Consider the following 288358-nt stretch of genomic DNA (forward strand, 5'->3'; position numbering starts at 1 on the left):
TAAAAATTATTTCCCTGACACATAAAGCGCTTAACAATGCCACCCCAAGCTACCTCACGAACAAAATGCAAAAAAAAACCTCTATTAGACCTACCAGAGCTACCAATACTAACTGTCTGGTAGTACCTAGATTTAAACTTACCACGGTCGGTGGGAATAGTTTCCCTGTGAAGGCTGCCAAAACCTGGAATCTATTACCCAACAATCTAAGAGCAGACCAGCCGTACTCACTATTCAGAAGGAATGCTATCCAATATCTTATCTCCAACGACCACTAGATTTAGGCTTATAATATTCCCAGACCTGACACTTGTCCCTCTCCTCCTTCCCACGATATGTTATGCGTACCATCCTCTATGTAACTCATCGACCTGTACGATGATGGTCCTGCACATTTGTATACATTTGTATACTATTACTGTAACTTGTATAATTTGTATAATTTGTATAATTTGCACAACTTGTATAATATCTATAATATCCATTACTGTATCTTGTATAATATGTATAACTTTTACTGTATCCTGTATAATCTGTAACAATGTAAGTTTCGCATTATCCTACCTGCTGCGCCCTTCTACCTACGGGTCTGGAGCGCATTAGAAATAAAACAAACAAACAAACAAACAAACAAACTATAGAATGCATATGAAATATGGGTGTTGTTTGGTCATATGATAGGTACCATATGACGAGAACCTAACTTTGGCACTTTACAAATGTGAATAGCAAGTGATTAAGTGAAAGTATAGTATTGTGTTTGTTCAAATGATTGGATAAGCAGATTATGGTATGTTTGGGTGCCAGTGTCAAATTGGTGTATTTCATGCATGGGATTGGGGTTGGAGCAGTTGCTTAGTGTGACAAGGTTAACTCTTTGGGTGGTGGGTTGGGTGGCCAGAAGGGCCAGATGCCGACAACAGCATGTTTAAATTGCCAGTGGCCCAGTTCTGTGACCCACCACAAACGTCAGCACAGGCAATATGAGTGGGTCACGAATATCCCATAAGAGAATCTTGAGTAACATCTATGGGCCTCGGTGAAGTAACAATACAGCTGCCAGGGTAGAGGGGGTTTACTTAGTGTGGGGCTCAGAGATGAACGTATCTGGAAACATGAGACGTGGGGAGACCCATGATTCAGTCTGCTTATTTTATGAGGGGCACAACAGTAGTAAGAACACTACATTCAAATACAGCTCACCCAATCACGTCACGTGCTGAAAATAAGGAACACCTGAGGACAGTTACACGAGGGTGGTCTCTTGAGACAGGGACGCCACACTGCCAAAAACTGCCTTGTCTCTCGGTCCTTCAAAAGTAGCATTAGGGATGGGTGACAGTGGGTGCAGATCATGGCACAGCTCAGTTTGTAGGCCGTATCTGAGCACATTATTCTGAAGCAACAGTTATGGCACACACCATCAAAGGGTTGGACAGTAGTACTCTCACAGAAATTACAAAGCATCTACACTCTGACTTCTAATGTTCTAATGGATTTTGTGTGCACATGTGTGCTGTGTTGTATTGGTGCTGCACTCTGCCAACTGGGTAACTGAAAGGGACATGTCTTCTCAGGGGATAGCCACTGTCACCTGTGGAGGATAGAGGCATCATGGCAAATCTTGTGTTATCTGTAAATGGGGATGTTTGGCAAAGTTAAACTGGCCTACGTTACCAGATAGCCATATAATGCCTTATGGTTCTGACTCCAATGGTTGCAGGGTGATCTAGCATTGATGGTACTTCAATTGAGGTGTTTTGCTCTGTTCACCTTTTTATATAATGGAGTAGCATTAGTCTTGTGAAGTGGGCTATTTTTAAGCACTTTTGCCTACCGTTGTCCTGGTATCCATAATGGGTTATTTTGTGCTTTCAGGTGTATTCGGGCTTAAAAGAGTTATGCATGCCCTGGCCCACTGTCACCCTGCACATTCTCCAGGTTTGGGGCTTTGCCCATTGGTCTGTGTTTGCAGTATGGGTAGTATTGCAGATGTGCACTGACCCCAGGCTTGTTTTCTTGTTATTTGTCTAATGACTCAGATAAAGAGGGGTGTAAGAGATGAATGTTTTCATTTCTAATAGTACAATATTGAGAATTTTGCAAGCGACTTGCTTGACTTGAATTAAGATTGTGCCACTGAGATAGACATTGCAGCTGACCTTGTGAATGTGTCTCATAGATAGGTCTTTCTCATCCTTGTATTGGGAGTAAAATATCTGTTTATTGAGATCCAAGCAAGAGGCTTCTGAGAGAAATTAAAATCTATTTGGTATTAGATGTGGTTACAGATACGAATCTGCTAGAGACATCTTTTGATAATATTGCAGGCTTGGCAGAAAATGATGCCTCCCGTGAGATAGCATGTTCATGGTAAATGAGCTTGTAGCAGTTATTGCAGTGCAGGGCTACTTGGTAGTTCATCTACAGAGGATAACCTATCCAAGGCAAGGTGTATGATATCATATTATAAGTCATTTATAACGCACATGTACACAAGTGTTTCTAGGTGGGTCGTTTACAGGATAACTTCTGAACCTATAGCGGTAGCGGTGTATCCAACAAGAGCATTAAACAAAATTGTAAGGTCAATGAAGGGTCATAATGCTTCATGGGTGAAGTCACAAACGTCCTAGTTTCTCCATTCAAACCATAGAATATTAGTAACCCAGTTTTTGATTGCTTCCCAGCCAATTAGGAGGCTCAGAATGGGGTGTATATCACACGATACCCACCCCGCTCCAAGACTTTTCGGAGTGGGAATCCACCCTCTTCTTAGCCAGGAATCAGGTGAGTGCCCACTGCCCTGCATTCCCTTCCCCTTCACCCACCCACTTTTCCGCATACCCAATTCCCCCACCCACGCCACACCTACATTGCACTTCCTTGTCCCTAGCTGGCACTAAGATAAGTACTGTTCCCGGTGTGAATCCGACTTGAGAACTGCAGCCATGTAAAGGGAGAAGAGACTAGGTGTAGTTCCCTTTTCCCCGATCAATGGCGGCCTTCTTTTTTTGTAGTTTTTTCTTCAGTTGAGAAACGGTTAACATGCCATTTTTAACTCAGGAAAAATACTCGTGCAATGTGCCGGGGTACTAATAGCAATATAACCCTTGCAGTGGGGCCTTACTGGTTTGGTAATGCCCTGGAGCTTGCATAAAATCCCTCACTTTGTTTGTGCTTGTAACTAACACACTGGGGTATTAGTAGAATGATAATGCCCCCCTACTCGGGTTATATTACTTAATTATGGCATGTCAGATTCTACAATAGAACAAGATGCCTGGTAGAAGGCATGGAAGGAGGGGCCAAATGATGGGAATGGGGCTGGGTGACAATGATTGAATTCAGGATCCCCATTTGGTATGGAAGACATGAAATTACACATTATCGGAGTATTCACAGATGGCCAGATGCTAATATTGTATGAATTGTTTTGCTGTACACACCATATGAGCATCAAAATAATGGCAGTAACTCATGTTTCTGTCCAATTCTACTGTTGCTAGAAGTTGTCTGAGAGCTGCATGTGTGCAGTCAGTGGCATCGATTATGGATGCCCATGAATAAGGCTAAAGGATAGAGTGAAACTGAGGTCCAGGCACTGACAACCCGCCCAAAAGGCTAGCACCAGAGTACATAGATGGCGGATTCCCCACACTAACCAGTCTATCCTAGTCTTCTGTATTTACTCAGCCCTATTTTGCCTGAAATTGCTTGTGAGCTGAGAAGGGGGCACGCAGTAGTAACCGGGAGAAGAGTATGAGGAATATCCAGGGCAGTTAGGCAGCTGCTGATAACTGCAACTGAAATATGTTTTTTTGCATCTTCAGTTTGCAACACAACCACAAGATACACTCACTCACCACCCACAGCTGAACATGCCCCAACACGTTTATGTCTTGGCCTCCTTTCTTTCTGTGGATTAAAAGGGAGGAAGCACAGGGGGAATTGTGGGAGTCAGGTGTACCAAACACTAAGTCTACGTTGAAATGTAGAAGTGTGGTGTGGAGGAAAGAAGGAAAGTGTACAAAGTGAGGGTGGAGAAATAAGATAGAAGAGTAGAGTAACGAGATATAAGGGCATGGGTAGAGGAGAGATACGATAGGAGGTGGGCAAAAGTGGGGAAAGAGCAGTGGTGGACTAGAGAAATGTACAGAGATGGACAGGAAAGTCTAAAGAGTGGTAATGGAGAAAGAAGTGGACAACCAAGAAAGGGGAGCATATTGTGTGCCAGGGCAGTGTGAAATAAAAGGAAACAGAAATGTGGAGTTATTGGAAGAGGAGGAAAGAGAGCGAGAGGATGCAGAGAGACCAGAACGAAGGAAGAAGGGAAGGTTAGAAAGGAGGAGAAGTGCAGGCTCAAGGAAAGGGCTAGTGGGAGCAATCAGGCTGAGAATGAAAAAAGAGGAGTGGTGGGCACTACACAGTTAGTCCTTGTTTAATCTATGCCAGCAATACATACGAACTAAAAACGTAACACTTTGTCCTCGAGCTGCCAGTTCAAACTGGTCCCATTGCACAGGGACCTATTGAATGTATGGAAAAAGAAAATAAGATGACTAAACCTTATTAGAACTTGCGCTTCACAGTTGGCCCCCAATCTGGGGTGCTGCAAATTTCAAACCAACATTTCACTATAAAGTGTTTCTGAGCCAGTAATTAGATTGGAAATAATTAGTTTTTTCAACTGAAATTGTTTATTCACCTTCCTGTTATTTTCTTTAAAGTAGCACTATTTCTCAATTTAATTGGTTGAGTAATCCTATCAGGCTGCCAATAATATACAATTGCCAATGCATTTCGGATTAACCATCTTCAGGGCTGTATATAGGCAATATATAGTTCAATAAGGCTTTCTCTGTTTGTATATTTTATCTCTCACTAGTGAAGCAAATTCAAACATATAAAATGCCCCTGCATGGATAAAAGACAGACTTTAGCGCGTGTCTATAATTCGGGCACAAGTCTATGAGAGTATCTCTTTGGATTGTTGTCTCTTATCGCATATGTTTTTTTACTCAATTTCATATCTTTTTAGTAGCGCAACTTAACCATAACGCCCCTTTAGCAACGTTTTTTTACTGAATATACATATACATACTGTGAATTTGATGTATGTTTACTAGGATTCCCTTACTTTATATACATGTAACATAGAACATGCTGAACCCCCAGCTAGTGATTTTGATATCCGCGGACTGTGTGAATGTCTGTGGACCGACGCTGAAATGGGTGATGAAAGCCATTAGCAACCTAGGTTCCCAAAGCGGAACCCGGGGTGCTAAAAAAGAGGATTTTGCTTCCAAGATGGCCACCATGGAAAAGGAATGCAAGGGTTCCATACAGGGCACTTTTGGTTTTCCTTGGCAGCCTGCAGAAGACAAAAAGAGAACCCTATGACCATATTACCATGAGCACATGTTTCTTCCCTTTCAGATCTATCCTAATTTCGAATAACTTTACCACAAAGCCAGTCCCAGGTGGACATGGCCACTTTAATCCTATGTTTTCTCCCTTGTGGTCATAGCCAGTAGCCAGATTGTCTGGATCATGACCTTATTCCATGAACCAGACAATCTGCCCACTGCCCATTGCCACAGGCTACCCCTCATTCACTAAAGGTATACCGTTATTTTTTCATAGCTACATTATGACACTTGGCAAATAATAAAATACTGGCACATTGGCAAAACCATGCCTGTAGGTCCTTGCCAATGCTCCTTACGCAAGTTTGCTACAAATCCACCCATGTTTTATTTTTTCAAGTGTCAGATGAATGCGCACACAATCGTCATATAACCTAGCCCCCACTTGACAAAATCCATTCAGACTGTACAAAAACATTTATATCTAGATCTATCATCTTTTTGCAAACCTTTGTGTAGATTTGTCAAATGGCACCACATCAATAAGCCTTTACATTATGTTGGCACCCCCCCTCTGATTTTGCCCCCTTTTGACAAAATCCAACCAAACTTTGCAACAACATTTATATCTAGATTGATTATCAGTTTGCCAAAATAAGTGTAGATTCATCAAATGTCACCTCATTTATAAGCTTTACATTATTTTGGGACCCCCCTCTAATTTTCCCTCCTCATGACAGAATCCCACCAAACTTTGTAAACTCATTCGCAATCAAGTCACAAATATACCATCCCATCCTCATGACCCCTCACCTCCTTAGAGATTGTTTGATAAGTTTGACAAGAGCAATGCTCAGAAAATATTATTGTTCCGAGGGTTCAGGTATGTATTTTTATACATACGTTGATCGATCGCACAAACATTTCCAATGCACCTTACCTTAGTGTTCCTCTTTTGTACACATGCAAAATCTGGCAACAGGGCACGGCCATCTTCTGCTAATCGTACCCATTGCTGCGTCGGCCTAAGGCAGCGATATTCAAACTGTGAGGTGCGACCCCCCAGGGGTCCGGGGGTGCATCACTGGGGGGCCCTGAGAGCTCAGCATGAAATCTAAAAAAAAAATCTTTTTTTTTTTTTTTAGTTTTGAAGAAATGGGCAGAGTGGCTCACATGGTCGGGCTGAAGCATGAAACTGTCTCAGGCAACAATGAAAAAGTGGACCGCAGTTGTAAATGGATATTCATTCCTTTAGTCACAGACTGGGCCTCATTACAACTATGGCGGTACGGTAACAATGGTGCTGGTAAGGTACCGGCACTGTTGCTACCGTACCGCCATAGTAAAAGTTGTGCTCGTGGGTGCCTGACAGCCTGCCAGGTCTGGGACGCACGGCACCCGCGGCACCCGCGAGCACAGCTCGTCAGATGCACTGGCACCGTTATTAACAGTGCCGATGGATCCAAGCTCCCCTTTCCCATTGACCCCTTTGGGGCTCAATGGGAATGGGGATCTACCAGTACCGGCACCCGCGAAAGGGCAATTATCATGTCCGCCTAACTCGGCATGACCTGGTAATTGCCCATTCGCGGGTGCCAGACCCGGATTCAACTCCGGCGGCAGCCATGCCGGTTTTAATGCACAGCTACCGCCAGGGTTGTAATGAGGCCCACTGTTTCAATAGTACCCAAGGGGGTGCTTTGTGTTAAAATGTAAGTAAATTGTGAAATATTCAGCAACAATGGTCAAAATTAATGACTGCATAGTTAAGTAACTTCTCAAGCTGGTCCACATTGGCGAAAATAGTGGCCCATTTTTACTGGCCCACACTAGCATTTTACATTTTTGGTACAGGCCCTATAACCCAGTCCGAGCCTGACGGCTCATTCATTATGGAGGAGCTAAGGAGCCAGCCCAGTGAAACAGTGAGCACTCCCTCAGCTGCTTTTTCCAGCTGATGCAGTGCTCCTGGGCTGGCTGAACTGTCAAAGGGAAAACTGTTTCCCTTTGACAACTCAGTTCAGTTCCCCAGCCGCACATGCTCACTGAGCCATACAAGTGCTGGGGCGTTTTGCTTCACCAGCATTGCATAGCTCATTGAAAATGCTGGCTGGGGCACTGCATATCTGTATTTCCGAGGAGGAGCTCCTGCGCCTCCTTGCACATACGGACAGAGCAGCCTGGAGCAGGGCGTTTCAGCACCCACACGTAGGTCAATGCAGAAGGTATGTTTATGTTCGTTGTTTTTATTTAAACATGTGTATGGATGCGTGTATGCTTATGTTATGAGTGAATGTATGGTGATGGATGCTCGTGTCAATGATAGAGTGATTGCTGTATAAATGTGCAGCGCCTTGCATATACATGTAATCATGTTGATTGTGTTAGGCCCAGTGTGGCCCAGGGGACAGGGATGGTATCTTTTTACTGGACATCTATTATAGATGTCCAGTAAAGAATGTCATGGCTGCCCCCTGGACCCCCAGCACCAATTGCAAACTGTTTGGCTATTTACCCATTTATTTGTTAAAAGTATGCTCTACAATGCAACATTTTAACCCATTATTTAAATAAACATTCACAGGGGGATCCCCCTCCCAAACCCCCTTTATTGGTTCTGGCTCCCTCACTGTGCTCGGTCGCTATGGCATTTTTGGGGGAAATAGTTATGCCCCTCCACTTAAAAAAATCACCAGCCGCCACTGGCCCTCAGACTGTGTTGGAAACGGGATGGGGGATCCCATGTACTATGGTGGGAGCACAATGGCCGGGAACCATGGGATAGTGGTGGGAGCAGAGTGGGGAGAGCCCAGGGTGTGTGAAGGGGTGTGGAGAGACCAGGGACTGGGTAGGAGCGGGATGAGGAAGCCCAGCGACTGTGATGGGGGCAGGTGACGTAGTGCAATGTATACTGTCCATTTGGCATTTCTGGGGGGTCCCGACCTCCCCAGATTTTGCTCAGGGGGGCTTCAGGCAAAACAATTTGAAGACCACTGGCCTAAGATGAACTGCCCTGATGGCACTAAATCATATGCCCTGCCCCTGAGCCTCACATCACCAAACCTAGTGATATTGTCCGCCTTTCTCTGTGACATTCCTGAGCCGCGTACCCAAACGCGCCCAGTCATCACGTACGTGACGTGACGCAGAACCCGAAAATGAACACACAACTTCTCACAACACAGCACAGCACAATTCGGAATACTAAACCATACTTAAAAAAGAAACAACAAGACTGTACAATTTGTAAAGTACTTTTATTTCACAATAAATGCTCCGACAACATCTGACTATTGGCATATTCAAACAAATGTGAAATTTATTTCTTCGCTCGCGATCCAAAATGTTTATCGTGAGTCATGCTTTGTTCTTTTTGCCTACAAAAGGGGCCTCATCACGAGTTTGGCTCTAACCCTTAAATCCGGCGGTAGCGCTATTACCGCCGGATTTAAGGGGCTGCCAAATCAAGGCTTCGGCAGATTTCTCCCCAGCTCTGAGCTGGGGGGAAATCTGCTGAAAATTTGCACTATTACCGCCAGCGGGAAATCCACCGGCAGTAAGAGCACGAAAATTCCCCATTGAGCCCAATGGGGAATGGGGAATTCCCGAATGGGCTCAGTGGGGAATGGGCAATACCTGTTCCGCCAAACCGGTGATCCCACGCTATTAGAGCCGGGGGTTTGGCGGTAGAGCTATTAACCCTGGCACTAATAGCGCTGACGTTACCGCCCAACTCGTGATGAGGCCCAAGGTGTTTGTTTTGGATAAAAGAAGCACTGGATCGCACAGTGAAGCCAGGGCTTGTGCATCAACTTGAGGCTAGACCACCATAAAGGATGTTATGTTGCTCCTAATCGCTAGTACAGCGTAAGGGCATATCTGCCCTTGCCGATCATCCCAAAAAACTGTTAAACACATCCAGTTGTTCACAAGTAGCTGGAGCTGCCGATTAAAAAATCTGTCAGTTGGCATTTGGAATCTATGACAATCACAAAATGGCAAAATGTACCTGTTTCGGAAACATAATAGAAATATGTCTCACTAGCCGATCTTTTTTACAATTTGCTTCCGAGAACATTGCTATGTAGTCTGATCAACTCTAAAACGGGATACGAAAGCTGACGATACAATTCTATGTGCTCAAACATGGCATTTTAATGAAATATTAGCATTGAGCCTGGGAGAACTGAGTAGTGGTCTACATGCATATCAATGCTGGCCTGCCCATCTGGACGGTAAAAAGAACATTACACACAAAGGTTATACTTGTGTTTCATTGTAATATGCCACACAGAACAAATGACTACAATGTAACCCACAAATAATGCTCAGATAATGATAAGTTGATGCTCGTTCGAGTATAAAATCATCCAAAATTAAACTTACACTACATTCACCATTTCCATTCTCTTGGCGTAACTCAGACCGTAAGGCAGACTCCGTTTACACCAACAATTGTTCATAAACTGAATTTACATGTTCCTTAGTCCACTTTTTGAATACATAAGCTCATCATATCTTACATTATAACAACCCTCCTTCATTCAATTCCTTTTTTTAATGGTTCCTTTGTCTCAAGGTCAAAAAACAATTGAACCTTATACTGTGTGTCCGATGCGTGGGCTTCCTGAGGTTGCAAACAAAACTTCAAAGCTGGTGACCTTCACTCAGAATCAAAACACATTCTTACTTTGCAACAACTTGCCACACCGCATCCATGAGAACTGTAATTCTCATGCACGTGCAGGGCGGTCTTTGCATCAGGCAGTGCAGGTGACCAAAAAGTAGGTCACACAAATGTAGTGATATCTATGTCCGCTCTGTGGACACACTTTCCTGTTCACTCTGCGGACAGGACACTGATTAGTTAATCGGCTTGCGTCATGTCTGTGGACATGCAACATGTTTGCTGATTGGATGGTGAAGAGCGTAAAGTGCGTCAGATTTTTGGAAATGCCTGCCATCTTGGATTCGCGGACATCGGCCGGTGTCCGCGGACATCACGGTAAAAACACATTAAAAAACACAACATTGCACTTGTCAAACTTATCAAATAATCTCTAGGGAGGTGAGGGGTGATTAGGATGGGATGGGATATGGCTGCAAGAAGCAAAAGAATGGGTGCTTTTTGCTGCAAAAGTCAGCGAACAGTTTGGATGTTCGCGTACAGTCCTGTGAAAGTTCATGCCCACCTCAGCATTACAGGGTTGGTGAAATGCAATTCTTGGATGGCTAACAACTTTGGCGCCACTTAATGGAAATTTTGCATGTATATTTCTTACCTGATTCTAAGTGAGTATACAACGTTTGGTGAGATTCTGTCATAAGGGGGCAAAAGTAGAGGGGCAGTCCCAAAATATTGTAAAGGCTTATAAATGAGGTGCCATTTGACAAATCTAAATTTAACTTGGGAAACTGAAAATATATTTAGATATGAACGGTTTTGCGAAGTTTGGTGGGATTTGGTGAAGAGGGGGCAAAATTAGAGGGAGGTCCGAATATAATATAAAGGCTTATAAACAAGGTGCCATTTGACAAATCTACACTTCATCTGGCAAACTGATAATAGATCTAGATATACATATTTTTGCAAAGTTTGGTGGGATTCTGTCAAGAGGGAGCAAAGTTAGAGGGGGGGGTCCCAAAATGTTGTAAAGGCTTATAAATGTGGTGCAATTTCACAAATCTACACATTTGTGATGTCATCTTTGATGTCCTGGGTGTTAGTCTTAGCAGTGCATGGTGGTGACGCGAGTTATGGTTGTTTATCTTACCATAACTGGTGAATTTCTGGGGTTTTTGGATTTGACTTGAAACCATAACGTTCCTTTAACAAACATTTTTCTTTGAATTTCATAGGTTTTTATTAGTCCAACATAACCAAAACGTCCTTTTAACAAAGTTTTTTCAGTGAATTTCAAAGGTTTGTATAAGTGCAAAATTAACCATAACGTCCCCTTAACAAAGTATTTTCATTGAATTTCATAGGTTTTTATTAGTGCAACTTAACCATAACGTTCCTTTCACACAGTTTTTTCATTGAATATATATGTACTTGGTTACAAGTAAAACTGAAAACCCCCAGAAATACGCCAGTATGGTAAGCTAAGTAACCATAACTCGTGCTACCAGTAATGAAATAGAGCCCCGGTGGACGCAACAGGTAGAGAGTGAGGTGTGTAAGGGAGAAAGGGTCTTTTTGCCCCCCCCTGGTACATTCTGCATGGAATGGATCTATTGCTCATCCCATCGCAGGGAGACATCCCCTTGTCTGTCCTCTGATGACAGAGGGCATAAGCCATTGAATGACACATACAGAATCCCCAGGACTCCATCTTTTTACGAGGCCACAGAAGGATTTCTAAAAAGTCATCTCTCCCATTGCCCAGCACCGTGCACAGCCAGCCCAGACACCCCCTCCACTTTGTCCCCTGTCTGCACCGCACAAGCTTCTTTCTCACAGAAGTACATCCATGTATTCGTGCAACTTGCCTGTATCTTTCTCTTCCTCTGAGCTCATTGCCCCGTGGGTGACCAGGGTGAATCATGATTTGTGTACTCATCCATCTCCACAAACCTGCATGTGTCCTCTCAACCCCCACATTCACACCCACCACTCACAAAACCCAGACCCCCCCTGTCCCTTTGATGCTGAACCACCGATCTAACCCCCTGAAGTGACCAGAGCACGCACCCACCGCAGTCCTAAATCCCCCTGTACCATATATTCAATGATGAAACAACAGCTATCAATCTTTATCATGAGGCACCAGGTAGATCAAACCCTTTTGTGCTGGGCGCTGGGATTAAGGCACTATAGTTTTGCTGTTCCTCGAGGGCAAAGTATAATTTGGATATGTAGTTTTTAGCTGAACTTTATAGCACCTTCACTAAATGTCAGAGTTTAATGAGATTCATTGTTTCTAGCCTTTTCTCTATGTTGTCAGAATAAAGAGATTAGTTAGATGATCTGTGCCCGACGCCTCTGACCTTCACCCCTCCTAGATGAGCCCAGCTGACCCACATGCTGCAAGACGCAACAGCTTCACATCAACCACTCAAGCTGCACCATCTGAGTATGGCCCATACTGTAACATTTTAGTGAACCATTGACCCTGGAATATTCATCACCTATATTGACTGTCACTGATGACGAAAGTTGTACATAAAATGTGTTGTTTCTGTATTGTTTGCAAAGCGCTCTCAGAGCAGCAGAGTCCTCGCCATGCATCTTTTACCTGACATAAATGTTGTTCAACTTGCAATCTATCTCCTGGTCTCATTCCCTACTGGTTTGTGTCCATTTATTCTGAGTTTGGGATTTGCGTTCTGGAATGACCATCTTCATTTGGTGACCCCTTAGACGTGATTGATCCGGGCAGACCCCCGTACTCTGTGGAGAGATCTGGGGCACCCCCATCAAGACCACCGACACCTACGGCCAACTGGTATTTAAAACGTGTACACTCCTGAGCAGGTTCTGCGGGTCCCGGCTTTGCGAATACCCATCTGCTCACTGGAGCGGGCCACGGCTTGGTTGGGGAGGGACCTCGATTGTGAATAGACCACGCACGGAGGCTCTCAGACCACCACGGACACATGAGTATCGATTGCAAGAAGAATTAAAGGAGGGAATATTGGTAGAAGGGTCAGATTAAAATAGTAGGGGAAAGTATTATGGGTTGGATTGGGTGTGAATGAGATTGAGTGATTGTTGATTAAAGTTACTTTTCTTTACTATATGACCATTAGGTTTTTCTATGAGGTGATAAAATAAGAGGAGATACGGAACCTAGCTCTGAAAGGGGGTGGAAAGCAACGCCGCATAGTACTGTCTCGACCAGTGTAGGAATATAAGTGAGGAAAAAGTATGAGTCTTGTATATTGAGTAGACTTAGAAAACAGTAGCAATTGTTTCTTTTGGTAGGGATAAATATTTGGTAGAGGTCGGCCCAGAAGGGGCCAGGGTGTGGTGAATGTAAATGGGAAGAGATAGCATTCTTTTAAGAGGGCAGAGGGTATAAAGGGTTATCATAAATGCATGTTTCATGTTTTTCGTTGTCAGTTAAGGGGCGTCAGTTTTTCAGGTCAACTTGTCAATTGGTTAATGTTCTACCTATGAAGTAATCAAAGCAATATAAGGCACGAGCAAAATGTTTTGAAATGCAATTTGAAAGGTTGATGCTAGAGACATCAAATAATTGAAGTATTGACAGTGGTGACTGACTCACACACACACACACACACACACACGCGCACACACAGAAGAAATCATGGGGGCAGATACACCACTCCTGCACATCTGCCAACACCTCCCCTTGTATAGCGAGAAAATAAAAAAGTATCATGCTCAGTGGCTAACTGAGATTAAGGGGGAAGGGTCGTCTCAAATATGGCTGGAAGAAGGGTCTTTTGATAAGATGGTGTTGGAACTTGTGGCAACATACTTAATGGCCAAATATAAAGGGAAGCAGCTCCAAAATAGAAGGGAAGTGTTGGATCTCTGGAGGATGTTCGAAGCGACACCTCTGGCAAATAATAAGGAAAAGGAGTCACAACCTGTAGTGGCCACAAATCCGGAAGGAGGAGGGGGGAAAGAAGGAAGGAGAGGAACTAAAAAACTGTACCCATTACTGACAAAACCTGCTGATGGATATTGTGATCTGTTAATTCTACCCTGACCAAGTTCACCCACTATGCTGGAAGTAGCCCCTCCTCCCTCTTATGACCCTAAAGGTTCATACTGTCCAAAAAGCACACACCCGACCCACATGGGACACATCACTCAAAATTTAGAATACCAAATGGCCAATACCCAAGCACAGTTGTCTCAACTAAGAACACTGTGTGAAAATACACTACTGCAGTCAGAAGGAGGACCGACAATGTAGCCACAACCATTGAGAAACCCCTCCATTATAGCAGTGGAAGAATGGGAGTCCAGGGACTTCCTCTTCCGCATCGATAGTGCCCCAGTCAAGATGGTGCCAATCGAGCAGGAAAGTGACCTGATAAGTGTAGGGCACGGTAGTGTGACATCTGACAGAGAAGAAGAAGAATGTTGGAGCGATGTTGATGAGTATGAGGAGGGAGCAACAGGAGGGGGTCAGAAAATGCAGCAGCAAACCCCACAGGTGGAAGGGGAAGAAGAAGGGTGGCAAGGAAGGCTCAGCAACAGGATAGCGAAAATGGCGCTGGCGAAGAAAAAAGGAATGAAGGTAAGTAAAGGCAGGGGAGAACAAATCTACAGATGCCCCTCATCCATGAGGGGGCAGGAAGGTCTCACTACATGCCTTGGGCATTGAATCATACAACAAATTTGTTGAAAGCACTACCCCCACTTTCTGGGGGTGCAGGGAAATGGATATATGCCTTTGAGAAAAACACAACAGGGGTTCCATTGGCCATAGGGGATATCAAGAGCCTGTTAGTATCTGCAATGGGTGATCAGGCAAAAGGGGTGTGGGTGAAGCAAAAATATATAAGGGGTACCTGTTTTAACGTCCCTAGTTCTTCAGGTAGATCAATCAGAAAATATAAACACACTCGAACTAGTGGACAAATCAGGATGACGGACTGCCTAGATAATTTTTATATTTAACTTGGTTTCAATTTCCAAGTCTTTATTAGTTTATTTGTACACAATCTAAAAGTAAAATTAAACAGTTCCTATGATGTTGTGACCCATTCACTTTTCATTCATTCACATACATACTCATCTCATCAATCTCTTATTCAACAATTCATTTTTTTGAAAAATGGTCTACATATAAAAAACAACAGTTCAACACCTATTATATCTCCATCTCATTACAGTTCATTAGGAAAAAACTCCCCACACTCTTGGGGCATAACGAAGATCTGTGTTCCCTTGTTCCCACAGATTCACGTCGACACGTGTTTCAGTTGCTCTCTGCAAGCATCCCCATTGGTGCTCTCTCTGTACGGCAACCTTCTTCAGGACAGAACATCCCATTTTTCAAACACATCTATTGGCATGAGCCACAGCATCTATAAAAATATATATACAAAACTAGGTAAGTCTTAGGCATTCCCATCCATCTTTTTCAATTATTTGATTGCATATTAATATGCTATGCTTTAACCAAAGGTTTATGTAAAGCATCTTCTGACTCACCTACTATCCAGTAGAATCAGGAGGGGCAGAATGTGATATTGGCTTTCAGAGCGTCTCAATTGCAGTCTTAAGGAGAATTGTCCTCTGATCTGTGGGTATAAGACGTGTATCTATTACTGTCTTGTCCTACCCAATTCATCATACACAACCACCACCCTTAGTGTGCTGTCACATGTCACGAATCATAGATTTCATATCATATCACTTACTCAAAAGTGGGAACAGCCACGTACTGTGATGTTTGTTCATTTTTGAACGATTGATTGGCCGGGAGAAATAACTTCTAAGTCCACAGCTTTCCTTCTTTCCACACTGTGTGTAAGGTTCATCTAGTGGTTCGATTCCCTCACGTACATGCGTCTCTGGGAATATAAAGAAAAAATATGTACAAAGAGCTTAATCAGTTCTAAAGGCTCAGTCTGATAGGTGTATCAAATGTGCTTAGTATTTGTGCATTACTTCTTCTATTAATTCGAGTGACATCACTGTTCCACGGTGGAAAAACACGCCTCTCGTGTTTTGTTAAAACTATTCATCACATCCTTATTATGTTTAGGGTGAATTAATCTTAGATATATGAATGGAGACCGTCCGCGTTGTATCTCAAACCGCTTAGTTCTTTAATTGTAAACAATAGAGACCATGATCACTGCTCGGATAGACGCTGTCTCTTATTTTTAGTTGGACCGGCACATTCTCGTCTCCAAGGCGCATGGTTTACATATTCTACACTGTTCGCAAAAATGAAGGGACGAACGAACACAAACTGCAAAACCACAAGTGGCTCGCTTATCTCATTCAGGGCGTCTGTATTATTTTCTACTTTTCGCGTTCGTTGCAGTGTTCGCGGTACAGCCGACAAGATCGCAAGTCCCTTTGATACACCTCCTTAAGTTCATACACATAGAAAGAGGACTAGAGCAATCCTTTGTGCACGCGAGGGAAGTGTTCCTCATCGTGGTTTATTGTTCCTCGTTTTTTCTGTTTTCTTTCTTCTATTGTTTAGTTTAAACACCATATCACTACGGTGTCACAGATATTATTATAATTACAGGCATTATCCCCTCCATTCTACAGTCAGGATTATAATGTCTTTGATTCATGGAGAAAGAAATGGGACTATTTAGCTAGATGTTCCCAGATATTTTCAATCAACTATTGCATGGGGTCCTCTCACCACGGACACATGCCATCCCCCAGTGGATAGTCTCTTGTTTTCAGCCGCAAGTATATGAGGTGTATAATACACTACGGTGTTTTCTTAGCATCTTTTATACAAGTCCAATTGGTGCAAGTGCAGAAGATATTTATTGCATATTTGCAATCAGATGATTCCATTCCACACATAGATTCAGGCCTTGTTTCACTGTTTCCAATGTATGAATCCAGCGTTGTTCCTTCTGGTGTAAGAGAGTACCCATGTCGCCAACTCTCTTTCATGGCTTTATTGCTTGTAACACAAACCATGTTAGGTCTGTATCCTTGTGCCCATATCTCCCAAAGTGTTCCACCAGTGGCTTGTCCGCCACTTTATTCCTTATGCATGATCTATGCTCCGAGATGCGCCGTCGGACTTCCCTGGTGGTCTTGCCTATATATAATAGGTCACATGGACATCTGATTACATAAATGACATTCTTGGTTTTACAGTTAGTATGTGTCCTCAATTGCCACTTCACTTGTCTGTATTCAAAATTAGTTCTTACTTCTGCCATGGGGCAGGCTACACATCCTCCACATTTATGGTGACCAGTCACCGGCGGCAGCCCCCATTGATTTAATATCATCTGGTTGTTTTTTGGTTCGACATATGTATGCACTAGTTTTTGCCCAAGGTTTTGATTCCTTTTAAAAGCAAACATCGGTCTCCGATGTAAAGATCCATCTTGTTTCACAAGATCCCAATTGTGGTTGACTATCTTTTTGATCTGATTGCTTATTGGATTGTAAGTTGTCACACACACCAACCGCTCTCCTTTGTCCTTTCGGTGATGTGTTAAGCATACATCTCTGTTCGTATTTTTGGCCCTCTTCAAGTTGTTTTTGACCAGTCTTGTTGGGTATCTCCTCTCCGCCAGTCTCTCTTGTAGCTTTTTTGAATGTGCCATAAATTCTTGTTTGGTGCTACAATTGCGGCAGATTCTTAAAAACTGTCCATAGGGTAGGTTATGTCGCAACCCAGCCGGATGAAAGCTAGTGTAATGCAACAAAGTGTTGCGGTCTGTTGGCTTTCTATTCAGTGTTGTCTCCAATTTGGCTCCTGTTTTTCTGATAATTAAATCTAGAAAACTCACCTTGGTCATACTGAATTCCATGGTGAACTTAATGTGGGTATCTTGTCTATACAACCACTGATGGAAATTTTTTAAGGATTCCACATCACCTGTCCATGTTAAAAAAATGTCGTCAATGTACCTATGCTAACCCATCAGGTGTTGGCATAGGTCTGGGATAGCTTGGAGTGCATTCAAATGACCTAGTACAAACTTATCTTCAAAATCTGCCATATATAAGTTTGCCACATCCGGGGCAAATGTTGCCCCCATACTGACTCCTCTGCACTGTTTGTACATCTGTTGTTTATGCAGAAAAATGTTTTCTGTCATCGCCAACCTAGCGCATTCAAGTATAAATGGAGGTGGAGAGGGGATACCCAACAAGACTGGTCAAAAACAACTTGAAGAGGGCCAAAAATACGAACAGAGATGTATGCTTAACACATCACCGAAAGGACAAAGGAGAGTGGTTGGTGTGTGTGACTACTTACAATCCAATAAGCAATCAGATCAAAAAGATAGTCAACCACAACTGGGATCTTGTGAAACAAGATGGATCTTTACATCGGAGACCGATGTTTGCTTTTAAAGGAATCAAAACCTTGGGAAAAAACGAGTGCATACATATGTCAAACCAAAAAACAACCAGACGATACTAAATCAATGGGGGCTTCCGCCGGTGACTGGTCACCATAAATGTGGAGGATGTGTAGCCTGCCCCATGCCAGAAGTAAGAACTACGTTTGAATACAGACAAGTGAAGTGGCAATTGAGGATGCATACTAACTGTAAAACCAAGAATGTCATTTATGTAATCAGATGTCCATGTGACCTATTATATATAGGCAAGACCACCAGGGAAGTCCGACAGCGCATCTCGGAGCATAGATCATGCATAAGGAATAAAGTGGGGACAAGCCACTGGTGGAACACTTGGGGAGATATGGGCACAACGATACAGACCTAACATGGTTTGTGTTACAAGCAATAAAGCTATCAAAGAGAGGTGGTGACATGGGTACTCTCTTGCACCAGAAGGAACAACGCTGGATTCATACTTTGGATACAGTGAAACAAGGCCTGAATCTATGTGTGGAATGGAATCATCTGATTGCAAATATGCAATAAATATCTTCTGCACTTGCACCGCATGGACTTGTATAAAAGATGCTGAGAAAACACTGTAGTGTATTATACACCTCATATACTTGCGGCTGAAAACAAGAGACTATCCACTGGGGGATGGCATGTGTCCGCGGTGAGAGGACGCCATCCAATAGTTGATTGAAAATATCCGGGAACATCTAGCTAAATAGTCCCATTTCTGTCTCCATGAATCAAATACATTATAATCCTGACTGCAGAATGGAGGGGATAATGCCTGTAATTATAATAATATCTGTGACACCGTAGTGATATGGTGTTTAAACTAAACAATAGAAGAAAGAAAACAGAAAAAACGAGGAACAATAAACCGCGATGCGGAACACTTCCCTCGCGTGCACGAAGGATTGGTCTAGTCCTCTTTCTATGTGTATGAACTCAAGGAGGTGTATCAAAGGGACTTGCGATCTTGTCGGCTGTATGGCGAACGCTGCAATGAACGCGAAAAGTAGAAAATAATACAGACGCCCTGAATGAGGTAAGCGAGCCACTTGTGGTTTTGCAGTTTGTGTTCGTTCGTCCGTTCGTTTTTGCGAACAGTGTAGAATATGTAAACCATGCGCCTTGGAGACGAGAATGTGCCGGTCCAACTAAAAATAAGAGACATCGTCTATCCGAGCAGTGATCATGGTCCCTATTGTTTACAATTAAAGAACTAAGCGGTTTGAGATACAACGCGGACGGTCTCCATTCATATATCTAAGATTAATTCACCCTAAACATAATAAGGATGTGATGTATAGTTTTAACAAAACACGAGAGGTGTGTTTTTCCACAGCAAGACTTCGGAACAGTGATGTCACTCGAATTAATAGAAGAAGTAATGCACAAATACTAAGCAAATTCGATACACTAATCAGACTGAGCCTTTAGAACTGATTAAGCTCTTTGTACATATTTTTTTTTATATTCCCAGAGACGCATGTACGTGAGGGAATCGAACCACTAGATGAACCTTACACACAGTGTGGAAAGAAGGAAAGCCGTGGACTTAGAAGTTATTTCTCCAGGCCAATCAATCGTTCAAAAATGAACAAACATCACAGTACGTGGCTGTTCCCACTTTTGAGTAAGTGATATGATATGAAATCTATGATTCGTGACATGTGACAGCGCACTAAGGGTGGTGGTTGTGTATGATGAATTGGGTAGGACAAGACAGTAATAGATACACGTCTTAAACCCACATATCAGAGGACAATTCTCCTTAAGACTGCAATTGAGACGCTCTGAAAGCCAATAGCACATTCTGCCCCTCCTGATTCCACTGGATAGGAGTTGAGTCAGAAGATGCTTTACATAAACCTTTGGTTAAAGCATAGCATATTAATATGCAATCAAATAATTGAAACAGATGGATGGGAAAGCCTAAGGCTTACCTAGTTTTGTATATATATTTTTATAGATGCTGTGGCTCATGCCAATAGATGTGTTTGAAAAATGGGATGTTCTGTCCTGAAGAAGGTTGCCGTACAGAGAGAGCACTAATGGGGATGCTCGCAGAGAGCAACTGAAACACGTGTCGACGTGAATCTGTGGGAACAAGAGAACACAGATCTTTGTTATACCCCAAGAGTGTGGGGAGTTTTTTCCTAATGAACTGTAATGAGATGGAGATATAACAGATGTTGAACTGTTGTTTTTTATATGTAGACCATTTTTCGAAAAAATGAATTGTTGAATAAGAGATTGATGAGATGAGTATGTATGTGAATGAATGAAAAGTGAATGGGTCACAACGTCATAGGAACTGTTTAATTTTACTTTTAAATTGTGTACAAATAAACTAATAAAGACTTGGAAATTGAAACCAAGTTAAATATAAAAATTATCTAGGCAGTCCGTCATCCTGATTTGTCCACTAGTTTGAGTGTGTTTATATTTTAGGGGTGTGGGTGAAGGCGGGTTTCCCTGGAGTAACAATGGGCTGTGACCAACTTGATGGGATGTCGTTTTACAATGTGAGAGCACAGGTATGAGATGCACAGCAGAGAACCTTCCCTGACCCCCCCCCCCGATTTACACTCAGTGATGCAATGCACAATGGGGGACGAGGAAGATACTGCGAAGTTCATTCTTTGGGTGCAGGATATGTGGAGGGCAGAGACAGGCATTACCTGGGACCAGTCAACCTCCCTCTTTACTTTATTATCAAGAGAAGCCTCCCGAAGGAGGTACAGAAGGCCCTGGATAAAAATGCTGGGATAGAAGCCAAAGGTTGGGCAGAAATACTCAGCATTATCGTACATCATTGGAGGAGTATCAAAGAAACAGAGAAAGAAATCGCACTGAAGAGATTCGCAGACAAAGCCAAACTTGTACAAAATAAGCTGATGGAGGTTGCGGCAGTAACAGCCGCACTACCCCCAGAAAGACCGGGAAGCGAGGAGGAGGGGCTGACAGTGCTGCAGGCTAGGATGGCAGCCACATGGGCAGTAAACGTTCAAGAACAATGGGCTGGAGAAGCAGTATGGAGGGCCCCAGTGGCAAGGAGGACCTGGAAGAGGAAAGAGGAAGAGGTGGGTACTGGTGACAAAGAGGGGGGTACGGAGGACAAAGTCCCAGTGGTGGGGGACAGGGAGCATGTTGGTCATGTGGGAGGTGGGGCCATTCTGCAAGGGGATGTTGTGTTCGTCCCATGGCATATTATCCAAATGCACAAAGTTTCAATAAAGAACAGCAATATGGTCATCCCCACCCAGGGAGTCATTAGGGGCTGCCCATGGGGGGTTATGGACAAGAGGAACAGACCGACGCCCAGTTCACACAAGGGCCCAGAGCACCACCACAAGGGATACATCAACGATTAACACGCCAAAGTCAAATGGGGAACACGCATAATAATCCCTTCACCAAAACTGCAAACCGTGCAACAGCACCATTTCAGGGAACAGCTATTGTTGGGGAAAATCTATTTTCTTTTCTGGGGACCAATACACACCCAGATTAGGACAGCCCACAGAGAGCACTTGCGTGTACAGTACTATTGACTACCCTACATCCAGACGAGGAACGACTGGTAGAGGCGGCGATAGGAGTCAGACAGTTCATCTTCATGGTGGACTCAAGAGCGGAAAAATTGTGCCTAATGGAAATTGGGTTTCACAGGGATTCTTTGGAGCTGTGTTCACGGTTCCGTACACTAAAGGTTTGGTTGTAAAGATAGGGGGGAAACAGTGTGAGCACCCCTAAAGTACCACAAAGACTCACCGGTAAATCTGCTGGGGAGAGATCTTCTTAGTAAGATTAATATGACAATTTCCTTTTCTGAAAGGGGTATATTATGCTCCACCCCAGGAATATGGCCCTTCCGGGCAATGCTGTTGATTAATGCAATAGCAAATGATGTAGCTGTTCGAGGGGTGCCCACTAATGCAGACATGTTTTTGAATGGGATACAGGTCCTGACCAGAATGGTGCCTAAAATAACATGAAAGGAATGGAGAGTACCCACTGACTTTGATTTCCACCCAGTAGCTACCCCTGACATATTACCAGGCACTCTCCTCTCATTAGATCTGCAGGAAGAACAATTATCAGATCGACGTATTGTGGCAATAGGTCTAGACATGCACGGATTCAAGTGGCGAACAGGACTGTGGATAGACCCAAACATAGCGTTGCGCAATCTAACAGACGAAGAGCTGTTCACTGACAATGACAATGACGGGGAGATAATAATGGAAATATTCATCCCATGTGATATAATGATCCAAAACAGGCGAGTAACGAACCCCCTCATGTCCGTTGTCAGTGCACCACCATCATTTTTTGATGAGGATATGCAGCAGGTACCCACAAATTTATGGACCACCAATCCCCACAATGTAGGGCTCTTGCAAGAGTTAAAACCACAAAAAAATAAACTTAAACCCGGTGCAGTGCTACCCCGAGTTAGACAATATCCCCTGTCAAGAGAAGCAGAGGAGGGAATAAAAGAAACAATACATGCACTGTTACAGCAGAATATCATTGTGCCATCAAATTCCCCTTGCAATACTGCGATTTATCCGATTAAGAAAGCAAAGGGAAGGGCTTGGAGGATGGTGCAGGATTTACGCCCACTTAATGATGTCATACAGAAGGAGTTTCCCTTTGTCCCAAATCCTGCATCCATTTTGTGCGGCATCCCAAAGAAAGCTAATAATTTCACAGTGGTAGACTTAAAAAATATTTTTTTTCTCGGTACCACTCGATCCAAGTTCACAATACTGGACTTCATTTACCCTGGGAGGGAAAACAATATGGACATTGCAGATTACCACAGGGATACTTTGAAAGCCCAAGCATTTTTAACAGAATATTGCATGAAGACCTTGGCAATATTGATGTTAAAAGCACAGTGATACAATACGTAGATGACCTTTTGATTTGCGGTGAGAATGAGGAACAGTGCAGAGCAGACTCGATAACATTAATGAATTTGCTGGCACGCAAAGGGTACAAGGTGGACAGAGGGAAGCTGCAGTACTGCCTAGCAGAGGTATTGTATCCGGGACAACTAATATCCAAAGATGGCAAAAGAATAATCCCAGACAGGGCATCAGCAGTATGTGCAGAAGCTAAACCACACACAGTGAAGGACATGCAAATGTTTCTCGCCATATGTAACTATTGCTGAGCGTGGATGCTCGATTATGCATTATACACGAGGCCCCTACTAACAGCACTGAAGTAATCACAAAGAGATAGCAGTGCTATCACATGGACACCAGACATGCACACAGCATTTACAACACTAAAATAACTTATTTCTACAGATCCCATCCTATTGACCTCAGATTATGACTTGGAATTCTTCCTGTTCTCACACTGCAACGGAACACTCATGACAGCTGTCTTAACACAAAAGACATCGTTAGAGCACAAGCAAATGGCATATTACAGTGGCACTCTTGTCTCCATTATGCAAGGGCACTTTGCGTGCGAACAGGCTCTCTCAACCATGGCCTTTGCAATTGAAAAGTGTGCCACCATAGTAATGGGGTGCTCGGTCACACTGTTTGTTGAACACTCCTTGTTTGCAATTCTAGAATGGTCTAAATCTAACCTTACGACACAAAGAACAACTTCTTATGAAATAATACTTTCTATCTCTAACATTCACATAGTACGCTGCAAAATAGTGAATCCAGCCACATTCATCACTGAGCCATGCAAAGTAGAAGAAATGCAAAATCAAGATTGTGCCACATACGAGGGGCAGGGAGACGACATTCCCAAAGCAAGTGAAACAGCATCCATTTGCCCAGAAATAGGTGTAAAGCATATAGGTGCAGAAGTAGTAAAACTGGAGGAAGGGGAGTATGAGGTCTTTGTACAAAAAGGCCTACCAACACATTACTCAGCACAAGCAGCAGAGCTCGTAGCACTAATTGAAGGATTGCATGCAGCGAATGGATGTGCAGTAACAATTTATTCAGTTTCGGTAACCACAATGGTACATGTCGGATTGTCCAGGTGGAGGAGAAGAGGTTTCAGAAGGACAGACGGATCTGCAGTATAGCATGCAGAACTTTTAAATGAACTGATAGGAGCTCTAGCAGAACCATCAGTAGTGGCTTTGGTAAAATGCCAAGCCCATACCAATAACAGTGTCATAATATCACTGGGAAATGTGGCAGCAGATGCAGCTGAAAAGCAGGCAGCATACTTCCAAAAGCCCCACACAACAGAGTATCTGCTAAAGGGTAGCGCGTAAGAGGAAAAAAAGTAGGATATAATTCACTGCCCATCACACAATTAATTGAATTACAAAAAAGGACCCCAATGGAAGAACAAGAGTTATGGTTAAAGAGGGGTTGTATACAGTCGCCCACTGATCTCCTTTGGTGGCAAGACACAACAGGAAAGGTAGTAATGCCTGTGGAATTATTACAGCTTCCATTCCAACAACTACATTTTCCAGCACACACAACCAAACAACACATAGCTGCTGACATCCAGGAAGACTGGTTTGTACGAAACCAAGAACACCTCACCAAAATGACAATTGAATGTGTAACTTGTCAGACATACAACTCTGGAATAACCCTCAGGATGCTGCAAGGGACACTGCCCAGCCCCACCGGACTGTGGGATGTATTAACCCACTCATCCGAGCCCTGCAACATCACTAGGCATTGCTGGCAGCAGAAACATCAGAATGACCACTGGAAAGCATGCTGCTCGCTCAAAACCATCCAAAAATGTGCAGTGAAAACCTGGAAAATAGGCTGCCATCCACTTTTGCATATCTTAGTGAGCACAGGAGATCACTGCCTAAAACCACCATTGGGCTACACACACAGTAGCCTGAAACCACTTGGAAATAGCATGGCTGATTGCAAAAGAAACAGAGCTAGCTTCCAAACATCTTTTCTTGATTGTCAAAAATGTGCTAAAATCATGGCTCACAAATCACCAAAAAGATCCAACGTTCTTGTTGGGTGTTCCACATTATTCTACTGCAAGAATCCACATCAATACAATGTCAGAAAGAATCATATACTATCAAGCTAAATCCCCTTTTAAAGATAGACTCTGTCAAAAATGGGTGTAGTACCGTTGCTCACCACTACCAGAAGCCAGCGTTTTAAACCAATTCTTTGCAAAAATGAAAAACTGAACCCAAACTAGGCCAAAGAAATACTGGCTATCAGAAGCCTAAGGGGTAGACACAATGTAAAACTGTATTCTGAAATGACTTGAAGGAAGCAATTGTTTAATGTATGTATTAAAAATGTGGGTTATATTGTTAGAAAAAGACAAATTGTAGACATTGGTTGCAGAGTTAAAAAGGTATCCCACACTGGGATCAAACAGAGTCCACACCTCCTCCCTGGACAAAAGAAGCTTCCTTCTGTCCATGGGAACCCTTCACACCTGGCCTTCCTACCAACGGGAGAGGAGGAGATTTCCCCTGCTGGCAGGAAAAAGAGACAATGGATTCTTTCAGCTGAATAGAATATGCTGATTTGGGTGTGACTTGTCAACAACAACTGCTCTGGGAGAGACAGGCCATTTGACCATCTGACTCATCCAGCTCTGGGGGGGCAGACCAGACTGAGATGTGAATTCAATTGAGAGCAAATGTATGTTTTATAAAATTGTGTATAGCAGAGCGCACCAAGCTGACGGAAATGTCAAACTTTGAGATTCTTAAAATGACAAATTCACTCACAGTTCAAGACTAAGCTGGATGCTGTGGGATGTTCTGAGACCAAATTCCGGGATTTATTAATGTCGTAGATACAGTGTTTATGCTAGAAACATAAAAACATACGGTAATATGCTCAGAGAGGGTGTGTATGTCTGTGTAAAAGTTGGTGCAGAACCAATATTGGGAAATTCACCAAAAACGAAAATAAGTCGTCATTCCTGAACCCAAGCTCATAGGAACATGGGGCTTGAACAGAGACTTGCCTTAATTCATCTGTGAGGTGTATATGTATTCTCAACAACTTGTGCATCTGGGAAATATGTTTTTGGGAAAAATTGATTTTCTAAGTAAAAGCAAAGGGGAGTTTCTTCACTAGATTGTAAAACACAGCATCACTCTGACTCATCCTGGCATGCTAATCCTTTCTCCAGTCAAGTCACAGGGAATCTTCTAACCTATCAAATCCTTAGGGGGTTGGGCATGTAGAATCAGCCTTCCCATCCACTTTGAAAACACATAAAAAGAGACTGCTTAGGACAGGCAATCACACACTCATTTTTCCACTTCAAATAATTCCTGAGCAGCACCCTGCCGGAAGACTCCAGATCCAGATAATATCCAGACAGAGACTCCAGATAGATCCAGAGACCAGACTCTAGAACCAAGCTCTAGAACCTGAAAGAGAGGCCTAATCCACAAGCTGAATCCTTCTCAGCAGGCCTCAGAACATTTGCAACCTGATTCTAACCCCTAAACCTCCAAGGGGCATCTCAAAATCCAACAGCCTAGCTGAGCTGTTTTGCTATTCTAGCCAAGAACCCTGTGCTAGAACCCAGATACAGAGAGAGCAGTGCTGTAACCAGAACTGTCAGACCCAGACCAGATGCCGTGCTGTGAGCAGAACCAGTGCATGAGACCGTCCGGTGGCGAGTGAAGTCCAAACCTGACCAGATCCGTGACGTGGTGCATCCCATTCCAAAACTAGGAGTGAGTATCTAGTCTAGAACTGTCCTTAACCAATCTCTTAGTTTAAAGTTTCAACCTGTCCAGAACTGCATTTTAGAATCGTGTGTCCATCCGGTTGATTCCAAATCTGTAACGCACATCTGTCATTTCTGAAATCTTGACTTCATTTTGAAAATCTATCTTCACAAAAACGTCCGTATCTTTTGAACCACATGTCCTAGAAGCGAAATATAACTGTCATTTTAAAGCTAAGATCCTCCACTTTGTTCGCGATTTACGCACGCAGAGAAAGTGCTGCGAATTGCAATTTAGCTCAATTTCACCACATGTTAAAATAGCTGCTTCTTGCTTTCAACTGCTTAGATTCTTTTTCAACCTGGTAATCACTCATGAATCATTGCTGGTTTTGACCTGAACTAATCCAAAGTAACTCTCACTTATCCTGAATACCCCTTAGTGAATTAAAAGCATTTTAGTATATTTTCCCATCCTTTGCAATTACATTCAAAAGCATTGTGACCTGTGTTTTAAAATCATATCTGTTTTCTCTAAGCTTGCTGGGGGGAACTGGAATTGAACTACATTATTGATTGTATTCTTGAAACCTGTGTACCCTCCTTCCCATCTCTTCATGCTGCATAGTGGGGGGAGTGAGTAGTCACAGGGGAAAAAGTGACCATATTATCTTTTGATTGAAATCATATCAAGTCTATTTCTGTGTTGCATTCTTTCCCATTATTGCATTTCCTTGAATCACATAGGTATTCTCTGCTACAGTAACTTCCATATTCATGCTCCTAAGTGATTAAAGAGAGTGTCAATTTTGTAATATTACCCATTGTTGATTACCGTCCATATTCATAAGTGTGCTATTCAAATATTATTTTATTCATAAAAGTGTGATATATATGTTGTTTAATTCTTCAAATAAATCTTTTAATTTGCAAAATAAACCTCCTTCTTGGCTCAGTGAGGTCAGGGGGATTCAAAGAGAGGGGCGTTATATAAGGGTTCATCATCCAGATTTAAGAACTTTGACATAACAATATATAAATAAGGGCTTCCATTGGGCATCCCATCCTAAGCATTGACTTAGTTGGATTGCTGGATTGAAGTCACTTACAGGACCATTCCGTGAGCTGCACATTGACTATCCAGATATGGAAGAAATGTGCAATGGAGCTAGATACCTGATAGTGGTGGTCTGCCCCTTTTCACGCTGGGTGGAAGAAGGGCCAAGTGCCCACCCAGATGCAAAATGTGCTGCAACATTTTTGGTGAGAGAAGTGTTCCCACGTTGGGGCACTTGTGATGTCATACGCTCTGATAATGGAATGCACTTTGTTAACAACCACTTTAAAGAAGTAACATCCCTACTAGGAATAAAACGTAAACTATGTCCCATTTACCACCAGTAAGCAAACAGTGTGGTGGAGAAAATCAATGGCCTCCTTAAAAGCAGATTATCAAAGTTATGCCACACCCTCAAAAAGAATTGGGTGTATTGCCTGCACTTGGCATTCTTTCAATTACGAACGCCACCAAGCAAGGACCACCACTTGTTCCCACATGCAATAGTAGCAGGAAGCTGCATACAAACACTGCTATACCCAATGAGAAGACCATCAGATGCTCATCGAGCTGCCACAATCCTATGGGAGGAATTCAAGGAGTACCTGACACAGCTCACACGGGCGGTGAGGAGCATAGCTAAACAAGTAGCCCCACCCTTCACAAGGGAAAACGAGACTGACACAAGCACTGCAGCAACAGACAGCCACATGACACGGTTAATGCCCAGGGAGATAGTATATGTGCAGAGTTTTGTGAGGAGATGGAATTTTCCAAGATTTCACGGTCCTTACGAGGTGATATATTGCACACCTTCTGCAGTGAAGGTTAAGGGCCTGAAATACTGGATACATCTCTCTGACGTTAGAAAAGCCCATGGCAGTGTAACACCAAAAGGGGAACACCACAATGCTAAGGATGTGGAAATTCCCTAAAGAGAATAAACAGGTCAAGATAGATTATTTGAAAATTATAAGGAGTGTGATACCAGCATAAATAAAAGAATAAACAATTGATTAGCATGTACATAAAAGTTGAATAATGACTATGTCTCTCTCTCTCTCTCTCTCTCTCTCTCTCTCTCTCTCTCTCTCTCTCTCTCTCTCTCTCTCTCTCTCTTTCTCTTTCTCTCTCTGTCATGATGCCTACCCCCGGGGACCCAGACCAAGTCCAGCAAACCCGGAAGCAGGCATCAAGTTACCCCAAGCAAGCCCAACAACCCCTGCTAGGGGCTATTTGGGTGCAGTCCTGGCGCCTATGGCGCCAGGCTCATATGGAGAGTCAGTCCTGGCACCATAGGCACCAGGCTCATAGATTAAAACGTACCTGATGCAGACCATGCTGCAAACTTACCTGATGCAGACCATGCTGCAAGAGCTCCAAGCCAAAAGAGGCTTGGAAGGGACTATTTTACCTAGGGACTATTTTTTTACTCTGGGGGTGGGGAGGAATACTTACCTGGGACTACTTTGGATTCTATTTAAACCATGCCCGAAGAGCAGCACAGGCTTCGCGTTATTCTGCATCCAGCAGCATAACGCTCACTGCGCCTGCAAGTCTGCATCCAGTCTTCTGCCATGCCGGCCTCAAGTTTGGAGCTCCTAGAAAAAGGGAGAAAGAAGGTGAAAAGGTTAGACAAGAGCAATACCTTTGATCCTTACCTGAATTCTCGATCCATCGCGCCTTCGAGCTGGAAGAAAGAAGTTATTTTATGCGCGTCGCTTAGCCTGCTGCAGCACTGGGCTGAACTCACCGGCCTTCGCAGCATCTTCACATTCCACCGCATCCTCCTGCATGTTCCCGCCGCACTCCGGCACCTAAGGAGAAGACAAGAACAGCAAGGTGAGCCAAGGGAATACACAGAGGAATACCCCCCATAGACTTACCTGATTTTACCTCCGGGGATACTATTCCTCTTCACGGGTCGGCGCAGCTTCCACGGCATCCTAGCCGAACCCCGGCCCTTAAGGGGAAACAAAAGGACAGCAAGGTGAAACAAAGGGACTAACAAGGGGAACCCTCCTCACCACAAAAGACTTACCTGATCTTACCGTCGGGGGCATTATTCCCTGAGACTTCATACCTTCTTTCAGCGCCTGAATAAGGGAGAAAGCAACAGGTTTCATATGGACATTATTTTATTGAACTGTGTTGGATAATACAAATCCTTACCAGAATATTACCGGTTGCCACGAGGAACTCTTCAGTAGGGTCAAGCTGCAACCTGCAAGGAATCGGACAAGAGTGAAAGTCAGGCATTTGAACTCTTACGAACTACATACTTATGGCGTCTTGCCGTGAATATCGAAGTCAATATTGTCCTGGAACTCACCAATTCCCTCGAGCCAGTGAAGCAACTGGTTATCTACGCGCCCCTGCGCTCAATGCAGGATGGAGAGCTCATCTTTCCAAATCATCAGGTGAGACTATAAGAGGGGACATCCAAGGTGATCAGTGGGGAAAACAGCGGGGTGGGGGGATTTACGCTCAACTCCACGAGTGGTTAATTCCCTTTCTATATTTGCAGAAGAATATTCCTACGGGCCAAGCAAACGAAGCTAGGTGGGCCAGTCCAGTCCATCATCTCGGCCCTACGCGTCACATTGGTGGAGACCGCAGCAGTCCAGTCCAGATCGACGCCTCTGTGGGAGCCAGGTGAGCGTAACACTCTCTCTCTCTCTCTTTCTCTCTCTCTCCATCTCTCTCTCTCTGGAATAATAAGCTTTCCATAACTGAAGATGTACTTAACCCTTGTATTCCACTCTGTAGATACAAACATGGCAGAAATGAGGGCCCTCAATGACAATGTGGCAGAAATAGTTAGCAGTAGGGGCAATGTTAGCACTACTAGAGCTTATTCATACGACTGCGGCCTATATTTTACGGCCATTGCATTTTCCCTGCTATTATTATGTTTAGGCCTTTATTGGAGTGTGTCGTATTTTAGATGACATAAAAGAAGGAGGGGTGGGGGAAACTGGTGAAAGAGGGAACGCAGCTAATATGGGATGGGCTAAAATTGATATGGACCCACAATACCTCCACAAATCTCACATCACTGCACAAGAACCGTACAATGAAAACCCCTCAGTCTGAGTCCTCGACAATGAATAGTGATAAGAATGTATTGTACGTTTATAATGAGGTCCAACCAACTTCTTATGTATTACGCTGTTATAAGCTCACCCACAGACAACCTTTAAACCTATCTAAAATGATGACTACATGCACTTTAGGCCTCAAACACCCACCCCACATACCCATCCTCTCACACAGTTTCGGCAACATAATTTTGATCAGCATGAAAAGATGAACTTGGGCATCTCCCCTATCCGCTATCAAAGAATTATGAAGCTACACAGTGGCCTGGTGGGGGGGTAACTGAAGGAAAAGGGAAACGGAACGAAAAAGATATGATGCATACCATGGCCTAGGACTGGATGCGGTAGAAGACCCCCGTCACCCAGATCAGTCTAACAAATGGTACTCTGACATGAGTACCATGGGTAAACAAGCTTTGAAACATATTGGGCCTCATTACGAGTAGCGTGGTAAAAACAGGGTCATCACTGGCATGGCGGAACGAGTGGGTCCGTGCTTGTATGACGCCGCTAATAGCAGGTGATTACGAGTGCGGGAGCACGCGCAAACCCCCATGCCGATAATGGCCATACCGGCATGCCGCAAAAGGCCCTCCAACCCCCCGATAGCACCATCAGGGGACCCACCGATATCGCCACCACCTAGGAGGAACCCCTAAATACCGACCCGGTAATACCAACATGCTAATACCATGCTCGTAAAACCAGACCCGGAAATAATGTCATTGCGTCAGAGCGGGAAATGGGCCGGCGGCCATCTTTAAAAACACAATCCATTGTAATCCTCCCAAACCACCAGTTGATTCCTGGAGAGCTCTGTGGCAATACTTTGTGGATGCCAAAGGCTACCCGGAAGACCACCCCCCGGCTGCAGAAACAGCGTTTCTCTGACGCTGAATTGAATATGTTAGCGGACACACTTGCTGCACATGCAGACCTCATTACATCCCATGACATGAAGTGTGAGGTCTAGCAGAAGAAGAAGGACATCTGGCAGGAGGTAGCCCGCAAGGTGTCGGCTGTGGGGACCACCCCACATACTGTCAGGGACTTCCGAAAGAGGTGGGACAACCTCCGCTTGAAGGTCTGCAACATCAGGGCAAGCAACAGGAGGGCAGCCATGGCCACAGGCGGGTTGCCCACTCTCCTGCAAAAATGATGCCCTGGGAGCAGACAGCAAGCAGGTTCATAGATCCAGAGTCCATCGAGGGATTCGGGGAGATGGAGATGGGCGTGGCATTATCCCCAGAAGGAGTTGAGTGACCATGCAGATCCCTGTAGGGGAAACCATGACGTAGCACAAGTGACGTGAAAGAGAGTCTAGGCAAGGCAATGCATGTCCCAACACCCACATTAACATATCCAAGTCCAGATTGCGGGCCAAACCCTACCAGACAGAAATGCATGCTGAGTGCCAATCCCATAACCAACACATGGCCAACACACCTGGACCGTGCCCATGTAACACATCACACAAACCCCAAATCAATGACATGCCACCTGCCATGCAGTGAATGCCAAAATGCCCCCTCAGAACACACTGTGTGACACACCTGTAAGACATGAATGCATGATTGAATGAATATTGAACAGCACAATTGTATGCTTCTGGCATGACCATCACTGATGCCCTGCATCTCTTCTACCCCCCAGGCACCGATGAGGAAGATGCCAGGCAAGACAACACTGCGAGGGCATCCACGTCCCACACAAAGAAAAGGGATACCGCCACCACCACCTCCGTGGCAGCCAAGCAGGCCACACCCACAGCCAGTGTGCCTGACCGAGCCGACACACAGCCAACAACACCTGCTGCCAGTGTGCCTGACACACTTCAGACCCAGCAGCCCACACCCACACCAGTTGAAGGGGAGTCCCTACATGCACTGGCCACCACTGAGGATGACTTGGATGGCAATGTGGACCAGGAGGGAGTCACAGAAGTGACATGTCCACCCAGCCAAGCCCCGTGTCCACCCCTCCACCCCATATCGAGCCCTCACCCACCTGCAGCAGTGCTGATCTCTGCCTCCATCACTCGGACCTGAGCGCCATCGAGCAGGCCCCGTGAGTGCACCACCCACCACTCCAGCTCCCACCAACACCCTCAAGTCACATCTGTCGAGGGTGGAAACTCGACAGGAGGCCATGTTGGAGCTCCTGCGGCAGTACATTGCCGATGGAGAGGACACCAGGCGGGGAATCACCACTGCCATTGCGGGGACCACAGCGGCCATTGCAGCAAACACAGCCACTGTGAATGCGCCGGCTGTGCTGATGAGGGACTGACTGGGGGCAGTAACACAAGTACTTACTTCAATCCTGCTCCACATGCAACGGCCACGCCTTGGAGCAGGCGTGGAACCTGCCACCGACTCATCATCAGCCACCACATCTGCTTCCTCATTCCCCACCAGCCCTGTGCGCCAGACCCGAAGGAGTGCATGGCACTCCGAAATGCCGCCCCCAGACAGCAAAAAGTCCAGCAAGTAGTGTGGGCGGACAATGAGAGTGGGACACATGGTTGGGGGTGAAGGGGAGCACTTTGTCGAGTATATTGGGGGGGGTTTGGAGTTTGCTGGATGGGTTTGGGAGTTCACTGTTTTTTTGGGAGTTTGTTGGGTGGGTTTGGGAGTTCACTGGGGGTTGGGGGAGGAGTGGTCACATTTTTGCTGTTTGAACTAATACACCAGTTGTGTTAAAAAACATTCAATGGCTGGACATTGTTCATTTTGTGTGTATCCATTTAATGTGTGACGGTGTTCAGTGGCCAACTCCCAACAATCCCTGTGTGCATGTCCACATGGACCCAGTGTGTCAATGACACATTTCTATCATAGTCCCTGTGGTTCAGAAGTATTCGTGAATCAGTGCTTGGTGTACTGCATGGCCATCCGGTGCATCACGTACTGGCAGGGGTCTACTTCACCTCCGTCTCCATCCTCATCATCCTTACCCGGTGCATGCATGTCAATGTCAGGTGGCAGTGGTACATTTCTCTGGACGCACATGTTGTGCAGCATGACACAGGCCATGGTGATCTTTGCCACCTTCTCAGGCCTATAAAGGAGTGCCCCACCAGACCTGCTTAGGCAGCGGAAATGCGCCTTCAACAGGCCAAAGGTCTGTTCAATCACAACATGGGTACGGGTGTGAACACGATTGTACTCCTCTTCATGGCTGTTCTGCGGGTTCCACACAGGGGTAAGTAGCCACTGCCTCAAGGGATATACTCCATCACCTGCAAGCAAATACAAATAGGTGTGTGTCACTCTGAGCTGCCACCTTCAGGAGGCACAGTCATGGCCGCAGCTATTTGGTGTGGACATGCACATGTCCCTGTACGTATGCAAGAATGTTAACTAGATGCATACTATACTGCTATGAGGTGTGGTAGTCTGGATGGCATTCAATAGATGATGCAGGGTAAAATAATGCATGCTGAGGCGGATGTACTGTGGTTGTACAACAATGGTTAAACTCCCTTTTATGTGGTGTATTATACACTATGCATGGTCACACCAGCCACATTGCCACAGTTGCAATCCTGTTCAGTCATGCATTGCTTGACATACCCATAGTGGTGTGGTTGTGCCTCTTACTTGTTGTCATCGATATGCATAATTGGTAAAATGTTTGCCAGTGATATGTAATTTTGGGTTTGGGAGATTCAGGTCAGGAGTGTCTAGATCTGCATGCATTCTCCAGTCACCGTCAATTGCCACCCAGGTGGAGTATGCACCCCCCCTTACCCACTGAGGTGGAGTATGCATCCCCCACCCTTTCCCACCCAGGTGGAGTATGCATCCCTACACATTATTAGCCCATTGCACTGCCATGGCCCACTCAGGCAACTCACCAAGCAGCCAGGCACGTGGTCCAGCATGTCGCTCCATGTGACGGGGTAGCGTGGAGTTACACAGCACCATGGCATCATGTGTTGATCCGGGAAATCGGACGCAGCAATGTGTGATGATCTTCCCGGAGTCACATACCATTTGCACATTGATGCAATGTTATTGCTTGCGATTGCGGTACACCGCCTCTATGGCATGGGGGACTACCAATTCCACATGGGTGCAGTCCAGGGCACCTTCACAATTGGGCTTGCCTGCCAGTGCATGGCAAGCTACTTTGGTGTCGGCTATCTCCTGGGCAGTCCGTGGTAGGGATATGTGGGTGCTTGCGTGCTTCAGGAGGGCATCCAGCACTTGGTTCAGCATTCGTGAAAATAGTGGTTGTGAAATGCCATGCAGATGCCCCACTGTGTGTTGATAGGTGCCTGTGGCCAGGAAGTGGAGCACAGACACCACCTTTAGTAGCGGGGGGATGGCAGTGTGTATTTCTATGAGGCTGGCAATGTCGTTGTGTATCATGTCCACTATGGTGGTGATGGTGTACCGGTCCAACTGGTACAGGTTGTGGATCTGCTCAGGGGTTAGGTTGAATGGCCTGTGTCTGATGCGAGAGATTGGTGGCTGCCTACAAGGCATTGCTGGCTGCGCTGGTGGTAATTTCTGGCCCTGTCTCGCCCTCCTTCCCCTCCTGCGTCTCCTCTGTGCTGCCTGTTGTTGCTGCTGTAGTTGTTGTTGTAGTTGGTGTTGCTGCTATTGTTGTAGCAGTATAGGCATGTCCTCCAGTGCCACGATTGCAACAGCTAGTGGTAGCATTTTGGTGTAGGAAGGGGTGTGGTGTGTGGGTGTACTCATTTTTTACTGGCCCAGCCTCCATTGACTCCATCTGTGGTGATTGTGTGCACCTGTGGCAGTTGGCTTGATTGCTGATTGCTGTTTGTGGGTGGTCCACGATGTCCGTATGGCCGGCATCGTGCAGCCCCTGATTACTGCCTTCAGGATGCCGGTATTTGCATGTCTGCATGGGTTGTGATGTCCTCCTATTACCGGCATGCTGGTATTTGCTCCCTGAAGGAGCGCGTGTACGTGCCCATGCCGGTATGAGGGGGCACGGTACGGCGGTGCCGGTATCGGTGGGTTGTCGGGTCGGAATGCCCCAGACCCATTAACAATGCCGCTATTACCATTCCGCCTTTATTTTTCCATTACCTCCATTCTCATTATGAGGCCCATTGTGTATAGGCGCTACACAAATAAACAATCAATTCAATTCAATTCAAGCAACAAAGAAAAGTTGCTATGTGTGTTCCCTGATACCTCACGCATCAGGAACACCTATGATTCTAATACCCCAGGAAACCCCCACAGTGGATGCACAGTGTCTCGTTCTTCTTGCACTTTGTACATTTCAAAGTACCTTCCAGGCACACACATTAATGTTACAACTGCGTCAGAACGAGAAAACCTGTCACAGCAAGCCTCAAGGATTATGTTCGCAGAAAACAGATGGCAAGAGGAAAAAGTGATGTGTAAATCAGAAGCACTACAAGGATTATTAGAAGAAAAATGTCAATGGGTCGACAGAACATGCACTCAAACATGGTCCCAGCACATTACCAAACTGACATGGGTGACAGCTCTCGAAAAACCAATCAAGACCCAACGCGATGTACAATACGAACTTTGTTTTCATGGAGAAGGGAAGGTGCCCATGGGTTCAAACAAATATTGTAACAAAACGCTTATCATCCCTGAAATGAAAAAAGTAACAGCTGCCTTGATGGACAATTAATGGGTATGCAGCAAGCAGGCGTTCTTCCTCCCGCCGTCCTGGAGATGTACTTGTGCCCTGGCTACGCTGTATTCGGCCCTGATGGTGATTCTGGAGAGCCACGTCTAGGCAGAGCGGGTGCCCACCATAATGTCCCTGGCACACCAGTCAACAACTGAAGAACCCCCGGGATATGATGTGCTGTCGGAGGACAAGCTACAAGACAGGGTGTTAAGCAAAACAAGAGCATCAAACTACATCTCTAAATACTCTTCCAATCTTCTAGCACAGATACCGGACCAGTTTAAGTTGTTTAACTCAGCAGAAACATTTTTTGCATCACTCATACCAAGCATCCAGGCACGAGCAAACACCAAATAGCTGCAGATTGTGAGGTGGGAGCTGATTCAGCTAGCAAACAACACTGAATAAGAGTTCAACGTCATCAAGGTAGAACTCAGAGCTCTGCGGGTGATGACAATGCAAAACTGTTATGTTTTGGACCTCCTCACAACAATGCAAGGCAGTGTTTTTGCCAAAAAAATACGGAGTGCATGTTGCACATTCGTGCATCTGCAAATGCTGACAACTGAACATTATCACATGTAATAGCTGCAGTACATGATCTCTGAGCTAGGATGAAGAAGGAATGTGGCGTGCATCCAAGTGACTGGTTCGACACAGTTTTTGATTGTGTACCATCCTGGTTCGGGACTGCAATGAGGCTACTGGTCCCCATAATAGTATTTTTGTCTGATGATTTTTTGTGTGTGCCAGGGAGGGGTTTGATTCTGGGCAAATTCTATGCCTAGTAGTGCAATGATGATGGCGACAGTGGGTAATCCAAACAAACTGCCTCATGATACTAAGGAAGCACAAATGTAAACTGGTGAAAATAATGAGCCCAAATTCTACATGACAGCAGTATATAATACAGGGGATAGAGTGGACAATTTGTGGCACACAACTATCAAGGAGCCCCATGAATTAGAATGGTATAAGGAAGTGTGGGTTGACCTTGAGGGGGATGGTGGATGCATATACATGATGTGCACTCCTAACCAATATGCCAGAAGGTGGTCAAAGTTTACGATCTGTGTGTAAGGCTTGGATGCCAATAAAGGGAACACTAGCCTGGAATGAAGCAGTAATGGAGGCAGAAGAACGTAGGCGCTCTAATGGACAGGGATATTCGTTACTTTAGGAGTAACGAAAGGGGGGAATGTAAGGGAGAAAGGGTCTTTTTGCCCCCCCTTGCACATTCTGCATGGAAAGGATCAATTGCTTATCCCATCATGGGGAGAATTCCCCTTGTCTGTCCTCTGATGACAGAGGGCAGAAGCCATTGGATGACCCAGACTCCATTTTATGCCACCCCAGGACTCCATCTTTTTACTAGGCTGCACAAGGATTTCTAAAAAGTAATCTCTCCCATTGCCCAGCACTGCGCACAGCCAGCCCAGACACCCCCTACACGTCCTCCCCTGTCTGCACTTCAGAAGCTTATTTCTCACAGAATTACAGCCATGTATTGTTGCAACTTGCCTGTATCTTTCTCTTCTTCTGAGCACATTGCCCTGTGTGTGACCAGGGTGAATCTTGACTTGTGTACTCATCCATCTCCACAAATCCACATGTGCCCTCTCAACCCCACTTCACACCCACCACTCACTAAACCCAGACCCCTCTCACCCTTCGATGCTGAACCCCCTGATCTAATCCCCTGAAGTGACCAGAGCATGCACCCACCACAGTCCTAAGTCCCTCTACCCATATATTCAATAAAGAAACAACACATATCCATCTGTATCGTGAGGCACCAGGTAGATCAAACCCTTTCGTGGTAGGCGCTGGGATTAAGGAACTATGGTTTACTGTACCTCGAGGGCAAAGTATAAGTTGGATATATAGTTGTTAGCTGAACTTTATAGCACCTCCACTAAATGTCAGAGTTTAATGTGATTAGTTGTTTCTAGCCTTTTCTCCATGTTGTCAGAATAAAGAGATTAGTTAGGTGATCTGTGCCCAACGCCTCTGCCCTTCACCCCTCCCAGATGTGCCCAGCTGACCCACGTGCTGCGAGAAGCAACAACTCTGCACCAGCCAATCAAGCTGCACCATCCCAGTATGGCCCAAACTGTAACATTGTAGTTAACTGTTGTAATGTACTTGATGCATATCTGTGATCTGGCATGGAACACTATAAAAGCTTGTGGAATGTTTGGATATGTGTCAGTCAGTCAGTCAGTTCAATTATAATCAGTTGGGCCTGGGTGATGGGACCCACTGGTCTTTCTATGCTTAAGAGATTATGTAACTTGTAATAAAGAACTTACAAAAAACCTTCAAAAGTCTACAGAAGCAGCTATTTAACATTGGTGACGAGGATTACTAGGAACTCAAGCAAAGAAGAAGAAAGCTGTGAAGGGGGAGCAGCAGAAGAAGGAGTGAGACCACTGCCCCGAAGCACCCAGAAGTATGTCCCATTACCCAGGGGTGAAGAGCTCAGGGGGTTAAGAAGAGATGGGTGTTGAGAAGTGAGAAGCAGCTAAACCCCAAAAAGATAATTAAAAATCAGGAATTATGTGCTGGCCCCATAAAGTTGGAGTATGAAGCTGGAAGTAATTTAAGCAGAGCACATGGGGTTTGGAAGTAAATAAACCCTGTAGGGCCATAAGAAGAAGTGTGCAGTGGGACCCAGGGCGAGGTTGAGGCTGTGACGAAAGCCCTGACGCCTCTGGTGAGGAGCGACCCCGAGTTATGGAAGGGGAGAAGCTCTGTGCATGATCAGTAATGATGGATGGTGAAAGGGCAAGCCTCACAGCAGGAACAGTTAATTAAAACCTCAAGGAAAAAAAGGGACTGCCGGTTTGAACTACGGTGTTGCTGTGTGTTAATTAAGCAACGTTGCCAGGTTTATCGCCACACTTACAGTCACCGGGAAGCTGCAGGTGACATGTGCCGGTCGATGTGCTGCGTGTTGCCAGCCGAGTGACGGTTGGCTGGAGGAGGTTAGCATTGCCCTGATTCAGATGTCAGTCTGATGATGTCACACCAGAAGCAGTGGGTGTTGGCGAAGTTCGCCACGTCATAGAAGGTGACGGGGCAAATGTGAGTTAACCTTACTCCATTTTTGGTTAGAGCAGTTGTTCAGAGTAGAAAAAGTACCGGTATCTTCGTATGATAGTAAAGGCTGACGCTCAACGTGGGATGGGAGGAAAGGACCCTCTAGGACGTGAGCCTTCAAACTTCCAAAGCAGGAAATCTGTAACGGAATCTCCGATCCTAATGTAGCGGGTGCTGAAGGAGTGCCAATCTGCTCTGGAGTGCAGGGGCAGTATTAATGAAGGTAGCCTTGCTTCTCCAGTACCTTATTGATATGTCTCACTCATGTATGCTGTTTAATCATTAAATTACAACATACTCTTTCAAAGAATTTTTTATCAAAAATACCAATGTATTTGCGTTCAATAAAAACCAATAAAAATACTATTATCATTTTTTCTAAGACCAATTATTGCACATTTTCCAATAATTTAGGCACTATTATCCCAAGAACAACATACGCAACACTCTGTTACCAAGTACATTGGTTCACTGTTAATCAATTCATCAAAAGGACATGTTTTTCAGTTAACAGTTTGTTTTTACACAATTACCTATCCTGGCAGGGTAATCAATATTCCCCAAAAAAGTTCTATTCATTCATACTTCTGTCATCCATACATCCAGTCATTCAACAATCCACACTACCCAACATGTTTCTTTCCTTTATTGTTTATCACAAGTCTAGGAAATTCTTCAGGGATTTATTTTAGTACTATATCAGTTTGTTATGTATTGACCATTATGGTCTTCTTGTACTCTTTGGACTTCTTCGTAAAGGCCCTTATGTTCTGCTCCCATCCATCTTGTGTCTGGGCCAGACTTCCAAGATGATATCTCCTAGCTCAGGTACGCAGGTTGTTTATTGTCTTCAGTTTTTATATCAGATGTCTATCTCTGGAAACTCCTTTATTCATGGCACTTGTGTGCTATTTCTGTATGTGCCTTGGTTGTGTGATCTTATTCTCACGGTCCACCTCATTGGCGACACCCAGCTAGTCCTGGCTCCCCAAGGATCCTTGCTCGAGGTAAGTTTCTCCTTTTATTTTTGAGGAAGCAAACTCGACTGCCCAGGGTTCCAAAAGTATTCTTATTTAACTTCTGGGTTTTTAAACAAAGCAAACACTTTCAATACAGAAGACAGGGCTACTCCATCTTGCGTGTTGCTGCCGGCGCTCTATCGCCTCTGTAGACGTCCGTTGATTCCTTTTCCATCCGAAATACTTGCCTGCATCTCAGATGGTTCCTCCTTCCATGCCAGCCATCCTTAAAAGACCTGGATGGCACATGCGGGTCCGCACTACCGGAGTGTTCGCACATGCACACCTTTTTTTCACCTATGTAAACAGCTTCATGTTAACTTTATTCCACTCCCTTACCCTTTCCAAGCCCTCTTTCAGCCACCAAATAACCCCAATTGTGTTTTCCACACTTTTTCCTCAATGTGCTATCCGCGGACGCCAGCAGCTGTCCCTGGATCCAACATGGCGACCGTGTCAGAAAATATGACACACCACACATTTTTCACCATCCAATCAGCGGGCATGTATGACGTTTGCAGACAGAACACCAACCCCTGATTGGCACAGAGGTGTCTGCAGACCCAGAATCAGGAAGTGAGTCTGTGAACCAGACCCAGATATCACTCATTTTATTTGGCCAACATTTTGACAATTTTTTAAAAAACTACTGGACGTATTTGCACCAGATGTACAAAAGCACGCTTTCGGGGCTAAGCCACCAATCATTGCCTCAATTTGGTGACAATTCATCCAGCGGTTTGGGATGTAGGCACGAGCAACATTTTTTTTCCATTGCATCTATGAGGATTTCCACAAATATTTGGGACCCCTTATAACTTTGCCCCCCTGGAAATAACCGCACCAAACTTCACAACACCATTCTATCACATACCTATTTTGCACAGTTAGATGAGGAATCGTCTATGGAGAGCATAGCTATAAGCCACCCAAAAAGTGCTCTTTCTATGAGTTGAGCAACTTAACCATAACCACAAGGCTGTTACGGCTGGCCCTGTAATATTACAATACTAACTTAAAAGAGCAGAAAGATGAGCCCTCGAGATAGAAGGGGACATTGACGATGCACCTTCTTCATGTAAACACGATTGTTAGCAGTCACGTTCAACAACTACTGAGAAATCTGTCTAACATGTTTCTTTTTTGTGTTAGCATCCTGCTAGGACAGAAGGTCCCCATGAAGCAGCAACATTCAAAATGGATATACATGTAACGGTATGTACTTAGATTCTTGGAGACACAGTACTACTGGTTTGACAGTGTTATGCACATGAAAGCCAAGGAATCCAAAAATCACACTTGGTGCTCATTAGATCTGTTTGACCATGCATGGAATGTGGTCAATTCTGATTCATCCAAGTACATGGATCAAGAAAGAGAAACATTAGCACTCACCTTTGCTGAAGTGTTCTTCCACATTGAGGAGAAAGGTTAGAGGAAGAAACAAAATAATTTTGTAAGCAGGCTAATCTCTCCCACCTCTATGCACAACGGTCTACTCTACTTCTACTCTAGCCTCCAGGAGAGGCTCCTTGCTCAGTTTCCAGACAAGAGGGTACAGACTTAGCGTAGAGATCTCCCATTATCAATTGTAGAGGACATAAAGACAGCTCTGAGCAACGTCTGCAAGCTAGACCATGAAGTGGATACAGTTCATCTTGCACGTGTTGTGCACATTTTGGGTCATATTATCTTTGTGGAAGCCAAACCATTCAATGTCTTCCCTAAAGAATGCCAAGAACCTACCGTGCCTGCAGTGTTGTGTGCCCTGGAATTCATAATCCTAAAAGGCTGCCAGTATTAACGATCAAATTAGAGATACACCCCCTGCAGCATGTGTTATTGTCCAAATGCTAAATTTCAATAGTATTTAACACAAGTGGACATGTGAGACTACAACATCAAGCGTTGATCGTCACATCATTCCACAGGAGACACCAGTACCCCAATGCATAGGGTTGATGTGACACGCTCACACATGCAATAGGGAATTGGTAGGCACACTGTCACAGCTGTGCTTCAGCACCTCCTATAACTGCGGTCTTCGTTACTCAGCTCAGATTGTAAATACTGTCTGTCAGCAATTTCACAGGAAACATGTGGTTGACCCAAAGAAATTGAATGGTAATGTCTTCAGACGTGCAGCTGTAGATTAAAAAAAACACAATCTCAGCACAACAGCTAAGTAGTCCTTCCTTGTCACTTCTAGCTCTCTCTTTCAGAATCTGGTTTCCCCTAGTGAAGAAGTGGATCAAAGCACTGTTATTGTAGGGGGATCCTGGGATGCAAGCTCCAATACCATCAGCCATTTGCCATACCAATACACTCATTTGACGCCTGTTAATAGCGGCATCATGAAGTTGTGGCTTCTAGCTGCTAGGCTAGTGGCCCTGTCCATAGAGGGCTTCAAAGAACAGACTGAAGAAGAATACATGGTGTTACAGCATGCAAGATAAGACTTGAACCTTAGAATTGGGACTCAAGACAATATAGCAGGTGTAGCCTTTCATACTAGCCACAAACAACCAGAAGCTGAAATCACCTGCTCCACAGCCCTGTGTCCACTGTTCTGGATACAATGGCAATTCTCAGGTACTCATTTTATGTCTTAAGATATGCTATCCAGTATCTAAAAATAAGACACACACCTATGATAACCGTTGTTTTCATTGGCACAGAACATTTAATGAATGTGGCAAGACAGTTCTGGTGAAGACAATGTAGTAGGGATGTTTGGTGGAATACATTTTGAGATGGCAGCAATAACTAGGACATTGACTCAAAGCGTGTGCCTGGGTGTAAGCACTGGTTCAGGCTTTGCAACATCAGGACAGCTTATTACTTCTTTAGAGTTGACCACATGGCACACACAAGGCAGGCTTACCAGATGAATGCAGCAGCACTATAAATCCGGCTGCATAAGGCTGAGAATTGATGACAGTGGAGAAGTACCTGACCTTAACATGGTGTGCCAACAGACAGGATAAACAAATCCCCAGTTTCATTATTGTGCTACTAGGCTGCAACTTGAGCTGTTGGTACTGGTATATGTGTGTTCTCTGTGACAGTCATTATTGACAATAGATCTTGATGCCATAACTGGGAAATAACGAGGCACATGCCATAATGACCAGATACCAAACATCCAGGCCATCCAGACCCTCGCCAACGATGTCTCCTTTTTTATCACTGCCAAAGAAGAGCTAAGCAACACATTTGCAGTAGACATTAAGGGATGAATTGCTGTAGACACAACGCTGATTGCAGGTCCTTATGCAGTTGTCACTGTCCAAAATTCAAAGAGAGTAGGCCAAGAGCAGTTTGAGGATTTCACATTTGTATGCCTGATAAACAGAACCATACCCATAAATAACAACATTCATCAAAGTATGTTGAAGATCTTGTGTGCTTCTGCACAGATATATTTCAGTAAAGGGAAGCAGAAGCTGGTCTCCATCAAGAATGATGTGGCACACTTTTCTCACATCTGTATATTGGTAGCAAGGCAAGCTTCAGCAATCTTGAGGATTTTTTTTCCCATGAGAAGCAGGCATGTCCTTCTCCACTGTTAGATGGTGGAAATGTGTGATTGGGTATGAAGTCATTTCACCTTCTATGTTTGGAGGAAATATCTGATGACAAACTAGTAGCTCCAGCCACCACTTGTGTAGGCATTGATGGGACTGCCATCATCAAGATGTTGAAGCCTGCTGCAGTGAAGACCTACAGTGACTATGCTCAGGAGATCCTCATCCCATACATGTTTTTCAAAATACTAACTATGTCACACCTTGATGGAGGTACCTTGCTGATTCACAGAAAGGCAGATCAAGAGCAAAGCAATGTAAAGGAGTGCACAACTTTGTGGTGGCTGAAACCACAATTCCAAGTAACTGACCAAACTTACTTCAGGCGGGCATTAATAAGTCAGAGCTCTTCAAGGTTCTGTCTGATGTGGTCTTCAAGAGATGGCATTGATGATGCTGATTGTCACATGACCAGGCCCTTCAACTCAGTTGTTCTGCCCAACACCAGTTTTCATGCCTTACAGACCACTAGTTAAGGACTCCAGGCAAGCTCCAGGAAGACAGCCAACATTAAGAAGTCTGCTGGTCACGCAACTAGGCCCTACCACTCAGTTGATCTGCCCATCACCAGTTTATGGGCCTTCCTGACAGCAACATAAGGCATTGAGGAAGCTGCTGCACAAGTGACCAGCCCGGCCACTCAGTTGCTCCACCCACCACCAGTTATCGTGCCTTACAGTCTGCCTCATTTCCTTTGCAGTTGGTAAGCAGGTCAAGTGGATCTTGGCCATGTGGCTTAAATGCCACACATCTGGTTTGCCCTACCCCTTCCTTTCCTTTCTTAACTCATAGATCAACGGTATCTTTCACCCTGGAGTCTGAAGTGAAGGGAAGACGAAGAAAAGTGCAATTCCTGTTTGGTTCTGTTTGGACCAGGAGGACCCAGGACCAGAAAACATGTTCTTCTATCATTGGGTAAGCTCCCTCAATTATGTGTGTCACTCCTCTCTCTTAACAGCCCATCCCTGTCATCATCACTTATCAGCAACATCATGGACACTGCATCGCAGCAATCTCACTGGCACTGGCATCAACATAGACCCCATAGGCACTCCATCATTTACTACTACACAAACACTGATGCTTGCAAATGTCTTCTCAGCAACCAACCATGCAGCAGACATCACCAACCTCATCACCCCTCATGGATTTGACAAAATCTTCATCACTGAGACCTGGATGACATCCAACACCACACACATCCCCAAGGGTTACAGAATTCTACAACAAGATTGCACAAGCAAGATCAGCGGAGGCTTCGCCACCATTAACAAGGAATTAAGGCCATGCACCCAATTGGAGGTTGTCATCATTGGCTCTTTTGAAAACATTTCCTGCCACTTCCTTCTCTCCCTAATGGAGACAGTCACTTTTCACCTCATCACTGACCGTGCAAGCCCAGCACCTCCTTCATCAAAGACTTCACGGACTTCGTTTCCACCATGTCTCTCTTGTATGGCATAAACATCTTCCTCTGTGACTTCAACAGCCCTGGCAAACCAGCAATCAAGTCAAAGAAGGAAGATCTCCACTGCCTACTCGACACTCAATCTCACACAGCAAATGAAAGACCCAACTCACAGGAAATTTAATATCCTCAACATCATCATCACTGCCCTGCCCATCAACATTTACACCAATAACACAGTGAGTCACTAATATCTCATCAAACACACTATCAATTTATTCCAAAAATATCTCTGGACTTAAAATACAACAAAAGACATTTTTGTTGGGACACAATGGATCAAATTCTAAAACACAATATAAAACACTCACAACAATTTGTGACAAAAAAAAATCCTAGATAGGGTAGAATGATGTGTACTGAATGAACACAGTTGCTTGGTGACAACCTCAGGAGCAATTGCAAACTTTATGTTGTCAAACCTTATGAATGGGTTCCAATTTTTTCTATAGTAGAAAACGATAACTAGAAAATAGAACTCGACATGTTTCTGTTCTCTTAGATAATTCTTAGAACATTCATCAGGAGGTATCTCACATGAGTTTTGATTACAATAAAAACAAATAGTTATTGAACACTATCCACAATTTCGAGTCTTCTGTTCACTCTGTTTGGTGTAACTGTTGATAGGACACAAAAGAAAAGCAAGAGTGTGCTATAATTGATCAAATTCTTACAGATAATGAGATTGTATCAAAAACTAGACAAGGTATCATATTTACCTGTTATAGTATGTGGGGAACATCCTTAATAGATGGTGTCCTGATAGCAGCAGGGCATGTCATCTGTCTTCAAGAAAACCCAAATGATTGGTGCTTGACTTGTAATTTAAATTTAAAGAACTCAATTTCTACTGACCAACACGCCTCTCCCCTTGTATGCACTTAAAGACCCACTGTCCCTCTTTGCCACTTCTCTCCAAACCAATCAGAAAATCTGTCAATCTCCTTTGACATTAGTCAAACCACACTGTTCAAGCAGACCTATCGGAAACCCAGCAAACAAGCCTTTCAGATAATTGTCAATGTCAATATCAATGTACGTGTTTCTTATAGAGCGCTCTCCTACCTGAAGGTATCCTGGCCCTTATGAGGAAACTTTTTTGAAGAAGGAGAAACAGAATGATGGCTCAGTGAGGAAAGAGATACTTTATTAGAAGTTTCTGAAACTGAGTATGATCTTTGGGTCAGCTTCAGCGATAAAGGAAGCGTTTTCCAAAGCTAGGATGCCTAGACATAAAAAGCTCTTCCGCTGACAGATTTCTTTTAAAACCTAGGTATTACCAGTCATCCACAATTGGCAGAGCGAAGACTCCCAGAAAGGCAATAGGGAAACAACTTTTCCTGGAGGAACAAAGTGCCCTGTTTATGTAATACCTTAAATTTGACTTTGCTTTCAACAAGAAGCCAATGTAGCTGAGTTAAAACAGGTGAAATATGAGTATATTTCGGTCGTCCTACAACAGATCGTTGTCTGTCTTCCCCTTGTTCCCCCCTCCCTGCCTCGTCGCGCCTTGAAACACTTGTGTATAGGCGCGTTACAAATGCCATATCATATCATATCAAGCAGGCAGCGGTATCTTGAAGGACTTGTCATCTTTTAAGAAAATATTTTCATTGAGCAAGGAGGATGGCATTGCATTAATCAAGTGCACCCAATATTGTCCTGGCAACCATTTAGCTCCAGAAACATTAAGGCAAACAAAAAATAAGGACTTTTTTGAAGATTTGCCGTTTAAGAAAACCTGTTTTACAGACAGAACTGACCTGTAGTTCAGGGAGGCTGACATTTTTAATCCCAGGTTTTTCACAGAATCTACCAGTGCATAGACTGGGTGGCCAGAAATCAGGAGTCAGAGATCTGCCACAGGCGGGTTGATGACTAGGTTCTTCTCACCATTCAGTTTTAGCCAGTTGTCATTCATCCACTCTCCAATGGCTGTCAAAGAAGATTTCAGACACCCAGCTGTATCCCAAAAATGGTGGTCAACTCTAAGGATAAATTGGGTGTCATCAGCATATGACTAGAATTGGCACCTGAAGAAGTGTAACAATGCTGAGCCCTGTGGAACACCACAGGTAAAAAGAGATGACTTAGAACTAAAATGGGGAAGCAAAAGTGCCTGTGAACGATCGGATAAGAATTAATTTAACCACTGAAGGGCTGTACCCGAGATACCTATCTCACAATGACGTTGACGCAAGATCAAATGATCAATATTGTAAAATGCTAACAATATGTCTTTCAGGAGTATCAGGAGGCCAACTCCGCCCTGGCAAGTAATCTGGGTAATGTTATCAACAACCGAGACAATAACTGCCTCATCCCCATGAGGGGGCACAATTGAGAATGGAACGGGTCAAGAATTGAGGAGTCCTCAAGGAACTTTCTAAGCTGAGGCATAAAAATATCCTCAAGGATCTTCATTAAAAACCTGAGAAGTTAAATGGGCCGGTAGTTTTTTTGAGGGTGGGCTTCTTCAAGAGCGGGAATCCGAAAGCATGCTTAATGGCTGTTGGAACCAACCCTTGGGTCAAGGAGTTTTTGACCAATGGAACAAATACTGGAAGCAGGTCAATACTCATTTTTTTTCTTGTATTTATTTATTCATTGAACATTTGTAAGGTGCTTATACATCATTAAATTGTGTGTAAAAGCACCCACAGCTCAAAGGGAAGGGAACAAGTGAACAGCAAGACAATGGAATATGATAACAGTGATGAGCAAAATACAAAAACGGTCCTACTAGGCCTTGTGAACATTTGGAGCATGCAAGTAAAGAGAGAGAGGAAACAGTGGTAGGGGGTAAGGACTAGAGGTTCCAGAGGTAGGGAAGTAGCAGAGATCCAGTTGCAAAGGCCACAGGTCAGTGCTAGAGGGCCAGTTTCAGGGGTCATAAGTAAGTGCGAGGCAGTGACCAGTTGATGGAAGAGGGGTCACCATCCAATATAATATGTGCAGGAGTGTGAGACAACATAGGCCAGTGGTGCCTGTAGGCAAGTGCAGGGGGGGTACAGATGCTGCAGGTGATTGGAGCAGAAGGCCAGGATCCTGAAGGACACATAAGGGCCCAGGCCACCAATCACAGTGACTGTGGGGTTTAGCACAGGAGGGAGAAAGGGAAGAAGGAGAAGAAGAGGAAAGTCTTGAGGTTCTTGTGTAACTTGAGGAGATCCAGCTCAAGATGGAGAGAAAGGGGGAGGCTGTCTCAGAGGAGGGAAGGTAAGGGCTTCCCACTCTCTGCTTATAGAAGCACTTGACAAGCAGAGAGTTGGAGCCTGCAATCAGATGGATCTGGAAGGTGAGTATTTGCTGAGACCCAGTTGTAGATAGCATGGTCCCCAGCCCCAGACAGCTTTATGGATGATGCAGAGGGATTTAAATATGATCCTTGTAGCACCCGGGAGCCAGTGGAGAGAATTTAGGGCTGGAGAGATACAGTCCATGGGCTTAAAGCCAAGGATAAGTCTTGCAGCCCTGTTCTGGATGCGTTGGACGGGGTGGAGGGAAGAGGAAGTTTAATTAAGTAAATGGTGGTTACAGTAGTCCAGCATGGACAGTACCAGAGCTCTGGAGGTAGTAAGCATCTGGGGAAAAGTGAGGAAAGGCAGGATGCCCCTGAGGAGGTAGAGTTGGAAAGGGGCCTCCTTGGCAAGGTCCAAGGTGTGAGGAATGATAGATAGATACTTCAAGACATGCAAAGGGATCAGGTCAAGTGGGGAGAAGGACATAAGACATAAAATAACTTCTGAGAGATGAGCAGTATTAACTTAGACAACCTGGGAGAATAATTTAACATGAGCTGAAAGGCTGGAGGAGAGGGAATAGGAATCACAGTCACAGTTGCATCAATGACAGTACATGCCGGAATGCTAGCTCTGATAGTCAACATTCTTTGGATAAAGAAATCTGATAGAGAATCAAAGAGAGCCTGTGTAGGGCGAACTGGGGTAGAAATCATATTGGAAGAAGGTAGTTCTTTAATTATTGGAACAATTCTGTTGGTTTGTTCAGCACCATTTGGATCCTGTTGGTAAAAAAAAGATAGATGTTGCCTCTTTGATAGCAGAGTGATACTTAAGATTACATATTTTTTGCCAAATGTGTTCATGTTGTTTATAGAGCAACTTGAATGCTCTAGGTGATGGTGCATTCCATGGAGCCACAGGCTTATGTGATGTGAGGTGCATTTGTAAAGGCACTACTTTATCTGCCACATTAAGGAAAGCATGCAGAAGTGCTGTAAGAGGATCAGTAGAATAATTTAGAATAGATACCGAGTTGAAATACTTAAGAATACAAGAAGATATCTTATGGAGTCCCACTTTCATCCAGTCATGATGGGGACCAGACTCAGAGCCAGCCATTTGGTGAACGCCTGAACCAGTTATAGAAAACAGTATTAAAACATTGGCCCTCATTCCAACCCAGGTGGTAAATTCCCTACTTTACCACCATGGTGTAAACTCTGTTTACACAATGGTGAATGGCGGATTTACCGCCCCATTCCAAGGTGAGTGGGGCGGTAAATCCCCAATCCCCATTTACCCTTCCCCATTCCCATTTTTGCCCCATAGGGCATAATGGGAGTGGGGAAGGCGCTAATTACGGCACCGTAAATTAAGCTGGCTTAATTAGCGCCAAGGACGCTTAGCGCCTTGGTACTTAACGCCTGCTAAAAGCAGGCGTTAAGGTGGAAATCAGGCGTTAAGGGTTAACAGCGCCGACGGCGCCGTTAAACCCTTAACGCCTGGGTTGGAATGAGGGCCATTATCTGGCAAAGGTAGATCTGATTAGACATTAACTATATTAAGGTCAACAAAGATCAGGTCTAATGTGTGGCCTTTCATATGTGTAGCAAACTGAACGTGCAGAGCCAGGTGAAGATAAGCAAGTAAGGAAGAAATGTCTGTTGTGTTAGGATTAGTGGATATGTCTGACCATACCTTACAATCACCCATAATGATTAGAGAAGAGTGCTTCAGTTTGAGGTCGGCAATATAATCTGAAAAAGTTTCCGCAAAGGTGGAGTCATACCCAGGGGGTCTGTACACATTTAGGAAATAAAAGGGAGAGGTTGGGGATAAGGAGATACAGGCCAAAAGGTGTTCCATCTGGATATTGTTTGGAGAGGAAATCATGGAACATTGAAATTTACGTTTACAAATCCAAGCAACACCACCGTCAGGGTGCAGCCCTGAATGGTTCACAGGTAAGATTGCATGAGAGGATGGGAGAGCTTGGATTACATCTGTGACATAAGAGTCAGTAATTCAAATGTCCATTATAGCTATACAATCGGGTTCATAAGTAGTTAGCAAATCAAATACATCATATCTACGTCTCACCAGAGAGCGTGTATTACAAAGTAAGCCACAAAATGCTAAATCAGGATATCCATATGGGGGTGGGGGCAACATACGACGTAGTCCAAGAAGAAGAACCTCATGTAGTACAAGGTGATATGATATGATATGACATGGCATTCATAATGCGCCTATACACAAGTGTTCCAAGGTGCGACAAAGCAAGGAAGGGGGAACATAGGGAAGAAAGAGACAAAGATCTTACCAGGCCAGGTGACATTGAGATCACACAAGTGCAGGGGAGAAGGGAGGGGAAAAGTGTGATTGGAAAGGGTGAGGACCAGTGCAGTACATTGGATCAACAGTAAAAATAAATAAAAAACAATAAATTAAAAGTGCGGCCAGCTGGTGGCAATGGTAAGTGCAGACATTAAGTGTCAAGTGCTGGTAGGGGACTGTAGGGATACAGAAACAGCCTCTGCGAGCAATGATTGCCAGGGGGGCAGTGCAGGTGTGTAACTGGTGAGGAGGGGACCTGGGCCTGAGAACAGAGGGTAGCTAGGTGACCAGTGCAGTTTCAGTTTCAGCCAGGAGTTCAGCAGGAGAAAATGAACAGAGAAAGCAGAAGCAAAGAGGAAGGTCTTGAGGTGCTTCCAGAACCAGAGATGGTTCTACTCGAGTTTCAGAGAGGCAGGGAGGATGTTCCAGAGGGAGGCCCCAGCCGAAGAAAGAGATCAACCACCTACTTGTTGCTTCAGGACGTGATTTACCCTGATGGAGTTGGAGGTGGATGAGTGAAGAGCTGGAGAAGGAAGATACCTGCGAAGAGAAAGTTGAAAGTATTGAGGCCTCAGGCCCCAGATGGCCGTGTGGTGTTAAGATGGATTTCTGAACTCGGACCTGGATGGGCAGGCAGAGGTTCAGAAGGCCAGCCTAGTTTCTTGGAACAGGGTAAACTCTGGACAATCAGAAAATATAAACACACTCGAACTAGTGGACAAATGAGGATGACGGACTGCCTAGACAATTTTTATATTTAACTTGGTTTCAATTTCCAAGTCTTTATTAGTTTGTTTGTACACAATCTAAAAGTAAAATTAAACAGTTCCTATGACGTTGTGACCCATTCACTTTTCATTCATTCACATACATACTAATCTCATCACTCTCTTATTCAACAATTCATTTTTTCGAAAAATGGTCTACATATAAAAAACAACAGTTCAACATCTGTTATATCCCCATCTCATTACAGTTCATTAGGAAAAAACTCCCCACACTCTTGGGGTATAACAAAGATCTGTGTTCTCTTATTCCCACAGATTCACGTCGACACGTGTTTCAGTTGCTCTCTGCGAGCATCCCCATGAGGGCTCTCTCTGTACGGCAACCTTCTTCAGGACAGAACATCCCATTTTTCAAACACATCTATTGGCATGAGCCACAGCATCTATAACAATATATATACACAACTAGGTAAGTCTTAGGCATTCCCATCCATCTTTTTCAATTATTTGATTGCATATTAATATGCTATGCTTTAACCAAAGGTTTATGTAAAGCATCTTCTGACTCACCTCCTATCCAGTAGAATCAGGAGTGGCAGAATGTGATATTGGCTTTCAGAGCATCTCAATTGCAGTCTTAAGGAGAATTGTCCTCTGATCTGTGGGTTTAAGACGTGTATCTATTACTGTCTTGCCTTACCCAATTCATCATACACAACCACCACCCTTAGTGTGCTGTCACATGTCACGAATCATAGATTTCATATCATATCACTTACTCAAAAGTGGGAACAGCCACGTACTGTGATGTTTGTTAGTTTTTGAACGATTGATTGGCCGGGAGAAATAACTTCTATGTCCACGGCTTTCCTTCTTTCCACACTGTGTGTAAGGTTCATCTAGTGGTTCTATTCCTTCACGTACATGCGTCTCTGGGAATATAAAAAATATGTACAAAGAGCTTAATCAGTTCTAAAGGCTCAGTCTGATTAGTGTATCGAATTTGCTTAGTATTTATGCATTACTTCTTCTATTAATTCGAGTGACATTACTGGTCCGAAGTCTCGCGGTGGAAAAACACGCCTCTCGTGTTTTGTTAAAACTATACATCACATCCTTACTATGTTTAGGGTGAATTAATCTTAGATGTATGAATGGAGACCGTCCGCGTTGTATCTCGAACCGCTTAGTTCTTTAATTGTAAACAATAGGGACCATGATCACTGCTCGGATAGACGCTGTGTCTTATTTTTAGTTGGTCGGCACATTCTCGTCTCCAAGGCGCATGGTTTACATATTCTACACTGTTCGCAAAAAATTACGGACGAACGAACACAAACTGCAAAACCACAAGTGGCTCCCTTACCTCATTCAGGTCGTCTGTATTATTTTCTACTTTTCGCGTTTGTTGCAGCGTTCGCGGTACGGCCGACGTGATCGCAAGTCCCTTTGATACACCTCCTTGAGTTTATTAACATAGAAAGAGGACTAGAGCAATCCTTCGTGCACACGAGGGAAGTGTTGCTCATCGCGGTTTATTGTTCCTCGCTTTTTCTGTTTTATTTCTTCTATTGTTTAGTTTAAACACCATATCACTACGGTGTCACAGATATTATTATAATTACAGGCATCATCCCCGCCATTCTACAGTCAGGATTATAATGTCTTTGATTCATGGAGACAGAAATGGGACTATTTAGCTAGATGTTCCCGGATATTTTCAATCGACTATTGCATGGCGTCCTCTCACCACGGACACATGCCATCCCCCAGTGGATAGTCTCTTGTTTTCAGCCGCAAGTATATGAGGTGTATAATACCCTACAGTGTTTTTTCAGTGTCTTTTATACAAGTCCATCCGGTGCAAGTGCAGAAGATATTTATTGCATATTTGCAATCAGATGATTCCATTCCACACATAGATTCAGGCCTTGTTTTACTGTATTCAAAGTATGAATCCAGCGTTGTTCCTTCTGGTGTAAGAGAGTACCCATGTCGCCACCTCTCTTTGATGGCTTTATTGTTTGTAACACAAACCATGTTAGGTCTGTATCCTTGTGCCCATATCTCCCAAAGTGTTCCACCAGTGGATTGTCCACCACTTTATTCCTTATGCATGATCTATGCTCCGAGATGCGCTGTCGGACTTCCCTGGTGGTCTTGCCTATATATAACAGGTCACATGGACATCTGATTACATAAATGACATTCTTGGTTTTACAGTTAGTATGTGTCCTCGATTGCCACTTCACTTGTCTGTATTCAAAATTAGTTCTTACTTCTGCCATGGGGCAGGCTACACATCCTCCACATTTATGGTGACCAGTCACCAGCGGCAGCCCCCATTGATTTAATATTGTCTGGTTGTTTTTTGGTTCGACATATGTATGCACTAGTTTTTGCCCAAGGTTTTGATTCCTTTTAAAAGCAAATATCGGTCTCCGATGTAAAGATCCATCTTGTTTCACAAGATCCCAGTTGTGGTTGACTATCTTTTTGATTTATTTATTTATTTGCATTTATAAAGCGCACAGAACTGCCCTGGGGCATCGTGGCGCTGTTACAGCAGACTTAGTCATGAACACAAGCATAGGAATGTGTTTACAGATGTAAACCGAGTTACCGAGTACATTTCACATTGGTAATAAACATTGAGCTTAGAGGTTATGCTATGCTGTGGTTACAATGCAAGCATGAGAGTGCATGTGGAAGACTTTAGCGGAATAGGAGGGTTTTGAGGTTTTTACGGAAGGTATGGTATGATTTTTCGTTCCTTAGTGAGGTAGGTAAGGAGTTCCAGTTTTTAGGTGCGAGGTGTTGGAAGCTGGTTCCTCCCGCCCTGGATCTTTGAAACGTGGGGACATCAATCATGTTGGTGCGGTGAGCTCTGGTGGGTCTGATGGAGGCTTTCGGTGTGATTCTTTCTGCGAGATAGGGTGGGGCATCCAGGGATAGGCATCTATGTGTGATGGTCATGGCTTTGAAAAGTATGCGTTCCTTCACGGGTAGCCAGTGGGCATCTTTCCTTGCTTGCGAGATGTGTTCTCTTTTTGGAATGGACAGTGCTGCCCGGAGCGCATTGTTTTGCGTGATTTGGAGTTTTTTTAGGTTGTGGGCGGAGGTGCCTAGGAACAGGGCATTACAGTAGTCTAGTTTTGTACCTATAGTGGCTCTGGCGATGGACAGGCAATTTTTGGCGGAGAGAAAAGGCTTGACAGCATTTATCATCTTGGTGGTAAGTGCCGAGGAAGAGGCTATGGCGTTGACCTGGCGAGACATAGATAGTGAGGCATCTAGGTGAACGCCTAAGGTTTTAACAGTCTTGGAGACTGAGATGGTGGAGTTGTCGATGTTGAAGGATTTGTATTGGGGGGGGAGTTTGTTGAGAATTTCATTGGTCCCTACTATGAGGATTTCGGTTTTGTCCCCGTTTAGGCAGAGGCCGTTGGCCGCCATCCAGGTTTGGATGGCTGTGTAGATTTTGGTTAATGCTGTCGCATCTTCTTCGTAGGTCCCAGTTAGAGGGAGTAGTACCTGCGTATCGTCTGCGTAGTTGGTATACGCTATGTTACGACAGTCGAGGTCATTGAAGAGAGGAAGGGTGAATATATTGTAGAGAGTGGGGGCGGTGCAGGAGCCTTGTGGGACGCCGCAGTGGATGGTGGTAGGGGTTGCCGAGGCAGTGTCTGAGAAGACTTTCATGAGTCTGCCATTTAGGAATGAGGCCACCCATGCAATGGCTTCCGGGGAGAAGTGTGCTTCATTTTTTAGGTGCATGCCTAGGATATCGTGGTTGACAAGGTCAAAGGCGGCAGATAGATCCAGTAGGAGAAGGAGTGCCGGTTTGCCTTTATCCATAGTGTCAGCAAGCTGTATTTTCAGATCAAGTAGGGCTGACTCAGTTCCGTGACCTGGTCGGAAGCCTGACTGTCTTTTTCCTAGGATATGGTTGGTTTCGAGATAATCCTGGATTTGTGTGTAGGCCATTTTATCCAGTATCTTGAGCAGGAAAGGCACAGTGGTGATGGGCCTGTAGTTGGTAGCTACTTCAGGGTCGAGGGTGGTTTTTTTTAGAAGCGGGCGCACCCAGGCTTCTTTTAGACTGTCAGGGACAGTGTTGGTTTTGAAAGAGGCATTAATGAATGATTTAAGGAAAGGGGCGAGTGTTTCAGTGCAGTCTTTGATCAGGCTGGCGGGGCAGGGGTCTCCTTTACAATTGGATGGTTTGATCTTGTTCATTATCTCAATAACTTCGTGTTCTGTGACTTCCCTGAATTTGAACGGGGTAGTGGGGGCTTTGGTGGATGTGGTTCCCGAACTAGGGGTGGGCATGTGGCTCGTGGTGGTGGGAGATTTGAGGTGCAGTGATAGGTTTTTGTGGTGCTCCTTAATTTTTGTTTGTAGGAGTTCAATTTTATTTAACAAGGCAGATTGTATGGAGTTGCACCAGATTTGGTCTTTAACAATGTCTTGTGATTTGGTGGCCGGTGTGGTGAGTTCGTTGAAAATGGCGAAGAGTTCTTTGGATTCGGAGCTTGCATTAGCAATTCTATCATTATAAGAGACTGATTTAGCTGTGATTATGGCTTTTTTGTATTGGGCAGTGATTTTTTTGTAGGAGGATAGGGTGGCTGGGGAAGGCGATTTCTGCCAGGAGTTTAGAGCTTTTCTTTTCTGTGAGCGGAGTTCTTTGAGTTCAGTGGAGAACCAGGTATTTGAGTGTTTGATAGTTTTGGCTTTTTTGGTCTGCAAGGGGGCAATGGCGTCAATGGCGGTGCTTATGGTGCTCTTGTAGATATCTGCTAATTCTGACGGGTCAGATGACTTGAGGTCTGTGGAGAGGATGTGAAGGTGGGGTGTAATTTTATCTTTAGTGAGATTTTTTACACATCTTGCCAGTGCTGGGGGGATGGGGTTAGGTTTGTTTGTGTTAGATTGATCTGATTGCTTATTGGATTGTAAGTAGTCACACACACCAACCGCTCTCCTTTGTCCTTTCGGTGATGTGATGTGTTAAGCATACATCTCTGTTCGTATTTTTGGCCCTCTTCAAGTTGTTTTTGACCAGTCTTGTTGGGTATCCCCTCTCCACCAGTCTCTCTTGTAGCTTTTTTGAATGTGCCATAAATTCTTGTTTGGTGCTACAACTGCGGCGGATTCTTAAAAACTGTCCATAGGGTAGGTTATATCGCAACGAAGCCGGATGAAGAACTTCAGTGGGGTTGGCAACAAGTGTTCTCGGGACTGGAGCATCCCGATAATTGAAACTGCGGAAGAAGAAACTAAGAAGCAAGGAGACGAATTGGCTGCCTTGGAAAAAGCTTTCGCAGAAAGTAAAACAATTAAAGATGCAAAAAAACACTTGGAGGACCTAGAAGTGGAAATTGCCAAGTTCAGGAAAATTAACCTTGATCGTAAAATCTTTAAATTTCAAAAGGATGTGGCAAGTTATTCAGAAGAAAAAACGTATCCCTATTTGAGAGAAGGTTTTTTCACCACTCAAGTGGGAACAGCTAATTACAGAAGAAATAACAGGTTTGTGTCATTCTCGAATACCTCTGGTTCATCAAGTGGTTCAGACCAGTCATTAAACAACCAGGGAGTAATGAATATAGGAGGAAGAGGCCAACAACAGAAGGGTTTTTACCGAGGCAATCCGAGAGGGCGCCCCAGACAGAATCAAGGTCGATACAGCCAGGGCCCAGGAATGAGAACACGACAATGGTACCAGAACCACTAGAGAATGGAGATAAAATACCCATTATCAACTTATCCACAATGATTTTGACGCCAATTGAAATAAAAATTCTGTCAAAAGGCCTATCTTTTGTGCCTACTACGAAGGCAGATCTGTTTACGATAGAACTTGAACTCCACCGTTTCTTTCCTAATATACGATTGAAACATTATTTTGAGATTTTTTTACCAAATCTAGAAAAGACTCAACAAGGAACATCTCACGGTAACCAAAAAATAACAAATAGAACTGGTTTGAAAAACAAATCTACCTTTAATCCCCCTTAGCCCACCCGAGATCTTGGTGTTTGAAAATAAGGTTATCAAGGAAGTCAAAGAAGCCATTAGGAAGAAAAATTTCCAACCAGATAACCTAAGGCGAGCTGAGAGAGATAGTTTAAAAAAACTGTGTGAGACAGATGGCATCATCATTAAACCCGCAGATAAGGGGAGCGGGATAGTGATTATGCAAACTAGCAAGTATGAAAATGAATGCCTAAGACTCCTCGGAGATACAAACTCCTATAAAAGCCTCGGGGAAGACCCAACACAAAGATTGAAAGATGAAATAAGCAGCCTCACCGACCACGCTAGGAGAGAAGAATGGATCAGCGAGGGAGAAAGACGATTTCTCAACAAACCTTATCCAAAAACGGCAGCATTTTATATACTGCCGAAAATTCATAAAGACAAAACAAATCCGCCGGGAAGGCCCATTGTTTCTGCCATAGATTCGCTACTTGAGCCACTGTCGGTATATGTACAATTTTTCTTAAAACCGTTTGTAGAAAGGATGCCAAGTTATGTCAAAGATTCAACAAGCATGATCAAAATTACACAAGAAATTCAATGCCCCCCGGGGCTGATCCTGGCAACAATGGATGTTGAAATGCTATATACAGCAATACCACAGCTGAAATGCTTGGAAGTATTGGGCACTTTTCTGAACACTCGAAATACACCTCACCAACCACCAACTCCATTTATACTTGAATGCGCTAGGTTGGCGATGACAGAACACTTTTTTCTGCATAAACAACAGATGTACAAACAGTGTAGAGGAGTCAGTATGGGGGCAACATTTGCCCCGGATGTGGCAAACTTATATATGGCAGATTTTGAAGATAAGTTTGTACTAGGTCATTTGAATGCACTCCAAGCTATTCCAGACCTATGCCAAAACCAGATGGGTTGGCATAGGTACATTGACGACATTTTTTTAACATGGACAGGCGATGTGGAATCCTTGAAAAATTTCCATCAGTGGTTAAATAGACAAGATACCCACATTAAGTTCACCATGGAATTCAGTATGACAGAGGTGAGTTTTCTAGATTTAATTATCAGAAAAACAGGAGCCAAATTGGAGACAACACTGTAGAGAAAGCCAACAGACCGCAACACTTTGTTGCATTACACTAGCTTTCATCCGGCTGGGTTGCGACATAACCTACCCTAGAGAAGAGTGGTTACAGAAGTCAGCCAGAGCAGGAGCCAGGGTGTCAATGTGGCCCTTGATGGTTTTGGAGGAACAGGGGAGAACCTGTTTTGATGAGACTTTCATAGATCAGACTTGTCTAGAAACCTTGTTTGGGGAGAACAGGGGAAAGTCAGAGAAGGAGCGTGGAGAGGTGGTCAAAAAGGAGCCAGAGGAAGAGAGGGGAGTTGAGGGAAGAGTGGGAGAGGAAGAGAGAGAGGACAGGATGTCCTGACTTTTAGAGATGAAATGAGAAGCCAGGGCCGTGCAGAGGGCCTGGGAGAGGAAAGGAGAGGTAGAGACTGCAGCATGATTGGCCAGCTGCTTGCAGATTTTAAAGAGTTCAGCTGAGTTGTTGGATGCCACATAGATGTAGGCTTGGATGTGGACTCTCTTCTTGGTGCAGACAGAGATCTGGTATTGCTGTTGGAGCAGGCGGCAGGCCAGTTTATCAGAGGATGTACCGGAAGCATGCCATTTCCTTTCAGCCACCCTCCACTTGCGTTTAAGCGTGACGGGTTGTACCAGGAGTTGCACTTAGCTTTGGGCTTCAAGCGGATCTTCATGACAGGGGCAAGAACATCAAAAGTATCAGATATATTCGTTTGTAGAAAGGAAAGGGCTGTGTCAAGGTGTGAGTCAGCCAAAGGGGAAAGGGGGGTGAGAAAGTGGTGGTGAAAACCTCAATTGACACATGCTTCATGGGTTGGATAACCAAGGAGGTAGGTGACAGTGCTGGAGTTGGCTTGACCTGAGGGGTAGAGAGGGTGAGATGGGAGGAAAGGAGAAGTAATCACTCCAGGAGAGAGGAGTGGTGAAAGGGATTGAAAGGGGATGGTCTGAAGCGATCAGAACATCCAGAGTGTGCCCTGCAGAGTGAGACAGCCCAGAGGGGAGGATGGAGCATGAGAAAGATTTGCAGAGGTCACAAAAGAGTCCTGAAGAAGGACAGGAGGCATTCAGGTGGATGTTAAGTCTCCAAGAAGGAGTTGAGTGGTCGAGACCAGTAGGGAGGATGGGAGGTCCACCCACTCAGAGAGGAATGAGGAGATTGGTGCTAAGGTGCAGAGAACAGATTTGCTATAAGTAGTAAGTACAGGGATACCTGTATAAGGCAGGTTGTGTGAAGTTAAATCCTTAATTTTCCACAGTCTGGCCAAAGCCTGTACGGGCACAGACCGTCTTGACTTTGTTGAGACTTTGGCATAAGAATGCTGAATGTGACCGCTATGCCATCGTCTAGAACTCCTGATTATATACCACATTCTATTTTGCTAGTTCAATCCGTGGTCACTGGGAAGAAGAGAAATGAAGCAGACTGCAAAGGAGACGTGTGTTAACATATAAAAGTGAAACTACAATTATCAAAACTTGCCGGGCTCAAATGCCAGAGGCAGTGTGTTCATAAAATCAGACCTCCTCACCCATGAATTGCATGGAGAGTATAATTCAATTCAGAGAAGAGCAAACACAATGCTAAAGTAAACTATAAATATAGGTTTTAAAATGCACAAGTACTTCTAATGATTAAAACATATGAATGCAGCAGCAAAGCTAAAACTAGTACATTATTATAGATAAACACACGAGAAACCAGGACTGTGGCCTGCTTCGCCAAGATCTCAAAACCACCCTCACAACCAACATAAATCTCCATCCCCCCTTGCAGTGTGCACCTTTGACACTTGTGTTCGAGGCACACTTTAAAATGCACTGCCAACTTAACTGTTCCCCTCCCCTCCCCTGAACCATCCCCCTTATGTCAATGTCCACTTGTGTTCGTTCTAGCAAGTATTAATCTCTAGAATGGCTGTTGAGTTCTTCACTTGCCTCCACCTCTCTCCCTCCTTCCCTCCTACCCTCACTACTTGTCACGCACTAGCATCCTTTCAGTTTGTTACTCCCGTACCCCCAATCTCCACCCCTCCACCTTCTCCCACTATCTGTTAACACACTTGAATTAGCAGAAATGTTGTCAGGCCTAATATGCTTAATATTATTGTATATCATTCGGAATTCTCCAAGACCTTATGAATGATTGTATAATATTCCGCCTCCCCCGTCTTGGAGCAGTTTGAAGCACTCATTTTGTGACTAAGCACTTTATAAATAAACAATACAATACAATCTCCCAGCGAAAAAATGCAACCTCAAGTCTAAACCTTCTGCACCCTGATACACACAAGAACTCAACTTCGACAAATGAACAAGAACATTTCCTGTGCTACACAAAGACGCAGACAACTAATCTCCGCTGCCAAGGCCAACTGCTACTAAAACACTAAAGCCAAGGCCAACAATGAAAATAGAACCCTCTTAAAATCCTTAAAGCACTGCATCACCCCTGTGCCAGACCCACTCGTACCACACTTCATCAAAGAATTCACCACCATCAAATTGTTCTTAATCAACAATATTAGCATGATCCACCAACCGATAGATATCCGTTCTACAACTGGAGGCACACTGCACATAAATCTCAAAAACCACAACCACCTGGACAAATTTCATGACCCTCACTATGGGAGACTTCACTGACACCCTAGCATCCCTCAAGATCACATCATACAAGGTGGACATTCTCCCTGCCTCCGTACTCAAGACCCTTGCTACTGAAGCACTCCTCTCTTACCTGACAATCATCAAAAGTTCCCTACGTCAAGGCACCTTCCCCTCATCCCTCAAAACTGGACAAATCCTAAAGCTTCTAGAGAAACCAACACTGAACCCTGACGTCCTCGGAAACTAAAGCCCCATCACCCATCTTCCCTTCCTGGGTAAGATCCTTGAAAAGGCAATAGCCATGCAACTCCTCCCGCACATTGAAGCCAACAACCAACTTCAGCCCTTTCATACCAATATGGCTTCAGACACAGATGCAGCACAGAAATGGCTACTATCAAAATTATCACTGATGCCCTTAAAGTCCTTGCTGATGGCCATCCATGCCTACTGGTATTCCTTGCCTTCTCAGCAGCATTTGACATCGTAGACAACCAGACACTCATGGACATTCTACATCGCTGCATTATCCTCAGCTGGTTCAAATTATTTTTTGCTAATCACCACCAGTTTGTACAAATGGATTCCTCCAGATCACTAACTCCACCAATCACCTGTGGAGTCCCACAAGGATCCATCCTCTACCCTGTGATCTTCAATCTTTGCATGGAACCACTTGGAACCCTCCTCATGCCACACAACATCCACATCCACCAATACAAAGATGGCACACAGCTATCCTCACGATATGCTCCATAAAAGGCATCCACAGGAGCAAGGCCTGCCTCACTTTGATCCAGTCATTGATGTCCAGTGCTTACTTAAGCTCAACCCCTCCAAGACTAAATTCCTAATCCTGAACAACAACACAGAACACCCTGAAATCCTGATCTGGCTCTCCTCTATGCACCTCAAGGGCTTCACACCCAGCTGCCCGCCTACGCCAAGTCCCTTGGGTTCAACATCGACAGACACCTCTCCTTCAAACAGTACATAGCAAGGAAGACACAAAAGCTTGGCACCAACTTTCTATCCTGTGGAAAATCAAGCCCTTCATCTGTGTATGCCCCCAAGATTCTGGAATTCCTCCCTGTCAACATCAAACTTGCCCTCTCACTTGGACAGTACAGGCAGGCACTCAAGACCCTCCTATTCAAGGAATGGCTGCTCCCTAACACCTAAGTCCACATATCTTCCGCTCTCCATACTACACGATACTGGGTGATCTGATCCCAACTGTTTCCTCCTTTGTTTGCTTGAAGATTCATTGCTGGCAAATTTTGCACCTTGCCCCTCCCTTGTTGGTAACTCCACACTCCTTTGTTTCACTGCTCTGCTCACCTTGTTCTTCGCCCTATGATTGTAAAGTGATCTGTTAATTCTCAAAACTAGTTCCACATTCATTATTATTATTTTTTTTAATTGTATTTGGTTTAACTAAACCTTTACAAAAAATCTTAAGAGAAATATACACATATTAATAATTAATAAAACAAGCATCCATCATCATAGTATTCAATTGAACAGAACAAATTCAAACGAGAAACATAGGCCATATAAAAAACATAAAAAATAAGCAAGTCCGTAAAACATCCATGAAATCCAAACTTTAACTTATTAGATCAAAATAAAAATGAGACCTAGAAAAAAACATGTCTATACAACCTATGAAACGTATCTCCTTAAAATTAGTAAATAGAGAACAGCTTATTTTATATAGCAGCTATCCCTCAAAACCCCGTAGCTGTGGGATCTTGTCTCGGCTTTTCACAAAATTTTGCCTTTTTCATCAGGAATACAATGTTCAATTTATAGGCAAATTTCTTAAAGTGTGCACGTTTAACATGGGCATACATGTATAAAGTTTCATACTTCAAGCAGAAATACATTTTGTGTAAAATCACATTTTCTGCCATTTCTTTCCAGAACATGTCACACGATTTTGCCGCCTCTTGAAACGTGCAGCCAACATTTAGATTCACACATCTGTTATTTTTATATTTTGTACAATTTTCACTGCAAATTATAAGTCTTTTAAGAACATGTTTTTTGTGAAGGTTCAGCCACAGATGGTTGTTTTATCTCCACCCTTTGGTCTTTCCCTGGAATCCAGAAGCAGTCTCCTCCCTGTTTGCTCTTGGCAGAGGCCATTTACGAAAATCCTCACACCCCGCATTTCCTTAGCAGCAGCTTTTCATTGTTCCCTTTTGCCTCTGTAGACCAAGTTCTTTCCAAACCCTATAATTACTGTTTGGGTGTGATTTCCTGGTTGGGGGAAAGGCCATCCTTCTGTGGAGAAACCTGATATTCCAGTTTGGTAGCGTTTAGCCAGGCTTGATTTAATTGTTAATTCTGTTGCATTTTCCCTTAGCTTAAAACAAACTTGTGATTTCAAAATAGCAGCTGGAATTCTGATTCAAGATTTTAAACCATGGGATCAAAACAGTTACAAGATGGTTACTCGCAGTAACAGGCCTCTTAGATTGCAAACATTTGATTTCAGTTTATACATGTTTAAAGTTTAATCAGGCAGGCTCTTGACAGCTGTCATCTCAGCAGTCCACTGCTGCACAGAGATTTTGAAATCCACAGACAGGCAACTTTTGCTGTGGAAATCCCTTTATGTTTTCAGCTTTTCAGGACCTTGCAAGTTCACAATGATTTCTTAGACTAAGTGAATTGTAGTACCCACCAAGAATTTTGGATGTTTGAGGGTGTTTTGTACCAGCACTCTGCAGTTTCAGCAGCAAAGAAAAAAGGGATTTAAAGCAAAATTTTGGGTTTTCATTTAGCAACACTGCTTTTTCCTTCTGTATTCCATTTTCACATGTTGTGTGGAGCCCTGTGACATATTTCAGGAGTGAGATCTCTGTTCCACCACTGACAACATGCGTGGCAGATTGAGCAGCCATCTTTTTGTGCATTGCAAAGTGCGAATTTCAGGGGTTTTCTGGCGCACAAGAGTTTTGCGGCCATTTCACTATTTCTGGCACCCTCATAACACAGTGCTGCAGCATAGCAGAGCAGAAGTGGGTGAAAACATCCCACAAAGGAAGAAGGAACACTATGTGAAATCAGTCCCAACATATTATGCAGGGCATGGTCTCCTTACTCTCTGAATTTGAAGAGATGCTGCACCCCAGCAGATCCACAATAAGGACACCCTTTAATTTTTGGGCAGTGTTTGTGCGAGAGAACTGTGATATGAAAAGAAGATGTCTTATCTGGTATTTCACAGTAAGCTAAAACATTATTGCATATATACATGTGTGGGCCCATTCCATGAAACAGGTTATTGTCCTTGAGTCCTTGTCTTCCTGTCCTTAGTTGAGCATACTGTCATCCTTAGTGCTGGCTTGACAAAGATTCCCGTGCAGTCACCTGATACCTGGACTGCAACAATCACAACAGATCTGGCATTCCTCACTATCGGCCTATTCAGCTGATTTTGTATTTTTGGTCACTGCTGGTCACTACCAACCTAATTTCCTACTTTTGTACTCAGTTACTACCAACCTACTTGTCTAATTACGTATCTATGTTCTCTACTGACTTAATTGCCTAATTTATGATGTTGGCTGCTACTGACCTACTTGCCTAAAAGTTTACCTTTTTCACTTCTGGCCTGCTTGCCTTATTTTGTACTGTTGGTCATTACTGGTAAATTTGCCAAATGTTGTGTTTTTGGTTGCCAGTGGCTTGAATATGTACATTTGGTGACTACTGACCTATTTCTTAATGTTTTACTTTTGCTTACCAGAGACATAATTTCCAGATTGTGTACTGTTGGCCACTAGCCGTCTGATAGCCTAATGTACTTTGGTTTGCTACTTAGCTATTTCCCTAATTTTGTTCTGTTGGTCTCCACCACCTTGCTTGACTAATCAACTTTAGCTTTCAACCCCTCCCTGCTTTAAGCATCCTTCCTCACCTTTCCATACTCCTGCTCCTCATTCTCTCTCTTCTGCTATCTTAAAGTCTCCAGGCAATCGTCTTTGCATTGTTCCTCTCCCTTCATCTTCGCTACCTCCCCCACCATTACAACATATCCAAACCCCATCCTACACATCCCCCAGAGGAAATGGCTGAGTAGTCAAAGCCACTCCAACCTAACCTACCTCATACAACAACCATCTACCACTACTCGCTCCTCCACATAACCCACAATACTCTTACACTTGGAATGCACAAGCTGTTTTAAATATAACAAATTCATTTCTGACCACTTCTACTCCCACAAATCACCAATCCCACCTGTGGGTGTACCACTGTCTGATTCAGACCTTGCCTTCCTTCTTTGTGTGCACCAAGCAGTGAAGAGGTAACGGTATGCTCTGTCTGCAGTCACCCTGATATCTTAGTATGGGATATGAGGAGGCTACAGGCAAAGGTGTTCTCAGGGAAGACCCCCAAGGAAAATACACCCAGATAATATGAGTAAGCAAGTAGCTGAAGCAAGATGAGAAGAACAGCTGAGTGATGTTCAGGAGGCCTTTGAGCTGGAGATTTGGCAGACTACTAGGATGAGTAGGATTAGTAAGGAGTGATCCCGGATGATCCAAAACAGGAGCCGAGGAGGAGTACCAAGACAAGGGGGGTCAATGAGGAGCAGCACAGGATGGTCTGGAGGTCCCAGGAGAATGAGGTGAAGCTAGCTGAAGAGGACAGAGAAAGTCAGAACAAGGCACTGGCAAGGAGGGGGCAAAGGAGAGCGTCCACAGCACAAGAAGCGGCTATGTTACAACCACAGTCCGGAAGAAGCAGAGGACAGATAACTACTCATGATGTTGAGTACATGTCTGATAGGAAGACTAGACTGCTTGGGCACACTCTGTAATACTTGGTGGAACCGTAACATGTTTTCTGTCACCATCTTCTATAGAGCCACGGGAACCTGATAGTATCCCACCCTCCCGGGAACCAAGAACCACACTTCCAGTGAAGCAGATGATGAAAGTGGCATAGCAGAACTGGAGCATGCAGGTGAGAGACAGGTTCCCAGGTACGGTCACCTTCACCACAACGCTTCCAATGGACCAGGTATTGAAACCCCTCCTTCCAATAGTGTGAATCACAAATTTGTTCCACTTCATATTCTGGTCCTGAGTCCAACACGATCGGAGGCAGAGGAACAGGAACCCTGTCAGGAAAGAGACCAGGGTGAAATGGCTTCATAAATAAACATGAAAAAGATGGTGAATTCTATGCCAGAACGAGGAAGGAGTATCCTATAGGCAACTGGATTGATGTGTTGGATGATCTGAGGTGGCCCCATGAATCGAGGAGCCAACTTGAAAAGAACCAGGCATCATGGTAAGTATTTTGCCGACAACCACACCTTGTCGCTGATAAAAAGGTCAGAGGTTGCATGCCGTGTGGAGTCAGCATTTTCCTTGCCAGCCATCAGCATATCCGATAGATGGCATGCAGCTTCCGCTTGGCATTGGCAGGGTGACAGAAACCATCTCATCAGCTGTGGGATTCGATAAGGGGTTCAGAAAAAGGTGTTCTTCAGTGTCTGGTCTGACCTACTTTAGTGTTCCAATATCCCATTTTGAGGCATCCATCTCAACAATAAATGGAAGAGTGGTATTGGTGGCAAAGAAATGGGAAAAGAAACAAAGGCATCTTTCAGGAACAAGAAGGCTGTTTCCATGGCTTGAGTCCAATGCAACAGGGTGCCCTCCTTCAATAGATAGGTTAGGGCAGGACCAAATGAGAAAAATGGGCGATTAACCTTTTATAAAAATGAGCGATTCCAATGAACTGTTGCACTTCCTTGATGGATTTAGGGGATGGCCATTCTAGGATCGCCTTAATCTTGGGAGGGGCCAAGTCTACAGCGCTGTCCGACACTACACTGAGTGTGCGTCTAACACACATTTCTCTGGATTGACAAGCAGTCCATATTTCTGTAGTTGACTTAAACCTTCAAGTATCTGAGAATCATGTTTGGCTAGATCTTTGAGTACACAACGAGATGTCACCCAGATATGCCACCAAGGTATTAAACAGCAGATCATCAAAGATGTGGTTGATGCTTCTTTGGACTACAGATGGAGCCTTAGCAAGTCCAAATGGCATGACTTGATACTCAAAGTGTCTGAATGGGGTGCAATAGACGGTTTTCTACTTGTCGCCCTGTTTTATCCAAATCAACTGATTGGCACCATGCAGGTTCCCTTTCCCATAGATCGTGGCACCCTGAACAGCTTCCAGAATGTCCGAAATGAAAGGCAGCAGATACTTGCCTCTCATGGTCGCTTGATTAAGTCCACAGAAGTCCAGACTTGGTCATAATTCAGAGGTCTCTTTCTTTGGATCTGTTATGAGCCCATTGGTTAGATTTGTTCATAGGTATTCCCAGAGAGCTTCCTTATCTGGTACAGACAAGGGGTACATCTTTCCAAATGGAACAGTTGCACCAGGTACCCTCTCTTTTGATCATTCCTCAGGATGGTGAGGTGGTAAAAGACTTTCTCCATTGACAATAAAGAGGGGTAAGAATTCCTGGTATTTCAGAGGTGCAAGGCTGATATTTCCCAATGTAGAAACAGTGGAATTCTTCATGGAAGCCATATCAATGTGGCGTTGAGGAGGTTCAGTTTCCCTATCCAAGCAATGTTGTATGCAATAGTCAGGACCCAGAAACAAGGTCTTTGCTGCCCAGCTGATGTAAGGGTTATGTGTCGTCAACCAGGGAAATCCCAGGACACCTGGTACATGAGAGGCCTTGATTAAATCAAAAACGAGATGCTCCGATGGTGATGGACCTTCATACATAAAGGAGTTGACTGGTTGGTGACAGGGCCTGATGCTAAAGAGCATCCATCGATACCTTCAACTGGCTGAAAGACTTGCTTGGTTTCCTGAGGAATTCCCATGGATTCTGCCCATTCATCACCCATGAAAAGAACGACTGTGCCGCAATCCACCATAGCTGTTGTGAGTGTGAATGGTTTGATGGTTAGAAAGGCTTATTTGAATCTGAAGAATAAGCAAGGAAGTATCAAGCCGGTTTGTGTTAGTGACCTTTCTTTTTCTAGGGACTTTCATTGGCTCCCAGTCTGGGGTCCCACTTAAGACCCGCAGAAGGCATTTCCTGAATTCCATGGAGGTGAAATAGGGCATTAAAAAACCAAGTGGTCACTGGAACCACAGTACATACATAATCGTAGACTCCATCTTCTTGTTCACTCCTCTTCTGACAAGGGGCTATGAGCAGTACCCATTTGTATGGGGTTGTGTTCCGATGAGGAAGGTGCAGATGGGCTAACCGACATGCTCAGAGGTAGGCAAGAAACAGGTTGTGGAGTCTTTCATCTTTTGTTTCTTCTTTCTTGTAAGCGATATTCTAATTGTAAAACCATGGTCATCAGGGTAGACAATGAATTTCGTCGTGGCATCTTTGCCAATTCATCTTTTAGATTGTTGATTAATCTGCAATGATACAGGGCAAATTGTAAATTTTCAAGTTTGCTTGACTCTGCTGTGATTTGCTTGAACCTGGTTATGTAAGATAGAATTCCCATAGAACCTTGACGTAGATCTAGCAGAGATTTTTGGGCAATATGTGACAGCTCTGTAAGGTCGAACATTCCTTTCATGGCAACAAGGAAGTTAGGATAGTGGTACAACCAAGGTATGTTTAAAGTTACAAAAGGGGTTGCCCAAGCCAAGGCATTCTTCATGAAACATGAGCTCATAAAACCCACTTTGGAGCAGTCAGAGACGTACATCTAGGGGAGAAATATGAAGTACACAGTGCATGCATCCAGGAAAACATGGAACATATAAAGATTTGCATAAAATCATTCCAAGGGTGTGTTGGACAACGTGGGATCAAACGGCAAGGAATCTCTGGTGGACACTACATTTCGCAATGCCACGTTTTCAGCTTTTAATGTCTGCACTTCTATAGTCAATGCCAGGACGGATTGCACCAATTCCTGGAACTGGGCTGGATCCATACTGGTAATTGGACTTTGGTGTTGCTAACTATTTGATTCAGACCCTACCTTCCTTCTCTGTGTACGCTGAGCAGTGAAGATGAAGAGGTAAGGGCATTCTCTGTCCGCAGCCACCCTGATAACCTCGATGGAATGGAACATAAGGAGGCTACAGGAAAGGGTGCCCTCAGGGAAAACCCCCAAGGGAAAAGACCCACATGATATAAGGAAGCCAATAGCTGTACCAAGATGAGAAGTACAGCACAGTGATGCCAGGAGGCCTTTAAACTAGATATTTGAGTGAGCTCCAAGACGGGTAGGAGCAGTAAGGAGTCGTCCAGGACGATCCAAAAAAGGAGCCAGGAGGATTAAAAAGATGGGTTGGATAAATGGGGAGCATTATGATATGATATGATATGGCATTTATAACGTGACGTTTCAAGGTGCAACGAGGCAAGGGAGGGGGAACAAAGGGAGGACAGAGAAAAAATGATCTTACTAGGCCAAGTGGCAATGAGATCGCACAATTGCAGAGGATTGGGTAGGGGCAAATTGCCAGGGGAAAGGGGACGGGGGCAGTGCTGCACATGGGATCAAAACAATAACAAGAAGTGCGGACAGCAGGTGGGAGCTGCAAGGGTAAGTGCAGACAGCAAGTGCCCAAAAGTAGGGGTAGGGGACTGTAGGGTTGCAGATACAGACCCAAAGTACAAGGGTTGCCGGGAGGCAGTGCAGGTGTGCAACTGGGCGGGCAGGGACCTGGGCCCGTAATCAGAGGGTAGCTAGGTGACCAGTGCAGTATTAGACAGGAAATCAGCAGAGGAGAAGAAGAGAGACGGCATAAGCAAAGAGGAAGGTCTTGAGGTGTTTCCGCAACTGGAGATGTTTCTCCTCATTTGTCAGAGAGGCAGGGAGGCTGTTCCAGATGGAGGCCCCAGCCAAAGAATAAGATCTACCACCAACTTGTTGCTTGGAGAAGCGACTGACCCTGAAGGAGTTGGTGGTGGTGGAGCAAAGAGTTTGAGTAGGAAGGTATTTGCGAAGAGAGAGTTGAAGGTATTGAGGACCCACGCCCCAGAAGGCCTTGTGAACAATGCAGAGGGTCTTGTACTTGCAGCCACTGGTAGGGGAGCCAATACAGAGATTTCAGTGCTGGAGAGATACAATCCCTGGGCTTGAGGCCAAGGACAAGTCTTGAAGTCCTGTTCTGGATCAGTTGCAGATGGCAGAGAATAGAAGCAGGCAGATTTAGAAAACGGCTGTTGCAGTAGTCCATGTTGCAGTAGTCCAGCCTAGAGAGAACCAAATCTCTAGAGACAGTGAGCTTCTAGGTGAAGGAGAGGAAAGTAAGAATACCTCTGAGGGGGTGCAGTTGGTAGTTTGACTTCTTAGAGACATCAGAGTTGTGAGAAGAAAAGGGGAGTGTGGAGACGAAGATGACCCCGAGGATCTTAGCCTCACAGGAGGGAGCAGGAAGAGGACCAAGGGAGGCCGGCCAGAGTGACAGGAAAGGAGGGCGCACGTGAGGAGAATCGCCATCTTACTGGCATTGAGGCAGAGATTGTTGGTGGCACACCATTCCTGGATAGCAGACAGGCAGTCAGAGATGAGAGAAGTTGAAGAGGTGACAGAGGGAAGCCTGAAAATGAGCTGAGTGTCATCTGCATAGCAGTGAAAGTTGCAGTAGAGAGCGGCAATGCAGTCGGCGAGAGGTGCCAGGTATTGGTTGAACAGCCAGGGAGAGAGGTTAGACCCCTGCGGAACACCACAGGTAGAGAGTGAGTTAGAGGAAAGGAAGGACCCAAGTTAGACCTGGGAGGGTCGATCAGAGAGGAACGAGGTGAGCCAGGCCAGAGCGTGATCGGTGACACCCACGATTGAGCATGATGGCATGGTTGACAGAAGAGAGATCCAGTAAGAGGAGGACAAATGGGAGATTATAGTCAAGGTTAGAGAGCAGGTCTTCACAGATATTCAGGAGCGCAGTTTCCGTGCTTCTGGCTGCTCTGAAGCCAGACTGATGGTCATGGAGACAACCAACATATTCAGTGTGAAGATTAAGCTGGGAGATGGCCAGCTTTTCCATGAGTTTGCCCAGGAAAGGAGTGATGGATATCAAGCGATAGTAAGCCAGGCAGAAGGGGTCGACTGAGGGTTTCTTGAGAAGAGGGTGCACAAGAGAGTGCTTCAGGCGTGAAGGGAAGGCTCCAGTGGTGAAGGAGTGGTTGCAGAAGTCAGCCAGGGCAGGAGATGGTTTCGGAAGAACAGGGAAGGTGCAAAATACTCGATTAATCAGTCACCATAGGATTAACCATGATCATATTAAGAACAACGCTCCTTTCAATCCGATCATTGAGACTAAAATGTTGACCTATCATAAGGACCAAGCAGCAGTCAGGAGCAATCCTGTACTAAGCAAATATGAGAAACAAAATTGCATTCTAAATTTGGCCACACAGTATAAAAACTAACTGAAACAACCTACATATTCAACAAATAACTCAAATTGATTAAAGTTATTTGGATTGTTAAAAGCATATGATGCACATACATTTTGGTCCAGCTTTAATGAATTCAGAAAGTCATTATCACCTTTTGAACTTAACCCTATATTGCAGGATACATGGTTTAAATATATTAATGATGTATGTAATGAACCCAGAATCATTAATTCAATAGAGGAACTAGACAACTAAAAACAATACCCTACTAAGTTGGATATACAAGAAGATACACTGGTTAGCACTATTATAAAACTCAAGGGCTCCAGTACATGACGATCTGAAGGTCCCAGGAGAATATTAAGGAATAAGGACTAGAGGGGGCAGGGAGTCAATGAGGTGAATTTAGTTGAAGAGGACAGAGAATGTCAAAATAAGGCACCGGCAACGAGGGTCAGAGGAGAGCGTCTACAGCAGAAGTACTGGCTCCATTGCAATGTGCAGCCCTGAAGCAGTGAAGGACAGAGAAGGAGTCATGACATTGAGTACGTGCTTCTGAGGAAGAATAGACCGCTCAGGCACGTTCAGGCACGCTCATGGTTTCCATCGCCATCATCTCCAGAGCCACGGGAACCTGAAAAACACCCTTGTTGCTTTACACTCTGACACTTATACCATTGTCTACTACTCCTAACTGTCAAAGAGAGAAAGGGGAGCTGGCCTGTTTATCAACAGAGAAATCTACATACCTCTCAAACCATCTGACTTGTCTCTGCTTTAATTCGAATATACTTCTATTTTTCCCTTCTCCCATCCCTCTCACAATTCTCCTTATCTACCAGTGACCTAGCCTATTCAACTGCTTTTTCCTTGTATTTGAAGTACTGTTAGACTCTCCCGACACTGAAACCCCCATCGCTATCATGGATGGCTTCAACCTACATAAAACCTTCTCCCCCAGTTACCTAAAGTGGACTCTCTTTCCTGACCACTTTCTGACTTCCCTTCACTTTCTTCCCACCCGCACCCTGGGGATATCTTTGATCTCATCTTGCTCTTTTCCTTTCTCAACCCAACCATCTCAGCTTGCTAGCAACCCATCCCTTCCAGGCCTAGTAAAAGGGAAGATTCATCTATTCATTGCAGTTTGGAAGAAACCTATCATAGATGTGTGAGCATGCCTGGTAACTCAGAATGGATACATGAAGGAGTGTTACCTCCATCACTCCAGAGTTGTGCATTATGATGACCAGGCGACACAGCAAATAGGAGAAGCAAAAGGCCCTTCTGTGAAGCACACAATAATGCATACCAAAGAATACATTTACCAGGCTTCCACAGAAGGAAAGTGGGAAAGGTTTCAATGTCAAATTGTTTCTGTTGGCCAAGCACTCCTGGTGTTCCCATCTGGTTTTGAAATTTAAGGTTGTCAAAACATGACATCCAAATGTGCACTTCATTATAGAACCACTGCAGTGGATTATTTAATGGGTTTCCCAAAAAGAGCGGATTTAACCATTCAGTATTAGCAGAATTCTTACCATCACAACAGGAAGTGTTGAAAGATCATCAATACCAATTCATATTTTTACCATTGGGTCTGGAACACACCTTGTGTTGTTTATAAATACTGGATTATGGCACCAGTTGTGGGTCTGCGACATAAGGGATCAGACATGCATTTTCTACATGATATGATATGATATGGCATTTATAACGTGCCTATACACAAGTTTTTCAAGGTGCGACATGTCAAGGGAGGGGGAACAGAGGGAAGACAGAGACAGCGATCATACTGGGCCAAGTGTCATTCAGATCGCGCAAGTGCAGGGGAAGGTGAAAAGCGCGGAATGGGAGAGGGGTGGGGACAGTGCAGTAAAAGGAAAAATGTCAGGAGATAAATAAGTAAATAAATAATAAGAGAAGTAGGGTCAGCTGGTGGCAAGTGCAAGGGTAAGTGCGACATCAGGTGTCAGGTGCTGGTGGGGGAACAGTAGGGGTACAGAAAACAGTTGCCAGGTGCAGGGAAATGCCATGGAGGCAGGCAGGTGTGTAACTGGCGTGGTAGGGGACCTGGGCCCGAGATCAGAGGGTGGCCAGGTAACCAGTACAGTTTCAGCCAGTAATTCAACAGGGGAGAGGAGGAGAGAAAGCAGAAGCAAAGAGGAGGGTATTGAGGTGCTTCTGGAACCAGAGGTGGTTCTCCTCAAGTTCCAGGGAGGTAGGGAGGCTGTTCCCGAGGGATGCCCCAGCCAAAGAAAGAGATCTACCACCAACTTGTTGCTTGTAGTAGCAACTGACCCTGAGGGAGTTGGAGGCGATTGAGCGAAGAGCTCAACATATTTGGATAACTGGCTGATACTGTTGGCGTCAGTAGTATTGCCGCTGGAAGACGCATCAGATTGTGTGATTTTCTATGACTGATGAGCCTGATGTTACATCAACAGAAATCATGCCTGCAAATGGAAATGGATCAAGAATACATAGGGGAATGTATCCACATGGACATTTGGAAATTGCCCAGGCCCAAGCAATCATGCCCACATCGAGCCTGACCAAAGTGTTGCCCTCCATCAACATCAAGACACTGGGCCTCATCACGAGTTGGGCTGTATTCCCCGCTGTAATACCGCTGACTGTAATAGCCCTAGCACCGACCAGCCCAGTGATATTACCACTGGATCACGGGTTAGGCCTTAACGGTAAATCCCCATTCCTGATTGGGTTCATTAGGACCTATGGGGAATTTTCGGTGCTAATACTGCGGGCTAATACAGCTGGCTGTAATACCGCCGAAAACAGGGATTTTCACCTCCAGAAAAAAGCTGGAGGCAAAAGGGCCAATTTAGCGCCCAACTGGTGATAGGGCCACTGTCTGACTGTCACTTGGCAATACATATCCTGGTGATCCTTGTGAGCAGAAATCAAAGAACATACCCTTTAAATGAGTGTGCAATGAAATAGAAATAACATGCTAACATCATATGTCAATTACTGTAAAACAGCCTCAGAAAAAGAAAAGCTCATCGGCCTCATCACGAGTCGGGCAGTAATCTCGCGCAATTTCCGTCGAGCGGAAATACCGTTACCTACTGGGTTGTGCAGTGGTATCAGCCCTGTATCACAACCTGACATGAACATGCCCCTGCCTCTGGTGGTAACGCTATTAGTGCCCGGTGGAAAGTACACCAAAATAAGGGTACACACTGAGAAACTGGTGCTAATAGCGCTACCGCCGGCAAAACCGGTGCTAATAGTGTCAGCGGAATTTGGATCACTGCCAGAATGGGAAGCATTGCGGCTGCCATTTTGAAAAACACATTCATTAAATACTCCACTTCCTGTAGCCATCCTGACCTGCTTGCAGATGAGGTGGTTGCACACCATGATGAACTGTATTGGCCCAGGCAATGCAAACTATCAGCGCAGCGGAGGACAGCCATCTGGCATTCCATCAGCTAGACAGTGACATCGGTGGCCAGTGTACTGTGTGACGGGGAGGACTATTGTAAGCGCTGGAATGACCTGAGGCTCATGGTGTGCTGGCTTCTGTCCCAACACTAATGGGAGAGCATGGCAACCGGAGGAGAAACTGTGGAGCCACTGGACCTCACCGCATGGGAGGAGAAGTGCAGCACAGTGCTGGACATGGAGGGCATCGAGGGAGTTGGAGGTGCGGAGGCAGGTGCCAGCAGCATGTAGGCAGCAGGTGAGTCAAACCCTGCCCCCAGCACATGCGCATGCATTAATGCATCAATGAAAGGCTAGCACAAGATGCCCCAGTGGCCAGAACCAGGAGCCGGACATGACGATAGGGTGCAGTGAGTGAATGCCACATCAGCCACTTAACACAGCATCTATGTGCCAGTGCTCCAAGGCCACCCCTGTTAGTCCAGCAGTTGGGTGGGGAGCCAAGGGACCCATCCAAGGGCCATGCTGGCAGCACAACAGTGCCCCATAGGGACCTGCCAATTCCTCTAGCCTTGTAGCAAGCCCCTCCCCCCGATTTGAGTGGCACCTGTGGAGGGGATGTGGGTGCATGGGGACCAGAAGCATGTATGCCAGACAACAGTTGCCCCAGCATAGACACCTTGCCATCCACACACACAGGCCAAAGAGTAACTGGCCATGTGACACACACCATATCCGCATCCGTCCCCATCATTTTGAACCCACATGCAAACACCCCTGACCATCCATGCCCATCAGCCCAATTGTCTGGGGTCCTAGTCAGCACCATGTAATGAATGTCTTGCATGCCAACACACATGGGGGAATGAAACCTGACAACATCTCCTATGAGCCCCACAGGCCCTCAAGCAATGCCAGAGGCATCCGAGGATGACAAGGAGGCAGGCCCATCTGGGAGTGGGACGTCCCAGCCCTCAGGACCCACTAGTACCACGACCACCTCACAAAGGGCAGACAGGATACACCAAGGCAGATGTCCGCCATTACACACTGCATCACAGCAGGACAAGGACCACACCTCCCCCACAACCCACCAGGAGCACAGCAATACCGGCTGCACCCACACCCGCAGCTGTTGGCACTGCCACAGAGGCCACGCCACCTAGTGGAGTGACCGTGGAAACACAGGGAGACAGCAGCCCGGTCACAACACATTTGTGATGTCTCCATCGGTAGCCCTCACTACACAGGCAACAGTGTGTACAGACTCTAGATAGCCCACCCCACTGGCAACAGTGTGGACAGACCCCTGATAGCCCCCACAGCGGCCTGCGCATGCATACACCTGACCCGTACACGAACATCCCCTGTCAACAGCCCACACTGACAAAGCAGACCCTCTCCAACGGAGCTTTCACACATACTTAGCATGCTGCTGTAGAGGCTGGGAGACAATAAACAGAGATGGAGGCCATTGGGCACACCCACACAGGACACATGCAGGCCACACGTGACAGTATCCAAGGGGCCACATGCAGGATGGCATGGGACAACACAAGGACAAAGAGAGTGACAAATGCCAGCACAGTTACAGTGATGGCATTGGCCAGAGGATCAGGGAAATGAAAAAAGGCGTCTCTGCACTTTCAGAGGCCATCAGTCAAAGCAATGAGTTGGTACGCCAAAAGCTCCTGAAGCCTGGCTCCATTCCTTTAAGTTTCCCCACACCAACAGCGGACTCACAGCAGAGCTCGCCGAGACGTCAGTGGAGTTGGTGGTGGGAGGGGAGGGGTATAATGTGCTGGAGGGTTGGTGGTGGGAGGGGGAGAGGGGATGTTCCCCAGCTGCACGTAGCCAATGCGCCATGCAGGTCTGGGGATGTTTTGCTTCAGCAGCCTTGCATGGCCCATTGGAAATGCTGGCTGGGGAAATGCATATCAGTGTGTGCGAGGGAGCACTTCTGCACTGCACCTCACTGCACATGCAGACAGTGCAGGCCAGAGCTGGATGTTTCATCACCCACACTAAGGCACCTGCCTTAGTCAGGAAGCTCTTGCTTCCTGATTCCCATTTATGCTATGCAGGAGCTGGAGCGCTATGGGACCCAGGGGAGAGGGATGGTATTTTTTAATTGTACATCTATGATAGATGTCTAGTAAAAAATACCATGCCTGCCCCCTGGGCCCCACAGTGCTTCGCATACAAACATACCACGTTGATTGTGTGTATGTCTTGGGGGATGTAGGGCCCAGGGGACAGGGATGGTATATATATATTTACTGGACATCTATGATGGATGTGAACCGGGACAGCCAACCCAGCCCTCTAAGATGAGGTAGCAATACTTTGAGATGAATGGGGATGCAGAAGATACTCATACATCAATAATAAAAACAACTCAGAAAGTTGACAAAGTTGACTGTTTTAATGCCAATTATCTAAAACAGGGAGTACAATGGACATCAACAGACATCTCACAACATGATCTCAATGAAGTTCATAAAAAACATGACTTTTATAGCAAAAACTGGTCATTGCCAACGTCAACCTACATATTTGCTAATGTCATCCTACGTGATTAACTCCAAAACTCTAGTGGTAAATGTGATAGGCTTAGAGTGAACATCTTGGTATATGTTCCATACTAGTTTAAGAAAGTGACTCTAGCTCTAGCATCAGGTGGGGCAACTAAGCCCTCCCTTCAAACACGTCACTATGAATGTCACTAAATACACAATTTCCCATTGGTTATACAAGCTATAGGGTCCTTAACTACGTGTCCTCCTATAATTGTTTGGCACCCTTACATCCGTCAGTACTTTTCCACCTACGCTAGCAGCACGCAGGCTGGGCTCCAGGTGCTGGTGGGTTGGTCTTGTCCATAGCTTCCCACCAATTAGCATATCATCTATCATCACCTCAGTGGTCTGCATGTCAATTAAGCCTCTGAACTAGGCCTTGAAAATGTTCTTTGCTCTGGTGAAAATGAGGGAGTGGAGGCACGCTCTGTCTCCTTGCATAGGTGTGGTTCGTCATGATGGTTAATTTTCACCCCTCCACGTGACTGAAGACCACAAATTTGAGCTCTGGTGCATTTAAAATACTATTAGTTAAAGAACCTCTGACATCTTCCCTGTTTGCGTGCATGTCTTCTGAACAGGTTTGTTCTTTCATACGATTGTAACTAATGTCTGTTCATCCCAGCCTGACACAGCCTTGGCTTCTTGGGGCTGGTCCAGCCTCGCCCTTCTGAGATTCACTCCTGTAATTCAATTGCTTTCTCAACTGCAACACACTGGAAAAGACCTTCCTTTTCTTAGTCCAGCTCTGCTATAGTGCGTAGTGGAATTGTCCATAATTAACTCACTCCTATATACGTGGAGCTTGCCGCAATCTATTCACTACACAGCTAGCCAAAAGAATACTTTGTCTGCTTGCATTTCTTTGCATCTGTACACATGTTAAATAACTTGATATCTTCATTATTTCTGCAGCATAAGCCTCTACATCTCGGACCCGAGATGTTACTTTTTTTTGATACTTTCTTGATGCCTATAAAATGCCTATGTTCTCTTGTCTATGCATCTCTTCTGCGTGTGTCAGTCTTACTTTGTGTGATGTCACCAATTTGCTCTTTTGCTCATTTCTGACTCTTCTTCTGGGATTACATTGAAATGGCCATCATACTGGGCCTCATTACGACCCTGGCGCTAAGCGAAAAACGATGGCGGTAAATGCTTACCGCCATCGTTTTCCGCCAGGTCCGATCATGACCCGTGACCGTTAACTACGATGCCAATAGCGGCATCGTAGTTAACGCTGCCGCAAACTGCGCTAAGGGTGCGCGCACGCGACCGCCCACACCGTACTTAGCGCCATGGCGGAAAGGCACGCAAATGCCGACCCAAGCGGACATGCACCTAACGCCATCATTGAGGCCGCTAAGTACCTTACCGCCATGGTGCAAATAACGCCATCGCGAACCAACCGTAAAGGGCCAATTCAAGTGAATGCAGCTGCCACAGGTGCACAGAAACAGCACAGGTGAAGGCAATACAGACTCAGGGGAGTATAAAAAGAGCACACCCCACCCCTACCCACACCCAGTCACACTCCACAATGATGCCAATACGACTAGCAATGTTGGGGCTGGAGGACCTGATAGCAATGCATGTGCTACTACAACAGCAACAGCAACAACAACAACAACAGGCAGCACAGAGGAGACGCAGGAGGAGAAGGAGGGCAAGGCAGGCCCAGCAAGCCCCACCAGCACAGCCAGTGCCACCACGCAGGCAGCCCCCAATCCCACGCATCAGAGCCAATCCAAACAACCTCACTGCTGAGCAGATCCACACCCTGTACCGTTTGGACAGGGACACCATCACCGCCATCGTAGACATGACACACAACGACATCGTCAGCATGATAGAAAGTCCAACCGCCATCCCCCCCCTACTGAAGGTAGTGGCTGTACTCCACTTCCTGGCCACAGGCACCTACCAGCACACAGTGGGGCACCTGCATGGCATTTCACAACCATTATTCTCACGAACACTCATCCAAGTGCTCGATGCCCTCCTCAAGCACACAGACGACCACATCTCATTACCACGGACTGCCCAGGAGATTGCAAACACCAAAGTGGGTTTCCATGCACTAGCCAGCATACCCGGTTGCATTGGTGCCATCGACTGCACCCATGTGGAATTGGTGGTTCCACGTGCCATGGAGGTACCGTACCGCAACCGGAAACAGTTCCACTCTATCAACGTGCAAATGGTCTGTGACTCCAACAAGATCATCACACATTGTTGTGCCCGATTCCCCGGATCAACCCATGATTCCATGATCCTGAGGAACTCCACAATACCACGCTACATGGAGCGACATGCAGGCCCAAGATCCTGGCTACTCGGTGAGTGCTATGTCATGGAAGTGGGCATGGGAATGACGTACCAGTGCATACTCCACCTGGCAGAAAGGGGGGGGGGGGATGATGCATACTCCACCTGGCTGAAAGGGGGGGGGGGATGATGCATACTCCACCTGGCTGAAAGGGGGGGGGGGATGATGCATACTCCACCTGGCTGAAAGGGGGGGGGGATGATGCATACTCCACCTGGCTGTGAGTAACACAGAGAACGGATACAGAGGAAGGCCACTCACAATGCACTAAACCCCTCTGCATACATAGGGTGATGGCATGCTAAACAGGCCATGGCAGCAATGGGCATATACTGGTTGCATAGTGTGAATCAATTAGTGCATGTAGAAGTGAGCCAAGGTAACAGTTCCATGCCAGCCATGGTGGGACATCATGTTCCTGGACAGACAACATGACTGACACATACATTCTCGCCTACATACAGGTGATGCAGCCTACCCCCTGAAGAGGTGGCTCCTCACGCCAGTCCGGAACCCGCAGAACCAGCACGAGGAGGACTACAACCGTGCACATACACGTACTCGTGTGGTCATAGAGCAGACATTCGGCCTCCTGAAGGCACGGTTCCGAAGCCTCAGCAGGTCTGGTGGGGCACTCCTGTATGGCCATGAGAAGGTGGCAAAGATCGTCATGGCATGTGTCATGCTGCACAATATGTGCGTCAGACGGAATGTGCCCCTGCCCCCTGACGCAGAACTGCAACCACCTGACGATGAGGATGAGGATGAGGAGGGTGCAGAAGGGGCGCCACCACATGGAGGAGGCGATGCACAGGAGGGGCGTGCCATGCGCCAAAGTATCATCAACCACTGCTTCTAGCACACACGGCTGGTGTTCATCGCATGGAGACAGCACTTGGGGCACTGTGTGACTCTGGGGCATGCACACTGAGGACTGGACACCAATAAAGCACACATACGCAATGAAAATGTCCACACGTTTCCTTTTGTGAAACGAATAAATTGTATTTGAACTATGTACTGTCGTGTCACACCCCCTCCCACCTCCCACCTCCCCCCTGCACACCCCCCCCCCAACTCCCCCCTTAACTCCCCAACACACCACCCCGCCACCCCCCTGCACACCCCAACACACCCACTCCCCCCTCCACCCTCCCCCCCCCCTGGAATCCCAACAAAGGTGTGAGTTGGTCTGTGCAGCAGTGTCAGTAGTAGGATTCCTACACTGTCCGGCCACTATTGGCAGCCCCCTCCACTGGCCCCCGGGGCACCCCTGCCTGTGCTGCGGAGGTTCCTCCCCGATCGGCGGATGGGGCTGCTCGGTGTCGAGCTGGCAACCGAGGAGGATCCTGCCTGCTCATTTGGACGCATGGCCCGTATTGTCTGCACAAGGTCAGTGATGGCGTGCCGCACAGCAGCTAGTTCCGCGCAGATGTCCTTTGTGGACGACTCTATAGCTGCCTTCACAGTCTCAGCACATTTATCCATTGCTGCACTTGACCCCCCACATTCAGCAACATGTTCTTCGAGCAGCGAGGAAAGTTGCTGCTGCCGGGTGGCAATCGCCTCCAGAGAATGGTTGGGATTCTGGGCCATGGCTAATGGCAGTGGCATTCCCATTGGGCTGATCTGCCCCTGCAGCGGGGATGGAGTGGCTGGCCAATCGTCATCCTCTGGCTGACCCTGTGTGGCATCCACATGCGGGCTGCTTAGGGACAGGTAGGGGGAATGAGGGTGGCCTGTGGGGCTCCTGACATCACTCTCCTCAAAGGTCCCTGCTTCACTATCGGAGGAGGCAGCAATGGCAGCAGTCTCCCCAAGTGTGCTGCTTGCAGCAGAGGCTGTGGCTTCTGTGGGCATGATTGGTGTGATGTCTGCTGCTGCTGCTGCTGCTGCTGTACTGCCTGCTGGGGTGGCTGTCTGTGCCCTGTCCTGTTTCCCTTGCATGGATTTTGCCTGCTGTGGTGTTTTCCTCGGGACGACAGAGGTGGAGGGTTGTGGCGTTGGCACAGTTGGCCTGGCCCTCTTGGTGGGTGTGGAGGCTGTGGTGTCCTCTTCCTCAAGGTCGGAATTTGAGCCTGTGGTGGGACAGAGGAGGGAGAGTGTTATTGATGGGTCTGCGGACATTGGCCGGGCATTGTGGCGACTGGCATCTCATCAGTTAGTACATGTGGCACATTTCATGCAGGGGAAAAAAGTTGACTCCCTTTTGTGTGGAAGTAGCATGGAGGTATGTGGGTGCCTGCAGTTAGGGTGTGCATGCTGCATGTGTACAGGGTGCAGATCGGATGTATCTGTGGGCAGTCTCCTGCTGATGTGTTGCATTCACACTATGGGCCAACATTGTACTTCACATGAATGGACTTAGGTGAGATTTGCATGCCTTGATTTGAGCCACCTACCTGCATCGCCCGATGTCGGGGCTCCTCTCTCCATTCCTCCTACTCCTTCAATGCTCTGCATTCCGATTGTGGAGGCACAGATTTCCTCCCATGGCTGCAATTTTATAGGGGACTCCGATCCTCCCCCAGTTGCCATTGCCAGGTTCATGTTGGCTGATAGTATGCTCCTGACTCTGAGCCGGAGATCGTCCCACCGCTTGCGGCACTGTTTGACATTGCGGGGTGTCGTTCCCACGGCACTGACCCGCTGAGCTACCAGTGCCCATATGGCCTTCTTCTTGGTTATGGCCGGTCTTGTCAGTTGGTTGGAGAATACCACTGCAGCGTTCTCCTGTAGGGTCTCCGCTAGAATGGTGAGCTCCTCTCTGGAGAAGCGGTCTTGCCGCTGGCGGTCACAGGCTTTTTTCAAAACTTTAGGCATCTTCCTGCAGGTAGAAGGTTGAAGCCGGTATTGGCGGGGTCTCAGGCTCGGATGTCCAGTGGTTTCGGAGGATGGCAATGGATTGTGTTTTTAAAGATGGCCGCCGTGCTCTTTCCCGTTCCGCCGCGGTGACGCTACTTCCGGTTCCGCTTATCTACGGTCAACGCTAATTGCGGTGACCGCTAACTACGGTCACCGCTATGTACGGCGGTGGCGGTGGTGCACCTTGCGCCGCATACGATGCCGGTAGGTGCCGTTTTGGGGGCATTACCGCCATGGCGCTGTTTACATTACCGCCATGGCGTAATGCTCGTGCGCGATGGGTCGTAATGTGGCGCACTTTACACCATCGTCCCACGGCGTTAACGTTCATTACGCCATGGCGGTAATGACGGCGGATTACCGCCAGGGTCGTAATGAGGCCCACTGTCTTGTATGCAGGTATGGCTTTCTCAGTGGGAACCTTGCTTCCAGTATTCTCCTTGGTATTGGTATTTTCACTGGTACTGCACGTACTTCACACTATGCTTCCCAACATATAGGCAATATGGGCAAAATGCTTGAGGTGGGGGTACTTGGCTCCTTCTCTACAGATGTCTAGTAATAAATACCATGCCTGGCACCAGGCCTCCCCAGTGCCAAGCATACACATACTCACATTAATTGTGTGTGTGAGTGATAGGCGCTGTGGGGCCCAGGGGACAGGGATGATCTGTTTTTACTGGACATCTATGATAGATGTCTAGTACAAAATACCATGCATGCCCCCTGGGCCCCACAGCACCTCAAAAACATGCATTCTCATGTTGAGTGCATGCATTTGTTATGCACTGTGGGGCCCAAGGGACAGGGATGGTATTTTTTACTGGACATCTATGATAGATGTCTATTGAAAAATGCCATGTCTGCCTCCCTTGCCTCCCCAGCACCTCCCATAAACACATACTAACATTGATTGTGTGCTGGTGTTAGGCGCTGTGCGACCCAGGGGACGGGGGTGGTATTTATTTTATTTGACAGCTATGATAGACGTCTAGTACAAAATAACATGCCTGCCCCCTGAGCCCCACAGCGCCTCCCATACACACAGTCACAGTGATTGTGTGCACATGTTAGGCTATGTGGGGCCCAGGGGACAGGGATGTTATCTTTTAACTAGAGAAAGGGGTGGCAAGCATATGTCATATGTTTTGGCAATTTTTACTGTACATCTATGATAGATGTTTAGTTAAAAATACCATGCCTGCCCCCCTGGCCTCCCCAGTGAGAAGCATACACGCATAATGATGTTCATGGTGTGCGTGTGTTAGGCACTGTGGGGCCAAGGGGACAGGGATGGTATTTCTTTTCTGGACATCTATGTAGATGTCTAGTAAAAAATGCCATGCCTGCCCCTGCCACAACTCCCACCCGCAGTGCCCCACATACACACATACCCATGTTGGTTGTGTGCATGTGTTAGGTGCTCTGGGTTTAAGGGGACAGGGATTGTATTTTTTCACTGGACATCTATGATATATGTCTAATAAAAAATATCATGCCTGCCACCTGGGCCGGCAGTGCCTTACAAACACAAATAATCACATTGATTTTGTGCATATGTGAGGAGCTGGAGGTCCAGAGGGCAAGCATGCCATTTCTTTACGGGACAATTATGATAGATGTCCAGTAAAAAATGTTTGCCTGTGAGGCATTGGGGCACAAAGGGGCAGGCATGCCATTTTTACTGGGTATACGTGCTCAGTAAAAAATGCCATGGCTGTCCCTTTGGAGCCTAGTACCTCGCACACACACATAATCACATTCATAAAGAATGTGATTATGTTGAGTGAGAGGTGCTGACGCACCAGAGGACATGCATGGCATTCTATACTGGCCACTGTTATAAAGCAAGCATGATAAATGTTATTATGTGGCTGGATTGGCATTTTGGTGCAACCAGTCTAGCCATTACTTACTGTTGCATGACATTTTGTATTGAGCATCTTTATTTATTTACTTGTTTAGTCATTTTTAAAGTGCACCTAACCCTGAGGCATATGGGCACTGGTTTTTGTCAAGACGGTGCAGCCTACAGTATGTGGCAATTTAGGTAATGTATACTGTAACATTTCTGGTGAGAATACAAGGTAAGACCTTTGATTAGGCCACCCTTTTGTGCCCGGCTTCTGAAACTATGTACCCATATAGATTGCTGTAATGTGACTGATAACCATTGTAATTACTGTACTACACAAGTCACTGGAGGTGAAGGATTTGCTCACTAAAAGCACTTTATACCATCAAGTGTTTTGCTGCTTATACCTGTTACGCTCACCTGGGTTACACAGGGGCGCCGAGCGAAGCTGGACTCCAACGGTCTCCACCAATGCGACTCGTAATGTAGTGATGAGTGATTGCGCTTGCCCACTGAGTTTCGTCTGTCTGGCACGTAGGATGATTTCCCTAGAGTGGTAAAAATGGCAAATTAGTGGACCACTAGAAGGAGGTTTTGACTTCTGCTTCCGTAACCACCTGGTGTTCCCCTTATATGTCTCACCTTATTGTTAAGAAGGATGGGCTCTCCATCCTGCGTCGGAATGCAGGGGTGAGTTGAACTTGGAGATCCAGTTAACTTCAATGATCCCGTAATCTTATAGCAGAGTTCCGGACAACAATAACTCAAAGCAATGATCCCGTAATCTTATAGCAGAGTTCCGGACAACAATAACTCAAAGGTAAGTCTTATGCTAGTCCAAGGTACCATGTAATGCTTTAGGGTTCAAGTTGTCTTATAGTTCACTCTTGTGCCTTTTCTTTATGTTTCATCCCCTTGTAGATTGCCCAAGACAGGTGTCTCTTCTTCGAAAGAAACGAGGTAGCGCCAAGGTAAGATTCGGTATGTGCAATAAGCAAACAGTCTTAGTATGCAATGTTGTTCATTAATGTGATTAATCAATTGTCCTCTTTATCTGCAGGTGCAACGTTCCCTTGGAGCGAAGAACGTATGGTAGAACTCGCCGGACCTCGAGTGAGTATTACCTCGGTAAGTATGTGGTGATGCGAGGTCTAAATGTCTTTTAGCGAGGCGCAGCTCACCTGTTAACTTTTCTTATCTTTTGCAGATGCGGATGTTCCGGACGGCATTCCCGTCAGAGTGCCTCGCTGCATCGCATGGATGAATGGAGCATCAGTGAGTATCCCGCGGCACTGATGCTGGCTGTATAGCGCAGTAACTGGTATTCCTTTTCTTGCAGGTGCGGCCACTCCCGGATGCTTGCGATGACAAATGGAAGGCTCCTGTTCTAATCTGCTTTCTTTTTCCCCTTTGCAGGTTCGGATCGCGAAGAACAAGACGGGCGTGGCTGAGGACTGGATACTGGAGCTGCAGGCACGGTGAGCGTTATGCTGCAGGAGTGCAGAATAACGCGAAGCGTGTTCTCTTCTCCGGGCGTGGTTAAAATAGCCACTCAGAAGTCGTCCCCAGGTAAAGTAGTGCCAGTACCATACCCAAAGAAATAGTCACTTGAATAAAGTAATCCCTTCAAAAAGGCCTCAAGGTGGCCTGTACATATTTTCTCCACAAGATGACCTGGTTTGCCTGAATGAGGCAATATGGGCCTGGCGCCAAAGGCGCCAGGACTGTGTCCAAGAAGCCCTTAAACAATCCCTTGGGGCCAAACAGGTCCCCATGGGTGCTAATGCTCTTGGCAGACTGGTCCGCTCTTGATGTCCGGGGGCAGGCATTGTGCCAATACCATCTACAATAATTTGTTTCAAGTTTATAAACAGCTCAAGACCACTAATAAATACTGATCAGATTCATGAAAACATGTGTATTCAAATGCTTAATAAGGTTACAAATAATGTATATGCTACACCTGAACTGTTCTCTAGTGTACCTCTCATGACAAAGACATAAGTCTGTTCTACCAAATTGTTAGTAAAACAGTGAAATACCCAGGAAAGGACACCCTCATCTATCCATGTACTATATAAGCCCATACTCCTTCTCCTTTACATGGCTGTCCCTTCTGTTTCTAGAGAATACAAGGTAAAGCATACGGTTAACAGTGCTTGACATAGTAGATATTTTGGGTGGACAGTGAAAGAGATCTATATTAGATTCTCTTGTGTGAGTAGCCAGGTTTTCAGACTTTTACGGAAGGACCAATAGGAGGATTCAGATCAGGATTCAGGTAATGGAAGGGTGTTCCAGTGTTTGGCTGCTACCACTGAGAAACTCCAACACTCTGCTTTCTGTCGTTTGAATCTGGGTATGGTAAGTAGGTACTAGTGAGCTGAGTGAGTAGGTCTAATAGATTGTTTTTTGGTGAATTTGTTGGACAAGTACTTAGGGTTTTGAACAGGATTTGTTTTTGGACCGGCAACCAGTGGGCATTCTGTCACGCCGTGGTGATGTGTTCATTTTAAGGGATGTTAAGTGCTGCTCTTAGAGCATTATTTTGAATCACCTGAAGTTTTTTAATGTTGCGGTTGTTGGACCCTAAATAAAGGGCATTGCAGTAGTCTACCCTAGATAAAATGAGAGCTCTGGCAAGTGTGATGCATCTGTATGTTGAGGGGAAGGGTCTACAGGCATTGGTGAGTTTTGAGGTGCATGCAGCTGCTGACGCTGTGGCGTTCACTTGTCTGGTTGAGGTGAGTGCTGAATCAAGGTAAATACCCAGGGTTTTTACTTCCTTGGAGACATTGATAGTGATCCTTCGATAGCAAAGGATTTGAATGAGTCGCAAGAGAGATAGCAAGCACACTCTTTGAGGCAGCAAGCACGCTAAGTGTTATTACGTTGCTTGATTGGTATTTAGGAGCAGCTAGTCTAGCCGTTTCTTACTGTGGCATGACAGTTTGTGTTGGCATCTTCAATAAAGCAACCATGATAAGTGTTATTATGTAGCTGGGCTGGCATTTTGGTACAACCACTTTGGATATATTTTCACACTGCAGCATGCATTTTGGTAAACTCAACAGGAGTATGTTGTATTGGCATATATTGGCGGAATCAGCGTGGATATATGTTGTTAATCATTACTGGCATTATGCATTAAGCAATCATGAGTATGTTCTTATATGGGAATACTGACATATATTGGTGCAGCCAGTATGGAAATGTATGGGCACAACCGGTCTGATATTTTTTTTATACTTGCACAAATTGTGGGCAAAGGCATCATGAAAATATGCCCCTCTGTACATTGGTGACTTGCATCTATTGGATTTTTTTCATGAATTACCCTACAAAACCAATGCAGACTGTTTGTCTTTTTACCCAATTTTTCAAAAAAGTGTTCTTTAAAATGCACAATTTGAACACATTATTTAAAAAAATATTCATCAGCTGACACTGTTAGAATGCCATCCTCCTCTCGCCAACCAAAAATGACCTTGCTATAGAATAGATGTAGCTGATCCTGTTGCCAGTGCTGCCTGATGTGTGACAACGGACTTCTGAAATTCATACACGTGTGCATTTCTTTGGGCCGCCTATATTTTAATTAACATACATGTCTTTCTTTGCTCAAATACGTAAAGAATCATCGTCTGCAACGAGGCTTTATGTAAAGCTCCATGTTGCCAGCTATTGAGGTAAGTTTCCTTCAGAAATAGCAGAGAATGGCTGCAACACTACACAGATCACTTATAATCAAAGGCCTTTGAGGTACCAAGTTAACTTTTTGCAGTTTTCCTGCAGAGTGCCAGCCAGGTTTCAAAAGAAAGAAAGCCTGTTTTCATTTCATCAGACTTAATCCCTCCATAACATCCTTTCCCACTATTTACACGAATTCAGCGGCTATCAAACGAAGATATGATGTCTGTGTTTGGGTAAGTGCCTTTCAATTCTAGCGGCCATGATGTAATTACTATAATCACGGATTGCAAGCCTCTTAACTTCGGCCGCTTTTCTAGAGGTCAAGTGCACAGAAGACTTGTAATTATACTCGCTATAATGCTCTCGATTGTGTAATTACTAAAGAGAGTGCGATGGAAACGGTGTGGTCCTGTTTCTAACGCAGCCTTAGGCTTGTATATCCGTTCTCACTATTTTTAAAATGTGCCCCCTATGTCGTGGCATTTGTTGTGGGTATAAGTTTTCAATGTCCAGTTACATCAAACAATTGTTGAATGATTTTTAATGAGACTGAAAGAAAAAACGAGTGAGCAGGGCTGTATTTGGCATTTCTGTGGTCTGCCTTCTGTTAAAATGGTTGAAGAGGATTGATTGTAACAAAGAAAAGAAGTATGTTTTGTTGAGATCGCCTTTTAAAAAATAAATACACACAGAAATAAATAGAAGAAACATTAAACCAGAAGATATCAAACACCCAAGATAATTCAGAAAACCTATATCAAAGATGGAAATAATTAACATCAACAAAAAAAAGCTACCACACTATTTCCTTTAGAAGATGGTGTACATGCCCAAAAAACTGTCAATAAGAAATAAAAATGCCCTGAAAAGCTAAATCAATGTATGAATAGCACATCCGAAAGCAACATCATCTAATGGTTAATACATTTTAGATTTGGGAGTACATTTCTAATTTGTTGTTAAAAAATGACTGACTATGCGCTTCAGACTTATAAAGTCCAAAAGGCCAGCAAAAAAGTGATATCAAACTGATCACAAATTGATTTTCGTTTATCACTATTTCTACCCAAACAAATACATTGGGCTGCTAATTGCTCCAACGTATACAATGCAAAGGTGTGTCACATAGGCTCTTCTTTTGCACTTCACACCTTGCTCCTATTTCGAAAGCAGCATGAAACATTATGTTGTGAAATAAATAAATAAAACTACTAATGCAAATCCATTCTCTTTAACTCTTTCCCTCTCAGTCTATGGACATTCCTAGGAAATCCTGTGCCATTTCTTCTGTGAGGAATTGCCATCTGACTTTTTTGATGTGTATTAACTAATACATGATGAAGGTAATTCCATCTCAGAATGGGTGACACACTAACGAGGTCCCCCTTTGCAAAAGCTCCATGCCAAATCATAGTGTATGCCTGTGCCCAGCTGCATCAGTAGCAGGATCTGCAGCAGCTGCTTTCTAGAGACACAAAGCATGTTCACGGGCCACAAGGCTCCCCTTGGCATCTTCAGAGAAGGCCAAAGGCACTGCAGCAAGGGGCTGCATTTAAGGTATGCACCATTGTTCCAAAAACTACATAACTATAAGAATGCTATCCTGCTGCAACGTTAAACTTTAAATATAAGTCATAACTGAGTTTGGGGTATGGTGGTAATCATCTTTCATAATTATCCAAACCACGTCTATTTGATTTGATACCACACATGAGTCAGCCCTGTGAGCCCAGATCAGCTGTGGAAGGGCTAAGTGTATTTGCCCCAGCCAGGCTATTTTTGCAGCAACCAGCAGGACTGTAGCACTGGGGATTGCCTCTCTTTGCTCCTTTGCAAGAGGCAGCCACTCCACAGGAAGCTGTCCTGGCAATAGGAATCAAAGGGTGCACCCATTCACAAAATGAGTAGTCTCACACCAGGGTGCTGCATATCAGAGGGGCCTTTGGTTCTTTTTGAAAGGAAAGGGGTGGGGTTAGTGTAGACAGATGGAGGTTCCACCATCTTTTTCATCTGTCTCTATCTTTCCTTCCTACCCCCTACCCCCAGTTCCTGAATTGCTGCTTAACCAAGATTTACATATCTGCCAGCCACACTGCTGCCCAGGACCTCACTGTGCTGAAGGAACCCTGAAGGTGTGTGCAAGATTCCCCTGTGTTTGGGAGCCCAGATAAATGATTAATCCTGTCCTAGAGACCCTGCAGTGGGACTCACAGCCTCTGAGAGCCATGACAGCCAGGACTACAGCCATTTTTCCATTGAACTGCTTCAAGATTTGATTTGTGCGTGTTTGACCCAGTTTATTTTACTTTATTGATGTATTGGATATTTGTAAGGCACATATACAACATATGGGGCCTCATTACAGGTCGGGCGGTCCGGAATTAACAGTGGCGGTAAACCTGCCGCCACTGTTAATTCCGGACCGCCCGATCCCGAGTCCTGCAGGCGGGAGGTGACCTTCCCGCCAGGTCTGACCTGGCGGGTTGAACACCTCCCGCCTGCAGGCAGACATGGAAACACCAGCACCATCACGAGATGGTTCCAGTGTTTCCACTTCCCCATTCCCATTGAGTCCTATAGGACGCGATGGGAATGGGGATTTACCGAATTCCACCTCCGGAATTCCAAGGACAACAGGGCTGTAATGCCCTGGTAATTCTGGGAGTCACGGAGGCGGAATGGTAATACGAGTCCGGCGGTAACCAGGCAGTTTTACTGCCGCGGTTACTGCCGGACTCGTAATGAGGCCCACGGTCTATCAAGGCACCACAAGGCAAAAAAGGGGGAGAGACAAGGGAGAAGATAACAATAAAGGTCCTACTAGTACTTGTGACATTCGGATCATACAAGTGCAGTAACAAGAAGTACGAGGAAGAGGGGGTGCCGGTCTGCGTGAAATGCAAAGTGCTACGGTGGGAAGGTAAGTGCAGGGCAAAGAGGAGAGTAGTGATGTGAAAAGGGGTAAGTGGGGGAAGAGGGACACAGAGGCTAGGCGAGAGCTAAGTGGGGGCCAGGTGGACAAATACCAGGGATTGCATGGGGTACAGGGGGTAAGAGTCTACATGCTAAGTGTTAGAAAGGGGGTTGGAATGGTGGGGGGGCTGGTTCCATGTAGAATTCAGAGTGATCCACGTTGCCAGTCACTGAGGCATAGGGGGGTGTTAGCAGGGGAGAGGGAAGGAAGAAGAAAATAGGAGGGTCTTGAGGAGCTTCCAGAACATATGGAGATCTGGCTCAAGACTGAGAGAGGCAGGGGGACCATTCCAGAGAGAGTCTCCTGAAGAGGAGAGAGATCTACTCCACACTCTCTGCTTAGAGAAGAGTCTGATCTGCAGAGAGTTGGAGCTAGAAAACCGAAGGGCTCTAGCAAGGAGGTATTTAATGAGAGAGGGTTGGATATAGCGGGGTCACAAGCCCAAGAAAGCCTTGTGGATGATGCAGAGGCTCATGATGTTGATCCTAGCAGCAACAGGGAGACAGTGAAGTGATTTTAGGGCTGGAGAGATTTGGTCCCTGAGCTTGAGGCCAAGGATAAGTCTTGCAGTCTCATTCTGGATTATTTGAAGGGGGCAAAGGGATTATAAAGGAAGATTGTGGAAGGGGTTGTTTAGGTAGTACAGCCTATAGAGGACCAGAGCACTGCAGACCTTGAGTTTCTGGAGGAAGGCGAGGAAAGGGAGAATGCATCCGAGCAGGTGCAGCTGATAGTGGGTCTTCTTGGCAAGGTCCACGATGTGAGGAGAGAAGGAGAGAAAGGAGTCAAAGATGTGTCACAGGTTTCCCCCCTTCTCACCTGTCTATGTTGCCTGATGTCCTCTTTAGGTGGAGTCTTCTTTCGTATGGTTCGGGACTTAAATAAGCCCGCTCGGCTGTCCTCGGCTTCCAGATTACGTTCAGCTTCGATGTCCAGGATCACAGGAAACTCTGGGAATATTCAAGAAGGAGTAGGGGGGCAAGTGGAAGCGACACAGGGATTCCGGAAGTTAAGAAAGAGGGAAGAAGTCGGGAGAAGGGATTCCAGGGGCCAGGGGATAGTAAGTAGCACTAGAGAAGGTTTGGAGCACACGTCCGATCACAGCTAGTAGCAGCGTTGAGACGTGCGGGGCTGCAGGGGTGTAGCTTCTTTATAGAGGACGCTGCGTAGAACGTGAAGACTGGTGAGCAGCGTTCTGATCTTGCCGCCATGTTGGTAGTATTATGGAGTGTAAGGCCCGACATGTCAGGGACCAGGAGGCCCAGAAGGGGCGAGTTCAATGGTTCATGACAACATGCCTCCTCCGGAAACTCATTCCACCGGGTTTGCCCGGGTGTATGAGATGGAACCTTCTGAGTAACCTGAGGGTATTTAGATTTGAGATAGGTTCCCAAGTGCGTTCACTGGGGGGATATCCTTTCCATTCCACCAGCTACTGGAGTTTGCCACGTCTATATCTAGAATCGCAAATCCTGGAGACCTCATACTCCAGTTGGTCATTGATGAGTACTGGTTTGGGCCAAAGGTTAGTTCGAGAAGTCTGAACATATGGCTTCATTAAGGACGTGTGAAAGACTGGGTGGATTTTCTTCCAGGAGTCTGGAAGCTTGAGTCGGTAGGCCACTGGGTTGATGATTTCCTTTATAAGGAATGGCCCATAATATAGAGGAGCCAATTTATTTGGTCGCAAATGCCGTGGTAGCAGTTTTGAGGATAGCCAAACCTTATCCCTTATTGTGTAGGAGGGGCTTGGTCTTCGTTTGGAGTCTGTATACAGTTTGGTCTGGGTCCTGGCCTTTTCTAATTGTTCTTTGGCTTCTCTTTGAACATTAATGAGCATTTCAATCCAGGAATCGACTGTTGGAACTGGTGTAGGCTGAGGAAGGATAGAAGGTAGAACCAAAGGGTGGAATCCTTGGCTACAGAAAAAAGGACTGGTCTTAATAACAGAGTGGTCCGAATTATTATAGGCGAATTCAGTCACTGGCATTAAAATGGACCAATCGGCCTGGACCGTGGTAGCGAAGCAACGGAGGTATTGTTCCAAGGTTTGGTTTACGCGCTCTGTGGCTCCGTTGGTTTGGGGATGATATCCTGAGGAAAGAGCGCGTTAGATTCCTAGTATTTGGCAAAGATGTTTCCAGAACTGAGAAATGTATTGGGGCCCTCTGTCTGATATGATCTTGGAAGGAAGTCCATGCAGTCGGAATATATGTTCCAGGAAAATTCCAGCAAGTTCTGACGAGGATGGCAGTTTAAACAGAGGTGTAAAATGGGCCACATGGGTGAACAAATCAATGGTGACCATGATGGTTGTGTATCTCCTGCAAGGTGGTAATTCCACAATGCAGTCTGTTGCTATGAATTCCCAAGGCCTTGTTGGAAGTGGAGGTTGCTGCAATAGACCCGCTGGTCTCTTGTCATGTTTGTTTTGATTACAGACAGAGCATGCCTGGATATACCTTTGTACATCAGCTTTCACTCCAGGCCACCAAATTTGCCTTTGTATTAATCGGAGGGCATTGGTAATACCACGATGCCCGGAGTAAAGAGTATCGTGACAGAGATTTATTATCCTTTGCTGTAGTTTTTGTGTTGGGATGACCAAGGCATTGTCTTTGAACAAGTATCCATTTTTGGTTTTCAGTTTCCACTGGTTTGTGTCCGAGATATCTTTCCAGAGTTCAGAGGATTGAGTCTGAATGCGGACTTCATCAAGGAGGCTGGTCGCCTGGGCTACAATTATTGTGTGGGGAAACATCTTGGGATATGTTCGGTCATCAGGAGGTTCATAGTCAGGGCGCCGAGACAAGGCATCAGCAATTACGTTTTGTGATCCCGGAACATGGTGAATCTGGAACTGGTATTGGGCAAAGAAGAACGCCCTACGGGCCTGACGGCTGTTCCTGCATTCCAGGGCCTGTAACACTTGGAGATTTCGATGGTCCGTCCGGACCTGGACAGGATGTTTAGCTCCTAGAAGTAAATGACACCACTCGGTGAAGGCTTGACGGATGGCTAGAAGTTCCTTTTCTAAGACTGAGTAATGAGTTTCACTGGAGGTCAATGTCAGTGACAGATAGGTAATAGGATGTTCTAGCCCGTCATCGAGTTCCTGTTTCAGAACTGCTCCTATGGCATAGTTAGAGGCATCTGTTCCCACTAGAAATGGTCAATTTATAGCAGGTTGAACCAAGATGGGGGCTTGTGTAAATTCTGTTTTCAGGCGTTGGAAGGCCTTCTCCTGGGCTGGGGTCCAATGATAGGGAGTATCTTTCTTCAACAAGGAGATGATCGGTTGAACAATCTCGGAGAAGGATGGTATAAACTTCCGATAGAAATTGGCCAAGCCCAGGAAAGATTGGATCTGTTTTACGGAGGTCGGAGCTGGCCAGGATAGTATGGCCTTAACCTTGGATTGATCCATGCCTATGCCATCTGGGCTAAGGACAAATCCTAGATAGTGAACAGTGGAAACATGAAAAAGGCATTTCTCGGGTTTTGCTAGAAGCTTGTGTTCACGTAGCCGTTGTAACACTAATTTAACATGTTCTTCATGCTTGAGAGGATCCTTAGAGAATATCAAAATATTCTCCAAGTAGACAATGACGAAAAGAAACAGCATATCCGAAAACACCCGGTCCATAAAGCGTTGGAAGATTGCCAGAGCATTAGAGAGTCCAAAGGGCATGACCAAGTATTCGTAATGACCAAAGGATGTTCTGAAGGCTGTCTTCCATTCGTCACCTTCTCTAATATGAATCAAGTGATAAGCACCCCTGAGATCCAATTTGGTGAATATTACAGCTCCTCTTACGGCTTCCAGGATATCTGAAATCGAGGGTAATGGATAACGATCCTTAAGGGTGCACTGATTAAGACCTCGATAATCAAGACAAGGGGCCTCATTACACGGACGGCGGTAAGGGTTTACCGGTACCGGTAAGGGCACTGGTACCGGTAAACCCTTACCACCTTACTACGAGGTCACTTTGTGGGTAGGTACTTTAACGCCTGCTGTTTAGCAGGCGTTAAAAACCAACATGCAAAGGGAGCAGGGTGCTAATTATGGTACCGCAATTTGCGGCACCGTAATTAGCGCCTTCCCCATTCCCATAGAGCCCTATGGGGCAAAAATGGGAATGGGGTGGGGCAATGGGGGAAGGGGGAATTACCGCCCCACCAACCTTGGAATAGGGCGGTAATTCCCCTTTCCACCAAGGCGGTGCCAGTATTTTACCGGCATGGACCAAGGTGCTACAGCACCTTGGTCCTCTGCCTACCGTGTAATGAGGCCCACAGTCTGAGTTCCTTGGTGTCTTTTTTAGGAACAAAAAATAATGAGGCTCCAGGCGTAGACTTGGATGGGCATATGGTGCCGTTTTTTAGGTTAGTATCTAGGTATTCACGAAGGGCCTTTTTCTGTGGTTCATACAGGATAAACATGCTTCCAAAGGGAATCACGGCTGAAGGTTCGGTTTCAATAGCACAGTCCTCAGGCCTATGGGGTGGTAGGGCTTGGACAATTGCAGAAGAGAACACATCGGCGTATTCCTGGTAGGTTTTAGGAACCTGGATGATGTTGGAGACCATAAGAGGATCTTGCTGAGTTTTTGAACGTTCTTCTGATGTTGTCGATGAAGGATCAATGGGACATGCAAAATTCGGAACCTAGGAACAGGGAACAAGCTGTCCAATTGATGTATGGGTTGTGTTTTTGTAGCCAGGGCATTCCCAATACCATTGGGTAATGGGCAGATTTTATGATGTCAAACTTTATTCTTTCTCAGTGATGGTTTATAGCAAGCTCAATTTCCTTAGTCTGAAGGGATATGGGTCCAGAAGAAAGAGGTCCTCCATCAATTGCTTCTACAGGTTGCAGGACGTTCCGGGATTCGTAAGGAATATGATGTTTAAGGACCCATTCCTGATCTATGAATATTCCCATGGCCCCACAGTCCACTAGTGCCAGAATGGGGTAGGATTCCTTCTTGGATGACGATAGAAAAGCATGTAAGACTACCAGGGAGTTTTGTCCAGGAGAGTTCAAGGATGGTATAGATGTGGAGCCTGCATCTCTCTCCCGAAACTGAGCTCCATCTAGGATCGGGAGCTGGTGTTTCCCGAACGCCGTGGAGTGGCTAAGGGACATTCTATGACTAAATGCTTGTCCGAGGCACAGTACATGCATAAGCCAGTATGGATTCTTCTCAGCCTTTCTTGGGGAGATATGGGTCCACAGAATGCCCTTAGCTGCATGGGTTCCGGATCATTTGTAGGAACAGGAGAATCTTCGGATTTTGAAGGGCCTACAAGAGGATTTTTTTGGATGGTTGACTTGGTCTTCCTTTTCTCTGCCCTTCTTTCCTGGATGCGGAAGTCAATCTGTAGAGCAAGATCCATAAGTGCCTGGTAAGAACTAGGACGTGCTACTCTGGCTTATTCATCCTTAACATCTTCATTTAGCCCTCTTCGAAAGAGGGTGAAGCAAGCTTCAGAAGGCCAACCCGCTTCTTTAGCCAATTGCTTGAATCGAGTTACGTAGGTGAGCATGTCCTGAGAGCCTTGCTGGAAATCGAGTAAACGCTCTTGAGCAGTAAAGACCTGTTCTGGGCGGTCAAACATAGTCTTTAGTGCTTGAATGAATCCATCATAATCATCCAAAAGGGAATCTCTGGTGTTAACTAATGGTGTGGCCTAGGCTAAGGCATTCCCGGAGAGGTGAGAAATAATAAAGCCTACTTTAGCCCTGGGGGTGGAAAAATAATAAGGTTTAAAGGTAAAGTGGACCAAACAAGAATCCAGGAATCCTCGGAGGGTTTTTGCACAGCCGTCATATTTGTCAACAATGCCGCCCAATAGCACGCTGTCCTTTGAGGCAGAGTCACGTGAAAGTACCAATTGTTTCAGTGCGGCATTCTCCGCTTTCAAGTTCTGTACTTCGATCGATAGTTCTTGCATGCCACGCATAAGATCCTGGATGGCTGCCTCCATGTCTGTATCGACTTTGGTCAGGTGGAGTCTCAATCTGTCACAGGTTTCCCCCCTTCTCACCTGTCTATGTTGCCTGATGTCCTCTTTAGGTGGAGTCTTCTTTCGTATGGTTCGGGACTTAAATAAGCCCGCTCGGCCGTCCTCGGCTTCCAGATTACGTTCAGCTTCGATGTCCAGGATCACGGGAAACTCTGGGAATATTCAAGAAGGAGAAGGGGGGCAAGCGGAAGCGACGCAGGGATTCCAGGAAGTTAGGAAAGAGGGAAGAAGTCGGGAGCAGGGATTCCAGGGGCTAGGGGATAGCAAGTAGCAGTAGAGAAGGTTCGGAGCACACGTCCGATCACAGCTAGTAGCAGCATTGAGACGAGCGGGGCCGCGGGGGTGTGGCTTCTTTATAGAGGACGCTGCGTAGAACGTGAAGACTGGTGAGCAGTGTTCTGATCTTGCAGCCATGTTGGTAGTATTATGGAGTGTAAGGCCCGACGTCTCAGGGACCAGGAGGCCCAGAAGGGGCGAGTTTGATGGTTCATGACAAGATGACACCAAGGTTTTTAGCCTCACAAGAGGATGAGGGGAGTAGAACCATAGAGGGCAGCCAGAGTGTAGGAAGGAAGTAGCGATCTGGTGTCCCAATGAGAAGGATTTCAGTTTTACTGACATTAAGGCAGAGATCACTGGCATCACACCATGCTCGAATAGCTATCAGGGATTAGAGAGAAGGAAGCGGAGGCAGTGGAGGGAAAGTTGAAGAAGAGCTGCATGTTGTCTGCATAACACTGGAAGTGAGGAAAGAAGGAGGAGATCAAGTGGGCAGAGGAGCAAGGTAGATGTTGAAGAGACATGGCGAGAGGATAGAGCCTTGAGGGATGCCACAGGTGGAGAGTATGATAGGGGAGAGAAAAGGGTCCAGTTGAGCCTGGGAAGGTCAGTTGGAGTGGAATGAGGTCAACCAGTCTAGTGCCAGGCACATGATGTCAGCGGTGTCCTGGAGCCGATTTTTAAAGGTGGCATGGTTGACCTCAAAGGCAGAGGAAAGATCCAGAAGGATAAGAACTGAAGAAGAGTTTGAATCGAGATTTGAGAGCAAGTCTTCAAGGGTGCTCAGTAGAGCAGTTTTCATGCCTCTGGCTGCTCTGAAGCCAGGCTGGTGGTTATGGAGACAACCAACAGATTCGCTTTGTTGGATCAGTTTGAAGATGACCAGCTTGTCCAGGAGTTTGCCCAGGAAAGGGGTAATGGAGCTAGGGTGTTAGTTAGCCAGACATGAGGGGTTGGAAGAGAGCTTTTTGAGAAGAGGATGCACAAAGGAGCGCTGGAGGGGTAGCAGGAAGGAGCCATTGGCAAATTAGTGATTACAGAAGTCAGCCAAGGCTGGCACAAGGGAGGCAATGTTGCCCTTGATAGTTCTGGAGGAACAAGGGAGCACTTGTTTGGAGGAGACTCTCATAGAGAGGACTTGTAGAGAGACCACATCTGGTGCTATGGGTGAGAAAAAGGAGAGTAGGGGGGACGGGGAGAGGGGGCCAAAGGGATGCCTGAGAGCTGGAGAGGGAGGAGAGAGGTGTGTAGAGTAGAGTGAGGACAGGATATCCTGAGTTCTGGTTAAGAAGTGGGAAGCCAGTGAAGTACAGAGGTTCAGGGATGGTTGGGGAGCCGTGGAGACTGTAGTAGGATTGGTGAGTTCCTTGCAGATCTTAAACAGTTCACCTGTGTTGTTAGTGGCCCCAGAGATGCAGATTTTGATATGGGCCCTCTTCTTCGAGCAAATGGAGAGTCTATATTGCTTTTGGAGCAGGCTGCAGGCCAGTCTACCAGAGGATGTTCCAGATGCCCACCACTTCTGCTCAGTAACTCTGCAGTTTCATTTCAGAGAGGCTAGGTCGGAATCATACCAGGTGCTGCGCTTGACTTCATGCGGATTCTCTTGACAGGGGTGTTGGTGATAGAGAGGTGAAGAATAGCAAGAGTAAAGTCAGTGTGGGAGTCCTTGGCAGGAGTGGTAGGGGGAATGAAAGTGCCAGTGAAAGCAGCAACTGATACTCGCTTCAACAGTCACATGACAGAGAAGGAGACTGGCAGTGTAGGCAGAGGCTTGGCCGGGAGACCTAAGAGATCCAGGTCAGAGAACAAGAGAGCATGATCAGACCAGGAGAGAGGTGTAGTGAGAGGGTTGGCGATGGGGATGTCTCCTGAGACCTGTGCATACAAGGTATGTCTGGCTGAGTACGTCGGACCGGAGTGAAGAATGGTAATGGAAAGAAAATCACAGAGGCTCCGGAAGAGTCCAGTGGCCGAATCAGGAGAGTCAAGGAGACTACTGAAGTCTCTGACGAGTAGAAGCTTGGAGGTGGAGGCAAGAAGAGAAGAGGTGAGGTCAGACCACTCCAAGAGGAAGAGGGAGACCAGACCAGGGGTCCTGTAGATGGTGGCAAGAGTCAACGAGAGAGTTGGAGAGACACCAAATCTGCAGACAAGGCCTTCAAAGGAAAAGGAGGTCAGGGTGCAATTGACAGTAGCAGGGACCCATTAAGGGCAGAAAAAGGCCACTCCACCTCCAGACCTGTCAGGCCTGGGCTTAGAGAGGATCTTGTATCCCTCAGGGAGGAATGTGTCAAAAACAGTGACAGAGCTGGCGGTGAACCACATCTCAGTGAGAGAGAGAACCTCAAGGTCAATGTCTTCAAGAAGGAGACAGATATCAGAGGAGTGTTTAACAGCAGAGTGAGAGTTGAGGGTAGCAAGTTACAACTGGTTGCCACCTTTGAAGGTCTTCTGAGGAGGGGTACAGGGATGTGATATGCCTGTTGGTGGTGGAGAAGGGGCAAGAGGGATGACAGATAGGGGAGTGTCAGGAGAGGGAGGACGTTTATGAGAGATGGAAGACACTATCAAGAAAGGGGAGGTTGGGCTGAGAGGCCTGGGCCATGACAGTGCCATTCTGAAAGACATTAATGATGCACCTAGAGAAAGAGAAGCATGCCAAGAATACTTCCCATCTGGTGCCACCATTAATGGCCAATGAAGAGACAGGGGAGAGGACTGAGACGATGTGGGGAGTGCATAGGTCCGGAGAGGGAGCAACACAGAGGATCTCTGTGACAGTCTGTCTGGAAGAAGCATTGACATAGCTTTCTTCGATGGACAGGCTTGAATTGGAGACCAGGTGAACTTCTTTGAACTTTTTCTTTCCAGGCTTCGAGAGATAGGTAGGATAGGTGATATAGTAGCAATTACAGTAAAAAGAAGAGATAGCAAGCACCATGGAGAGAGAGAGCAGAGAGATGGAACTGGAAGAGAGAGAGAGAGAGCAGAGAGAGAGAGAGAGAGAGAGAGAGAAACAGAGACAGAGACAGAGACAGAGACAAAGACAGAGAGAAACTGCACAATGCACAACAAACTCGCCAGGTGACCTAGCAGCAAGACAGTTGGAGAGGTCAGGTGCACGAGACGTCCCAGGTTGCCAAAAACAGGACATTGCACTGCTCCAACAATAAGAGGGGGAATGTCCTAAAGGTCAAGCTCGAGAATGGAGTGATCTTCAGTGACTCCTGATGGTAAGGGAGACGTGAAGTGCCAGGAGTCAGATGAAGCAGGGCACTCATGCTGTTCCAGAGGGTTTACCCCTTAGGGAGAAGGCCTAACTTTTAATGGGGTGTTCCAATCAACAGGACCCTCTGTATTTGCCTTTGGCACTCTACAACATTTGCCTCACAGTTCCGCTCATATGAACCAGTTTGCTGCAGCACTGCACCAGATGAAGCACATTGTTGCTGCACTTGCATTGTTCAAACAGCTGTTCGAACAATTGTTCTCTTCTTCACCACTCTCATCAATTATTGAACCGCCCCTAGTTTTCTTCCCTGAACTGCATCCTTCAAGCCCGTCCATCCAAAACACTTGAATGGCTCACTGCTGTGGAACTGCCAAGACACTGCAAAAGGTAGTATTACCTGATAGCTTCCCCCTTGGTACATTTTGAGCCCTAGAGACCGGCTAGGTCACATTAATACCTTGTTGCAACTCAAGAATATATTGAAAATTATGTTTTCTATTGTCTTTTCACCGCTGTCCCATTAACAAGTGTTGCATCTTGCTATCTTGCATATTCAAACAGCCAAGTGCAAGGGTTCCCAGGTGGGAAGTGCAAGTGTGAGACACCGGTGGGGTAGGGATCTGGGCCTGAGATCCAGGTAGCCAGTGCAGTTCAGGTTACAGCTAGGAGATCAGCCAAGTAGAGGAGGAGAAAAAGCAGAAGCAAAGAGAAAGGTTTTGAGGTGTTTCCGGAACTGGAGATGGTTCTCCTCAAGTTTAAGGCAGGCAGGGAGGCTGTTCCAGAGGGAGTCACCAGCTGAAGAAAGAGATCTACCACCAACTCATTGCTTGGAAAAGCGACTGACCCTGAGGGAGTTGGAGGCGAATGAGTGAAGAGCTTGAGAAGGAAGATATTTAGGAAGAGAGAGTTGAAGGTATTGAGGCCCCAGGACCCAGTAGACCGCGGTACTTGATGCACAAGTCACTTTTTTGGGACACACTTGTCACTTGAGTAATTTTGTAATTAGATGTTTTTTTATATATATATATATAAAGAAGAAATCTATGCTTATTAATTAAAGATTTGTTTTTATTTTTTAAGATGATTGCATGTGACTGATTGATTCGATAGGTCTACTAATACCTGCTGTGTATTGAGGTGATTTTATCTTTAAAAATGTTTTGAGTAAGTTGCCTTATTAATAATGAATATACCAGAAGGGTCTATTTTGTAATAATGCAATATTATCTCACCATGGTCTGATGAGGGGCTATCTGGTTGGGGAACATCCTTTGCTGTGTAGATTACTGAAACGTGTTAGAGTAATGAATCTTCTGGTGCCTTGGTATTATTCCCAGATGTGGTATGTGAATCGGGTTCTATTCCTGCTCCAAACATGGCCTGAGAATGAGTTATTAACTCTAAAATGGTTCCCTGCCGAAGTGGTCACATTGTTGTTTCTGGAGGCTTTCTGAAGAGCCTCAGATGTGTGTGTTCTGAATTTAATTGGTAGAGTATTTACACCTTTTGGGTTTTCATTTCATGATGTAAAACTGGCTGAATGTGGTTGCCATATTTCGTAGCCTTTGTGGCTAATTTAAAGATTTGTTCGGTTTCCTGTATGAAACAGTATGAGGTGGTAATAGAAAGCTAAAGAACATCCAAGCTTGAGCTATTTATGTTCTTTTGAGGCCTTATGTCCTGTATAGTTTCTAACTTTCACTAAGCAGTTTAAATGAGTTATGAAAGACTCTGGGGTGTGCACCCATCTGTTTGGGGCTCAATCCTGTAGGAGATATAGCTTCTAAAGCATTTTGGACATGAGCTTGATTGGCAGATATTCTGATGGCTGCCCACTAGTAGAACTTCACTCACTTTTATATTTTAAATGTAAACCTATTGTCCCTGGTTGCGGCACCTTATTCATCTCAGTTAATCAATTCCTTACTAGTCAACTTGCTTAATTTCAATATTATCCAGCATTATTTTTCAGGCTTCCATTTTTGAACTCACATGTTATACCACTCTTCTCAATGTGTAACCATCTGGTTACTTCACTTCTCAATGTCATCCATTTGGGGACTTTAACATGCACTTTGTCAGGCTCTAAAATTGTAGTCCGCAACGTTCACCATTTCATCACATTTATTCTCAATTGGCCACTTCAATTCCGTGCTGATGATTGCGCACTTTGTTTACACTGTGACGTCACGCACATGATTTACGTGTGACGTCATCACCTTATTGTTTACCTGTAACGTCACGCATATGATTCGCACATGACGTCATCACGTTTTTGCGTCTTACTCCCGTGGATCTCCTCATATTCTATGCTCTGTCAACAACGTCTTCTCTGAGATGTCGTACTACTGGGATCGAACCCCTTTACTTTTTGATCTTCCCTACTTGATATTTGCCATCAGAGGAGCACTGCGCCCTATCCAATATTATCCGATCTGTTCAGTTTTCATTTACTGAAACAAATTTCACACGTTAGAATCATATGTTTACCACAGCAACACACTTTTTGAACTTTTTTGTGCTATGTTTTCCTTATACAGGCACTTTATTTTGTTACATATGCGCGCTGGCACCATCATTGACCTTTTTGGATATACTCATTTATACACTTATCTTTGTAAACGCCAACAAAGGTGAGCCCGATATTTTTCTAAACCCTTATTGTTTGTCTTCGCCTATGCTGTTGGAATATTCTAAATACAGTAGAGAATGTAACCTAGTGTTCTAGAGCTGGCTCCTGTTTGTGCCCTTCCTTTCTCACACATGCAGGAAAATAAAACAGACACTCCCCGGACAGGGAATAAGGCAAAAGAGAGCAGGCTGCGAGAGTTCAAGGAACAGTTTATCTAGATCTCTGAGAGTGCTCTGACAAAGTTAATATTACATCACATTATATAGGCACATTGTCACATCTAACATATGATGCTACATTGGACCCGGATTGGTCAGCCAGGGTGGTGTCTTAGGTGTGGGCATCATCTCTTCCTCCTGGTTGCTTGGTTGGCAGGAGGATGGACGTCAGATATCTGTGCTCCGAATGGGTGAAGGTCAGGTCGCCGTGAAGCAGGGTGGTCACTATCTAAGCTAATGAATACATTCTAAATAATGCATGCACTGAATAATGGTTGATCAAAAGACCCTCAGTAGTTTATTATGTCATTATATAAATCACACAGGTGTCTATATCATCTATAACATTTGGGTTATACAGGTCACAGGTTTTAGGGTCTTGGCCACTATAATACTCTCATTGAACTGTGGGGTTAGTCTCACAAGAATCTCAGGTATGTGGCATTTGTTAGTATTAGGCACGATATACTGCAGCAGGGGTCTAATGTTAGTTGGGGGTCTGTTGGGTGGGCCTCATGGCATGGTCAACGGTCTGACACATGAAAGGAATATCTTGCAGGGACACAGGGTCAGAATGGCAGTAAGTTTCCATTGGCGATGGTGCGGGGGCAAGGACACGTTTGTGGAGATGAACAAACTATGTGCTTAGTTCATGCTGGTTCACATGCAGGACAGTGATCTCAGAGGAAGACTAATGTGATACATTTATTAGTTGTTGTAATACCTCCGGCTTCAGCATGAGAATGGAGCTGCGGAGTTTTCCAGTCAGAGTGGGAACGAGGGTGGGGGCCGTGTGCTCTGAGCCTGGCTGCTGTGGGGAAAGGGAGAGAAGCATTTCATACTATCACAGTGAGGCCTGGTCACCAAGATGGAGTCGAAAGGGGGCACAAAAGATGGATGCCCTGTGTCCTGCTCAGTGGTCCCAGCTACACGAAAGTCAACGAAAGTTAAATTTGCATAAGGGCAAGGGGCAAACCCACCACTGGAGGCACTTGGTCCAAGCTTTGTACTGAGAAATGAAGGCAGAGATGGACCTGCTGGCCCCTCGCTCCCACACACTCCTCTCACAACAGCTCACTCAGGTCCATGCCCTTTGTTTTCTTTATACAGGCACAACCTCTAACTTGTACCTGCGATCTAACGCCAATACTGTACATGTAGGAACTGTACCACTATTCACTCAGCATTTGGACATTGTATTTCACCCCATCACCACTTGGTGAGTGATTTAATTTTATCAATGTACAACCACACCTTTCTTTGTGTTCCTTTCAAATCAGAGTAGCCTTGTGCTCATTCTTTCTTCAACCAAGCTCCTTGTAAAGATACACATCAGCCAGATTCAAACTGCTGATCGATGATTCAGAGACCGTATCTACATCTTTCACTTTGCTAACTTGACCTATACCAGTATTTCACTGAGACAAGACGTCACATATGTTTTTCATACTTTGATACTACGTATCCACTTAATTCCTGGCATCATCTACTTAGGCCCTCATGATGAGGTTGGAGGTAGCCATGGTGCTATTAGCACCATGGCTACCCCCTTACCGCATTCCGGGTCCGGGTTCCCTGAATGGGTAATTATCGGGCCATTCCAACCTTGGAGGACCCGGTATTTCCCCATTCAGGGAACCCATCCCTATTCCCATTCGAGCCCCCATAGGGCTCAATGGGAATGGGGAGCATGCTAATAACAGACCCGTTAATAACGGGCCTGATATTAGCATGCTTGTCCTTTAGCTGCTCCGCTAAGGGCACCTGGTAAAACGAGCCGCCCTTAGCGGGACCCGCTAAAGGACCTCGTAATGCAGAGGTTAGGGGTTAACGGCACCGGAACCTTTACCGGTGGCGTTAACCCCTTACCTCCAAACTCGTAATGAGGCCCTTAATCTTTCTGTCAACCTGGGTTTGCTCACTGCTCTCCTTACCCATTTTTTGGTCACTGTACTTCACTCAATTTTTCCCCCCCATCTTGTCATTCGATTCCTCTTGATATTTCAGGCCCGAGCCAGCATCTTTCCACTAGGTTGGTTTCAGTGTTTTTCCTTGGGCAAATCGGGTGTCTCACCATTTTTTGTAATGAGATTCATGTTTATGGGCCTCATTACGAGGCTTGCGCTCCCGTAATGAAGGGTGCCGGTACGGGACCGGCACCCTTCATTACGGGATGCCTGATTACGAGATCCCCAAGCAGGAGCCGGAACAGACGTCTGGTAAAACCCGCAAGGGGACCAAGGAGCTAATAACGGGCCCATTATTAACGGACCGGTTACTAGCTCCATCCCCATTCCCATTGAGCCCTATGGGGGCTCAAATGGGAATGGGGATTGGTTTCGTGCATGAGGCATTACCCGATCCTCCAAGGTTGGAATGACCAGGTAATTTCTCATTCACAGAACCCGGGCTACCTCCATAATCGTAATGAGGCCCTATGACTTTTGCAAATTTTCAATTTTTAGCATGTGTTCTGTGCCATTTCTCTTACATGTTACGCATCCGTCCAACCTCACTTCAACGCCTCAACTGTGATACCTTATATTATTCCTTTTTAAAACAATTTTCTCATGTAATTTTCGATTTGATTTAATGATGATCAATTTCTGTTGGTATTTTTATGCTCTTTTGTTTGATTTGTTACCATACATATTTACTCCTTATCCTCACTTAATGAATCACAACTGTTACATATAATAACTTTTCTGTTATGCACTCATTTTGCTTAATGTCAATGGGCCTCATTATGAGGTTGGAGGTAGTCATGGCGCTATTAGCGCCATAACTACCTCCAATACCGGTACCGAGTCCGCCCTCGTTCAATGGGGATTTACCGGTCTATTCCGACCTTTGCAGAACCGGTAAGTCCCCATTGAAAAAGCCATTCCCCATTCCCATTTCAGCACCTATGGGGCTTAATGGGAAGGGGGAAGGCGCTAATAACAGTACCGCAAATTGTGGTAACGTTATTAGCTCTGAAGTCCCTTAACAGGCCCCATCCATAACACCTGGTAAAACCAGGTGTTAAGGAAGGGACCCGCTAAGAGACCTTGGAATAGGGCGCAAAGGGATTACCGGCACCCGGTATCCCTTTGCAGCCACCTCGTAATGAAGCCCAATGTTTTTATTTTATTTTGTACCGTACAGCCCTGAGAGCGACCCACATGTTCAAAACACGTGCCGACTCTAAACAATACATTTTCTTCACATTACCTAATTAAACTGTATTTTTGATTATACTCTTGACCGACAAATAGTACCAGGCCATGCGCGTTGTTTGTGACTTCCAAGCACCAATTTGCTAAACGTATTGACGATACCTCAACAGTGGTTTTGCCGCAGCTTTAAGTGGGTTATATGTGATTTTTTTTCTTTTCAAAGTCAAATTTTATTAGCATTTTATTCAAAACAACAACAGTCTTCCGCAAGACGCTCCCCCTTTAACCACACTCGACCAGACCCTGAAACACCAAGGCCCTCCCCCGCAGTTTGGTTCAGTTGACCCCACAGAATTTGAACAGAGGTTGGTACTCTTTTTCCGACCAAGTGTCTTAGAGGTACGCTTGTCTGTGAATCGGGAAGGTCCCTCCCAGGAAGCTCTTTGCTCATCCATCGTCCAGGGTTTTTATATTGCCGTACCCACCACTCCTCTTGGTAAACCCCCTTCTTCACCTCCAAAACCTCCCCCCATGCTCCTTCAATGTCAGGCCTGGACTTGTCCAACAGGGGAGTGAGTTATTCCATATCATATATGACACGTGTCTTCAGTACCCATTCCTTTTACACCAGCATTCATGGGTTTTTCCACAACTGGGCCAGGCAGCATCTGGCCAAGACCAACATGACCTGAAACATGCACCCCCTTTCTGACCCCTGCTCATCCCCCTCATCCATCCCAAAAAGGGAGGCCATGGTGAGAATTCCCTCTGTATGCCATCTACCCCTTTTATCCATTACAAAACCTCCCTCCAATATGCCTTCACCCTAGCACAGCCCCACCACATGTGGATGTAATCTCCTTTTTCTCTGTGGCACTTCCAACAGGTGGGATCATATCACTCTCTCATTCTGGCTATTCTTGCTGGAGGGTAGTGCCATCTATGCAATAACTTCAGAGTCTGGTGTCTACAATGGAGCGAAAGCGTTGAGTGAAAAGCCCTCTGCACATCTGAGCCCACAGGGGGTCATCAATGCCCCTGCCAAAGTCCTACCCCCACTTGATTCTGGATGGAGGGGGATCACATGGGCTTGTGAACAGAACCCTCGTGAAAAACCTGGCTATAAGCCTCCTGGAGCCCCGCTGCGTGAGCAGGAAGTTCTCAAACCTCGTTAGCTCCCTCCTTAGTTTGGCCCCCCACCGATCCTCCAATAATGCTCCCTTGAGTTACAGGAATCAGAACGGTGACAAGTTGTGGAGCCCCAGGAGTTCTTCCAACCTTCCCAAAGAGATGAATGTGTCCCCGTCCCACATTTGGCCTGCCTTACTCAAACCTGCCTCGTGCCAGGACTGTAAGGCCAGCAGATTTGCAATCCCATCTCTCAGCGGAGGAGTCCAGATACAACTCAGAGGCGACGGCCATCTATTATCACCCCCCCCTCCCTCCATATTGACCACAGAACCTCTAGGTTCGGGTGGTGTAAGACTCTCCTCGGGAGTCAAGCCTTGGGAACCCACAACCATTCATCCAACGTAACTGGGGAAAGCACTGCGTTGTCCATACTCAACCATTGCTTCTCCAAGTGTGGGTAGAAGTTATCCACTAAAACCCCGAGCTGGGTCACTCTGTAGTACAGCATCTGGTCAGGATATCCGACCCTCCCTCCTCCTTTGACAGGATCAATGTCTCATACGCGATCCTATGTCTGCCCGCCCAGAGAAACTTCAACATGGCCCTCTTAAATTCAGCAAAACATGAAGCAGGTATGACTGTGGGCAGCATCTGGAATAAAAACAGAAATTTGGGAAGCATAACCATCTTTCAGCAATTCTGTTGATTCATCCATGAAAGCCACGAGCCCGACCAACGCTCCATATCATGTTTTATGACTGACCAGAGGGGGAGAATGTTCTTGGGGAAGAGATTCTCGAATCGCTGTGTCACCTGGATCCCGAGGTACCAGAAGGTGTCCTCCTGCCTACTCAATTGGATCCCTTCAAAATACTCCCTTTCCCCCTCCAACAGACATCCTACAACATATGCCACTGATTTCCCCAAGTTGATTTTGAATCCCGATAACCTCCCATAATGCTGCAAGCTTTCCAGGACCTTAGGAACAGATTGGGACGGTCTGCTAACATAAAGCAGGGCATCGTCCATGCAAAGACTCATCTTGCAAGTCTGTCTCCCTACTGTGACCCCCCTTATCCCTTCATTTCCCCGAACCGAGGCCGCCCATGGTTCCATCACCAATGCCTAGATCAACGGGGAGAGCGGGCACCCTTGACGTGTACCTCGTTGCAACGGGAAGGCCTGTGATTCGGTACCGTTAACCGTTAACCACCAGCTTGGCCAAAGGCTTTGAGTAGAGCCACCATCCATCCCTTCCACCTTGGGCTGACCCCTATGTGTGTAACTACATCCCCCATGAAGGGCCAACTGACCCGGTCAAATGCCTTCTCTGCGTCCAGGGACAGCAAAAGTATCCCCTCCTCCTTTGCTGTAGACGAGTCAAGAATGTGTATTGTCTTGTGCATGTTGTCCACTCCTTGCCTATGCAGCACAAAACCAGCCTGCTCGGGATCAATCAAACTAGGAAGGTTCAACTCCAGGCGCAATTCGAGGACTCTGGCAAAGATCTTCGCATCCACATTGAGGAGGGAGATGGGCCTATGCAAGGCACACTCGGTCTGGTCCTTTCCCGGCTTCGGGATGACAGCAATTAGGGCCTGAAGAAAAGATGGCAGTATCGTGTTAAACAATTGTGCCAGCGGTCCTGCAAGCTGGCTTTGGTACTGTTTATGAAAGTGGCCAGTGAAGCCATCCTCTCTGGGGGCCTTCCCTGTGTCCAACCTATTAATGGCTTTCAGAACCTCAACCCGAGATATTTCACCATCTAAAGTTTCACTCTCTGCCTTCGTGAGCTTGTAGACACTCATCTCAGCTAGGCACCGCCTCATTTCCCCTTCCGATTCCTCTGCTGACGTTGCATACAAGTCCCTGTAGAAACTTGCAAAACCGGCCGTAATGTCCCTGGCCCCCTGCACCACATGTCCCGCCTCAACCCGTATCCGCTCAACCCTCCTCTCCACTCTACATCCCCTCACACTATTAGCCAGGAGGGTCCCCACCATGTCACCATTTTTTATTTTGTATTTCTTTGACCGGTATATCTCATTTACTTTACGACCTCCCCTATTAAGACCGTGTGGAGATCCTGCCTCCTATCCCTCAGTTCCCCCAGGAACGTATCCCTGTCAGAGCCAGGGTGGGTCAGCTGGGACCTCAGTCTTCTTAGTTCTTCTCAGAGCCTTCTTTCAATTAGCCCCCTCTGCCTCTTTCTACGTGACTCCTCAACAATGAGTAATCCCCTAAAAGTGGCCTTAGCCGCCTCCCAGACCATTACCATACCCATCTCCACATTCTCATTGGCCTCAAAATAGGCCTGTATCGCCTTCGACAAAAAGTCTCTAAACACCTGGTCCCTGGACAGATTGTCCTTACTACTCCAACGGAAGGAGTGTGGGGGCTGTGGGAGCCGCCAGTTAGCCACCACAACTTCATGGTCAGACCACGTAATAAACTCAACCCTGGGTGCCCTCACCTCACCCTCCTGTTCCCTCAGGACCAGGAGGAGGTCAATCCTTGTGTATGTCTGGCGCAAGGGAGAGAACAACGTATACCCACCCAAAGCCGGCAAAACCCCCCTCCAGACGTCTGCCTAGAAATGGCCCCATAGGAGATTCTGGAAGGATACGTTTTCCTTGGCTGCCACCTTTGTGCTTGCCCCTTTTGCTGACCACCAATCTAATTTAGGGTCAAATACCAGATTGAAATCCCACCCCAGAATTGTTGCATCCTCCACCCACCCATCCATCATCTGAATAATCTGACGCAGGAATCCTGTCCCCTGTTAGGAGCATAGAAGTGGCTATGATCTGTATCCCCTCATGCATGCCTTTGATACCAAGAAACCTTCCCCCAGATCCCCTTTTAACCTGGAGTCCCGTCAAACATAAGGACTTCCATATCATCATGCCCACCCCCTCTTGCTTGGAGTCTTTGTGGGAGCCCCAGAAATTCCTTCGTATCTCCTTGCCCTTTATCTGTGACTCCGCCCCCTGACTATAGTGGGTCTCCTGCAAGAAGAGAACCCCAAGTTTATGCTTTTGGAACATATTGCTACCTAAAGATCTCTTATTCTGGTAAATCAGTCCCTTCATGTTCAAAGTACCCACTGCTACCTCAACCATACCCCGTCCTTATCCTTCATTGGTCGCTCCCCAATTTCCCTATGGTGTAGATAACCTCTGTTATATGAACTCTCAGCTGCGTAAGGTCCCCTCCCTCACCCCCCCTACCCTTGCACCCACTCTCCCCCATTGAAGCCCCCCTCTTTCTCTCAACAGAGGCGTCCAATCCTGTGCCCTCATTATGTTGAGTATGTCCATCGAACCGCCAGGGGCATCGCCCCTACCTTGGGCCGCATATCAGGCAGCCCTGTCATCCCTTACCTTCCAACAACAGCTTGAGCAGGAAGGGGCAAGACCACCTGACCCTCATCAAAACCTGTAACCAAATTCCCCAGCTCCCAGAACCCTCCCCCTTCCATTGCATAGTGTCACTGCCGCCGGCGACTGGCGTTTGTGGCGAAGGTGGAAACAAGGACGCCATTGAAGTGTTCTGTTACGTTCCTTCTCCGTCTATCAGACACGGTCTAGTTGTTTCCAAGATGGCTGCCGCCGTTTGTATATCTCACTTGGCTGCCGGCGGCTCGGCGCGTTGCAACTGTGTTCTTCCCTCCTTGTTGCTTGCGCTTGTTTTCCTTCTGACAGTTCTGCCTTGCTATTACGCCTCCCTAGCTCTTCCTGGGTTCTCCTCCTCCCGTTTCCGTTTGGGCCCCCCTTCTCTTGTTCCTGCTTGCCTTCTCCTCTGTTTTGTTCCCGTGCTGATTCTCTGCTGCAATTCTTCGCTCTAGGACTCTCTGACTCCCGGATTCTCCCGTTCTCACTTGTTTCCCCTCCGCGAGGGGCTCCTCCCTGTAACCCGCCCATTTCATTCACTCTTTCTGCTAAAACACGCCGACCTTACCATTCCCGGGTGTTCGGCGGAGGACCCATTCTACCTACCACAGTGCAGACGACTTCCACAGCCTTCATGACTACCTTGGATCCAGGGGTTTTTTGCCTTTCCAGTGGCTTTTTCCCCTCTGGCTGTCGCGGAGGGGAGTCACTGTCTGGGTTTTCTCTGTCTGGGAGTCACGGTGGCATCCTTCCGAGGTAGACCATATCTTCAAAAAAAGAAGAAGCCTTACATGGGACTTACCCGCCGGAAGAAGCTGGACTATTCAGGTGAGGAGGAAGTGATTGGGGAGTGTTATCAATTGAGTGAAGACGAAGACATAGCTGATCACCTAGCAAGTCCCGTAGCCCATAGCGCCAGTCTTGATAGCTTGCAACGCCGCGAAGAAGATATGGCTACGCCACAGCAACTGCAAGAGCTGGTGACAGCTGTCCAAACCCTCAACGCAGAAGTCCAAACACTAAAGGCTGACAACGTGGCACTCCAACTAAGAGTAGCTGCAAGAGAACAACAGACAACTCATTTACCCCCACTACCCCTGGTGTCGGGTAAATTCGACGGCTCGGAAAGAAAGGTTCAGGAATTTCTGGAAGCCTGTAATATTCATTTCACCTTCCGCAGAAATGCCTTTTCCACAGATCATTCCAAGGTGGGTTTCATGATCACGCACATGACGGGAAATGCCTTGGCATGGGCTACTCCCTTGGTATCCCTATCAGACCCAGTTTTGCAGGACTATGCGGCCTTTAAGGAACTACTGATACACACATTTATGCGAACCGAAAGCTCACACGTGGCTAGCGAAAACCTGCTGGATGTGCGTCAAGGGAGTACCGACTTACTATCCTATATCTCCACTTTTAAGAAGCTCGCTGCGGAGGCAGGTTGGCAAGAGCAGGCCCAGTACGCCATATTCCGCAGGGGCTTGCGAGAGGAGCTCAAGGATGAGCTTGCCCGGATCCTGCGCCCAGAAACCTTTTTAGATCTTCAGACTGCAGTTCTAAGAATCGATTTCCGCCTGACGGAACGAAGAAACGAAAGGAAGAAGGCTCGAGGTCCACATCCTTTCTTGGATACACCCACGTCAGCCTCCTCACCTGCATCGCGTCCCGCCAGAGATGAACCCATGCAGGTCGGAACCACCAGATCTACGTTGACAGCTGAAGAAAAGAAGAGGAGACGTGAAGGGAACCTTTGTTTATATTGTGGAGCTGCCAACCATCTGCTGAGAGACTGTCCTGATGTGCCCCCAAGGAGATCGGGAAACGACCGCCCTCGATAGTCAGTGGAACAGACTATCGAGGGGCTACACCTTGTTCCTACACTACACTTTCTGTGGCCTCATCTCAGATGAGCGAAGATTTGCGTCTTATGGTTATCGCCATCAAACTCCGCTTCCGGAAGAGAGAAGTAGAGACGCAGGCTCTACTGGATTGTGGGGCGGCTGGTAACTTCCTTGACACCTTTTGGGCTGATAAGGTGGGTCTACTAAGGATTGAGAAAAAGGAGGACCAGAAGGTTGAAGGAGTGGATGGTACACCCCTGTGTTCGGGACTCATTACTCACACCACCGAGGAGATTCAGGTATCCATTCACCAGCATTCTGAAATCATAAAGTTTGACATTATACGGGCGGCCCACTTCCCGGTCATCTTAGGAATAGGCTGGCTCAGGAAACACAACCCAACGGTGGATTGGTCTAAGAATCTACTAAGTTTTCATTCCGCTTTCTGCCTACGAGAATGCCTTCCGGAACCAACATTCGCAACTGTAAAGACTATGTCTGCTGTCGAAAGCAGTTCCATCCATTGCATACCGGAACGTCTTTCCGAATACACAGAAGTCTTTCAGGAGCAGACCCCCATCAAACTTCCTTCACATCGCCCAGAGGATTGTGGTATCGACCTAGTACCGCATGCATTGGTTCCCTTTGGGAGGATGTATCCCCTCTCGGTATCGGAAAAGGCTGTGCTCCGAAGTTACCTTGATGATAATTTAGCAAATGGACTCATAAGACCTTCCAAATCCCCCGCTGGGGCCTCTCTGTTTTTCATACCCAAACGGGATACACAGGAGTTGCGGCCCTGTATCGACTATCGGGGGTTAAACAGAGTGACCATAAAGGATCGGTACCCTATGCCCATTATATCAGAGATTCTAGAGGTTGTCCAAGGCTCTGTTGTGTTTACTAAACTTGATCTACGGAATGCGTATCATCTACTCCGCATAAGAACAGGAGATGAGTGGAAGACGGCATTTCGCACTCCCTATGGGTTGTTTGAATATCAAGTCATGCCGTTTGGCCTAGTCAATGCACCTTCCATTTTCCAAAGATTCATGGACCGATTGTTTTCCGACCTTCTGAACCTTAATACAGTGGTTTACCTGGATGACATTTTAGTCTTCTCACGGAGCCAGGAGGAGCATACCCTACATGTCAAGGAAGTTCTGCGCAGACTACAACATCACTGTCTTCTGGTAAAACCTGAGAAATGTGCATTTGCTCAATCCTCATTGTCATACTTGGGATTCATCCTATCCGACAAAGGGGTTACTATGGACCCAAGGAAGGTGGATGCCATCTTGTCATGGCCGTCGCCTTCTTCGGTTAAGGATATTCAACGTTTTTTGGGGCTGGCAAATTTCTATCGGAAGTTCATTCCGAGGTTTTCCTTACTCACGCTCCCCATCACATCGCTTCTCAAGAAATCCACAGGTCCTTTCATCTGGTCGAATGAGGCTGAAGAAAGCTTCCTCAGCTTAAAACACAAGTTCTGTTCAGCTCCTATCTTGAAACAACCAGATCAACTACTACCCTTTATTCTGGAGACTGACGCTTCTGCAGCAGCCGTAGGTGCTGTTCTTCTTCAGAGAGTCAAGGACCTCGAGCATCCGGTGGCATACTTCTCCAAGATTTTGAATCCTAGCCAACGCAACTACTCAGTCATAGAGAAGGAATTACTTGCTATGAAATTGGCTTGTGTGGAGTGGAGGCATTTGCTCCAAGGGAGCCTACACCCGTTGCAGATACGAACAGACCGTAAAAATCTGCAAATACTCAAGCAGCAAGAGTGTTATAACACCCGTCAGGCCAGATGGGCTCATTTTTTCGCCCAGTTTGATTTTGTCATCACATTCATCCCAGGCTCTCAAAATCTAGTTGCCGATGCTCTCTCCCGCAGAGACGATGTTATTTTCCCTTACAGCAAGGAGCTTATGTTTCCTCGTACCCGGATCATATCTACCGTGTCTAACTTCTTGGAAGAAGTACGAGGAGCCTACCTTCAAGAACCTACTCTCAATATGGGAAATCAACCAGTAACCACTAAGGACAGGTTGCACTTTATCCACGGAAGACTGTTTATTCCTTCCAGTAATCTCAGAAGACGAGTCACTCAGTGGTGCCACGATTCCAAGACAGTATGTCATCGAGGAGTACGAGGCACTCTGGAACTTCTCCAAAGAGCTTTCATCTGGCCCAACATGAAGGCCGACACTCAAGCCTATGTTCAATCCTGTATGGTGTGCTTACAAAGCAAATATACCACCTCGAAGCCTATGGGGCTGTTACAACAGGAACCAGTTCCACATGGTCCCTGGAAATGCATTTCTACGGATTTTATTGTGGAGTTACCGGTTTCCCGAGGCTGTACCTGCATAATGGTAACCGTTGACACCTTCTCGAAACTTGCACATTTTTCTCCTTTGACAAAGATCCCGTCCGCCTCGGTCATGGCTGATGTATTCCTCAAAGACATTTTTAGGCTACATGGGCTTCCTCAAAAGATAATTTCAGACAGGGGCAGCCAGTATACCTCCAGATTCTGGTCAGCATTGTGCAATTCATTGGGCGTTGAGAGAGCTCTTTCATCGGGGTTTCACCCCCAGACAAATGGACAAACCGAGAGGTTAAATGGTACCTTAGAGCAATACTTAAGGTGTTTCATCAATAAACAGCAAGACAATTGGGTGGACCTGCTTAGCACAGCAGAATATGCCTACAATAACGCTGTCCACACGGCCCCAGGAATTAGCCCATTCTTTTGTACCTACGGATACAACCCGCAGTCCATAGTTCCGAGTTTCTGGGAGGAAACTAACATTCCTTCTTTGGAGAACACCCTTGTGCAGATCAAGGAGGCCCACAACACGGCCCGTCAGAGCCTCTCTAAGGCCAGCAGACATTATAAGGAGCAAACCGACAAACACCGGAGTCAAGTTCCTGCCTGGGACAAGGGCTCCAAGGTCATGCTGTCCACCAAGTTCCTTCCTCGATGGGTTCGGCCTTCTAAGCTGTCACCCCGCTACATTGGACCCTTCGAGATAACTTCAAAAATAAATCCTGTGGCTTTCTGCCTCAAGTTGCCAAAGGGACTCAGGCGGATTCACCCCGTGTTTCACTCATCTCTCTTACGTCCCTTTGTGCCAGATACCCGGAAACAAGCATCCCCCAAGCTATGGACTTTGCCGGTTCCAGCCTTTGAGGAATATGAAGTTTCTCAGATACGGGACTGCCGTTATCATCGGGGACGTCTTGAGTATCTCGTACATTGGAAAGGGTATCCCTCCTCAGAAGACACTTGGGGACCGCATTTCCACATTCACTCTCCTCAACTGTTACACAAGTTCCACCGACTACATCCAGGAAGGCCGGGAGGGAGAAGCCTTCGGAGGGGGCATACTGTCACTGCCGCCGGCGACTGGCGTTTGTGGCGAAGGTGGAAACAAGGACGCCATTGAAGTGTTCCATTACGTTCCTTCTCCGTCTATCAGACACAGTCTAGTTGTTTCCAAGATGGCTGCCGCCGTTTGTATATCTCACTTGGCTGCCGGCGGCTCGGTGCGTTGCAACTGTGTTCTTCCCTCCTTGTTGCTTGCGCTTGTTTTCCTTCTGACAGTTCTGCCTTGCTATTACGCCTCCCTAGCTCTTCCTGGTTTCTCCTCCTCCCGTTTCCGTTTGGGCCCCCCTTCTCTTGTTCCTGCTTGCCTTCTCCTCTGTTTTGTTCCCGTGCTGATTCTCTGCTGCAATTCTTCGCTCTAGGACTCTCTGACTCCCGGATTCTCCCGTTCTCACTTGTTTCCCCTACGCGAGGGGCTCCTACCTGTAACCCGCCCATTTCATTCACTATTTCTGCTGAGACACGCCGACCTTACCATTCCCGGGTGTTCGGCGGAGGACCCATTCTACCTACCACAGTGCAGACGACTTCCACAGCCTTCACGACTACCTTGGATCCAGGGGTTTTTTGCCTTTCCAGTGGCTTTTTCCCCTCTGGCTGTCGCGGAGGGGAGTCACCGTGGGTTTTCTCTGTCTGGGAGTCACGGTGGCATCCTTCCGAGGTAGACCATATCTTCAAAAAAAGAAGAAGCCTTACATGGGACTTACCCGCCGGAAGAAGCTGGACTATTCAGGTGAGGAGGAAGTGATTGGGGAGTTTTATCAATTGAGTGAAGACGAAGACATAGCTGATCACCTAGCAAGTCCCGTAGCCCATAGCGCCAGTCTTGATACATAGTCATATCGTACAATTATTCCGTTTCCATCAGAACTCACTATCTAAATTTAACTCAGTAACATACCACATCATCAATATTCAGTAGGTGTGGCACCCTCGCAATCATGCAAGCATCAGAGAGGCCCCATCTCCCAGGGGGCCCCAGCAAAAGGGTGACACAGGTGAGCCAGCCTCCCATTCCTCAGGTGTTATCTTCTCATGACGGAGGTTTATTAATGTTTGCAATTTCCGGGCTCCTTTGGCTCAGCGTTTTCCTTGCATCGATTAGGGTCTGGTCCATGCCCTCTGAGCTCCGACGTGGAATCCTGCTGATGGCCCACCAGTTCCTCCGTCACGCATTGTATCTCCTCCTCAGCCACCAGATGGTACTGTTCTCCCTCCCATTCGAACACGAGAGCAAAGGGGTAGCCACAGCGGTACCTCACCCCCTTAAACTGGAGCCATCTAGTGAGAGCCCCACATTTCTTTCACCTTAGTAAGGTATGGGTTGACAGGTCCTGGAAGATACCCACCCTGGAGTCACCGTAAACTATGCCCTTCATGTGCTTCGCCTTTTCAAAAATCCTTGCTTTGTTGCTGTATTAGTTTATGCGTGCCAGGACCGAGCACAGTGTGCGTGTTCCCCCACAAGCTCGATGTACCCTGTCAATGGCTACTCTCTCTCCATCTCTGGATTCAAGGACCATACCTATATACCTTCTGTTCAAGGCCTGTTGGACTCTCTCCTTCTGTCTCCTGCAGCCCGAAGAACCGGAGGTTGTTGTGTCTCTCCAGGTTCTCGATATCGTCAACCTTGAGGTGCAACTCCTCCTCCCACCTCCCCATCTCCATTAAGTGTGCTTCCATTTGTGTCTCCAATAGGCCCGTAGATGTGTGCTTGGCCTCCCCCCATCCATTCTGTCCCCCATGTTAACCACCTTTGCCGAAAGGTCCTTCAATTTTTCCCCCATATCCGTCCTCATCCCTCTGATTTTCTCCAGGATGGTTTGTATCTCATTCTTGATAGAGCCGAGCTCTGCAGAGGGGGGCATAGACCCCAAACCCCCAGCAACTCTTCCCATTAGACCTGTGCCCTGTTACTGAAAGCGCGTCAAAGTGTCCTGCCTGCTCATAGATGGCATCAACTGTTGCCACTGGCGGTCCCCAAGGGATTGCCCGGTGGGCCACGGGTCTTCTCCCAGCTTACATTCACTCTGTACCCATGAGACTCATCCACTGTGTCCTCCGAAGACCACTGTAGTCCAGGCCCAAGTTCCTCCTATGTCCCCCGAGAGTCCGGGCACCTAGGCAAGGCCCCCAAGCTGCTTAGCTTCCTCCTCCATTCACTCGTGGTACTGACCTTTAAGGGGGGCCCTTCTCTGCCTTCTCAGCATGCCTGGGTTGAGCCATCTATTCTGAGTCGTACAAATGTTTCCTAGAGCGCAGTCTCTTGTGGGGGGAGTTCCATTCAGAGGGTGACCCACCTTACCACCTCTGCTCGGGTTCCCACACCTCCTGCTCACTTCCATAACCCGTGGGGTTCCCGGGGATCCACCCTCTGCGCCTAAGCTACTCGCCACCTGCCGTCACCACTGTTACTTCAGTGTGGGAGCTTTGTGTCGTTCAGCCCTGCAGTTACCGCTAGCCCTGTTGGGCCCCTTGTGCCCTTCTAGCCCCTGCCACATCACCTGGGCTTGGGACCTCACCAACAATCACCAGTTATTCAAAGGGTCCAGACTAAAGGGGCTCCCATGGGCGCAGCACCCCAGGCTACCTCCAGAGGGATAGACCCCCTAAAATCTTTGCCCCCGGGCCTAGGCGGGGTGTGTTCCTTTTTAACTAGGAAGCAATGCAGTCTCCAAACTTTTTAAGCTATGGAGGTCGTCAGCTCCTCCGGTTCACCGGTGCCACTTCTGGCCTCAGCACAAAGCAGACTCCACTGTCTGCACCAGTCCCTCTGCATGTGGGGGGGGGCGGGGTCGCACGGATCCAGCCAAGTGCCTCTTAACCCACGTGGGCTCCTACTGCGTTCCCAGGACAGTTCCTGCTGACGCGGCTTGAACTGCCGGAGTTGACTGGGAGCCTCCCAGGTCTCCCTCTGGTCTGCCCTCTTCATGGCTCCGGGCTCCAATATTGGCCCAGCTGTTCCGCTCCCAACACCCCGCTAGGCCTGACTTCCAGGAGAAGGAGGGGGTGGGTTGCGGGCACACTGCAGCATGGGTGCTCAGCCCGCTGTGTCTCCTCAATGGGGCAATGGCCTCTACTGCTACATCAATGGGGATCTCCAGCACCTAGCTCAGCTGCGCAGCCACTCCTGCTACTGCGCTAGAAGCGCAGTGTACACACGCTCCTGGTCCGCCTCTACCTCTGGCCTCCTTTGCCACAAACAGGCACCTACTTCCTTGAGGGGCCGCCACATAGATCCACAGGGTCAGCAGACTTGCCACTGCTCAGATCTTCCAATGGCCATGAGATCCGAGCCCATCGACTCCTCACGCCTGGGGGATCCAGCTGATTCCCACTGTAAGAGATTTTGTTTTATTGAGGTAAATTTGGGATTTGGCAGTATTTTCTTACCGTAAAAATATTGGCAGTAATTTAGCAGTAAATTAGTCTTACATTTAGACTGGGTTTGGTATCACACTATTTTAGTGACCATACCTTGTTAGCTTGTATTGGTGGTAATTTTAGTGGTATCTTGTTTTGCGGTATTTTATTCCTGTGGTATAGTGGTGAGCATGGTTTCTTTTTATACTATAACCCCATCATAAAACAAAACTTTCCTTTCTATTAGAATACCTTCTGGTTGTCTGTAGAGAGCCCCAGCTTATGCACTTGGCTTATGTACATCCAGTAATCTATGTATCAGATCAGACACCTTCCCATCAGCATGCAACGAAGGAAACATTCATCACACCGCACACAGACCTCTGCTTTATAGCTGCTTATTACTAGCTTTCTCTTGTTTGCTATTTTACTTGCAGTGGTAAATTGGCAAATGCACTACTGCACTGATATGAGTCTCCACTTTATACATCACTTATATAAATAATGACACAAAATCCCATTTGTTTTTATAAATACTTCTTGTATTGTATCTTATTTACAAGTCACCACATCTTACCCTGGGTTAATTACAGCATCATCTGCCATACAAGAGGACAAAACAGAACAAGCAGATATTTTTTTAAACATGGATTAATGTTCCCACATTCTGAAAATAATGAAAAATAAACATGCAATGATTTCCTAACTTCCCTACACTGCAATAACTCTAGGTTTCACATACAGCATTTTATCTGGTCCTCACTTAGCACTTATCTTACCAAGGTTGGCCTTTCTTTGAAGTCCCCGCACAACCTCGTTGTGTTCGCAGATGCAGACCCAGTGTCAGCAGGAAACTCTTCCTTAATCTTATGTGTGGAGCGCCAGCTGATCCCACAGCTAGCGCTCTACCCCCTGGAACCTCTGTCTGTCTCCTTAGCCCAGCATGAACTCCCTGCTCTCCTCATTTCTTGTTACTAAGAAAACTCTTATCCCTCCTCTTATTGATGTGGCTTGTCTGCCTACATTTTCTCCCAATCAGGTTAAAAAGAATGTGCTCTGTACCAGCCCTCATTTTCAGAACAATGAAAGCTTTATGCTCAGAGTTATTGTTTCACTTTGTTTCCTGCAGCTTGCATTTGTTCTGTTCTCCACAAGCTGAAGAAAATGCCAGTGTGCATTTAAAAATGAATCTCAGCAGTGCCACCAAAACATGGATTTCACCTCATTTTTGCATAGAAGATGCATTTTAATGTTACAAAAGTTAGAATTAGTATTTTAGTAATGTTAATAATTTTAGTCAGTTATATATTCTAATGTAGTCGCCATACATGAAGCATCCAAAATACATGGTGCACTTCATTATTTGCACCTGGCAGCACACTAAGTTTTTTTATGTGTGCTCTGAATATCTGCAATTTCAAATTGGGCCTGGCTGTGTTGTAAATCCTGTACTTTGCATGCCACCAACAACGCTACATATCACCCTGGTAAAAAACGCCATATTACATACTGGCAAAATGCCACTAGATGCTGGCAAAAAAAGTTATTATATTTTGGCAAAATGCTATACTTGTCCTTACACCACCAAGTAGTGCTGTCAGGGGAGCACTCATACTGGGTTATTAGTGCTACCTGTCACCATATCTCCTCTGCAATGCCAACGTAAGGGACAGAGCTCTCGACTCAGGCAGCCATTTTGCCTGCACCCCTTGGTGGCCTCTCGCGCATGTGATTTTACTGAGAAAAAAAAACAAAGATTGTATTTTTGACCAAACCAAAACATCAGGAAAAAATTATGCTTTACTTTCATTTTTTTGGGGGGGTTCCCAATTCCCATTCCTCACTACATTTGTACTCTTTTTTAAAAAGTTGATATTTTCGTTTTTGTTGTTTTAGGTTCTTTAAAAATTCATTATTTGTTTTCTTTTCAATAAGATCCTTGCATACCCTTTAATTGTGCTTACTAGGATCCTCTGTGGAGTGCCTTAGACTACAAATGAGTCCTAGTAGTTATTATAGACACTTATGATTTATAACTACTAGAACTCTGTATTGTTTGTGCAAAGAAGTAGGAATTGTAACCTATACTCCATCACTCAGGAGTATGAAAGAATGGAAGGCTGTTTGCTAATCAATATTTATTCATAGTAACCTTGTCCAATCCCCATCCCAACCAATCCCATGGACCAAACTGAATGGGCGGTAATAGGTGGACATGCAAAATCATGCATGACTTGCTGACATCCCAAAACAATCGCTGATTCTGCATTTGGGTTTCACTTTAGAAGGTTAATCAAAAATGAAATAATTTCTGATAAAATAAGAGCACAAATGTACAGGACAGTCACAAATGTGTGTTCCAGAGGAGTTTTCGTTTTCACTGTGTTTTAATGTTATTACCCAATTTTATAATTTCTAATTGATCGTATGGTATATCTGGCCGATTTCAGCCAGTAGTATTCGATCAATTTGAAAGAATCAAATTGGGTAATCATTACCAAACACGGGGAGCAAGGGTTGCAGAGGTCTCCCCTTCTCCATCCATGTTTGGTAGTGATGGCCTTTGGGGGTAGCAAGGGTGTCCCCCACTTCCGAAGGTTTAGAGGCGGGGGACAGGAAAAAAAAAGAGAAGAAAAGGGGTCCCTGCGGCATCAGATCTGAAACCGGACGTCAAAGGGTAAGTAGGGGGTGGATGGGGTATGTATTAGGGGCAGTGGGGGGTTAAAGTTTGGGCGGATTTGGCTGCAGCAAAATTGCAAAGCATTCTGCCACAGCAAAATCGTAAACATCCGTTTTGATACATATGTGCAACCTTTATATATTCTTATTCTTTCCCTCATTGAAGGTGAAACTCCAACATGTTTTACCTGTCTTTTGCACATTGTCCAAAGTATCTTAACCCAAAAGGTGAAGAGAAGCATAGAAAATCCTTTTTTCTTTTGTATTCCCCACACAATGTTGTTAGGTCTTTGTCCCATTATGCCGTGTCTGAATTGTTCCATTTGTTTCCCTTACCTTGCCTTTTAACCACAAAATAGAAATACAATGAAAACAAAAGTTTCCTCTCGTACTCCTCCTTATTTGTTTGAACACCTGAAATAACCTTCCCATATATGCATGAAAAAGACAGCAATTATTCAGTGTTTTATTGCCATTTTATTGTGTGTCCACATGCCCTTTCTAACTGTCTTTGTCTCATGTGAATGCATTTGCGCTCTCTAGTCAGTCTCTTGTCTTGCTGGTCGCATCCACTGAGTCCTTCTTTACAAAGGACTATTGAAATGAAGAAGTGGGATTCAACCTTTTATTTTGAAGGAGAGGTGAAGGAGGAAGAAAATGCCCACTTCTCAGGGGACAAGGATGTTAATTTCCAGGCAAACATATTGGAGGAGAATGGTGTACATGTTATGATGGTGGACCGTATAGATGTCAGACACAGAATTGGCAGAAAAAGTCACAAAACCACAGCGCTTGTATGAATAAATATTAAGAGTGCACATAGGCTGCAGGTACCTGAGAGGTGTGGGAGTACTGCCAAGTACAACCCACTGTTGTGGAAACTATTAGAGCAATAGCTCCCCCACTTCATGCAAAATACATCATGGCTGAGTGTGTCTGACATCTAGAGCACGGGCAATTCTCAGTCGCACTGCGCCCAAGAGTGCAATATAGGCATGTGTTGCAAGTAATTGAAGAGAGATGTGGTTATAAGTCCGATGGATTTATTTGCAAAGTAGCCTGACACGTGTTTCGAGTCTAAACCGACTCTTCATCTGAGGCTGTAAATGGGAGATGGGACCTAAGATAAATTGAAAGAAGGACAGTGCCATAAACAGCACAGCAGGAAAAGCCAAAGTGATGTGAAAGGGAGCAGCCCTGCTTCCTTTCACATCACTTTGGCTTTTCCTGCTGTGCTGAAATTACCGCAATTGTGAAGCCGTGAGAGAGTTTTCTGGCACTGTCCTTCATTCAATTTATCTTAGGTCCCATCTCCCATTTACAGCCTCAGATGAAGAGTTGCCCGTGCTCTAGATGTCAGCCACACTCAGCCACGATGTATTTTTTGCATGATGTGGGGGAGTTATTGTTGGGATGCAGTCAATGGCTGACAGAGGGGGGCTTCCAATGCCACAGGAGGAAGACCTAGAGGATGTTGAGGAGGAGTAGGTGGTAGTGCTGTCTGAAAGGGGTAATTCATGAATTTGTGTGAGAGGTGATTGAATAAGCTGGCAGGGTGTGTGGAGAATATTGGTAAGGTGAGCTGCCAGAATAGTGGAGGAAGGTATTGTACCAGTGGACATTCTGTACTACTTGCTGGATCATGCTTTAATCAAGTTTGAGATTATAGAGGAGTTGTTGTAACTCAGATAGAAGTTACATTTGAGGTGTGGAAGGAGTGTGGCACTCTGGTGAAGAATGAGGGGAGGGGTGTAGGAGGTGATTCTAGTGAAAATAGATGGGGCCCTCAGCAGATTGCTCAGAAGGAGGGGGCACTGAGACATGTGCGCATGCTTCTACCCATGCAGAGGGGCAAGGCAGACACAGACATCTGTTGTTAATTTGCAAGCAGAAAAGTGGATATCCAACACTGGACAGCGCCTACCTTGTTATTGGTATGGGAATTCTTTAGCTTTCTGGGTGGGGGTTAGTATGTAGCATCTGAAAGGGGGCATTAGAATTGGGCATACCAAGGAAGAGCTTCTCATTGGGAACCTGGGCAATGTAAAACCTCATGATCCAGAGGCATCATCTGTCTCTTCCTAGAGCATGCAATTCAGCTTCCAATGAGCTCTCATTCACAGCACTATCCAGCTGTGGCACACTGATTATGGGGTCTCTGTGGGTAATTCAAAGGAGATCACACTTGCCTTTAACCAAAAAGCCCAGTGCAATCAGCAATCAGTTCCTTCGTCCTTGGAGCTTGCCAAAATCCCTTTGCTCTCTCTCAATTCTATACAAGTGGGATAATCCAAATCAGAACAAAGAGGTGATGGCTGGAAGGTTTAGAATTAATCTCCATTTATCTTCACCTGCCAAGCCATTACAGAAAGGGGAAAGACCATATGCAAATCAAAGGGGCAGTCCAGCCAAACTACTAGTTCACACCCCTTCTGCATGAGACCACAAGCATCTGCAGACATGTCTCTGCCTCATGTCTCAGTCCCATTGGGCATCATCAGTGAGTTGTGCTTGGCCCAGCAAGCACAGGACCCACATCTGGGTATACATGTCCCACTCAGTGTGACAAAGCCAAACAATGAGGTGATGGCTTACCATATTTACTGACACATTGCAGTTGTGGAGGTTCCAAGGGCCAGACTGCCAATCTGTTTGAAGACTTAACCAGACATCCAGCATTATTGCTAGGGCACTAAGCACAAATCTGATTGGCCGCCAAACAATTTTCATCTGAGAAACATCTCTGGGAAATTCCAGTAATATAGGCATACTCCCTGGTATCCTGGTAATATCTGTCTGGCATAGGCCCAAACTCCTTTCGAAGAACCGATTAGCTTGAATGAAACACTATGAATACTGGCACCTTGACTTGAGACCTTACTGAGCAGTCACTGAGGCCACGGTCCAGGAGGAATCACAGAAACACATGTGAGTGTTCTGGGCCATACCTGACTTTCCAAATCAGCACAGTTCCTCGGCATTTGTTAGTTCCATACATCTTCCCACTCAGAGCAAGCCCAATACCATGCCACCTCTTTGCTTTCGGTGCATCTTCGAACTCAAATGTTTTTAATGATGGTTTGCACTGTAGAGACAATATGCCATTCACTGATTTTGGCATCAATGTTCATTAGTTGCACTGCAGTTATAAGACTAGTTTCCTTTTCTAAGCAGACCGATTATTCTCACTGATGCTTTGACCCTTATATGCATTACATGCTTCAAACACAGAATATGCTGCATCCCTCACAAATCCCTAATTCCTGCTTACTTCTTGAAATCTTTTGTGCTTGATGTCTGGCTGCACACTTTGAGCAATTCAGTAACTGGGAAAACACCTTCGTAATTGTGACCTAGTGCATTCAAACTAGCCAGCACGTCATTCCACAACTCCTATGATGTGATTGTTATCACTTCGACCTCACAGAGCATTTCCTCCACCCCTCGTGGAGTACCCTAGAGCCCCGAGAAGAAGCTGTGTAATGAATAGAGGTAGATGAAAGCATATACCTGTCACTGTGTATCAGAAGAGAGAGTAGGCAACAAACCCCTGCAGTGGGTGGCTACTCACTCATCTAGTCAGGACTGATTTACTAATATCACATATATTTTGTTGATAGTCCACTGCTCAAAGCTTCTATTAACCCTTTTCTTATCAGAACATGCTACATATACAGTTTGACAATATAAAGTACTTCCAATAGATGTCCCTCACTCCATATATGTGCTCTAATGTTTCTGACTTGATTCCCAATAATGAACACTCAAGGAATGCTTTTACATTTTCCTGTATACTGTAATTCATTTTATTCTAAGAAATAAATAATAAAGAACTATTACTACTATTTTTGTAACTATACATAACACACATATGCAACATGTTATACATAAATAGTCATCTATCATTGTCATTGCCCTGCTCAAGGCCAGTCAACCATTTCAGAAGCATAAAATTGACTTAAAAAGCAAATGACTACCTCATTAGTTCTCACTAGAACTCTCCTCTTTCCCAATGTGAGATTACATATGGGTAAAACAGGTCCTCATACTCACTGCTGCCCTCAAAGGGTAGGGGAATGAGAGCTGGAAGCTGGAGCCTGAAGAACTGTGGTCTGCACAATCCAAGAATAATTCAAATCCAGTTTGAAAAACCACCTATGAAATCACCATGGACACTTGCACAAAAAGCAGCCAAAATAGGTAGACATGCCTTAAAAAGATGTAGTATGAATTTGAATAGACCATGGTGCAAACAACAGCCAATTAGGAATACAACATGTCTATATGTGGTGAGCTGATTGCCATATGAATGCTTCTGTATGCCGCCCCTTTTGAAAGCAGTAGTTCCTCTCGAAAACCCAAAAATGCAATTTCCCTTGCTTCAAAAATCAGGCAGAAAAAAGGAGGGAAAATTCCCTCTCCCTTCCACATAAGCTTGCATGGAGAGAGTGGTTCCAGTTTGCTATCAGGGTCCTTTCAGCCTATGGTCTGCCTTGTCCAGTTCTGCGAACAGCTCTTCCCTTGTGAGTGTGCCCCCACCAGAAGTCACCTTTTTATATCATCGGAGTGTTGTTTACCTCAGCCTAGAAGCAACTCCTCCCCTTTGCAAGTCTCTTACGATTGCTAAAGGTAGTGTAGAGAAGGAGCCAAGTAACCCCTCCTCAAGCATTGTGCCCATGTTGACTATATGCTGGGAGCCAGAATGTGAAATATTGCAGTGCCAGAGAAGATACCGTTTACCGATACCCAAGCATGGTTCCCATTAAGAAAGCCATAGCTCCATACACAACACTATGAAGCCCATTTGAATTAAATACCAGAAGAAGTATGAAAAAGTGAGCAAAAGAGCAGATTGGTGACGTTACACGAAACAAGACTGAGGCACCCAGAAGATATGCAGAGACAAGAGGACATACATATTCTATAGGCATCAAGAAAGTATCAAAGACCAGTAACATTTCGGGATGGAAATAAAGAATGTTATGTTACAAAAAAACAATGAAGATATCAAGTCATTTTACATGTGTACAGATGCAACGAAATGCAAGTAGTCAAAGTATTCTTAAGGCTAGCTATGTAGTGAATAGATTGTGGCATGCACCAATATATATATATATATATATATATATATATATATATATATATATATATATATATATATATATATATATATATATATTCAATGAAAACACTTTGTTAAAGGGACGTTATGGTTAAGTTGCGCTACGAAAAACCTATGAAATTCAGTGAAAAAACTTTGTTAAAGGGACGTTATGGTTCCAAGTAAAACCGAAAAACCCTTAAAATTCGCCAGTTATGGTAAGCTAAGCAACCATAACTCGCGGCACCACCGTGCACTGCTAAGCCTAACACCCAGGACATCAAAGATGACATCACAAATGTCATTGATGACATCACTGATGACATCACATGTGCATTTACCTTTCATGAAACGTCTGTACAAGGGATTCTTAGTGTACTGTTAATAAAAAAAGTGTCAAAGATTATTGGAATAAATATCAAGTGCTAATCAGTGCATTAAGCTATGTATTGATATAAATAGCATTCTATTATTAACTTCAATCCAGTATACTAATGTATTCATGTAGAAACATAGGCATTATGTGCAGCATACATGATGGAGGTGCAATATTCATAAGCTTGCCATGTTGAATAGTGAAATGAGAACTGTTTTCATATTAGAGTTTTGCGCACAGTGAAACTTGTGATAAGTAGGTAATAAAACCCACTTACTACATAATTGCATTATTATAGACAAATCACAAGAGACAACACCACATACAAATATGAATATATACAAGGGAATTGAAGTAAGAAAAAAAACAGCAATAGTAGCAGAAAGTGTTCATAACCTAACTGATTACCTTTATTCAGAGAAATGATTGCTCTGTTTCAAAGCTGTTACTTACCCTATCTATATATATCACATGATGTGTCTGGACCCTAAGGAAAATAGTGTGAGTACAACATATAAAAATATAAGCATATACAGGGAAAGTACAGTAAAAAAAAAACCATCAAAACTATCAGAAAGTACAGATAACTCCACTGATAATTTTAATGCACAAAAAGGATTGCTGTCTTTCAAGGTTGTGTCTTCCCCTATGTATAAATGACTGGACCATAAGGGAATTATTGTAAGAACATACTTGAAGGATAAGTCTACAAATATAGTACATTTACAATTTTTAGTTCCTGACTGTTACTGAAGAAAATCATGTGGCCTAGATATGTCAGGAAAGGAAAAAAGGGGGCGTCAGACATGTGATGTCATCAGTGATGTCATCAATGACATTTGTGATGTCATCTTTGATGTCCTGGGTGTTAGGCTTAGCAGTGCACGGTGGTGGCGCGAGTTATGGTTGCTTAGCTTACCATAACTGGCGAATTTCAAGGGTTTTTCGGTTTCATTTGGAACCATAACATCCATTTAACAAAGTTTTTTCACTGAATTTCATTGGTTTTTAATAGTGCAACTACCATAACGTCCCTTTAACAAAGTTTTTTCAATGAATTTCACTGGTTTCTATAAGTGCAACTTTACCATAACGTTCCTTTAACACAGTTTTTTCATTGATTTTCATAGGTTTTTATTAGTGCAACTTAACCCTAACGTCCCTTTAACAACGTTTTTACATTGAATTTCATAGTTTTTTATTAGTGCAAATAGTGCTACTTAACCATAACGTCCCTTTAACTCATTTTTAATTGAAGTTCATAGTTTTTTATTAGTGCAACGTAACCATAACGTCCTTTTCAATGGATGAAGACCACTAGCATCCTATGTTCTCAAAGTGGGAACCCGGGGTGGTAAAAAATGATTTTTCTTCCCAAACCGGAACGCCTGCGGCGTCCCGTTGTAGGAAGGAAAATCTTTTACAAAGATGGACACCATGGAACTGGAAGGTGGGGTGTATAAAGAGAACACAACAGGGCATGGGTAGGGGGGACCAGGAGGGAGACACGGGGCATGAGAGGGGGGTGGGGATAACAGGAGAGAGACACGGGGCATGAGCGGGGGGTAACAGGAGAGAGACATGGGGCATGAGCAGGGGGTGGGGGGCAACAGCAGGGAGACACGGGGCATGAGCGGGGGTGGGGGGCAACAGCAGGGCGAAACGGGGCTTGATCAGGGGTGGAGGCAACAGGAGAGAGACACGGGTCATGAAAGGGGGTGGGGTAACAGGAGAGAGACACGGGGCATGAGCGGGGGGTGGGGGCAACATGAGAGAGACACAGGGCATGAGCGGGGGGTGGGGGGCAACAGCAGGGAGAAACGGGGCATGAGCGGGGGTGGGGGGAACACGAGGGAGACACGGGCATGAGAGGGGGGTGGGGGGTAACAGGAGAGAGACACGGGGCATGAGAGGGGGGTGGGGGTAACAGGAGAGAGACACGGGGCATGAGCGGGGGGTGGGGGGAACACGAGGGAGACACGGGGCATGAGAGGGGGGTGGGGGGCAACAGGAGAGAGACACGGGGCATGAGAGAGGGGTGGAGGGTAACAGGAGAGAGACACGGGGCATGAGCAGGGGGTGGGGGGTAACAGGAGACAGACACGGGGCATGAGCGGGGGGTGGGAGGAAAACGAGGGAGACACAGGGGATGAGAGGGGGTGGGGGTAACAGAAAAGAGACATGGGGCATGAGCAGGGGGTGGGAGGCAACAGGAGAAAGACACGGGGCATGAGCGGGGGTGGGGGGAAACAGCAGAGAGACAGAAGCATGACCAGGGGGTGGGGGGCAACAGCAGGGAGACACAGGGCATGACCGGGGGGTGGGGGCCAACAGGAGAGAGACACGGAGCATGACCGGGGGGCAACAGCAGGGAGACACAGGGCATGAGCAGGGGGTGGGGGGCAACAGCAGGGAAACACGGGACATGACCGGGGGGTGGGTGGTAACAGGAGAGAGACACGGGGCATGAGCGGGGGGTGGCGGGAATCAACAGGGAGATACGGGGCATGAGAGGGGGGTGGGGGTAACAGGAGAGAGACACAGGGCATGAGCGGGGGGTGGGGCAACATCAGGGAGACACGGGGCATGAGCGGGGGATGGGGGTAACAGGAGAGAGACACGGGGCATGAGCGGAGGGAGGGGGGCAACAGCAGGGAGACACGGGGCATGACCAGTGGGTGGGGGGTAACAGGAGAGAGACACGGAACATGAGTGGGGGTGGGGGGCAACAGCAGGGAGACACGGGGCATGCCCAGGGGTGGGGGGCAACAGGAGAGAGACACGGGGCATGAGAGGGGGTGGGGTAACAGGAGAGAGACACAGGGCATGAGAGTGGGGTGGGGGGCAACAGCAGAGAGACACGGGGCATGAGAGGGGGTGGGGGCAACAGCAGGGAGACACGGGGCATGACCGGAGGGTGGGGTACAACAGCAGGGAGCCACGGGGCATGAGCGGGGGGTGGGGGTAACAGGGGAGAGACACGGGGCATGAGCGGGGGGTGGGGGGCAACAGCAGGGAGACATGGGGCATGACCGGGAAGTGGGGGGCAACAGGAGAGAGACACAGGTCATGGAGGGGGTGGGGGGTAACAGAAGAGAGACACCGGGCATAAGAGGGGGTGGGGGGGTAACAGGAGAGAGACACGGAGCATGAGCGGGGGTGGGGGGCAACAGCAGGGAGAGATGGGGCATGAGCGGGGGGTGGGGGGAACAGGGGAGACACGAGGCATGAGCGGGGGGTGGGGGGGAATGGGAGAGAGACACGGGGCATGGCCGGCGGTGGGGGGGCAACAGGAGAACAGGAGAGAGACACGGGGCATGAGAGAGGGGTGGGGGATAACAGGAGAGAGACACGGGGCATGAGCAGGGGGTGGGGGGCAACAGCAGGGAGACACGGGGCATGAGCGGGGGTGGGGGGCAACAGCAGGGCCACACGGGGCATGATCGGGGGTGGGGGCAACAGGAGAGAGACACGGGGCATGAGAGGGGGTGGGGGTAACAGGAGAGAGACACGGGGCATGAGCGGGGGGTGGGGGGCAACAGCAGGGAGACACAGGGCATGAGCAGGGGGTGGGGGATCACGAGGGAGACACAGGGGGCGAGAGGGGGTGCGGGGTAACAGGAGAGAGACACAGGGCATGAGAGGGGGTGGGGGGTAACAGGAGAGAGACACGGGGCATGAGCAGGGGGTGGGGGTAACAGGAGACAGACACGGGGCATGAGCGGGGGGTGGGGGGCCACAGCAGGGAGACTCAGGTCATGACCTGGGGGTGGGGGGCAACAGGAGAGAGACACGGGGCATGAGAGGGGGGTGGAGGGTAACAGGAGAGAGACACGGGGCATGAGCAGGGGGTGGGGGTAACAGGAGACAGACACGGGGCATGAGCGGGGGGTGGGGGGCCACAGCAGGGAGACACGGGGCATGAGCGGGGGGTGGGGGAAACCAAGGGAGACACAGGGCATGAGAGGGGGTGGGGGTAACAGAAAAGAGACATGAGGCATGAGCAGGGGGTGGGAGGCAACAGGAGAAAGACACGGGGTATGAGCGGGGGTGGGGGGCAACAGCAGAGAGACACGAGCATGACCAGGGGGTGGGGGGCAACAGGAGAGAGACACGGAGCATGACCGGGGGCATCAGCAGGGAGACACAGGGCATGAGCAGGGGGTGGGGGGCAACAGCAGGGAAACACGGGACATGACCGGAGGGTGGGTGGTAACAGGGGAGAGACACGGGGCATGAGCGGAGGGTGGCGGGAAACAACAGGGAGATACGGGGCATTAGAGGGGGTGGGGGTAACAGGAGAGAGACACAGGGCATGAGAGGGGGGTGGAGGCAACATCAGGGAGACACGGGGCATGAGCGGGGGGTCGGGGGGAACAGGGGAGACACGAGGCATGGGCGGGGGATGGGGTAACAGGAGAGAGACACGGGGCATGAGCGGAGGGTGGGAGGCAACAGCAGGGAGACACGGGGCATGACCGGTGGGTGGGGGGTAGCAGGAGAGAGACACGGGACATGAGCGGGGGTGGGGGGCAACAGCAGGGAGACACAGGGCATGCCCAGGACTGGGGGGCAACAGGAGAGAGGCACGGGGCATGAGAGGGGGTGGGGGTAGCAGGAGAGAGACACGGGGCATGAGAGGGATGTGGGGGGCAACAGCAGGGAGACACGGGGCATGAGAGGGGGTGGGGGCAACAGCAGGGAGACATGGGGCATGAGCGGGGGGTGGGGGGTAACAGGGGAGAGATACGGGGCATGAGCGGGGGGTGAGGGGGAACAGGAGAGAGACACGGGGCATGGCCGAGGGTGGGGGGGCAACAGGAGAACAGGAGAGAGACACAGGGCATGAGAGAGGGGTGGGGGATAACAGGAGAGAGACACGGGGCATGAGCAGGGGGTGGGGGGCAACAGCAGGGAGACACGGGGCATGAGAGGGAGGTGGGGGGTAACAGGAGAGAGACATGGGGCATGAGCAGGGGGCGGGGGGCAACAGGAGAGAGACATGGGGCATGAGAGGGAGTGGGGGTAACAGGAGAGAGACACGGGGCAGGAGCAGGGGATGGGGGCCACAGCAGGGAGACACAGAGCATGAGCAGGGGGTGGGGGGTAACAGGAGAGAGACACAGGCATGAGCGGGGGTGGGGGGCAACAGCATGGAGACACGGGGCATGAGCGGGGATGGGGCAACAGCAGGGAGACACAGGGCATGAGCAGGGGGTGGGGGGTAACAGGAAAGAGACACGGCACGGAGCATGAGTGGGGGGTGGGGGGCAACAGCAGGGAGACACGGGGCATGACCAGGGGGTGGGGGGAACAGGAGAGAGACACGGGGCATGAGAGGGGGGTGGGGGGTAACAGAAGAAAGACACGGGGCATGAAAGGGGGGTGGGGGCAACAGCAGGGAGACACGGGGCATGAGCAGGGGTGGGGTGAACACGAGGGAGACATGGGGCAGGAGAGGGCGTGTGGGGTAACAGGAGAGAGACACGGGGCATGAGCGGGGGCAACAGCAGGGAGACACAGGTCATGAGCGGGGGTGGGGGGTAACAGGAGAGAGACACGGGGCATGAGCGGGGGGGCCAACAGCAGGGAGACACGGGGCATGAGCTGGGGGTGGGGGAACACGAGGGAGACACTGGGCATGAGAGGGGGTTGGGGGGTAACAGGAGAGAGACAGGGGCATGAGAGGGGGGTGGGGGGTAACAGGAGAGAGACACGGGGCATGAGCAGAGGAGGGGGGCAACAGCAGGGAGACACAGGGCATGACCTGGGGGTGGGGGGCAACAGGAGAGAGACACAGGGCATGAGAGGGGGGTGGAGGGTAACAGGAGAGAGACACGGGGCATGAGCAGGGGGTGGGGGGTAACAGGAGACAGACACGGGGCATGAGCGGGGGGCCACAGCAGGGAGACACGGGGCATGAGCGGGGGGTGGGGGGAAACCGAGGGAGACACAGGGCATGAGAGGGGGTCGGGGTAACAGAAAAGAGACAGGGGGCATGAGCAGGGGGTGGGAGGCAACAGGAGAAAGACACGGGGCATGAGCGGGGGTGGGGGGCAACAGCAGAGAGACACGAGCATGACCAGGGGGTGGGGGGCAACAGCAGGGGGACACAGGGCATGACCGGGGGTGGGGGGCAACAGGAGAGAGACACGGAGCATGACCGAGGCAACAGCAGGGAGACACAGGGCATGAGCAGGGGGTGGGGAGCAACAGCAGGGAAACACGGGACATAACCGGGGGGTGGGTGGTAACAGGAGAGAGACACAGGGCATGAGCGGGGGGTGGCGGGAAACAACAGGGAGATACGGGGCATGAGAGGGGGTGGGGGTAACAGGAGAGAGACACAGGGCATGAGAGGGGGGTGGAGGCAACATCAGGGAGACACGGGGCATGAGCGGGGGTTGGGGGGAACAGGGGAGACACGAGGCATGAGCGGGGGATGGGGTAACAGGAGAGAGACACGGGGCATGAACGGAGGGTGGGAGGCAACAGCAGGGATACACGGGGCATGACCGGTGGATGGGGGGTAACAGGAGAGAGACACGGGACATGAGCGGGGGTGGGGGGCAACAGCAGGGAGACACGGAGCATGCCCGGGGTAGGGGGCAACAGGATGGAGGCACGGGGCATGAGAGGGGGTGGGGGTAACAGGAGAGAGACACAGGGTATGAGAGGGGTGTGGGGGGCAACAACAGGGAGACACAGGGCATGAGAGGGGGTGGGGGCAACAGCAGGGAGACACGGGGCATGAGAGGGGGGGGTAACAGGGGAGAGACACGGGGCATGAGCGGGGGGTGGGGGGATCAGGAGAGAGACACGGGGCATGAGAGGGGGTGGGGGATAACAGGAGAGAGACACGGGGCATGAGCAGGTGGTGGGGGGCAACAGCAGGGGGACACAGGGCATGAGAGGGAGGTGGGGGGTAACAGGAGAGAGACATGGGGCATGAGCAGGGGGTGGGGGGCAGCAGGAGAGAGACACGGGGCAGGAGCAGGGGATGGGGGCAACAGCAGGGAGACACAGAGCATGAGCAGGGGGTGGGGAGGGGGAGGGGGGTAACAGGAGAGAGACACAGGCATGAGCAGGGGTGGGGGGCAACAGCAGTGAGACACGGGGCATGAGCGGGGGATGGGGCAACAGCAGGGAGACACGGGGCATGACTAGGGGGTGGGGGGAACAGGAGAGAGACACGGGGTATGAGAGGGGGGTGGGGGGTAACAGAAGAAAGACACAGGGCATGAAAGGGGGGTGGAGGGCAACAGCAGGGAGACACGGGGCATGAGCGGGGGTGGGGGGAACACGAGGGAGACATGGGGCAGGAGAGGGGGTGTGGGGTAACAGGAGAGAGACACGCGGCATGAGCGGGGGCAACAGCAGGGAGACACAGGGCATGAGCGGGGGGTGGGGGGAAACAGCAGGGAGACACGGGGCATGACCAGGGGGTGGGGGGCAACAGCAGGGAGACACAGGTCATGAGCGGGGGGTGGGGGGTAACAGGGGAGAGACACGGGGCATGAACGGAGGGTGGGGGGCAACAGCAGGTAGACACGGGGCATGACAGGGGGGTGGGGGGCAACAAGAGAGAGACACAGGGCATGAGAGGGGGGTGGGGGGTAACAGGAGAGGAACACTGGGCATGCGAGGGGGTGGGGGGTAACAGGAGAGAGATACGGGGCATGAGAGGGGGGCGGGGGTAACAGGAGAGAGACACGGGGCATGAGCGGGAGTGGGGGCAACAGCAGGGAGACACGGGGCATGAGTTGGGGGTGGGGGGAACACGAGGGAGACACGGGGCATGAGAGCAGGGTGGGGGGTAACAGGAGAGAGACATGGGGCATGAGTGGGGGTGGGGGGCAACAGCAGGGAGACACGGGGCATGAGAGGGGGGTGGGGGCAACAGCAGGGAGACACTGGGCATGACCGGGGGGTGGAGGGCAAAAGCAGGGAGACACAGGGCATGAGCGGGGGGTGGCCGGTAACAGGGAAGAGAAGGGGGCATGAGCAGGGGGTGGGGGGCAACAGCAGGGAGACACGGGGCATGACCGGGGAGTGGGGGGCAACAGGAGAGAGACAAGGGGCATAAGAGGGGGTGGGGGGTAACAGGAGAGAGACACGGGGCATGAGAGGGGAGTGGGGGGTAACAGGAGAGAGACACAGGGCATGAGCGGGGGTGGGTGGCAACAGCAGGGAGACACGGGCATGAGTGGGGGGTGGGGAGAACAGGGGGGACACGGGGCATGAGCGGGGGTGGGGGAACAGGAGAGAGACACGGGGCATGAGCGAGGGGTGGGGGGAACAGGAGAGAGACACGGGGCATGAGCGGGGGTGGGGGGAACACGAGGGAGACACGGGGAATGAGAGGTGGGTGGGGGTAACAGGAGAGAGACATGGGGCATGAGCGGGTGGTGGGGGGCAAAAGCAAGGAGACACAGGACATGAGCGGGGGGTGGGGGGCAACAGCAGGGAGACACGGGCATGACCGGGGGGTGGGGGGCAACAGCAGGGAGAAACAAGGCATGAGCGGGGGTTGGGGGAACACGAGGGAGACACAGGGCATAAGAGGAGGTGGGGGTAACAGGAGAGAGACACGGGGCATGAGTGGGGGGTGGGGGGCAACAGCAGGGATGCACAGGGCATGAGCGGGGGGTGGGGGACAACAGCAGGGAGACACGGGGCATGACCGGGGGGTGGGGGGCAACAGCAGGGAGACATGGGGCATGACCGGGGGTAGGGGGTAACAGGGGAGAGACACGGGGCATGAGCGGGGGGTGGGGGGCAACAGCAGGGAGACAAGGGGTATGACCGGGGCATGGAGGGCAACAGGAGAGAGACACAGGGATTGAGAGGGCGTGGGGGGTAACAGGAGAGAGACACGGGGCATGAGAGGGGGTGGGGGGTAACAGGAGAGAGACATGGGGCATGAGCGGGGGTGGGGGGAACAGCACAGAGACATGGGGCATAACCGGGGGTTGGGGGGAACAGGAGAGAGACACGGGGCATGAGAGGGGGGTGGGGGGTAACAGGAGAGAAACACGGGCCATGAGAGGGGGTGGGGGTAACAGGAGAGAGACATGGGGCATGAGCGGGGGTGGGTGGCAACAGCAGGGAGATACGGGGCATGAGCGGGGAGTGGGGGGCAACAGCAGGGAGACATGGGGCATGAGAGGGGGGTGGGGGCAATAGCAGGGAGACACAAGGCATGACGGGGGTGGGGGGGCAACAGCAGGGAGACACGGGGCATGAGCGGGGGGTGGGGGGTAACATGGCAGAGACATGGGGCATGAGCAGGGGGGGCAACAGCAGGGAGACACGGGGCACGACCGGGGTGTGGGGGGAACAGGAGAGAGACACGGGGCATGAGAGGGGGTGGGGGGTAACAGGAGAGAGACACGGGCATGAGAGGGGGTGTGGGGGGAACAGGGGAGACACGGGCATGAGCGCACGGTGGGGGGCAATAGCAGGGAGACACAGGTCATGACCGGGGCTGGGGGGTAACAGGAGAAAGACACAGGGCATGAGCGGGGAGTGGGGGGCAACAGGAGAGAGACAAGGGGCATGAGAGGGGGTGGGGGATAACAGGAGAGAGACACGGGGCATGAGATGGGGGTGGGGGTAACAGGAGAGAGACACAGGGCATGAGCGGGGGTGGGTGGCAACAGCAGGGAGACACGGGCATGAGCGGGGGGTGGGGAGAACAGGGGGGACACGGGGCATGAGCGGGGGTGGGGGAACAGGAGAGAGACACGGGGCATGAGCGGGGGTGGGGGGAACAGGAGAGAGACACGGGGCATGAGCGGGGGTGGGGGGAGCACGAGGGAGACACGGGGAATGAGAGGTGGGTGGGGGGTAACAGGAGAGAGACATAGGGCATGAGCAGGTGGTGGGGGGCAAAAGCAAGGAGACACAGGACATGAGCGGGGGGTGGGGGGCAACAGCAGGGAGACACGGGCATGACCGGGGGCGGGGGGCAACAGCAGGGAGAAACAGGGCATGAGCGGGGGTTGGGGGAACACGAGGGAGACACGGGGCATAAGAGGAGGTGGGGGGTAACAGGAGAGAGACACGGGGCATGAGTGGGGGGTGGGGGGCAACAGCAGGGAGACACAGGGCATGAGCGGGGATGGGGGACAACAGCAGGGAGACACGGGGCATGACCGAGGGGTGGGGGGCAACAGCAGGGAGACATGGGGCATGACTGGGGGTGGGGGGTAACAGGAGAGAGACACGGGGCATGAGAGGGGGTGGGGGGTAACAGGAGAGAGACATGGGGCATGAGCGGGGGTGGGGGAACAGCACGGAGACATGGGGTATGACCGGGGGTTGGGGGGAACAGGAGAGAGACATGGGGCATGAGAGGGGGGGTAACAGGAGAGAGACACGGGCCATGAGAGGGGATGGGGGGTAACAGGAGAGAGACATGGGGCATGAGCGGGGGGTGGGTGGCAACAGCAGGGAGACACGGGGCATGAGCGGGGAGTGGGGGGCAACAGCAGGGAGACATGGGGCATGAGAGGGGGTGGGGGCAATAGCAGGGAGACTTAAGGCATCATGGGGTGGGGGGCAACAGCAGGGAGACACTGGGCATGAGCGGGGGGTTGGGGGTAACATGGGAGAGACATGGGGCATGAGCAGGGAGGGCAACAGCAGGGAGACACGGGGCACGACCGGGGAGTGGGGGGAACAGGAGAGAGACACGGGGCATGAGAGGGGGAAGGGGGTAACAGGAGAGAGACACGGGCATGAGAGGGGGTGGGGGGTAACAGGAGAGAGACACGGGGCATGAGCGGGGGTGGGGGGCAACAGCAGGGAGTCACGGGCCATGAGCGGGGTGTGGGGGGAACAGGGGAGACACGGGCATGAGCGCAGGGTGGGGGGCAACAGCAGGGAGACACAGGGCATGACCGGGGTGTGGGGGGTAACAGGAGAGAGACACGTGGCATAAGCAGGGGGGTTGGGGCAACAGCAGGGAGACACGGGGCATGAGAGGGGGTGGGGGTAACAGGAGAGAGACATGGGGCATGAGCGGGGGGCAACAGCAGGGAGACACGAGGCATGAGCGGGGGGAACAAGAGAGAGACACGGGGCATGAGCAGGGGGTGGGGGGCAACAGCAGGGAGACACGGGGCATGACCAGGGTGTGGGGGGGTAACAGGAGAGAGACACAGGGCATGAGAGGGGCATGGGGGTAACAGAAGAGAGACAATGGGCATGAGCGGGGGGTGGGGGGAAACACGGGGCATGACTGGGGGGTGGGTGGTAACAGGAAAGAGACACGGGGGCATGAGCGGGGGATGGGGGGAACATGAGAGAGGCACGGGGCATGAGTGGGGGGGTGGGGGACAACAGCAGGGAGACACGGGGCATGACCGGGGGGTGGGAGGTAACAGGAGAGAGACACGGGGCATGACCGGGGCGTGGGGGTAACAGGAGAGAGACACGGGGCATGAGCGGGGGGTGGGGGACAACAGCAGGGAGACACGGGGCATGACCAGGGGTGGGGGGCAACAGGAGCGAGACACGGGGCATGACCGGGGGGGGGGCAACAGGAGAGAGACACGGAGCATGACCGGGGGCAATAGCAGGGAGACACCGGGCATGAGCAGGGGGTGGGGGGCAACAGCAGGGAAACACGGGACATGACCGGGGGGTGGGTGGTAACAGGAGAGAGACACGGGGCATGAGCGGGGGGTGGCGGGAAACAACAGGGAGATACGGGGCATGAGAGGGGGTGGGGGTAACAGGAGAGAGACACAGGGCATGAGAGGGGGTGAAGGCAACATCAGGGAGACACGGGGCATGAGCGGGGGGTGTGGGTGTAACAGGGGAGAGACACGGGGCATGAGCGGGGGGTGGGGGGAACAGGAGAGAGACACGGGGCATGGCCGGTGGTGGGGGGGCAACAGGAGAACAGGAGAGAGACACGGGCATGAGAGAGGGGTGGGGGATAACAGTAGAGAGACACGGGGGCATGAGCGGGGGGTGGGGGGAACATGAGAGAGACACGGGGCATGAGTGGGGGGTGGGGGACAACAGCAGGGAGACACGGGGCATGACCGGAGGTGGAGGGCAACAGGAGCGAGACACAGGGCATGAGAGGGGGGTGTGGGGTAACAGAAGAGAGACACAGGGCATGAGCGGGGGGTGGGGGGCAACATCAGGGAGACACGGGGCATGAGCGGGGGTGGGAGGTAACAGGAGAGAGACATGGGGCATGACCAGGGGGTGGGGGTAACAGGAGAGAGACACGGGGCATGAGCGGGTGGTGGGGGACAACAGCAGGGAGACACGGGGCATGACCAGGGGTGGGGGGCAACAGGAGCGAGACACGGGGCATGACCGGGGGGGGCAACAGGAGAGAGACACGGAGCATGACCGGGGGCAACAGCAGGGAGACACCGGGCATGAGCAGGGGGTGGGGGGCAACAGCAGGGAAACACGGGACATGACCGGGGGGTGGGTGGTAACAGGAGAGAGACACGGGGCATGAGCGGGGGGTGGCGGGAAACAACAGGGAGATACGGGGCATGAGAGGGGGTGGGGGTAACAGGAGAGAGACACAGGGCATGAGAGGGGGTGGAGGCAACATCAGGGAGACACGGGGCATGAGCGGGGGGTGTGGGTGTAACAGGAGAGAGACATGGGGCATGAGTGGGGGGTGGGGGGCAACAGCAGGGAGACACGGGGCATGAGAGGGGGGTGGGGGCAACAGCAGGGAGACACTGGGCATGACCGGGGGGTGGAGGGCAACAGCAGGGAGACACAGGGCATGAGCGGGGGGTGGCCGGTAACAGGGAAGAGAAGGGGGCATGAGCAGGGGGTGGGGGGCAACAGCAGGGAGACACGGGGCATGACCGGGGAGTGGGGGGCAACAGGAGAGAGACAAGGGGCATGAGAGGGGGTGGGGGGTAACAGGAGAGAGACACGGGGCATGCGAGGGGAGTGGGGGATAACAGGAGAGAGACACAGGGCATGAGCGGGGGTGGGTGGCAACAGCAGGGAGACACGGGCATGAGTGGGGGGTGGGGAGAACAGGGGGGACACGGGGCATGAGCGGGGGTGGGGGAACAGGAGAGAGACACGGGGCATGAGCGAGGGGTGGGGGGAACAGGAGAGAGACACGGGGCATGAGCGGGGGTGGGGGGAACACGAGGGAGACACGGGGAATGAGAGGTGGGTGGGGGTAACAGGAGAGAGACATGGGGCATGAGCGGGTGGTGGGGGGCAAAAGCAAGGAGACACAGGACATGAGCGGGGGGTGGGGGGCAACAGCAGGGAGACACGGGCATGACCGGGGGGTGTGGGGCAACAGCAGGGAGAAACAAGGCATGAGCGGGGGTTGGGGGAACACGAGGGAGACACGGGGCATAAGAGGAGGTGGGGTAACAGGAGAGAGACACGGGGCATGAGTGGGGGGTGGGGGGCAACAGCAGGGATGCACAGGGCATGAGCGGGGGGTGGGGGACAACAGCAGGGAGACACGGGGCATGACCGGGGGGTGGGGGGCAACAGCAGGGAGACATGGGGCATGACCGGGGGTAGGGGGTAACAGGGGAGAGACACGGGGCATGAGCGGGGGGTGGGGGGCAACAGCAGGGAGACACGGGGCATGACCGGGGCATGGAGGTCAACAGGAGAGAGACACAGGGATTGAGAGGGCGTGGGGGGTAACAGGAGAGAGACACGGGGCATGAGAGGGGGTGGGGGGTAACAGGAGAGAGACATGGGGCATGAGCGGGGGTGGGGGGAACAGCACGGAGACATGGGGCATGACCGGGGGTTGGGGGGAACAGGAGAGAGACACGGGGCATGAGAGGGGGGTGGGGGGTAACAGGAGAGAAACACGGGCCATGAGAGGGGGTGGGGGTAACAGGAGAGAGACATGGGGCATGAGCGGGGGTGGGTGGCAACAGCAGGGAGACACGGGGCATGAGCGGGGAGTGGGGGGCAACAGCAGGGAGACATGGGGCATGAGAGGGGGGTGGGGGCAATAGCAGGGAGACACGGGGCATGAGCGGGGGGTGGGGGGTAACATGGCAGAGACATGGGGCATGAGCAGGGGGGGCAACAGCAGGGAGACACGGGGCACGACCGGGGAGTGGGGGGAACAGGAGAGAGACACGGGGCATGAGAGGGGGTGGGGGGTAACAGGAGAGAGACACGGGGCATGAGCGGGGGGTGGGGGGTAACATGGCAGAGACATGGGGCATGAGCAGGTGGGGCAACAGCAGGGAGACACGGGGCACGACCGGGGAGTGGGGGGAACAGGAGAGAGACACGGGGCATGAGAGGGGGTGGGGGGTAACAGGAGAGAGACACGGGCATGAGAGGGGGTGGGGGTAACAGGAGAGAGACACGGGGCATGAGCGGGGGTGGGGGGCAACAGCAGGGAGTCACGGGCCATGAGCGGGGTGTGGGGGGAACAGGGGAGACACGGGCATGAGCGCAGGGTGGGGGGCAATAGCAGAGAGACACAGGTCATGACCGGGGCTGGGGGGTAACAGGAGAAAGACACAGGGCATGAGCGGGGAGTGGGGGGCAACAGGAGAGAGACAAGGGGCATGAGAGGGGGTGGGGGATAACAGGAGAGAGACACGGGGCATGAGATGGGGGTGGGGGTAACAGGAGAGAGACACAGGGCATGAGCGGGGGTGGGTGGCAACAGCAGGGAGACACGGGCATGAGCGGGGGGTGGGGAGAACAGGGGGGACACGGGGCATGAGCGGGGGTGGGGGAACAGGAGAGAGACACAGGGCATGAGCGGGGGTGGGGGGAACAGGAGAGAGACACGGGGCATGAGCGGGGGTGGGGGGAGCACGAGGGAGACACGGGGAATGAGAGGTGGGTGGGGGGTAACAGGAGAGAGACATAGGGCATGAGCAGGTGGTGGGGGGCAAAAGCAAGGAGACACAGGACATGAGCGGGGGGTGGGGGGCAACAGGAGGGAGAAACGGGCATGACCGGGGGGTGGGGGGCAACAGCAGGGAGAAACAGGGCATGAGCGGGGGTTGGGGGAACACGAGGGAGACACAGGGCATAAGAGGAGGTGGGGGGTAACAGGAGAGAGACACGGGGCATGAGTGGGGGGTGGGGGGCAACAGCAGGGAGACACAGGGCATGAGCGGGGGATGGGGGACAACAGCAGGGAGACACGGGGCATGACCGAGGGGTGGGGGGCAACAGCAGGGAGACATGGGGCATGACTGGGGGTGGGGGGTAACAGGGGAGAGACACGGGGCATGAGCGGGGGGTGGGGGCAACAGCAGGGAGACACGGGGCATGACCGGGGCATGGAGGGCAACAGGAGAGAGACACGGGGATTGAGAGGGTGTGGGGGGTAACAGGAGAGAGACACGGGGCATGAGAGGGGGTGGGGGGTAACAGGAGAGAGACATGGGGCATGAGCGGGGGCGGAGGGAACAGCACGGAGACATGGGGTATGACCGGGGGTTGGGGGGAACAGGAGAGAGACATGGGGCATGAGAGGGGGGGTAACAGGAGAGAGACACGGGCCATGAGAGGGGATGGGGGGTAACAGGAGAGAGACATGGGGCATGAGCGGGGGGTGGGTGGCAACAGCAGGGAGACACGGGGCATGAGCGGGGAGTGGGGGGCAACAGCAGGGAGACATGGGGCATGAGAGGGGGTGGGGGCAATAGCAGGGAGACTTAAGGCATGATGGGGTGGGGGGCAACAGCAGGGAGACACTGAGCATGAGCGGGGGGTTGGGGGTAACATGGGAGAGACATGGGGCATGAGCAGGGAGGGCAACAGCAGGGAGACACGGGGCACGACCGGGGAGTGGGGGGAACAGGAGAGAGACACGGGGCATGAGAGGGGGAAGGGGGTAACAGGAGAGAGACACGGGCATGAGAGGGGGTGGGGGGTAACAGGAGAGAGACACGGGGCATGAGCGGGGGTGGGGGGCAACAGCAGGGAGTCACGGGCCATGAGCGGGGTGTGGGGGGAACAGGGGAGACACGGGCATGAGCGCAGGGTGGGGGGCAACAGCAGGGAGACACAGGGCATGACCGGGGTGTGGGGGGTAACAGGAGAGAGACACGTGGCATAAGCGGGGGGTTGCGGCAACAGCAGGGAGACACGGGGCATGAGAGGGGGTGGGGGTAACAGGAGAGAGACACGGGGCATGAGCGGGGGGCAACAGCAGGGAGACACGGGGCATGAGCGGGGGGAACAAGAGAGAGACACGGGGCATGAGCAGGGGGTGGGGGGCAACAGCAGGGAGACACAGGGCATGACCAGGGTGTGGGGGGGTAACAGGAGAGAGACACAGGGCATGAGAGGGGCATGGGGGTAACAGAAGAGAGACAATGGGCATGAGCGGGGGGTGGGGGGCAACAGCAGGGAAACACGGGGCATGACTGGGGGGTGGGTGGTAACAGGAAAGAGACACGGGGGCATGAGCGGGGGATGGGGGAACATGAGAGAGACAAGGGGCATGAGTGGGGGGTGGGAGACAACAGCAGGGAGACACGGGGCATGACCGGGGGGTGGGAGGTAACAGGAGAGAGACACGGGGCATGACCGGGGCGTGGGGGTAACAGGAGAGAGACACGGGGCATGAGCGGGGGGTGGGGGACAACAGCAGGGAGACACGGGGCATGACCAGGGGTGGGGGGCAACAGGAGCGAGACACGGGGCATGACCGGGGGGGGCAACAGGAGAGAGACACGGAGCATGACCGGGGGCAATAGCAGGGAGACACCGGGCATGAGCAGGGGGTGGGGGGCAACAGCAGGGAAACACGGGACATGACCGGGGTGTGGGTGGTAACAGGAGAGAGACACGGGGCATGAGCGGGGGGTGGCGGGAAACAACAGGGAGATACGGGGCATGAGAGGGGGTGGGGGTAACAGGAGAGAGACACAGGGCATGAGAGGGGGTGAAGGCAACATCAGGGAGACACGGGGCATGAGCGGGGGGTGTGGGTGTAACAGGGGAGAGACACGGGGCATGAGCGGGGGGTGGGGGGAACAGGAGAGAGACACGGGGCATGGCCGGGGTGGGGGGGCAACAGGAGAACAGGAGAGAGACACGGGGCATGAGAGAGGGGTGGGGGATAACAGTAGAGAGACACGGGGGCATGAGCGGGGGGTGGGGGGAACATGAGAGAGACACGGGGCATGAGTGGGGGGTGGGGGACAACAGCAGGGAGACACGGGCCATGACCGGAGGTGGAGGGCAACAGGAGCGAGACACAGGGCATGAGAGGGGGGTGTGGGGTAACAGAAGAGAGACACAGGGCATGAGCGGGAGGTGGGGGGCAACATCAGGGAGACACGGGGCATGAGCGGGGGTGGGAGGTAACAGGAGAGAGACATGGGGCATGACCAGGGGGTGGGGGTAACAGGAGAGAGACACGGGGCATGAGCGGGTGGTGGGGGACAACAGCAGGGAGACACGGGGCATGACCAGGGGTGGGGGGCAACAGGAGCGAGACACGGGGCATGACCGGGGGGGGCAACAGGAGAGAGACACGGAGCATGACCGGGGGCAACAGCAGGGAGACACCGGGCATGAGCAGGGGGTGGGGGGCAACAGCAGGGAAACACGGGACATGACCGGGGGGTGGGTGGTAACAGGAGAGAGACACGGGGCATGAGCGGGGGGTGGCGGGAAACAACAGGGAGATACGGGGCATGAGAGGGGGTGGGGGTAACAGGAGAGAGACACAGGGCATGAGAGGGGGTGGAGGCAACATCAGGGAGACACGGGGCATGAGCGGGGGGTGTGGGTGTAACAGGGGAGAGACACGGGGCATGAGCGGGGGGTGGGGGGAACAGGAGAGAGACACGGGGCATGGCCGGGGGTGGGGGGGCAACAGGAGAACAGGAGAGAGACACGGGGCATGATCAGGGGGTGGGGGCAACAGCAGGGAGACACGGGGCATGAGAGGGAGGTGGGGGGTAACAGGAGAGAGACATGGGGCATGAGCAGGGGGTGGGGGGCAACAGCAGGGAGACACGGGGCATGACCGGGGGGCAGGGGGCAACAGGAGAGAGACACGGGGCATGAGAGGGGGTGGGGGTAACAGGAGAGAGACACGGGGCAGGAGCGGGGGATGGGGGCAACAGCAGGGAGACACAGAGCATGAGCAGGGGGTGGGAGGTAACAGGAGAGAGACACAGGCATGAGCGGGGGTGGGGGGCAACAGCAGGGAGACACGGGGCATGAGAGGGGGTGGGGGCAACAGCAGGGAGACACGGGGCATGAGCGGGGGGTGTGGGTGTAACAGGGGAGAGACACGGGGCATGAGCGGGGGGTGGGGGAACAGGAGAGAGACACGGGGCATGGCCGGGGATGGGGGGGCAACAGGAGAACAGGAGAGAGACACGGGGCATGATAGAGGGGTGGGGGATAACAGTAGAGAGACACGGGGCATGAGCAGGGGGTGGGGGGCAACAGCAGGGAGACACAGGGCATGAGAGGGAGGTAGGGGGTAACAGGAGAGAGACATGGGGCATGAGCAGGGGGTGGGGGGCAACAGCAGGGAGACACGGGGCATGACCGGGGGCAGGGGGCAACAGGAGAGAGACACGGGGCATGAGAGGGGGTGGGGTAACAGGAGAGAGACACGGGGCAGGAGCAGGGGATGGGGGCAACAGCAGGGAGACACAGAGCATGAGCAGGGGGTGGGAGGTAACAGGAGAGAGACACAGGCATGAGCGGGGGTGGGGGGCAACAGCAGGGAGACACGGGGCATGAGAGGGGGTGGGGGCAACAGCAGGGAGACACGGGGCATGAGCGGGGGGTGTGGGTGTAACAGGGGAGAGACACGGGGCATGAGCGGGGGGTGGGGGAACAGGAGAGAGACACGGGGCATGGCCGGGGATGGGGGGGCAACAGGAGAACAGGAGAGAGACACGGGGCATGATAGAGGGGTGGGGGATAACAGTAGAGAGACACGGGGCATGAGCAGGGGGTGGGGGGCAACAGCAGGGAGACACAGGGCATGAGAGGGAGGTAGGGGGTAACAGGAGAGAGACATGGGGCATGAGCAGGGGGTGGGGGGCAACAGCAGGGAGACACGGGGCATGACCGGGGGCAGGGGGCAACAGGAGAGAGACACGGGGCATGAGAGGGGGTGGGGTAACAGGAGAGAGACACGGGGCAGGAGCAGGGGATGGGGGCAACAGCAGGGAGACACAGAGCATGAGCAGGGGGTGGGAGGTAACAGGAGAGAGACACAGGCATGAGCGGGGGTGGGGGGCAACAGCAGGGAGACACGGGGCATGAGCGGGGGATGGGGCAACAGCAGGGAGACACAAGGCATGAGCAGGGGGTGGGGGGTAACAGGAAAGAGAAATGGGGCATGAGCGGGGGGTGGGGGGCAACAGCAGGGAGACACGGGGCATGAAAGGGGGGTGGGGGGCAACAGCAGGGAGACACGGGGCATGAGCGGGGGTGGGGGGAACACGAGGGAGACATGGTGCAGGAGAGGGGGAGTGGGGGGAACAGGAGAGAGACACGGGGCATGAGAGGGGGTGGGGGGTAACAGGAGAGAGACACGGGGCATGAGCGGGGGGTGGGGGGTAACATGGCAGAGACATGGGGCATGAGCAGGTGGGGCAACAGCAGGGAGACACGGGGCACGACCGGGGAGTGGGGGGAACAGGAGAGAGACACGGGGCATGAGAGGGGGTGGGGGGTAACAGGAGAGAGACACGGGCATGAGAGGGGGTGGGGGTAACAGGAGAGAGACACGGGGCATGAGCGGGGGTGGGGGGCAACAGCAGGGAGTCACGGGCCATGAGCGGGGTGTGGGGGGAACAGGGGAGACACGGGCATGAGCGCAGGGTGGGGGGCAATAGCAGAGAGACACAGGTCATGACCGGGGCTGGGGGGTAACAGGAGAAAGACACAGGGCATGAGCGGGGAGTGGGGGGCAACAGGAGAGAGACAAGGGGCATGAGAGGGGGTGGGGGATAACAGGAGAGAGACACGGGGCATGAGATGGGGGTGGGGGTAACAGGAGAGAGACACAGGGCATGAGCGGGGGTGGGTGGCAACAGCAGGGAGACACGGGCATGAGCGGGGGGTGGGGAGAACAGGGGGGACACGGGGCATGAGCGGGGGTGGGGGAACAGGAGAGAGACACAGGGCATGAGCGGGGGTGGGGGGAACAGGAGAGAGACACGGGGCATGAGCGGGGGTGGGGGGAGCACGAGGGAGACACGGGGAATGAGAGGTGGGTGGGGGGTAACAGGAGAGAGACATAGGGCATGAGCAGGTGGTGGGGGGCAAAAGCAAGGAGACACAGGACATGAGCGGGGGGTGGGGGGCAACAGGAGGGAGAAACGGGCATGACCGGGGGGTGGGGGGCAACAGCAGGGAGAAACAGGGCATGAGCGGGGGTTGGGGGAACACGAGGGAGACACAGGGCATAAGAGGAGGTGGGGGGTAACAGGAGAGAGACACGGGGCATGAGTGGGGGGTGGGGGGCAACAGCAGGGAGACACAGGGCATGAGCGGGGGATGGGGGGCAACAGCAGGGAGACACGGGGCATGACCGAGGGGTGGGGGGCAACAGCAGGGAGACATGGGGCATGACTGGGGGTGGGGGGTAACAGGGGAGAGACACGGGGCATGAGCGGGGGGTGGGGGCAACAGCAGGGAGACACGGGGCATGACCGGGGCATGGAGGGCAACAGGAGAGAGACACGGGGATTGAGAGGGTGTGGGGGGTAACAGGAGAGAGACACGGGGCATGAGAGGGGGTGGGGGGTAACAGGAGAGAGACATGGGGCATGAGCGGGGGCGGAGGGAACAGCACGGAGACATGGGGTATGACCGGGGGTTGGGGGGAACAGGAGAGAGACATGGGGCATGAGAGGGGGGGTAACAGGAGAGAGACACGGGCCATGAGAGGGGATGGGGGGTAACAGGAGAGAGACATGGGGCATGAGCGGGGGGTGGGTGGCAACAGCAGGGAGACACGGGGCATGAGCGGGGAGTGGGGGGCAACAGCAGGGAGACATGGGGCATGAGAGGGGGTGGGGGCAATAGCAGGGAGACTTAAGGCATGATGGGGTGGGGGGCAACAGCAGGGAGACACTGAGCATGAGCGGGGGGTTGGGGGTAACATGGGAGAGACATGGGGCATGAGCAGGGAGGGCAACAGCAGGGAGACACGGGGCACGACCGGGGAGTGGGGGGAACAGGAGAGAGACACGGGGCATGAGAGGGGGAAGGGGGTAACAGGAGAGAGACACGGGCATGAGAGGGGGTGGGGGGTAACAGGAGAGAGACACGGGGCATGAGCGGGGGTGGGGGGCAACAGCAGGGAGTCACGGGCCATGAGCGGGGTGTGGGGGGAACAGGGGAGACACGGGCATGAGCGCAGGGTGGGGGGCAACAGCAGGGAGACACAGGGCATGACCGGGGTGTGGGGGGTAACAGGAGAGAGACACGTGGCATAAGCGGGGGGTTGCGGCAACAGCAGGGAGACACGGGGCATGAGAGGGGGTGGGGGTAACAGGAGAGAGACACGGGGCATGAGCGGGGGGCAACAGCAGGGAGACACGGGGCATGAGCGGGGGGAACAAGAGAGAGACACGGGGCATGAGCAGGGGGTGGGGGGCAACAGCAGGGAGACACAGGGCATGACCAGGGTGTGGGGGGGTAACAGGAGAGAGACACAGGGCATGAGAGGGGCATGGGGGTAACAGAAGAGAGACAATGGGCATGAGCGGGGGGTGGGGGGCAACAGCAGGGAAACACGGGGCATGACTGGGGGGTGGGTGGTAACAGGAAAGAGACACGGGGGCATGAGCGGGGGATGGGGGAACATGAGAGAGACAAGGGGCATGAGTGGGGGGTGGGAGACAACAGCAGGGAGACACGGGGCATGACCGGGGGGTGGGAGGTAACAGGAGAGAGACACGGGGCATGACCGGGGCGTGGGGGTAACAGGAGAGAGACACGGGGCATGAGCGGGGGGTGGGGGACAACAGCAGGGAGACACGGGGCATGACCAGGGGTGGGGGGCAACAGGAGCGAGACACGGGGCATGACCGGGGGGGGCAACAGGAGAGAGACACGGAGCATGACCGGGGGCAATAGCAGGGAGACACCGGGCATGAGCAGGGGGTGGGGGGCAACAGCAGGGAAACACGGGACATGACCGGGGTGTGGGTGGTAACAGGAGAGAGACACGGGGCATGAGCGGGGGGTGGCGGGAAACAACAGGGAGATACGGGGCATGAGAGGGGGTGGGGGTAACAGGAGAGAGACACAGGGCATGAGAGGGGGTGAAGGCAACATCAGGGAGACACGGGGCATGAGCGGGGGGTGTGGGTGTAACAGGGGAGAGACACGGGGCATGAGCGGGGGGTGGGGGGAACAGGAGAGAGACACGGGGCATGGCCGGGGTGGGGGGGCAACAGGAGAACAGGAGAGAGACACGGGGCATGAGAGAGGGGTGGGGGATAACAGTAGAGAGACACGGGGGCATGAGCGGGGGGTGGGGGGAACATGAGAGAGACACGGGGCATGAGTGGGGGGTGGGGGACAACAGCAGGGAGACACGGGCCATGACCGGAGGTGGAGGGCAACAGGAGCGAGACACAGGGCATGAGAGGGGGGTGTGGGGTAACAGAAGAGAGACACAGGGCATGAGCGGGAGGTGGGGGGCAACATCAGGGAGACACGGGGCATGAGCGGGGGTGGGAGGTAACAGGAGAGAGACATGGGGCATGACCAGGGGGTGGGGGTAACAGGAGAGAGACACGGGGCATGAGCGGGTGGTGGGGGACAACAGCAGGGAGACACGGGGCATGACCAGGGGTGGGGGGCAACAGGAGCGAGACACGGGGCATGACCGGGGGGGGCAACAGGAGAGAGACACGGAGCATGACCGGGGGCAACAGCAGGGAGACACCGGGCATGAGCAGGGGGTGGGGGGCAACAGCAGGGAAACACGGGACATGACCGGGGGGTGGGTGGTAACAGGAGAGAGACACGGGGCATGAGCGGGGGGTGGCGGGAAACAACAGGGAGATACGGGGCATGAGAGGGGGTGGGGGTAACAGGAGAGAGACACAGGGCATGAGAGGGGGTGGAGGCAACATCAGGGAGACACGGGGCATGAGCGGGGGGTGTGGGTGTAACAGGGGAGAGACACGGGGCATGAGCGGGGGGTGGGGGGAACAGGAGAGAGACACGGGGCATGGCCGGGGGTGGGGGGGCAACAGGAGAACAGGAGAGAGACACGGGGCATGATCAGGGGGTGGGGGCAACAGCAGGGAGACACGGGGCATGACCGGGGGGCAGGGGGCAACAGGAGAGAGACACGGGGCATGAGAGGGGGTGGGGGTAACAGGAGAGAGACACGGGGCAGGAGCGGGGGATGGGGGCAACAGCAGGGAGACACAGAGCATGAGCAGGGGGTGGGAGGTAACAGGAGAGAGACACAGGCATGAGCGGGGGTGGGGGGCAACAGCAGGGAGACACGGGGCATGAGAGGGGGTGGGGGCAACAGCAGGGAGACACGGGGCATGAGCGGGGGGTGTGGGTGTAACAGGGGAGAGACACGGGGCATGAGCGGGGGGTGGGGGAACAGGAGAGAGACACGGGGCATGGCCGGGGATGGGGGGGCAACAGGAGAACAGGAGAGAGACACGGGGCATGATAGAGGGGTGGGGGATAACAGTAGAGAGACACGGGGCATGAGCAGGGGGTGGGGGGCAACAGCAGGGAGACACAGGGCATGAGAGGGAGGTAGGGGGTAACAGGAGAGAGACATGGGGCATGAGCAGGGGGTGGGGGGCAACAGCAGGGAGACACGGGGCATGACCGGGGGCAGGGGGCAACAGGAGAGAGACACGGGGCATGAGAGGGGGTGGGGTAACAGGAGAGAGACACGGGGCAGGAGCAGGGGATGGGGGCAACAGCAGGGAGACACAGAGCATGAGCAGGGGGTGGGAGGTAACAGGAGAGAGACACAGGCATGAGCGGGGGTGGGGGGCAACAGCAGGGAGACACGGGGCATGAGCGGGGGATGGGGCAACAGCAGGGAGACACAAGGCATGAGCAGGGGGTGGGGGGTAACAGGAAAGAGAAATGGGGCATGAGCGGGGGGTGGGGGGCAACAGCAGGGAGACACGGGGCATGAAAGGGGGGTGGGGGGCAACAGCAGGGAGACACGGGGCATGAGCGGGGGTGGGGGGAACACGAGGGAGACATGGTGCAGGAGAGGGGGTGTGGGGTAACAGGAGAGAGACACGCGGCATGAGCGGGGGCAACAGCAGGGAGACACAGGGCATGAGCGGGGGGTGGGGGGAAACAGCAGGGAGACACGGGACATGACCAGGGGGTGGGGCGCAACAGCAGGGAGACACAGGTCATGAGCGGGGGGTGGGGGGTAACAGGGGAGAGACACGGGGCATGAACGAAGGGTGGGGGCAACAGCAGGTAGACACGGGGCATGACAGGGGGTGGGGGGCAACAAGAGAGAGACACAGGGCATGAGAGGGGGTGGGGGGTAACAGGAGAGAGACACTGGGCATGCGAGGGGGTGGGGGGTAACAGGAGAGAGATACGGGGCATGAGAGGGGGCGGGGGTAACAGGAGAGAGACACGGGGCATGAGCAGGGGTGGGGGGAACACGAGGGAGACACGGGGCATGAGAGCAGGGTGGGGGTAACAGGAGAGAGACATGGGGCATGAGTGAGGGGTGGGGGCAACAGCAGGGAGACACGGGGCATGAGAGGGGGGTGGGGGCAACAGCAGGCAGACACTGGGCATGACCGGGGGGGTGGAGGGCAACAGCAGGGAGACACAGGGCATGAGCGGGGGGTGGCCGGTAACAGGGAAGAGAAGGGGGCATGAGCGGGGGGTGGGGGGCAACAGCAGGGAGACACGGGGCATGACCGGGGAGTGGGGGGCAACAGGAGAGAGACAAGGGGCATGAGAGGGAGTGGGGGGTAACAGGAGAGAGACACAGGGCATGAGAGGGGGGTGGGGGGTAACAGGAAAGAGACACAGGGCATGAGCGGGGGTGGGTGGTAACAGCAGGGAGACACGGGCATGAGTGGGGGGTGGGGAGAACAGGGGGGACACGAGGCATGAGCGGGGGTGGGGGGAACACGAGGGAGACAAGGGGAATGAGAGGTGGGTGGGGGGTAACAGGAGAGAGACATGGGGCATGAGCAGGTGGTGGGGGGCAAAAGCAAGGAGACACGGGACATGAGCGGGGGGTGGGGGGCAACAGCAGGGAGACACGGGCATGACCGGGGGTTGGGGGGCAACAGCAGGGAGAAACAGGGCATGAGCGGGGATTGGGGGAACACGAGGGAGACACGGGGCATAAGAGGAGGTGGGGGGTAACAGGAGAGAGACACGGGGCATGAGTGGGGGGTGGGGGGCAACAGTAGGGAGACACAGGGCATGAGAGGGGGTGGGGGTAACAGGAGAGAGACATGGGGCATGAGTGGGGGTGGGGGGAACAGCAGGGATACATGGGGCATGACTGGGGGTTGGGGGTAACAGGAGAGAGACACAGGGCATGAGAGGGGGGTGGGGAGTAACAGGAGAAAGACACGGGGCATCAGCTGGGAGTGGGGGCAACAGCAGGGAGACACGGGGCATGACCAGGGGGTGGGGAACAACAGGAGAGAGACACAGGCATGAGAGGGGTGTGGGGGGTAAGAGGAGAGAGACACGTGGCATAAGCGGGGGGGGCAACAGCACAGAGACACGGGGCATGAGAGGGGGTGGGGGTAACAGGAGAGAGACACGGGGCATGAGTGGGGGGTGGGGGGCAACAGTAGGGAGACACAGGGCATGACCGGGGGGTGGGGGGCACCAGCAGGGAGACATGGGGCATGACCGGGTGGTGGGGGGTAACAGGGGAGAGACACGGGGAATGAGCGGGGGGTGGGGGGCAACAGCAGGGATACACGGGGCATGACCGGGGCATGGAGGGCAACAGGAGACAGACACGGGGATTGAGAGGGCGTGGGGGGTAACAGGAGAGAGACACGGGGCATGAGAGGGGGTGGGGGTAACAGGAGAGAGACATGGGGCATGAGCGGGGGTGGGGGGAACAGCAGGGATACATGGGGCATGACCGGGGGTTGGGGGGAACAGGAGAGAGACACGGGGCATGAGAGGGGGGTGGGGAGTAACAGGAGAGAGACACGGGCCATGAGAGGGGGTGTGGGGTAACAGGAGAGAGACATGGGGCATGAGCGGCGGGTGGGTGGCAACAGCAGGGAGACACGGGGCATGAGCGGGGAGTGGGGGGCAACAGCAGGGAGACATGGGGCATGAGAGGGGGGTGGGGGCAATAGCAAGGAGACACAAGGCATGACGGGGGTGGGGGCAACAGCAGGGAGACACGGGGCATGAGCGGGGGGTGGGGGATAACATGGGAGAGACATGTGGCATGAGCAGGGGGGGCAACAGCAGGGAGACACGGGGCACGACCGGGGAGTGGGGGGAACAGGAGAGAGACACGGGGCATGAGAGGGGGTGGGGGGTAACAGGAGAGAGGCACGGGGCATGAGCGGGGGTGGGGGGCAACAGCAGGGAGTCACGGGCCATGAGCGCGGTGTGGGGGGATCAGGGGAGACAAGGGCATGAGCGCAGTGTGGGGGGCAACAGCAGGGAGACACAGGGCATGACCGGGGGGTGGGGGTAACAGGAGAAAGACACGGGGCATGAGCGGGGGGTGGGGGAAACAGCAGGGAGACACGGGGCATGACCAGGGGGTGGGGGACAACAGGAGAGAGACACGGGCATGAGAGGGGTGTGGGGGGTAAGAGGAGAGAGACACGTGGCATAAGCGGGGGGCAACAGCAGGGAGACACGGGGCATGAGAGGGGGTGGGGGTAACAGGAGAGAGACACGGGGCATGAGTGGGGGGCAACAGCAGGGAGACACGGGGCATGAGCGGGGGAACAAGAGAGAGACACGGGGCATGAGCAGGGGGTGGGGGGCAACAGCAGGGAGACACGGGACATGACCAGGGGGTCAGGGGGTAACAGGAGAGAGACACAGGGCATGAGAGGGGCATGGGGGTAACAGAAGAGAGACACGGGGCATGAGCGGGGGGTGGGGGGCAACAGCAGGGAAACACGGGGCATGACCGGGGGGTGGGTGGTAACAGGATAGAGACACGGGGCATGAGCGGGGGGTGGGGGGAACAGGAGAGGGACACGGGGCATGAGTGGGGGGTGGGGGACAACAGCAGGGAGACACGGGGCATGACCGGGGGTGGAGGGCAACAGGAGCGATACACAGGGCATGAGAGGGGGGTGGGGGTAACAGAAGAGAGACACAGGGCATGAGCGGGGGTGGGGGGCAACATCAGGGAGACACGGGGCATGAGCGGGGGGTGGGAGGTAACAGGAGAGAGACACGGGGCATGACCGGGGGGTGGGGGTAACAAGATAGAGACACGGGGCATGAGCAGGGGGTGGGGGACAACAGCAGGGAGACACGGGGCATGACCAGGGGTGGGGGGCAACAGGAGCGAGACACGGGGCATGAGAGGGGGTTGGGGGTAACAGGAGAGAGACACGGGGCATGAGCGGGGGGTGGGGGGCAACAGCAGGGAGACACAGGGCATGAGGGTGGTGTGGGGGGTAACAGGAGAGAGACACGGGGCATGAGTGGGTGGTGGGGGGCAACAGCAGGGAGACAAGTGGCATGACCGGGGGGTGTGGGGAACAGGAGAGAGACATGGGACATGAGAGGGAGGTGGGGGTAACAGGAGAGAGACACGGGGCATGAGAGGGGGGTGTGGGGCAACAGCAGGGTGACACGGGGCATGAGCGGGGGGTGGGGGGAACACGAGGGAGACACAGGGCATGAGAGGGGAGTGGGGGGTAACATGAGAGAGACTCGGGGCATGAGCGGAGGGTGGGTGGCAACAGCAGGGAGACACGGGGCATGACCGGGGGTGAGGGGTAACCGGAGAGAGACACGGGGCATGAGAGGGGGGTGGGGGAGTAACAAGAGAGAGACATGGGGCATGAACAGGGGGTGGGGGGCAACAGCAGGGAGACACAGGGCATGAGGGGGGGTGGGGGCAACAGGAGAGAGACACGGGGCATAAGCGGGGGGTGGGGGGCAACAGGAGAGAGACACAGGGCATGAGCAGGGGTGGGGGGTAACAGGAAAGAGAAACGGGGCATGAGCAGGGGGTGGGGGGCAACAGCAGGGAGACATGGGGCATATGCCGGGGGTGAGGGGCAACAGGAGAGAGACATGGGGCATGAGCAGGGGGTAGGGGCAACAGCAGGGAGACACGGGGCATGACCGGGGGTGGGGGGTAACAGAAGAGAGATACAGGGCATGAGCGGGGTGGGGGGCTACAGCAGGGAGACACGGGGCATGACCGGGGGTGGGGGGCAACAGGAGAGAGACACGGGGCATGAGATGGGGTGGGGGTAACAGGAGAGAGACACGGGCCATGAGAGAGGGTGGGGGGGTAACAGGAGAGAGACATGGGGCAAGAGCGGGGGGTGGGGGGCAACAGCAGGGAGACACAGGGCATGACGGGGGTTGGGGGAATCAGGAGGGAGACACGGGCATGAGCGGGGGTGGGGGTTAACAGGGGAGAGACATGGGGCATGAGCAGGTGGGGCAACAGCAGGGAGACACGGGGCACGACCGGGGAGTGGGGGGAACAGGAGAGAGACACGGGGCATGAGAGCGGGTGGGGGGTAACAGGAGAGAGACACGGGGCATGAGCGGGGGTGGGGGGCAACCGCAGGGAGACACGGGGTGTGGAGGGAACAGGGGAGACACGGGCATGAGCGCAGGGTGGGGGGCAACAGAAGGGAGACACAGGGCATGACCGGGGGCTGGGGGGTAACAGGAGAAAGACACGGGGCATGAGCAGGGGGTGGGGGCAACAGCAGGGAGACACGGGGCATGACCGGGGGGTGGGGGACAACAGAAGAGAGACACTGGCATGAGAGGGGGTGGGGGGTAACAGGAGAGAGACACGTGGCATAAGCAGGGGGTGGGGGGCAACAGCAGGGAGACACAAGGCATGAGAGGGGGTGGGGGTAACAGGAGAGAGACACGGGGCATGAGCGGGGGGCAACAGCAGGGAGACACGGGGCATGAGCGGGGGGTGGGGGGCAACAGGTGAGAGACACAAGGCATGAGCGGGGAGTGGGGGGAACAGGAGAGAGAGACGGAGCATGAGCGGGGGGTGGGGGAAACAGCAGGGAGACACGGGGCATGACCGGGGGATGGGAGGCAACAGGAGAGAGACACTGGCATGAGAGGATCGTGGGGGGTAACAGGAGAGAGACACGGGGCATGAGCGGGGGTGGGGAGGTAACAGGATAGAGACACGGGGGATGAGCGGGGGTGGGGGTAACAGGAGAGAGACACGGGGCATGAGCGGGGGGTGGGGCCAACAGCAGGGAAACACGGGGCATGACCAGGGGGTGGGGGTAACAGGAGAGAGACACGGGGCATGAGTGGGGGGTGGGGGACAACAGCAGGGAGACACGGGGCATGACCGGGGGTGGAGGGCAACAGGAGTGAGACACAGGGCATGAGAGGGGGGTGGGGGGTAACAGAAGAGAGACACGGGGCATGAGCGGGGGGTGGGGGGCAACATCAGGGAGACACGGGGCATGAGTGGGGGGTGGGAGGAAACAGGAGAGAGACACAGGGCATGAGTGGGTGATGGGTGGCAACAGCACGGAGACACGGGACATGAGCGGGGGCAACAGGTGAGAGACACAGGGCATGAGCGGAGGGTGGGGGGAACAGGAGAGAGACACAGGGCATGAGCGGGGGGTGGGGGGCAACAGCAGGGAGACACGGGGCATGACCGGGGGGTGGGCGTAACAGGAGAGAGACACGGGGAATGAGTGGGGGGTGGGGGACAACAGCAGGGCGACACGGGGCATGACCGGGGGTGGGGGGCAACAGGAGCGAGACACAGGGCATGAGAGGGGGGTGGGGGTAACAGGAGAGAGACATGGGGCATGAGCGGGGGGTGAGGAGCAACAGCAGGGAGACACAGGGCATGAGAGGGTTGTGGGGGGTAACAGGAGAGTGACACGGGGCATGAGTGGGTGGTGGGGGGCAACAGCAGGGAGACAAGTGGCATGACCGGGGGATGTGGGGAGCAGGAGAGAGACATGGGGCATGAGAGGGGGGTGGGGGTAACAGGAGAGAGACACGGGGCATGAGAGGGGGGTGGGGGGCAACAGCAGGGTGACATGGGGCATGAGCGGGGGGTGGGGGGAACACGAGGGAGACACAGGGCAAGAGAGGGGAGTGGGGGGGTAACAGGAGAGAGACACGGGGCATGAGCGGAGGGTGGGTTGCAACAGCAGGGAGACACGGGGCATGACCGGGAGGTGGGGGGTAACAGGAGAGAGACACGGGGCATGCGAGGGGGGTGGGGGAGTAACAAGAGAGAGACATGGGGCATGAACGGGGGGTTGGGGGCAACAGCAGGGAGACACAGGGCATGAGCGGGGGTCGGGCAACAGGAGAGAGACACCGGGCATGAGCGGGGGGGTGTGGGGCAACAGGAGAGAGACACGGGGCATGAGCAGGGGTGGGAGGTAACAGGAAAGAGACACGGGGCATGAGCAGGGGGTGGGGGCAACAGCAGGGAGACATGGGGGCATATGCCGGGGGTGAGGGGCAACAGGAGAGGAGACATGGGGCATGAGCGGGGGGTGGGGGCAACAGCAGGGAGACACGGGGCATGACCGGGGGTGGCGGTAACAGAAGAGAGACACAGGGCATGAGCGGGGTGGGGGGCAACAGCAGGGAGACACAGGACATGACCGGGGGTGGGGGTAACAGGAGTGAGACAAGGGGCATGAACGGGGGGTGGGGGGTGTTAGGCGGAAACCTGTGCAGTTCCCTCTGGGACCACTGCAAAAGATTTAGGACTACAGGTGTTTGGCAGTAAACCCACTTGGTAGCAGTCTGTACCACACAGATTCACTTGGTAGCAGTGGCTGAGCAGTCAGACTTCCCTCAAGAAGAGTTAGACAGTATGTGGAGTATATAATAGGGCAATCTACACAGTACATCAAGCAAACACGGAACAAGGCTTCGTGTAAAGATATAAAGGTATTTATTTATAACAACACATCTATACAAGACACTCTGGCACTAATACGGCAAACAACTTCAATCACAATTACTATATGAAGAAAAAGATCAATCCCCCTAACAATAGTTCGACAGGTCTAGCTTTACCGGCATCACTTATTTGCAGACAGAGGTGTATGCTTTAACCTAGATGGCACTCTAGTATTCGTTAGGACGGGAGAGAAAAATAAGGCTGGTTATGAAATGAACATGGTACCAATACTTTACGGACAAATGCAAGGCAAGTAAGGCAGGGTCTACTGCAGATCACAAAGTTCAGAGGCCAGGCCCACTCGGCAAGAGGCAAGGCGATATGTCCCAGAAAGTGTCTCAGTGGAAATGCGCTTCGAGTCTTTATCGCAAATTGTTATGGAAAGATTGGACCAGTTCAGAACAACACGTTAAAGAGAGCTTGGAGCCGACCCAAGGGAAAGGCGAGGATTAAGACACCTCACTCTATCCGGCAGAAAGGGAAGCCAGGCAGACACGGTACCTTGTTTGTGGAGAGACAGCTCCGGCGGGGGCAGTTGTTCCTGGTGGTGGATGCACGTTGGGTCTTTGCCAAGAGTAGAGATGATCTCATCGTCGAAGAAAAGTGAAATCCGGTGCACCACCAGGGAAGAGACCAGCCGCGGAGTGCTCCGTCACAAGGCACCACCTTTTGGTCGAGGTAAAGGGGTAGTGGCTATCCGGTTGCCGAGGTGCTCTGCATGGGCAATTCGACCACTGCTTCCTGAAGCGAAGAAAAAGCAAAGGGGACTGGTTGTTCCCACCAGTCAGGGGAAGAGACTCTCCGGCAGGGAGATCTCCTCTGTCGTCGGGAAGTGGTGAGTCGGTTCCGCAGGCTCCACCGGAGGTGTCGTCGTTGCAGGTCGGCTCAGCTTTACCCTCGTCGGATTCTTAGGTCCTGTGGCGTCTTCTGAAGATCCAGTCCCAAAAGCCCTGCTTTTATGCAGGAAAACCCCCATTCATTCAGCCTAGCTGTCAATTAAAACACGCTAAGTGGTGAGCGGGGTGGCTCACCACTTGGGCCAATCACACCAGAGTGGAACTGGAGTTGGCAAGGCAACTCAGTCCAGGGTGCCTAAACCCCCTCCCACACCTCTGTGGTAACCCAGACAGAATGGCACCACTTTGGAGGGTCCCTGTACAGAAGCCCGCCAAAAGTGAACAAAGAGCTCAACCTTTGGTTTAGGAGTCGCAGAGACGAACACAGACGCCATGATAAAAACCGAGTTCTGGCAGAAAATACCATCCGATAGACTTATTTAAGATAAGTAAACCGGTGGTATGTTAGAGATTAACGAGGAAAAGTATCAATCTCCAACAATGGGAAGAATCCCATAGGGTTATATTCGGGGTCGAATATAACAAATAGTTTCTACTGCCACCAGCCAAAACTCGACGAGGGGGGACGGGACAGTGCCCCCTCGAATAACAGGACCCAGGAGTAATCGAATTACCCCTACTAGTACGTCCACAATAGGATGGTTTGTACTAGTTCTGTTAGTAAATTTAGGTCTAGTAAAGCCAATGGTGACTTTACATGCCCGGGGAGACAGTCGTCAGTCCCTGGGTATGGAGTCTATGATGGAGGTCCGCTAGGATGCCCCAGTGCTACGGCACGGAGGGTGCGGTGTAACACACATAGAAAAACATATGAAACCCTATGGAGTAAAAGACCCCATAGCCCATAGAACACATTGACATTCAAAGGAATTACACACATTCATGTCCAAGATGGGGAGAAAAAGAGTCTCACTTTTGGCAGGATGGGAAAAAACAAACTCCAGAAATCCAGCAAAGCTGCTGGGGGACTCACTAGGTTAGGAAATTCAGCCGAAACAGAGAATTCTCCCTAACAGGGGGCCACAGCAGGGAGACATGGGGCATGACCGGGGGGTGTGGGGTAACAGGAGAGAGACACGGGGCATGAGCAGGGGGTGGGAGGCACAGCAGGGAGACACGGGGCATGACCGGGGGTAGGGGGCAACAGAAGAGAGACATGGGGCATGAGAGGGTGGTAACAGGAGAGAGACACGGGGCATGAGAGGGGGTTGGGGGCAACAGAAGGGAGACACGGGCCATGAGCGGGGGTTAGGAGGAACACGAGGAGACACGGGGCATGAGAAGGGGTGGGGGCCAACAGCAGGGAGACACGGGGCCTGACTGGAGGGTGGGGGGCAACAGCAGAGAGACATGGGGCACCTGAGGGGTATGGGGGGTAACAGGAGAGAGACACAGGGCATGAAAGGGGGTGGGGGGTAACTGGAGAGAGACACGGGGCATGAGAGGGGGGTGGGGGGTAACAGGAGAGAGGCACGGGGCATGAGCGGGGGGTGGGGGGCAATAGCAGCGAGGCACGGGGCATTAGCGGAGGGTGGGGGGCAACAGCAGGGAGACACGGGGCATGAGAGGGGGGTGGGGGTAACAGGAGAGAGACACAGGGCATGAGCGCGGGGTGGAGGCAACAGGAGAGAGACACGGGGCATGAGCGGGTGGTGGGGGGCAACATGAGAGAGACGCGGGGCATGAGCGGGGGTGGGGGGTAACAGGAGAGAGACACGGGGCATGAGCAGGGGGTCAGGGGCAACAGCAGGGAGACATGGGGCATGAACCGGAGGTGAGGGGCAACAGCAGGGAAACACGGGGCATGACCGGGGGGTGGGGGCAACAGGAGAGAGACACAGGGTATGAGCAGGGGGTGGGGGGCAACAGCAGGGAGACACGGGGCATGACCGGGGGGTGGGGGCAACAGGAGAGAGACACAGGGCATGAGCAGGGGGTGGGGGCAACAACAGGGAGACACGGGGAATGACCGAGGGGTGGGGGCAACATGAGAGAGACACGGGGAATGAGAGGGGGTGGGGGGTAACAGGAGAGAGACACGGGGCATGAGCAGGGGGTGGGGGACAACAGCAGGGAGACACGGGGCATGACCGGGGGTGGGGGGTAACAGGAGAGAGACACAGGGCATGAGCAGGGGTTGGGGGGCAACAGCAGGGAGACACGGGGCATGACCGGGGGTTGTGGGGCAACACGAGGGAGACAAGGGGGATGATAGGGGGTGGGGGCAACAGCAGGGAGACAGGGGCATGACCGGGGGCTGGGTGGCAACAGCAGAGAGACATGGGGCATCTGAGGGGTGTGGGGGGTAACAGGAGAGAGACACGGGGCATAAGAGGGGGGTAACAGGAGAGAGACACAGGCATGAGAGGGGGTGGCGTGGTAACAGGAGAGAGACACAGGGCATGAGCGGGGGGTGGCGGGCAAGAGCAGGGAGACACGGGGCATGGGCGAGGGTGGGGGCAAAAGGTGAGAGACACAGGGCATAAGCGGAGGGTGGGGGAACAGCAGGGAGACACAGGGCATGAGCGGGGGATGGGGCAACAGCAGGGAGACACGGGGCATGACCAGGGGGTGGGGGGCAACAGTAGGGAGACACAAGTCATGAGTTGGGGGTGGGGGGTAACAGGAGAGAGACACGGGGCATTAGCGTGGGGTGGGGGGCAACAGCAGGGAGACATGGGGCATGACCACGGGGTGGGGGGAACACGATGAAGACACAGGGCATGAGATGGGGGTGGGGGGTAACAGGAGATAGACAAGTGGCATGAGTGGGGGGTGGGGGGCAACAGCAGGGAGACACAGGGCATGAGAGTGGGGTGGGGGCAACAGCAGGGAGACACTGGGCATGACCGGTGGGTGGAGGGAAACAGCAGGGAGACACGGGGCATGAGTGGGGGGTGGGGGGTAACAGGGGAGAGAACGGGGCATGAGCAGGGGGTTGGGGGCAACAGTAGGGAGCCACGGGGCATGACCATGTGGTAGGGGCAACAGGAGAGAGACACAGGCATGAGAGGGGTGGGGGGTAACTGGAGAGAGACACATTGCATGAGAGGGGGGTGGGGGGTAACAGGAGAGAGGCACGGGGCATGCAAGGGGGTGGGGGGTTACAGGAGAGAGACACTGGGCATGAGAGGGGGATGGGGGGTCAGTAGAGAGACATGGGGCATGAGCGGGGGGTCGGGGTCAACAGCAGGGAGACACTGGGCATGACCGGGGGGTGGAGGGCAACAGCAGGGAGACACGGGGCATGAGCAGGGGGTGGGGGTTAACAGGGGAGACAATGGGGCATGAGCGGGGGTGGGGGCAACAGCAGGGAGACATGGGGCATGACCGGGGAGTGGGGGGCAACAGGAGAGAGACATGGGGCTTGAGAGGGGGTGGGGGAAAACAGGAGAGAGACACGGGGCATGAGAGGGGGGTGGGGGGGCAGCAGGAGAGAGACACAGGGCATGAGCGGAGGTGGGGGGCAACAGCAGGGAGACACGGGGCATGAGTGGGGGGTGGGGGAACAGGGGAGACACAAGGCATGAGCAGGGGGTGGGGGGAACAGCAGGGAGACATGGGGCATGACCGGGGGTTGGGGGGAACAGGAGAGAGACACGGGGCATGAGAGGGGGTGGAGGGTAACAGGAGAGAGACACGGGGCATGAGAGGGGTGTGGGGGGCAACAGCAGGGAGACACAGGGCATGACCGGGGTTTGGGGGGAACAGGATAGAGACACGGGGCATGAGAGGGGGGTGGGGGGTAACAGGAGAGAGACACAGGGCATGAGCAGGGGGTGGGGGCAACAGGAGAGAGGCACGGGGCATTAGCGGGGGGTGGGGGGCAACAGTAGGGAGACACGGGGCATGAGCAGGGGGTGGGGGCAACAGCAGGGAGACACGGGGCATGGTGGGGGTAACAGGGGAGAGACACGGGGCATGAGCGGGGGGTGCGGGGCAATAGCAGGGAGACACTAGGAATGAGACGGGGGTGAGGGGTAACAGGAGAGAGACACGGGGCATGAGAAGGGGGTGGGGGCAACAGGAGAGAGGCACGAGGCATGAGCGGGAGGTGAGGGGCAACAGGAGAGTGACACGGGACATGAGCGGGGGTGGGGGGTAACAGGAGAGAGACACAGGGCATGAGCGGGAGGTGGGGGGCAATATGAGAGTGACACAGGACATGAGCGGGGGTGGGGGGTAACAGGAGAGAGACACAGGGCATGAGCAAGGGGTGAGGGGCAACAGCAGGGAGACACAAGGCATGACCGGGGGGTGGGGGCAACAGGAGAGAGACACAGGGCATGAGCAGGGGGTGGGGGGTAACAGCAGGGAGACACGGGGCATGACTGGGGGGGTGGGGGCAAAAGGTGAGAGACACAGGGCATGAGCAGGGGGTGGGGGGCAACAGCAGGCAGACACAGGGCATGACCGAGGGGTGGGGGGCAACAGGAGAGAGACACGGGGCCTGAGAGGGGGTGGGGGGTAACAGGAGAGAGACACGGGGCATGAGCAGGGGGTGGGGGGCAACAGCAGGGAGACACGGGGCATGACCGGGGGGTGGGGGGTAACAGGAGAGAGACACAGGACATGAGCAGGGGTTGGAGGGCAACAGCAGGGAGACACAGGGCATGACCGGGGTTGTGGGGCAACACGAGGGAGACACGGGGGATGAGAGGGGGTGGGGGCAACAGCAGGGAGACACGGGGCACGACCGGGGAGGTGGGTGGAAACAGCAGAGAGACATGGGGCATCTGAGGGGTGTGGGGGGTAACAGGAGAGAGACAAGGGGCATGAGAGGGGGGTGGGGGGTAACAGGAGAGAGACATGGGGCATGATAGGGGGGTGGGGGGTAACAGGAGAGAGACAGGGGGCATGAGCGGGTGGTGGGGGCAACAGCAGGGAGACACGGGGCATGAGTGGGGGGCAACAGCAGTGAGACACGGGGCATGAGAGGGTTGTGGGGGTAACAGGAGAGAGACACGGGGCATGAGCGGGCGGTGGGGGCAATAGGAGAGAGACACGGGGCATGAGCAGCTGGTGGGGGGCAAAAGGAAAGAGACACGGGGCATGAGCGGGGGTGGGTGGTAACAGGAGAGAGACACGGGGCATGAGCAGGGTGTGGGGGGCAACAGCAGGGAGACATGGGGCATGAGGAGGGGGTGAGGGCAACAGCAGGGAGACACGGGACATGACCGGGGGGGTGGGGGCAACAGGTGAGAGACACAGGGCATGAGCAGGGGGTGGTGGGCAACAGCAGGCAGACACAGGGCATGACCGAATAGTGGGGGGCAACAGGAGAGAGACACGGGGCATGAGAGGGGGTGGGGGGTAACAGGAGAGAGACACGGGGCATGAGCAGGGGGTGGGGGGCAACAGCAGGGAGACACGGGGCATGACCGGGGTGTTTGGGTAACAGGAGAGAGACACGGGGCATGACCGGGGTTGGGGGGCAACACGAGGGAGACACGGGGGATGAGAGGGGGTGGGGGCAACAGCAGGGAGACACAGGGCATGAACGGGGGGGTGGGTGGCAACAGCAGAGAGACATGGGGCATCTGAGAGGTCTGGGGGGTAATAGGAGATAGACACGGGGCATGAGAGGGGGGTGGGGGTAACAGGAGAGGGACACGGGGCATGAATGGGGGGTGGGGGGGTAACAGGAGAGAGACAGGGGGCATGAGCGGGTGGTGGGGGGCAACAGCAGGGAGACACAGGGCTGAGTGGGGGGTGGGGGCAACAGCAGTGAGACACGGGGCATGAGAGGGTGGTGGGGGTAACAGAAGAGAGACACGGGGCATGAACGGGCGGTGGGGGCAACAGGAGAGAGACACGGGGCATGAGCGAGGAGTGGGGGCAAAAGGAGAGAGACACAGGGCATGAGCGGGGGTGGGTGGTAACAGGAGAGAGACACGGGGCATGAGCAGGGGGTGGGGGGCAACAGCACGGAGACATGGGGCATGAGCAGGGGGTGGGGGACAACAGCAGGGAGACATGGGGCATGACCAGGGGGGTGGGGGCAACAGGATAGACACACTGGGCATGAGCAGGGGGTGGGGGGCAACAGCAGGGAGACACGGGGAATGACCGGGGGGTTGGGGCAACAGGAGAGAGACACAGGGCATGAGCAGGGGGTTGGGGGCAACAGCAGGGAGACACGGGGCATGACCGAGGGGTGGGGGGCAACAGGAGAGAGACACAGGGCATGAGAGGGGGTGGGGGGTAACAGGAGAGAGAAACGGGCATGAGCAGGTAGTGGGGGTCAACAGCAGGGAGACACAGGGCATGACCGGGGGGGTGGGGGGTAACAGGACAGAGGCACGGGGCATGAGCAGGGGGTGGGGGCAACAGCAGTGAGACACGGGGCATGAGAGGGTGGTGGGGGTAACAGGAGAGAGACACGGGGCATGAACGGGCGGTGGGGGCAACAGGAGAGAGACACGGGGCATGAGCGAGGGGTGGGGGCAAAAGGAGAGAGACACAGGGCATGAGCGGGGGTGGGTGGTAACAGGAGAGAGACACGGGGCATGAGCAGGGGGTGGGGGGCAACAGCACGGAGACATGGGGCATGAGCAGGGGGTGGGGGACAACAGCAGGGAGACATGGGGCATGACCAGGGGGGTGGGGGCAACAGGATAGAGACACTGGGCATGAGCAGGGGGTGGGGGGCAACAGCAGGGAGACACGGGGAATGACCGGGGGGTTGGGGCAACAGGAGAGAGACACAGGGCATGAGCAGGGGGTTGGGGGCAACAGCAGGGAGACACGGGGCATGACCGAGGGGTGGGGGGCAACAGGAGAGAGACACAGGGCATGAGAGGGGGTGGGGGGTAACAGGAGAGAGACACGGGCATGAGCAGGTAGTGGGGGTCAACAGCAGGGAGACACAGGGCATGACCGGGGGGTGGGGAGTAACAGGACAGAGACACGGGGCATGAGCAGGGGTTGGGGGCCAACAGCAGGGAGACAAGGGGCATGACCGGGGGTTGTGGGGCAACAGGAGAGAGACACGGGGCATGAGAGGTGGTGGGGGTAACAGGAGAGAGACACGGGGCATGAGCAGGGGGTGGGGGGCAACAGCAGGGAGACACGGGCATGACCGGGGGTGGGGGGCAACAGGAGAGAAACACAGGGCATGAGAGGGAGGTGGGGGGCAACAGGAGAGAGACACGGGGCATGAGAGGCGGGTTGGGGTAACAGGAGAGAGACACGGGGCATGAGCGTGGGGTGGGGGCAACAGCAGGGAGACACGGGGCATGAGTGGGGGGTGGGGGGCAACAGCAGGGAGACACGGGGCATGAGCGGAAGCTGGGGGCAACAGCAGGGAGACATGGGGCATGAGCGGGGGCAGGGGGAACACGAGGGAGATACTGGGCATGAGCGGGGGGTGGGGTTAACAGGAGAGAGACACGGGGCATGAACGGGGGTGGGGCCTACATCAGGGAGACACGGGGCATGACCGGGGGGTGAGGGGCAACAGCAGGGAGACACGGGGCATGAGAGGGGCGTGGGGGGTAACAGGAGAGAGACACGGGGCATGAGCAGGGGGTGGGGGCAACAGCAGGGAGACACGGGGCATGAGCAGGGGGTGGGGGGAACACGAGGGAGACACGGGGCATGAGAGGGGCTGGGGGGAACACGAGGGAGACACAGGGCTTGAGGGGCAACAAGAGGGAGACACGGGGTATGAGCGGGGGTGGGGGTAACAGGAGAGAGACACGGGGCATGAGTGGGGGGTGGGGGCAACAGGAGGGAGACATGGGGCATGACCAGGGGGTGGGGGGCAACAGGAGGGAGACACGGGGCATGAGTGGGGGGTGGGGGGCAACAGCAGGGAGACACGGGGCATGAGCAGGGGGTGGGGGGAACACGAGGGAGCCACAGGGCATGAGCAGGGGGTGGGTGGAACACGAGGGAGACACGGGGCATGAGGGGCAACAAGAGAGAGACACGGGGCATGAGCGGGGGGTGGGGGTAACAGGAGAGAGACACGGGGCATGAGCGGGGGGTGGAGGGAATACGAGGGAGACACGGGGCATGGGCGGGGGGTGGGGGGCAACAGCACGGAGTAACGGGCCATGACCGGGGGTGGGGGCAACAGGAGAGAGACACGGGGCATGAGAGGGGGGTTGGGGGTAACAGGAGAGAGACACAGGGCATGAGCGGGGGGTGGGGGTAACAGGAGAAAGACATGGGGAATGAGCGGGGGGTGGGGGGAACACGAAGGAGAGAAGGGGCATGAGCAGGGGGTGGGGGTAACAGGAGAGAGACACGGGGCTTGAGCGGGGGGTGGGAGGCAACAGGAAGGAGACACAGGGCATACGCGGGGGGGTATGGGGGAACATGAGGGAGACACGGGGCATGAGCTGGGGTGAGGGCAACAGAAGGGAGACAAGGGGCATGAGTGGGATGTGTGGGAACACGAGGGAGACACGGGGCATGAGCGGGGGGTGGGGAGTAACAGGAGAGAGACACGGGGCATGAGCAGGGGTGGGGGGCAACTGCAGGGAGACACGGGGCATGTCTGAGGGGTGGAGGGCAACTGCAGGGAGACACGGGGAATGACCGGGGGTGGGGGGCAACAGGAGAGAGACACGGGGCATGAGTGGGGGGTGGGGGGCAACAGCAGGGAGACATGGGGCATGAGCGGGGGGTGGGGGGAACACGAGGGAGACACGGGGAATGAGCATGGGGGTGGGGGGCAACAGGAGGGAGACACGTGGCATAACCGGGGGGTGGGGGACAACACGAGGGAGACACGGGGAATTCACGGGGGTGGGGCCAACAGCAGGGAGACATGGGGCATGAGCGGGGTTTGGGGGTAACACAAGGGAGACACGGGGCATGAGCAGGGGGTGGGGGAAACACGAGGGAGACACGGGGCATGAGGGGCAACAAGAGGGAGACACGGGGCATGAGCGGGGGGTGGGGGAACATGAGGGAGACACGGGGCATGAGTGGGGGATGGGGGCAACAGGAGGGAGACATGGGGCATGACCGGGGGGTGGGGGGCAACAGGAGGGAGACACGGTGCATGAGCGGGGAGCGGGGGCAACAGCAGGGAGACACGGGGCATGAGCAGGGGGTGGGGGAGCACGAGGGAGACACAGGGCATGAGCAGGGGGTGGGTGGAACACGAGGGAGACACGGGGCATGAGGGGCAACAATAGAGAGACACAGGGCATGAGCGGGGGGTGGGGGTAACAGCAGAGAGACACAGGGCATGAGCGGGGGGTGGAGGGAATACGAGGGAGACACGGGGCATGGGTGGGGGGCAACAGCAGGGAGTCACGGGACATGACGGGGGTGGGGGGCAACAGGAGAGAGACACGGGGCATGAGAGGGTGGTTGGGGATAACAGGAGAGAGACACAGGGCATGAGCGGGGGGTGGGGGTAACAGGAGAAAGACATGGGGCATGAGCGGGGGGTGGGGAGCAACAGCAGGGAGACACGGTGTATGAGCGGGGGCTGGGGGAACAAGAGGGAGACACTTCACATTAGCGGGGGTGGGGGGAACACGAGGGAAACATGGGGCATGAGCAGGAGGTGGGGGGAACACGAAGGAGGCACGGGGCATGAGCAGGGGGTGGGGGTAACAGGAGAGAGACACGGGGCATGAGCGGGGGGGTTGGCGGGCAACAGGAAGGAGACACAGGGCATAAGCGGGGGGTGGGGGGAACAGGAGGGAGACACGGGGCATGAGCGGGGGTGAGGGCAACAGGAGGGAGAAAAGGGGCATGAGTGGGATGTGTGGGGAACACGAGGCAGACACGGGGCATGAGCGGGGGGTGGGGGGTAACAGGAGAGAGACACGTGGCATGAGCGGGGGGCAACAGGAGGGAGACACGGGGCATGAGCAGTGGGTGGGGGCAAAAGCAGGGAGACACGGGGCATGAGCGGGGGGTGAGGTTAACACGAGGGAGACACGGGGCGGGGGTGGAGGGGTGTGGGGGGGTAACAGGAGAGAGACACAGGGCATGACCGGGGGGTGGGGGGAACAGGAGAAAGACATGGGGCATGAGCGGGGGGTGGGGAGCAACAGCAGGGAGACACGGTGCATGAGCGGGAGGTGGGGGGAACAAGAGGGAGACACTTGACATTAGCGGGGGTGGGGGGAACACGAGGGAGACATGGGGCATGAGCAGGAGGTGGGGGGAACACGAAGGAGACACGGGGCATGAGCAGGGGGTGGGGGTAACAGGAGGGAGACACGGGGCATGAGCGGGGGGTGGGGGGCAACAGGAAGGAGACACAGGGCATAAGCGGGGGGGTGGGGGGAACAGGAGGGAGACACGGGGCATGAGCGGGGGGTGAGGGCAACAGGAGGGAGACAAGGGGCATGAGTGGGATGTGTGGGGAACACGAGGGAGACACGGGGCATGAGCGGGGGGTGGGGGGTAACAGGAGAGAGACACGTGGCATGAGCGGGGGGCAACAGGAGGGAGACACGGGGCATGAGCGGTGGGTGGGGGCAAAAGCAGGGAGACACGGGGCATGAGCGGGGGGTGGGGGGAATACGAGGGAGACACGGGGCATGAAAGGGGTGTGGGGGGGTAACAGGAGAGAGACACGGGGCATGAGCAGGGGTGGGGGGCAACTGCAGGGAGACACGGGGCATTACTGGGGGGTAGAGGGCAACCGCAGGGAGACACGGGAATGACCGGGAGTGGGGGGCAACAGGAGAGAGACACGGGGCATGAGCGGGGGTGGGGGGCAACAGCAGGGAGACACGGGGCATGAGCGGGGGGTGGGGGGAACACGAGGGAGACACGGGGAATGAGCAGGGGGGGTGGGGGGCAACAGGAGGGAGACACGTGGCATAACCGGGGGGTGGGGGAACAACAGGAGGGAGACACGGGGCATTCACGGGGGGTGGGGGCAACAGCAGGGAGACATGGGGCATGAGCGGGGGTTGGGGGGAACACGAGGGAGACACGGGGCATGAGCAGGGGGTGGGGGAAACACGAGGGAGACACGGGGCATGAGGGGCAACAAGAGGGAGACATGGGGTATGAGCGGGGGGTGGGGGTAACAGGAGAGAGACACAGGCATGAGCGGGGGTGGGGGAACATGAGGGAGACACGGGGCATGAGTGGGGGGTGGGGGCAACAAGAGGGAGACACAGGGCATGAGTGGGGGGTGGGGGGCAACAAGAGGGAGACACAGGGCATGAGCGGGGGGTGGGAGGGTAACAGGAGAGAGACCCGGGGCATGAGCGTGGGGTGGGGGGCAACAGGAGGGAGACATGGGCATGAGCAGGTGGTGGGGGGGAACAGGAGGGAGACACGGGGAATGAGCAGGGGGTGGGGGGGAACAGGGTAGACACGGTGCATGAGCGGGGGTGGGGGGAACACGAGGGACACATGGGGCATGAGTGGGGGGAACAGGAAGGAGAAACGGGGCATGAGCGGGGGTGGGGGGAACAGGAGGGAGACACAGGGAATGAGCGGGGTTGGGGGGAATGGGAGGGAGAAACGGGGCATGAGCACGGGGTGGGGGGAACAGGGGAGACACACGGCATGAGTGGGGGGTGGGGGGAACAGGAGGAAGACACGGGGCATGAGCAGAGGGCGGGGGGAACAGGGGAGACACGGGGCATGAGCTGGGGGGTGGGGGGAACACAAGGGAGACACGGGGCATGAGCAGAGGGTGGCGGTAACAGGCGAGAGACACGGGGCATGAGCGGGGGGCGGGGGGTAACAGGAGAGAGACCCGGGGCATGGGGTGGGAGGCAACATTAGGGAGACACAGGCATGAGCAGGGGGTGGGGGGAACAGGATGGAGACATGGGGCATGAGCAGGGGGTGGGGGGAACAGGGGAGAGACACGGGGCATGAGCGGGGGGTGGGGGGAACACGAGGGAGACACGGGGCATGAGCGGGGGGCGGGGGGTAACAGGAGAGAGACCCGGGGCATGGGGTGGGAGGCAACATTAGGGAGACACAGGCATGAGCAGGGGGTGGGGGGAACAGGATGGAGACATGGGGCATGAGCAGGGGGTGGGGGGAACAGGGGAGGCACGGGGCATGATCAGGGGTTGGGGGAACAGGAGGGAGACACAGGGCATGAGCAGGGGGTGGGGGGAACAGGGGAGACACGGGGCATGAGCGGGGGGTGGGGGGAAACAAGAGAGACACACGGGCATGAGTGGGGGTGGGGGGGTACAGGAGGGAGACACGGTAATAAGCGGGGGGTGGAGGGAAACAAGAGAGAGACACGGGTAATGAGCTGGGGGTGGGGGGAACACGAGGGAGACACGGGTATGAGCGGGGGTGGGGCGGTACAGGAGGGAGACACGGGTAATGCGCGGGGGGTGGGGGGGTACAGGAGGGAGACACGCGTAATGAGCGGGGGTGGGGGGAATGGGATATCCGCTCCTCGGTCCTCCTCAGGCCACCGTGTACGATGGCGTGTCTCCTGCAAGTCTGCAGCAGCTTGGGACGTTCAGGAAGTGTAATCCAGATGAGCCTCACACAGCCCCACTGGAGGCCCTGCTGTCCTCGGATCTTATCACATCGGAATTTTCTCTTGTTCTGTTGTGATAATCACTTGTGAAGTTTGAAGTCACCGCAGAGCTTGCCACAGATGCCAATATACGAACAATAAACTAAGATGGCGGGCATCTCTGAAAATAAGACGCACTGCACGCTTTACTACAGCCAATGGGAGAGCACGTCAGATGTCCGTGGACATCACGCAAGTCGCTTGCCCAATCCCCGTCCTGTCCGCGGAGCAAACAGGGAAGTGTGTCCGCGAAGCGGACACAGATATCACACATTTTTTTCACTTACATTTTTGTCTTTTTTAAAAACTACTGGACGGATTTACACCAAATACTGTGGCTATGTAATATATATATATATATATTACACATCCACGGTAGTGGCTGTGTAGTTATGGTTAATTTGCTGTTTCCATAGGAAGAGCACTTTTTGGGCGGCTTATAACTCCGCTCCCCCTGAACGAATCCACACCAAACCTTGCAAAAACAGTATATGGGCCACTGTGAAATTCTTTGCAAAGTTTGGTGATGTTTGGTCCTTGGGGGGAAAAGTTATAGGTGGGGTCCCAAAACGTCTTTTGTTCCCAAAGACTAAATGGGAGAAAAACTTTGCGCACGCCTACAGCCCAATCTGCTGGACAGATTTTCACCACATTTGTGGCAGGAGCGGGAGCTTGGTCCCGAAAGCGTGCTTTTGTAAATTTGGTGCCAATCCGTCCAGTAGTTTTCTTTAAAACGACCAGAAAGTGTGTCTCAAAAAATTAGTGATATCTATGTCCGCTCCGCAGACACACTTCCCTGTTCGCTCCGCGGACAAGATACCGATTGGCTAATCCGTAGCGTCATGTCCGCCGGCATGTGGCGCCGTCACTGATTGGATATTGAATGGCGTTAATTGCGTCAGATTCTTTCGCTGCACCTGCCTTCTTTCTTTCCTGTTTTGGTGTACTCGGACATCGCCGCTAACACATATAAAACAACACACCATTGCACTTGTTAACCATATGAAATATTGTTTCGGAAGGTGAGGGTTAATGAGGCTGGGATGGGATGTGGTAGCAGAAAGTAAAAAGTGGGGTTTATTGTCACCAAAGTCATACGGTAAATTGGAAGTTGTTGCTCAATATAGTGTCCACTAAGTACAGGCGAAGATTTACTGTGTCTGTGTTGCAATGTATTTAAAATAATAATGCACTCAGACTGACATCCTAGAGTATGAAATCTGAGGCAGCCACCTGCACTGTTTGATGGAAATAGCGGGTCTGGAAGTGTATGGGAGTACCAGTTCTCATGCATGCATTCAGATATGTTGTTGCAAAATCAGAATGTATTTTCATTCTGAGTGAAGGTCACTTGGTTTGCTTTTTTGGTTGCGAGCTCAGTAGGCCCACGCATCCGACTGAACCCATAAGGGTCAATTGTTTTTTGACCTTGAGCCGGAGAGAAAATTCAGTAAGAATGCAGGGAGTGAAAGTTTGGAAAAAATACCATTTGATAAGGTTATGTATTCAAAACGTTTGTCAGACTCTTTTAATATCAGTTCAAAAAGATTCTTTGGTGCAAGTACATTGCTATCTGGGTTTAACGAAGACAATGGAGATGGTAAATATCGTGTAAGTTTATTTTTGACGACTCTGCACCGGAACGAGTTTTAATTTTTTATTACCACAATAATAATTTGGCATTGTAACTGAGGTACTATCTTTCTGTATAGTTGTCATTTTTTTTTTTCTTACTTATGGAAAGTGCACATTCTCACCATTTGTAGACTATCACTAGGATCACCCATGTTCAACGCTATTATTTCTTTAAAATGTCATGTATGACCACATTGATTTGTGTATCAGTTTCCACGATATTTTTGTCTTTTTTGAAATTGTATGATGAAGGTTGGGTATTGATACGTATTTTCTGTTACGTTTTCAGAACAGCTACATTCTGCCGTACTGTGATTGCCATGGATTCCAAATGACAAGTGATGGTTTCTTTGCTTGCCAGATGCGCGTACTCGAGACCGGCTGCCTAACCGTTACGGTTTTGTGGGACGAACGGCCAGGACCCATTTGTTCATACACTTGAGTGGCCATTAGGAGTAAGATAGCATGTTTTATGGTGGTTTAGGCCAAAGTTCATGCCGACGTCTTGGAAATCACTGTGTGACCAAAGTGGTTGCTTTATCGAAAGCAAATACTTTGCGTATGCGAAAAGAACAACGTGTGCATCACGATTAACATTTTCGAAGACGACCCAAGAAACAAAGTTACTATTTGATTGAAAATGGGAATAGTCAGATGGTCTCGAACAGTTTATTGTGAAATAAAAGTACTTTACAAAATCTAAAATGTTAATGTTTTCTTTTACAAAACAGTTTATTATTTCGAAATGTAACATGCTACGTTGTGCGTCGCTGTGTGTTCATTTTCAGGTTCTGCGTCACGGCACATAGTTTTGCTTTTTGCAGGCTGCCATGGAAAGAGAAGAGGGGCCATTTATGGAACAACCGCCTTCCCTTTCTATGGTGGCCATCTTGGAAAAGGATTTTGTTTTGTAATCCAGGCTCCCATGGAAAGCGAAGAGGGGCCATGTATGGAACAACCGCCTTCCCTTTCTATGGTGGCCATCTTGGAAAAGGATTTTGTTTTTTAACCCGGGACGCCACAGGCGTACCGGGTTAGAACGACAAATCCTCTTTTTTAGTAGCACACGTTACTGCTTTGCAAATCTAGATTGTTAATGGCATTCCTCCCCCATTGTAGGGGTGGAAGGTGGGGTAATGCTCCAGAGATCGCGTTATGCACTCTCGCTTCTATTGGCCTGATAACTTGGCCTGCTGGTCCTTTATTCACCGTTCCAGTCCCTGGAACGCAGGACGAACACTACAATATTCCCATTAGCATAACACAAACTGCAAATGGAAATGCTGAAAAATCTTATTACGTCTATGTCCTTTACTGAGAAATATAAAGTAGATGGAGTGTATGCGATTTTTTAAAAAAATATTTTTAAACTGTGAAAGGTGGTTCTTAAAGGAACATTTACTTTGTTTACGAATGGCTTTTTTTAGGAATGTTGTGCGTGTGTTATTTGTAAGGTAGGGGCAGTGTTTCTCATGCTCCTTCATTACAGCAGTGGTGCTGTTTCTTGGGGAGGAGGGATGGCCATAGCTCATGCCGTTTTCAGATTAATAGTACTTTAGCTAAAAGTATGTACTGTCTACTATGTTGTTAATGGCTGACTACGAATAGGTGTTAGAGCTCTGCAAGGGAAATGATGAAGGTGGAAGTTCCTACATAGGTAAAAAATGTATTTCCACACTGTCCATGAGGCATAGATCTTATTGTTAAGTGTGTATGGATTCTCGGACACGTCACTGTGCTGTGCGCCAGCATATGGTTATGTGGCATTCACCGCGAGGTGTTCAATGAAGTCAGATGTAAGTTTACATTATGGTTACGTGCCACTGCTAGAAACCGATGCACTTTAGTAAAAACACTTTGTTAAAGGGATGTTATGGTTAAGTTGCCCTACTAAAAACCTGTGAAATTCAGTAAAAAAAACCTTGTTAAAGGGACGTTATGGTTCGAAGTAAAAACGAAAAACCCTTGAAATTCGCCAGTTATGGTAAGCTAAGAGCTAAGCAACCGTAACTTGCGCCACCACTGTGCACTGCTAATACCCAGGACATCAAAGATGACATCACTGATGACATCACATGTACATTTACTTTGAATGAAAACTCTGTAGAAGGTATTGTTATTATAATGTTGACCAAAAAGTGTCAGGGATCATTGGAATAAATATCAAGTGCTAATTAGTGCATTTAGCAATGCGTTTATATACGTAGCATTCTATTATGAAGTTCTATGCAGTATATTAAGGTACCCATGTAGAAACATAGGCATTGTGTGCAGCATACATGATGGATGTGCAATATTCATAAGCTTGCCATGTTGATCAGTGAAATGATAACTGTTTTCTTATTAGAGTTTTGGGTACTGTGAAACATGTGATAAGTAGGTAATAAAAACCCCTTACTACATAATTGCATTATTATAGACAAAACACAAAGCGACAACATCACATACAAATATGAGTATATAAACGGAAATTGAAGTAAGGAAAAAACAGTAGCTGTAGCAGAAAGTGTTCATAACCTAACTGATTACCTTTGTAAGCGACTTCAATTCAACACTACAGCTAAGTCAATGCCTAGTCTGGGATGCTGATGGAAGCCCTTATTGATGTATTTTTATGTCCAGTTAATTTACTCTGGATGACAACCCTTATATAACACCCCTCTCTCAGAATCTCCCCGACCCCGCTGAGCCAAGAAGTAGGTTTGTTTTGTAAATTTAAAAGGTTTATTTGAAAATTAAACAATATATATCTATCACACTTTTATAGTAAATTAATATTTGATAGCACACTTGTGAGGATGATAGTGATCAACAATGGATAATGTTACAGTGGTACACTCTTTTTGAGGGCTTAGAAGTGATATAGAGAGGATAAAGTAGCTGAGAATGCTTTTATGGCTTCAAGGACAATGCAATGATGAATGAAAAAGCAGTACAGAAATTAAACTTGATATGACTTCAACAAAAGACAATGTAATCCCTTTTCTTTGAGAATTCACCCCCCCCCTTTTATGCAAGGTAAAGAGATGGAAGAAAAGCACACAGTTCTCAGGAATGCAATCAAATATAATTCAGTTCCCCCCTAGCAAGCTTAGAGGAAAACAGGTAGGAGTTTTAAACACAGACAAGATACTTTGATGTGGTTGCAATTAACTGAAAAATATGCGAAAAAGGCTTTTAATTCCCTAGAGGGGTTTCAGGGTAGTTGATAGATACTTTGAATCAGTTCAGGATGACTTTAGCAATGCGCTATGAATGAAAGTCAGGTTGTACACGAATTTCAGCAAGGAAAGCAAGGACAAATATTTTTACATGTGGCTGAAATTAAGCAAAATGTCAAATCGTAGCAAATTTAGTCGTGTGCGTCGAGCGCAATTACGGAGGCACTATAAGAAGACGGTTCTAGGCTCCTTGGAAAGCTTAGAATCTTAGCTTTAAGATGACAGTTAAAACTCGCTCCTAGCACAAACGGTTCCGGAGATATGGCCGATTTAGTAAAGGTAGTTTTCGGATTTTAAATTTTAAAGCTCAGAATGACAGATGACAGTTTACAGTTTTAAAGATGACAGAATGACACAATTCTAGGAGGCAGTTCTAATAGGCTAAAATAGTTTGGATTAGATTATTTTAAACTAAGAGATTGGTTTTGGCACAGTGCTAGCTGGGTACTCACACTAGATTTTGGACAGGAATGCGACTTTGTCACCAATCGGGCCAGGATTGGCTGGACTTCTGCTAGCAGTTCTTCACAGCGATCTGGTCTCTGGTTCTCTCTGGTTCCGGACACAGCACTGCTTTCTGGATACTGCAACAGGTTCTTGCAAAAGTTCTTGGCAAACAATTCAAACAGCTCACCCGGCTGTTGAATAGTTTGGTTGGTTTTGAGGCCTGCTGAAGAGGATTCAGCTTGTGGATTCAGGCCTCTCTGCTACAAATTCTGGAGTTAATTTCTGGTCTCTGGAGATTGATGGATTTGAAGTCTGGATCTCTGGATGTGAAGTCTGAAGTCTCCCGGCAAAGCGTACCGCAAGAAAGTGGAAAGTGAATCTCTCTACCTGGGTTTCAATGTTCCTTTTATGTGTTTTGAAAATGGGTGTGTGCCTGGGCCTAGCTAAGCCTGCCCCTCTCACTTATCATTGGCCAAGCTTTCCTCTCTCCTTTGATTGGGGGAAAGAAATGGAGTGTCAGAGTGATGCTGTAGGTTTTATGGTCAGAGGAACCTCCCCTTGTCAATTTGCACACAAATCTATTTCTGACCCAAATACATATTTATCTATGCACCATTTTTCTAATATTATAGGTCCAGTTAACATATTTTCTGTAGCACCAAACCATCCGATCCCTGTCTTTGTACGATGTCGTGTCCACTTATGACAGAATTCTCCCCTTTTCATCCAGATAACAACCTCTAAACCTTTCCAGATTTTACACAAATGTGCACCAGGGATATGGGTTTCAGATGATAAAGTGTCAGATTTTAAACATGCATACATTTGGAGTAACAACCTTTTTTTCCGCTACTATCCCCCAGAACATACCACAGGGTCCTAACACCTCTTAAAATGTGCACAGAAAAATCACAAGAATGATAATGTTGTTTATATAATTTTGACAAGTCCGCACTATGAATTATCCATCTTTTTAAAATCATGCTCTGGCCCCAAAGGGGTGTGGTTTTCCAAAGCACATGGTGGAATTTCTGGTTTATCCACTTCCCCCAAGCTTGGCTTGCTCTCACAGGCACTGCCCCTCCCAGTTTCTCCCAAGAGAAAGCCATTTTACGACCCCCCCAATATAACATTTGCTGAGTCAGGACAGGGCTTTGTTCAACTTCCTGCAGTCTGCAGGTACCACTCCCCTAATTCAATCAGAGAGGTGTCACCTCCTTTTGGTGGGGGCAGCAGGATGCAGCCAGGCCTCGGAAGAGTTGTTGAGCCAGTTCAACTCCTGTCGGGGGTAGTTGTCAGGCAGAATTCAGCTAAATGTCACTTTAGTTCCCAGTTTTCTACATTCAAATCCAATTTACAATTTTTGCACATGCAGCTAGAATGCTGATTCTATGTTCAAAACGATGACATTTAAACAATTGCAACCTATGTGACACTCACAAGTAGGTCACTCATTTATTCTAAACATTTCGATTTTAGTGGCTTTGAACCCAAATTCACTTAAGCTGCTGACATCCCCAGTTATTTTTTATATATACATTAAATAATTACTTCCTTCAAATCATTTCAGAATATAGTTTTACATTGTATCCACCTCTTAGCATGTCTTTCCTTGGCCTGGTTTGGGTTCATTTGTTCAGTTTTACACAAAAGTCTGGTGGTTTTAAAACGCTGGCTTTCTGATAGTGGTGAGCACCAGTATTGCATCCATTTTTGACATTAAGAAAATGAATTCCCCACAGTTCTGGGTTGCTTTTGGCAATCAGCATTGCCATTCCCAATGGTTTCAGGCTACTGTGTGTGTAGCCCAATGGTGGTTTTAGGGAGTGCCCTCCTGTGCCCACAACATAGGCAAAAATGGGTGGCAGCCTATTCTTCATGTTTTCCCTGTGCACTCTCTGGGGAGTTCTGGCCATCATGATGTTTTTTTCAATGCCAGTAATGCACAGTTGTATGGTAGGTCCTGGATGCATGGGTAAAAACATCCCACAAGCCCCCCCTCTTGCGAAGGCCATTCTGATCTTTCACTGATGGAATTCGCAAGATCTGGGATGTTCGCCTCATCTTCTTCCAGTTCCGTAAATGGCACAGTTCAGCATCTTTTCCTCCATCCGGTTGGATCGATCGGTTCTTCTCGCCTGTCCTGATGGGAATATTGGATGGTACCCCGGGCCCCTTGGATCTTTGCTCCCGGTCTCTGGGTCGTTCTCCTTGGTCAGTCTCCGTGGTTTCATCTCTCCTAGGATGATAAAGCAAAAGCACAATACCTATTCGTAGACATTTCTCCACCACTATTAATGGTGGGGCGGCATATACATTTTATACATCAGGATACATTTTTCAGTCTTATTTTAAAACAAGATATAACATGAAACATTTTTTCTTCCAATCATAATGTTTTAGAGGCTATATGTGGGATATTTTATGATGGGAACTGAATTAATATGGAGCGGTCCCCTCTGGTATTGCAGAGGACTCCTCCAGTTGCTGCAGTGTGTGCCTGGGATGGCAACACTGTAGCTGATTTATATGTTCCCACTTGTCTTCCCCCTCTGCCGAACTGCCTTTGGGGATGCAGATCTTGTAAGCTACAGGGGAGATTTTGTCTATAATTTCAAACGGTCCCTTCCATGTAGGCAAAAATGTTCGCTGTTTGGCCTGGTTCCTTTGGAAATTGTATAGATAGACCCGGTCTCCCACAGTATATTCCTTCCTGGTGGTCTTCAGGTCGTAGTGGGTTTTCATGCTATCAGCTGATCTTTCTAGATTCCGCTGAGCATAGGCAAAAGCATGCTGAAGGTGTTTCCTTAAATTCTCCACATACTCATGAGTTGTGGAGGCATTTATCAGTGTCTGCTCTTGGGTCCTGTAGAGCAAATGCTGGGAAAGAACCATCTTGCGTCCGGTCATCAACTCAAATGGTGACATTTTAGTTGCAGATGAAGGGATAGATCTGATGGCCATTAGGACCAGAGGTAATCGGATATCCCAACTTGGCCCAGAATCTGCCACAAACTTTTTTTATATGCTCACAATGGTTCGGTTGTATCTCTCTACTGCTCCAGAAGAAGCTGGCCGGTAAGCAATATGTAGCTTCCTTTTGACCCCCAGTATCTCCCACATCTTTGTCATTACCTCGCTGGTGAAATGGCTACCTCTGTCTGACTCAATCCTTTGAGGTAGACCAAAACGAGAAAATATGTGGTTAATCATCAGGGCAGCTGCTGTTTCTGCCTTGCAGTTTGGGGCCGGTAGACATTCCACCCACTTGGTAAACAAGCATGTAACGGTCAACATGTACTTGTTTCCTCTAGACGAGTGAATCACAGGGCCTACAAAGTCGATTTGCAAATCTGACCATGGCAGTGTCATCCCCCTCTTTTGGAGAGGCGCCCGGTGTGTGAGGGATGTTGGCTGAAATTGTGCACACACAAGACACCCCTTCAAGTATTGGTCGAGGACCTGTCCCATGTGTGGCCAGTATGCAACCTCTCTTAAGATTTCCAGTGTTGTATGAAACCCCCTATGACCGGCGGTGGCCGCATCATGGGCGTGACTCAACATCAGCCTTCGGAATGAGGTAGGAACCACCCACTGATCATGGCCAGCTTGGGATTTCCTTACCAACAAACTGTCTTGGATTCAGAACATTTTTGGACATTTCATCAACACTCTTAGGTCCTCTTTCCCAATGTAATCGGTATCCATCAGGGGAAAGTTCTCAGGGTCCTCAATGTGTTGGTAAAACTTACCAATAATTGGATCCCCCTTTTGAGCCGTATTTAAATCAGCATCAGGGGTCTCCTTACTCCATTGTGCAGTTGAAAGATCATTGTGAGCATTTGTCTGGGACCCAGTGATAGCAGTGACCTGGACTTCCCCCAACAGGGATTCTATTTCTATTAGATCCCCTTGGATGGCCCCGGTTTTGGGCAGCTGATCAGCTAAGTCATTTCCAGTTTTGTCTGGTCCCTCTACTTTGGAATGACCCTTGATCTTCTTCCAGTAGATGGTCATCCCATTCGATGTGACCAGATCATCAATGTTTTGGATTAACTTCCCATGTTTCAAGGGTTTGTTATTAGCACATAACATGCCTCTGGTTTTCCAGTTAACCAGGTGTTCCACGAACCCGTTCTGTACATAATCCGAATCTGTGATTATGACCAGTTTGTGGAGTTGATGTTGGACAGCAGTGAGGATGGCCTGATGCACAACCATCAATTCTGCCACCTGACTACTTCGAGGACCAATTTTGTATCCGGCGGAGGGTTCTGGGGACTCATTCACCCATGGATTCCCTACGCCGGCCACCAGTTCTTTCTCCCTGTTGTTGTCAACATGGTAAGAGCATCCATCCACATAGACAGTGGGCATTCCCTCACACTTGTCTTCTTCAAAGACTTTGTGTGGGGAATTAAGGTATGCCTCCATGTTGTCCTTGACTTTTAGACTTTCGTCCTCGAGACCGTTTTCTCTGGCACAATCATGCAAGTCAGCCAGACCTTGCACGAGGGGACTCTTCTTGTTTTAGCCATATCTGACCTCCACAGGAAAGCCTTGCATTGACAGAATCCAGGAAGTAATTCGGGAATTACTCACATTTCCGGCCCGGATTCTGTCACTTTGGAGATATTGCAGAGGCTGGTGTGGAGTCTCCACTATGATGTGTTCCCCCTGGATGAACGGGCGGTAATTCTTCAATGCCCACACCGTTGCCAAGAGTGCCTTTTCACAATCGTTGAATTTTTCCTCCACAGAGGATAAAGTTTTGCTCGCATAGAAGATTACTTTATTGACCTTTTCATGCTTTTGGTATAATACTGCCGTCAAGCACATATTAGAGAACCCTGTCTCCAGGAAGAACTCCTTGTTTCTGACAGGGTAAGCTAGGCAAGGCGCTTGTGAGAGGCTTCTTTTGAGTTGTCTTACTGCCTCGGATTGTTCTGGACCCCATTCCCACTTGACCCCCCTTCAAAAGATGTATCAGGGGTCTGGTGATCTCTGCGTAGCCCTCAAAGAACTTTCTGCTGTAATTATTCAGTCCAAGGAGGCTCCTTAGTTCCCACAGAGTTGTGGGATCCTTCAGTTTCTGGAGTGCTTCCACTTTCTTTTCTTGGGGATAGAGACCCTGAGGAGTAATCTCATGCCCCAAGAAATTAACACGGGTTCTACACCACTGTGCTTTCTGAAAGGAAAGTTTTGCTCCGGCGGTCCTCAACTGTGTCAGAATATAACGGATCTCCACTATGTGTTCCTCCACAGATGAACTTTTGATGAGGACATCATCTACATAAGCCAGTTTACCCCTCGCACCCAGGTTGGGCATGGCCTTATGTAGGAAAATGTTGAAATCATTGCCGAGTTGAGGTATCCGAAGGGAGTCCGGGTCCATGTGTACTGCTGGCCCCCAAAGGTAAAAGCCAGTTTGTATTGGTCCTCCCTACTGACAGGCACGGTCCAGCATCCATTGGTCAGGTCTATTGCTGTGAATACCTGTGACCCCTGAATCTGGGCCAGCCCTTGGTCAATGTAGGGCAGAGGCCATCAGGAAGTATGGACCCGTTTGTTGGGCTCCCTAAGGTCGGCGCAGAGCCTCCACTGGCCGTTTGGCTTCAATATTCCCAGCACCGGATTATTGAAAGTGCTGTGGACTGGACGGATAATTCCCAGGGACTCAAGGTTCTTAATTATTTCAGTAAGGGACTCCATGGATGCGAGAGGCAAACGATATTGCTTCACAAACACTGGAGTCATGCCAGGGTCCGTGGGAATTTTTGTTGCGTGGATGTCGGTGCTACCACAGTCATATGAGTCTACGGCAAAGAGATCTTGGAAATCCACCATGAAAACTTGTTTCAACTTTTGCTTCTGTTCCAGAGTAACACAGGTATCAGCTAGGTTGACTCTCTCTTCCACCATCTGCCTGAAGCCTGGAAAGACTTCTGGTTTGGCTATCTCAGCGGCCTCCTCCAGCTGGGTGGAGAAATCCCTGGTCAGAGTGCTGATGTGGACTGGGGGCTTCAGGTGGGAAAGGCAGCCCTCATGGACCTGGAAAATCACCTCATCCCTCCTGAAGTCACAAGTCACATCTTCCTTACCATGAGGGCAAGAAGTGTACACCAGGAAGTTCCCCCCATGCCGGGTGAAAATCCTGTCTGGTGTTGTATTGTCCTCACTGTCACTGTCAAAACAGTCCTTGGGGATTGGTCCTAACAGTTCATTTCCTAAATCAATGGAGAAATGTCGGTCATCAACCGCCATTCCAAATAATGGTGCCTGTGGCTAGAGTAATACTCTTTAAGTCACTGTTATCCACCTCTATTGGAATGGTGTCATGTTCTATGTTGACTAATGGTGTTGGGTTTACCCCTAACCCTTGCTGTTGGAGAGAAGCATTTAGATGAATATAAGCATCAGTGTTTTTCAAGTTTTGTCCTCTTTTAACTTTCACTTCCAGGGAGAATTGTCGGGTCCTTTCTGGGATGGTGACTTCCTCTTTAAGCTGAATTTCAACTGCATAAGGTAGCAATTGAGCTGACCTAAATGCTTTTTCTTGATCATCAAAGCCCATGGGATTATCCGCTAATCGGGACCAAGCATTGAAGTTTATTAGGTCCAAACTAATGGCGAAGCGATTGAGAATGTCACTGCCTAAGTAAAAGGCGTCAGTGACGTCTCGCACGACCCAACAATTATGGACTATGCTCTTGTTGCCAATGGAGATTTTGAGCATACACCTGCTTGGCAGGAGATGTTTGGAATTGGGTGTTTCCATATCCATTTCCCTTTTGTCTATCAGTTTGAATGTGGGAATAGCTGGATCTTTTGCGAGTTGGCAGAACATGGCTTCGCTGATGAAGCTCTTACCGTTGTTCACACACACTCGAGCGAGAACAGAGTCCTTCCCATCATTTAACTGAACAGTGATGAACAACTGCTCTCCAATTTGCTGAATATCAGCCAGGCTCTGAGCTGATTTCACATCTTTCCGGACTATAGGAGTGGGAGTGTCTGATTGTGGATTGGTAAAGAATTTCAGAGTGTTTCCTTCCAGTGTGGAATACCACCTTAAACTGGAAGGAAGGTTGATTTTCAGAAATAGAGAGGACCCCCCATCACCAGTCTGTTGTCCTACTGCTATTAATGTCACATCTGGAATTTGGTTGTTCTGGAAGTGAAATTCTACTTGTTCAGATTTTTGTTCAACCATGTGGCAGGTGCCATTTAAACTAACATGGTTGACACTCTGTTTTAATTTTATTAGTCGGCTAGTCTGGGTCCAGAGGACCTTGTTTACGCAATCTATTAGGGGTGACAACCTTCTCAGGAGGTCGTTCCCTAGTAAACAAGGGGTGCCCTCTGGAGTCACTACTATGACCAGGTGTTTCACCTTGTGTCGCCCAATTTTAATGTCCAACTCTGCAGTCCCCTCGACGGGAATTTCCTTCCTGTCAAAGTTCTGCAGTTGTCCAGGAAGAGAGGTGAGAGGAATGTGGTAATTCTCCCCCCTTCCTTCATTTAGTTAATCAAAGGCCCTTTTGGACAGAAGGGTAGCTTGGGATCCAGTGTCCACCAGTGCCAAAATTGTACCCTGCCCCTGTACTTGTACCGGGGCATAGTATCTTCCCTCCTTCTCCTCAAGGGGGCACAGATAATGCACATTTTTGGACAACTGGTGGGCTAACTTTCTGGTTTTGGACATGGCGAGAGAAGAGATTTGGGCAGAATTCTGTGAAGAGCCTGGGGAATCTGAAAGAAAAAGTTGGCAACTGGAAATGGTTTCGGGTTCTGGGCCGCCCCCCCCCTTTTTGGAGGCAGTCATCATAATGGGTTTGACCCATGGGATTTTGGTATTGTTAGTTCTGGGATAGAATGATGGTCGGCGACAGCTCAATCCCCACATCTACCCAGTCTGTTGATTCGGTTTTAGGTTCCCCTGGTTCCGGTTCCGGGCCGCCCCTGCCTTTTTGGAGGCAGTCACCAGGATGGGTTTGAACCAGGGGTTTTTGGTATTGTTGGTTCTGGGATAGGATGATGGGCGGCAACAGCTCAATCCCCACATCTACCCAGTCTGGATTGGACTCTCTTGGGACCCATTTTTCCTTGGGAGGAGTTCCCCCATCTCTGAAGGATCCCTCTCCCTCAAATTGGAAGACCTGTACCTCCTCCACAAAGTGGGTCTGTTTGCGTAGTTTGTTTCTCTTATCCCTCCTCTGCTCCTTGGGAGGCAGGCTTTCAGGGGCAGTAGATTTTGTTTCCGGTTCCTGGTTTTCCAGGGGCTGTTTACAAGTTGGGAAGGAAGCTTCCTCCAAGGCTTTACACCCCCCTTCCCCTTGTGCCGCCTCCCTGGGAACCGGTGGGTTATCGGGGTGCTGCCCCCGTCATTGTTCTGGAGCACCAGGTCCAGGGTTTGGGGCATTCTGCGGTGGCATGCTCATCTGAGGGTTCTGTTGAGCCCTCAGTATGTGACCCAGATCCCGTGCCATATTTTGGACCTGGCGCTCAAGTTGGGAAACCCGCTCAGGTTGATACGGGGTTCTGTTTTCTCCCCTGGGCTGATCCCGGGAAGGGTAGCTAGCCCTTCTCTGGTAATACCCCGGGTTGGGAAGATTTGGGTGCCCCTCCACCCTTGGCCTCCCCTCTCCCGGATTAGGTTGTCTGGGCTCAGGGAATTGGAGAAAGAAGGATGGATGGTTTTGGGGCTGGAAACCTTGTGGATACCAGGGAAAAAAGTTCTGCCCAGCGTTTGGGGAATTTCTGCCCTCCTGTGGGAAGTTAGGAGGGAAGTTCCCTGGGTGAGGTGCTTGGCTGGATCCCCGCCCTTGGGCTGGAGGAGTCCACACATAACACAGGATTGGTCGGTTTCCCTTGTAGCGGGGACTTACATAGTCAGGGGAGCGGGGGACTCCATTTGTGGGAATACCTCCTCGACTCCCTGTCTGTGACTGGCCTGAGGGCCTTCTGAGCTGTGAATTCTTTGGTGAAGGCAGGTTTTTAGGCCCCCCCATCTCCAAATCTAAAACGGGGGAAACCTTTACCTCTGCCACCTTGGCAGCAGCAGGGGTGCTGTTGGTTTTGGGGTTTTTCTGCACATTACTTTTATTTTCTATGGGCTTCTGCACCTCATAGATCCGGGTGGCTTGCTCAATGACCCAGTCTAAAGATCTTTTCTCGTGAAAATCTCTCACGAGCTGGGTCATTATGTATTTCGGAAGAGCATGGAAAAATGTGTTGATCAATTCTCTGATGTCCGTGCGCACCCTTCTGGTGGTCTGCGCAAAGGCACGCTTCAATTCTTGCACGAATTCTTGTGGGGCCTGATCCTCCCCACATTGCAAATTGTAGGCTGCCTTGCGAGCCTCTTAGGGATTTCTATGTACAGAAAAATGTTTCAAGATGGCCGCCCTATATGTGGACCATCTTGAATGGTTTTGGTCCTCCAGCCCCGCAAAGAAACTGGAGTATTCAGGGGAGAATGTCCATTTGACGTACTGGATGCAGCTACTGCTGTCCTTCAAATGGAAAGTCTCCATCATTTGCTCATAGAGCTCCAAGTGTTCCCAAACAGAATACTTGGCGTTCTTATGATAAGGCGTGATAACACTCCTGATTGCCTTAATCTGTTTTAAGGGGTCCTTAAGCAAGGCCCTTTTCACCTTATTGGCCTTTTTGGTTTGGGTAACCCTGGTCCACTCATCCTCTGATTCAGAAGCACTGCTCCCAGAGGTGCCCGTCTGGTCTTCCAGGTTTTCCCGGATTCTGCGAGCCTGGGAATAGCTGGCAGAATGTGGGGACCTGGTTTCCTGTGTCCTGTGACACTCAGAGGAGTCTTCAGATCCCTCCTTGCTACCAGGATTTAATGGGTACCCCCCACTGACCTAGCTGGGCAGAGGTTTTCAGGATGCCCTTAGTGGGCCTACTCTCCTGGGGTTCCCCACTAAATTGCACTGTACTTAGGTGCCCATACCCGGATGCCAGCCCATCCTTTCCTGGGTGGTACTGGCCTATGAGCCCCATCCTTTTGGCTAGATAGTAATCTGCCATCCCTATGGCCCTGTGCTCATGTGCGCCAGAGGATATGGGGGTGGCAGAGTCCAGGGACTGGGAGAGATGAAGGCCTCTGGTACTAGGGCTCCTGAGGTTATGCTCAGGCATTTCCCTTTCCCAGCGAACCTCATCTCTATCAGCCCCTGCTCCCTGTTGCAATGCAAGAGCCATGCGCTTTCAGTTCCTCAGTTAAGGCCTTACTAGACTCTATCAGTCTCTCCTGCATGGCTACCTGTTGCTGGAGCCTATCATTGTGCTGGCAGAGAGCCTCATTCTCTCTCTGTGCCTCCTGATTGGTCCTGGAGTACTGGGCCAGTCTTTGCTGCAGGAGGGTTACCTCCTGAGTTCCATCCCTACTCTACTTGTCTGCTCCTTTCTTGCCAGAGCCTCTTCCACCCTCCTGGTGTGCTCTAACAGGTTCTGATGCTCTTTTTGGAGGTCACCCAGCCCCTTGAGGGCCAAGTGATTTTCTTCAGTTTTTCGTTTTAAATGGCAGACTTCCTGGCCTAAGGTGTCCCTTTCCTGAATAAGAGTCTGCATCTGTGCCGCCAGGTGGTCCCTTTGCCTTTGAAGGGCACCAGCTTTCTGGCGCTCCTGATCAAACTCTGCCTGGGTATCCAGGTCTTTCAGGATCAGTTTATTGCTCTCTGCCTTTTCCTTATCTAGGTGGCTTTGCAGGATGACTACCTGCTCAGCACATGCCCTATTGAAATCTTATTGTTGCTCCAGCTTTTTCTGGCTCTGCAGTAGGGAGTCCAAACCTTCTTGGTACTCCTTCTGCAAGGCCAGAAATTCGGTATCCTGGTCAGACTTTTCCTGTTGCAGGATACACATGTCCTCTTTGATTTTAATGAGATACTGTCTGCTCTCATTTTCTGACTCCTGGCTTCTGTGCATCCTCTGCTCAGAAGAGGCCAGGTCAGATTGGGCCTTCTCTAACGCAATCTGTTGCCTATTTGCCAGATCTTGGCCTTCAGCACATTTGTTCTGCATGGCTCCCATATATAGATACAAATATGCCGCTATCCTAACCATCTTGTCGTGTTCATCTTTAGCTTTAGGAGCCATGTATAGTTCACTCAGGGCCACATGTAAGGGACCCTGATCTCTCCAGATATCTAACCCAGTTGCAGTGACCTGTCGTGTGATTGCCTGCAACCAAGCATCCTGGCCCTGCTCAGTCCATTCACCTCTCACAAATAGCTTATGTAAGAAGTGCTCTCTGGTTATTTTGATGTCTACCAGTGTCGTCATTCTGGAATTTGAGTTCCTTCCTGACTTACAGAAGTTTGTATTTTATTTTGCAAAACAGACCGTTTCCTTAGAGCGTTCCTTTGAGGGCTGCTTTCACAGTTTAAAACAGCGTGGTGATCTAACCGGATATGTGTATCCGGTCAGTTGACACACTGTATTAAGCTGCACAAGTGGTAACTCTAATCCAGAATATCCCCGGCTACGAGCCCCCACTTTGTAAGCGACTTCAATTCAACACTACAGCTAAGTGAATGCCTAGTCTGGGATGCTGATGGAAGCCCTTATTGATGTATTTTTATGTCCAGTTCATTTACTCTGGATGACAACCCTTATATAACACCCCTCTCTCAGAATCTCCCCGACCCCGCTGAGCCAAGAAGTAGGTTTGTTTTGCAAATTTAAAAGGTTTATTTGAAAATTAAACAATATATATCACAGTTTTATAATAAATTAATATTTGATAGCACACTTGTGAGGAAGATAGTGATCAACAATGGATAATGTTACAGTGGTACACTCTTTTTGATGGCTTAGAAGTGATATAGAGAGGATAAAGTAGCTGAGAATGCTTTTATGGCTTCATGGACAATGCAATGATGAATGAAAATGCAGTACAGAAAATAAACTTGATATGACTTCAACAAAAGACAATGTAATCCCTTTTCTTTGACAATTCACCCCCCCCCTTTTATGCAAAGTAAAGAGATGGAAGGAAAGCACACAGTTCTCCTGAATGCAATCAAATATAATTCTGTTCCCCCCTAGCAAGCTTAGAGGAAAACAGGTAGGAGTTTTAAACACAGGCAAGATACTTTGATGTGGTTGCAATGAACTGAGAAATATGCAAAAAAGGCTTTTAATTCCCTAGAGGGGGATCAGGGTAGTTGATAGATACTTTGAATCAGTTCAGGATCACTTTAGCAATCCGCTTTGAATGATTGTCAGGTTGTACACAAATTTCAGCAAGGAAAGCAAGGACAAATATTTTTACACGTGGCTGAAATTAAGCAAAATGTCAAATCGCAGCAAATGTAGTCGCGTGCGTCGAGCGCAATTACGGAGGCACTATAAGTCGGTTCTAGGCTCATTGGAAAGCTTAGAATCTTAGCTTTAAGATGACAGTTAAAACTCGCTCCTAGCACAAACGGTTCCGGAGATACGGCCGATTTACTAAAGGTAGTTTTCGGATTTGAAATTTTAAAGCTCAGAATGACAGATGACAGTTTTCAGTTTTAAAGATGACAGAATGACACGATTCTAGGAGGCAGTTCTAATAGGCTTAAATAGTTTGGATTAGATTATTTTAAACTAAGAGATTGGTTTTGGCACAGTGCTAGCTGGGTACTCACACTAGATTTTGGACAGGAATGCGACTTCATCACTGATCGGGTCAGGATTGGCTGGACTTCTGCTAGCAGTTCTTCACAGCGATCTGGTCTCCGGTTCTCTTTGGTTCCGGACACAGCACTGCTTTCTGGATACTGCTACAGGTTTTTGCAAAGGTTCTTGCAAAGAATTCAAACAGCTCGCCCGGCTGTAAAATAGTTTGGTTGGTTTTGAGGCATGCTGAAGAGGATTCAGCCTGTGGATTCAGGCCTCTCTGCTACAAATTCTGGAGTTAATTTCTGGTCTCTGGAGATTGATGGATTTGAAGTCTGGATCTCTGGATGTGAAGTCTGAAGTCTCCCGCCAAAGCATCCCGCAAGAAAGTGGAAAGTGAATCTCTCTACCTGGGTTTCAATGTTCCTTTTATGTGTTTTGAAAATTGGTGTGTGCTTGGGCCTAGCTAAGCCTGCCCCTCTCACTTATCATTGGCAAGCATAGGTCCAGTTAACATATTTTCTGTAGCACCAAACCGTCCGATCCCTGTCTTTGTACGATGTCTTGTCCACTGATGACAGAATTCTCCCCTTTTCATCCAGATAACGACCTCTAAACCTTTCCAGATTTTACACAAATGTGCACCAGGGATATGGGTTTCAGATGATAAAGTGTCAGATTTTTAACATGCATACATTTGGAATAACAACCTTTCTTTCCGCTACTATCCCCCAGAACACACCACAGGGTCCTAACACCTCTTAAAATGTGCACAGAAAGATCACAAGAATGATAATGTTATTTATATAATTTTGACAAGTCCGCACTATGAATTATCCATCTTTTTAAAATCATGCTCTGGCCTCAAAGGGGTGTGGTTTTCCAAAGCACATAGTGGAATTTCTGGTGTATCCTCTTCCCCCAAGCTCGGCTTGCTCTCACAGGCACTGCCCCTCCCAGTTTCTCCCAAGAGGAAGACATTTTATGACCCCCCCAATATAACATTTGCATGAGTTTAGGACAGGGCTTTGTTCAACTTCCTGCAGTCTGCAGGTACCACTCCCCTAATTCAATCAGAGAGGTGTCACCTCCTTTTGGTGGGGGCAGCAGGATGCAGCCAGGCCTCGGAAGAGTTGTTGAGCCAGTTCAACTCCTGTCGGGGGTAGTTGTCAGGCAGAATACAGCTAAATGTCACTTTAGTTCCCAGTTTTCTACATTGAAATCCAACTTACAATTTTTGCACATGCAGCTAGAATGCTGATTCTAAGTTCAAAACTATGACATTTACACAATTGCAACCTATGTGACACTCAAAAGTAGGTCACTCATTTATTCTAAACATTTCGATTTTAGTGGCTTTAAACCCAAATTCACTTAAGCTGCTGACATCCCTAGCTATTTTGTATATATACATTAAATAATTACTTCCTTCAAATCATTTCAGAATATAGTTTTACATTGTATCCACCTCTTAGCAAGTCTTTCCTTGGCCTAGTTTGGGTTCATTTGTTCAGTTTTACACAAAAGTCTGGTAGTTTTAAAACGCGGCTTTCTGATAGTGGTGAGCACCAGTATTGCATCCATTTTTGACATTAAGAAAATGAATTCCCCACAGTTCTGGGTTGCTTTTGGCAATCAGCATTGCCATTCCCAATGGTTTCAGGCTACTGTGTGTGTAGCCCAATGGTGGTTTTAGGCAGTGCCCTCCTGTGCTCACAACATAGGCAAAAATGGGTGGCAGCCTATTCTTCATGTTTTCCCTGTGCACTCTCTGGGGAGTTCTGGCCATCATGATGTTTTCAATGCCAGTACTGCACAGTTTTATGGTAGGGCTTGGATGCATGGGTAAAAACATCCCACACCTTTATGCAGAGAAATGATTGCTTTATTTCAAAGGTGCTACTTACCCTGTGCATATGTATCACGTGATTTGACTGGACCCTGAGGGAATTACTGTAAGAACATACTTGAAGGATAAGTCTACAAATATAGTACCTTTTCTATTTTTAATTCCTGACTGTTACTGAAGAAAACCATGTGGCCTAGCTATGTCAGTAAAGGAAAAAAGGGGGAGCCAGACATGTGATGTCACCAGTGTTGTAATCAATGACATTTCTGATGTCATCTTTGATGACCTGGGTGTTAGTGTTAGCAGTGCACGGTGGTGGCGCGAGTTATGGTTGCTTAGCTTACCATAACTGGCAAATTTCAAGGGTTTTTCATTTTTACTTCGAACCATAACGTCCCGTTAACAAAGTTTTTTTTAGTGAATTTCATAGGTTTTTAGTAGCGCAACTTAACCATAACATCCCTTTAACAAAGTTTTTTTACTGAATATATATATATATATATATATATATATATATATATATATATATATATATAGGAGTGAGTGAACTATAGACAATTCCACTAGGCATTTTAGCAGAGCTGGACCAGAAATGGAAAGGCTTTTCTAGTGTGTCGCAGTTGAAAAGCAATCGAATTACAGAAGTGAATAAAAGAAGGGCGGGGCTGTACCAGCCCCAAGAAGCCAAGGCCATTCTGGGCCGGAATGCTCAGACGGTAGCTACAAACATGTGAAAGAACAAACTCCTGTTCAGAAGACATCAGAGGTTTGTTGTGACACAAACCAAGCAGGTAGGATTAAATGTTAGTTTATTACTTGTTGCTGAAGACACATAGTAGAGACCCCCAACCAGCCCTGCAGCACATCTAACATCAACTGTTGTTTGTCAAAGCATAACATTCCAAGAATGCTCACACTGGAACTGCATGACCTCACAGCTGGTACAAGTAAGATTCATATAGAAACATAGTAGCAGTGTTAACAAGGCATCATCATAACACCCCCCCTCCCTTATCTAAAACAAAAGAATAAATATATACATTGAAATTTCAACATGTTGCAAAATGGTTGCTACAGAACACAGATGGAGAATAAATAAACGTAATAACAAACAACAATACAAGGCAGGTTGCCAATAGATAATGAACATGAACATTACATTGCTCCTCATTTCCTTATTCTAGCAACTCTTGATAAGGTCCATATTTGACCACTTTCCTCCAGTTTCACAGCACCCTCAAAAACTTAGGCAACCCTAACAGGATCTGAATACCAAGGATCACCTTTTGTAGGAATAACAGCTCTTCTTATTCTAACAAACTCACCGACCTCATCAGCCGTTCTCTTCCTGGGAAACTTCTCATTGGTTTTCCTAACCCATTTTCCCTTTCGCTCTTCCATCCTTTTTTCACTTCATCCACTACTTTATCTGTCTCTCTTGCCCGACCAAGCCAAGCGGGAGATAGCAATACATTTCCCTTTCGACCTCTCATTAAGTCAAAAGGACTGACTCCCGTTTCAACATTGGGAGCCATCCGCAATGCACACATCCGTTCTTTGACCGCAACCTTCCTGTCAAAACCACATGCACTTGCCCCTCTAATTCTTTCCATTATAAATCGGTTGACTCTCTCAATCATACCATTACCTTGGGGATAATAAAGCGCAGTTTTCTTGTGTTTTATCCCACACTTGTACATATACTCTTGAAATAATTCCCCAGTGAACTGTGGACCATTATCCGTTAACACACTCTTGGGCAGCCCCTCCCTCACAAAAACTTCCTCCAGAAATGCCACGATACTCTGACACGTGACTTCCTCCATCACCTTAAACTCCGTCCATCGCGAGAACATGTCCACCAATGCAAACACAAATCTACCTCGGCCCTTGCCCATATCTACAGGCCCCAGGACATCCATTGCAAGATCCTGCCAGACTCCTTTTGGTCCTTTCATTTCCCTCACAGGCTGGACCACAGCTGATAAATTCTTCCCCGATTTGATACAGTCCACACATCCCACAACGGCACTTTCAACTTCGAGGTCGAGACATGGCCACCAATAGTCAGCCTTTATTATCTCCTTGATTTTGTAGGTTCCAATACGATCTTGATGGGCAATAATAATCAGTCTTTTCCTCAGACAACCGGGAACAACTAGCTTGTCCCACCGGTATATTAAACCATCCTTCACTGACAGCTCCAATCTCACTTCCCATAGAGATCTCTCTTCACCAGATAACAGTCTTTTCTCAGGCCACTCCTTTCTGATAAAGGCCAGAATGCGCTTCTACATTTCATCTGATTCCATTGCTTCAATCCATTCTTCTCTGCGTATCACACCTTTTATAGTGGCAAAGACCATATTCCCTACCTCCACATACTTTCCTCCATCATTTTCATCATCTATTCTTACCCTAGAAGCATGATTTGCTTGCACATTGTCTTTACCAGATACAACTTCGATAACAAATTTATGGCATTGTAACCTGGTTACCTAGCAGGCAACCCTCCTTGAAACTTTAATCAAACCTTTACATTCAAAAATAGCTTTCAACGGCTTATGGTCAGTTCTTAGAATAAATTCTTGACCCCACACAAAGTTTTTGAGTTTCTCTATGCCCCAACGACATGCCAAAGCTTCTTTTTCTAAAACTGGATAATTGAGTTTCGCACCCTTCAACATACGGGAGGCATGTATCACAACTGATTCTGTACCATCTCCTCCCAATTGAGACATCACCACTCCAATACCCATTTCACTGGCATCTACAGAGAGCACAGTCCTCTTCCTAGTATCAAACATAGCTAAAGGTTTGGCCATATCTATTTTCAATTTAATTTCATTAAATTCTCTTTCACATTCTCTGTCCCACTCAAATTCCACTCCCTTCCTCAACAATGCCCTCAATGCAGTAACACTATCGGCATAATTCTCTATGAACCAATGATAAAACTCTATCGTTCCCAAAAACGATCCTATCTCTGCCTTATTTTTCGGCGGCTGCATTCTCTTTATTCCATCTAGCAACTCTCTTTTTGGCCTCAACCCTTCTTCGGATATTTCATGCCCTAAATACTCCACAACACGAGTAGAAAAAACATGCTCTCCCCTCGCAGAGTTATACCACGTCCTTTGAAAATTTCCAACACCACCTCCACTCTTCTTCTTAATTCCTCTTCAGTTCTCCCGCAAATTAACACATCATCATGAAAACACCAAACATCACTCACTCCCCTGAGTAACTTGTCCATGACTTTTTGGAAAACAGAGGAAGCTGACATCAGTCCAAATGGCATGCGGCGGAACTGGTAAATTCCTTCATATGTGATAAAAGCGGTAAGCTTACGTGATTCAACATCTAAGTTAATCTGGTGATATGCACTTGCCATATCTAACTTTGCAAAGTATTTAGCATTTCCAATCCTACTCCATAACTCACCCATATTGGATAGAGGATGTCGGTCAGCTATCACACATCGGTTCAGTTCTCTCAAGTCAACACACACCCTCAAATCCCCACTGGTCATTTCTACAACTACTACTGGGGAAATCCATTCTACAGCTTTGGCTGGTTCAATGATGCTAGCCTTCTTTAACTTACCCAGCTCCTCACGCACAGCATTACGCATTAAAATTGGCAAAGGTCTGGGTTTTCCAGCCACAGGTGTGCTCCCATCTTTCAAAACAATTTTGTACACCATCCCTTTGAGACAGCCTACACCCTTGTTAAAAACATCAGGATATTTGTTTAGCAGGGTAGCAACATTTTCACCTAGCTTATTGGTATCTGAAGTATTTCCAACATTTAACACTTGTTCTTTGCTGTAAGGATCTAATCTGATACACAATCCCCTTTGTTCTCTCCATCATAGTAAAGTTTCACCTTTCTTGGTAATGTAAATTTTTCCACACATTACCCTATCTTTAAATTTGAATTGAGCAGTACAGTATCCTAACACTTCTATTCTGCCTCCATTATAACCCCCAGGTTCTTTGTCCGAGAGACTCAAATCATTCATTTTGCCACACACCACATTTTCATACACCGCCTTCGACATCAAAGTGATTTTTGAACAAGAGTCCGCCAACATTTTTACCTGATGACCATTTACCTCAACCCAAGCAGATGGGTGTTCACACTCATCGACTCCAGAACACTGTACCATATTTACCGTGACTATCTCATTTTCTGACCCTTCGCCCTCCTCTGAGGATATCATGTCACCCTCCTCAACAAACAGGGTTCCTTTTCCACCAGCAATGCGGTAATTCTTACAACAATTTTCAAAATGCCCCCATCTTTTGCAAATACTACAGTTAGCTCTTCTCCCGGGGCATATGGGAGAGGTCGATAGACGGCGCGCGCTTCCGCACCGGAAGCATAAGCGGTCATCCCTCCTTTTTCCTCCTTGCATACCATCTTTTTGGGTAACTTTATTTCCCATTTGGCTCCCCTCACCCTTGCCCTGGGTAATATCACCACGCTTGGGCGGTTTAGCCTTTTGTCTCTTTCTCTCTTTAATACCGTCTCTCTTTCTGTCGCCCACTCTCAGCACTTCAGTAGGCTGAGCAGCCTTGGATTCTTTGCTAGTCAATTTGGCGACACATTGCAAAGTATGTTGAATTCTCTTGGCAATGCCTATAACTTCATCCAAATTAGGATCATCCTTTAATCACACTTCCTCATGAATTTTGTCATTAGAGCAGTGCAACATAAACTGATCCCTTATATGTTCATCCAACCCCCCTCCAAACTTGCAATTAAGCGATAAATGTCTCAGCGCTGTAACGTATTCTTCCACCATCTCACCCTCATGCTGAAATCTCATGCCAAAGTGGTACTGTTCTATCACCGTGCTTATCTTCGATTCAAAGTGTTTGTCGAGTTTCGGCAGCGCCGCATCAAAATAGTTTATGCCTTCTTCCACATCCAATTCACCCACATTAGGAAGCGTTTCCTAGATTCGCTGCCCCTCATAGCCCAGAAAATGCATGAGCATGGAGACTTTCCTCTCCACAGACATTCCATTTCCGCATGTGGCCTTCACATAAGGCAGGAAACCTCTTTTCCAGGGGCCCCATTTGATTCTGGGTGGGCCAGGGGTTGGCATAAACATTCGTGGCCCTGGAACACCGGATAGAACCATATCTGTTGTTATGTGGGTTGGCTTGTAACAGTTACAGTGCAATGAGGATACTCCCTAGTCTGCTTATGGTCACTGTATTGGTAATATTCAGTACTTTCCCTCACTTGAGCTACAAGTTTGTCTGCTTCTCCCTCACCTCTATGTGTGTAGCTGCAGACAAATCCAATGAGACCCCACAATTATCCTGGCGCAGCGCGCGCCCTCTGCTTGTCAAACGCTGCCCATAAATATTGACAAGGCCAGCAATGCCACACGATCCACTCGACGTGGAGTGCGGCTCCAGCTGATCAAATGCAGCTGGTGCACTCCAGCTGCTCCCTCGTTGCCGCCTTCCCGTGCGGGCCCTAGGCGGATCTGCCAAGTGGGATGTCAGGATTCTGCCTGACTTCCTAGTGACGTTGGCGTGCAGCTGACACTACACGCCTCACATGACTAGTCGCGAGGTTCTTTCCTCGCGGAAACGGGGCCCCGCTCTGAAATACTCTCCCCAGGCTGATCGGAACCTCACCTGACCACACAGCTGCACACGGACGGCATGTCAGCATCGCGGGCACTGCCCCTTCAGCGGGCACTGGTTCCTGGAGGAATCACGCCTTCTCTCAGGCCGCCTCTGCACAACGTGGGGCCGCCGGAGCAATCCACTCGATCCCGGCCAGCTTCTGTGCTGCAGGGGGGGGCTCTGCCACTCCAGCCCTACGAACAGCGCTGAATGGGATTAGCACCTCCTCACCAGGCACCAAGGGTTGGGGGTCTCAGACTCCACTGCTGGTCCCACGTTCAGAATCTGATGGCTTCTGCCGGAGCACATCCCATTCTCGTCACCAATGTTGTGACACAAACGAAGCCAGGTAGGATTAAATGTTAGTTTATTACTTGTTGCTGAAGACACATAGTAGAGACCCCCACCTAGCCCTGCAGGACATCTAACATCAACTGCTGTCTGTCAAAGCATAACATTCCAAGAATGCTCACACTGGAACTGCATGACCTCACAGCTGGTACAAATAAGATTCATATAGAAACATAGTAGCAGTGTTAACAAGGCATCATCATAACAAGGTTCATTAAATAATAGTATTTTAAATGCACCAAAAGCTGAAAACCATGGTCTTCAGTCACGTGGATAGCTGAAAATGGAAAATCATGATGTTTTACACCTACACAGGGAGATAGAGTATGCTATACTCCCTTTAATTCTCAGGCAGGAAGAATAAACTCAAGGCCAATCTTCAAAGGGCTAATTGACTGGCAGACATCAGTGTGATGATGGATAGTATGCTAATTGGTGGGGAGCTGTGGTCAAGAACAGCCCACCAGCACCTGGAGGCCAGCCTGCATGCTGCTGGCATATGTGGAAAAGTACTGACGGATGTAAGGGTGCCAACCAATTATAGAGTGCCATGCAGTAAAGAGCCCTATAGTTTGAGTAACTAGTTTGTGTATTAGATTACATTCATAGTGACCTGTTTGAGAGAAGGGCTTAGTTGCCCCACCTGATATTAGAAACCCTATCACTCTCTGAGACCAGTATCGAACTTATACCTAGATTTTCCCTTAGACCCAATCCCTTTCTCCAATAGGTTTTTAGTAGTTTGCCATGTAGGATGACATCAGCAATTACATGTTTTTACTATAAAATATGCTTTATTATAAGATGTGTTGATAGAGAGCGAGACGATCGAAAGAATGGTCAATGTTTGTTGTAACTCCCTGTTTTAGACAATTGCAAATAAAACAGCTTTGATTTGCCAAGTTCCTGAGTTAGTTTGATTATTGATGTTTGAATATCTTCTGCATCCCCATTCATCTCAAAGTATTGCTACCTTGTCTTAAAGGGCTGGGTCGAGAACCCTGGTTCAGTCCCAACAAGTTGCTTTGTAGCACGTTTCTAAGGGCAAGTTGCTAAATTATCTCTTAACTCCATCAGGTTTGTAGTACATTATAGTCTTTAAGACATTATTATTGTTTATGGAAATATTTAGAACTATTTACCTAAACAAACTGAACAATTGGAACATATCGCAGACCATTGGAGTGCAGTTCAGAAGTATTATTATTGCAAGGTACTTGTGTGTTCCAAAACAATAGATATGTCTGCCGCAAAGCCAAGACATTCAAACTAAATGAGAAACTCTGTTCATAAGTCTTACAGGCCGATTCATGGAATTAATGTGCGCTAAACATTTCCGTGCAAGCATGCGAAAGCGCGCGAAAGCATGCGAATCGCAGCACAAGTGCGAAAATCGCAGCGAAACCCGTGCACAGCGATTCATGAAAGTCTGTGCGCGTGTAAATCCATGGATCTGCACCAAAATCCTGCGTAGTGCACGCTGGCACACACGTCTTCAAACAGCGTGCACTACGTGCACAGTGAAAGCGCACATAGCACAGCGCACACAACAAAAGTAGGCGTAACACGGGGCGTAACACGCGGAATGGGGAACAACGCATGAAAATGTGGGCATCACGGGGGAAGTACAGGAGGCAAATTCGCAGAATGCCCACACGCGCACCTACAACACGTATTCATGGAATTGAACGGGGCTAATGCGTGCACCAAAAAAGACACGCTAATCCGGAAACACGTACGCCAGCAGGAAGCAGGCGTACGTGGACCCGCGCAGCATAAAAGTGTGCACAAACAACAAACAAGCTCAGACGCTAAGATGAATATACCGTTCCTTGCAGCAGTGGTCGTGGGATACCGCAGGAGGAGGAGGAGGATAGTCAGGCCCAGAATTTTCACACCCAGAACCAGCCTTTTTGGGATGCCTGATGACCAGGTGTATGGGAGGTACAGGTTTCCACCTCACATAATAGTCGACCTGGTGAGTGAGTGGGAGGATGACCTCACATCACCCACCCTTTGCTCCCAAGCACTGAGCCCCCTGGAAAAGGTGCTTAATGTACTGCACTTCTTGGCCACTGGATCAATTCAGCGGACAAGTGCAATAGTGGGGGGGTGTCACAGGCCACGCTGTCACGCTGCCTACACCAGGTGTTGGCTATCATGACTGCACGCCCATCAGTCCGCAGGCACATATACCTGCCCAGAACACCTGCAGAACGGCAGGCTGCCGTCCAGGATTTCTACGGGGTGGCACAATTCCCCAAAGTGCTAGGTGCCATTGATTGCACCCATGTGGCTCTATGTCCCCCCACGGCAACGGAGCACATCTATAGAAACCGTAAGCACTGGCATTCCATCAACGTGCAGGTAGTATGTGATGCTAAGGGAATCTTCACCTCAGTATATGCCAACTATCCCGGGTCCACCCATGACAGTTTCATTTACAGAATGTCAACCCTAAACCGGGACCTAGAAGCTGGGCGGCATGGCGATACATTGCTGCTTGGTGAGTATAAATGCCACTGCACATGCATGCATGTCAGATACTGAGTAATGTCACAACCCCACTAATGATGCCCATCACCACCTCCCCAGGGGACAGTGCCTACCCTCTGAGCACCCACGTGATGACGCCAATTCGGAACCCCACCACACCACCCGAGGTAAGATACAACACAGCCCATATTGCAACCCGGGGCATAGTGGAGCGCACATTCGGAGTGCTCAAGCCACGCTTTTGCTCCCTTGACTGCTCTGGTGGGCAGCTGCTATACGCTCCCCCAGTAGTGTGCAGGATCATAGTGGCAGCATGTGTCCTGCACAACGTCGCAACACGCTGGGGCCTGCCAGTGGACATGGTGGTGCCCCCACATCCCCAACCACATGCATGCCCGCTGCACATGGGAGGGGAAAGCGCATGTGGTGAGGGAGCCCGGACCCAGCTGGTGGCTAATTACTTCACCTAAAATCACACCCCTGTGGAGTGAACACAGCTCTGGCACATACCAGCTGACAATCAATGATGTTGACATAAGGGACAGTCAACTGTCACAACCATACCAGCCTGAGATTGGTCACCTGGAAGTGTTACATTGTGTGCATCCCTACCTACCGAAACACCACCAATGCTGTGTCATTATAAGACATACATCTATGCTGCTAAATTGATTACCCCCTTACAAAATACAACATGAAAACAGCACCATGTCACCCAACCCCTCCCCAGCTCTGCAACCCAACACACCATGGCATTTCAAAAAAAGCAATGCACAAGACCTGACACAAGTGTCACAAAGTGCACTGTCCCAAATGGAAACTGCCCACAGACAATATGCTTCCAGTAATTAATAACAAACAGCACACATGAACAAATACTTACCACCAACACAATACAGCAACACACCATGAAACATTGCAAAAACATGACAGTACTAAGTCAAAGTATTGGTAGTCCTACAACCTGAATAAGCCAGCACATCAACCCCTTCCAACTGTAGAGTGTTGCTGCCACGCAAATGTGTTAGTGTACTGCATACAACATGAACTCCATCTGCAAAGGAGACGGCCTTGTGAAGACATGAGGAAGGAACCTGCAAATTAGGAGGAAGACATGGATGCACAAGCACATATCAATACACCATGCAGTGTACAATACAACAACAATACCCACTAGGGATGTCCACACAGTATTGACTACAGACTGCCCACACAGCTCATGTGAGCCCAATGTCACTGTGTAAGTCACTGTCACTTGGTCACACCCTTTGCAAGCCCATGGAAACAGGAAGCAGGAGGGGTGTGTGTGTCACGAACCCAAGCATCTAACCCAAACTCAGGACAAGCCTGCATGTGCCCAGCCAGAATACAGTGGATGCCCACGGGAGCCACACAAGGCAACTGTTAAAGATAGCGTCCCTAGGGCGCTGAGTACCTGAACTTCCGGTAGTTGATCGTGGTGAGGTCGCCAGGCTGTCCGATAGATGACTGCAGAAGGAGCAACGCAAGAAACCAGTGCAGCCCTCTCCCTGATATCAACAGGGCTAGGGGTGGACCAGCTCCCAACGCCACAAACGTGCACCTCCCTGATTCTTGTGGCGCCGGGGCAGTCTGGAGGGCCAATGCTTATGCCGGAATCCGCTTCTGAGAGGTCCCCAAAAATAGGCTGAAGATTAATGTCCACAAAAGTAGCAGGATTCCAGGAAACAGCTGGGGACCAATAGTAGGGCAGTGTAGGTAGTCCAAGGCAGTGCAAGGCACAAGGATGGCAGCAGGCAAGTTGGCTGGTCAGAGGAGAGTAGTCCAAGGCAGTGCAAGGCATAAGGATGGCAGCAGGCAAGGCTGAAGAGAAGCAAGGCTGGGAGGGAAGGAGAAGAGCAAGGCAGTCTAAGGGAACTCAGGGAAGGAAGGACCGAACCTAGAACACAGGAGGGGACAGGAGGAACAGGGATCCAACAAGGAGGAATTTAGGGGCGCAGCGGAAGGCTGCAGGAGCGAAAAGCACGATCTGGAAACAAACCGCGTTGAGACGCGGTGAGTTTCAAGATTCTATCCCTTAAATAGGGCGGGCAGCACCCGGGAGGCTTGGAACGCAAGCCGTGCTGTTTCCGAGTGCTGCCGTGCCCAGAGCGAGGCTTGGGAAGCAAGCTTGTGGCTTCCCAAGCGTTCCGTGGACTGCGCATGCGCGAAGAACGAAACGCGGCCTTCCGCGCATGCGCAGATCCCGAGACACAGAAACCCCGGAAGTGCCGAGTGCCGCAGAAGACCGCGGTCCCCCCAGCCGGTATCGAGGATAGCAGCGCCAGGATGGGGCGCGCCGTGACCCATAGGTGTGCCCCCTATGACAGGTAAGTGGTGATGTGGTAACAGCAACTCACTGTAAAAAAAAAAAAAAAAAATTGGCCATGTGTGTTCGGGGAGGGGGGGGCACCCAGGAGGTTCAAGGACAGGGTGCACACCAACACCCACCTGCGTGGATATTGCGAAGAAAATAAAAAAATACCTCCATGGGCTCATGGCCTGCACGGCTATGCCATTGTGGGAGAACTGCTGTCGCTCTCTTCACCCTCTGCTGCTGCATCAGGAGGTGGTGGCACTATGGGAGGCAGCCCACACAAAGCCTTGGTATGGTCCTCCATAGCAGCAAGCATGCAGATCTGAAAGGTCTGATTCTGGAGGATTAAAGTGTGGAGATCCCCACGCAGCACCTCACGGGTTGCCTGCACTTCTGCACACATGGCCTCATGTGATGCCCGGATCTCCTCACGTGTTGCCTGCAGCTCAGCAGAGAGCGAACATGTGAGCTGCTCCAGCTGCTGTTATGCCCTAACATTTCGGGAAGCCTCAAGTTCAAGCAGACTGACGTTGTGGAGTTCTACCCTCAGGGCTTGCCTGTGGCCCTGTGACTCTATTGATATGGATTCATGCAGAGTCTCCAGTGCCGCCCGTTGGTCCCTGTTGGACGCCAACATGTCTTCCCTGTGTGAATGGCAAATGGAGTCTGTTGCCTGCTGTTGTTGCTCCATCTGCTTTTCAGGGGGGATAATGGAAGTGGCCACCCTCTCCATTGAATGAGCCACCATTTCTACTGATGCTGCCTGTTGGGTTGCCATACCATACATGGAGTTTTCCCATACAGTATTGCCTGGTGGCGCACGGCCACCGCGTCGGGGGGCACCACACCTGTTTGGGGCAAGGCGATCTGCACCTTGCTGTGCTGGCACTGCCTGAGGCTGCAGGACTGCATTCCCCCTCTGATCTGCTGGTCCAGGAACAGGATCAAATGCTGTGGAATGTGACCCTGCATCCGTAACCGCCAAAGGCGGACCTAGCAACACTGACATCCCCATAGAGGGTTCTACCCCTGGTGCAGGTGGGTTGGACAGAACAGAATCCCTGCCAGAAGCACTGACCTGCGACAGCACATAAGTCTCATCATCCGACTCAGCACCTGAATAGAGGTCTGGGGAGCTGCACCCAGAGACACCCCTCGACAGTATGGTCTGCAGTACCAAAGTGTTTTCACCCACCACCACACCACATCCCCCACTGGTGCTTGGTCGTGGCTGAGAATCCTCCAGGGACTGCACCATCTCCTGAACCTCACCAGCATCAAGTGCGTCGTCACCTGCAAAAACATGAATTACAAGAAATGGAAACAGGCATGAGCACCATAGCACATACATAGGCCTGACAAGACAGAGATCCTGTACATGGTTTACACATGTCCCACATGACTATAACTCTGGCATGCATGCACTGTCAATGAGTTTGAAGGGGAGTCAAAAAGGCAGACAATGAGGACACCAAGATGGAAAAGCAACACATTTGCAGTATGTTGTGTAGCACTGGCATCACACATCAGCCTGTGAGTGGCATGTCCAATACACAAGAACACTAAGGGTAAATCTACTTGAACCTTAAACAAGGTTTAATTTCAATTCTTACCGAGAATTACAAAATCATCGTCACACTCAATCACGGTCTATAGAGGAAGTGATTTTTCAAAACACATTTTAATATGTATAAACATTTCATCAGGCTATTATAGCAGTAAAAAAGTTGTTCAGTATGTCAATGGTTCTTTCCAACATCAGAGAAAAGTTCCACTTATTCACTTCCAACAATTAAAAATCATTACCAAGTGTATAAATAAGAGCTGAAAAAAAACATAAGGCATTTTACATTAGATAATGCCAATGTACTTGGAGTTTTCTAGTGCTATATCTGCAAACCAGTGTATGAATATTTAATGGCCACTAGGGTGCCAGCAACTAGAAAAATCCAACCACTTGTACCGATAACACACGATGCTTGGATTATAAAGACACCTCAATGGAAGGGTCCTTTTTTAACATATAAAAACTTGTATAGACAAAAGACGCAAAATAATGTCAAAATGTGTAACACCGTCTATGTAGGCAATTCTATATACAGATCTAAAAAAACACATGAGACCAGCTCATGCTGTATCAAGGTCGACCGGTTTCATAACCATATCTTATTCTGGTCATCTTCATCAGGACTTTGTTTTGTAAGGTCTTGACTCCCTGTCTGGGATCGCTGTCTTGCACCCTTACGTGTGTATTTCTATTCCACACTGTACTGAGAAACGTCACTGCTCGGAAATGTCTGGGCTAAGGCCCTTTCCTCCAATTACACAAGCTGACACTTGGACGTGCAGTTTTTGGACATGTACAATGAACATGCATCCGTGTTGAGGGAAACTCCCACGCGCGTCATGTCACATACGCGTAGGCCCTTTCCTCCAATTACACGCATTCACACTACGTGCAGTTTTTTCACGCGCGCTCAACCACTATGCCCACGTCACGAGGGAAATGCCCGCTTACGCGCTAAGGGCCTTTCCTCGAATTACACACAGACGTGCAAGATTTTCACGTGCCAAATCACTCCGTATCAAGCTGGCCACGTAACAACACACGGAAGACCAAGCTCCTGGCCAGAAGGCTGAATTAATGCCCCCCAGAGCACTGAGCACGCTCCCACCTGCCATCTGCTGCTGCCTGCCTGCTGCCCACATGCCCTGCTATTTGGTGCCTGCACGTCAGCCAGGGTTCCAGTTGCTGTGTCCACCCCTGCTTGAACAGAAGACTCCCGACTGGGATACCATCGCCCCACAGCCCAGCCCCAGGACCTAGTTGCGCACCCACGCCTGCCTCGGGGGTCGCCATGTCGGGGCAAACACCATCTGAGACCACTGGCAACCCCCAGCCAGAGAGGCAGAGGGCCACCAGCTTCAGTGTGAAGGAAGTTGGTGTCCTAGTGGAGCATGTCCTGGGGCATTATGATGCCCTCTTTGGAACATCACGCGCCAACAAGGAAGGACGCGAGAGGATCTGGGACGACGTAGTGGTTGCCATCAACGCGGAGGGGGTGGCAACCCGTGACATCAAGAACGTCAAGAAGCGCTGGGAGGACTTCAGGTCCAGGACCCTCCACAAGGCCCGGCGCCTCGCAGAGGGGGGCCGGGTCCGCATGAGTGACATCCAGATGAGGGTCCTGGAACACGTATGCCCAGCGCACCATGCCCAGATCCTTCGGAGGAAGACCCGTCTGGAGTTGAGCGGTAAGTGGCCAAGCATTGGTGTGTGAGACAGGGCATGTTTCAGTGTGCTGGTAGTCTGATACTTGCCTGTTTGTGTGACATGGGCCATGTATGGATGTGTGTGTGCAGGGATATCATGGTCATGCATGTGAGACCAGTAATGTGCAAACCACATGGTTGGTGCATGAGTTCCAATGCTACGTGGGGAGCTGTATGGCAAATGCACACATGAAAGCATGCCAGTGTCTGTTCTTGCACATGGTGGGGGTGTGAGGGATGTGTGCTGCTGTCATGTACATGTATGGTGCACATGTGTGTGTGTCTGAGAAGTGTGTCTGTGATTTCGATACGCCATGGATTCATGACACATGTCCGTGATGATGTGTACATTCACTCATGCAGTGCGGTCACCTTTGTATGCACTGTGTCTATCCACTGTGTCTGTGGTGTACAAGGCATGATGCATGACCCTCCGGTGATGTGCGTGCATGGGATCAGTGTGAGCCATGATGCATGTGAACTTGAAGGCAACATTTTGATTAATAGAGGCCCTTGTACATGGATGCTGATGTTGATTGCAGGCGCCATGCCTGTTTATGCATGTGTGTTGCGTGCATTCACCCATGTGTTGTGGAGGGACAGGATGGAAGTGACGTTAGACACTGTCACTCATGTGTTATTGCTGCCTGTATAGGGGAATATTGTACTGTACCCTGATGCTTGTGTTCTATGTCTCACTCTATGCAGCGTCAAGTGAAGAAGAGGGCGGAGACGGCGCTGTGGAGCCAAGCGGCAGGGATGCCTCCACTGGGCAGCGACGCAAGGCCCAGCCACCCTCCCAGGACTTGCCATCATCCGGGAGCGAGGGGGCTGGTGCCGCGTCTGCCACTATGGCTGTGGCGGAAGGGCCGGGAGAGCCCCCACAGGGGCTTGCAATGGTGGAAGACGGTACGGAGACATCCAGGTTGGTGGTCTCCACAGAGGAGGAGGAGACTGCTGCTGAGCCGCACATGGGGCCTGGTGGGGGTAATACCACTGGTGCAAGTGGTGCAGTCCAGGGCCAGGGTCAGGAGGCAGCACAGGTCACTACGGAGGGGCCTGTGCATGTCCCTGTCCTTGACCCTGTGACTACACCACCATGCACCAGCAGGGATGCCCCGTCCCAGGCCCGTCCATGAGTAGGGGAGAGTGCCATGCCATCTGCCTCCTGCGGACGAGGGGTCCCATGAACGTATGGGCTCCGTCCTGATTGGTGTCGCATTGCGCACGTGTGACATTTGTGATGATGTGCGTTCTTCCTGGGCAGAGAACGCACGCCATCACGAACAGCAGCATCGTGATGTGGCACTGTTGGGAGGGGCCCTGGTTGGTGGGTTCCTACATGTGACGCGCACTCTGGCGGACCTCTCCTCCTCTGTGGAGACTATGCGCCAGTCGTTCTCCCTGCCATCTTCCGGCCCAGATTCCACCAGGGCCCCCTATGGACCTGGCCTGGCCAACACAGCCAGCTTGGTGGAGATCTCATCCCTGCCACAGTTGGGAGTCGGTGGACCAGCAGGGGTGGACACCACAACTGGAGATCAGCTGATGGAGGATGTGCAGGCATCATGGGACAGAGCACATGGACAGCAGCAGCAGCAGGAGCAGGCTCTAGGTGGGAGCAATGATGGCTCGGGGCCATTGACATCAGGGGGGCAGGCATCGGCCATAGGGCAGGAGGACCCTGGAATGGATGTGTCTTCTGTGTGGCTGCGGTTGGGCCAGCGTATAGGTGCGGAGCGGCGGCGGGCGGAAGAGTTGACATGTGGGTTTACTCAATCAATGGCAACCTGTGTGTGTGTGTGTGTGTGTGTGTGTGTGTGTGAGACGGACATGTGTTGATGTACATAGTTGACTTTTGGTTTGTGTCATGAGATGGGCATGTCACTGCTGGGTGGGTGAGTGGGTGGGGGGACATGAGTGGGGGCCTGCTGGCAGGTGCCCCTTACTGCTGGGGGGTGGGGGTGCTGGTGGACATGAGTGGGGGCCTGCTGGCAGATGCCCCTCACTGCTGGGGCGTGGGGGTACTGGGGGACATGAGTGGGGGCCTGCTGGCAGATGCCCCTCACTGCTGGGGTGCTGGGGGACATGAGTGGGACATGAGTGGGGGCCTGCTGGAAGGTGCCCCTCACTGCCGGGGACAATCGTGTGTGAAACTTACCGCGAACCTCAGTAATTCACGTACCCCGCTCGCACAGGGCCAATCACGTGTGAAACTTCTTGCAAATCCCAGTAATACATGTACCCCGCTCGCACAGGGCCAATCGCGTGTAATACTTCCCACGAAACCCAGTGATACACGTACCCCGCTCACACAGGGACAATCGCGTGTGAAACTTCCCGCGAACCCCAGTAATACACGTACCCCGCTCGCACAGGGCCAATCGCTTGTGAAACTTCACGCAAACCCCAGTAATACGCGTACCCCACTCGCACAGGGACAATCGCGTGTGAAACTTCCTGCGAACCTCAGTAATACATGTACCCTGCTCGCACAGGGACAATCGCGTGTGAGACTACCCGCGCAGTGGGGTACGTGTATTCGGAGGGGTGCACAGGGAGTTTTACAGGCGTTTTCAAGGTTGTGAGCCTGTGCGCCATGTACATGATTTGTGTGCTGTACATGGAGCACGGGGAGGGTTTGGGGGCGTAACTGGCGCTGCTGCAGCGTCGATGCGCCAGTCTGCGCCACGGCTGGTTTTGGATGTTAAAATCCATGAATACGCTGTGCGCGGAAATGGATTTTAGCGCACGTGGCTGGCACAGAAAGTCGCACACGCACACTGTGCGCCAGCCGCGTGTGCCACTTGTGCACTGAATTCTATGAATTACCCCCTTAATGTATGGGGCCCGTCTGAATATATTTAAATGCATGTCCCTATGTACTTGCCTAAAGGCTACACAGCTTGAGATATTGCTCAGTCATCATGCCCTAAACCTGGCTAAAACTAAAACGACATAACACCTGTCCATCTATAGTTGTGGAATTCCATCACGTCTATAAACAGTGAAAATGAATATTGAATTATGGTGCAAGATAGATTAGCTATGTCCCTTTGCACACAGATTAGTAAAGGCATGTTTGAACACACCATTTCAATATTCTTTTAATTATTCACTGACTAATGTGTTACCAAGAAACAAAAAACACATCACTGTCTTTGTCATCATTTAGGTCACAAAAATTAGGACCAGCCACCATGTGTAGTGTTCCAGGAAAGAGGGCTGTCAGATGGGTGCCTTTTCCATTATGAAAATAGTGGGGGTCACTACGAGTATGGCGGTAGGGGGTTAACAGCACCGGTAAGGATGCCCCTAGCTTTACCAGCTGCCCTTAGCGGGACCCGTTAAGCTCCTTCCCCATTCCCATTAAGCCCTATGGGTCCTCGAATGGGAATGGGGAATAATTTTCGAAATGGGGACTTACTGGGTCCGCAAGGGTCGGAATGTCCCGGTAAGTCTGCATTCCAACGACACAGGCACGGACACGGGTTTGGAGGCAGCCATGGTGCTATTAGCACCATGGCTGCCTCCAAACTCGTAATGACCCCCAGTGTCTCCATAACAGTTACCCTAACCTTACCATCTGTATTACAGTTTATCAGTCTTTAATAGTACCTTGATGATCTATAAAAATACAAAGTGTTAACAAAATACCAAGCAAGATCAATACAGTATGATAGCTTAGGTCACACTGTTTCATCTAGTTTCACCTGGTCCATGTGGGACAGAACAGTAACATGGCCTGTGGGTGTAATCTATGGAGGTGTATGAGGTTTCAACAGTAGAGGCAAATATTAACTTACGATATTTCTCAGCTGGAGCACAAAACACTCTGGTGGAACCTGTTCCTATGGACACTCAACTCTATTTGGAAAGAAACCCTAATTTTTAATCCACTCTACAATACCTTGACCCAGAATATATGCAAATCCCTTCCTGTTAGATGGCACTCTCCTCTTCTTCCACCATGACCAACTAACTGTTCACATCTGGTGTGGTGATGACATTACTCAAATGTACAGCCTATTAATTTCTTTAAAAGTTGGTCTCTGGTTCACAACAAAAACCTAGACTATAATGCTCGATTTGTATCAAGAGCATACAAGCATCAATTGAATGCTAGCTATTACTAGGTGGTGCTTCAACCTTTGGTGCTTCTGTTTTTGGAAATGGGTGCCATGCGCCCATGTAGGTGCTTTATGTACCTTTATTGCTGTCTTTTTTGTTATGAGTACCTGGGATGACTCCTTTTTAGTACTGGTTTAGTGACATCTTCTGCTCGTGTACCTACATAATTCCAGTCCCCCGGCTCCATAGAGAGACTGTTCTGGTAATTTTGGCAATGTTTCTTTGGCCTGTTAATGAATACACCTAACAGACTTGATCAGCCCTTTGCAATAGTCATCGTTATATTGTCAATCAAATGTATCTTCTCTTGCGATGCAGTTAATTGTGATGAGGAAGACACATTGGATGACGCATCGGGATCACTTGCTGGATTAACACTGTTCATCTATTGTTCATATAGTGAATGCTAAAAAGCGGGAAGTGAAGTACATCAGTGCATTGCCCCATTTCCTGCCTTGACTGCTTCTGTTGAATGAGGGATGTATGAACAGTGCCGTTTCTATGTTTGAAAAGTCGCACATAGTTCTCCCACTACCTTACCAATTAAATGTGTTCCCCAGTTGATTCTAATGCTCAGAGGCACTCTGATTGGAGGGACAAAGTCTCTGATCAATACTTTAATTCCAATCTTGTGTCAGCCTTGCAATGGGGATTAGCTTCAACCCACTCTAAAAAGGCGTCCAGAAAGGTTAATACACATTTAAACTCACAATGTTTTCTCAATGGGAAGTCTAGCTTTATGTTCGTGAGGGGTGATTGGGGTGGGGAATACACCCCATAGCCCACGTATACTGGGTTGGCCGCATTGCTCAGTTGTCATATGGCACATTGTCTGCCATTGTTGGCAGGTAGGACAATACAATCAGTGTGTTTAGGTGGCCATTTGATCATGCCAAAAGCTATTGGGGGCAAAGGACAACCCATCACAGACCAACAGGTATTTTCTAATTCTGGAGATCCTCTTGTATTCTTGCTAGAAAGTTGAGTTCTCCACCTTGCTTGTTTGGATGTATGCACATTAAGCCTGAAAGCTGGAAGAAGCCATCTTTTATTCAGCAGCAGCAGCGTTCACTAAGGTGTATCCTTTAAATACTCGTCAGAAAGGGATTGGTGAGCATCACACTTAACTATTGCTATTTCTATTGGTAATATTATTGTGTCCAATAAGGCAGAAACATTTGCACTATTCTATTATTGGGGAACCAGATGATTTAAGAAGATCTCTCTGCTTCCATAGCAGGCAAATTCATGAACAACACCAAAGCCATAGCGGGGAGCAATGTTATACTGTAATGCTCTGTCGGTAGTTTATCTTACATGCTCTGTTCAGTGCTACAAATTCAACAATTTGAGCAGAAGACAAGTTGGGCACTTTCTACCACAGTAGTACCCGGCAACTAATGTTCCTTTATTATCATCAAGACATGAACAATCAACAAAATAAAATCAAGTCAGAATTGTGTAAGGGAACATCGAGAAGACCTTCCCTTGCTAGTGCATGACCATCTGAAATGATCACACTGTGACTAGGTTCACTACTGAAAAGACTAGGTAACAAAGATGTAGGATTTAAAACAGGTCACTTTGCCAGGGTAGTGTGGGTTGAATTCCTTAGTCACATTTCATATATGGTAAGACTGAAAAGGGAAAGGTATTATATTTGTGTTTTCAGCAACAGTGCACTAATAGCATGCAGTAACGCAAACTCAAACTGGGAAAGCAATATGAGAAATACACATTGCTGATCTGCCACCACACCTGACACATGCAACACACCTGAGAGAGAGGGCAGTGTCATTTATTGTGATTCTGTGTTAGTAATGCAAACCCATTTCACCTCAGGCAGGCACGAAGTAGAGGGCATGCATAACTGCAGTGAATACTTGTTCTGCTTTTGGAGACCATGGCAGTGGCTGAGATGTGTTTAATCTTGTAATATCCTGTAAGGGTTTGACCAGTGATGCATACCCCAATATCATGTGTTGACAAGGTAATGCCATACATAACAAATATTCCAAGTAATGAGCACTTTCCTGAAGCATTTGCAATGTCAGTGTGGCTGCTCTGTTTCCTTTCTGAAGTCAATAATAATAATGTGTCTTTTTTACAAGCATCGTAACATCATCCACATATTGTATCAACAGACATTTTCCTGGGAATGTTTTGTCATGTAATTTATTTTTCAGCAACTTGGAGAAAATTGTTGGTGTCTCTAGATACCCAGAGGTAGACTTGTCCAGGTGCAATGTAGCCCACAGTATGAACAGGTGAATTGATGCTGGCTTTCTAGATGCACTGGAAGAGAAATAAATGCAGAACAAATGTGAAGCAGGTAGCTGAGGAAGGAATGCATGACAATATGGAAGGTGTTGGTACCACTGGGAAATATGGTGACACTAGTCAATTGTCAAAACAGAAGTCATGCACACATGTTCCTGCTGCATCAGTGTACGAATTACTGGTGAAATACCTTCGTCTGCTTCAGGTAATAACAGATACCACACAATACTTGGCATTCACTTCAAATGGGCCACCCATGTTCAATGGAGTCTGCAGTTGTTATGTTGAGAAAATGTCTCAGCAGTTGGAGCAAACCCTCTTTCAAAGGTGATAATACAGCTTCAATTACAGGGATTCTCTGGATGTACTTGGTCCGGTGTGCAATGTAGTGTGCAGGACAGTTTACAAAAAGGTTGCAACATAACACATCAACAGTGAGCATGGACTCACGAGTGCCAGCTTTAGAAACCAGGGAAGGAGTCAAAGGCACAGTAACAAGCGTGGTACAGTTTGTATTTGCGGAAACCAATAGCATTTATAATGGAAGAGAAAAGCAACAAAACATTTGTAAAAAAATAAGTGCTGAGGATGAAATATTTTCTAACACGCCTATGACATGTCAGGATTGGCAGATCCCCGTCCACTGTTGCCACCACTCGTGGCAACACAAATATAATACCTTTCCCTTTTCAGTCTTACCATATATGAAATGTGACGAAGGAACTCTTCCTAAATACTCTCACTCTAGAGTCCTCCGTTCGTCCTCCTTCAACTCTCTGTGGGTGAGCCGTGTTCACAAACAGAGATTTGGGGGTAGATTCTTATCCCCTGCAGATGCCTCCCCCTGGAACAGCCTCCCTGCCTCTCTCCATCTTCAGCCGGAGAACCATAAATTCCGGAAACTCCTCAAGACCTTTTTCTTCTATTCTTCCTTCTCTCACCCTCTACCCTGCTAACCTCCATTCTTTTTCTCTCCACCTTCCTTCCTCCTTCTCCTCCCTAACTCTGTTTAGTTTTGCTGACTGGTTGCCTGGTTCAGCTCCAGAGTCTTACAGGTCCCAGGCTCCCCCGCCAGTCATTTGCACTTGCCTATGGGCCGATGCACTATGTCTTGCATAACTGCACTTCGGCTTATGCTTCATGAGCGGGGCAACCGCTCTGCACTTAATCCAGGGCCTTTCTAGACTGGATGTGTTTGTCCCCCCCCCACATGCCCCTTCCTAGCAACTCCATCTGTAGGCATCCATGACCTAAATGTACTAGGACTAGTAAGTTCATCTGTCCTGGCCCCCTTTTATCCAAGCTTGGTGGCAACTGTCACACTTCATGCACTTGCACTAGGAAATATGCTGTTAGGCGTAGTGTGCTAGTTTTTTTTGTTAGATCATTCGTAAACTTCAAGGCCTAAGAATGATTACTGTACTCCCTTGTTCCCTCCCGCCTTGAAGCACTTTGAAGCACCCCACCTGTGTATGAGTGCTGTATGAATAAACAATTACAATATGCAGCATCCTGGTGTGAGGCAACTCCTTTTGTGAATTGGTGTGCCCTTTGATTCCTGTTTCAAGTCTCTATTGGGAGGCTGTTACCTGCCCTCACAAAGGAAGAATGAGAGGCAATCCTCCAAGGCTACTATCTTTCCAGCAGTGGCAAGGTCCAACCTTTCTGGAGACATAGTCCTTCCACAGCTGAACGTGGCTCAGCGGGCTGACACCTGTGTGATATTAAATTGATGTGGCTTGGATAACTATGAGAGCTGCTAACCTCAAGTATGGCATATATTTAGAGTTTTGAGTGCCACCAGGATACCAACCTCACAATTATGTATTGTTTGGAGCAGGGTGCACATCTTAAATCCAGCCTCTTCACTGTAGAGTCTTGGATGTAAATGCAGCTACCAGATGGGCACCTGCAAACTCTGAACCTGATCTGTGCCATTGGAGCTGCTATAACTGGAAGTGTCCTGCCTCTTTGGAATTCAACATGCATCAATCCGGCATGTTATGGTGCGTATGGTCTAAGGTGTTTAAGTCCCTCCTAACCTTCAAGTACCAATAGAGATCAGGCACTGCAGATCAGGCTACTGATGCAGCAGGGCACTTTGCTTTTGGCACAGAGGTTAGGAAAGGGAAATCTGCCCATCAGATTTCCATTCCAGAAATGGAATTACCCCCATCATGTCATTAATTAATACAAATAAAAGTGATTTTACACCCATGGCAGATGGCAATTTCTCACATAGGGATCAAATGTACACACGTATATTGCAAGTCTTCCAACTGTCACCAAACGAACATAGAACTCTCAGTCCCATACAAGCAGATTCCTCACACCTATCTGCTGCCTACACAGCTAAACTGATTACAGCCAGCAGACCATTCCTGTCCCCTGACAGCTCCATCACCCTGGCCAGAGCCTTAATACTCTCGAGGATTGACTATTGCAATTCACTATTTGCTGGAAATAGTAATAGAAATATAAAAAAACTACAAATCATACAAAATAACGCCATCAGAGCAGCTCTGAATATCCCCATCAATGAACACATCTCGTCCACTAGGAGGAACATCCATTGGCTCCCCATCTATGACAGGATCACATTTAAAATTCTCACGCTCACACACAAGTGTGTCTCCAATAAAGCGCTGATAAAGCAACCTGATCAGCAAATCTCAGTCTAGCAGACCCACGTTGTCCTCCTACACTAACCTGCTCATCACCCCTAAATATAGAAGACAGAAAGTGGGAGGCGCAAGCTTTCGGTGGTCACACCCAAACTGTGGAATGTACTTGCAAAGCAACTAAGAAATTACACATCTTTCTGGTCTTCAGGAAACCCTACTATTTAGGTCGAATTTACCAGCACAGATACCATAGACTTTAGTCGCTAAACTCCTTTGCTGTAGAAACCTTTTCCAATAGCACAAACACCAAGTATATGCAACCATTGTAACTGTATGTATTCTCTGATTGTATGTCCTGGTGTGTAATGCAACACACTCTGTTACTACTCTGCAAATGTACTTGTTATGGAATCATGAAAAAACATGTAACCATCTTCTTAAGTGTTAGCGCCTAGCTGCCTCTGGGCTTCACGCTCTATAAATGTACAAATACATAAAATAAATATCTCTCTATAATCCCTCAAGCAGACTGGCCCTAAGGGGAACTGGAGGGACTTCCCACCATGAGGTTCCTCTGAGATGAATGCTACTTGTGGGGGAGTGCATCATTCTTCCTTCCTTATAAATAACTACCTCAGCCCTAGTGGTCTCCACTATCTGTAGTGATTTTTTTAAGTTTCTTCATAGGCATTCCTCATGCTCGCCTCTCACACATCCTCACCAAACCTTCTCTCAAGGAATGTTTTCAGACAATTTTTAGTTCCATTGTCTTTTACAATATGAACATCATATCTGTTTCTGACTTGTTACATTGCATTCAAATGAGAAGACCAAGTATTTGGTATAAGCCATATAACAAGAAACGATTTGGCCAAAGTCAAACAACTTTGTTTCAGCCATATGTCGGTCATATGGTTACTTGAAGCTGAAGTTTGGTGCACCCCAGTAGAGGATAAAGCAAAGCGGGTGCTGCCTGATTGAAGATGTTTGGTGGGTTGAGTTTCCCTCTCAGGTTTTTAAAATGGTTTTCCAATGTTTCCTTCAAATCCTTCAATCCCAGCTATTTAGATGCATTATGTCTATTGGAATTCTCCTTGTACCTATCACCAAAAACGCCTCACTAACTTAGATCCATTTTAGATTTGCGAGCCCTCTTTAATTGGGCAATATGTTCTACATCAAAGGTACATTCAAGCAGGAATTGGTTATGCTAGTTTTCCCAAGTAGGTTCTTTCCATTCCAGTTGATAGTTATATGTTTTGCTGTTATATTTTTTGTACATATAGTCTGCTGGGGTGCCTTTAGGTGGTGTGAGCACATATTTGTATGGGCTTTTCTAGATTCATATGACAAGTTTCACCAACCCTGATGCTTATCTATCATAATCTAATCATATTGTTATGTGGATGATACAGCACAGAATTTTGAAAATGTGCAATAAACTTTGATGAAAGAAAAGTGACAGCTGCCATTTCATGCACTGAAGAATATAATAGGTGATGTGTACTGTATGCTCCTCACCTGAACCCTATACCTGCACCTGCTAAGCCAGAAAACATAAGTATTCAGTGAAACTAACTTCTAATAAAATCATTCTTCTTAAGCATAAAAAACAAGACTCTGCTGGAGTTTGCAGAGTTGTTCAACTATGGCATACTCTCATTGCAGATTTAGTAATGAAACAGGATTTGAATGCTATTCTAATGCAGCTTTGTTTATGTTGTTTCAATTGACACCATTGATTAAATAGCTTCCACAGCAGAGAAGCATCTATGTGTGGAACTTTCACTTCTTAAAAAATGTGAAGATGAAAAACCACACATTGTCCATTTAGCAATGTCTATTCTAATTGTCACTGTTGCAAGTGGAAATCAACAATTTTCTCAAAGCACTCAGGAAGATAGTCAAGAATTTTTAATGAATGAAATAAAAAATGAAAATATCATACTAACATGATTAGTTTGTTAAATTAATACATATGTTCTAAATGCAGTGTGAAGTTTTAGAAAAGTCATATGATCATTTTAGTCATTGAACTGTACCTGTTTTTTCATTTTGTACAGTAGGTTTTAGAAAATGGACGCACACCAAGTTATGAAATGGCAATAGCGATATACTTTTTATAATTTAGAATGAATTTTGATATAGTAAAAAAGGTATTCCACACTGCATAAAAGTATCAGTGCTAACATAAGTTTATATAATAATTTGAAGTTTTCATTTTTTTAAAAACATGATGGGTACAATATGAAATGTCATTATGAACTTCTCATGTGTAGGTGGCAAAACAAGTGTTAATATGTTTACTCACAACAGTTTTTATTGTCTATCTATTATTTGTAATATAGATATGAATATACTTTAAGAATATTAATACTCAAAATAATGTCGCACTGTCTTCATTGTTTTATTTGTAAAACTGAAGACATAGTTAGGTTATATGTCTTTTCTGATGAAGGTTGCATAAAGTAATCTGTAAATGTGTTATCTTATAACATTACATGATGTTTGTACAGCATTGTACTGAAATGTCTTTATATGTTTACAAACTATTGACTTTGTGGGCAATTATTTTTATAATGTGCTTCTGCAAACCCAAGTTCGTAGTTACGTAAATGGTTAGTATAGTTGAGGTGATAATACTGAACTTGTTTTCCCATATTACACTGTAGCAGCTATTACTTTTTTAAGTGTTTTTTTTGTAAAGGGTGTTTTATTGGTACAATTTTTATTTTATAAAATTGTTGACATTTTTATTTTACATGCTATGTTAGGGTATATTTTGTATATATTTATATACAACTATTGGTAAACATTTAAAATAACTAAATAGAGGATTTCTTACTCTCCAAAGAGGGGTTTTTTCCTCTATAGTATGATTAATGAATAAAACCTTTTAGGGGTTGTGTACGAGGAATACAATCAGTATTCGCTTAGTAGCTTTATGGAAAAAAAGATAAATCATTTTGTTTTAATTTTGTTATGAACTACATTTTATTTTGTGTCAGAGTTGATATGGAACAAAGAAGAGAACATGTATAAAGGTATTTGGTAAGTGATGTAATACATTCAATATACATATGTTTAATGCACATATGTATAGATACAGAGTTGTATATTCTTTTAAATATTCTTTTGTATAGTTGCAGCTACAGAATTAATTCAACGATTGCTGGTTTTTGCTTGGACGGCTCAAGTTAGCAATGACTGGGTTGCTTTTATTTGTGGCTAAACTGTTTCCCCTGTTAACATTGTAACCATGGCTACAAACAAACTAATGAGGGGTTTTGATTAATGAAACTACATCAAATAAATTACAATATGTATTGTTATATATTTTTGCAGTTTCTGTTCATTTTTATCTATTTTTATAACTTTAAAGGTGGCCCTTATAAGGGCCGTTTTGGAGGATGGAAAGAGGGGGGTTGAATAGGGGAGGAAAACACTTGAGGATGAAACATATAACAAAAGGAATTAAAATAAAAAGAAACATATATTGTTATGTAATTCTTCTATATCTTTTTTTTTAAATGGCGGGAAAGAAATTGCACCTTAAAAATAAAAACGAATGACGACAGGTAATCTTGAGTTGTGTGATTAACTTCTGCCATTAAATGTGGCACTTTCCTTGATTACCCATTTGCAAAAATGTTTACACATGACTTTCTTCAAGCTAAGATCGGGTGTTGGTAACTGAGGAGTCTGTGTAGTGGATACCACTGCTGATGTAGAGGCTTCAATTCCAGCTGGAATTGTTGATGCACTGGTGGAGGGCGGTTCTGCAGATGGTGCCAATCACCTTCTATGCAAGGAATGGGCCCCATGATTTTTCCTTTGATGCTGTTCATGTGCTTTTCGATACTCATCATCCAACTCATCCCAATGGACTTGCACTAGTTGGATTATCATTATTGATGTTCCTAGGCTTTGAGATGGAACATCAGAAGGCCCATGGCATAGAGTCTTGTTACAGAAGGTGCAGCGTACCTCCTATGCCTCTTTTCTTGCACAGTGGTCCTTCACTTTGAAGAATCACCAACTGCCTGCTGTTTTTTTCATTCCTGTTTGCTTCTTCCTAGGTGGTGTTGGATTGTCGACCCAAAGATGACATTGTCACTACTCGTGCTCTCATATTCAGACATGTTGGATTGTCTAAACGGGAAGGAAACAGTAAAACTTTGAAAAAGACAACACAAAAAGACAATGCTGCAAAAAATGAAAACTTTTTTAAAAATTAAATAAAATTAAAACAAAAAATACACAAACTGAACAAAGCATAGGACAAAATGAAATAGGATTAGGGGAAAAGTAGATAAAAAGTATAAGGAATTTATAAGGGAAAGTGCCAAAAGTTCTTGCAGTTACTCGGATCACCTTTCACTAGCAAGTACAGAAAGCAATGATAAATGTGAATTTCTTTTTTGTGGGTGTGGTTATTATTTGCGGCTACATACTTCCATGCCCGCTAATTGGACAGAGTACTATGCACTGATATTGTCATATCGCCAATTCACCTGCATGTGTGATTGGACACACGGCTGTCAGAATATGTGGTGAGACCCGGGGTAAAACATTTGGTGAGGCACCCTTACAATTTTTTGCACTCGGCCAGCAGCGGCATATGCGCACACAGGAGACTCGAGAAATCTACCCTTGAGTTTGTGTGCAGGATCCCAAATATGGTTTATTACTACTTTCTCTACTGAAGAAAGGTTCATGCCAGAGTAACTTTTTTATCATATGAATAAATATATATAAGATGGCATGAGCTCTCCACTGCGCCACCTCCAATTCTCTGAGGGTCAATCACTTTTCCAAGCAAAGAGTTGAGGGCAGATCTCTTTCTTCGGCTGGGGCCTCCCTCTGGAAACAGCCTTCCTGCCTTGCTGAAACTTGAGGAGAACCATCTCCGGTTCCGGAAGCACCTCAAGACCTGTTTATTTGCTTCTGCCTTCTCTCTTCCTCTCCCTTGCTGATCACCTGCCTGATCCATGCACTGGTCACCTGGTCAAGCTCTGAATTCGGGCCCAGGTCCCTGCCTGTCCTGTTTCAATCTCGCACTGCCTCTTGGCTCCCCTGCACTTGTGGTCTGTATCTGTAACCCTACAATCCCCGCTCTTGCTCTTATTGTCCACCCGTTGGCTGCACTTATGAGTACTCACACTTGCCACCAGTTGGCTGCACTCTTGTTTCTCCTTTGTTCCTGCACTTCTGCATCCTACCCACCCTCGGCACTTCTCCCCTCCCCAATTCCCTGCACTTGCACGATCTGAATGACACAAGGCCTAGTAAGATCTGTGTTTTGTCCTACTCTTTTGTTTCTCCCTCCTTGCCTTGTTGCGCCTAGAAACACTTGCGTACAGGCACGTTATAAATGCCATATCATATCATTAAGGAGCACCCTGCCCCTGTTTGTGCATTAAAACACACATCATACACAGTGACAAATGATGTACAGTGGAGGCTGGTACATTTCTGAACTTAAGAGGCTTAAATGTTTGTTCCAATTAGGCAGGATCAACAGAGCACAGTGAGGGAGCCCAAACCAAACAAGGGTTGCTTGGCGGAGGGGGGGTTCTCACTCCCAAGAAAATGCTTGATACATTGGATTAAAAGTATGCATTTTACAGCACTGTCTTTGCAAAATTGGGTAGAAATCCACACAGTTTGCAATTGGTTTTGTATGGAAGCACATGGAAATTCCCAATAGTTGCAAATCACAAATTGTGCATAGGAACATTTTCTAATACATTTCATGCCGCCTTTCCACGCGAGATATGCTAGTATAAACATATATTCATGCTGGTTGTTTTAATTATGTTGATGCAGGCTGCATCAATATTTGCCATTATTACCATGTACGGATTCCCAACCAGTAAAAATGCCATGCCACAGAAAGTATATCCAGGCTGACTGTGTACCATAAGTGTTATTACTGGCTAGATTGGCCTACATTCAAAGTGGGCCAATTTAGCCAAGTAGTATGTTTGCTTTAACCTTGATGCATAGTCCTGTGCATCAAGGGTAAAGCAAAAAGAGCACTGGCAATGCTAACAGTTTGGGCATTCGTGTAGGCATGAGAAAGGCACTACTGTATTGGTATTAGCTGGCCATTGATAGTGCCAGTGCAAAATGGTTTGAGTACCTGAGCAGCTAATAGCAGTGCCTCGTAAATGCCTAATACTTATACACAAGCCAAAACTGTTGGCTTTGCCAATGCTTATTTTTAAAAGAACTTCAGCGAAAGACATGCAGGGTGTTTTTAAATTGAGTGGCCAAAGGCAGAACTGATTAAGGCATTTTTATTACACCAGTTACGTGTTTACAACTCCAATGAAGTCATGAACTCTTAGAAGACTCCTTCGAGGAAACACTTGCAGGCACATTGAGGGCAAAGTTTGATGGCTAGCCATGTTTAAAGCTAGCCCAAAGAGTTCCAGTGAGGGGTTGTTTTGGGTGGGGAGGGCAGGGGCTGCGTGAGAATTGCCATAGGGATTAGCATGGCCATGAGAAGTCATTTCACTGTTAGCACCTGCATTCATATCCATACATTTTTAGGTAATTGAAATTGTGATGTGGGGTAAGCACTTGCATGCTAGAGGAGTGATTAGAAGGGAAGTGGTGACATCAGACATCTCATTCTCACAGCAGTCCTTAAGTGTGATGTTTCGGAAATGAAGGCAAGAGGTAGCTGCTTGTAACATTGAAGCTTCACCAGAATAGTCTCTTTCGAAAAGTGGAAAGGTTTTAGGTGCCCCCACACAAGGAAGTTTGCCCCTTCCTCACAGCTACTGACGTTAGCACCTCTCCCAACATTTGAAGTATTAGTCCCCTTTCCCCCCTGACATTTTAGCCTAGGTGCACCTCTGATGCCATGAACCCACCCCTTAATGAAGTGGCCCCCAGGGCTACATTTAGGGGTGGTGTTGAACACACACTCACAAAAAACACTTTCACCCATGCATTCAACCACCAGTTACACAACTCCATACATGCATGTATACATAAAACCAAACACAGCATTGACACAAACATGAACATGCACGCATGCATTCATACATACATACACATATACATACTAATTTAATTTAAATTGTGGGATGTTTTTATCCATGCATCCAAGCCCTACCTCAAAACTGTGCAGTACTGACATGGAAAACATCATGATGGCCAGAGCTTCCCAGAAAATGCACAGGGAAAGGCATGAAAAATAGGCTGCCACCCATTTTGCCGATGTTATGGGCACAGAAGGGCACTGCCTAAAACCACCATTGGACTACCCACACAGTAGTCTGAAACCATTGGGAATGGCAATGCTGACTGCCAAAAGCAACCTACAATTGTGGGGAATTCATTTTCTTAAATCCCAAAAAGGGGTGCAGTACCAGTACTCACCACTATCAGAAAGCCGGCGTTTTAAAACCACCAGATTTTGTTTAAAACTGAATAAATGAACCCAAGGCAAGCCAAAGAAAGACTTACTGAGAGGTGGATACAATCTAAAGTTATATTCTGAAGTGACTTGAAGGTTTATAACAAGACTGGCTGAGCTGTGGATTTCAGCAGTTTAAGTAAATTTGGACTGAAAGACACTAAAAACCTAAATGTTTAAAAGAAATGAGTGACCTACTTTTGAGTGTCACATAGGTTGCAATTGTTTAAATGTCATAGTTTTAAACTTAGAATCAGCATCCTAGCTGCATATGTAAAAAATTGTCTTGACTTAAACTGGGGAACAAAAGTGACATTAGCTGGGGCCTGGCTTAAGGAACTGAATTCTGCCCACCAGCTACCCCCGACAGGAGTTGAGACTTGCACAACAGCTGTGTTCCCAGGCCTATCTGCCTTTTGCTGCTCCCACCAAAAGGGATATGACACTTCCCTGATTGAATTACCTGGGCTCTGCAGGAAATTGAACAAAGCCCTGTCCTGACTCAGGCAGATGGTTTATTGCAGGGGTAATAAAAAGTGGCTTCCTCCTGGAAGTAAAGGGGAGGAGCACTGCCTGTGAGAGCAAGCTGACTTGGCAGAACTGGAAAAACCAGAAATTCAACCTTGTGCTGGGGGGAAACCACACCCCTTTGGGGCCAGAACATAACTCTAAAAAGATGAATAACTCATAGTACGGACTTGTGAAAATTATTTAAATGATACCAAAATTCTTGTGATTTTTCTGCCCACATTTTAAGAGGTTTTTAGAACCGGTGGCATGATCTGGGGCAAGCTAGCAGTTAAGAGGGTATTACTTAAAATGTATGCATGTTAAAAATCTGACACTTCATCAATTAATGTCCATTCTCCTTGCGCACATGTATGTAAATTTGGGGTAATGTCCGATATTACGAAATCAGTTAAAAAGTGCAAATGTCGCCATTTCTGAATGCAAGCTCCCAGGAAGAGCAGATTTGGACAGGGTATACCTCCTGTGATATGTGATGGGTGCATGTAATTTTAAACAAATGTGTACCTGTGCAAATATGTCTTTTGGGTCAAAATATAGATTGTGTGTAATTTGACAGGGGTGTGTTCTCTGTACCATAAACAGACCTCATCATGATGACACTTCATTTCATTCCCCCAATCAAGGGGAAGAGGATGAAGTGGCCAATGACAAGTGGAGAGGGGTAGAGCCTAGTGATGCTGCACACACACCCACTTTCAAAACACATAAAAGCAGACAGTCAGGACAGATAGGGACATTCAATTCCATTTGCTGCAACACGCTCTGCCGGACAATACCACATCCAGAGATCCAGACTTCAAATCTATCAATCTCCAGAATCCAGAGAGGCTAGAGAGAGAGCAGAGCTGACCCAGACCACTGTTAGCAGAACCAGAGAGCTGACCCAGATCACTGTGAAGTGCAGAGACCAGACCAGAGTCCAGTCTAAAACCTGACCGGATCCGTGGCGAGGCCCATTCTAATTCAAGAATATAGTGTGAGTACCTAGCAAGACTGTACAGAACCAATCTCTTAATTAAAATAATCTAATGCAAGCTATTTTAACTGGAGTAAAGCTGTCACCTGTCATTTGTAAAGCTGTCACCTGTCATTTTCTAGTTGCTAGCTGTCACTTTAAATTTTAACATTCCAAATCCGAAAAACTACCTTTATTTAATCGTTCATAACTCCGTAACCGTTTGTGCTAGAGACTTGCAGTAACTTTCCTCTGAAAGCTTAGAATCTCAAACCTAGGACCGCATTCCGATTCCCTATAGTTTTGCCGCAATCGTGAAAAACGCACTCACGAATTTGCCGCGATTTGCAAATTTCCCAACGTGTGAAAACAGCAGTTTTCTTGCTTTCAGTTGCCAAAAATTCGTTTAACCTGCTAGTTACTCCTAGATCCTTGCTAAAGTGAGCCTGGACTAATATTAACTTGATACCACTCACCCTGAACCTCTAGAGGGAATTAAAAGCATTTTAGCATATGTTTCACTTCATTGCCAGCACATATAAAAGCATTTTGGGCCTGTGTTTCCAACTTCTGTGGTCTAAGCTTGCTGGGGTGAACTGAATTACATTTGATTGCATTTCTGAGAACTGTGTGCTTTCCTTCCATATCCTTGCATTGCATAAAGGGGGAGGGGATTGCCAGAGAAAAGAGATTACATTGTTTTGTTGAACGCATATTGAGTATTTTCTGTACTGCATTTTCCTTCCACCTTGCATCCATTTGAAACCATAAAGTATTGTTGCTATCTTATCCATCCTATAACCACTCATCATTGATTATAAAGAAGTGTGCTAGTGCCAGACTATCCATTATTGATTACTGCTCAGATTAGGTGTGATATTCAATTATTAAATTATTATAAAGTGTGATATATATATCTATTGTTTAAATTGTCAAATAAACCTTTTAACTTGCAAAACAGAACTACTTCTTGGCTCAGTGGGGTCCGGGGGATTCAAAGAGAGGGGTGTTATATAGGGGTAGTCATCCAGAACGCATGAACTGGACATAAAGATATATCAATAAGGGTTTCCATTCAGTATCCAAGACTAGGCATTGACTTAGCTGTAGTGTTGAATTGAATCCTCTTACAAATTGGGGGCTTGTGCCGGACGTTTGGATTAGATCTATCACTTGTGCAGATTAATACTGCGTGCCAGCTGACCAGATACACATATCCGGTCAGATCACCACGCTGTGTTACGCTGTAAAGCACTCCTCAAAGGAACGCTCTAAGGAAAAGGTCTGTTTTGCAAAAATATAATACAAACTTCTGTAAGTCAGGACAGAGACCAATCTCTAGAATGACAACCTTAGTAGACATGAAAATAGCCAGAGAGCACTTCTTACATAAGTTATTTGTGAGAGGTGAGTGGACTCAGCAGGACCGCATGGTCTGGTTGCAGGCCATCACGCAACAGGTCACGGAAACAGGGTCAGATATATGGAGAGATCAGGGTCCCTTACATGTGGCCCTGAGTGAACTATACATGGCTCCTAAAGCTAAGGATGAACAAGACAAGATGGTTAGGATAGCGGCATACCTGTACCTATATATGGGAGACATGCAGGACAAATGTACTGAAAGCCAAGATCTGCCGAATAAGCGACAGATGGCGTTAGAGAAGGTCCAATCTGACCTGGTCTCTTCTGAGCAGAGGCTGCAGGGGAGCCAGTAGTCAGAAAATGAGAGTAGACAGCACATCATTAAAATAAAGAAGGATATGGACATCCTGCAACAGGAAAAGGCTGACCAGGATACCAGATTTCTGGCCTTGCAGAAGGAGTACCAAGAAGGTTTGGACTCCCTACTGCAGAGCCAGAAAAAGCTGGAGCAACAGTTAGACTTCAATAGGGTATGTGCTGAGCAGGTAGTCACCCTGCAAAGCCACCTAGATAGGGAGAAGGCAGAGAGCAATAAACTGATTCTGAAAGACCGGGATACCCAGGCAGAGTTTGATCAGGAGCGCCAGAAAGCTGGTGCCTTCCAAAGGCAAAGGGACGACCTGACGGTACAGATGCAGACTCTTAGTCAGGAAAGGGACACCTTAGGCCAGGAAGTCTGCCACTTAAGAAGAAAAATGGAAGAAAATCACCTGGCCCACCAGGGACTAGGTGACCTCCAAAAAGAACACCAGGACTTGCTAGAGCACACCAGGAGGGTGGAGGAGGCTCTGGCAAGACAGGAGCAGGCCAGTAGGGATGGGACTCAGGAGGTAACCCTCCTGCAGCAAAGACTGGCCCAGTGCTCCAGGACCAACCAGGAAATGCAGAGAGAGAATGAGGCCCTCTGCCAGCACAATGATAGGCTCCAGCAACAGGTAGCGATGCAGGAGAGACTGATAGAGTCGAGTAAGGCCTTAACTGAGGAACTGAAAGCGCAGGCTCTTGCATTGCAACAGGGAGCAGGGGCGGATAGAGACCAGGTTTGCTGGGAGAGGGAGACTCATGAGCATAACCTCAGGAGCCCTAGTACCAGAGGCCTTTATCTCTCTCAGTCCCTGGACTCTGCCACCCCCATGTCCCCTGGCGCACATGAGCACAGGGCCACAGGGATGGCAGATTACTATCCAGCCAGAAGCATGGGGCTCATAGGCCAGTACCACCCAGGAATGGAGGGGCGGGCATCCGGGTATGGGCACCCAAGCACAGTGCAATTTGATGGGGAACCCCAGGAGAGTAGGCCCATTAAGGGCATCCTGAAAACCTCTGCCCAGTTAGGTCAGTGGGGGGGGGGTACCCATCAAATCCTGGCAGCAAGGAGGGATCTGAAGACTCCTCTGAGCGGTACGGTACAGGACACAGGAGACCAGGTCCCCACATTCTGCCAGCCATTCCCAGGCTCGCAGAATCCGGGAAAACCTGGAAGAACAGATGGGAACCTCTGGGAGCAGTGCCTCTGAGTCAGAAGATGAATAGACCAGGGTTACCCGGACCAAAAGGGCCAATAAGACAAAAAGGGCCTTGCTTAAGGACCCCTTAAAGCAGGTTAAGGCAATCAGGAGCGTCATCACGCCTTATCATAAGAATGCCAAGTATTCTGTTTGGGAGCACTTAGAGTTGTTTGAGCAAATGATGGAGACTTTCCATTTGAAGGACAGCCAAAGCTGTATTCAATATGTAAAGTGGACCTTCTCCCCGGAATACTCCAGTTTCTTTGCGGGGCTGGAGGACCAAAATCATTTAAGATGGTCCACCTATAAGGCGGCCATCTTGAAACATTTTTCTACTCATAGAAATCCTCAAGAGGCTCGCAAGGCAGCCTACAATTTACAATGTGGGGAGGATCAGGCCCCACAAGAGTTTGTGCAGGCGTTAAAGCGTGCTTTTGCACAGACCACAAGAAGGGTGCGCACGGATAGCAGAGAATTTATTAATACGTTTTTCCATGCCTTGCCCAAATACATAATGACCCAGCTCGTGAGGGATTTTCACGAGAAAAGATCTTTAGACTGGGTCATTGAACAGGCGACCCGGATCTATGAGGTGCAGAAGCCAATAGAAAATAAAAATAATGCGCCCAAAAACCCCAAAGCCAACAACACCCCTGCTGCTGCCAAGGTGGCAGAGGTAAAGGTCACCCCCGTTTTAGAGTTGGAGATGGGGGGGCCTAAAAACCTACCTGCACCTAATAATGCTAGGCCCAGAAGGTCCTCGGGCCAGTCACAGACAGGGAGCCAGGGAGGCAGCCCCACAAATGGGGTCCCTCGCTCTCCTGATTATGTAAGCCCCCGTTACAAGGGAAACAGACCCATCCTGGGTTATGTGTGGACTCCTCCAGCCTAAGGGGGGGGATCCAGCCAAGCACCTAACCCAGAGAACTTCCCTCCCAACTTCTCACAGGAGGGCAGAAACTCACCAAACCCTGGGCAGAACTTCTTCCCCAGGTATCCACCCAACTTCCAGCCCCAAAATCCTCCACCCTTCTTTCCCCAATTCCCTGAGCCCAGACAACCGAATCCGGGAGAGGGGAGGCCAAGGGTGGAGGGGTATCCAAATCTTCCCAACCAGGGGTACTACCAAAGAAGGGATAGCTACCCTTCCCGGGATCAGCCCAGGGGAGAAAACAGGGCCCCGTATCAGCCTGAGCGGGTTTCCCAGTTAGAGCGCCAGGTTCAAAACATGGCGCGGGATCTGGGTCACATACTGAGGGCTCACCAGAACCCTCAGATCGGCATGCTGGCACAGAACGCACCCAACTCTGGACCTGGTGTTCCAGAACAATGACGGGTGCAGCACCCCGATAACTCACCGGTTCCCAGGGAGGAGGCACAAAGGGAAGGGGGGTGTAAAGCCTTGGAGGAAGCTTCCTTCCTCACTTGTAAACAGCCCCTGGAAACCCAGGAACCGGAAACAAAATCTCTTGCCCCTGAAGGTCTGCCTCCTAAGGAGCAGAGGGGGGGTAGGAGAAACAAAAGACCCAAACAGACTCAGTTTGAGGAGGAGGTACAGATCTTCCAATTTGAGGGAGATGGATCCTCAGACGATCCTGGGAAAAGGATCTTCTCCTTCAGAGAGGGGGAACTCCTCCCAAAGAAAAATGGGTCCCAAGGGATGCAAATCCAGACTGGGGAGATGTGGAGACTGAGCTACCGCCGCCCACCATCTCATCCCAGAACCAACAGCAAGAAAATCCCCTGGTTCAAACCCGTCCTGGTGACTGCCTCCAAAAAGGGGGGGGTGGCCCGGAACCGGAGCCAGGGGAACCCACAATGGCTCTGATCTCCAGTTGCCAATTTTTTCTTTCAGATTCCCAAGGCTCTCCACAGAAGTCTGCCCAAATTTCTTCTCTTGCAATGTCCAAAACCAGAAAGTTAGCCCACCAGTTGTCCAAAAATGTGCATTATCTGTGCCCCCTTGAGGAGAAGGAGGGAAGATATTATGCCCCGGTACAAGTACAGGGGCAGGGTACAATTTCGGCACTGGTGGACACTGGATCTCAAGCTACCCTTCTGTCCAGAAGGGCCTTTGACGAACTGAATGCAGGAAGGGGAGAGAACTACCAAATTCCTCTCACCTCTCTTCCTGGACAACTGCAGAACTTTGACGGTAAGGAACTTCCCGTTGAGGGGACTGCAGACTTGGACATTAAGATCGGGCGACACAAGGTGAAACACCCGGTCATAGTAGTGACTCCAGAGGGCACCCCTTGTTTACTGGGGAATGACCTCCTGAGGAGGTTGTCACCCTTAATAGATTGCGTAAAAAAGGTCCTTTGGACCCAGACTAGCCGACCAATAAAATTAAAACAGAGTGTCAACCATGTTAGTTTAAACGGCACCTGCCACATGGTTGAACAAAAATCTGACCAAGTAGAATTTCACTTCCAGAACAACCAAATTCCAGACGTGACAGTAATAGCAGTAGGACAACAGACTGGTGATGGGGGGTCCTCTCTATTTCTGAAAATCAACCTTCCTTCCAGTTTAAAGTGGTACTCCACGCTGGAAGGAAACACTCTGAGATTCTTTACTAATCCACAATCAGAAACTCCCACTCCTATAGTCCAGAAAGATGTGAAATCAGCTCAGAGCCTGGCTGATATTCAGCAAATTGGAGAGCAGTTGTTCATCCCTGTCCAATGAAATGACGAGAAGGACGCTGTTCTCGCTCGAGTGTGTGTGAACAACGGTAAGAGCTTCATCAGCGAAGCCATGTTCCGCCAACTCCCAAAAGATCCAGCCATTCCCACCTTCAAACTGATAGACAAATGGGAAATGGACCTGGAAGCACCTAATTCCAAACATCTCCTGCCAAGCAGGTGTATGCTCAAAATCTCCATTGGCAACAAGAGCATAGTCCACAATTGTTGGGTCGTGCGAGACGTCACTGCTGCCTTTTACTTAGGCAGTGACATTCTCAATCGCTTTGCCATTAGTTTGGACCTAATAAACTTCAAAGCTTTGTCCCGATTAGCGGATAATCCCATGGGCTTTGATGATCCAGAAAAAGCATTTAGGTCAGCTCAATTGCTACCTTATGCAGTTGAAATTCAGATTAAAGAGGAAGTCACCATCCCAGAAAGGACCCGACAATTCTCCCTGGAAGTGAAAGTTAAAAGAGGACAACATTTGAAAAACCCTGATGCTTACATACATATAAACGCTTCTCTACAACAGCAAGGGTTGGGGGTAAACCCAACTCCATTAGTCAACATAGAACATGACACCATTCTAATAGAGGTGGATAACAGCGACTTAAAGAGTATTACTCTAGCCGCAGGCACCATTATTGGAATGGCGGTTGATGACCGACATTTTTCCATTGATTTAGGTAATGAACTGTTAGGGCCAATCCCCAAGGACTGCTTTGACAGTGACAGTGATGACAATACAACACCAGACAGGATTTTTACCCGGCATGGGGGGAACTTCCTGGTGTACACTTCCTGCCCCTATGGTAAGGAGGATGTGAATTGTGACTTCAGGAGGGATGAGGTGATTTTCCAGGTCCATGAGGGCTGCCTTTCCCACCTGAAGCCTCAAACCAGGGACTTCTCCACCCAGCTGGAGGAGGCCGCTGAAATAGCCAAACCAGAAGTCTTTCCAGGCTTCAGGCAGATAGTGGAAGAGAGAGTCAACCTAGCTGATGCTTGTGTGACTCTGGAACAAAAGCAAAAGTTGAAACAAGTTTTCTTGGATTTCCAAGATCTCTTTGCGGTAGACTCATATGACTGTGGTCGCACTGACATCCACACAACAACAATCCCCACGGACCCTGGCATGACTCCTGTGTTTGTGAAGCAATATCGCTTGCCTCTCGCATCAATGGAGTCCCTTACTGAAATAATTAAGAACCTTGAGTCCAGGGGAATAATCCATCCCATCCACAGCACCTTCAATAATCCGGTGCTGGGAATATTAAAGCCAAACGGCCAGTGGAGACTCTGCGCCGACCTCAGGGAGCTCAACAAACGGGTCCATACTTCCCGATGGCCTCTGCCCTACATTGACCAAGGGCTGGCCCAGATCCAGGGGTCACAGGTATTCACTGCAATAGACCTGACCAATGGATACTGGACCGTGCCTGTCAGCAGGGAGGACCAATACAAACTGGCTTTTACCTTTGGGGGCCAGCAGTACACATGGACCCGGACTACCTTCGGATACCTCAACTCCGGCAATGAATTCAACATTTTCCTACATAAGGCCATGCCCGACCTGGGTGCGAGGGGTAACCTGGCTTATGTAGATGATGTCCTCATCAAAAGTTCATCTGTGGAGGAACACATAGCGGAGATCCGTTATGTTCTGACGCAGTTGAGGGCCGCCGGAGAAAAACTTTCCTTTCAGAAAGCACAGTGGTGTAGAACCCGTGTTAATTTCTTGGGGCATGAGATTACTCCTCAGGGTCTCTGTCCCCAGGAAAAGAAAGTGGAAGCACTTCAGAAACTGAAAGACCCCACAACTCTGCGGGAACTAAGGAGCCTCCTTGGACTGACTAATTACAGCAGAAAGTTCATTGAGGGCTACGCAGAGATCACCAGACCCCTGATTCATCTCCTGAAGGGGGGGTCAAGTGGGAATGGGGTCCAGAACAAGCCGAGGCAGTAAGACAACTCAAAAGAAGCCTCTCACAAGCGCCTTGCCTAGCTTACCCTGTCAGAAACAAGGAGTTCTTCCTGGAAACGGGGTTCTCTAATACGTGCTTGACAGCAGTATTATACCAAAAGCATGACAAGGTCAATAAAGTAATCTCCTATGCGAGCAAAACTTTATCCTCTGTGGAGGGAAAATTCAACGATTGTGAGAAGGCACTCCTGGCAATGGTGTGGGCATTGAAGAATTACCGCCCGTTTATCCAGGGGGAACACATCATAGTGGAGACTCCACACCAGCCTCTGCAATATCTCCAAAGTGACAGAATCCGGGCCGGAAATGTGAGTAATTCCCGAATTACTTCCTGGATTATGTCAATGCAAGGCTTTCCTGTGGAGGTCAGATATGGCCAAAACAAGAAGAGTCCCCTCGCGCAAGGTCTGGCTGACTTGCATGATTGTGCCAGAGAAAACTGTCTCGAGGACGAAAGTCTAAAAATAAAGGACAACATGGAGGCATACCTTAATTCCCCCCACAAAGTCTTTGAAGAGGACAAGTGTGAGGGAATGCCCACTGTCTATGTGGATGGATGCTCGTACCATGTTGACAACAACGGGGAGAAAGAACTGGTGGCCGGCGTAGGGAATGCATGGGTGAATGAGTCCCCAGAACCCTCCGCTGGATACAAAATTGGTCCTCGAAGTAGTCAGGTGGCAGAATTGATGGCGGTGCATCAGGCCATCCTCACTGCTGTCCAGCATCAACTCCACGAACTGGTCATAATCACAGATTCGGATTATGTACGAAACGGGTTCGTGGAGCACCTGGTTAATTGGAAAGCCAGAGGCCTGTTATGTGCTAACAACAAACCCTTGAAACATGGGAAGTTGATCCAAAACATTGACGATCTGGTCACCTCGAATGAGATGACCATCTATTGGAAGAAGATCAAGGGTCATTCCAAAGTAGAGGTACCAGACAAAACTGGAAATGACTTAGCTGATCAGCTGGCCAAGACCGGGGCCATCCAAGGGGATCTAATTGAGATTGATTCCCTGTTGGGGGAAATCCAGGTCACTGCTATCACTAGGTCCCAGACAAATGCTCACAATGACCTTTCAATTGCACAATGGAGCAAGGAGACCCCTGATGCTGATTTGATTACCGCTCAGAAGGGGGATCCAATAATTGGTAAATTTTACCAACACATTGAGGACCCTGAGAACTTTCCCCTGACGGATACCGATTACAACGGGAAAGAGGACCTTAGAGTGTTGATGAAATGTCCAAAAATGTTCCGGATCCAAGACGGTTTGCTGGTAAGGAAATCCAAAGCTGGCCACGATCAGTGGGTGGTTCCTACCTCATTCCGAAGCCTGATGTTAAGTCACGCCCATGATGCGGCCACCGCCGGTCATAGGGGGTTTCACACAACATTGGAAATCTTAAGAGAGGTTGCATACTGGCCACACATGGGGCAGGACCTCGACCAATACTTGAAGGGGTGTCTTGTGTGTGCACAATTTCAGCCATCATCCCTCACGCACCGTGCGCCTCTCCAAAAGAGGGGGATGACACTGCCATGGTCAGATTTACAAATCGACTTTGTAGGCCCCGTGATTCACTCGGCTAGGGGGAATAAGTACATGTTGACTGTGACATGCTTGTTTACCAAGTGGGTGGAATGTCTCCCAGCCCCAAACTGCAAGGCAGAAACTGCAGCTGCCCTGACGATTAACCACATCTTTTCCCGTTTTGGTCTACCTCAAAGGATTGAGTCAGACAGAGGTAGCCACTTCACCAGTGAAGTGATGACAAAGATGTGGGAGATACTGGGGGTCAAAAGGAAGTTGCATATTGCTTACCGGCCAGCTTCTTCTGGGGCAGTAGAGAGATATAACCGAACCATTGTGAGCATATTAAAGAAGTTTGTGGCAGATTCTGGGCCAAGTTGGGATATCCGATTACCTCTGGTCCTAATGGCCATCAGATCTACCCCTTCATCTGCAACCAAAATGTCACCATTTGAGTTGATGACTGGGCGCAAGATGTTGCTTCCTCAGCATTTGCTCTACAGGACCCAAGAGCAGACCCTAATAAATGCCTCCACAACTCACGAGTATGTGGAGAATTTAAGGAAACACCTTCAACATGCTTTTGCTTATGCTCAGCGGAATCTAGAAAGATCAGCTGATAGCATGAAGACCCACTATGACCTGAAAACTTCCAGGAAGGAATATCAGGTGGGGGACCGGGTCTATCTATACAATTTCCAAAGGAACCAGGCCAAACAGCGAAAATGTTTGCCTACATGGAAGGGACCCTATGAGATTATAGACAAAATCTCCCCTGTGGCCTACAAGATCCGCATCCCAAAAGGCGGTTTGGCAGAGGGGGAAGACAAGTGGGTCCACATAAACCAGTTGAAGTGTTGCCATCCCAGGCACACTCTGCAACAACTGGAGGAATCCTCTGGAATCCTAGAGGGTACTGTCTCAGATTAATTCAGTTCTAACTTAAAATATCCTACATATCGCCAATCAAATTTTGAGTTTCTCAATGTGGGTGTTTTCGTTTTTGAATGCAAAAAGAAATGTGCATGTCCATATGTTTTGACTATAAATTTATATGCCACCCCACTATATCAATGGTGGGGGAAAAATGTCTATGAATAGGTATTGCCGCTCTTCCTTTGTCGTCCTAGGAGAAAGAAAACCTGGAGACGGGCCAAGGAGGACGATCCGGAGACCGGGAGCAGAGACGCGGGGGGCCCAGGGTACCGCCCAATATTCCCATCAGGACCGGCGAGGAGAACCGATTGATCAGTACCGGATGGAGGAAAAGATGCCGAACTGTGCCATCTATTGGAAGAAGATGAGGAAACATCCCAGGTCTTGCGAGTCCCAACAGTGAAACAGAATGGCCATCGCAAGAGGGGGGCTTGTGAGATGTTTTTATCCATGCATCCAAGCCCTACCTCAAAACTGTGCAGTACTGACATGGAAAACATCATGATGGCCAGAGCTTCCCAGAAAATGCACAGGGAAATGCATGAAGAATAGGCTGCCACCCATTTTGCCGATGTTATGGGCACAGAAGGGCACTGCCTAAAACCACCATTGGACTACCCACACAGTAGTCTGAAACTATTGGGAATGGCAATTCTGACTGCCAAAAGCAACCTAGAATTGTGGGGAATTCATTTTCTTGAATCCCAAAAAGGGGTGCAGTACCAGTACTCACCACTATCAGAAAGCCGGCGTTTTAAAACCACCAGATTGTGTTTAAAACTGAATAAATGAACCCAAGGCAAGCCAAAGAAAGACTTACTGAGAGGTGGATACAATCTAAAGTTATATTCTGAAGTGACTTGAAGGTTTATAACAAGACTGGCTGAGCTGCGGATTTCAGCAGTTTAAGTAAATTTGGACTGAAAGACACTAAAAACCTAAATGTTTAAAAGAAATGAGTGACCTACTTTTGAGTGTCACATAGGTTGCAATTGTTTAAATGTCATAGTTTTAAACTTAGAATCAGCATCCTAGCTGCATATGTAAAAAATTGTCTTGACTTAAACTGGGGAACAAAAGTGACATTAGCTGGGGCCTGGCTTAAGGAACTGAATTCTGCCCACCAGCTACCCCCGACAGGAGTTGAGACTTGCACAAAAGCTGTGTTCCCAGGCCTATCTGCCTTTTGCTGCTCCCACGAAAAGGGATATGACACTTCCCTGATTGAATTACCTGGGCTCTGCAGGAAATTGAACAAAGCCCTGTCCTGACTCAGGCAGATGGTTTATTGCAGGGGTAATAAAAAGTGGCTTCCTCCTAGAAGTAAAGGGGAGGAGCACTGCCTGTGCGAGCAAGCTGGCTTGGCAGAACTGGAAAAACCAGAAATTCAACCTTGTGCTGGGGGGAAACCACACCCCTTTGGGGCCAGAACATAACTCTAAAAAGATGAATAACTCATAGTACGGACTTGTGAAAATTATTTAAATGATACCATAATTCTTGTGATTTTTCTGCCCACATTTTAAGAGGTTTTTAGAACCGGTGGCATGATCTGGGGGCAAGCTAGCAGTTAAGAGGGTATTACTTAAAATGTATGCATGTTAAAAATCGGACACTTCATCAATTAATGTCCATACTCCTTGCGCACATGTGTGTAAATTTGGGGTAATGTCCGATATTACGAAATCAGTTAAAAAGTGCAAATGTCGCCATTTCTGATGCAAGCTCCCAGGAAGAGCAGATTTGGACAGGGTATACCTTCTGTGATATGTGATGGGTGCATGTAATTTTAAACAAATGTGTACCTGTGCAAATATGTCTTTTGGGTCAAAATATAGATTGTGTGTAATTTGACAGGGGTGGGTTCTCTGTACCATAAACAGACCTCATCATGATGACACTTCATTTCATTCCCCCAATCAAGGGGAAGAGGATGAAGTGGCCAATGACAAGTGGAGAGGGGTAGAGCCTAGTGATGCTGCACACACACCCACTTTCAAAACACATAAAAGCAGACAGTCAGGACAGATAGGGACATTCAATTCCATTTGCTGCAACGCGCTCTGCCGGACCATACCACATCCAGAGATCCAGACTTCAAATCCATCAATCTCCAGAATCCAGAGAGGCTAGAGAGAGAGCAGAGCTGACCCAGACCACTGTTAGCAGAACCAGAGAGCTGACCCAGATCACTGTGAAGTGCAGAGACCAGACCAGAGTCCAGTCTAAAACCTGACCAGATCCGTGGCGAGGCCCATTCTAATTCAAGAATATAGTGTGAGTACCTAGCAAGACTGTGCAGAACCAATCTCTTAGTTAAAATAATCTAATGCAAGCTATTTTAACTGGAGTAAACTGGAGTAAAGCTGTCACCTGTCATTTGTAAAGCTGTCACCTGTCATTTCTAGTTGCTAGCTGTCACTTTGAATTTTAACATTCCAAATCCGAAAAACTACCTTTATTTAATCGTTCATAACTCCGTAACCGTTTGTGCTAGGGACTTGCAGTAACTTTCCTCTGAAAGCTTAGAATCTCAGCTTTTCAACGAACCTAGGACCGCATTCCTATAGTTTTGCCGCAATCGTGAAAAACGCACTCGCGAATTTGCCGCGATTTGCAAATTTCTCAACGTGTGAAAACAGCAGTTTTCTTGCTTTCAGTTGCCAAAAATTCGTTTAACCTGCTAGTTACTCCTAGATCCTTGCTAAAGTGAGCCTGGACTAATATTAACTTGATACCACTCACCCTGAACCTGTAGAGGGAATTAAAAGCATTTTAGCATATGTTTCACTTCATTGCCAGCACATATAAAAGCATTTTGGGCCTGTGTTTCCAACTTCTGTGGTCTAAGCTTGCTGGGGTGAACTGAATTACATTTGATTGCATTTCTGAGAACTGTGTGCTTTCCTTCCATATCCTTGCATTGCATAAAGGGGGAGGGGATTGCCAGAGAAAAGTGATTACATTGTTTTGTTGAACGCATATTGAGTATTTTCTGTACTGCATTTTCCTTCCACCTTGCATCCATTTGAAACCATAAAGTATTGTTGCTATCTTATCCATCCTATAACCACTCATCATTGATTATAAAGAAGTGTGCTAGTGCCAGACTATCCATTATTGATTACTGCTCAGATTAGGTGTGATATTCAATTATTAAATTATTATAAAGTGTGATATATATATCTATTGTTTAAATTATCAAATAAACCTTTTAACTTGCAAAACAGAACTACTTCTTGGCTCAGTGGGGTCAGGGGGATTCAAAGAGAGGGGTGTTATATAGGGGTAGTCATCCAGAACGCATGAACTGGACATAAAGATATATCAATAAGGGTTTCCATTCAGTATCCCAGACTAGGCATTGACTTAGCTGTAGTGTTGAATTGAATCCTCTTACAAAATACACATATGCACTTTTAATTTAAAATAAAAAACACTTACCTTACCTCCATGCACCCTTAAAAAGCATCCACGCAGCCGACACGTAGACATGCTGCCTGACAAGAGAGAACTCCTCTCCCATCAGTCAGCGTGGTCACGCTGAGCAACGTGAACACATTGACTGACAAGAGAGAACTCCTCTCCCATCAGGCAGCGTGGTCACTCTGAGCAACGTGAACACACTGACTGACAAGAGAGAACTCCTCTCCCATCAGTCAGCATGGTCACGCTGAGCAACGTGAACACACTGACTGACAAGCGAGGAGTCCTCTCTAATCAACATGAACACACTGACTGACAGGAGAACTCCTCTCCTGTCAGTCAGCGTGGTCATGCTGAGCAACGTGAACACACTGACTGACAAGAGAGAACTCCTTTCCAATCAGTCAGCATGATCACGCTGACATGAACACACTGACTGACACGAGAGGAGTCCTCTCCCATCAGTCAGTGTGGTCACACTGACAACACGAACACACTGACCTACAAGAGAGAACTCCTCTCCCATCAGTCAGCGTGGTCACGCTGACAACATGAACACACTGACTTCTGACTAACAAGAGAGAACTCCTCTCCTGTCAGTCAGCGTGGTCATGTTGAGCAACGTGAACACACTGACTGACAAGAGAGAACTCCTCTCCCATCTGTCAATGTGGTCACACTGAGCAACGTGAACACACTGACTGACAAGAGAGAACTCCTCTCCCATCAATCAGCGTGGTCACACTGACAACATGAACACACTGACTGACAGGATAGGAGTCCTCACCTGTCAGCGTGGTCATGCTGAGCAACGTGACCACACTGACTGACGAGAGAGAACTCCTCTCCCATCAGTCAGCGTGGTCACACTAACAACATGAACACACTGACTGACAAGAGGGAACTCCTCTCCTGTCAGTCAGCGTGGTCATGCTGAGCAACGTGAACACACTGACTGACAAGAGAGAACTCCTCTCCTGTCAGTCAGCATGATCACACTGACATGAACACACTGACTGACAGGAGACGAGTCCTCTCCCTTCAGTCAATGTGGTCACACTGACAACATGAACACACTGACCTACAAGAGAGAACTCCTCTCCTGTCAGTCAGTGTGGTCACGCTGAGCAACGTGAACACACTGACTGACAGGAGAGGAGTCCTCTCTTGTCATTTAGCATGTCCACTTTTTCCGCTGAATGACCAAGGCAGCAGAGCTCACTTCTGAGCCCTGCTGTCTCCCATTATTTTGCTGTTTGTTGCGGAGCCAATCGGCTTCACAACAAACAGCAAAATCATTGCAGGGGCAGCACAGTCCCCCGTGTGAATAAACGATACGGGAGACTGTGCTGTCTTCCACTTAGGAGAGGGGGCCGCGAGGCCCCCAGCAAGTGCGAGGCCCAGGGCAGTTTGCCCCCCCTGCACACCCCTCGTGACGGCCCTGATTGGACAGTGCGAAGGTGTGGATGACAATGACACATAGACGTGAGGATGATGCGGGTAATATGATTGGTTGGACAGTGGGGGGAGGGAATACATAGCCGTGTGATTGCATTTCATTGTGCTATTGGGTAATTTTGCATGTGAGGGTGATTGCAACAGCATGGGCATAGTCATGTTCATGTATCCCAGTGGCCCATTGGTTTGTTTGTTGATGAGGCTACGCAAGGAGGCAGCGGACGATGCGATTGGCTGGCAAAAAAAGATGAGCAAAGGCGTGTGAACACAATTATCAAACCAATTCACAGATTCATTGACGTGACTACACCACATTCAATTTTGCTGTATTTAGTCGAGAATGCATATTTGGTAGACACAGCTTTAATGTTCATTTCCCCAAAAAGAAATGTTTACATATATATACATATCTATATTTAAAATGCGAACGGCATCAAAAGACACGGTTCAGGCGAGCACCACTCCACACACAAAAGTGTTCCAAATGGCAAATGGTAATCACGGGCAGCCAACAGCAAACACTGCAACACCGGTTGTATGTTATAAAACAACCTTTATTTTTCATTTGCAGCAGTTAAAAAATCCATTAAATTCGCCTATTGAGAGTTTCTGCCAGACGGCAGCCTGACAACAAAACCCCTGAAATTCAGCTAAAGCCACCTTAACTGTGTGCCCCCTGTTGTGCAACCTATGACCACAATGATGACACCACTAATTACAGGTTGTAGGAGAACACTGATGACATTACAAATCATACCACTAATGCCATCACTGATGACAAGACTAATTACAATGAATATAACTGATTACGTCAATAATGGACTTAGACATAACATCATTTATAAGTTAGTTCATGAAAAGTGTGATTACCCTAAAAACAGTTTAAGCCATGTACTTTGCCATAAAAAAGGCTGGGGTCACTGGCAAGCAACAATGGCCATAGTTAGTAGTTGGTTAATATTTAAAAATACCAATGTGCATAGTTAAAAGCCATGCCTAGTACCCCATCACTGTTTTAAAATATGCAGTGGCCAACGTTGAAAGCTGTAGTCAGTGGCCATGGCTAAAGGACGTTGCTAGTGCCCATTAATATGTTAGAATATACAGTCAGCACAGCCAAAGAATATGGCAACTCGCTAGTACTGTGTTGAAGACCATGCCTAGTGGATGGTTAGTGTACATAACATACAGAATAAGGACATCGCTTATTGCATTTTATTATTTTAAAATATAGAGTGGACATGGCCAAAAGATGTACAAACTGCTCAAGGTCAAAGGCCATGGCTAGTGGCCAATATATATGTTACAATATATACTGGTCACTGCCAATGTTTGGGCCCACAGGCCAGTATTGTGCTAAAGTCCATGGGTAGTGCCTGAACAGTGTTTATAATATACAAAGGACACGGCGAAGGCCATACCTAGTGGCTGGTTAGTGTTGTATGATACATAGTGAGCATTACCGAAAACCATTGCTTATTAAATTTTATTATTTGAAAATATACAGTGGACATTATCAAAAGATGTACACAGTGCTCAAGGTCAAAAGCCATGGCTAGTGGTCCATTTATATGTTACAATATATAGTGGGCACAGTCAAAGATGCTGGCCACTAGCCAGAATTGTGCTAGAGTCCATAGCTAGAGCTTAACCAGTGTTTATAATATACAATGGACATGGTTGAAAGCTGTATTGGGTAGGTAAAGTCCAAAATCTATGGTTGGTTAGTATTTTACAATATTCAGTGCATAAGGATGAAGGTTGTGCCCACTGTCCATAACTGAAGCCCATGATTAGTACACATTAATGTGTTCAAATATATTTGGCTATGCACACTGACTATGGCTGAAGGCCAGGTGTAATGCCACTTACTATTGTAATGTAATTAGTGATGTGTTCTTTGATGTCATCATTGTGGTCATAGGCTGCGCAGCAGGGGGCGCAAAGTTAACGTGGCTTTAGCTGAATTTCAGGGGGTTTGTTGCATTAAGTTCTCACCTTAACGTCCCTGCAACTAAAGTTTTTTCATTGAATTATAGGGCGGCAATAGACGATAGATAGTTAAGGTGAGTCGGTGACACATTGGAACCCCTCAAAATTCTATTGATAATAACTTTTGATTCAAGTAACAGATTTGGCTGAAATTTCGAAAGTGATTAAAAGTCTGCCCTCCCCACCATCCCACCCCCGACTGATAAGTTATTAAGCGTAAAATAAAATGTTTTCCAAAAGTGCGTCCTAATTCCCATTCATTTCCCCGTTGCCAAAAAATGTAAAAATTTGCAAAAGCGCACAGCCCAATTTGCTGGACAGATTTGGACCAGGCCTGGAACAACTTGGGCACGAAGCATTGACTTGTGATATGTGGATTGTTTGGGGTTATTCCGTGCTGTGATTATTTTAAAATTTGACAGAGAAGGTGGCTGCTCCTTCTCCAAAACATCTCCCATGGTGCATTGCAGAATCATGGTTTTCAGAAATGAAACAACCGCCATCTTGTTTTTCTCTCGTTATGAGAAATATTCGTGGCTGTAGCTGAGGTTATGGGAAAATGAAACATAGTAAAAATCTATTTGTGGGTAAAGAAAAATACAAATGTTGTCAGGGTATAGGTGGGGGGAAGGCTAGAAAGCACTGAGTGAAATTTGGGAGTTGCGGGCGGTCCATATACCGAGTTTGCAACTGTAGCCTCGGCTATACCCACGAGTAGCCTATATCTGACGCAAACTGCGTCACAGAAGCAGCGTGTACTGAGGGCAGGGGAGGTGAGGAGGCCAACTGGAGAGTAAGGGGAGATGGCACAAATGAGGCAGGCACATGGTGAGAGGTGCAGGGGTTAGAGGAAAGCATTTTTCCCCAGCCATTTTGCAGATATTTGCACCTATTTCCGAGGCTACAAAAGACTAAAGATAGCCGAGGATATGTGTTGTACAGTACTCACAGCTATATAGTTTGGGGTTTCAGTGTTTTATATATTTTCTTAAAATACTTAGTTTAGATATAGTGACGCTGCAGTGAAAAATCACTTGCCATTGCCAAAGGCCATGGCCAGGAAGCTGGTAGGTAGTAGAGAGTCTTTTTTACTTTGGATGTGTGTTTTCAGACTTTTGATTTCATGAGACTTAGAAGAAAGATAGAAGAAAATAGTTTAACAAAATGAATATAAAATGGAGAAATTGTAGTCTAGTTGTAGATGTGCCATACAATGTATTTTAGGTTGTGTATTTTCACTAATGGTATTATGTTGTGTGGGTGTGCAATATTTGCCTATCCAGTTTACTGTATGTATTTTTTTCATGATTCTTATTTTGCAGTAACTTGAGAACATCAGTATTGTTGTTCTGCATTTATCAATTAAGTTGGATTGTACCATGACACTTGATGTCAGTCCCCCCTTAACTGACTTTTTGTAGCCACAGCTATGGTAGAAGTCAATGAACTGTAGTTGCAGGTATAATAAAAAAAAATGTAGGTTATTATTTTTTGTATTTGTGTATTTATGCATGATGAGTAGTCCTTAAAAGGACTTTTTGTGGTACACTGAGTGGTACACTGAGTGTCGAACATTAGTACATCAGGAGTACTGTTTTGATGTTATGAAGGAAAACTGCATTTGCTTCACCAGTTAGGTGTACTCCGTCATGTCTATAGAAATTGGCATGTAGAACTGTATGTTGTTGTTCGCAATCCGTAAGTGGTTGTGGTCTGTCATGAATGCTGAAATTTCTTTATTAACATTTGTCTGGGATTTCTTAATTTTACCAACAACCGGGGGTGTCTCAGGCGCAATTTTAGATGATGCAGCATGATTGGATATTTTGGTAGCCACGGCTAAAGATATTTCTTTTTCCCAAAAATGTAATTTATATCAAATGTTAAATATGTATTGAGTGTTGTGTTTACCAACAGTTAGTGTAACATTTGAAATACTTTTCAGTCAATGATAATGCAAATAGGTGTACATACTTGAAAGGGATAAATAAATATTCAAACACAGTTTGCTGAAAAAATGTTTATTTGGGAGGAAATGTGGTTGTGGATTTTCTTTCAGTTTTAGTTATAATACATTGTATATTTTGTTCTGTAGCCACATGTTCTACATTTTTACTCTCCATGATTCGTTTTAAATGTTCAGTGTCCTTTTCCATCGCTTGCATGTCTTTTTCTATATTCATAATTATTTCTTTTAATTCTATTAAAGAATCATCCATAATCAGATTGGTGGGTTCTTGTTGTGGTGCTTCCTTTCTGAATCTTCTAGACACTTGAATCACTTCTTCATCTATTTGAAAATATTTGAAATATGTTTAAAAATTTGATAGTTTGGCAATAGGTAGATGCATTATATTTGTTGGATGACTGATATTTTTTTTAATTTAAATGTAATTGTTAGTTACATTTAACATTAATTTATAGAATGTTCCTACAAAATCCTGCTTGTGGTATATCTTCTTCTGGAGCATTGTTTTGGTTCTGAGCGCTGTCTTTTCTAATTGCTTCTTCTGTAGGGTAATTCTCCAGCGATTCCATGTATTGTTCCATTGTTTATAGTGGTATGGGGACATAATTCTTGTCACTGCAGAGTTAGAATTTGGAATGAAGGCAGATTAGTACCCGTCGAGGGAGAATCAGAATGGAAGCACCATTCTGATTGGCCCTCGCCAGGGAATAACCCTGCTGGGAATCCCTCAGATTCCCCTGCTTTGTCCCCGGCAGGGTGGTGTGGCAGCCCCTCAGCCAATGAGGAGGCTCGAAGCAGGGTCATCCCCGCTCCGAGCCTCCACACGGCTGCAGGACGTCTTCGTCCCACGCTGGGGATTCAGGTAATTGTAGGTTTTTCGCTTCCCCACCCCACTTACCTTCTAATTTCTTCTTTTTTTTGGGAGTGAATGGGCTGGAAACAATTCTGTTCCAAGCACGTCCGCTTCCGATGGCTGCCATGGAATGGAAAAACGGACTCCATTTTCCCTTTCCCAGCGGCCATTTCCTTGGACTATTTTTTTCGGTTCCGAAACGTTTCGGAACAGAAAAGAGTGCTATTAGTACCCCGGTCTCGCGGGCCGGGTTACTAATAGCAATATGCCACTGCTGCTTGGGGCATATTGCTTAATTAATGAGGAGAGAAGGTGGAATGGTTGTGTTTGCTTTGTGTTTGGTTATTCATTGCTTGTGTGGTGGGTGGCTGCCAATAGGATTTCTAGTACCTCACATGCTGTTGAATTGTATGGAGCTTTTGAGAGAATGTATTATTTTTGAGTGATTTTTATATATGCCAATAAAATTGTAGATGGGTGAGGTGCACCCTTAGGAAACATTGCTGTTTTGGGGGTATGTTTATTGTTGTATTTGATATTTGAAATATGGAGCCAATTCCAGAAGCAGAGGAATCTCTTTGTTCAGATGATTGTGGACATTCTTTTGAGAATGGGGTTAATAGTGATGTTGAGGACATAGAAGTTTTTTTGGTTTTATATTATATTAGATGGAGTGTTTGAAATGAGAGATATATGCTGCAATTGCGGAGAAGTACTTATGAAAGGGAGCACAGGTTTTTTTTCTCTTTGGAAAAAGAAAATGAATTTATCATCTAAAGAAAGAGCACAGATACGTTTTTCAAAATGTTTTGAATCATCATAGAAGTGAAAAGTATTTCTCTGATTGAAAATGTTGCTGATGTGTTGGTAGAAGAAACCAAAGGCTCTTTTAAGAGCCACCCAGAGAACTTTTTAAGTACATTGGAAAAGGAAAATGTGTTTGTTATCCTTTTTTAAAATAGCAGTGGCTACGGTAGCAACCAATGAAATGTCGTGCCCTGTCAGACGTATTGCAACCGTGGGTACTGACTATGGTACAGGCTACAGCCACGGGTATGAGCAGGCAAATGGCACATCATGTATTTTTGGTGGGTGCTGCCGAGGCTATAACTGCCATGACCTAGCCACAGGTTTGAATGCACCAATCGCATGTTGCAGTCTTTGCTAGTCATGGGTACGAGCGGGCAAATGGCACGTCATGTATTTTTGGCGGGTGCAGCCGGTGGCTATAACTGTCTCGTTGCTTTACACATGACTACAGCCGGTTGTATGTAGGTGTGGTGATCATATTATATTATGGATGTTATAGGTCAGATTTGTACATGTGTTTCTATTTGGATGTTGCCACCTAAAGGCTAATGTGAATTGATTTTAGGAAATGTTTCTGATATGTGTTTTTGAGCGCATTAGAAACATTTTTGTGTAGCCGTGACTATAGGTGGCTTTTCGTTGTGTAACCGGGGTTATAGCCATGAGTATGTTATTGGGGCACTTTAGGAAGAAAATAAAGTTGTTTTTTGTAGTAGTGTGTGAATATTGTATAAAGTATTCTTTGAAGGATTGTGTTGGGGTTTATTGATTGATATAGCTTGTGATAGAAATGTGTCAGTCGTTTTACTTGTTTGCTTTCTACAGTCCTCTTTGTGTGATATTGAATTGTGAAAGCTATGAAAGTGACATTTGTGTGAACCTTTGACAGTATGATTTCAGAACTCAGAGTGTGCACATGTTCTTTTTTTGGCTCTGGTGAAAATCTATCCATTATTTGGAGCAGCTGAAGGTAAGGGATAGTGTGTTTTATATACTTTACGTACAGTTTGAATTATTGACATTATTGATAACTGAAGTATGTTTACATGTCTTATTTGGTCATGTTCATAAGTATTGTTTGAAAAGTAGGGTTTTCTATATTTTACATCAGTGCATTTAGGAGAGTGATGAAGCAGTATGACATGGTATGCTATGCTTATGTTTGCCAGAAAATATATTTGCAAATGAAGGTTGTTTTTCAGCGACATTGGAATATATGATATGAATGAGGGTGCATAAGAAATCCTAGTGTGAACCAAGCCGTATAACTCTACCTTTGACAACTATTGCGTCTGTGTGTGTGCTTTGTAGTTTGTGCTTTAAGCTGTTTTTATTTGACCCTACATTGGTGATTTTCTACTGTGTTAGAATTGTGGAAGTGTGAAATTACGAAGTGAAGAAGGTAAAGTTATAGTGGCAAAGTGGGTAGGGTTTCATAGGAGATGGGACATGTTATTATACTGCAGGATTTTCACTGTCATATAATTGTTGGTAGTAATTTAGAACAATGAACAATCATATGTGTCATTTTTCCAATTTGCATGCAAATGGTGTGCTTTGGAAGTACAGGTATCTATTTGGGTTCCATGCTATGTATAATATAATAGAGAGATGTACAATGAATAGGGGTGCATAGTGGGTTGGGGAAAAAGCACTATGGATGAGGTTTGTTAACATAGTTGTCTGGGTCTGCTTAGGTGACATGGGCCCTCATTACGACCCAGGCGGTAAGTTACCGCCTGGGCCGTGACTTTACCACCATGGCGTAAACTACGTTTACGCCATGGTGGTAGGCGGACTTACCGCCCCATTCCGACCTTGGCGGGGCGGTAAGTCCCCAATCCCCATTTACCCTTCCCCATTCCCATTTTTGCCCCATAGGGCATAATGGGAGTGGGGAAGGCGTTAATTACGCCACCGTAAATTACGGTGGCGTAATTAACTCCATGGTCCCTTAGCGCCATGGATTTTAACACCTGCTAAAAGCAGATGTTAAGTCCGCCATGGCGCTAAGGGACCTCGTACTCAGGCGGTAAGGGTCGGCGCTGTTAACGCTGCCGTTAACCCCTTACCGCCTGGGTCGTAATGAGGCCCATGGCCATTGACGTTTAGTGCAGTGTGTGGGGATGGGCGTGAAGGGAGGACATACATGTTGATGTGTTTTGTTGAGTAGTAGTAGTGATTAGTGTGTAGGTGAAATGTGGGATAATGGGTCTGGCTATTGACCCAATGATAGTTGAATAGGTAGAAACAGGTGAGGCATGTGACTTTGCATGTTACTGGATGAGGATATGATATGATAGTTTGATATGATAGTTTATTTATATAGCGTCTATACACAATGTGTTTCAAAGCGCCTCAGGGCAAGGGAGGGGAACAAGGGAAAATAAAATGACATTCTTACAGGCCATGAACAGTAAGGATGTGAAATTAACTATCATACTCAGCCTGACGACATTTCAGATAGTGCAAGAGCTAAGACATAGATAAGGAAGGGAGGGGGAGAGTGGGAAGGAAATGGAAACAGACAGGCGACTACCGTACTAGGCCTGACGACATTTCTTGTAGAGCTGGAGAAAAATAAAAGGTGAGGGAGAAGGGTGCAGAAAGCGAGGGGAGGAAAAAAACAAGCGACTACCGTACTAGGCCTGATAACGTTTCAGATAGTGCTGGAGGGTGGGGAACAGTAAGGGTATGGGAGAGTGTCAGACGAGGTTGCTATCATGCTAGGTCCAGGGACAATTCTGATAGAGTAAGTGCATAGAAGAAAGTAAGGGGAGGAGGTGAGGAGATAGGAAAAGGGAGAGGGGAGGAGAGAACAGACAGTAAGCAGTCAAAAAGAGTGGAGAAGCAAGAGGGGAGAGCAAATACAACTGCAGAAGTCAGTAGTAACCCATAATGTTGCAAGCCAGGATACAAAATGAAGATGGGAGCAGCATGATTCAGGGTCATCATGAGTACAAGATGCAAAGGAAGTCCAGCATGATAGTTGAGAAAGGGTAACGCACCATGAATCAATGAAGTCCATAAAAGTAAAATCCAGCATTGTCTACAAGACGGTGATAGTGAAACCAGAATGTAGCAGGACAGACTCCTGTGTGCGGGAAGGGGGGGCACAAGGGAACAACATGGGGGGACCATATAGGGTGGGGATGGCTTGTGGGGACAGAGGGTGTAAACACATGTTGGTGCATGCTTACCTGCTGCTTTAGCAGGGGTTCTGGTCCTGGATCCTCCTGGTCCGAACGGGTCCAAACAGGAATTGCCCTTTTCTTTTATTGCCTTTCTCTTTGGACACCTGGGTGAGAGACACCCTTGATCTAAGTGTTAAGAGCAGGAAGGAAGAGGCAGGGCTAAGAAGGTGGGTGGTGCTTAGGCCAGGTGACCTAAGTCCACTTACACCTGCTCCCCAGCTGCTGAGGAAAAGAGACTGGAGGGCTCCTTAAGTAGGGAAAAAGAGCGGCAAGCAGGAAGGCACCAGGTTGGCGGGGTTGCTAAGTGGTGAAAAAGAGCGGCAACCAGGAAGGCACCAGGTGGGCGGGGCTTAGGCCATGTGACCTAGATCCACTTACACCTGCTCCCAGGATGACAATGAAGGACTAATTAAATAGGTATTAGTAGGATGAAGATTGTGACAGAGCAGAGTTATGTCAGTAGCAGTAGAGTGAAAGTTGACTACATGGAGTTGATCTACAATCTTTAGGCAGGGGGTTGTTAGGTGTGAAAAACTGGAGCTGGCTGGATTAACTCAGTGGTAGTGCATTATTTTGCATCTTTTTTCTCTTGATATCTTTGTCATGAATGGTTTATGTATATATTGTTTGTATTAGGTGTATGCTTTATTAAGAATTGTTATGTTATCTAAGAAATGTGTAGTGTGGTGTATAAGATTAGCTCACTATTCATTTAGATTTATCATTGACAAATGTATGGTTTCCAGCGCAGATATGGTATCCGGTCATTGCATCGATAACCAAAGCATCGACAGCCAAACCATCTAAAAAAAAGCATCTAAAGAAAAGCATTTAATGCATTTTTTTAGATGGTAAAGGGTTTAGTTTAATAAAAATGGGTTTTAAAGGTTAAAGAAAGGGGGGTTGGGAGGACCCCCCATTAAACAAATAATGAAAGAAACAGGTGCTTTTTTAGACGCTTTTTTTAGATGCTATGGTATTGGATGCTTTGGCTGTCGATGGAATGACTATAAAAGGTAGATATATTACAAGTTGGTAAAGTTAATGGCCAGTTGCAGCTCTCTTTCCTTTATGAGCATGTGGCAGTCATGCCTACCTCCTTAGTGGTGTAGATTATTTTGGTGGTTTTATGTTTAGTATTTGGCATTGCAGGTAGACCAAATGGTTGATTTTCCAGCATCTGTTATGTCAGGTTATCAACATCTGGAGGGTAATTCATAGAAATTTGCACAAAAGTGGCGCACGCGGCTGGCGTGTCCCCATGCGATACACTGCGCCAGCCGCGTGCGAAAAAATCCTGTTCATCGCACAGCGAATTCATGGATTTTAGCCTCCGAAACCAGCCGTGGCGCAGAGTGGCGCAGCGACCCTGCAGCAGCGCCAGTTACGCCCCCAAGAACGCCCTCGCGCAAGGAAAAGCCTTCAAAATTCCCAAATCATCGCAAAGGGCTGCGCTAACCCTCGACCAGTTCACAGGGCTGCTAAACAGGAAACGCCAAGCGGGGAACGTGTGTTTCAGTGGTTCTCGGGAAGTTTCACACGCGATAGTCCTGGGTACGTGTACATCAGGGGTGCGTGGGAAGTAACACATGCTATTCCATCAGGGCACGTGTATTCCAGGGGTGCGCGGGAAGTATCACACGCAAAAGCAGCAGGGTACGTGTATTCCAGGGGTGCGCGGGAAGTATCACACGCAAAAGCAGCAGGGTACGTGTATTTCAGGGGTGAGCAGGAAGTATCACACGCGATTCCATCAGGGTACGTGTATTCCAGGGGTGCGCGGGGAGCACCACACGTGAATTGCACTGCAGGCGGCCCACACCACAGGGGCCTACCCTGCACATGTCCCGCAGGCAGCCCATCCACCATGCCCTTGCCCCCCAGCCAACCCACATGTCACCTTGCACTACTGCCCACCAACGCATGTCCCCCTGCACCCCCAGCCCCCAGCATCCAGGGGCACCCTCCACCAGGCCCCCACTCATGTCCAACTCATGTCCCCCTGCACCCCCACGACCCAGCAGTGCAGGGCACTCTCCACCAGGCCCCCACTCATGTCCCCCTGCACCCCCACCCCCCAGCAGTCAGGGGCACCCTCCACCAGGCCCCCACTCATGTCCCCCTGCACCCCCACCCCCCAGCAGTCAGGGGCACCCTCCACCAGGCCCCCACTCATGTCCGCCTGCACCCCCACCCCCCAGCAGTCAGGGGCACCCTCCACCAGGCCCCCACTCATGTCCCCCTGCACCCCCACCCCCCAGCAGTCAGGGGCACCCTCCACCAGGCCCCCACTCATGTCCCCCTGCACCCCCACCCCCCAGCAGTCAGGGGCACCCTCCACCAGGCCCCCACACATGTCTCCCTGCACCCCCACCCCCCAGCAGTGCAGGGCACCCTCCACCAGGCCCCCACTCATGTCTCCCATCACCCCCACCCCCAGCAGTCAGGGGCACCCTCCACCAGGCGCCCACTCATGTCCCCCTGCACCCCCACCCACCAGCATCCAGGGGCACCCTCCACCAGGCCCCCACACATGTCTCCCATCACCCCCACCCACCAGCAGTGCAGGGGCACGCTCCACCAGGCCCCCACTCATGTCCCCCTGCACCCCCACCCCCAGGCAGTCAGAGGCACCCTCCACCAGGCCCCCACTCATGTCCCCCTGCACCCCCACCCCCCAGCAGTCAGGGGCACCCTCCACCAGGCCCAAACACATGTCTCCCTGCACCCCCACCCCCCAGCAGTGCAGGGCACACTCCACCAGGCCCCCACACATGTCTCCCAGCACCCCTATCCCCCAGCAGTGCAGGGCACCCTCCACCAGGCCCCCACTCATGTCCAACTCATGTCTCCCACCACCCCCACCCCCCAGCAGTGCAGGGCACCCTCCACCAGGCCCCCCCTCATGTCTCCCATCACCCCCACCCCCCAGCATCCAGGGGCACCCTCCACCAGGCCCCCACTCATGTCTCCCATCACCCCCACCCCCCAGCATCCAGGGGCACCCTCCACCAGGCCCCCACTCATGTCCCCCTGCACCCCCACCCCCTAGCAGTCAGGGGCACCCTCCACCAGGCCCCCACTCATGTCCCCCTGCACCCCCACCCCCCATCAGTCAGGGGCACCCTCCACCAGGCCCCCACTCTTGTCCAACTCATGTCTCCCAGCACCCCCACCCCCCAGCAGTACAGGGCACCCTCCACCAGGCCCCCACACATGTCTCCCATCACCCCCACCCCCCAGCAGTCAGGGGCACCCTCCACCAGGCCCCCACACATGTCTCCCACCACCCCCACCGCCCAGCAGTCAGGGGCACCCTCCACCAGGCCCCCACACATGTCCCCCTGCACCCCCACCCACCAGCATCCAGGGGCACCCTCCACCAGGCCCCCACACATGTCTCCCATCACCCCCACCCCCCAGCATCCAGGGGCACCCTCCACCAGGCCCCCACTCATGTCCCCCTGCACCCCCACCCCCCAGCAGTCAGGGGCACCCTCCACCAGGCCCCCACTCATGTCCCCCTGCACCCCCACCCCCCAGCAGTCAGGGGCACCCTCCACCAGGCCCCCACTCATGTCCGCCTGCACCCCCACCCCCCAGCAGTCAGGGGCACCCTCCACCAGGCCCCCACTCATGCCCCCCTGCACCCCCACCCCCCAGCAGTCAGGGGCACCCTCCACCAGGCCCCCACTCATGTCCCCCTGCACCCCCACCCCCCAGCAGTCAGGGGCACCCTCCACCAGGCCCCCACACATGTCTCCCTGCACCCCCACCCCCCAGCAGTGCAGGGCACCCTCCACCAGGCCCCCACTCATGTCTCCCATCACCCCCACCCCCAGCAGTCAGGGGCACCCTCCACCAGGCGCCCACTCATGTCCCCCTGCACCCCCACCCACCAGCATCCAGGGGCACCCTCCACCAGGCCCCCACACATGTCTCCCATCACCCCCACCCCCCAGCAGTGCAGGGGCACGCTCCACCAGGCCCCCACTCATGTCCCCCTGCACCCCCACCCCAAGGCAGTCAGAGGCACCCTCCACCAGGCCCCCACTCATGTCCCCCTGCACCCCCAACCCCCAGCAGTCAGGGGCACCCTCCACCAGGCCCCAACACATGTCTCCCAGCACCCCTATCCCCCAGCAGTGCAGGGCACCCTCCACCAGGCCCCCACTCATGTCCCCCTGCACCCCCACCCCCCAGCAGTGCAGGGCACACTCCACCAGGCCCCCACACATGTCTCCCAGCACCCCTATCCCCCAGCAGTGCAGGGCACCCTCCACCAGGCCCCCACTCATGTCCAACTCATGTCTCCCACCACCCCCACCCCCCAGCAGTGCAGGGCACCCTCCACCAGGCCCCCCCTCATGTCTCCCATCACCCCCACCCCCCAGCATCCAGGGGCACCCTCCACCAGGCCCCCACTCATGTCTCCCATCACCCCCACCCCCCAGCATCCAGGGGCACCCTCCACCAGGCCCCCACTCATGTCCCCCTGCACCCCCACCCCCTAGCAGTCAGGGGCACCCTCCACCAGGCCCCCACTCATGTCCAACTCATGTCTCCCAGCACCCCCACCCCCCAGCAGTACAGGGCACCCTCCACCAGGCCCCCACACATGTCTCCCATCACCCCCACCCCACAGCAGTCAGGGGCACCCTCCACCAGGCCCCCACACATGTCTCCCACCACCCCCACCGCCCAGCAGTCAGGGGCACCCTCCACCAGGCCCCCACACATGTCCCCCTGCACCCCCACCCACCAGCATCCAGGGGCACCCTCCACCAGGCCCCCATACATGTCTCCCATCACCCCCACCCCCCAGCATCCAGGGGCACCCTCCACCAGGCCCCCACACATGTCTCCCATCACCCCAACCCCCCAGCAGTGCAGGGGCACCCTCCACCAGGCCCCCACTCATGTCCCCCTGCACCCCCACCCCCCAGCAGTCAGGGGCACCCTCCACCAGGCCCCCACTCATGTCCGCCTGCACCCCCACCCCCCAGCAGTCAGGGGCACCCTCCACCAGGCCCCCACTCATGTCCCCCTGCACCCCCACCCCCCAGCAGTCAGGGGCACCCTCCACCAGGCCCCCACTCATGTCCCCCTGCACCCCCACCCCCCAGCAGTCAGGGGCACCCTCCACCAGGCCCCCACACATGTCTCCCTGCACCCCCACCCCCCAGCAGTGCAGGGCACCCTCCACCAGGCCCCCACTCATGTCTCCCATCACCCCCACCCCCAGCAGTCAGGGGCACCCTCCACCAGGCGCCCACTCATGTCCCCCTGCACCCCCACCCACCAGCATCCAGGGGCACCCTCCACCAGGCCCCCACACATGTCTCCCATCACCCCCACCCCCCAGCAGTGCAGGGGCACACTCCACCAGGCCCCCACTCATGTCCCCCTGCACCCCCACCCCCAGGCAGTCAGAGGCACCCTCCACCAGGCCCCCACTCATGTCCCCCTGCACCCCCACCCCCCAGCAGTCAGGGGCACCCTCCACCAGGCCCCAACACATGTCTCCCTGCACCCCCACCCCCCAGCAGTGCATGGCACACTCCACCAGGCCCCCACACATGTCTCCCAGCACCCCTATCCCCAAGCAGTGCAGGGCACCCTCCACCAGGCCCCCCCTCATGTCTCCCATCACCCCCAGCATCCAGGGGCACCCTCCACCAGGCCCCCACTCATGTCTCCCATCACCCCCACCCCCCAGCATCCAGGGGCACCCTCCACCAGGCCCCCACTCATGTCCCCCTGCACCCCCACCCCCTAGCAGTCAGGGGCACCCTCCACCAGGCCCCCACTCATGTCCCCCTGCACCCCCACCCCCCAGCAGTCAGGGGCACCCTCCACCAGGCCCCCACTCATGTCCAACTCATGTCTCCCAGCACCCCCACCCCCCAGCAGTACAGGGCACCCTCCACCAGGCCCCCACACATGTCTCCCATCACCCCCACCCCCCAGCAGTCAGGGGTACCCTCCACCAGGCCCCCACACATGTCTCCCACCACCCCCACCGCCCAGCAGTCAGGGGCACCCTCCACCAGGCCCCCACACATGTCCCCCTGCACCCCCACCCACCAGCATCCAGGGGCACCCTCCACCAGGCCCCCACACATGTCTCCCATCACCCCCACCCCCCAGCATCCAGGGGCACCCTCCACCAGGCCCCCACACATGTCTCCCATCACCCCAACCCCCAGCAGTGCAGGGGCACCCTCCACCAGGCCCCCACTCATGTCCCCCTGCACCCCCACCCCCCAGCAGTCAGGGGCACCCTCCACCAGGCCCTCACACATGTCTCCCTGCACCCCAACCCCCAGCAGTGCAGGGGCACGCTCCGCCAGGCCCCCACTCATGTCCCCCTGCACCCCCACCCCCAGGCAGTCAGAGGCACCCTCCACCAGGCCCCCACTCATGTCCCCCTGCACCCCCACCCCCCCAGCAGTCAGGGGCACCCTCCACCAGGCCCCCACACATGTCTCCCTGAACCCCCACCCCCCAGCAGTGCAGGGCACCCTCCACCAGGCCCCCACACATGTCTCCCAGCACCCCCACCCCCAGCAGTGCAGGGCACCCTCCACCAGGCCCCCACTCATGTCCAACTCATGTCTCCCACCACCCCCACCCCCCAGCAGTGCAGGGCACCCTCCACCAGGCCCCCACTCATGTCTCCCATCACCCCCACCCCCCAGCATCCAGGGGCACCCTCCACCAGGCCCCCACTCATGTCTTCCATCACCCCCACCCCCCAGCATCCAGGGGCACCCTCCACCAGGCCCCCACTCATGTCCCCCTGCACCCGCACCCCCCAGCAGTCAGAGGCACCCTCCACCAGGCCCCCACTCATGTCCCCCTGCACCCCCACCCCCCAGCAGTCAGGGGCACCCTCCACCAGGCCCCCACTCATGTCCAACTCATGTCTGCCAGCACCCCCACCCCCCATCAGTACAGGGCACCCTCCACCAGGCCCCCACACATGTCTCCCATCACCCCCACCCCCCAGCAGTCAGGGGCACCCTCCACCAGGCCCCCACACATATCTCCCACCACCCCCACCGCCCAGCAGTCAGGGGCACCCTCCACCAGGCCCCCACAAATGTCCCCCTGCACCCCCACCCACCAGCATCCAGGGGCACCCTCCACCAGGCCCCCACACATGTCTCCCATCACCCCCACCCCCCAGTATCCAGGGGCACCCTCCACCAGGCCCCCACACATGTCTCCCATCACCCCAACCCCCCAGCAGTGCAGGGGCACCCTCCACCAGGCCCCCACTCATGTCCCCCTGCACCCCCACCCCCAGCAGTCAGGGGCACCCTCCACCAGGCCCCCATTCATGTCCCCCTGCACCCCCACCCCCCAGCAGTCAGGGGCACCCTCCACCAGGCCCTCACACATGTCTCCCTGCACCCCCAACCCCCAGCAGTGCAGGGGCACGCTCCACCAGGCCCCCACTCATGTCCCCCTGCACCCCCACCCCCAGGCAGTCAGAGGCACCCTCCACCAGGCCCCCACTCATGTCCCCCTGCACCCCCACCCCCCAGCAGTCAGGGGCACCCTCCACCAGGCCCCCACACATGTCTCCCTGCACCCCCACCCCCCAGCAGTGCAGGGCACCCTCCACCAGGCCCCCACACATGTCTCCCAGCACCCCCACCCCCAGCAGTGCAGGGCACCCTCCACCAGGCCCCCACTCATGTCCAACTCATGTCTCCCACCACCCCCACCCCCCAGCAGTGCAGGGCACCCTCCACCAGGCCCCCACTCATGTCTCCCATCACCCCCACCCCCCAGCATCCAGGGGCACCCTCCACCAGGCCCCCACTCATGTCTTCCATCACCCCCACCCCCCAGCATTCAGGGGCACCCTCCACCAGGCCCCCACTCATGTCCCCCTGCACCCCACCCCCCAGCAGTCAGGGGCACACTCCACAAGGGCCCCCACTCATGTCCCCCTGCACCCCCACCCCCCCAGCAGTCAGGGGCACCCTCCACCAGGCCCTCACACATGTCTCCCTGCACCCCCACCCCCCAGCAGTGCAGGGCACCCTCCACCAGGCCCCCACACATGTCTCCCAGCACCCCCACCCCCAGCAGTGCAGGGCACCCTCCACCAGGCCCCCACTCATGTCCAACTCATGTCTCCCACCACCCCCACCCCCCAGCAGTGCAGGGCACCCTCCACCAGGCCCCCACTCATGTCTCCCATCACCCCCACCCCCCAGCATCCAGGGGCACCCTCCACCAGGCCCCCACTCATGTCCCCCTGCACCCGCACCCCCCAGCAGTCAGGGGCACCCTCCACCAGGCCCCCACTCATGTCCCCCTGCACCCCCACCCCCAGCAGTCAGGGGCACCCTCCACCAGGCCCCCACTCATGTCCAACTCATGTCTCCCAGTACCCCCACCCCCCATCAGTACAGGGCACCCTCCACCAGGCCCCCACACATGTCTCCCATCACCCCCACCCCCCAGCAGTCAGGGGCACCCTCCACCAGGCCCCCACACATGTCTCCCACCACCCCCACAGCCCAGCAGTCAGGGGCACCCTCCACCAGGCCCCCACACATGTCCCCCTGCACCCCCACCCACCAGCATCCAGGGGAACCCTCCACCAGGCCCCCACACATGTCTCCCATCACCCCCACCCCCCAGCATCCAGGGGCACCCTCCACCAGGCCCCCACACCTGTCTCCCATCACCCCAACCCCCCTGCAGTGCAGGGGCACCCTCCACCAGGCCCCCACTCATGTCCCCCTGCACCCCCACCCCCCAGCAGTCAGGGGCACCCTCCACCAGGCCCCCATTCATGTCCCCCTGCACCCCCATCCCCCAGCAGTCAGGGGCACCCTCCACCAGGCCCCCACTCATGTCCGTCACATGTCTCCCAGCACCCCCACCCCCCAGCAGTGCAGGGCACCCTCCACCAGGCCCCCACACATGTCTCCCTGCAAACCCACCCGACAGCAGTCAGGGGCACCCTCCACCAGGTCCCCACACATGTCTTCTGTTAGGCGGAAACCTGTGCAGTTCCCTCTGGGACCACTGCAAAAGATTTAGGACTACAGGTGTTTGGCAGTAAACCCACTTGGTAGCAGTCTGTACCACACAGATTCACGTGGTAGCTGTGGCTGAGCAGTCAGACTTCCCTCAAGAAGAGTTAAGCAGTATGTGGAGTATACAAGATAGGGCAATTCTTCACAGTAAGACAAGCAAACACGCAACAAGGCTTCAGTGTAAAGATATTAAGGTATTTATTTATAACGAAACATCTATCAAAAACACTATGGCACTATCACGGCAAACAAATCAAATACAATTACTCTACGAAGAAGAAACGATCAATCCCCCTGACAATATTTCGACAAGTCTAGGTTCTACCGGCACCACTTATTTGCAGACAGAGGTGTATGCCTCAACCTAGATGGCACTCTAATATTAGTTAGGACGGGAGAGAAAAATAAATAGGTTAAGAAATCAACACAGTTCAATACTTCACGGGAAAAAATGCAAGGCGAGAAGGCAAGAACCACAATAGATCATAAAGTTCAGAGGCCTGGCCCACTGGGAGAGAGGCAAGGCGATTTGTCCCAAAAAGTCTCTAGTGGAGATGCGTTCGAGTCTTTGTAGCAAATTGTTATCGGCAGATTGAACTAGTTCAGAACAATACGTGAGAAAGCTTGGAGGCGACCCAACGGAAAGGAGAGTATTAAGATACCTCACTCGAACCGATCGAAAGGGAAGCCAGGCGGACACGGTACCTTGTTTGTGGAGGGCAGCTCCGGCGGGGGCAGTTGTTCCTGGTGGTGGATGCACGTCGGGTCTTTGCCAAGAGTAGAGATGATCTCGTCGTCGAAGAAAAGTGAAGTCCGGTGCACCACCAGGGAAGAGACCAGCCGCGGAGTGTTCCGTCACAAGGCACCACCTTTTGGTCGCGGTACAGGGGTAGTGGCTATCCGGTTGCCGAGGTGCTCTGCTTGGGCAATTCAACCACTGCGTCCTGAGGCGAATAAAAAGCAAAGGGGACTGGTTGTTCCCACCAGTCAGGGGAAGAGACTCTCCGGCAGGGAGATCTCCTCTGTCGTCGGGAAGTGGTGAGTCGGTTCCGCAGGGCTCCACCAGAGGTGTCGTCGTGCAGGTCTGCTCAGCGTTACCCTCGTCAGATTCTTAGGTCCTGTGGCGACTTCTGAAGGTCCAGTCCCAAAAGCCCTGCTTTTATGCAGAAAACCCCCATTCATTCGGCCTAGCTGTCAATCAACACATGCTAAGTGGTGAGCGGGGATGCTCACCACTTGGGCCAATCACACCAGAGTGCGACCGGAGTGGCAAAGCAACTCGGTCCAGGGTGCCTAAACCCCCTCCCACACCCCTGTGGTAACCCACACAGAATGGCACCACTTTGGAGGGTCTCTGTACAGAGCCCGCCAAAAGTGGAACAAAGGGCTCGACCTTTGGTTTAGGAGTCACAGAGACGAACACAGACGCCATTTTAAAAACCGAGTTCTGGCAGAAAATACCATCCGATAGACTTATTTAAGATAAGTAGACCGGTGGTATGTTAGAGATTACCGAGAAACAGTATCAATCTCTAACAATGGGAAGAATCCCATAGGGTTATATTCGGGGTCGAATATAACAAGTAGTTTCCACTGCCACCAGCCAAAACTCGATGAGGGGGAACGGGACAGTGCCCCCTCGAATAACAGACCCAGGAGTAATCGAATTACCCCTATTAGTACGTCCACAATAGGATGGTTTGTACTAGTTCTGTTAGTAAATTTAGGTCTAGTAAAGCCAATGGTGACTTTACATGCCCGGGGAGACAGTAGTCAGTCCCCGGGTATGGAGTCTATGATGGAGGTCCGCTAGGACGCCCCAGTGTTACGGCACGTAGGGTGCAGTGTAACACACATAGTAAAACATATGAGACCCTATGGAGTAAAAGACCCCATAGCCCATAGAACACATTGACATTCACAGGAATTACACACATTCATGTCCAAGAGTGGGAGAAAAAGAGTCTCACTCTTGGCAGGATGGAAAAAACACTCCAGAAATCCAGCAAAGCTGCTGGGGGACTCACTAGGTTAGGAAATTCAGCCTAAACAGATAATTCTCCCTAACACTCGCCCCCCCCCCCCAGACTAAGGGACAGGAGGATTTAATCCACTCCTGGATGAATCTCATACCTCTAGTCGATGACATACATCCTAGAGAGACTATCAGCATTTTGGTGGTGACACCCTGACCTGTGCTCAATGGTGAAATCAAACCCTTGCAGGCAGATCGACCATCTCAATAGTTTTGGGTTTTCCCCTTTCATTTGCATTAACCATCTCAAGGGTTGGTGGTCATTCTGAATGACAAAAGTAGAACCATACAAGTACGGCCTAAACTTCTTAAAAGCCCACACGATAGCAAAGCACTCTCTTTCAATTGTTGCCCACCTTGTTTCAGGATCCTTCAGCTTGCGGCTGATGAAGCAAATGGGGTGCTCCCTACCTTTCCCATCCAGTTGACTGAGTACGGCACCTGTTCCTACATTTGAAGCATCTGTCTGCACAATGAAGTGTTGGCGGTAATCAGGAGTTCTGAGTACTGGGGCTTGGCAAAGAGCCTTTTTCAGGTTTTCAAAAGCCTGATTGCACTCCTCGTTCCATCTAACCTTTTTAGGAAATTTGGGCGAGGAGATGACATTCAGTGGAGAAGCTATGGTCCCATAGTTCTCTATGAAATTCCTGTAATACCCAGTGAGGCCTAGGAAGGCTCTCACTTGGGTTTGAGTAGTAGGTGTTGTCCAATTTTGCACAGCTTCAATCTTGCTGAGCAAAGGCCTTATTTCTCCACCTCCTACCTCATGTCCAAGATACACTACCTTACTCTGTCCAATTTGGCATTTACTCGCCTTTATGGTCAGATTGGCTCGTCCAAGAGCCTGCAAAACATCTCTCAGGTGGGTTACATGTTCTTCCCAGGAATTGCTGAACACTGCTATGTCATCCAAGTATGCCATGCAGAAGTCCTCCATCCCATTCAGAACCTGGTTTACCATCCGTTGAAACGTAGCAGGTGCATTCTTCAATCCGAAAGGCATTACCTTAAACTGGTATAAGCCAACGGGGGTAGAAAATGCAGTTTTTTCCTTGGCATGGTCTGTCAGGGCTATTTTCCAATAGCCTGACGTCAAGTCAAATGTGCTGAGGAACTTGGCGGCGCCAAGTTTATCCACCAACTCATCTGTTCTTGGCAAAGGGTGGGCATCAGTCTTGGTGACTGCATTAAGAGCTCTATAATCCACGCAGAATCTAAGTTCTTTAGATCCGGCCTTTGGTACTAACACAACTGGGCTAGACCATGGACTAGTAGAGGGCTCTATTACCCCGAGATCGAGCATCTTGCTGACCTCACCTTTGATGTGGGTTCGTACGTTCTCTGACATTCGGTATCCTCTGTTTTTGACCGGCAGACAGTCACCAGTGAGTATGTCGTGCTGGCCCCAAGGGGTCAAGCCTGGTGAAAGCGAGAACAGAGAGGCAAACTGATTCAACATAGATTTGCACTCTTCTTGTTGCTCACGTGTCAGATTGGAGGAGAGATGTACTCCTTCAATTTTTTCATCTAAAGGTAAGCCTCTGAGGAGATCCGGAAGAGCTTCACTCTCTTCTTCTTCCTCGGATGATGCTAGAAGCAACGCTCCTACATCGGGTCTTGAGTCATACGCTTTGAGTCGGTTGGTGTGGAAGACTGTCGGAGCCTCCTTGGGATTGCCCAAGTCCACCAGATAGTTGACCTCTCCGAGTTTACCCACAACTCTGAAGGGTCCCATCCACTTATCTTGCAAGGCCCTCTGCCTTGTTGGGATCATAACGAGAACGAGCTGGTCTTGAGCAAACTCAACCATGTTAGCCTCTTGATCATGCCAGTGCTTGACCAATGCTTGTCCAGCTTTCAAGTTATCGCTTGCTTCCGTCATCATGTGCAACATTCTCCTCCGGAGACCTATCACGTAGTCAGTCACTCTGACTGGCTTGGGGGAAGGAGCACTCTCCAACCCCTCCTTAATCAGGGCCAATGGACCTCTGACGGGATGACCATAGAGAAGCTCGAAGGGAGAGTAACCTACTCCCTCCTGAGGGACTTCTCTATAAGCGAAGAGAAGGCATGGCAGTAGAAGGTACCACTTACGCTTAAGGGGTTCTTCTAAAGCACCTATCATGCTCTTCATGGTTTGGTTGAACCGTTCTACCAACCCATTGGTTTGTGGGTGGTAAGCTGTTGAGAACTTGTAAGTAACTCCACAGGTTTTCCACATGGCTTTCATGTAGTGGGACATAACGTTTGACCCCCTGTCAGAGATTACTTCCTTAGGAAACCCGACCCTAGTAAAAATACCAAAGAGGGCCTTAGCCACAGCCGGAGCTGTAACAGTCTTCATAGGAATTGCCTCAGGATACCTAGTAGCATGGTCTACTACAACAAGTATAAACCTGTTGCCTGAGGAGGTTGGAGGATCAAGGGGACCAACAATGTCAATCCCTACTCTCGCAAATGGGACTCCCACAACTGGGAGAGGCACTAAATTGCCACATTCTTGGAGCCAACCTTACCAGAGGTCTGGCAGGTGTGGCAGCTCCTGCAGTGTTTTTCCACTTCGGCCCCCATCTTCGGCCAATAGAAGTAGAGAGAGAGCCTTTCTTTAGTCTTCTTGAAACTCAAGTGACCAGCCAAAGGAATCTCGTGGGCTAACTGCAAGAACTGTGGTCTGTTCTCGTGGGGTACTACAAGTCGTTTGTAGTCTCCAGGTGCAGACTCGGTCGGTTCACTGTAGAAGAGGCCATCTTCCCAGTGCAACCTGTATTTCCCAGGCTGTTGCCCTTCAGCCTGAGCTTCTGCCTGGTGGCGAAGACCTTCCAGAGTTGGACATTCCCTCTGTCCCTTACTGAAGTCTGCCCTGCTGGGTCCACCTTCTGCCAGTAAAGACTGCAGCTCAGGATGGTCAACAGGATCCAGATCTCCAATGAGTTCCTGGCCTTCCATTAGCTCTTCGTCAGAGTCTAATTCTACCTCACAGGGTTGTACCTCCCTCTCAGCCTCGGCTGGAGGTGGAGTTACGGGTGTAACTTTGGACAACCGCGGGGAAGTCCATGTTGGCTGCACTGGAATGCTGGCTGCTGGTTTCGGGATAGAAGTCTTAGGTTGCCCCTTCGCTTCTGATTTCTTGGAGACAGCGGCTGACAATTCCAGTGGAGCAGGAGTGATTTCTTTCTTCATCATCTCCTGGAGAGTACCGCACATGGTCCTTTCTCTTGCGGGTCTGGTTAGCTCCTGTAACTGTTTACTAGGAGGTCTGGGAGTATGCGATACAACTCCGAGAGTTTTCAAATCGTTACCCAACAGTACGCGATCTGGTACCTCACTCTGTATGCTGACAGGTATCTTCACAGTCATGTCGTTACACTGGATGAGAACTGGTAATTGGGGGAAGCATCTGCACAGGCCCTCCAGCTAACTTGGTGAGGCGTTTGGGTGCCTTAGCAACATCCTCAGCCTGAAAAAACGATTTATCCACCACAGTTATGCTGGTCCCAGTGTCCCTAATGGCAGGAGTCTCCTGCCCATTCACCTGGACACTGTCCTTATAATACTCTTTAGTATTATTGGGGATAGAATTATAGACATCTAAATTCTGTTGTTCCCACAACCCCAGAGATACTAAAGAAACGCTGGCTGAGACTCCAATGGGTTCGTCAGCTAGCAGTAGAAAGTTTCCACTTGCCATTTGGACTTCCTCCTCTGGAGCAAAGGCTAAGGAGACAAGCTGGACCCCTGAAAGTTTACCCTTACATCTGGGATCTCCTTTCACGTGGTCAGTCGAGCCACAAACAAAGCATTTACCGAATGCTTTCTGGAATGGTGGCTTGTTCTGACCTCCTTCCGGTTTGGCACCAAAAGACACACTATTCTGTTGTGGTTTTCCTTGTGGCTTACCCTTCTGGTTTTGTTTGGGGCCCTCTTTGTAATTTGAGTTATTAGAATTCTCTTTTGAGTCTTTTTTAGGCTGCTTTCCCTCATCCTTTTTCTGAGTTGCTCCAGAATCCTTATGAGTAGCCCTGTTGGCAACCCATAAGTCAGCAGCCTTAGCTAGCTTCTGGGAATCCAATTCCTTCGAATCAGCCAAGTGCTATCTGAGCTCAGGAGAACAGGCATCATAAATAGACTCCAACATAAAAAGATTCCTCATACCCTCATAAGTGTTCACTTTGTAACCCTTAATCCATCCCTCTAAGTTTTTCAACCCTTCACTCACCCAGGTAGCCCAAGGGGTACCATCATGCTTTTTGAGGGTTCTAAACCTCTTAAGATACTGGGAAGGGGTCTTCCCGAATCTAGCTATCATAGCTAGTTTCACACTTTCGTAATCCGTCTTATCCGCCTCCCCCAACTCCATTACCACATCAGTCGCAACAGGAGGGAGCCTAGAGAACAACCAGGGAAGTAAATCATTCCCGGTGATGTCCTGGAGCCCATGATTGTGCTCAAACAGTTTCAACCAATCCAACACATCCAATCTCGGTTCATACATACCCACTAATTCCTTCGGCATCCGGGGTCTTTTGGGACTGGAGCTCCTAGAGGAACCAGAGGAGAGAGAAGCATTTTCCATAGACAACTTTTTCATCTCTAACTCGTGATTAAGTTCTATTTCTTTGAGTCTTAACTCAGCTTGCTTCTTCTCAGCCTGGGCATTCATCCGTCTGAACTCGAGCTCTTGGTTTCGTTCAGATTGAGCCAAGAACCGTTTGTATTCTAATTCGAGCTTCATTTTTTCGAGTTCAAAATAAGCAGGGTTACTTGTGGGACCTGGTATGGGCCCCGTAGGCACAGCTGTTAAGGCAGGTAGAGGAGCAGAGGTAGAGGAGCAGAGGAGACAGTTTCGTTAGCCTCTCCGTCCTCTTCAGCCTCTTCATCGCTATCATCAGAATTACGATTTAGATCAACACCATCACTGTTATCTACATTTGCTGGAGAAATTGGTTCCTCTGAACCAGTACCCAGACTTTGGTTCGCCAGCAATCTCTCTATTACTTTTAATTTCTTGCCTCTTACAGGAAGATTCTGTTGCCCACAGAGAGCTCGCAAACTCTCAGGCCCTCATTACGACCCTGGCGGAAAGTAACTGACCTGACCGCCATAGCGTAAATAGCGTTTCCGCCATTGCACGACGGAGTAAAGTGCGGCTAATTCCGACCCATCGGGCACGAGCACTACGCCATGGCGGAAGTGCAAAGTCCGCGATGGCGGAAATGTCCCCAAAACGCCCCTCACCGCCGTCGTACGGCGCCCTAGGTGCAATTCCGCCACCCATCATAGCGGTCACCGTAATGAGCGGCAATCGGAAAATACGGTGACCGTAAATATACGGAAACGGAAGTAAAAACATGGTCCCGGAACGGGAAACAGCACGCCGTACACCTATAAAATCAGAATTCCCACACAACCATTAAAAATACTACCCTGAGACACATCCCAACCCGTCATCCACCCTAGCGAAAACAATAAAAATGGGAAAAGTAGCGAAAAAAGCGTGCGACCGCAAGCGGCAGGTCCACTTCTCCCGTGAGGAACTCACCGTGCTCACATAGACCCTCCAGGAGAATGCTGCCGTCGTCTTCTCGACGCAAATGACCAGGACGGCACTTGCGAACAAGAAGGCCATATGTGCCCTGGTGGCACAGCGGGTAAGTGCGGTGGGGACCGCACCCCGCAACCCACAGCAATGCAGAAAGCGATGGGACGACTTGCGGATACGCGTACGGAGCATACTATCCGTCAACCGTAACATTGTCACAGCTACCGGGGGAGGATCGGAATCACCCATCAAGTTGACCCCCTGGGAAGAAATCTGTGCCTCCACCATTGGAATGTAGAGTATAGAGGGAGTCGGAGGGATGGAGAAAGGAGTGCAGACATCCGAAGAATCAGGTAGGTGGCCCAAATAAAACAATGCTAAATCCACAATGTCCAATCATGTGAAGTACCATGTGTCCACATAGTGCAACAGAAACACATGTCCAGGAGAACGTCCACATACATTGGCCTGATAGCGCACTTTAAAAGTCACATTAAATACATAAATAATTAAAAATCCTAAAAACGCCCTCTACACGTGCAGCAGGCACACCCTAACTGCAGGCTGCAAAACAACTGCATCCTCATTCCACACAAAAATGAAACCACCTCCAAGGCCCTGACCCAAATCACCCTCAGGTACCACCCCAATGCATGTTATACATTGCCATTCCAATTTCCACAGACCCATTAATAACGCTCGCCCTCCTTTACTCCACCACAGAGTCCGATTCAAACGACGAGCTCCAGGACACCCCTACCAGCACACCTGCAAAGAGGGCCAAGACCAACGGCCAAAGACCCTCCACCTCAGCTGCACGGATCAAGACACGGCAGCAGCACAAATCAAGAGGCAGCACACAGGAGGGGACTCCAACAGGCACCCCAGCAGCCAGCATGCCCACAACAGCACCACCACAGGTCCCCCCAATGGATGCCACAGAAGGCACTGCTTCTGGTGGCAGCAGCACCATAGGTGACACTGCATTAATGGCAGCATGCTCCGACACAGAAAACGGGGATGTCGATATAGGATCCATCCATGACCTGTCTCAATCCCCCTGTTTGTTTCATCCCGTACACCATGAGGATACCACGCAGGGGCACCCACAAGACGACGACTGGCCATCCCCCACAAGCCCTGTGGCAAGGCAACATGAGGTGATCAGCCCCTCTGTGACACCACCGCAAATGGCCATGGCCCAGCAGAGGCAACAGTCCCTCGACCAGGTGATCGTGCAACAGCAGCAACTGGCCACGCTCCTCAAGGACCATGCTGATGAATGTGGGGGTACTAAGGCAGCCATAGAAACATCAACTGAGACACTTAGGGCAGAAATGGAGAGAAGTACAGAGACACTAAGGGCACAAATGGAGAGAAGCACCGAGAGCCTGAGAGTACAAATGGAGAGAAGCACCGAGAGCCTGAGGGGGGAACTGCATGCGACGTCCAAAGACGTATGTGCTGAACTTGCCGCTGTGCGCCGTGTGCTCACTGAGCTCTCACAAACCCTTAGGGACATGCATGGACGTGAGCAGGCAGAGACATCATCCGTTGCAAGTTCCGCCCAGGGCAGCCCCCAACGTAGATCTGGGAGGAACCTGCGCTCCACAGGCAGGGGTGCCCCTGATACCCGGAGAGGGGGCTTGCAATAGCGTCTGCCCACTGACAATGAGCATCTTTGGACACTGGTGTTCGGGGGGGAGGTAGGAGGGTGGAGGGGGTGTGTTGGGCTCACTTGGGGTGGCGGGTCGATGGGGTGTGTAACATAATTTCACATATGCTATAAACATTGCACAATCATCCAATGAGATGTGTGGACATTGATCTTTGTGTACGAGGCCTTTATAGGCGTACAGTCCATATTGTGCATGTTCCAGACACACACAGTGCCACAAGTCCCGTGTCCATGTATCAGCCACCAGGCGTGAGTGCTAGAAGCATGAATCTATGAGAATCTGACGAATTTCACGGCCCTCCTGTGCCTCGCGGACTCCTTGAGGTGCTGCCACATCCCCACCCTCATCATGGCCATCTTCAGGTGCTTGCAGTTCTGCGTCAGGGGGCATGGGCACATTTCTACGTACGCACATGTTGTGTAGCATGACACAAGCCATGACCATCTTTGCAACCTTCTCATGGCGGTACAGGAGTGCCCCGCCAGACCTGCTGAGGCAGCGGAAACGAGTCTTCAGTAGGCCGAATGCCTGTTCTATGACTACACGGGTACGTGAGTGGGCATGGTTGTAGTCCTCCTCATGCTGGTTCTGTGGGTTCCGGAGTGGTGTAAGGAGCCATCTCTTCAGCGGATACCCGGCATCACCTGTATGTGGACAATAAAGGATGTTTGTGGAATGACATTGCTACGTACGCACCCCCCCCCCTTCCTGCCAGGTCATTGCTGCATCACATACCCCACAATATCATGCATGAAATGAGACTCACCGAGTAGCCAGGATCTGTTGCCTGCGTGTCGCTCCATGTAGCGTGGTATTGTAGAGTTCCTCAAGACCATAGAATCATGGGTTGATCCAGGAAATCGGACACAACAATGTGTAATGATCCTGTTGGAGTCACACACCATTTGTACATTAAGAGAATGAAATTGTTTACGGTTGCGGTACTGGGCCTCCATGGCATGTGGGACGACCAATTCCACATGGGTGCAGTCGATGGCACCAATGCAACCCGGTATGCCGCCAAGTGCATGGAATCCCACTTTTGGGTTCGTAATTTCCTGCTCCGAGCGTGGTAGAGAGATGTAGTCGTCTGCGTGCTTCAGGAGGGCATCGAGCACTTGCAATAGTGTCCGTGAGAACAGTGGCTGTGAAATGCCATGCAACTGTCCGACTGTGTGCTGGTAGGTGCCTGTGGCCAGGAAGTGTAGTACAGACACCACCTTCAGTAGGGGTGGGATGGCGGTTGGGCTATCTATCATGCTGACAAGGTCAGCGTGTGTCATGTCCACAATGGCGGTTATGGTGTCCCGGTCCAAACGGTAGAGGGTGTGGATCTGCTCATCAGTGAGGTTGAACGGATGTGCTCGGAGGCGTGGGATTGCGGGATGCCTGCGTGGTGGTAGTGGCTGTGCTGGTGGGCCTTGCTGGCCCTACCTTGCCCTCCTCCTCCTCCTGCGTCTCCTCTGTGCGGCCGGTTGTCGTAGTAGTTGGTGTTCGTCTTCTTCTTGAAGTTGGAGTACTTGCAGTGCTATCAGGTCCCCCAGGGCCAACATCGCTAGTCCTGCCGGTAGCATTTTGGAGTGGGTGTGGTTGTGGGAGGGGGTTGGGTGTGCAATTTATGTGTTTTCAGGCTGTATAGCCTCCACCTGTGGTGATTCATTCCACCTGTGCAAGCTGCAATCCCCTTTGTGCAAGCACGTCCCGCACACAACGCTGCAATTCGACGCATGGCATCTTGCTATTACAATCATGTATTTAATCCCGATGGCAGTGAAATATTGGTTCATATGTTCATTCTACTATGGTCCCATTGTTTCACATACTATCTTTGCAGTCGCGAACAAACTTGTGAAGGGTCAGTGGAATGTAGTACTCGATTAACGCTGGACCCTCATGCAGCACTGTACCGAGGTTCACCGACGGGCGGGGCGTCCCATTCGTGAGTGAAGCCAGTTGCCATTTTCACACACTGCCGCACTACATGGATGGATTTGTGATTTCAAGCGGTCACAGATGCCTTTTCGACGTGATGTTGCAAATGAGGAATTCGAAGGACAGCGCTTTCGGTTTTCAGCTAGCGGCGAGGAGACGCCCACAGGTCTGACTGCTGATATACAGTTCTATTGTTTAATGTCCTTCGGACAGGGGCCATGGCGAGAATGCAATGATTGATATGAATAGTATGGGATGCGCAATAGCGTAGTGGACGATAAGGCAGGACGTTCCCAAATACATGTTACTTCACAACACTGGAATTCCGGGCTGGAGCACAGTGGATTTTGCAGACTGCATTACGCACAGACTCAATGGAAATTTCACATGTTATGTGAGTAAATAATCAGGCGTTTTCATACCGGGATGAGGGAATGATGTATGGATGCATGGACAGATGATTTAATGGAGAGTTTGCCATGTACAGGGCTTTTTGGAATCTATCCATTTCCCCTGCGCTATGTGATGCAGGGCTGCCATAGTGGGACCATCGTCTATCTGCCCTTGTTGAACCCTCCCTGTCTCGACGCGCCTTCCAACACTTGTGTCTATGCACGTTACTAATCCCATCTAATGGATTCTGTTTTAACAGACGCATGGACACAAACACTTGTTTGTAATAGTATTTTCACCTCGATTTGTATAGTTATGATTCGCAAGTGAATTTTGGGTGGGAATGATCCTTTTGAGTGGGCTAGCATGCATATGGCTGTAGATTTAGTGTGATCATTGAAGTGAGTAATTCAAATTAAGTTCTGATGCCCATACCATTCTTTTTCATTTCATTTGGGTGACAGGTATCTCCTCCCCTTTTGCCGCTGCCATCTGTATGCCACTCCTGCAGATGGCTTTTACTCCCGACACCTGCTGCTTCGTGTTAATCAGTGGAGCACCATTACGATCTTATGGGACGATCGCCAATGGGCCACATGCCCTTACGCAGTACTAGTGGCTAGGAGCAACATATCGACCTTTCAGCTGGACTAGTGCCTACCTAATGGGACGGCCCTGCGGTTCTAGGCGCTTCCATGTTGCCTTTTTGAACGTGAATGTAGCCCCTGTGTACCATGAAGGAACAGGGCGTCACACAAGAAGAAGCTGGTCATTTATTGCGGATGCAGCCCACAATAATGAAATATATTTTGGAGTTCATGACCTAATAGCTGTATGGGCTTGGTGATTTTGTTGTGCATTAAATTTTGATTATGATATTGACCGTGTAGCGTTATTCTTTGCAAGTAATGTAGCATATTCCTATTTGTGGAGCGATGTATTGTGAGAAGATCTGCATTGGGTTCCGGCTTCTGAGTATAGTTGCGTGGTACTGTACTGGGCGCGTTTGCCTACGAAGCCCAGTGAGGTCAGGGATAGGGGCTGCCATTATGACTGTTTTAATGATGTCATGCTCAGGGGCGGGGGATTAGCTTTTGTGTAACAGATGCCGGTCAGCCAGGTGGATTGGTGGAATGATGTGATTATCAGAATATGGCTGGTCACAGGTGCCTGTGTTTGCGTGCGTTTCTTGGAGGGAGACTGAGGTCATGTCCATTGGAATAGCTTCTGTATTCGTGCCATCTGTGCCCTGCAGCTCCCATTGGCCCCTCTTGAGATGAGCCTGGCTGCTCAGTCACTCTGCCAACTTGTGTGGTACATGCTTATGCTGATGGTTGGTTTGTTTACTGGCAGGAGTACAGGGCTGGTGCAGTCTCACTCAGGATACTGCTTTGAATGTTGCCTTACACTGGTGTCAAGCGATGGGGGGCCTGTTTTTGTTTGTCTCCTATTTCAGTTCATGTTGCTGGACTTGAACCTTCACATGCCTGTGCTGCATCAGTACGGCAATGGTGCCATGGCAAATATGGATGGCCACTCACAAGGCACTTGGAGCCCCTAGATTCATTTGTTCGTTGGTATGCATGGGTGACTTGTACATTTCACTGGTTGCATTGTGACTTCATTGCACCTACGAGGAGTTGTGCAATGTGGCCAGGGAGTGGTGTACAGGCACTCAGTAGGGCCTTTTACGGTTGGTTCGCGATGCCGTACTTCTCACCATGGCGGAATTGTACTTTCCGCCATGCTTGATGGCGTTAGGTATATGTCCGCTAGGGTCAGAATTCGCGTACCGTTGCGCCATGGTGGTAATTACGGTTTGGCATGGCTCGCGTGCGCGTACTTGGTGCAGTTAGCGTTGGTGTTCACTACGGTGTCTCTAATGGCATCGTACTTTACGGTGACGGGTCATAATCGCACCGAGCGCTATTCGATGGCGGTATTGCATTTCCGCCATCGTTTTTCGATTTCCGCCACGGTCGTAATGAGGGCCTCAGTATTTTCACCTGAAAAGGACTCTTGACTGTAAGTTTCCATCGCAGACATGTTTTTGAAAGTTGCTTTTTAGTGCTAAGTTTTGTGGTTAGTTATCCTAAAGTGTCAAAAAGCACTCTAAACTGTATACTCGATACAAATCCCACCGCTGTACACCACACCTGTGCAGTTCCCTCTGGGACCACTGCAAAAGATTTAGGACTACAGGTGTTTGGCAGTAAACCCACTTGGTAGCAGTCTGTACCACACAGATTCACTTGGTAGCTGTGGCTGAGCAGTCAGACTTCCCTCAAGAAGAGTTAAGCAGTATGTGGAGTATACAAGATAGGGCAATTCTTCACAGTAAGACAAGCAAACATGCATCGAGGCTTCAGTGTAAAGATATTAAGGTATTTATTTATAACGAAACATCTATCAAAAACACTATGGCACTATCACGGCAAACAAATCAAATACAATTACTCTACGCAGAAGAAACGATCAATCCCCCTGACAATATTTCGACAAGTCTAGGTTCTACCGGCACCACTTATTTGCAGACAGAGGTGTATGCCTCAACCTAGATGGCACTCTAATATTAGTTAGGACGGGAGAGAAAAATAAATAGGTTAAGAAATCAACACAGTTCAATACTTCACGGGAAAATATGCAAGGCGAGAAGGCAAGAAACACAATAGATCATAAAGTTCAGAGGCCAGGCCCACTCGGAGAGAGGCAAGGCGATTTGTCCCAAAAAGTCTCTAGTGGAGATGCGTTTGAGTCTTTGTAGCAAATTGTTATCGGCAGATTGAACTAGTTCAGAACAATACGTGAGAAAGCTTGGAGGCGACCCAACGGAAAGGAGAGTATGAAGACACCTCACTCGAACCGATCGAAAGGGAAGCCAGGCGGACACGGTACCTTGTTTGTGGAGGGCAGCTCCGGCGGGGGCAGTTGTTCCTGGTGGTGGATGCACGTCGGGTCTTTGCCAAGAGTAGAGATGATCTCGTCGTCGAAGAAAAGTGAAGTCCGGTGCACCAACAGGGAAGAGACCAGCCGCGGAGTGCTCCATCACAAGGCACCACCTTTTGGTCGCGGTACAGGGGAAGTGGCTATGCGGTTGCCGAGGTGCTCTGCACGGGCACTTCGACCACTGCGTCCTGAGGCTAATAAAAAGCAAAGGGGACTGGTTGTTCCCACCAGTCAGGGGAAGAGACTCTCCGGCAGGGAGATCTCCTCTGTCGTCGGGAAGTGGTGAGTCGGTTCCGCAGGGCTCCACCGGAGGTGTCGTCGTGCAGGTCGACTCAGCGTTACCCTCGTCGGATTCTTAGGTCCTGTGGCGACTTCTGAAGATCCAGTCCCAAAAGCCCTGCTTTTATGCAGAAAACCCGCATTATTCAGCCTAGCTGTCAATCAACACATGCTAAGTGGTGAGCGGGGAGGCTCACCACTTGGGCCAATCACACCAGAGTGCGATCGGAGTTGGCAAGGCAACTCGGTCCAGGGTGCCTAAACCCCCTCCCACACCCCTGTGGTAACCCACACAGAATGGCACCACTTTGGAGGGTCTCTGTACAGAGCCTGCCAAAAGTGGAACAAAGGGCTCGACCTTTGGTTTAGGAGTCACAGAGACGAACACAGACGCCATTTTAAAAACCGAGTTCTGGCAGAAAATAACATCCGATAGACTTATTTAAGATAAGTAGACCGGTGGTATGTTAGAGATTACCGAGAAACAGTATCAATCTCTAACAATGGGAAGAATCCCATAGGGTTATATTCGGGGTCGAATATAACAAGTAGTTTCCACTGCCACCAGCCAAAACTCGACGAGGGGGGACGTGACAGTGCCCCCTCGAATAACAGACCTAGGACTAATCGAATTACCCCTACTAGTACGTCCACAATAGGATGGTTTGTACTAGTTCTGTTAGTAAATTTAGGTCTAGTAAAGCCAATGGTGACTTTACATACCCGGGGAGACAGTAGTCAGTCCCCGGGTATAGAGTCTATGATGGAGGTCCGCTAGGACGCCCCAGTGTTACGGCACGTAGGGTGCGGTGTAACACACATAGCAAAACATATGAGACCCTATGGAGTAAAAGACCCCATAGCCCATAGAACACATTGACATTCACAGGAATTACACACATTCATGTCCAAGAGTGGGAGAAAAGAGTCTCACTCTTGGCAGGATGGAAAAAACAAACTCTAGAAATCCAGCAAAGCTGCTGGGGGACTCACTAGGTTAGGAAATTCAGCCTAAACAGAGAATTCTCCCTAACATCTCCCACCACCCCCACTCCCCAGCAGTCAGGGGCACCCTCCACCAGGCCCCCACACATGTCCCCCTGCACCCCCACCCACCAGCATCCAGGGGCACCCTCCACCAGGCCCCCACACATGTCTCCCATCACCCCCACCCCCCAGCAGTCTCGGGCACCCTCCACCAGGCCCCCACACATGTCTCCCACCACCCCCACCCCCCAGCAGTCACGGGCACCCTCCACCAGGCCCCCACTCATGTCGCCCATCACCCCCACCCCCCAGCAGTCAGGGGCACCCACCAGGCCCCGACTCATGTCCCCCTGCACCCCCACCCACCAGCATCCAGGGGCACCCTCCACCAGGCCCCCACACATGTCTCCCATCACCCCCACCCCCCAGCAGTGCAGGGGCACCCCCCACCAGGCCCCCACTCATGTCCCCCTGCACCTCCACCCCCAGCAGTCAGGGGCACCCTCCACCAGGCCCCCACACATGTCTCCCTGCACCCCCACCCCCCAGCAGTGCAGGGCAACCTCCTCCAGGCCCCCACACATGTCTCCCAGCACCCCCACCCCCCAGCAGTGCAGGGGCACCCTCCACCAGGCCCCCACTCATGTCTCCATGCACCCCCACCCCCCAGCAGTGCAGGGGCACCCTCCACCAGACCCCCACTCATGTCCCCCTGCACCCCCACCCCCCAGCAGTGCAGGGCACCCTCCACCAGGCCCCCACTCATGTCCTCCTGCATCCCCACCCCCCCAGCAGTCAGGGGCACCCTCCACCAGGCCCCCACTCATGTCCCCCTGGACCTTCACCCCCCAGCAGTCAGGGGCACCCTCCACCAAGCCCCCACACATGTCTCCCTGCACCCCCACCCCCCAGCAGTGCAGGGCACCCTCCACCAGGCCCCCACTCATGTCTCCCATCACCCCCACTCCCCAGCAGTCAGGGGCACCCTCCACCAGGCCCCCACTCATGTCCCCCTGCACCCCCACCCACCAGCATCCAGGGGCACCCTCCACCAGGCCGTCACACATGTCTCCCATCACCCCCACCCTCCAGCAGTCAGGGGAACCCTCCACTAGGCCCCCACACATGTCTCCCAGAACCCCCACCCCCCAGCAGTCAGGGGCACCCTCCACCAGGCCCCCACTCCTGTCTCCCAGCACCCCCACCCCCCAGCAGTCAGGGGCACCATCCACCAGGCCCCAACACATGTCTCCCAGCACCGCCACCCCCCAGCATCCAGGGGCACCCTCCACCAGGCCCCCACTCATGTCTCCCAGCACCCCCACCCCCCAGCAGTCAGGGGCACCCTCCACCAGGCCCCCACTCATGTCTCCCAGCACCCCCACCCCCCAGCAGTCAAGGGCACCCTCCACCAGGCCCCCACACATGTCCCCCAGCCAACATGTCATCACAATCTAGATCCCTGGCCCTTATGGTCAGCCCCCAAATGCCAAACACCCACCCGAGTATTGCATCCACCCACTTAGAAATGGCAATAACATGATAGAACCCCAATTGCAAGTTTGGAAATGAACACATGTCCCTCACATACACCCAATGGGTGTCAGTGAATGTCATAACCCATATCATGATATGCATGAAACCAATGAGATGATACTACACATAGAAGTTTGAAGAAAAAATATGTATTAAAAGCAACATAAATTGATTAAAAAATAAACAAACAAAAATGGGAATTTAAAAAAAAAAAAAAACAGCATGTCCGTGAAATAATGCAAAACCACAAATCATAATCCAAAGGAAAGGTGTCCAAAGTCACAGTCCACAAAAGTAAATCCAATGGAAAATGGAAAATTAAAATCGAAAACCATTGCTCCCTGGGTAAATCATAAAAAAAAATGAAAATCCAACAGTCAACTATATACAGATAAACAATCCAGGGTCCATGATCCCAACAGAAGAAATGAAACATATCTAATAACACTACCTAATTAAAAAAAACTATATACAAAAATGTGGCCCATTGTCCAAAAGGTCCAAAAAAAATGCAAAACCAAAGGAAACTGTTCTCACTTGAGAGTCGTGTAGACAGATGAGACCTCCGTCCCCAAGTGACGCACAGGGGAACTAAATAGAAACCCGCTGTGCGACCTTTGAGGCCACAGGTGAGAGATGTCTTCCCAGATCCACGGAACCTCTGGAACACCGATGCTGCTATCAAAAGGGAACGAGGTTAAGTACCTGGCAATTACAATACAATCAGGTGAACAATAGGATCTAAAGAGTCTTACCTATCTGGTGTTGGGGAAACCCAGGTAACCTAGTAGAGAGGTTCGAGACTCAGATGATGCGGCGGTCCCAGGAATAGTAGAACCGCAGGTGAGCGTGGATGCAGGGTTGACCACCTGTAGGAGAGAGGGCTTGACTTGAATCCCAAGAAGGGAAATGGCGTAGAAGCTTAGCAAGGTATCAAGGGATGATCCAAAGACAAGTCGAGGTGAAGTCCAAAAATCCGGCAACAGGTAAACAGTTCCAAGCAAAGGTACAAAGGGGTGTCCGAAGGAGTCCGAGGTAGAGTTCCGTGATCAAAGCAACAAGGAGCAATTCGTAACGCCAAACAGGGTCTGAAGACAGCTGAGAAGCAATGAGCATTCTGTCTCTCAGACCTTTATACTGTGTGTCTCTGGGTCATGTGACGTCCACCAAGGTCATGTGAGGAACGCCACACTGGATCACGTGACCGATGTGAAGACGTAACGCCGCCCCTTCTGCTATACGTTCTCCAAGGCAATTGCCAATGCAGAAAGGGTTGCAATCGAGCCCGTACACCAAAGCTGGTACGGTATTTTCGGTCCTTTGGGTTCACCGAATCACCTGAGCCCCGAACCGTGGGAGGAGATGTTGGGGGAATGTGCGCAGTGTTCTGATGTGGAGTGGACTGGTGTGCAGAGGATCGCCTAACAGAAACCTAACACTAACTACAGAACTATTTACAAGGGCAGCGGGCTAGTCCGACGGTTCACTTCGGGATGTTCCGGGCCAGGGCATCATCGAACTCCTGCACAATGTCCCGGAGGCGGTCCTCCTCCATGGCCCCGAGGGTCCGCAGGGCCATCGACATGTTCACCTCCAACTCCCTGTGGATTGCCTCGAGGCACTCGGCCTGCCTCAGGGCCCTCCGCATGGAGTTCTCCGCCCTGACCATCGTGAGCCGTGCCTCTTCCGCCCGCTGCCGCTCTGCATCTATGGCGTGGCCCAACCGCTGCCACACGGAAGACAATTCCCATCCTGGGTCCTCCTGCCCTCCGGCCGATGACTGCCCCTCCGATGTTGAAGGCCCCGAGCCATCATGGCTCCCACCACGTTGCTGCTGCTTCTGTGCCTCTGCCCGTGCACTGCCTCCTGCTGCCTGCACATCCTCCGCTGGCTGGGGTGCAGTCCTTGATGTGGCCACCCCTGCTGGACGTCCGACTCCCGACTGTGGCGGGGATGCCACCTCCACCAGCCTGGCCGCACCGTCAGAGGCAGCTCCACAGGGCACCCAGGTGACTAATGGGTGGGAAGATGTCATGGAGGACGACTGGCGCATAGGGGGTTCAGTTGAGGAGGGGGTCTGAGCAAGCCCCATCAAACGGAGGAATCCGGCCTGGGTGACCTGTCCCAGTAGGCCAACGCGGTCAACGAGCCATTCGAGATGACGTGCAGTCTCCTCATAAAAAGACTGCAGGTCACCTCGCATGGCCCGTTGACGCAACGCCACACCTGTCAGGACAGGCTCAACCCGGACCCGGATGGCCACGTCTGCAGGGAGAGGGAGGCCAGTTGTTGTGAGCTCATCCCCTGCCTGAAAACGGGTCTGGACGTAGGCATCCCTGCTGGTGCAAGATGATGCAGTGACAGGATCAGGGACAGGATTGCACACAGGCACCTCCGCGGCAGCCTGTGCTGCCTCCTGTCCCTGGTCCTGCACTGCACCACTAGCACCAGTGGAATCCCCACCTCCAGACCCCGTCTCTGTTGCTTGCACAGCCTCCTCCTCCACCAAACCCCCCACCAACCTGGATGACTCTGTGCCATCTTCCCCCGTTGGGCCCTGTGGTTTCCCAGCTGCCCCTTCTGCTGCCGAGGAGTACAACTCCAACCTCCGCCTCTTGGACCTCCCCCCGGCAGCTGCTGCCTGGGACGCTGCACCGGACTCCTCACTCCCTGACGAGATCACAACCTGGGAGGGGAGCCAGGCCTTGCGTCTCCGGCTGGCGGTGCTGTCGGGGGGAATTCTGCCGGGGTCGGCCGGGCCGTACGCAGACCTCCGGGCAGGGAGGCCCCAACTCCTCCCGTATATCCCAGATGAGATAGAGTATGAGACACACGCAAGAAGCAAGGTGACTCTGCTGTTTATTAAACAAAAACGGCAGGGATGGGTCAAGGAGCGTACGCGTCCGTCCTGACACACACACAATCGTGGGCTCGCAGGCCCTTTTTACCTTAGTATGACGCGCTACTTTCGTCACCGTAGAAAGTTTAACAAAAAACCTATTGCCACTCTTAATTGGTTGCTCGAGTGGTAGGGTTAGTATAGCATACGTATAGAGAACAATATTAGTGGACAAGGGTGAGTCAGGTGATATATCTGGGTTGTCCCTACAATTAGATACATGAGAATTGTTACATGAAGACTACTGATGATTGGTCAATATTAATGGCGTCAGTGATAAGAGCCCCATGTTCTGATTGGTGCGCCCGTGAGCTTCCCAGCTTGGGACCATCGCTGTTCCCAGCTCTCGGTGTACCTGTCATTTGCAACAATGTTTCACTATGAGTACGTGCAGACAATGTGAGGACTTATTCATGAGCTGGAAGACCGACTACTCCCACTGTCACAGATGTCCATTGAGCCTTTTAAGTGTGTCTGCCTGTGTCTTGTACCGAGGGATCCAGATGCCTTCTTTCTCCTGGACTTGGCATCCTGTCAGGTTCGGCTTGGTCACGTGAGGTGGGACCGTGTTTGAGGCAGACTTTGCACCATTAATATTGTTTTTCTACTGTGCGCCTGGTTTAATTTTGCAGGTGTGACTTTAACGTTGGTGCACGGCGTGCGAGGTTGCAACATCGTGCCCTTGATGGTCTGCTTCCGGAATGTGGGTTTGCAACATTACGACCTTGGCTGTCTGCTCTCGCCGGGCTCATTCTGCAGGATCAGCAACCTGACTCTTGTTCTTTTAACGTCCATGGGAGCTCTTGCTTGCGGCCTACTTAGGCCTGGTGTATAGGTGGAACCGTTTGGTGCACAGGCGCTTTAGGTTATAGTAACATATTGTCTTATGACCAGTATCATGTCTTCGTTATATTTCTCATTATGGCACCTGGGTTTAGGAGAAGCGTAAGCAAGCTCTTTAGATGTGTTCATGATGCGTCTTGCGTTTCTGCATTTTGAGAGCCTATGTGGAAAATAATAAAGATGCACGTCCGTGAGTATGACTGTCGCCTACGTCATAGCACTGAGTATATTCTTCGTGTAGATTGGTGCGGGAGTGTCCAGTGTGTATATTTGCACAGGTGTTATGGCTAGGTCGTTATGGCATCTCTAACGACGTGTTGGTTTTAGTCTAGTTGATCCGTGCCGCAGGTGTCAGCATGGGCAGGGCGTGCTGTTGGGCAGGCAGATGGACACATCCGTATGTTCCTGTACCAGGGTATTTGGTCATCCGGTAGATGGGCAAACTCTTCTTGTGGTGGGTGCCTGGGCCGTGATCCTTTAGGCCAGGCGCGAGAGGGTAAGGACGGGAGCCTGTTTTTCCATTCTCCCACTTCAGTCCCCCCTCTGGTCGACTTGTCGACCACAAACATATCTTTTTCGTTATCACCTCTTACTCTCCATATTTTAGTTATTCCTCCTAGATGTCCATAGTGGTTAACATGATCTTCAAATGACCAATACATATATTCACAGGTTCCTCCAGGAGTACAGTATACCCATTTCCCTATGTAACTCCTGGGGTTTCTTGGGTTCTCGATCTTCACTGAGGGTGGGTCCAGATGGTTGGTGATGATCTGGTTTCGCAGCTTCTCCCTCTCTTGTATTATTATGCCTGCGTGTTGGCCGTCATCTGCTGGCATCAAGGGGTGCATACCGACCATTTCAAGCAACTCGTCAGTGGTGCGTGCCTTCCGGGCCTTCCAAAATCTTATTATGATCAGTGTAGCTCCAGCCAAAATAGTACAACCAACTATAATTTTTAGTCCATCTGACAGCCAAGATGGCATCCATGACCATAATAGTGAAAACCAGCTCTCATCCTTTTTTACACCTTTGCTTTCATCCATCATTTTGGAGTGCATCTGGGCCAATTGTGAAACTGCTTCTGTCAGTGTACCATTGTCAGCATCGTTGGCATGAATGAACGTGCAGCATGATTGTCCTATCTTTGCGCATACTCCTCCTTCCATGGCTGTGAGGAGGTCCAATACATATCTGTTCTGGAGTGCTACCATCCTTACAGCTCGCAACTCCTCTTTTATTGCGTTGAATCCATTTACTGTAGAATTGATGGTCATCATTAGTTCCCATCTAGTTATCTGGAGCCATTTTGCGTTTGCGTAAGCCTGCAGTCCTGGATGGATTATTGAAGAGAAGAACATTGCTGCTCTGCTGAATAGTCTATGTTCTGGCGGAATTGAAGTGAGGGCCGTTTCCGACCTTCCCCATAGGTAATTTCCAGTCAGAGGTTCTCCTTGTCTTTTCCTTCTATTTAGGACGGTATTGTTACCGTTGGTCCTGTTCCCTTGCTCCTCCTGAGGTGGTGCAGATCTCTTCTTTCTCTTGTCCCCTTCATCCATTTTGGAAAAGCTCGCCACATTCACATGCTTCTTGGGTACCACTAGTGACGGTACATTGACGTGCACCATCGTGCATACACCATTCCACAGAGGGGGCAGTGTGTGGTATGCCTTTTCTCCACAGGCCCAGTAATGGTCCATTATTACTGCTGTTCCTGCTCCCCCCTCAGGTAACTCCATCACGCTGGCACAATTGGTGTTGTATCCTACGTCCACTTCTCCTTTATGTTGGTAGCATACCTTAGGCGCAGTCAGCGGCAGTATTGTTATTGGGTCTTCATCCGTCTCTATCCATGTGAGCATTGGTACGTACTTGATCCAAGTCGTCCAACATCTGTGGTTGTGTGCCTCGATAGTTGAGATAGTTTCCTTTGTCACCATGTTGCTTCCAATCACTCCTATCTCCCAATTGTTATCCAAGTACACCTTCCCCGTTATCGTCACCAGTGGCCTCTCCCAGCATCCTAGTTTACCAGGAACTTCAGTGGCATACCAATCACATGGCAAATACTGCAATGTTACTTTCTTTGTTTCCCCTTTTGCAGGACCACTTGTTCTGTATCTGAATGCTTCAGCATGTAAACTGCTCTTGTGGTAACTCAAATAGGTCTTGAGGAAGTTGTTTTCGTATGGGTATGAATCTCGTGTTTTCCACACCATATGCACCACTGTCCCTTGAAACCTTCCTTTCGTTTGGAACAGTGACAAGTATATTATGCATCGTGCTGTCTTTTCATCTATTTCTGTGGCAACAAATGTTCGGGAAGCGCTCATGGCGTATGGTATTAATGAGCAAACGTAGCAGCTGTCTTCTGTTGTCTGCTTACCAATGCGGGTCATGTGTTGGTACCATATGTTGTTTGAGACGTGTGCTGAATCTTGGATATAATTATCAATACCTTTATTATCTGAGTATGTGCTGCGTTGAACTCTATTTTGCTTGTGTATAATTTTACTAGTATCACCTGACGTAACACCTGTTGCAGCTGGGGATGGGGGTGTATTAGGTTTGGGTACAGCAGTAATATTGATAGCACAGCTGTACTGCCATACAGAGGCAGCCAAGAACCCGGTGATCATCAAAATCCCTATTATTTTTATTACATATGCTAATTTCACCGGCATTTTTGCTCTTACCTTGCTGCGGTCCGGCAGCGTATTCTTGCGACGTTAAAGTTGCCCGCCTGAAAATTCTCAATATGCTGGTTATTAAATGTTAGTTGTTGTTGTTTAAGCTCTCCCTATCAGGTAGTCATTCAGTGCCCAGGCGAAGAGCTGTTCCCACGCCAATCTAAGCGACCTATCTCTTAGGGCAGGCAGGTATGGGTGGAGGTGGGGCATTGAGTGTTCTATGGTCAAGAGGAATGCTGTGTAGTACACACGTACCCTTCACTTTTTCAGGTACGTTGGCCTTTTTATTTCATATACAAATTGGTGCGACAATTCTTCTGGGTAGTAATCGTCTGGGGGTACCATCTACTCCTGGGCAATGAATTTGTTAGTTATCTATTTTCTTAGCAGTGCAATAATACGCAGTTCCTGCATGTGCGAGAGAAAAGAAAAGAAAGCATTCACATGTTTACATGTGTACTCGTGCAATACTATGTCCTTTAGTACAGTTATTACTCGTAGTGGGGGTAGGGGTCAATGGGCAGGGGGTTTGGGCTCAATTGGCGGAAGTATTTTTACTCTTTGAGCATGTGACCATGGGGTGGGCAGTATGGGGATCACCCTTTTCTTCTTTAGTTATTGTCTCTGGGGAATCTGGGGAGTGACAGGGTATGGGAACACTTGGGTCGTTGGCTGTGATAGAACTCTCTTCCTCCGTCGGCGATGTTGTTGTTGTTCTTCCAACAGACCTGTCGGTGGCGCTGGGGCGGGTCTGGAGTTTGTAGATCTTTACATCGTGTAGGTGATTCCAGGCGCGCTTATCCTGTAGCTTTACTGCTCTCGTTGATACCTCCTCTACTAGATGGGGGCCAGTAAATCGCGGACTGTTCCACTTCCTATTGAAATTGCGAAGTAGTACGCGGTCACCTTTAGCAACTTTACACAGTCTTTCTTTTTCCAATTCTTTATCCGCGTCTTCTTGTAGATTGCTGTTAGACCCGCCCCGTGTGCGCTCGAGCTGTTGAGACACAAACACTACACTAGTAATCAAAGAAGACACATATTGGTACATTTCATCACCAAAAACACTTGCTGTGCTTTCGTTGTCGGTAAATGCTCTTGATGTTGGCGTTAGGGGAAGGCGCATTTGACGTCCGGTAACCACCTCGTGTGGGGTGAGGTGGTGGTCAGACCCTGGTCTATTCCTTAGCTCGAATAGGGCTAATGGAAGGCAATATAACCAACTCTTCTTTGTTGCTTGCTGTATCTTTGCGATTGCCTCCTTTAATAGGCCATTCAGGCGTTCACATATACCGTTGGCCTGTGGGTGGTATGCACATGCAAATTTATGCTTTATGTTCAGCAAGGATGTAATGTGCTGGAACATTTCGTTTGCGAAATGTGGGCCATTGTCTGACCTTAACACCTCGCACACTCCCCATCTTGGGAAGACCTCCCTCACTAGGAATTTAGCAGCTCTAAATGCATCTGGGTGTGAACAGGGCCCTGCTTCAATCCACCTAGAGAATGGACATACTACTACGATCATATACCTATTTCCTTGACATATGTTGATCATATCAACATAATCAATATGGAGATGCCGGAAAGGTCCCTCTGGCCGGGGTATAGTACCTCTTACCACCTTTAGAGTATGGCCGGCCGTAAACTGTTGACATGTGAGACAATTACTGATAAAGTTTGACACATGAGAATTTAGCTCGGGGCAGAACCAGTCTTCCCTAATTCGTGCTGCAATAACTTCCTTGCCTGTGTGGGCTGGATGATGTAGTTGGCTCAGGGCAGTGTCCAAAAGTGCCAATGGTATTACAACTTTTCCAGTGCCACCCTGGCACCATAGTGCGTCAGTTGGTGACATTGTGCATCCTCTTTTTACCCATATTTCTTTTTCGGCCATTGGTGCAGCCGCTTGTAGCTCCATATTCTGCGTGGCTGGGAGATGGGTGTACCCTTCTCTTATCAACATCTCCTTAGCTATTCCCCTCCCTCTCCCTCTCTGTGACTCTGGGGGGTTCCATATCTCACCAAAGTATGCAGCATACTTCGCATGTGCGTCTGCTGCTGCATTCCCCTTCGAGACGTGGTCTTCACCATTGGTGTGTGCGGTGCATTTTACTAAAGCTAATTCTTGGGGGTCATTTATTACTTCAATTAGTTCAGCCAATAAAAGAGCATGTTGCACTGGAGTGCCATCAGCTCTCCTAAACCCTCTTCTTCTCCATTTCGACAGCCCTGAGTGGACAGTGGATGTAACATATGCGCTGTCGGAGTATATGGTCACTCGTTTGTCAAAGCTTTCCTTCAACGCCAAGATCAGTGCAACTAGCTCCGCTGCTTGAGCGGAGAAATGCTGTGGTAATCGTACACATTTTATTGCCACACACACCGGTACCTCCATCATTTTTACCACTGCTGCCCCAGTTCTCCTTATACCATCCCCTTGATCGATAGTTGATGACCCATCAATAAATAAGAGCTCACCACCCTCCAGTGCGTTTTCTTCAACCTTTCTAGTACATGAGTACATTTCAGTTATTTCCGTACAGTCATGGGCATAATCTCCCTCCTCAATTACTTCTGCTATGAACCTTGCAGGGTTGACCGTGCTACATCTAACAATTGATAGATCAGCTCTTGATAAAATGATCTCATAACCTGATGCTCTCTGCGTGGTTAGGGTGGACTTAGGTTTATTCAATATCGCAAATAGTGCATGCTCCACAAACAAGGTAGTTGGGCACCCCATGGTGATTGCTGATGCCTTTTCCACTGCAAAAGCAGCTGCGGCGAGACCTTGTTCGCAAGGGAAGTGACCTAACATCACAGGATCTAAGTGGCCGCTGTAAAATGCTACTGGTTTGTAGCCCATGCTTGTTTTTTGAGCCAACACTGCTTTCGTTACTGCTGAGTCGCAGTGTGAGAATATAAAAAATTGTCTCTCATAGTCTGGGGATGCCAGCACTGGAGCAGTTGATATCGCATCTTTCAATTCACCAAAAGCCTCTTTCATTTCCATGTCCACCCCAGCTTTTTCTCCCCTTTATTAGCTTCCCTCAACGCCTCAAGCAGGGGTCCTATGTACGAGCTGTAATCAAACACCCATGCTCTACAGTAGTTGCACAGCCCCAGGAACTGCTGCAGTTCCCTCACAGTTTGTGGCATTGGAGTGTTTGAAATGGCCTGTGCTCTTTGTGGTGCAATCTTTCTTCCATGTTGGGATATAAGTTGACCAATGTAAAGTACCTGTTCTTGACAGTACTGTATCTTTTCCATGTCTACCTTGTAACCTTTTTCAGCCAATATTGTCAACATCTTTAAGGAGTCCTCTCTGCATGTTCTTTCGTTCGTGCTGCAAATTATTATGTCATCCACATACTGCAACACTGTGCTTTCCACTTCAATGTTACCCAAATCCATCTGTATCACTCTATTGAAAATTGAGGGTGATTCGCAATACCCTTGTGGCAATCTAGTGTGTTTCCACTTTGTGTTTCTGTAAGTGAAGCTCGTCAGATCTTGTGAGTCTGGGTGTAATGGTATTGAGAAAAAAGCATTTTTAAGGTCGATCACTGTAAATCGTGATGCCTCTGCTGGAATGCCACACAATATCGTGGCCGGGTTTGCTGCTACGGGATATTCCGCTTCTACTATGTTGTTCAAGGGCCTGAGGTCTTGTATGAAGCGCCAAGACCCCCCTTTAGCCTTGCGCACTGGGTACACAGCCGTGTTGCAAGGTGATTCCGAGGGGACCAATATGCCATTATTTATAAGGGCCGTTATGGTTTCATATATACCCTCATCTGCCTCTTTTGATAGTGGGTACTGTTTTACTCTGGGGAGTATTGCACCTTTTTTCAATTTTATCCTTACTCCCCCTATACTTTATATGCACCCCACGTCATAGGGGCCAGTAATCCACAATGATGTGGGTACCTTTGACATATCCTCTTTAAAGAAGGGGACTGGGGTGCATGTGGGTGCCTCAAGGGCCATTGCAATTTTCTGTGCTACTTGTTTGTACGCCACTCTTAGCCATATTTCCACACTCTTCATAAACACCATTTCACCTTCTTCCTTTTCATCTGAGAACAGCTCCTCATCTGACACCTAGGTGAGCCTACATCCTTCTGCTAATGCTATCACGGCCCTCCATGCTCTTCCTTCTTTGTCTTGGGCATGTACAGCAATGTAGTCAGCTGTTGCAATAATGCTCTCAATGTCCATTAAGATCACCTTTCCTTCTAGTTCATTAACAGGTGTTTCTGGTCTGAACAGATAGGTTGCTGGCCTCCTCCATATTTTCCCTTCTATCCCTGGCATCCATGCAATTGCCATATCTGTTCCATACTGGAATAGTTCGCCATCTACTGGCTCTGCCCTAATCGCTGTCTGTCCGCAGTATGCTTGCATAATCTGTCGTGCTGTGAGCATGTTAATCCCTGGAGTAGAGCAAATTATGCCGTCCTCAGTAAAGGAGATCGTCATATTCAACCTGTTCATTATGTCTCTCCCCAGTATATTTACTGGTGAGGCACTATAATATAAAAGTGGAACTGACAGATCATAATCTCCAATAGATAAGGGAATGTTATCAGTAAAGGGAACCAACCCTCTAGCCCCAGAGAATCCTTGGGTGTTCATGGCTTCGCCTGACATCTTAAATTTACCTTCCCTTATGCAAGACCGGGTTGCCCTGGTATCAACAAGGAATGATAATTTTTTGTCACCTATCGTTACCTCTATGCATGGCTCCTCCGCACTATTAGGTGTTACTGACAGGAAGGGACACACCAAGGCCGTCTGTGGGCTGTCCTATTGAGGGTACAATGATTGGCCATTTCCTGTGTAAGGGTTGTGTCCCAAGACCGTCACCCTACCCAGTTGTGTTTGTTGTGCTTGGGGTTGCTGTGTCATCGCTACATGTTGTTGTGGCAGCGAATACGTCTGTGGCTGTTGTTGTGTTAATTGTTGTTGTTGTTCATTTCCCTGTTGCAACGTCTGCTGTTGCTGTAGGCCCTGCTGTTCCTGTGAGGGCCTTGGTTGTCCCTGTTCACTCCATGATGGTATACCTGGTCTAACTCTACACGTGCGTGACATGTGTCCTAATAGTCCACAACTCCAACACACCGGTGGTTCCCTACTTTGCCATGGAAAGCTCCCTGTGTTGTCCTGGTATACTGGTTGCCCTGTGGGGTAGGGGTTTCTAAATCCTCCCACCTGTTGTTGGGTGTTATATCCGTATCCTCTCCCTCTCATAAATCCTCCTCTCCCCCTGTTATAATTATAATACCCAGCTCCTGCCATCGTATGTCCACCTCCCATGTTGGTCATGTATGGTTGTATTGGCGGCGCCTGTTGTGTTACAGTCTGTGAAGGTGGTATTTGGGCGGAATCTTGTGCAGCCACTACTTGTGTGGGGCTTTGGGTCATTGTTGTGGGCGTAGTTATTAGTGCCCCTTCCATTGTGTATTTAGTAAGTTTTTTCTGTACTAGTTTAGCCTCTTCCGTTTTCCTGTCCTCTTCCTTTTGTTTCATTTTACCTTGCCATGTCCTGCAATGATGCACTATAGTAAGTTGTATTTCTGGCCATGGTTTTGCTTCCATTCCCACTACTTTCTTTAGTTGTTTCTGAACTCCTTCTGGGAGCCCTTGTACTAGTATATGATAGAATATTGCTGGTGTTTTATCCCATTGCTCCCTCGTTTCCATGCGCCACTTCTCTTGGATCTCCTGGATATAATCAACAGGATCTTCATTCTCATGCATCTTGCGAGAGGTAATTGCTCCTATGTCTGATGTGTCTGGGTACCCTCAGTGCCTGCCATAGTGCATGTCTGCAGTTTGCTAATGGTGCCCCATCGTGCAATGTGTTTGTTATTGTTACCCCATGGAATCCCGCTCTCTTCCAAATGTCATCCGCTCTATCCCCTAATATTGATATTAACAGGCCCTTTACATCTCCTACTGCTAGTTTCTGTCCTGCGGTGTGTTTTTCCATTTCATATATCCACTTACCCGCACCTCCACTCAATGATGGGAGCCTGCATTTTATATTTTCTTTATCGGTATGCTTCCAAGGGACATACTGCGGTCTAACCCCTCCTCTCTCTAAAAGTGGCATCAAGTTATGTCTCGTTTCACCCATTGTGTTCCATAATACCGAGTCCTCACACCCTTCCTCCTCTTCCCTTTCTTTTACATCTTCAATTTCGTCCGTATTTCCCCTGCTCGTAACTTTTTCTTCTACATCTTTTCCTGTGTTTAATGTGGGCATGTTTATTCGTCTTTCCTGCCTGCGACTAGGGAGGTTTCTAAGCCGATATGCATAGGGTGTCAATTCTTCTGTGAAGGGCGCGAGTTTTATTTTGCGTAACAAGCGTGAGGTGGTTGAGCATGTAGGGTGCAATGGGGGAGGGCGTGATGGAGATGGGGATGGTGCGGCTTCATGTGTTTGTCTT

The 288358-nt window shown here is 49.4% G+C and overlaps 1 protein-coding gene across 1 annotated transcript; it reads right to left on the reverse strand.

Annotated features, from left to right (window-relative positions):
- Positions 1-81980: 81980 nt before the first annotated feature.
- LOC138569985 (nuclear apoptosis-inducing factor 1-like) lies at positions 81981-84020 on the reverse strand. Its single transcript, XM_069648482.1, has 2 exons — positions 83191-84020; positions 81981-82866 (listed from the first exon to the last, which is right to left on the reverse strand). The coding sequence occupies exons 1-2, from the start codon at positions 83609-83611 to the stop codon at positions 82025-82027; spliced, it is 1263 nt and encodes a 420-aa protein (XP_069504583.1). The 5' UTR covers positions 83612-84020; the 3' UTR covers positions 81981-82024.
- Between the last annotated feature and the right edge of the window lie 204338 nt (positions 84021-288358).

This window comes from Ambystoma mexicanum, chromosome 2q (assembly GCF_040938575.1).
Source record: "Ambystoma mexicanum isolate Mex_15411 chromosome 2q, UKY_AmexF1_1, whole genome shotgun sequence".
NCBI lineage: Eukaryota > Metazoa > Chordata > Amphibia > Caudata > Ambystomatidae > Ambystoma > Ambystoma mexicanum.

Bases quoted from the DNA above. Each gene is read 5' to 3' on its own strand.
- LOC138569985 (XM_069648482.1), bottom strand. From the start codon at position 83,611: ATGCCTAAAGTTTTGAAAAAAGCCTGTGACCGCCAGCGGCAAGACCGC. The intron at 82,867-83,190 runs GTAGGTGGCTCA...GTCCCACCACAG, and splicing joins CCCGACATCGGGCGATGCAG to GCTCAAATTCCGACCTTGAG.